The sequence below is a fragment of the Lissotriton helveticus genome, chromosome 5_1, assembly GCF_964261635.1.
Source record: "Lissotriton helveticus chromosome 5_1, aLisHel1.1, whole genome shotgun sequence".
Lineage (NCBI taxonomy): Eukaryota > Metazoa > Chordata > Amphibia > Caudata > Salamandridae > Lissotriton > Lissotriton helveticus.
The window spans coordinates 1,822,244,964-1,822,533,321 of NC_136065.1; the positions used below are offsets into that span (position 1 = coordinate 1,822,244,964).

The 288,358-nt window shown below is 47.6% G+C and overlaps 1 protein-coding gene and 1 long non-coding RNA gene across 3 annotated transcripts; one reads left to right on the top strand and one right to left on the bottom strand.

The window, feature by feature from the left end:
- Positions 1-312: 312 nt before the first annotated feature.
- On the top strand, positions 313-155,202 carry SLC4A1 (solute carrier family 4 member 1 (Diego blood group)). 2 transcript variants are annotated; one of them, XM_078645185.1, is made up of 23 exons: positions 313-448; positions 11,114-11,241; positions 15,209-15,305; positions 23,207-23,284; positions 24,619-24,729; positions 84,356-84,432; positions 95,189-95,369; positions 99,849-99,984; positions 100,496-100,631; positions 102,532-102,610; positions 103,153-103,337; positions 107,261-107,471; positions 124,278-124,481; positions 130,220-130,368; positions 132,152-132,346; positions 132,454-132,621; positions 137,181-137,270; positions 139,642-139,808; positions 143,276-143,529; positions 146,467-146,636; positions 147,054-147,227; positions 149,995-150,425; positions 150,625-155,202. In XM_078645185.1, exons 2-22 carry the CDS (start codon positions 11,215-11,217, stop codon positions 150,073-150,075), a joined length of 2,970 nt encoding a protein of 989 aa, XP_078501311.1. In that variant the 5' UTR covers positions 313-448; positions 11,114-11,214; the 3' UTR covers positions 150,076-150,425; positions 150,625-155,202. The 2 variants fall into 2 exon arrangements, with proteins under 2 accessions (XP_078501311.1, XP_078501312.1); XM_078645186.1 differs by lacking the exons at positions 23,207-23,284; positions 24,619-24,729.
- Positions 155,203-167,599: 12,397 nt separating this feature from the next.
- On the bottom strand, positions 167,600-169,558 carry LOC144753832 (uncharacterized). The gene is made up of 5 exons (XR_013594557.1): positions 169,341-169,558; positions 169,151-169,211; positions 168,987-169,040; positions 168,787-168,856; positions 167,600-168,578 (listed from the first exon to the last, which is right to left on the bottom strand). It is a non-coding gene; the product is annotated as an uncharacterized LOC144753832 (long non-coding RNA).
- Positions 169,559-288,358: the final 118,800 nt, after the last annotated feature.

Sequence of the window (288,358 nt, forward strand, 5' to 3'; positions counted from 1 at the left end):
ACTCCCACTTAAGATGGGAAACTGGCGTGCGACAGGCCCTCAAGTGACCTCCAACCCCCGGTGAGGGATGGCACTCAACCCATGAACCTCTACTTGGGGCATGTAATTTGAAACACCAGAGAGATGCCCAAAATTCAAAGTTGAAGGTTGCTTGGCTAGCAGGGGCCGTTACAGAGCGCGAGGGAAGGCCCACTGCGCCTCAGCTGCACTTGACTGATAACATGGCGCATTCGTGCTAGTGGAAAGAACTTGACTGGGTGGGCTGGGCCCGCGGAGCTGGTGGTGCAAGAGATTAAGGACCTGGGGCTGACTCAGGGATTTCTCACTCTGCAGAGGTGCAGGAGGTAGAGTCTTTGGAGTGTGCACTTGGTTGGTGGTGCTTTTGTGGCAGCAGGAGAGACCGAGGACCTTGGGTGTGGACCGCTTCCTCAGGCCTGGACATCGGCAGGTATGTGAATCTGCCTTGATGTGTGCGACAGATGTGCAGAAACCAGGTGTGCAATATTGGTGTTGGGAACTGGCGCGATGAGGGTGTTTGTAGCAGCAGGGAGTAAGGTGGTGGTGGTAACAAGGAGAAGGAATATAGACGATATACCCCTGGGCATCATGAGCTGAGGGACCTCTACCACGCCTGCTGCCCGCAGAGTTTATATTGAAGAGTGAGAGATGTCAAGTTGCCCCATTTCAAGTTTGAATAGTTCCACCAGTCATTTTTTCCCCCATGCCAGCATTTCTTGTTTCTTTTTCTTTTCCTACTACAAGGAGTGCTTATTGGTCCGCCAGGCAGTGTAGTTTCTTCTTTTGAAGGCGAGGAGGAGTTGAAGAAAATACGAGCGTGCTAATGAAAAGTTATTATTCATGTTGCAAGTAACATTTTGTGGCAACTGTGCCAAGAAGGCTGCAGGTTGCCACGGCGCTATCTCAAGACGTGCGTTATTGAGCGTGCAGAGGAAGAGCTCAGAACTCAGTGAAGACAGAGGTCTCTCTCGTGATGTAGCCGCGGGGGTAATTTAAGTAGTGTAATGTGGCCATGTTCTTCACCATGCCTCAGCCTCCAACTTCCCCTTCGATTCTTTCAATCCGATTAGCCTCATTCGCTCCCACACAGCATGCTTTCTGCGTACCTTACTCCAACACTAACATTTTAATGTTTACTTTGAAATCAAACATGGCCGAGTTCATTATTGTTGTCCAGCGAGGACCTCTTAAATTCACAATACAATTATCGTGCACGTCCTATGCCGCCACTGTTTAATTAATATGAGTTTTTAATTTGTAATGTATATTATTCATTCAGACTTTGCATATACTTGGTGGGAAGTCTATGAAAATAGGGTGAAACTCCAAAGCAGGACAGTAGGAAGGCGCGGTATCACCCATGGCTACAGTGGGCTCATGGCCTTGGACCTCAAGAGTTTAGAAACAGACACAGGTCTGACAATGACAGGTCTCGCTCAAGTGATGGTAACCATGAGGCCTGGCACAGTCTTGGTCAAGCGAGCCTTCCGATAGGCCGGGGCGAGCTTTGGTCCAGCGAGGGTCCTGGTGAGACCGGGAGAGTCTCGCTTTAGTCTTACGGTGTCGCGGGGCAGTTATGGCCTCGCTTGAGAGAGGGTCCTATGAGTCTTGCTCATGATGTGAGGGTGCTATGAGCTCATCTGCACCGTCACTGTATGACCTTCGCGAGGCTCTGCAGGCCTCACTGGAACCCTCACTTGATCAAATCTCGCCCGGGTCTTTCGGAACCCTTGCCTGACCAAGACTGCGCCAGGCATTTGGGCGAGAGTTCCTTTGAGGCCTGGCAGAGCCGTGCTGCATTCACAGGGTTGTGAGCCAGATGGAGTGTCTTGCACAAGTGAGGGGGTCTATGAGGTCTGGCTGAGTCTCGTTTGAGTGAGAGTTCTCATGAGGCTTGGCACACTCGCTTCAGGCACATAGTGTTACTTGCCAGGCAGAGTCCAGCTCGAGTGAGGGCCCCCACACGGTCCATCAGAGTTTAGAGTCGAGTGATGGTATGTATGAGGTCCAGGGGCCGGCTTTAGGGCAGTGCGACTGGTGCAGCCGCACTAGGCGCTGAACTGGGGAGGGGGCGCTGACTTCAGGGGGGGGGGGGGGCTGCGCATAGCAATAACTTTAGATTTCAAAACACCGTCTGCAGAGTTCCTTATGCATCCAGCCTTCAGGCAGCAATAAAAATGTCAAGATAACTTGTGATTAATGTTCCTCTTAGAGAGAGAAATCAGAGTTTTGTCTAGTGGCATAAAGTAGCGCAGAGGGTTAATATGCCTGCTGCAAAGAACGCGTACCCTGCAGGTCACAGATCTGTGTTTTATGTGGATAGCTGAGTAGATTACTAGTTTTGTCACAAAGATCCTTGTGTTACCGCAGAACATTAGATACATCCGTAATATAGAGCAATGGCTGTTACAAACTGTCTTCAAAGAACTGCATACAAACTGCACAAAATAGGTTAGGACGATATATTTTTTCCCCCCAGTTTTTCATTATCTATTCCTAATGTTGCTAAAAAGGGTTAGTTTGGGTAGATATCCATTCTTATTAGTAAAGCCAACCTTTACCAGTGCTCTAAAAATAATTAAATGTATGTGAGAGAGGGGCTATGGAGAGATAAGGGGCACTTTTGCTCAGTGGTAGCCAGGGAATCTAAGGAGGAGGTAATGGATGAGGGCGCCAAAACTGCTAGCCTCAACGGGCACCACCAGAGCTAAAGTCGGCCCTGATGTAAATCCAGTACTTGTATAGCACACGAATCACACCCGAAGGGGTATCTCGGCGCTGGGGGCCGTTGGGAAGATGTAGGTAAATTTTATTTACCGACCTCTTAAATACCGAGTCATACCGACTCGGTATTTCAGAGGTCGGAAAATAAAAATACCGAGATGTAGGTAATTGCAGATGTGCAATTACCGAATCGGAAACAGTCGGTAATTTCCGATGTGGTAAATACCGACCAGTTAATGCCCATGCATTCCTATGGGCTTTGAAGCCCATAGGATTGATTGGGCATATACCGGTCGGTATTTACCACATCGGAAAATACCGACTGTCACAAGGGTGCAGGGGGTGTCACTTTGACACCCTCTGGCACCCCCAAAAGAGGCTCGGGTGCCATGTGGCAGGCATACCTGCCCTAAGGGCAGGTCTGCCTGTCATATGGCATAGGTGTGCATGCACACATGTGCATGCACACCAGAAACGGTATTTTACCATCAAGTAGTATTTGATGGTAAAATACCGATTTTGTACTGCTTGTGGGACTCAGAAGAGTCCCACCTACATACCAATTTTCCGGAATCAGTAATGATACCGACTCGGTATTTTACATACTCGGTAAATTTACCTATCGGTAAATTTACCGAGTCTGTAAATTACAGGGACCTACATGTCAAATTGCTTTTACCGGGTGGTAACGGCCGAATTCGGCCGTTACCACCCGGTAAAAGCCTACCTACATCTGGCCCTTGAGCTATGGCCCAGAGTCGCATGGTGCTGGGCAGACCCTGCTGCCGGAGCCAGGGATCGTACCATGATCCCCAACATCCAGCGTCAGCCTCCCTGGCCGCGGCGCCACACCTCTTCCTGATGAGGTCCGATAGAGCCTTGCTTGCGTCATAGACCTTTTCTTGAGTGAGGGATCTGAAAGTGCAGAGAATAATCTGTTTTAGTGAGAGAGTAAGTGGAGATTGACGTAATGTTTGATGCCTGGAGGAGTATCACTTAATGACCAGAGTTTCATAGATATGATAGTGTTTTGATCGTATAAGCAGATCTAAATTAGAAAAGGATGTCCAAAACAACCTAAAATAACCATAGTGATGGGGCAGTTGAATTAGAAGAAGGCATCCAGTGGTGGCGGTCTAACGGACCCTGGCCTATTCTTACTCGAGAGAGGGACATTGAATGTAGCCTGATGGAATACCCTTGTAAATGTGCCTAGATGTGTCTCAATCTGTATATGGGATCTAAAGTGCCTTCTAGACTATCCCATGATCGATTGTAGGGTGTAACTGAGCCTGTAAGAGTATCCATCAATGACACGGAATATTCTTTGATTGAGAACAAAGTTCAGCAGTGTACTTTTGGAGTGAGCACTTCAATGAGATCAGGAAGTGCATTGCTTGACTCAGGTGTTCTATGGTGTCTGGCAGTTGCAGTCGAGCGAGGGCTCCTATTTAGCATGTCAGAGTCTTGCTTGAGTAAAAGGGCGTGACAGGGTAAATAGAATTTTTCTTTAGTGAGGGTCTACAAGTGTGTCTGGAACAATCTGTTTTAGCGAGACAATAAATGGGCCTGCTGGGTGCTCAATTGAGAGGGCCTTTGGCACAGTGGCTTTTGACTTGGTCTTTGAAGCCTGGTGGGCTGCTTGAGTTTGCCAGGTCTAATGGAGTTTTGCTTAAATCAGGAGGCCAAGGTGGCTAGACAGGTCCCAATCAGTTGTGGGCCTCCAAAGCAACCTGAAACACATCCCTTGTGATTGAGGTAGTCTAAGTGGGAGAGGGGGAGGGGCTGGCCAAGTCTTGAGTGTGTGATGGCACCTAATTGATCCCAATAGACTATCCTTTGATTCAGAGGTATCAAGCAGCCCGGAAGGCTTTTCATTTATAGATAGTATTCAAAGGACCTGGCAGAATACCCCTTGAGTGAGGGTTTTATGTACGCCTGAAAAGTATGACTAAATAATAGAGGATATTCTATGGCCAAGTACGGAGCTTTGCAGTGTACGTGGGGAATGAGGGAGTATCGGGGCCTCACAGAATGCCCCTTGGTTAAGTTTGCAGAAGTCGTTTTATTTTGAGGACGGAGCCTGGCAGGATCTTGCTCGAAGGAAGGCTCCTATGAGGCCAAAAAGAATATTCTTTGATTGAGGCGGTCTAAGAGAGCCTTGCAGACGCTTGCTTGTGGAAAGGGTTCTATGAGGAGGTTACCAGACTATCCCTTGACCGAATCGGTATAACGCATCCTGGCAGTCTTGGCCAAGTGAAGGTTCCTCTGGAACCTATCAGAATATCATTTGCTCTAGGGTATCTAACGAAGCATTTTTACGTGGGGTTTCAAGAGGGCCGGTTAGCGTCTTGCTTGAGTGTGCAGGGTCAACGGCACAAGAAGAGCTCTCACTGAAATCTAACAGATCTCACCCATTTTGGAGAATGTGGAGACAGGAGCAGTAAGACAAGATTAGGGTGATATCAGGTGCCATTTCTGGTTGGACTTTTTAAATTCATATATATGTTTATTTTATATCTATTTATAGAGACTAAAGCTGGAGGATGGGTAGAGAAAATATAAACAAAGATCAGGGCTGTGTAGGAGTACATGCATGCTGACCTTAATCTCCAGAGCCTATGGTCAGGGGCTTCCACCCTCAATGGGACTGGTGGCTCTTCACTTGATTGGTTTGGTCAATGGATTAGGACATTGCCAGTGAACATAGCTCAAGACATTTCCCCAGAACAAGCCAGCATGTTGGGCAAACCTCTCTACCACCAAAGACCAATGGTTGGTGCTTGGATTCTGGCTCTATTGTAAAGTTGGCTGTAGACAAGCCATACCGGGGCTATAATCGTCATGTGAAAACTATGCAACTTTGTGAAGGTTTTTAATTTTTGTGAATTTCATGACATTTATAAAAGCATTCACAATAATAGAAAGAGACAACATTAATTGACAGTATGGTTTAGTGTGTTAAAACAAAGACATTTCTTTCAGTGGGGCAGTTTTCATGGCAAAATGTTTTTGAATTGAATTTGAATTTAAAATTAAAATTTGAATTTAAAATTATTTATAGAGCGCTCTTTCACCAGCAGTTTCATGGCGCTAAACAAACAAACCTCAAGGGGTGGGAATGAGAGAGGTAAATGAAATGATAACAGGAGTAACAAGTGATCTAACTAAAAGCTTTGGTAAATAGATAGGTCTTGAGCTTTTTTCGGAATTGGGGATAGAGAGGTATGGACCTAAGCTCTGAAAGCAAGGAATTCCATAGAATTGGTGCGAGGGTGGAAAACTTTGAGCCTCCCCATTTCTTCCTTCGGAAGCGAGGAACTGTCAAGAGGGCTTGCGAAGCTGAGCGTAGTGCCCTAGTGGGAACGTAGGGAACTATCTCTGAAGTAATGAAGGCCGGAGCCGTGCCCAGTCGTACTTGGCAGGTGATGGAGGCAAGCTTAAACTGGACACATTCACGAACAGGAAGCCAATGAAGGGATTTGAGAAGGGGTGTAACATGATGAAACTTAGGGAGTTTGAATACCAGCCGTGCCGCCTGGTTCTGTATCAACTGCAAACGCCTTAAGCTATATGCAGGTAAACCTGCATATAGGGCTTTGCCATAATCCAGGCGGGAGATGACCATTGCCAAGATGATTGTTTTCAGGGCATCAAAAGAAAAAAAACGGGATACCTTACGTATGGTGCGAAGTGACAGAAAGGAAGAGGACACCACAGTGCTAACCTGGGAGTGTAGGGTGAGCTCAGAATTAAGTTTGATGCCTAATGTTTTGACTGAGGTAGAGGGGACGGGGGGGGGCCAAGGGAAGGGGGCCAAAAAAGTGAGGACCAGGGACTGGATGACCAGCTCGGTCTTGTCCGGATTAAGTTTCAAATGATTGTGGTTCATCCAGTCCCGGATAAAAATCATAATAGACTGAAAATTAAGGGTGGAAGCAGGGGAAGGGGAAAGATTGAGCACAAGTTGGAGGTCATCCGCATAATTGTATACGTCGACCTCCATTTGCTGTAGTGCAAAAATCAAAGGGGAGATTTAAAGATTAAACAGAAGGGGTGAAAGGGAGGAACCTTGGGGGACCCCGCACTGAACTTTCTGAAAGTCCGCAGAGAAATCACCCAGGCGGACAGCCTGGGTGCGGTCCCTCAGGAAGGAGGATAACCATACCAGGGCGGTCCCTCCGATCCCCGCCGCCTTGACACGGGAAAGCAGGATGGTGTGGTCAACCGTGTCAAAGGCGGCTGAGAGGTCGAGGAGGATCAAAGCCTGGGTCTGGTTGGTATCCATACCCTCCCTGAGGTTGTCGAGGACCAAAAGTATAACGGACTCAGTAGAGTGTGCGGGGCGGAAACCAGCCTGGCGGGGGGCTAAAATTCCATACTCCTCCACAAAAGTGCTCAAAGATCTGGTGACATGACGTTCGAGCACTTTGGCCAGAAATGGTAGGAGAGAGATGGGGCGATAGTTAGAAGGGACCGAAGGGTCTGCGCCAGGTTTCTTCAGGATGGGGACAATGACTGCTGTCTTCAAGGAGCTGGGAACAACCCCCTGAATAAGAGAGCTATTGAGGAAGTGGAGAGCTGGGTCTGGGCACGAAGTGAAAATATGACGGAGGATGTGTGCAGGGCAGGTGTCAAGTGGGGAGCCAGATTTAACAAGAGGAATTATCGAGAGCAGGGATTCCTTGGTCAGAGGGGGAAGGGCATTGAACTGTCCCTTAGGAAAAGGGCACTGAGGGTCAACAAAAGAAGGGGAAGGAGGGGGAATGTTGGCTTTGATAATGGCAATCTTCTCTATGAAAAAAATATTTAAGGAGTGGCAGAGATCCTGGGAGGGAGTGGGCTTTAAAGATGTCCTGTCGGAGAAAGCCAGATTTTGAACAATCGAGAAGATTTCCCTCGATTGGTTCTCCGCTGCCAGGATCTTAGAAGAGAAATAGGCCGTTTTGGCAGCCAAGATAGCCTTCTTGTATTGGGCCAGATTATTGGTAAACTCAGATCTGAGAGAGGGGCAGTAATTCCTCCTCCAGGCACGCTCGGCTCGGCGTACCGCTAGTTTGGAGGCCTTAAGATCTTCATTAAACCACAGGTTGGCGTCCTTCTCCCGTTTTGAAGTTACCCTCTTCAGCGGGGCAACGGAGTCGCAGTTTGAGGATAGCCAGTGTTCAATGGCAGTGGCCTGGGAGTGGGTGGAAAAACCATGTAGAGTGGGATAGGAAGAGATTAGAGAAGTGGATAGTTTTTACGTCAATGTTCTCTAGCAAAAATATTTTTTTGTAGAAAACCTCTGCCACAAGTGAGCAAGGCAAAGTTGGTGGACTCAGCGAACTTTGTAGACTTTATCCCAATCGAAATTTGGCATCGTTTCCCAATTTGGAAAGCAAAGTTTGAAACCTTGTCCACCGCTATGTATCCATGTTGAACATGTCTGTACGGCTTGTGAATGATAGACAGGAGCTCGCGTGCTGCTCCACACGCGAGACCCTGACAGGGAGCACCGGGAGCCGCCAGTGCAGCCATCAGTTTTACACATGTAACAAAATTAGAACTTCCTCCATGCACGTTCCCCACACCACTGAGATTCAAGCCTATATGGTCAGTCCTCATCTATTTATATTAATAAAGCGAGCTCAGAAAGACTTCGGTGGGCGTGGTTCCCAATACATAGAGGACACTGCATGTCATAGTACTAAATAAATTATATAAAATGATACTGCCATCAACTCATTTTGAGGGGCTAAATAGGGCTGTGCTTGAAATCTATTGTTCCAAGCACAGCCCTTGCTGTGTTACATCGACACTCTGTGGTTGACAATACTATATGTGGACGAGGCATGGAGGTATAGAAATCCATAGGGAGAGCGTGGGAGCCTACCTGCGGCTCCTGGCTGTATGCGATCTTCTTGAACAAAGACTCTTATGCCCTGGAACCTGCTTCCAAAATCCCCCATAGTGGCCCAGTTGGCACAATGTCCTCTCCTGTTCTGCTGTACTTAAAGGGCGAGTGATTTGCAGATTCCAAGAGCCTGCTATACATTGATCTCTCCCTTGTGTGAGACTTACAAGTCAGTGGCACATACGACTGCCTAGGAGTAAAACTGTACTTCACGGCTGAGGCCCACATACAGTGAGTGGTACATGGGCTAGTTGTTCACTCAGGTTTGGCCAACGTTAGAGCATAAGAGTCAGTGCAAGTATTTAAGTCATCCACATGAGATGTATTTTCACACAATGAACCTAAACAGGAATCATTTACATAATGGTTAGGATGTAAAGTGGACCATGGCCAGATTATCCCCTGGGGATTTTCCACGGTGATGGACAAGGGCTTGTGTATCTTTCTTAAATCGTTTACTAACAGTGATTATGTGAGCTGTTGCACAGGACGTCTTCCTAGTGAGGACTTCTGTTGATTGGCAAATCAGGTGAACCATTAGAGGATAAAAGAGATTTGGCCTAGATCATAAAATGGCATTTCCAATGGTGAGTTACACCATCTCCTTCTTGTCAAGCCCTGGTGTGAATAGTTTGCAATGCTAGTACCCCTTAGAATACTGGATGTCTCCCAAGAGTCTCACTTAGAACTCAAGTCTTAAAATGTAGCATGGGCTTCCCTGGCTTTCTTCACTTTCTGCCTTAGTCATACATTGGTTGGGGTCACATGTGGATAAAGTGACCTGGAAACTTTGCTGGCATCATGGAAATCAATTTCCATGCCACGCCTGGCACGCAACGGAAAGGGCATCCCCTGACTCTTATCTCATTTTTCACATGTGCAAGAGTCCCTCAACGTAGAGCTTCAGCGTGATGGAAAAAACATGGTAATTAGTTGCAGTGTCAACTCAATGCCAGAGGAGGCGCAAGAGTAGCCAGCTTTGGAGTAAGAGTGAAGAGGTGGCTAATCTCAGGCACCGAAAACTGAATTGTATTAGGCACGTGGTTCTGTAGAGTAGGAGGTGAGTTTCTTAAACTGTGCACCGAGGTACAATGGGGTAACATTGACATAAGATCCACATGGAAAGGATGACCAGATGGATGATGATTTGCAATATTAAATACCAGCATTTGTATTCACTAACCTCCTTTCATGAACAGGTAACAAGCTCTTGCCCTGCTGAATCTGGAGGAGAATTTCCAGATGGAATTTCCTCCACCATTTCCTCCATTATGGGGATTGCAAGGTTGAGGGAATTTCATTATTGGATTCCCCTACAGTTTGAGCACTGTTATAAGAGAATGGAGGATTTTCTTATACCCCTCAAATCAAAAACAGCCAGACAGTCATTAAAATATTATTTCAGACTCTGTCATTCCGTTTAAATGATTGTGAAGACTCTGCTCAGTTCTAGGATTGTGCCAGATTGTAATTTTGCGTGTATAATTAGGTTGGTTGTGTTATCATCAAATTCTGCAATTTAAATTTGTTCGTCATACAACTGCAAAGTTTTCCCATTATTCAGGGAAAATCCTCCTATCAAAAAAGTTAATATGCAGGTTTTGTATCCCCTGTCGATGGATCACTTATTTTTCTGATAATAAAATGATCAAATATTCAATATTCATGGGTTTTACTTTTTGTTCTGCAACTTAAGAAGAATATTTTCCCACTTTATTTGCACGTTATAACTTTTGTGATATAGTTTATAGACTTTTCAGAAGTGAAGTCCTAGAACAGCCCCACAGCCATTTCCAGTTCGGCGGTGTGCACAATATGCAACTACTACTAGCTGACAAGCTATTTAGCACCCTGACGAGAGAGGTTAACGGCTTGCTGGCATCCCTCCCACAGTGGCTCTTACCCTCTGGAGATGTTCTGTATGAGGCATTCCATGGGGCACACTGGAGCTGGTGTGGTTTGGCACCTTACATTACCACCACACAGGCTTTGCCTTAGTCGCGGCTCAGCAGGAGCCCTCAGGGACCAGGCTGCTGCCCTATAACTGCTCACCTGCACAGAGAGGCCAACAAGATCCTCGACTAATGAGCCTCAATCCAGAGGCCACTTTGTTTGTGACAGACCTTAGGCCTTACACTATTTCAGTGTCCAGAATGATAGAACAGAACCTTGACAGCTTCCCTGAGATCCTCTGGCGCCCAGTATTGGCCCACAAAACTCACACCTCTCCCAAACTTGTTCCTTCCACTCTTTCCCTGGCTATGAAATTAAATATTTTTCTTCTTAAACCAATACAAATGTTGATCATCAGACAAAATATGTTTTCTATTGGATTGCTGGCTGTAATTGATATATTATGGCAATGCGGGAGTGATTGCAATGATTGTGGTTTAACCAGCCTTGGTTTGTGGTACAGACATCAATTACCTTCAGGTCAGAATCACCTTGGCTGCTCTTTCTGTGTCTTCCCTGAAGCTGTCGCAGGTCCTCCTCCTCGTGTGATGGTCCACCCCAGGTGACAGAGCAGAGAGACGCTTCCACAGTGACAGAGGTTGGACGCCCACCCAGCAGCCAGGATGCAGCCCTCAGGCCGGCCGAGCCAGGTGAGCCCGTGAAGGGTCCACCCCGGAGAGTCAAGCCATGGTTCAATGGTTGGGGTGTCCCTCACACAAGCCAAGAACAAGGCTTTGACACTCTTTGCAATCACCGTCTGCACCCAGCAAGAGTGTCTCTGACCCCATCGGAGTCACTGCCCCGTACCGCCTCACAGCACACGAACACCCATCACAATGACTCCCCACAACTTGTAATAGGCTAAGCAGCACCCAAAGCAGTGAATGTAATTACTGCAGGAAATGAGTGCTTGTAGTCACCTGCTTACCTGTCAGTTTCCCATGACATGAGCTTGGCATCTCTGTATGTGCATGTCTGCGCCCTCTGCTGGCGAGTATCTATGCAATTCCATACAGCTCAATGCAGTCTCTATGCAGCTTTATACAGTTCTCTGCAGCTCTATGGAGCTCAATACAGTCTCAATACAGTCTCTATATAGCTCCATGCCGCCCTATACAGCTCAATACAGCTCTATGCAGCTCTATGCAGTCTCTAAACAGCACTATGCAGCTCTATACAGGTCAATGCAGTCTCTATGCAGCTCGATACAGCTCTATGTAGCTCATTACAGCTCAATACAGTCTCTATACAGCTCCTTACAGCTCTATACAGCTGAATACAGTCTCCATACAGCTCTATACAGCTCAATACAGTTTCTATACAGCTTAACCCAGTCTCTATACAGCTCTTTACAGCTCTACACAGCTCAATACAGTCTCTATACAGCTCTATGCAGCTCTATACAGCTCAATATAGTCTCTATACAGTCTCTATTCAACTCTATGCAACTCTATACAGCTCAATGCAGTCTCTATACAGCTCAATACAGCTCAATACAGTATCTATACAGCTTAATACAGTCTCTATACAGCTCTATGCAGCGCTATACTGTTTCTATACAGCTCTGTAAAGCTCTACACAGTTCTATACAGCTCTTTACCGACCAGTCTCAGTTCACCACTGCCTGCCTCTTTCTATTCACAAGTCTCTGTTCACCACTGCCTGCCCTCTTTCTATTCACAAGTCTCTGTTCACCACTGCCTGCCTCTTTCTATTCACAAGTCTCTGTTCAACACTGCCTGCCCTCTTTCTATTGACAAGTCTCTGTTCACTACTGCCTGCCCTCTTTCTATTGACAAGTCTCTATTCGCCACTGCCTGCCTCTTTCTATTCAGAAGTCTCTGTTCACCACTGCCTGCCTCTTTCTATTCACAGGACTCTGTTCACCACTGCCTGCCTCTTTCTATTCACAAGTCTCTGTTCACCACTGCCTGCCTCTTTTTATTCACAAGTCTCTGTTCATCACTGCCTGCCTCTTTTTATTCACAAGTCTCTGTTCACCACTGCTTGCCCTTTCTTCTGTTGGTCAGTCTTTTTTCACCAGTACATACCCTCTTTCTATCAATCACTCTGTAGATCAGTCTCTGTTTTCCGCTGTCTGTCGTCTCTCTTTTGATCAGCATTTATTCACCATTTCCTGCACAGTTTCTACTGAGAAGTCTCTGTTCACCAGTGGTTACCCTTCTCTGTTGACCAGTCTGTGTTTACCAGTGCCCGGCCTCTCTCTATCGATCACTCTGTATATCAGTCTCTGTTTACTACTTGTCCTCTATCCATCGATCTGTTTCTACTCACCACTGCTTGGAATCTCTTTATTTATCAGTCTCTGTTCACTATGGATAGGTCTCTGTTTACCAGTGCATATGTCCTCTCTGTTGATCAGTCTCTGTTCATCTGTACTCTGTTGATCAGTCTCTGTTCACCACTGCCTATCGCCTCTCTATTGATTAGTCTAAGCTCACCAGTGCCTACCTCCTTTCTGTTGATCAGTCTCTGTTCACCAGTGCCTACCTCCCCTCTGTTGATCCATTTCTGTTCATCTGTACCTACCTCCTCTCTGTTGATCCATCGCTGTTCACCAGTGCCTACCTCCTCTCTATTGATCCATTTTTGTTCACCGTGCCTACCTTCTCTCTGTTGATCAGTCTCTGTTCACCTGTGCCTACTGTCTCTCTGTTGATCAGTCTCTGTTCACCAGTGCCTACCTCCTCTCTGTTGATTGGTCTTTGTTCACCAGTGCCTACCTCCCCTCTGTTGATCAGTCTCAGTTCACCAGTGCCTACCTCCCTTCTGTTGATCCGTCTCTGTTGACCAGAGCCTACATCCTCTCTGTTGACCAGTCTCTGTTTACCAGTGCCTACCGCCTCCATGTTGATCAGTCCCTGTTCACCAGTGCCTACTTCCTCTCTGTTGATCAGTCTCTGTTCACCAGTGTCTTCCTCCCCTCTGTAGATCAGTCTCTGTTCACCTGTGCCTACCGTCTCTCTGTTGATCAGTCTCTGTTCACCAGTGCCTACCTCCTCTCTGTTGATTGGTCTTTGTTCACCAGTGCCTACCTCCCCTCTGTTGATCAGTCTCAGTTCACCAGTGCCTACCTCCCTTCTGTTGATCCGTCTCTGTCCACCAGAGCCTACATCCTCTCTGTTGACCAGTCTCTGTTTACCAGTGCCTACCTCCTCCCTGTTAATCAGTCCCTGTTCACCAGTGCCTACCTCCTCTCTGTTGATCAGTCTCTGTTCACCAGTGCCTAACTCCTCCCTGTTGATCAGTCTCTGTTCACCAGTGCCTACCCCCTCTCAGTTGATCAGTCTCTGTTCACCAGTGCCTACCTCCTCTCTGTTGATCAGTCTATGTGCACCAGTGCCTACCTCTCTCTGTAGATCAATCTCTGTTCATCAGTGCTTACCCCCTCTCTATTGATCAGTCTCTGTTCACCAGTGCGTGTCTCCTCTTTGTTGATCAGTCTCTGTTCACCAGTGCTTACCTCCTCTCTATTGAACAGTCTCTGTGCACCAGTGCTTACCTCCTCTCTGTTGATCAGTCTATGTGCACCAGTGCCTACCCCCTCTCTATTGATCAGTCTCTGTTCACCAGTGCCTACCTCCACTCTGTTGATCAGTCTCTGTTCACCAGTGCTTACCTCCTCCCTGTTGATCAGTCTACGTGCACCAGTGCCTACCCCCTCTCTATTGATCAGTCTCTGTTCACCAGTGCCTACCTCCACTCTGTTGATCAGTCTCTGTTCACCAGTGCTTACCTCCTCCCTGTTGATCAGTCTCTGTTCACCAGTGCCTACCTCCACTCTGTTGATCAGTCTCTGTTCACCAGTGCTTACCTCCTCCCTGTTGATCAGTCTATGTGCACCAGTGCCTACCTCCCTCTGTAGATCAATCTCTGTTCATCAGTGCTTACCCCCTCTCTATTGATCAGTCTCTGTTCACCAGTGCCTGTCTCCTCTTTGTTGATCAGTCTCTGTTCACCAGTGCTTACCTCCTCTCTGTTGATCAGTCTCTGTGCACCAGTGCTTACCTCCTCTCTGTTGATCAGTCTATGTGCACCAGTGCCTACCCCCTCTCTATTGACCAGTTTCTGTTCACCAGTGCCTACCTCCACTCTGTTGATCAGTCTCTGTTCACCAGTGCTTACCTCCTCCCTGTTGATCAGTCTATGTGCACCAGTGCCTACCTCCCTCTGTAGATCAATCTCTGTTCATCAGTGCTTACCCCCTCTCTATTGATCAGTCTCTGTTCACCAGTGCCTGTCTCCTCTTTGTTGATCAGTCTCTGTTCACCAGTGCTTACCTCCTCTCTGTTGATCAGTCTCTGTGCACCAGTGCTTACCTCCTCTCTGTTGATCAGTCTATGTGCACCAGTGCCTACTCCCTCTCTATTGATCAGTCTCTGTTCACCAGTGCTTACCTCCTCTCTGTTGATCAGTCTCTGTGCACCAGTGCTTACCTCCTCTCTGTTGATCAGTCTATGTGCACCAGTGCCTACCCCCTCTCTATTGACCAGTTTCTGTTCACCAGTGCCTGTCTCCTGTTTATCGACGAGCCTCTAGTCAGGTCTTCGCTCTAAACGCTACTAACTCGTCTCTGGATCCCTCTTGCTTTGGCAGCTGGACTTCGACGCTGACCTAGAAGGGATGCTGGACGTAGAGGGCTTTGAGGACCCGCCTCGCGAGCAGTCCAGGCGATCACTCGATGAAGAAGCCAGTAAGTAAAGGGATGCGCTTCTCTCCCATAGGGGTCCCTGGGTCGCGACTCCAAAGTTTGTTGCTGCCCTCTAACTTCACATGTATGTAGTGTATGCATGTATGTAAGTACGTATGCTTGTACTGGATTAATAACTTGCTAACCTAGCTGCAAATCAACATAATAAACCTAATGACCAAATAAAGAAAACCTCTTTTCTATGTGTGCCTGATAGAGATCAACACATATATGTGGAGGGAACACCAGGTGGCCAACACCTGCTGGGCGTTTCAGATCCATCTGGGTACCACTGGGGCAGGCTGCTGTACAGCAATGCAAATCATGTCATACATTCATGGAATAACTCACTCATGCATTCATTCCCTAGCACAAGATGACGAGGCCTTCGAGCACTAGGAGACATTGAAGTTATGTTGATGGGAATGAGATGATTGGATGAGACATATTGGACTGTGTCTGATTTGTGCAGTTTCTTGGCAAGAAAAATAATCATGTGACCAGAACATGACTCTCATTAAAGTAAAGCCAGTATAACTCCTCCAACTATATGACAACCTATAACCCTATGGGGTATCCTACCAGAGGTGGAAAGAAGTATGCGGCAGAATGATACGTGTATGTGCTAAAAGAGCTTTAAACGCCTACAATTATTGTGGCGCGCTTCATCCTTTAGTTTACTCTTGAGTACGAACTTACATCCACTGAATGTGGTGAAATGTATTTGCTGCTAACAGGAGTGTCTGAGTCAGCCAGGGACATTGATGTCGTTCTATCTCCTCTATCAATTCTGCTCAACTCCTTCTTTGTAGTTTCGTCAGGTGTGTATTCTGCAGGTCTCTGCTACTCTACCCTCATGTTGCCTATCCAAAGTCCATATTGAGAGTGTGAGTTCCTATCAGCTTTGTTCTAATCCCCAAACCGCATGATTAAAATCAAGAGGGCGACACTAACAAGCCCTTCATGTGTGTCGACATGTTTCGCCATATTTTCTTGCCTATATAGGGTCATACTCATTCTTCAGGATGACAAGGGTTAGTGCTGAAAACATAACTGTGACTAACTTACCAGATAAACATTGTAAACTAATGTACAAAATAATGTCACCCATACTTCTATTGTGAACTTGGCAACAGAACCATGAACGTGCCTCATGGCTCCCAATCAAAGATTTGATAGTGTGTGAGCCTTGTTGAATCTAAGTACTGGGTCCTTCCATCTTTTCATCTGCGTCAGAATTACCGGATTCCCTGGGAATGCATTTGGCATGTTGTTTGCCATTGGCTTTGCGGTTTGTAACTCACATTTGCTTGCTTTATTTTTGCTAGCTCTATTTGTTTTAGGCTGTCCAGCTCGAGTTTGTCCCTTCTCTCCCCAAGTCCTGTTTACTGTCTTCTTCCACCAGTGCTCGATTTCTGTGAATAGGCCTTTAAATCTTGTTCTTATCTTGTCACATTTGCTGTACATTCAAATACAGAGGTCAAATGTCAGGTTCTCTCTTCCAGGGAGCTTGGTGTGTGTTTCATTTGCTGTACATTCAAAGACAGAGGTCAAATGTCAGGTTCTCTCTTCCAGGGAGCTTGGTGTTTGTTGCTCTTTCTTTGACTTCAGAGTGAGAGGATTTATGTGACAGGGAGTGAATGAGTAAGGCTGTATAATGTTGTTTTTTTCTAGCACATAACAAAATTTCAATGTCTGCAAATAAACTGTGCAAATATTTCAGAATTTGAAAATCCCAAATGAAGCACATTTTAGGTAATTCTGAAGTGTGGTGGTAACAAATATTTTAAAACAATCAAAACAAATCAATACACTATGTGATGATATTTCCACACATTAATCGTTTTCGCTCTATATACTTTTATCAGTGAAACTCTGTCAGTGCCAATGTAATGATGATTTCAATTGAAGATGTGTTGCCTGTAATGGAAGTGCACTCCCATACCATGCTTACTCTACAATACCCCACTCCACTCTGCTCTGCACCACCCAATTTAAAGCACACCACTGCACTCTACTCCACTCTGGACTACTCTATTCTATGCCACTGCACTCTACGCCACTTCACTCTATGACTCTCTGCTCTACTCTGCATCACTCTACTCAATGCTAATGAACTCTACGCCATTGTACCCTACACCACTGCACTCTTCGCCACTGCACTCTACACCACTCCAGTCTAGGCCACTCCACTCCACTCTACTCTACACAACTCCACTCCAAGTCCCTCCACTCTACGCCAGTCTGCAACTCTTTACTCTGGGCCACTGCACTCTATGCCAAATACACTCTACGCCAATGCACTCTCCTCTGTACCACTCCACTCTATGCCCCTGCACTCTATGCCAATCCACTGTATGGCACTCTAATCTACTCTGCACCACTGCACTCTACACCACTTTACGTCACTGTGTGTCACTGCACCAGTCCACTCTACTCTGCACCACTCCAGTCTATTCCACTTCACTCTCCTCTGAAACAATCTACTCTATGCCACTGCACTCTACGCCACTCCGTGCCGCTCCACTCTATACCACTGCACTCTACGCCACTGTACCCTACACCAATGACCTCTATGCCTCTGCACTCTCCACCACTCTCTGCCACTGAACTCTACGCCTCTCTACTCTACAATACTGTACTCTATGCCACTGCACTCTACGCCACTTCACTCTATGACTCTCTGCTCTGCTCTACTCTGCATCACTCTACTCAATGCTAATGAACTCTACGCCATTGTACCCTACACCACTGCACTCTTCGCCACTGCACTCTACACCACTCCAGACTAGGCCACTCCACTCTACTCTACACAACTCCACTCCAAGTCCCTCCACTCTACGCCAGTCTGCAACTCTTTACTCTGGGCCACTGCACTCTATGCCAAATACACTCTACGCCAATGCACTCTCCTCTGTACCACTCCACTCTATGCCCCTGCACTCTATGCCAATCCACTGTATGGCACTCTAATCTACTCTGCACCACTGCACTCTACACCACTTTACGTCACTGTGTGTCACTGCACCAGTCCACTCTACTCTGCACCACTCCAGTCTATTCCACTTCACTCTCCTCTGAAACAATCTACTCTATGCCACTGCACTCTACGCCACTCCGTGCCACTCCACTCTATACCACTGCACTCTACGCCACTGTACTCTACACCAATGCACTCTATGCCTCTGTACTCTCCACCACTCTCTGCCACTGAACTCTACGCCTCTCTACTCTACAATACTGTACTCTATGCCACTGCACTCTGCAGCATTCCACTCTACCCCACTGCACTCTACACCACTTTAGTCTGCAACACTCTATGGAAGTGTACTCTACACCAGTCCACTCTACTTTATGCCACTCTACTCTACACCAATGAACTCTATGCCTCTGCACTCTCCACCACTCTCTGCCACTGAACTCTAAGCCTACTGTACTATATGCCACTGCACTCTGCAGCATTCCACTCTACGCCACTGCACTCTACACCACTTTACTCTGCAACACTCTATGCAAGTGTACGCTACACCAGTCCACTCTACACCACTCCATGGTACGCCACGCTACACGACTACACTCTATGCCACTCCAATACGTATCTCACTCTAAGCAACTCCACTCTACAACACTCTTCTCCACTGGTCGCCATTACACTCTACAACAATCCATCCCTCTCTCCTCTACACCACTTTAAGCCAGGCTGACCAGCAACCACGCTGGTGTATAACATGGCTAAAACACATTGGCAAAGCCAATAGCTCTAGCATAGGCGAGACTTATTGGCTTTGTCAATGCTTGTTTCACTTGTACCTGTCACTGGCCCGCTATACACTATGTACTAGAATAATTCTCAAGCTCTGCTTGGCACATATCACAAAGAAACCATAGGTGAAACAAATTGATATTTTTTCACCAAACTCTTATCTGTGATTTTTATTTTTTTTATTTTAGGATGACTTGGAAAATACACAAAGAAACACTAGGGTCCTCAACATCTTATGAAGAATGTCTGTAGCAAGATTAGGGATGGGCAGTAGTGCTATGTCAGTGTAAAAGTATTTTTGGACTGCAAAGATGTTTTTAGTTTCAGGCCTCTTCTGTTGGGCATGGGGCAGTCAGTGGCTAATTGTCAGTTCACATGTGAGTAAGTGTCATTTACTGCTGCTAGTGCCCCAGGGCCTTGGACACTGCTGCATTGCTACTAGGGACATAGGTGCTATTTGAGTCTTCTTGACTCTTTTGGACTAGTGAGACCGAGCAGTGTGTTCTCATTGCAAGAGGCGGTCATGGGGAAGGAACTCAGACAGAGTATGACAAAATGAAATACTACTTCATCGGTTTCAGTGTCCACTCAGAGCTATATTTTAGAATTCATATAGACATATATTTAATCCATTGATAAATAGAACAGTCAATATAATGATCAGCAAGCAACATAGTAACTTGTGGGGATGAGTCACATCTTCTGGAGCTCAGATAGAAACCTACTTTTAGAACATCTGCCTCTAGACATTACTTACACTGCAACACTGAGTCCTAATAAACTGATGATTCTCTCAGCAGAGCCCCAGGGGCACAGGACTCTTAAGTATAAATCTCACCAGTTTGCTTAGGGACAAGAGGAAGATTCCCAATTCTGAAGTTATTCCCGTCACAGGTAATACAAAGATCAGTTTCGAAGCAACTGTGACTGTGTTCATCCACATTTCTGCAAGCTGTCAGACAGTTCTTAAGTATGACACTCAATGGGGAATTCAGTGCTGTAGAGCTTGATGTTTGCAAACAGCCCAAATCCCACCAACAAATCCACCACCTAAAGGAATATGTGGAGCAATTTTCTTTAGGATCGCTAGGAGGGCCTAAGGATTTGAAGTAAGAATAATCCTGTCTTAAATGTTGGGAAGAGATTAGGGCCTGGTTTAGATTTTGGCAGAGGGGAATACTCCGTCACAAACTTGACCGATATCCCACCTGCCGTATTATGATCCCATTATATCCTATGGAAACGATGGATGGGATATCCGTCATGTTTGTAGCAAAGTATTCCGTCCGCTGAGATCTAAATAAGGCCCTCAATCTTTTTCAACATTTGGAAACTCCAAAGACTTGTACTCAAAATGGGTTGGTTGAGGTCAAAAGGTTTTGGCTTAGGCTCTACCCAGTGGTCCTCCTGCAATCACTGAGCCCTGTGGGCTGTTGGCCTCCAGTGGGAACCACATAGCATCTAACCACCATATCTCAGGCACTGTTGGATCTTGATAGATGAAGCCAAAAGCACCAAAATCAGCATGACGGGGTTCACAATGTATACATCACGTCAAAAGGCTCCAGTGCAAGGGGAGATGTGCTGCTGCTCTTCTAGGTCAGGTGCACAAGGATTAGGGGATCTATGTATACCTAAAGTATTCTCTGCCAGCGGTGTGATCAGGTGGAAGATTAGGAGAGAGTTCCATGCCGTCATATGCACAACCCCAAGTTCATCTTGCAAATGCTGGACTGCATGTAGTAGGTGCACAAGAAGACAGAGTGGGGACAGAGTCCACATTCTCAATCACCAAGGAGGATTGGCAATATTTCGGGGCCACACTACAGGTTTCTGTTCTGATTGCTACTGTTCTTGTTTCTGGGTGACACTAGAGAGCTGGACAATTGATCCTCTGTTCTTGGGTGGGTTGTTTCTGCTCAGGCTTGTTCTCACAGGAGGTCTCTGTCATCTGGGACTCAAGTCTGGGCCTGACCCTCTGTACAGAACCGTCCGTCTCTTCCTCGCAGTGTACAGCTGCTGGGGTAGTTCTGCAGTTCTAGGTATAGTCATGGTGTTAAGACCTCGGCAACCCAGTTTCCCACAATTGGCCCATAATTTCCTCGATGGAAATACAGGGAGCGTCTTCAGAAGTCAAGGGGCAAGGGGGCTAAAGTATTGACTTTGGAGTGTCAGTGTGTAACCACTGTTGTGGTCACTGGTGTAAAAACTAGTGGCCAATCACAGGTGTTGCCACCCTTGAAAGTCAGGGAACCATTGAATCAGTTCATAGAGTATCTTCTTGTGCTTCCCCAAAATGAACCAGGGAGAACACCAAAAGGTCCAGGATGTGTGCAGTGGCCATACACTACAGAGGGTCATGTGTCCACTCTGATGCTGGCAGGTCTTACTGGCTCTGCTTAGGTACCCAGGAAGAGATGGAAGAAGGACACACATCCCTGCCCAGGATTCCACCTGTTCTTCTTGCTGAGTGTGCTTTTGGTTATGGATCTTAGGATCCGACAACCATGCAGGAAAAAACTGTCTGGAGAGGGTCTCTGTAGACATGTGGAAGACATTCCCACTCATTTCCTTGTGATCTTGAGAAGAGGCCACAGTCACTGTGCTTCTCTTAAAGGACACCAGTCATACTGTTACTGCAAAATTACTGAGGACACCACATGGCACTCAGAGGAAAGAGAAGAGTCCCAGTTATGAGAATAGGGTTGGAAGCTACCCGCCAAGCGGGACAGGGAAATTACCTATACACATCCCATATGTTACCACCTGCCATCAACGATCAGTTTTCCCATAGCTTTGTGAGAGGGCAGTGGCTACTCTCAACTAGAACTGTGGGTACAGTTTGAGGTAAACTAGTCCAGGAAACATCTGAAACTCTGCTAGAGGGTGCAGTCACACAAAACAAGAGGAGCACCCCCCATTGGGCGTCAGATTTGAGACCACTGGGCAGGAACTATACCAGGCCAAGCACAGTACAGAATGAATGCAGGGTGACGCCGCTGATAGTTCACTCTGCTCCTTGAACTCAGACAGACAATACAGTGCTTTGCAAATCTCAGATAACATAGCATTACATAACATAACATAACTAGGGGTGGGCGTTGTTCGCGAAGTAGCACTGCGCGTAGCTATGCGAAGTGCATTTCGCGCTACGCGAGCTACGCCTAGCACTACGTGAACTGCGTAGTGGCATGTTCGCACTGTGCAAGATGTCGTTTTCAATGATTGCACAGTGCGGACAAGCATCCGGCACTGTGCAATCATTGAAAACAGCATCTTGCACAGTGCGAGCTGTTCTTTCCTGCCGCTCAAGTAGTTTTTTACTCGAGCTGCAGCTTTCTCAAAGGTAACTGGTAGTTTCACATCGCGAGCGGTCGCGAGCATGCGTAACAACTCGCAATGAGAAACCAGACCTCCCCACGTTGAGAATCTCGCCGGGAGGTTTATTTTCCATGCTCGCGATCGGCAACTTGATGTTGCTGATTGCGAACAAGGAAAAAGTCTCGCAAGGATGTCATTTTGCTTGCTCGCGTTCGCCAACTTGACGTTGAGGACCGCGAGCAAGCAAAAAATGACCGCTTTGCTACGCTACGCATGTTGCACTGTGCTTCGTGCAGTTCGCATAGTGCAAAGTTGCGCAAACTTCGCAAACTACGCAAGAGGTGCGTAGTGCTTTGCCCAGGGTTAAACATAACCTAATGTAACGTAATGTAACATAACATAACATAAGAACACATGTGGCATAGGTAGAAGTAGAATTTCGGATTTCAGTTTGACTGATTCTATCGCTCAGCAGTCGTAAGTCGGGAGATATTTCATCAGTCTGACTCCACCCCCCACCCCATTCACCCCCAAGATTAGCAGAGGATTACCATTCCCCAAGATTTTCTCTTTTCTTGAGTGAATGTTGAGCGATTGCACGGAATAATCAGTATGTGATTGAAGGATGGTATAGCGTCCACATGCTGGCACAGAGTTTTCAGACCATGTGGATGAGGATGCCACTTGTCTGCTTGATCCAGTGAAGCAGGGTCTTGGCTGCTCATTTACTCTTTAGCAAGATATTGGCTGCCTGCCTTTTGGGTCTCGGTGCTTGCTTCCTCGCTGTGGTCATGCTAATGGTGCAGCCTGTTTTGTGTAGGGTCTGGATCTCACTCCGGGTCGTGGGACAGCAGCACCTTCTCCCTTGAACAGAAGAAGTCAGGAGTGCGGAAGCTCCTCAGATGAGTGTCTGGCCAGCCACAGGTCCTTCATTTTACACATTGACCCACCCCTCAATTGAAATGTTTACTATTAAGGGGCTTAGGTATCCTTTGACAGGCAGTAGTCCGTTCCGATAGGTCAACGGAGGGATGTACACCACTGTGGTTCTGAACTGCAGCCTGCCATATTCACTCCACCAGGCAGACGAAGAACTCTGTGCCTTGAGACGAGTCACCACCATGGCGGCTCTTGTGAATGCTCTGGAGCTTTGCTATGTGGGAACCATGTTCAATGCGCCTGTACAGCAAAGTTTTTTGTTTATCATAAACAAATTCCCAAAGCAGGAGTTTGTTCTTAAAAATTTGTTTAAAAACTTTAGAGCCCTAATACTCTGGAAATTTGTTCACAGTGCATGAGGTAATTAATCCTATTTCCTGTTCAGAACTGCAGAGCTTACCCAGACAGGTCAAACAGGAATAATGACACCGGCCTCAATAATGCAGATGGTCTTCAGTCCGTTCGCTAACAGCCCAATTTTCATCGGGCTGTCAGTCGACGGTTTCCACCAGCGGAGCCAGCATAGGATCCGCTGGCAGAAACATGTTTGTGGCATGGTGCCCTGTCCATGAAACTCTAAATACGTCCCTAGCATGGCTCCGTCTATGGTCATACTATCTTTCTTGCGTAGTGATATTCCAACTCAAGATGTCTGGGAATAATTTTATGTTATCTTTTGGGAACCGTAAACCACATATGTTTTTGGGTGGCTGAGTGGGATCAAGTGCTTCATAGGACTAAGGGCTTCATTTTAAGTTTGTAGGGGCCTGACTGGAGGAAACTCTAACTAGGGAATAGAATCCACCAGTTGGATTTCCTCCACATCTATATCCCTACAGTGGAGGAAGTTCAACAGGTGGATTAAACTCCGTATTTAAAATTTCCTCCAGGAATTCGAGGATTGACTGTTCTCTCTAAACTCTAAACAAAGGCTTGAGGGATTTTGAATGAGTTGAACATGTAGGTTTGTCTCAGTGAGGGTGGTTGAGATGGGGTGGAGCTTAAGTGAAAGAGAAGTCATTACTCCATATGGGAGAAACGTGTGAACCAAATGTGAGCAGACATGCATGTGACACACCTTATGACACATCTTATGCTGCTCCACTGGTTCATCGTGCTGGGGCATGTCTAGAATTTCTTTTTTCCATATCTATTTGGAGGCTGGAGAATTCCAGTCCCCTGTCTAGTGCCCCTTCGGGTTTCCCTTCCCCTCCCCCACAGCTAGCAAAAGATGCAATATCCCCCCAGGGCAGCACTGGCACTAACTCTATGCTCTGACCGGTGTCTGCTTTTTCAGGCACTCATCCTGGTGGGGTAACCGTGGAACCTATAACCTGAGCAAGAGGAGAAGAAAGGAGGGAGTCCCTTTGGGCAAGGCAGGACGATATCGCGAGCAGGACAGAAGTAGGTTCAGATTTAATTGGGGTTTTTGAGGTGGGAGGGTGAGATCTGAGGAAGCATTCCCTGCCCCATGTTATGAAATCTCAGAGTTTGTATGGAAGGGAGTGGGCGGTCCATCCTTATCCTCTAGGTTGAGCGTTCCTCAGATATCCTTTAGTGAGGCGATCAAGAAACCTTTGTATTTTGTCTTAATCTGGGGCACATTTCTATGCAACGAAAAATTGCAGGAGGTGCACAGGGAGAGGGAAGTGGCTGCCTTGGAAGCGCTGACGTGAAGTCTCTTGTCTAGATCCCTTGTACTGGAACTCATCTAGGGCCTTGAAACCAAAGTCTCCTGATTCTGCTCACTGTCCTTGCAGGTTAGAAACCAAAGCATGAGCGCTAAAATCCCAACATTTCTTGACCTTGGTGTGAAAACTTGTTTTTTGGGAACACTTGCTTTCTGTTTGTGTGTTATGCCACATGGCAATAATATTGCATCACTACAACACACACTATTTTTGAAAGGGGGTTCAAGGGCTAGTTTAAAGACTCAGAACTAGATACACACCCCTACCTATAACATTAATACACAAAAAGTATCTAGGAGTCAGAGAAGAAGAAAAGAAAAGCTCAACTCAAAGAGAACCAATGACATAACAAGTGTTAGTTTCTAGTGGGTGGAAAAAGCCAAGAGATCCATTATGTGTAGTTCAATTGAGTTAAATACACGTGGTCAAACAAATCTGGGAAAGAGAAACCTCGAGGGTAGGTGAAATATTCCCATCAGTTGCCGATCTGTTCCGCCATTTTTTTTTACATCATATGGGTTCTCCTTACCCAGGAGCCAGGACTTTCACAGTCAAAAGGATATAGTAGGGACTGTGGGAACCCTATGACTCATGTATCAGCAAATTGGTGGTGCAGATAAGGGATAAATGTAAATAGGCAACTGAGAAAAGCAGTGCAAAGATCATACAAGACGGCGTGGCTTTCTAACAAGATGGATGGATATTTCTGTGCCTCTCCCATCTGGGATGGTCTTCTTTGGTAAGACTTTTCCCTTTCTCTAATTGCAGGTGTAGGTCTACCACTTCCAAAACGGTGTCATGTTAGTCTTCTGATACCCATGTTTCTTCTGGCAGTCCATCCCCAGAATGTCTAATATGAGTAATGCATTCTGCATGTTGTCTTTTTTTGTGTCTCGCTTTCAGTAGCTGCCTTTTGTTATTACTATGTCTGTCTCTCGTGAGCATTCCTGTCTCCAATCCCTCATGGGACTTTTAATCTCCAGGCCTTTCTTGCTGTCTTTCGGTCACCAGGTTGTCTCAAGTGAGTCTTCTATACTCCTGCTTTTTCAAAACGTACATTTTTATGGTGGTTTTACATGGCTTTCTTATTCTCACAACGTTCTTTTGTGAGTCTCTCCTTCTCCATCTGGGTCTATTTTACTCCTCCTATTCTTATGGATACATGTATTGATTTTTATATTGTTTCACACATGCATCAATTTTCGTGACAGTCTCTTGTGAGTCTTCTGTTCTCTCGTTCTTTCTTCTGATTGTTCCATTCTCTTGTGACTCGTACATTCTCTTGGTTTTCCTCTCTGAGTGTTCCTTTCTCCAAGTTATCTCTTGTGATTTTTACATTCCGTATGTTGTCTCTTCTAAATCATCCATTCCCTGGGCTGTCTTTTTTAAACCTTCCATTCTCTGGGTTGTCTCTAATGAATCATCCATTCTCTAGGTTGCCTCTTTTATGTCTTCCATTTTCCTGCTTGTCTCTTCTAAGCAATCAATTTTCCAGGTTGTCTTTCATGAGTCAGCGGTTCTCCAGTTCGTCTCTTCTAAGTCTTTCATTGTCCTGGTTTTCTTCTTATTTTTGCCTTGGAGACAATCGCCCCCCCAAGGTCTTAAGAACTCTTGCTGTTTGTCCTGGTACCTATTCCCCTAGGGTGCTGTGAGCCCCAGAGGTGTGTCCAGGTTCCTTCTCCCAGAGCCTTCAAGAGCTCTTGAATTTGTTCTCTGGGTTGTCTCTTGTGAGTCATCCATTCTCTTATAGTATTTCTTCTAAGATCTCTATTCTCAATGATGTCTCCTCTAAGATTTCCATTCTCCATGTTATTCCGTCTAGATCTTCCATCCTCCGGGTTGTTTCTTGAGAGTCAGCTATTGTCCAGGCTGTCTTTTGTAAGTCGTTCGCTCTCGTCGTTGTCTCACCTAACATTTCAAGTCTGCAAGTAGTCTCTTGTGAGCCATTCATTGTCTAGGTTATCTCTCTTAAGTCTTCCATTATCCTGGTTGTCTTTTATGAGACACACATTGTCTCAGTTGTCTCTTCTGAAATCTCATTCTGCAGGTTGTTTCTTGTGAGTCGTCTATTCTCTAGGTTGTCTCTTTTAAGTCTCCCATGCTTCGGTTGTCTTTTATGTGCCATGCATCGTCCTGGATTCTCTCGTGAGTATCACATTCTCTGCGCTGTCTCTTACGAGTCTCCCACTCTCCATGGTTTGCTAGTCGTCCATTCTCCTGGTTGTAAAATGAGAGATTAAAGTTGTTCGAGCAGTGCCATCTTAACGCGTGGGCACGCTGGCCAGTTGCCCGGGGGCCCCATGAGCACAGGGGCTCCATGCAGACCAGAATTTAACACTAATTTTCCGTTAAACATTTGTATTCCTGTGAGTGGTTGTGTAGGCAGGGCCCAGTGCCCTGCAGTGCCTCGGGCCTCTAATGCTGTTCACGAGGCTTCCCTTAATGCATCCACCAGTATTTCACGAGTCTTCTGCTCTCACGGCTGCTGAGTTCTCCATTCTCTGGGTATTTCCTGTCAGCCTTTCATTCTCCAGAGGGTCTCTTCCACCCTCCAGGCTGTGCCATGTGAGTCTAGCATTGTGCATATGTTTAGTGTATCTCATATTCAGGAGACTGCTGTTTGCGACCCCTCAGTTTGCTGTCTGTCTATGGTGAGTTTTCCTTTCCCAGGATTTCTCTTCTTTTGTTTCCATTCTCTGGCTGTGTCTATTCTCTCTCTCTTGTTTCTGGTGAGTTTCCATTCCCCGGGTTGTTTCTAACATGGATATGGCTCTTGAGCTGATAAGACTTTACTATATATGACCAATTGGATCATTCATTGGTTGCTTCAGTGATTGAAACAGCAAAAAACGAGCACTGGCAAAGCCAATTGGCTAGGGTTTGTGTTAAAGCGCATAGCGTTGGCACTTCATTAGAAGACACTGAAGGGTTGCCACCTGACTGGTATGTTACCGACTCCACCAGTCATTATAGCTTCAAGGCCAGTGCCGGCAACGAGTACATACCAGCAATATCAAACTCTGATTTTAACTTGATTATCACTCACCAGGCAGTGTTACGAGTGCATTGTGGAAGGTGTAGGCAGGTATATAAAATGGTGTATGTCTGCGCGGAATTGACATATTTCTAATAGAATTGTTACTAGCGTACTTACAATTTAGGCACAGGGAGACTTACCTGGGATGACATTATTTTCTGTCAAGCCCATACCCAGGTCCACAGGTTGGATGTCAGCAGCTTAGTCCCTAGACCGGATCACCTATTACTCTGCAGTGACAGCTTGCACCAAAGTTGCAGCAGCAGCCATTTTTAAAGGCTCTGGTCAGCCCCAGCTTATCAGTATTCACTTAACAGCCACAGTCGATGATATTTTATCATTTAAGGAAATAGAGTGTCACGCCTTGATAATCCGGCCAATCGTTTGAGACTCTGTGAGTGTGACCGGAAGTGGGAAGTGCAAGAGTGCCAGGGGAAGCTGGCAGCTTTTGATTTTTACTTCAGTGGCTGGGAAAGGAAAGGCTTGTGGTACTCTGACAGGCCACGGTAGAGGAGTAAGTGTGCTCCTTGATGTCATGATTATCTGGCTTTGCAGATCTACAGCAGGAATCTTTCTTGTGAGCAGCTTGTTCTACTGTTCTGAAACCTGCATGTGTCCCTGTGCACTCCTCCTGTGCACAAAATATACTGTACCGCCATATAATTTACGATTGAGATTTGGTACATCCGAGTAAGGCCATATAATTTTCAAACAAAGATCTTAACCTTACTTGGGAAGGAGCCATCAGGAATGGACAGAGAAGGCTATAGTTGTAAAGTAGTCCCACACGAAGTGCAACGTAAGCAGTGGAGCGATACACCTCAACAGCCAGTAGTATTAGGTGAGCAATAAATGATTTCGTCACTGTGATAAATCAAGATGGAATTGACAAAGTCTCAAGCCCATGGCTGTAAGTGGCTAGTCAAAGAAAGCCAATGGTTGAAAGGGGCAGTCCTAAAGTCCGCTCTATGTCTACTGTAAGTAGTAGATCTGTTTGACAGCTACACTGACCAAATCGGGACTTAAAAAGATTGTTATTCCCAAAGATTATAAAAAGTGTTGCAAATTTAACAACCATCTGCAATGCAATAGGTCTCACAGTTACACGATTTTGAGCTATTGACATTGTGAATGACAGTGTCTTTTATTTATGTTTTGGTTTTTAAAACATAAATAAAAGGCATTGTCATTTGCGATGCCAATAGCTTAAACTCTCACAAATGCGAGACCTATCGCATTCCAAATGCTTGTTTGAAAGTGTCTGTGTGTGTGTGTGGGGGGGGGGGTACAAACAGAAGGTAGCAGCAGGAACACAGACGGGGAGGGTGTAGGGAAGCAAAACTGATGGTGTGATGAGAGAAGGGGCACAGAGGGCATAGGGAAGCAAACGATAGACAGAGCAAGGTGGCAGGGAGAGAAAAGCAAATGAGCGAGAGCAATGTTGAGCTGGGGGTGAAAGCACACCCTACCCTTTACAGGTAATCTGAGCAGAGGAACAAAGCGCAGCGAGCTGCCACTTTGGAACTGGAGAACTGCTCAGTAAAGCTCTCCAATACCTTCAGGTCGGGTTCGCGGTTGGAGGGAGTGGGTCCAGAGACAGTTGCAGCCAAAGAGTTTCTTTCTTTTTTGGGTCCATTTCACAGAGGAACAAATCAAGAAAAAAGGGTAAGAGTCCTTTGTTGTACTCATGGTCTTTAGCAAGTGAGCGGAGGAGCAAACCTAAAGCATATTCATGTTTAACATAGATGTTCGTTCAAAAAATAAAACACGCCAGATTTAGCAGAATTTATATCACGCACATTCGACCTCCGTAAAGGCATCGCTGAGTTGCCCCCTTCTGTCTCCCTTGGCCCCTAAAGAGCTCTCCGTTTGCTACGAGTTAAACAAGCCAGTGATCACAACTGTGCATGAGAGACCCTCCTGCTCTCCTGCAGCAAGAGAAACTCATTAAAGAAAATAGTGCTTACAGGCTAAAGAAGACATACCGTGTAACAACCAAAGTAAAAGTGCCAGTCCTCATGGGAGGTTACAAATGAAGACAAGGCGGTACTAAGGAGGGACTAATAAGCCTAATAACGAATCGGAAGCCAGCATTTACGAAGGACAATGACACAAGCCAATGACAAATATGGGCGGAGAGTGGGCGGGCTTCAAGTACATACTCCAATACAACATGGCTCACAGAGCAGCACATGTGCTGTTCAAGCAAGACCTAAAAACGAATCCCCCAGAAATATGGAGGATCTACATATATAATTGAAAAATGCAATCAGACATGAGTTTATATGTTATGTATGTTTGAATGTATGTGGATTTGCATAGAGCGAGCCCAGCTGCAAAGCAACAGTAACAAAACCACAATCTGTTCAAATATATCCATATTGGATAATGCCCAAAATCAGCATAGTAAGCACACTCATATCCAATTTAGCGTCACTATGGGAGATAGAGGAAAGACATGGATTTGACATTGAGTGCCCAAGACAGGGAGACAAATAGTGGCCTTAAAGTAATAAACAAATAGCAACAAGTCACATCTGATCAGGCAGTATAATGATAGTAGTACATTATTCCCAGGCCCTTTAAATACATAGGCCTGATTAACAACACAAGTCTAGATTGACAACTCAGTTTGAGCATGATTTTGCATTGTTTTTCTGTTCGCAAACATTCCCAGCATATAGCCTAAAAACGGAACCAGCTGCAGGGTTCTAGGGGTACCACTGGGAATGTCATATGGCTCCCATTCCCCCAGTGCTTAATTGTATGTACACAGTGGGGAAATACAGCCCTGTGATCTAGTGCACATTTAATTTTTTTTTTTCTCCACGTGAAAAACATGTTTTCTCTTGAAGAAACCCGTGTGGAGCCCTATTGTTAAGCTCTTTCTCCCCAAAGCTCCCCCCAACCACTACCCCCCACCTGTTCCTCCCTCTCTTTGATGCCCTTTCACTCTCTTGCCCTTTGGCCGCTTTCCTGCTGGGCTGTGGCCTGGAATCTTTTGTTCCACGTGCCAAGAATCCGCCGTGCTGTTGACACGGGATATAAAACGCTCTAGTACAAGTGACAGGTTATTGATAATAAACAAAGCATTTGTTTTAAGTGCAGACACAATCCGCCCTCATCTGACTGGCGTGCGTCTGCGGCCGGAGCTTGTCGGCCCGGCCCTTGCTTGCTTGCGTCGGGTGGCAGTGCAGGGGCACGCGAGGGGGCGGGGGCGAGCGGTGCACCGCCCCCCCCATCCTTCCGATGTGCACACATCACCTGTCCTCCGTCCGACCTCGATGGGTCGTGTACTTCTGTGTACGGGGTGTGACCTTCCAAACCCGGACCATGAAAGGGCATTATGGCTTCAGCTAGACCTGTTCGGTAACCTCAGTGGCACCTCTGTGATCACATTACACAGCACGGGGCTTCTCAGTACACTAAGACACAGTGCACCAGTACACCACATACCACAGGACTGCCCTCTGTATGCTGTATGACCAGTTCTAACACCATGAGACCTCTCTGTGCGCCAACATGGGTTCACTCTCTGTTATGTTATGTGTATTTGTATAGCGCACGACTCACCTGGAGGGTATTGCAGCACTGACACAGGGCTGAGCCAGGGCTGGGATGAGGTAAAGAGCCCAGAGGCGGCTCTGATGTGCAGGGCAGGTTGTTTCAGTCTTTAGGAGCGGGTAGGTGTAGACACGGCTGCCAGATCTGGTTCAATGTATGCGTGGTGTGTGTGCACACAGGAGTCCGGCTGAGTGGGGTGTCTGTAGGTTTTGTGGAAATGTATGCAGTTGTTGAGGTCGCGGGCTAATGTTGTGTAAGACTTTGTATATGTGCGTGAGGACAGAGTTTTTAGAGTGCTCGTTTGTAGATTGGGAGCCAGTGAAGGTCTTTGAGGTGCGGAGTGAGAGAGTTTTATATGGTTGGAGTCTTCTGGTCAGTTGAGGGTTGATTCCAGTACAGAGTGCGATGTTGTAGTCCAGCTTGCTGGTGATGAGGGCTTGGATGACAGTTGTGCGAGTGTTGGGGGGAAGTTATTTGTAGATCTTCTTGAGCATCTTGAGTGTGTGGAAGCAGGATATGGAGGCTTCGTTCATTTAGCTGGTCATGGTGAGTTGGTTGTCAATTACTATTCAGAGGTTGTTTGCTTGGGTTGCCAGAAGGGGTGTGGGTCCTTTTTTCGGCAGGCCCCCTGGTGGAGTCCCAGAGCAACTACTTCTCTCGTGTCTGTGTTTAGCTTGATGGAGTTTGGATTTCATCCATCTGGTGGCTTTAGTCATGCAGGAGTAGAAATTGGTGCAGCTATTTTGTGTCTAGTCGGAGAGGGAGAGTATGAGCTGGGTGTTGTCAGCGTAGGTTTTGAGGTTGATTTCATGGGCGCAGATGATGATGGCAAGTGGGGTCATGTAGGATCCTTGATAAACTCCACAGATATGGTTTATGGCATTCGAGGTGAATGGGCCAGGCTGACCTACTGGATCAAATCCAGAAAAGTGTGGCTCCTTGGATGCCAGCTTCATGCAGTCGTTGGATAAGGAGGGGGTGGGAGATGCTGTTGAAGGCTGCAGCAAGGTACAATAGGATGAGTGTCATGGTATCACTTCTGTACATGATCATCTGATGTTGTCCGTGGTGGTGATTAAGGCGGCATCTGTACTGTGGTTGGGCCTGAATCCAGATTGAGGGACATTGAGGAGGTGATTGTCATTGAGGTGGGTGGCTAGGCATTTCTTTATCATCCTTCCATGAGTTTTGCCGTGTAGGGTAGCAGGGAGATAGGCGGGAAGTTGGCTAGCGTCTTCGTGTCTGCTGAGGGTTTCTTGAGGAGGCGGATTACTGTGGGGTGTTTCCAGTCTGGGTAGGTGGCTGTGATGATTGAGTTGGTAAGGAACGGGACGAGGTCTGCACTGATGGGATCCAGTCCTTTATTAAAGACGTGGTTAGGACAGGTTTCGACGGTGCTCCAGAGAGTATTCACTGCATGTGCGTTGCAGTTGCTTAAGTGGTGATGGTGGTAAGGGTGGTCCTCTTGGTGTGGGTTGAGATGAGCAGGAAGGCTGCAAGGGTGGAAGGGTCCAGTTGAGGCTTGAAGTTGTCATATATGGTGGTCATCTTGTTCTGAAGAATAGGAATGTTTGGTGGCTCTAATTTGCTAAGGGTAGTGTCTGAAGGTTGGTTTGTAGGTGCTCTTGTTAGGGTCATCCTGGCTATGTCTATGTGAGAGGCTGGCCTGGTATATGATGTCCACTTATGTAAGTGGGCACCCTGCACCAGTCCAGACAACTCTTATGGTGATTTTAGTGCTCTTAGACAACCTTAGAAAGCTATCCAAGTGGTAGCTGAGGAGAGCAGTCCTCAGGCTTAGTCCAAAAGGAGTGTAAAGCACCTTGTTTTACCAGAATGCAATCTTGTAGGTATAGATTAAGTGAAAAAGGAACCACACAAAGTATTTACAAAAATATATATTTATTATATATTACTCACTAATATATACAGATATCTCCTACCTGGAGATATACACAAGGCACACAATACTTCACCTAGCTCAGGTGGTGAGAGTGACATTCAGCACTTAAGTGACCAGTTGGGTGGAAAGAGACCTGGTTCGACACACATCTTGTTACTTGAGAGATCTATAACATCCAACTCAGAAAGAGGGAGCGAGCATGGGAAATCTATCGAGACTTAGGTGATTGGAAATCTATTGAAAACTAACTCAGGTGAGGGGGGAGGGACTTTTGGTACTGTCTATGTGTGGCTGGCTCTACCAGGGAACTTAAGGGACCATTTGCTCAGGGGCACGTAACTGGTGATATGTAAAGCGCTCTGATACCTGATTCGGTTCGGGTCTAGTTTGCGCTATATAAAACTCTGCACAAAAAAACCCAGCACAGAATATACAGTGGGCTCCAAGGGGGGACCAAACCATATACTAAGAAAGTGGTATAAGAACCATGACTCGTGTCAAGACATGCCCAGATGATGTAGAAGTGTTGGGGACCCAAGGAACCACCCAAGGTGAGTAACTAGGAACCCCACAGAGATCTATGCAGTGTGAGAACACAACTGCGTTCTTCGTACAAATCAACGTTTAAGTCGCTGTTGCAATTTTAAAGACCTTCAGCTCCCACAAGGATACTGGCCTCAAACTTGGTGAGAGGCAAGACAGGCCTTGGGAGATATGGAGAACCTCCACCTGTGTTGCTGAGCCTTTCGGAGTATGTGGGAGTTCAGAATCAGCAGACCAGTCAGCTTAGTTGTGCAGATGCAGGGAAGTGACTCATTCACTCCAAGGGAGATTCCTTCAGGTGTCTTGGATGCCCACAGGCCTTGGAAGGTTCCTGTATGAAGCATAGGCACAGACGATGCAGCAGATTGGAAGGGAGACGAAGTCAAGCCCAAACGAAGACCAGAGTGCCCAGACAGTAGAAGTTGAAGTGGAGTCTGAATTGAATCGTGTCCCACGACGAATCTAGGGACCTACATCCAGGTAAGCCCTTAAGTACCCTAAGAAAAGGATTGGGACGATTCAGGGGACCCTCCCAGGGGAAGGGTTAGACAGGGGGAGGATACTCCCATGTCCTATGTCCAGTTTCGTGCCAGAGCGTGAGCCAATGGCTCCCAGAGCTGGTTTGAACTGGACTATGCAAGGAGGCACCAAATGTGCCCCTCATGGTCACTGGCAAGCGCGCCCACCTGGCCCCAATACACTAAATCCTGTCTGGGAGGTGGTCACACCTCCCTGTGACAGGAAACCTATTGTTCTGCCTTCCCCTGCTTGAGCTTGCCTCAGCTGCAGTCGGGCAGAATCGTGTCTCTGGTCGTCAGCAGCCATGTTGTACTGTCTGTGTCTAGAAGATTGGTACCGAGAGCACTGAGAGCCTAACGGAGAAAGGTTCCAGTGCTTGGAATCATACCCCACACCATTTAGACCCAAGCACCCTGCCCTCAGGATTATAAAGGCCTGCTATAGGGGTGACTTATAGGTTTTAAGTGCAGTGACCCTAGATATAGGAGACCTATATCTTTCATAAGTGGTGCTAGCACCAGCTTACACAAGCTGCAATGGCAGGCCTGTAGTTACAGTTTGAATGGTCTCCCATGGGTGGCATAATACATGCTTCTGCCCATGGGGAAAATCTGGTGTACCTTAGTACCACATACTAGGGACTGATAAGGGTACCTCAGTATCCAATCTGGGATGTACCTAAGTACTGAACATAACAATTTAGGGGAGAAAGCAGAGAGACTGGGATCCTGATTAGCAGGATCCCAGTCAGGCTAGTCAATAACAGCTAAGCCCCAGGCAAAAAGTGGGGGTAAGCATAAAAGCAGATCCTACTTTCCTACAGTCTCCATTTGCATTCAAGTTGTTTGCAGTGTGTTTGGCCAGGGCTCTTCCACATACAAACTGGCTTGCAGTCTGGTTCTCCAGGCTTTATTGGCTTGAGAGTGACCAGAGTGTCTCTGCAGGCAGTGATCAAAGCATTGAAGTTGGAGGTGGATTCAGGGAGAGTTTTTCGAGCCGAGCTTGGTGGTGTAGGAATTTGGAAGACTGGGATGCTATTGAGATCTTGTTGAAGTCCTGCTGTGAACATTTGGCGATGGTGTGACTCTATACTATGGGACTAATCCTAACACCCTGAGCCCTCTCTATACACCATTGCATCAGTGGCACATAACATCAGTACCCCACATTCTGCAGAACCACTCTCTGTATACTGTGGGACCTTTCCTAAAACATGAGATCACTCTATACATCAAGGCACATTGCACCAGTGCACCACATCTCACAGGACCGAGCGGTGGGGCTGGATTGGGGGTGGTGATTTTAACAGACGACGACGAGGGGAAATTAATTCTTTATTTTATTTTTCCTCTTGGTCGTCTGTTGAATCCTGCCCCCAACCCGGCCCCACCGCTCTTACCTGCACGGGCCACACCTGCAACAAGAGACCTCTCAATACACCAAGGGACCTCGCACCCGTGCACCACATACCACAGGACCTCTGTCTCTACACTGTGGGGCCTTTCCTAACACCATGAGACCTCTCCAAAACCACGACAACTAGCACCCGTGTACCACATACCATAAGACCCATTCTCTATATACTGTAGGACCGCTCTTCATATAGGTTAGGACCCCACACAGACCTACACCATGTGGCCTTTGTATACACCAATGCACAATGGTACTGCTCTCTATATACTGGAGGAGCTCTCATAACTCCACAGGGTCGCTCTATACAAGCATGGTATCTAGACACACATTCTATAGGTTTAGCTCCAAAACCCGCAGGACCTCTCCCTGCTCTGTAGGATCTGTCTCAGACACCGTGGTTCAGCTCACAAACACCCTGGGATCTCTTTGCATACAGCATCATACTGCTTTCCATATATCAAGGGTCACTCTCTATATACAGTTGGGCCTCTCTCCATAACCTTGGTACCTCTCAGTTTACATTAAAGGGTCTCCCTCCATACCTCTTCGTACCTCCAACCATACACTAAGGGGCCTCCCTCCATACGTCCCAGTACATCTCTCCATACACGAAGGGACCTCTCTTGATACACTGTGGTACATCTCACTACAGCACAAGTGACCTCTCGCTATACACCCAGCTACCCCTGGTGTTTGGTCCCTTTCTCCACACACCAAGATACCTCTCTCCAAACACTCTGCTGCCTTTCTCCGTGCATTTTGATGCTTGCTACTTCTCTCCATACACCAAGAGCCCCTCTCCATACACCAAGGGCCCCTCCGCATACACCAAGGGCCCCTCTCCATACACCAAGGGCCCCTCCGCATACACCAAGGGCCCCTCTCCATACACCAAGGGCCCCTCTCCATACACCAAGGGCCCCTCGCCATACACGAAGGGCCCCTGTCCATACACCAAGGGCCCCTCCGCATACACCAAGGGCCCCTCTCCATACAACTTGGCTCCTCTCTCCATACGCCAAGGGCCTCTCTTCATAAACAGAGACATCTCACTCTCTCCTTCCACCAAGGGCCCATCTCCATACACCAAGGGCCCCTTTCCATGCATCAAGGGGCCTCTCTCCATACACCAAGACACCTCATGCACTCCAAACAACAAGGGCCCCTCTCCATACACCAAGACATCTCACTCTCTCCATACACCAGGGGCCCCTCCCCATACACGGAAACATCTCACTCTCTCCATACACCAGGGGCCCCTCTCCATACACCGAGACATCTCACTCTCTCCTTCCACCAAGGGCCCCTCTCCATACACCAAGGGCCCCTTTCCATGCATCAAGGGGCCTCTCTCCATACACCAAGACACCTCATGCACTCCAAACAACAAGGGCCCCTCTCCATACACCAAGACATCTCACTCTCTCCATACACCAGGGGCCCCTCCCCATACACGGAAACATCTCACTCTCTCCATACACCAGGGGCCCCTCTCCATACACCGAGACATCTCACTCTCTCCATACACAAAGGGCCCCTCCCCATACACCGAGACATCTCACTCTCTCCATACACCAGGAGCCCCTCTCCATACACCGAGACATCTCACTCTCTCCATACACAAAGGGCCCCTCCCCATACACCGAGACATCTCACTCTCTCCATACACAAAGGGCCCCTCTCCATACACCGAGACATCTCACTCTCTCCATACAACAAAGGCCCCTCTCCATACACCGAGACATCTCACTCTCTCCATACACAAAGGGGCCCCTCCCCATACACCGAGACATCTCACTCTCTCCATACACCAGGAGCCCCTCTCCATACACCGAGACATCTCACTCTCTCCATACACCAGGGGCCCCTTTCCATACACCGAGACATCTCACTCTCTCCATACACAAAGGGCCCCTCCCCATACACTGAGACATCTCACTCTCTCCATACACCAGGAGCCCCTCTCCATACACCGAGACATCTCACTCTCTCCATACACCAGGGGCCCCTTTCCATACACCGCTGCTGCTGTGTTACAATATTGAAAACGCACATCACTGCCCCTGAATATTAGATGTAAACACATGAAGAATTTGGAGGACTCTGCCTGTGCACTGTCATTGACCTGGCCAAAGAGGGCATTAAACGTCTGAAACTGGATTATAAATTCAAAGCTGATTTGAACAGGGGCCCCCAAAATCTTTAAGATGTCCCTGCAGCAAGGACCCCTCCCCATAAGCGTGGGAACTTGCTCCATACTTAGAGGGCCCTTGCACAGCCCATGCTGCTCCTCAGGGGCCACGAGACGACTCCTCGCACTCCCGCCCGCACCTGCAGCGGTGCAGAGGCCCTCGTACCTCAGACCTCAGCTCACTGAGCGCCTCGTGTCTGCAGCTGGGACCCGGCGTCACCTGCGGCGGTGCAGAGGCCCTCGCACCTCGGACCTCAGCTCACTGAGGCGCCTCATGTCTGCCGCTGGCCTCAGCTGAGAGGCCCTCGCACCTCGGACCTCAGCTCACTGAGGCGCCTCGTGTCTGCCGCTGGCCTCAGCTTAGAGGCCCTCGCACCTCAAACCTCAGCTCACTGAGGCGCCTCGTGTCTGCCGCTGGCCACAGCTTAGAGGCCCTTGCACCTCGGACCTCAGCTCACTGAGGCACCTCGTGTCTGCCGCTGGCCTCCGCTGGCATCCTGGAGTCACCTGCCGGGGTGGAGAGGCCCCCGCACCTCAGACCTCAGCTCACTGAGGCACCTCGTGTCTGCCGCTGGCCTCAGCTGAGAGGCCCTCGCACCTCGGACCTCAGCTCACTGAGGCGCCTTGTGTCTGCTGCTGGCCTCAGCTGGGATCCCGGAGTCACCTGCCGAGGTGGAGAGGCCCCCGCACCTCAGACCTCAGCTCACTGAGGCGCCTCATGTCAGCCGCTGCCCTCAGCTGAGAGGCCCTCGCACCTCAGACCTCAGCTCACTGAGGCGCCTCGTGTCTGCCGCTGGCCTCCGCTGGGATCCCGGAGTCACCTGCCGAGGTGGAGAGGCCCCCGCACCTCAGACCTCAGCTCACTGAGGCTCCTCGTGTCTGCCGCTGGCCTCAGCTGAGAGGCCCTCGCACCTCGGACCTCAGCTCACTGAGGTGCCTCGTGTCTGCCGCTGGCCTCCGCTTAGAGGCCCTCGCACCTCGGACCTCAGGTCACTGAAGTGCCTCGTGTCTGCCGCTGGCCTCCGCTGGGATCCCGGAGTCACCTGCCGAGGTGGAGAGGCCCCCGCACCTCAGACCTCAGCTCACTGAGGTGCCTCGTGTCTGCCGCTGGCCTCAGCTTAGAGTCCCTCGCACCTCGGACCTCAGTTCACTGAAGTGCCTTGTGTCTGCCGCTGGCCTCAGCTTAGAGGCCCTCGCACCTCGGACCTCAGCTCACTGAAGTGCCTTGTGTCTGCCGCTGGCCTCAGCTGAGAGGCCCTCGCACCTCAGACCTCAGCTCACTGAGGCGCCTCGTGTCTGCCGCTGGCCTCAGCTGAGAGGCCCTCGCACCTCGGACCTCAGCTCACTGAGGTGCCTCGTGTCTGCCGCTGGCCTCCGCTTAGAGGCCCTCGCACCTCGGACCTCAGGTCACTGAAGTGCCTCGTGTCTGCCGCTGGCCTCCGCTGGGATCCCGGAGTCACCTGCCGAGGTGGAGAGGCCCCCGCACCTCGGACCTCAGCTCACTGAGGCGCCTCGTGTCTGCCGATGGCCTCAGCTGAGAGGCCCTCGCACCTCAGACCTCAGCTCACTGAGGCGCCTCGTGTCTGCCGCTGGCCTCTGCTTAGAGGCCCTCCCACCTCAGACCTCAGCTCACTGAGGCGCCTCGTGTCTGCCGCTGGCCTCAGCTTAGAGGACCTCGCACCTCAGACCTCAGCTCACTGAGGCGCCTAATGTCTGCCGCTGGCCTCCAATGGGATCCCGGAGTCACCTGCCGAGGTGGAGAGGCCCCCGCACCTCAGACCTCAGCTCACTGAGGCGCCTCGTGTCTGCCGCTGGCCTCAACTGAAAGGCCCTCGCACCTCAGACCTCAGCTCACTGAGCCGCCTCGTGTCTGCCGCTGGCCTCCGCTGGGATCCCGGAGTCACCTGCCAAGGTGGAGAGGCCCCCGCACCTCAGACCTCAGCTCACTGAGGCGCCTCGTGTCTGCTGCTGGCCTCAGCTGAGAGACCGTCGCACCTCAGACCTCAGCTCACTGAGCCGCCTCGTGTCTGCCGCTGGCCTCCGCTGGGATCCCGGAGTCACCTGCCGAGGTGAAGAGGCCCACGCACCTCGGACCTCAGCTCACTGAGGCGCCTCGTGTCTGCCGATGGCCTCAGCTGAGAGGCCCTCGTACCTCGGACCTCAGCTCACTGAAGTGCCTCGTGTCTGCCGCTGGCCTCAGCTGGGACCCGGCGTCACCTGCAGCGGTGCAGAGGCTCTCGCTCCTCAGACCTCAGCTCACTGAGGCGCCTCGTGTCTGCCGCTGGCCTCCGCTGGGATCCCGGCATCACCTGCGGCGGTGCAGAGACCCTCGCACCTCAGAGCTCAGCTCACTGAGGCGCCTCATGCCTGCCGCTGGCCTCAGCTGAGAGGTCCTCCCACCTCAGACCTCAGCTGACTGAGGCACCTCGTGTCTGCCGCTGGCCTCAGCTGAGAGGCCCTCGCACCTCAGACCTCAGCTCACTGAGGCGCCTCGTGTCTGCCGCTGGCCTCAGCTGAGAGGCCCTCGCACCTCGGACCTCAGCTCACTGACGTACCTCGTGTCTGCCGCTGGCCTCCACTGGGATCCCGGCGTCACCTGCGGCGGTGCAGAGGCCCTCGCACCTCAGAGCTCAGCTCACTGAGGTGCCTCGGTCCGCCGCTGGCCTCAGCTGAGAGGCCCTCGCACCTCAAACCTCCGCTCACTGAAGTGCCTCGTGTCTGCCGCTGGCCTCGGCTGGGACCCGGCGTCACCTGCAGCGGTGCAGAGGCTCTCGCTCCTCAGACCTCAGCTCACTGAGGCGCCTCGTGTCTGCCGCTGGCCTCCGCTGGGATCCCGGCATCACCTGCGGCGGTGCAGAGGCCCTCGCACCTCAGAGCTCAGCTCACTGAGGTGTCTCGTGTCTGCAGCTGGCCTCAGCTGAGAGGCCCTCCCACCTCAGACCTCAGATGACTGAGGCGCCTCGTGTCTGCCGCTGGCCTCAGCTGAGAGGCCCTCGCACCTCAGACCTCAGCTCACTGAGGCGTCTCGTGTCTGCCGCTGGCCTCAGCTGAGAGGCCCTCGCACCTCGGACCTCAGCTCACTGAGGCACCTCGTGTCTGCAGCCGGCCTCAGCTGAGAGGCCACTGAGGCGCCTCATGTCTGCCGCTGGCCTCAGCTGAGAGGCACTTGCACCTCGCACCTCAGCTCACTGAGGCGCCTCATGCCTGCCGCTGTCCTCAGCTGAGAGGCCCTCGCACCTCGGACCTCAGCTCACTGAGGCGCCTCGTGTCTGCCGCTGGCCTCAGCTGAGAGGCCCTCGCACCTCGGACCTCAACTCACTGAGGCGCCTCGTGTCTGCCGCTGGCCTCCGCTGGGATCCCGGCGTCACCTGCGGCGGTGCAGAGGCCCTCGCACCTCAGAGCTCAGCTCACTGAGGCGCCTCGTGTCTGCAGCTGGCCTCAGCTGAGAGGCCCTCCCACCTCAGACCTCAGCTGACTGAGGCGCCTTGTGTCTGCCGCTGGCCTTAGCTGAGAGGCCCTCGCACCTCAGACCTCAGCTCACTGAGGCGCCTCGTGTCTGCCGCTGGCCTCAGCTGGGACCCGGCGTCACCTGCGGCGGTGCAGAGGCCCTCGCACCTCAGAGCTCAGCACACTGAGGCGCCTCGTGTCTGCCGCTGGCCTCCGCTGGGATCCCGGCGTCACCTGCGGCGGTGCAGAGGCCCTCGCACCTCAGAGCTCAGCTCACTGAGGCACCTCATGTCTGCAGCTGGCCTCAGCTGAGAGGCCCTCCCACCTCAGACCTCAGATGACTGAGGCGCCTCGTGTCTGCCGCTGGCCTCAGCTGACAGGCCCTCGCACCTCAGACCTCAGCTCACTGAGGCGCCTCGTGTCTGCCGCTGGCCTCAGCTGAGAGGCCCTCGCACCTCGGACCTCAGCTCACTGAGGCGCCTCATGTCTGCCGCTGGCCTCAGCTGAGAGGCCCTTGCACCTCGGACCTCAGCTCACTGAGGCGCCTCGTGTTCTGCAGCTGGCCTCAGCTGAGAGGTCACTGTGGCGCCTCGTGTCTGTCGCTGGCCTCAGCTGAGAGGCCCTTGCACCTCAGACCTCAGCTCACTGAGGCGCCTCGTGTCTGCCGCCGGCCTCAGCTGAGAGGCCCTTGCACCTCGGACCTCAGCTCACTGAGGTGTCTCGTGTCTGCAGCTGGCCTCAGCTGAGAGGCCCTCCCACCTCAGACCTCAGATGACTGTGGCGCCTCGTGTCTGTCGCTGGCCTCAGCTGAGAGGCCCTCGCACCTCAGACCTCAGCTCACTGAGGCGCCTCGTGTCTGCCGCAGGCCTCCGCTGGGATCCCGTCGTCGTTGGGTCGCCCTTTTCCGTGCGCTTTCCTTCCCTCCCTCCCTCTCGGCCGTCCCCCGCCCTTGGCCCTCTCCCCTCGCAGCTGTTTACAGTCAGCAATGGTCAAGTGGTTTTTGATTTACTGAGAATGTAGATCCGCTCAGAACAGGTATAGAACGCAGACCAGGGGAGGCTCCGGATTGGATGGACGGAGGGATAGGCTGCACGGGATTGGATGGTAACTCTTCCCCTTTACGAGGATGGGGAAGGCATATATAGGATATGATGCCCCAAAAATGATCTCTGGAGACTACCTTCTCGTGCACTCTAAAGGTGACAGGTATGTGATGAGACTGAGCACTCCTGTGGCAGCAGTTTCTCTATCTATTGGACTGACAGTGTGAGCCCTATCTACCTGTCTCTCCTCCTGTCTCTCAGCCGTGCCATTCACCCAATCAATCTATCTATCTATCAATCTATCTATCAATCTATCTATCTATCTATCTATCTATCTATCTATCTATCTATCTATCTATCTATCTACCTACCTACCTACCTACCTACCTACCTATCTATCTATCTATCTATCTATCTATCTATCTACCTTACATAGCTACTTATATATATCTATTTATATATGTCTGTCTGTCTATCTATCTATCTATCTATCTATCTATCTATCTATCTATCTACCTACCTTATATAGCTACTTCGATCTATCTATCTATCTATCTATCTATCTATCTATCTATCTATCTATCTATCTACCTACCTTATATAGCTACTTCGATCTATCTATCTATCTATCTATCTATCTATCTATCTATCTATCTATCTATCTATCTATCTACTTCTATCCGTCTAGCAGCTCGTCTGCCTGTCTCTCTTCCTGTCTGTCAGTTTTGTGAAAGGGCCCGGGAGGAAATGATAGAACTATACATGCCGGATGAGGAGTTGGCTTTATGGCTGTATATGGAACTGTAGCTGACGCTGTCGCAGCTAACATCCCAGGGCCGGCTTCTGTCCAATATATTTATTCAACCAAGCATTTCAAGCATAGCATTGCAAAGTGGCTGGAAAGGGATGGAGCCATATTTTGCAGATGGCACTGAGATGTGACAGGTGTTTATTGCCGCGCTGTGTGAAAAAGCAGATACACGGCGGCACTGGCCCGGAACCGATACATAACGCAGGCTCGGTTACTCTGAGCTACAAGCAAAGACGACGGACGGGTGGTGTTGCAAGCGCGCTGTATGGCCTCACACCGTCACTTGAAATTGGCAAAATGATGGGAACATGCAATGGCGCAGGACGTGTTAAAATCTTCAGAGAAAAGGGGAATTAATAAGTTACCGGTACATACATTACTGATGATAGCTCATAAACGGACACTGAGTTCTGCAGGCTTCCTCCCCAGTGCTGTGTCAAGGTCACGAGGTCATATCTGGAGCATTCTGCTCTGGAATTGTCTGAAGTACCCCCTACAATCCTGTAGCCCACTCCTGCAGTCTGGTGCCACGTTCAGGAGGCCACATCTTGGAATAATGTCCTCAGTTCCGTATACCACATCGATATGTCTTGTGTCACGTTAACGACCCAGCTTGAGAACTGTTTAATAATGCGTCGGGTCCGGCACCCTCTTCCTGTCGATTAGGAATACCCAATATTTGTTGCGGGTGGGCACTCCTACCTTGTTACCCCAGCCATAAAGTAGCTTGGGAGCACAATAGGGTTGTCCTCCCTTTAAAAATGAATCAAAGTGGCATCCATTCATTGTTTAACATGCACATTTTTTATTTTCAAGTGAATCATTTCATATTCGAGTGAGAATAGGTTGTGCCGTTTGATGTACGGTATAATATTTGAGAGCATCCGACACGTGTTTCGCCTCCCTGTGGCTGATATGCTCAGGGGGTTCTCAGGGTCAAAAAAACATATCCATTCACGTCTTCTTTAAAATCAGTCTTACTCTATTCATATCTTGGTCCATTTTTGAATCCTCATAAGCGATAATGTGTGGCTTGGTGTTAAGATGCCATCCGGATTCAACCCATGGACGAAGATATGCAAAGACCCAAAATTGATTTGAAAGAAGACGTAAATGGATATGTTATTTTTGACCCTTGAGGAAGTTTGAGAGGTACAATTAAATTATTTTCTCTCTCATCTCTCCAATTTTATATACATCACCACTCACTCACCTTCACCTTTTCACGCACTGCAAATCAGTTATCTGAACACTATCACTCCAGGTATCCCCTTATGCACTCGAAATCACTGGTTTAAGAGCATCTACTTTAACATGAAGTGGCTGCAATAATATTATCCTTGGTGTAAGGAGCCCCAGATGATGACAAGGGCGGTATCGGACGATAACTGAGGGGTACTTTTTATACCCTGGGAATATCTTATTGTACTTGAGTCACTTATAGGAGTAGTTTCTTTTTCTACATTCCATACACTCCCTTATGAGTTGTTTATGCTAGTAACACGGCGTGCAGTTGATCTTCCAGACCCATAGACACCCTTTTGTTTCTTACACATCTGTAGTACTACACCACGCTGTGGGGCTGCACCTGGATTACTGTGTCTAGTGCTGGAGGTCACATCTGGAGTACTGCACCTCGCTTCAGGGGCCGCATCTGGAGTACTGTGTCTAGTTCAGGAGGCCACATCTGGAGTACTACAGCTCGCTTCAGGGGCCGCATCTGGATTATTGTGTCTAGTTCTGGAAGGCACACCTGGAGTACTACATCTCGCTTTGGGGACTGCAGCACTGTGTCTAGTTCTGGAGGCCACATCTGGAGTACTACACCTTGCTTCGGGGGCTGCACCTGGACAACCGTGTCCAGTTCAGGATGCCACATCTGGAGTACTACACCTCGCTTTTGTGAGGCTGCACCTGGAGTACCGTGTATAGTTCAGAAGGCCACATCCGGAGTACTGCATCTCGCTGTGGGGGGGGGAAGGTGGGCCTGCACCCGGAGTACTGTGTCTAGTTCTGGAGGCCACATCGGGAGTACTACACCTCGCTTCAGGGGCCACATCTGGAGTACAGTGTCTAGTTCAGGAGGCCACATCTGGAGTACTACATCTCGCTTTTCGGGCTGCACTGTGTCTAGTTCAGGATGCCACATCTGGAGTACTACACTTCGCTTCAGGGGGCTGCACCTGGAGAACCGTGTCCAGTTCAGGATGCCACATCTGGAGTACTACACCTCGCTTTTGTGAGGCTGCACCTGGAGTACCGTGTATAGTTCAGAAGGCCACATCCGGAGTACTGCATCTCGCTGTGGGGGGGGGAAGGTGGGCCTGCACCCGGAGTACTGTGTCTAGTTCTGGAGGCCACATCGGGAGTACTACACCTCGCTTCAGGGGCCACATCTGGAGTACAGTGTCTAGTTCAGGAGGCCACATCTGGAGTACTACATCTCGCTTTTCGGGCTGCACTGTGTCTAGTTCAGGATGCCACATCTGGAGTACTACACTTCGCTTCAGGGGGCTGCACCTGGAGAACCGTGTCCAGTTCAGGATGCCACATCTGGAGTACTACACCTCGCTGTTGTGAGGCTGCACCTGGAGTACCGTGTCTAGTTCAGAAGGCCACATCTGGAGTACTACATCTCGCTGTGGGGGGGAAGGTGGGCCTGCACCTGGAGTACTGTGTCTAGTTCTGAAGGCCACATCTGGAGTACTACACCTCGCTTCAGGGGGTGCATCTGGAGTACTGTGTCTAGTTCTGAAGGCCACATCTGGAGTACTACACCTCGCTTTGGGGCTGCACCTGGAGTACTGTGTCTAGTTCTGAAGGCCACATCTGGAGTACTACACCTCGCTTTGGGCCTGCACCTGGAGTACTGTGTCTAGTGCTGGAGGCCACGTCTGAGTACTACACCTCACTTTCGGGGTTGCACCTGGAGTACTGTGTCTAGTTCTGGAGGCCACATCCGGAGTACTACACCTCGCTTCAGGGGCCACATCTGGAGTACAGTGTCTAGTTCAGGAGGTCACATCTGGAGTACTACATCTCGCTTTTCGGGCTGCACTGTGTCTAGTTCAGGATGCCACATCTGGAGTACTGCACCTCGCTCAGGGGGCTGCACCTGGAGTACCGGGTCTAGCTCTGGAGGCCACACCTGGAGTATTACATCTCCTTTGGGGGCTGCAGCACTTTGTCTAGTTCAGGAGGCCACATCTGAAGTACTACACTTCGCTTCAGGGGCCGCATCTGGAGTACTGAGTTTAGTTCTGAAGGCCACTTCTGGCCGCATCTGGAGTACTGTGTCTAGTTCTGAAGGCCACATCTGGAGTACTACACCACGCTTTGGGGCTGCACCTGGAGTACTGTGTCTAGTTCTGTAGGCCACATCTGGAGTACTACACCTCGCTTCAGGGGCCGCATCTGGAGTACTGTGTCTAGTTCTGTAGGCCACATCTGGAGTACTACACCTCGCTTTGGGGCTGCACCTGGAGAACTGTGTCTAGTTCTGTAGGCCACATCTGGAGTACTACACCTCGCTTTGGGGCTGCACCTGGAGAACTGTGTCTAGTTCTGTAGGCCACATCTGGAGTACTACACCTCGCTTTGGGGCTGCACCTGGAGAACTGTGTCTAGTTCTGTAGGCCACATCTGGTGTACTACACCTCGCTTCAGGGGCCGCATCTGGAGTACTGAGTTTAGTTCTGAAGGCCACTTCTGGCCGCATCTGGAGTACTGTGTCTAGTTCTGAAGGCCACATCTGGAGTACTACACCTCGCTTTGGGGCTGCACCTGGAGTACTGTGTCTAGTTCTGAAGGCCACATCTGGAGTACTACACCACGCTTTGGGGCTGCACCTGGAGTACTGTGTCTAGTTCTGTAGGCCACATCTGGAGTACTACACCTCGCTTCAGGGGCCGCATCTGGAGTACTGTGTCTAGTTCTGTAGGCCACATCTGGAGTACTACACCTCGCTTTGGGGCTGCACCTGGAGAACTGTGTCTAGTTCTGAAGGCCACATCTGGTGTACTACACCTCGCTTTGGGGCTGCACCTGGAGTACTGTGTCTAGTTCTGAAGGCCACATCTGGAGTACTACACTTCGCTTTGGGGCTGCACCTGGAGTACTGTGTCTAGTTCTGAAGGCCACATCTGGAGTACTACACTTCGCTTTGGGGCTGCACCTGGAGTACTGTGTCTAGTTCTGAAGGCCACATCTGGAGTACTACACTTCGCTTTGGGGCTGCACCTGGAGTACTGTGTCTAGTTCTGAAGGCCACATCTGGAGTACTACACCTCGCTTTGGGGCTGCACCTGGAGAACTGTGTCTAGCTCTGGAGGCCACATCTGAATTTTTGGATTACTTTGCCTCATTCTGGTGACTACACTAGGCGCACTGCCAGCGCTTCCGAGAACCACATCAGGATTGCAGTGTCTTGCTCCGGGGGCCTCATTTCCAGGAGAACAAGGGCAGAGGAAAGACAGTGGGCTCCGAAAACACTACAATATCCAGGCCATGAAGTTATTTTTAGCGAGGTTCAGGGTTATGAATACCACCTTGAGGAGGGTGAGGGTGAAGATCTGAAGTGTTTCAAGGGGAAATAAAACAGGGCTGGTTTTCAGCATCCAGCGCACGCCTGGAGCACCTCTCTCTGTGTCTGGGACAGATGCTCTCCTCACTGTAGCGCTTTAAACTCGAGGCGCCTTCTGTCCGCATCCAGGGAGCTGCCGGCTGGGATTGGGTGCGGCCGACCTATGTCACCTCTGTGATACTGGGCACAGATACACAAGGCGTGCCTGGCTCGGGCCCGCATCCGGCCGAATATCTGACTCGGCCCGAGGTACCATGTGACAGGCGAGCCAAAGTAGAGTCGGGCCAAACACTGACACCCCAATGCAGTTTACAAAAGACAAAAATAGCTTCTCGCTTTTCTTCCTCAGGTTTTGCTTTTAATAAATGTCACTGAATGCAGTGACATACTGTAATATACTCATTGGAGCAGTGGATTAAGGAACACCGTTCTTAATTGGAAAGTTTATTTGCGCGCGGTGTCATCTGCGTGCCACGTCTTTTCATGGCTCGGCTCGTGTTCTGGCTGTGAGGGCCAAGCCAGCTCCTCGCTCTGCTCGCCCCGTGGACGTGCTGGCGTGCCTGCCTTTACGACACGGGGCATAGGTCCACCGAGGGTCACTTATATAAGTAATATGTCAGTCAGACCGGGGATAGTGCGCCTGGAGGGACCTCCCTCGGCGCTACTGAATTAAGGGCCGCGAGTTCTGCCCGCTCAGCAAATATCGGTTTCTTATAGTGAAGTGATGCTGACATGCTGACAGGACTTTTTTATTTTATTTATTTTTTACGTACGGTCCTTTGTTGTTTCTGTGTTTTTATAATCACTTTTCGGAGAAGAAGTCACGTTGAAGCGAAGGGACAGGTTGGGTTCGTCGCTCAGGTTATTCCTGTTCTCCCTCCACAGCGCTCGACGCCGCTGCCCCCGCCCCCCCCCCCCCCCCCGGTCTGGAGCTTGACACGAAGTTCATTCGCCAAACCCAAAAGAGTGCAGAGTTGAGAGCAAAACCAATACAATGGCTTTGACGTCAAGAAAGTGTTTGGCCCCACCCCCTTGCTTTGGGCCCAGAGACCACCCCCCCCCCCCCTTCATGCCAGTGTCGCTGGGGGTGTTATCGCTCAGTCCAGTCAACACCTCGATAATGAAAAGCTGATCAAATTAAAACTTCAAAAATGCCTAGGCCTGGTTGGAAAGAGCATTTTTTTTAATGAAGGAGACATTTGTTTTGATAGAAAATTGTGTGTGGGGGTGGAGGGGGGGTGGGGTTGGAGGGGCGTGAGCTCTGACCCCAAACGAAGGTGCCCTGAAGCGAGCTGTGCATATAGGGCGTCAGCAGGGTCGGGCAGCCTATGGGGCAGCCTATGGGGCCACCAGGCGGCGCCGGAAGGGCTGGTCTGACGGGTCCGCGTGAGGGCCGGTTCCTGACTGTTTGCGGCCCGTTTTGGGCCTGGGGGGACTTTTCTTGTTCTGGGATTACCACAAACATTGCCCGCAGCGAGCACGAATGCATGCAGCCAGCCATACCATGCAAAACGCAGATACATCGTGCCTTTAAAAGCTCAAAACGGACCTGTTTGTACAGATGGGCCACTTTTTAGGGGGCTCCTTTATTTTGGTGCCGGGCATATGTTCAGCAGCAGTCCCACCCTGCGTGTCAGTGCTGCCCAGAGTGTCTCCGGCACTGGCAGGTGGGTCGGAGGGGCACACGGCTGTGCCAGGGCGCTGTGATGCCACCTTACCTCGGGGGGCCGCACTTTAAGAAGTCAAGGTAAGGCAGCAGCCTTAGCGTGCCACCATTAGGAGGCGCTAAATAAACTGAAAGTCCCAGACAAAAACACCTTTTGATTAGTGGTCGGGAGAGCTCCAGCGTCAAAATACCATCTACCTGCGGTGATGCTGCATAGTTCCTGTTCACCTTATCTCTAGCCCTGGCGGCTCATCTGACAGAACGGCGGTGCAGAGACCCTGAGGCCGGTACGAAACGGGCTCTGAACTGGGAGCCCCGACTGCCGGAATGAACAGAGGATGGAGAGAGCGGAGAGATAACGTCGTAGGAGAGATGAAGGTAGGACTCTGAGGAGGGAAACGGAAGTGTGTGTGTGGGAGGGTGTGTGGGAGGGGGTGGGGGGGGGCAGACAGCACACCGGGAAGGGATTGAGGCCGAAGGTCAGTGGGTGTCAGAGGAAGAGTGAAACAGAACCATACAGTAGGGGAGGGCAGCGAGGATTGGAGTGTGAGAAAGGGGCTCAGAACTGGGAGTGGAGGAAGAGCAAAGAGAGAACAAGACTATGAGGATGCTTTCAACTAAAATCAAATCATCATGAGCACCCTGCCTGCCACCTCAGCAGAGAGGCCAAGCACTGACTGGTCAAGGAGTATAAACCCCCTTCTCCCCCCCCCCCCCCCCCCCCCGGCCATCTGTTAACCTGCTGTTAGAAGCTGACACTGGTGATCCAAAGGATAAACTGGTTTTGCAAGACAATGTAGGGAGATTGCACTGGTGGGCAGAGTTAGTACTGGCACTGAGAGATAGTGTAAGAAACACGCACCTCTGCAGGTATATCACGTTGGCATTAGTGACTAGCATAAAGCGGTGGCACAGTGAGAAGCCTGCAATGATGGGGAGTGTGAGGAGCCTTCACAGGTGAGACTAGGAGGAGACAGCATTGATGGACAGTGTGAGGGACCTGCCCTAGTGAATCTAGGAGGAGCCAGCATTGATGGACAGTGTGAGGAGCCTTCACAGGTGAGACTAGGAGGAGACAGCATTGATGGACAGTGTGAGGAGCCTTCACAGGTGAGACTAGGAGGAGACAGCATTGATGGACAGTGTGAGGAGCCTTCACGGGTGAGACTAGGAGGAGACAGCATTGATGGACAGTGTGAGGGACGTGCACTGGTGAGACTAGGAGGAGACAGCATTGAAGGACAGTGTGAGGGACCTGCATTAGTGAGACTAGGAGGAGACAGCATTGATGGACAGTGTGAGGAGCCTTCACAGGTGAGACTAGGAGGAGACAGCATTGATGGACAGTGTGAGGGACCTGCACTGGTGAGACTAGGAGGAGACAGCATTGAAGGACAGTGTGAGGGACCTGCACTGGTGAGACTAGGAGGAGACAGCATTGATGGACAGTGTGAGGGACCTGCATTAGTGAGACTAGGAGGAGACAGCATTGATGGACAGTGTGAGGAGCCTGCACTGGTGAGACTAGGAGAAGACACCATTGATGGACAGTGTGAGGGACCTGCATTAGTGAGACTAGGAGGAGACAGCATTGATGGACAGTGTGAGGAGCCTTCACAGGTGAGACTAGGAGGAGACAGCATTGATGGACAGTGTGAGGGACCTGCACTGGTGAGACTAGGAGGAGACAGCATTGGAGGACAGTGTGAGGGACCTGCACTGGTGAGACTAGGAGGAGACAGCATTGATGGACAGTGTGAGGGACCTGCATTAGTGAGACTAGGAGGAGACAGCATTGATGGACAGTGTGAGGAGCCTGCACTGGTGAGACTAGGAGAAGACACCATTGATGGACAGTGTGAGGGACCTCCATTAGTGAGACTAGGAGGAGACAGCATTGATGGACAGTGTGAGGGACCTGCATTAGTGAGACTAGGAGGAGACACCATTGATGGGCAGTGTGAGGGACCTGCATTAGTGAGACTAGGAGGAGACAGCATTGATGGACAGTGTGAGGGACCTGCATTAGTGAGACTAGGAGGAGACACCATTGAAGGACAGTGTGAGGGACCTGCACTAGTGAGACTAGGAGGAGACACCATTGATGGACAGTGTGAGGGACCTGCACTGGTGAGACTAGGAGGAGACAGCATTGATGGACAGTGTGAGAGACCTGCACTAGTGAGACTAGGAGGAGAGACCATTGATGGACAATGTGAGGGACCTGCACTGGTGAGACTAGGAGGAGACAGCATTGATGGACAGTGTGAGGAGCCTGCACTGGTGAGACTAGGAGAAGACACCATTGATGGACAGTGTGAGGGACCTGCATTAGTGAGACTAGGAGGAGACAGCATTGATGGACAGTGTGAGGAGCCTTCACAGGTGAGACTAGGAGGAGACAGCATTGATGGACAGTGTGAGGGACCTGCACTGGTGAGACTAGGAGGAGACAGCATTGAAGGACAGTGTGAGGGACCTGCACTGGTGAGACTAGGAGGAGACAGCATTGATGGACAGTGTGAGGGACCTGCATTAGTGAGACTAGGAGGAGACAGCATTGATGGACAGTGTGAGGAGCCTGCACTGGTGAGACTAGGAGAAGACACCATTGATGGACAGTGTGAGGGACCTCCATTAGTGAGACTAGGAGGAGACAGCATTGATGGACAGTGTGAGGGACCTGCATTAGTGAGACTAGGAGGAGACACCATTGATGGGCAGTGTGAGGGACCTGCATTAGTGAGACTAGGAGGAGACAGCATTGATGGACAGTGTGAGGGACCTGCATTAGTGAGACTAGGAGGAGACACCATTGAAGGACAGTGTGAGGGACCTGCACTAGTGAGACTAGGAGGAGACACCATTGATGGACAGTGTGAGGGACCTGCACTGGTGAGACTAGGAGGAGACAGCATTGATGGACAGTGTGAGAGACCTGCACTAGTGAGACTAGGAGGAGAGACCATTGATGGACAATGTGAGGGACCTGCACTGGTGAGACTAGGAGGAGACAGCATTGATGGACAGTGTGAGGAGCCTGCACTGGTGAGACTAGGAGAAGACACCATTGATGGACAGTGTGAGGGACCTCCATTAGTGAGACTAGGAGGAGACAGCATTGATGGACAGTGTGAGGGACCTGCATTAGTGAGACTAGGAGGAGACACCATTGATGGGCAGTGTGAGGGACCTGCATTAGTGAGACTAGGAGGAGACAGCATTGATGGACAGTGTGAGGGACCTGCATTAGTGAGACTAGGAGGAGACACCATTGAAGGACAGTGTGAGGGACCTGCACTAGTGAGACTAGGAGGAGACACCATTGATGGACAGTGTGAGGGACCTGCACTGGTGAGACTAGGAGGAGACAGCATTGATGGACAGTGTGAGAGACCTGCACTAGTGAGACTAGGAGGAGAGACCATTGATGGACAATGTGAGGGACCTGCACTGGTGAGACTAGGAGGAGACAGCATTGGTGGACAGTGTGAGGGACCTGCATTAGTGAGACTAGGAAGAGACAGCTTTGATGGACAGTGCGAGGGACCTGCATTAGTGAGACTAGGAGGAGACAGCATTGATGGACAGTGTGAGGAGCCTGCACTGGTGAGACTAGGAGAAGACACCATTGATGGACAGTGTGAGGGACCTCCATTAGTGAGACTAGGAGGAGACACCATTGAAGGACAGTGTGAGGGACCTGCACTAGTGAGACTAGGAGGAGACACCATTGATGGACAGTGTGAGGGACCTGCACTGGTGAGACTAGGAGGAGACAGCATTGATGGACAGTGTGAGAGACCTGCACTAGTGAGACTAGGAGGAGAGACCATTGATGGACAGTGTGAGGGACCTGCATTAGTGAGACTAGGAGGAGACAGCATTGATGGACAGTGTGAGGAGCCTGCACTGGTGAGACTAGGAGAAGACACCATTGATGGACAGTGTGAGGGACCTGCATTAGTGAGACTAGGAGGAGACAGCATTGATGGACAGTGTGAGGGACCTGCACTGGTGAGACTAGGAGGAGACAGCATTGAAGGACAGTGTGAGGGACCTGCACTGGTGAGACTAGGAGGAGACAGCATTGATGGACAGTGTGAGGGACCTGCATTAGTGAGACTAGGAGGAGACAGCATTGATGGACAGTGTGAGGAGCCTGCACTGGTGAGACTAGGAGAAGACACCATTGATGGACAGTGTGAGGGACCTCCATTAGTGAGACTAGGAGGAGACAGCATTGATGGACAGTGTGAGGGACCTGCATTAGTGAGACTAGGAGGAGACACCATTGATGGGCAGTGTGAGGGACCTGCATTAGTGAGACTAGGAGGAGACAGCATTGATGGACAGTGTGAGGGACCTGCATTAGTGAGACTAGGAGGAGACACCATTGAAGGACAGTGTGAGGGACCTGCACTAGTGAGACTAGGAGGAGACACCATTGATGGACAGTGTGAGGGACCTGCACTGGTGAGACTAGGAGGAGACAGCATTGATGGACAGTGTGAGAGACCTGCACTAGTGAGACTAGGAGGAGAGACCATTGATGGACAATGTGAGGGACCTGCACTGGTGAGACTAGGAGGAGACAGCATTGGTGGACAGTGTGAGGGACCTGCATTAGTGAGACTAGGAAGAGACAGCTTTGATGGACAGTGCGAGGGACCTGCATTAGTGAGACTAGGAGGAGACAGCATTGATGGACATTGTAAGGGACCTGCACTGGTGAGACTAGGAGGAGACAGCATTGATGGACAATGTGAGGGACCTGCTCTAGTGAAACTAGGAGGAGACAGCATTGATGGACAGTGCAAGGGACCTGCATTAGTGAGACTAGGAGGAGACAGCATTGATGGACAGTGTGAGGAACCTGCACTAGTGAGACTAGGAGGAGACACCATTGATGGACAATGTGAGGGACCTGCACTGGTGAGACTAGGAGGAGACAGCATTGAAGGACAGTGTGAGGAGCTTTCACATGTGAGACTAGGAGGAGACAGCATTGATGGACAGTACGACGGACCTGCATTAGTGAGACTAGGAGGAGACAGCATTGATGGACAGTGCGAGGGAACTGCATTAGTGAGACTAGGAGGAGACAGCATTGATGGACAGTGCGAGCGACCTGCATTAGTGAGACTAGGAAGAGACAGCATTGATGGACAGTGCGAGGGACCTGCATTAGTGAGACTAGGAGGAGACAGCATTGATGGACATTGTGAGGAGCTTTCACAGGTGAGACTAGGAGGAGACAACATCGATGGACAGTACGACGGACCTGCATTAGTGAGACTAGGAGGAGACAGCATTGATGGACAGTGCGAGGGACCTGCATTAGTGAGACTAGGAGGAGACAGCATTGATGGACAGTGCGAGCAGCTTGCACAGGTGAGACAAGGAGGAGACACCATTGATGGACAGTGTGAGGGACCTGCACTAGTGAAACTAGGAGGAGACAGCATTGAAGGACAGTGTGAGGAGCTTTCACAGGTGACACTAGGAGGAGACAGCATTGATGGACAGTACGACGGACCTGCATTAGTGAGACTAGGAGGAGACAGCATTGATGGACAGTGCGAGGGACCTGCATTAGTGAGACTAGGAGGAGACAGCATTGATGGACAGTGTGAGGGACCTGCACTAGTGAAACTAGGAGGAGACAGCATTGATGGACAGTATGACGGACCTGCATTAATGAGACTAGGAGGAGACAGCATTGATGGACAGTGCGAGGGACCTGCATTAGTGAGACTAGGAGGAGACAGCATTGATGGACAGTGTGAGGGACCAGCACTAGTGAAACTAGGAGGAGACAGCATTGATGGACAGTGCGAGCGACCTGCATTAGTGAGACTAGGAAGAGACAGCATTGATGGACAGTGCGAGGGACCTGCATTAGTGAGACTAGGAGGAGACAGCATTGATGGACATTGTAAGGGACCTGCACTGGTGAGACTAGGAGAAGACACCATTGATGGACAGTGTGAGGGACCTGCACTAGTGAGACTAGGAGGAGACAGCATTGATGGACAGTGTGAGGGACATGCATTAGTGAGACTAGGAGGAGACAGCATTGGTGGACAGTGCGAGGGACCTGCATTAGTGAGACTAGGAGGAGACAGCATTGGTGGACAGTGCGAGGGACCTGCATTAGTGAGGCCAGGAGGAGACAGCATTGATGGACAGTGTGAGGGACCTGCACTAATGAGACTAGGAGAAGAGAGCATTGATGGACAATGTGAGGGACCTGCACTGGTGAGACTAGTAGGAGACAGCATTGATGGACAGTGCGAGGAGCCTGCACAGGTGAGACTAGGATGAGACACCATTGATGGACAGTGTGAGGGACCTGCACTGGTGAGACTAGGAGGAGACTGCATTGGTGGACAGTGCGAGGGACCTGCATTAGTGAGACTAGGAGCAGACAGCATTGATGGACAGTGCGAGGGACCTGCATTAGTGAGGCCAGGAGGAGACAGCATTGATGGACAGTGTGAGGGACCTGCACTAGTGAAACTAGGAGGAGAAAGCATTGAAGGACAGTGTGAGGAGCTTTCACACGTGAGACTAGGAGGAGACAGCATTGATGAACAGTGCGACGGATCTGCATTAGGGAGACTAGGAGGAGACAGCATTGGTGGACAGCGCGAGGGACCTGCATTAGTGAGACTAGGAGGAGACAGCATTGATGGACAGTGTGAGGGACCTGCACTAGTGAGACTAGGAGGAGACAGCATTGATGGACCATGTGAGGGACCTGCACTGGTGAGACTAGGAGGAGACAGCATTGATGGAGAGTGTGAGGGACCTGCACTAGTGAGACTAGGAGGAGAGAGCATTGATGGACAATATGAGGGACCTGCACTGGTGAGCGTAGGAGGAGACAGCATTGATGGACAGTGCGAGGAGCCTGCACAGGTGAGACAAGGAGGAGATACCATTGATGGACAGTTCGAGGGACCTGCACTAGTGAAACTAGGAGGAGACCGCATTGAAGGACAGTGTGAGGAGCCTGCACAGGTGAGACTAGGAGGAGACACCATTGATAGGCAGTGTGAGGGACCTGCATTAGTGAGACTAGGAGGAGACAGCATTGATGGACAATGTGAGGGACCTGCACTAGTGAAACTAGGAGGAGACAGCATTGATGGACAGTGCAAGGGACCTGCATTAGTGAGACTAGGAGGAGAAAGCATTGATGGACAGTGTGAGGGACCTGCACTAGTGAGACTAGGAGGAGACAGCATTGATGGATCATGTGAGGGACCTGCACTGGTGAGACTAGGAGGAGACAGCATTGATGGACCATGTGAGGGACCTGCACAGGTGAGAGTAAGAGGAGGAGACACCATTGATGGACAGTGTGAGGGACCTGCACTAGTGACAATAGGAGGAGACAGCATTGATGGACAATGTGAGGGACCTGCACTGGTGAGACTAGGAGGAGACAGCATTGGTGGACAATGCCAGGAACCTGCCCTAGTGAGACTAGGAGGAGGCAGCATTGATGGACAATGTGAGGAACCTGCCCTAGTGAGACTAGGAGGAGGCAGCATTGGTGGACAACGTGAGGGACCTGAACTGGTGAGACTAGGAGGAGACAGCATTGATGGACAGTGTGAGGGACCTGCATTAGTGAGACTAGGAGGAGACAGCATTGGTGGACAGTGTGAGGAGCCTGCACTGGTGAGATTAGAAGGAGACACCATTGATGGACAGTGTGAGGGACCTGCATTAGTGAGACTAGGAGGAGGCAGCATTGATGGACAATGTGGGGGACCTGCACTAGTGAGACTAGGAGGAGACAGCATTGATGAACAGTGTGAGGAGCCTGCACAGGTGAGACTAGGAGGAGACGCCATTGATGGACAGTGTGAGGTACCTGCATTAGTGAGACTAGGAGGAGACAGCATTGATGGACAGATTGAGGGGCCTCCATTAGTGAGACTAGGAGGAGGCAGCATTCATGGACAATGTGAGGGATCTGCACTAGTGAGACTAGGAGGAGACAGCATTGATGGATAATGTGAGGGACCTGCACTGATGAGACTAGGCGGAGGCAACATTGGTGGACAGTGTGAGGGACCAGCACTAGTGAGACTAGGAGGAGGCAGCATTGATGGACAATGTGAGGGACCTGCACTGGTAAGACTAGGATGAGACAGCATTGAAGGACAGTGTGAGGAGCCTTCACAGGTGAGACTAGGAGGAGACAGCATTGATGGACAGTGTGAGGGACCTGCACTAGTGAGACTAGGAGGAGACAGCATTGATGGACAGTGTGAGGAGCCTTCACAGGTGAGACTAAGGAGGAGACAGCATTGATGGATGGTGTGAGGGACCTGCCCTAGTGAATCTAGGAGGAGGCAGCATTGATGGACAGTGTGAGGAGCCTTCACAGGTGAGACTAGGAGGAGACAGCATTGATGGACACTGTGAGGGACCTGCACTAGTGAGACTAGGAGGAGACAGCATTGGTGGACAATGTGATGGACCTGCACTGGTGAGACTAGGAGGAGACAGCATTGTTGGACAATGTGATGGACCTGCACTGGTGACACTAGGAGGAGACAGCATTGGTGAACAATGTGAGGGACCTGTACTGGTGAGACTAGGAGGAGACAGCATTGTTGGACAATGTGAGGGACCTGCACTGGTGAGACAAGCAGGAGACAGCATTGGTGGACAATGTGAGGGACCTGCACTGGTGAGACTAGGAGGAGACAGTATTGTTGGACAATGTGAGGGACCTGCCCTAGTGAGACTAGGAGGAGGCAGCATTGGTGGACAACGTGAGGGACCTGAACTGGTGAGACTAGGAGGAGACAGCATTGATGGACAGTGTGAGGGACCTGCATTAGTGAGACTAGGAGGAGACAGCATTGGTGGACAGTGTGAGGAGCCTGCACTGGTGAGATTAGGAGGAGACACCATTGATGGACAGTGTGAGGGACCTGCATTAGTGAGACTAGGAGGAGGCAGCATTGATGGACAATGTGGGGGACCTGCACTAGTGAGACTAGGAGGAGACAGCATTGATGAACAGTGTGAGGAGCCTGCACAGGTGAGACTAGGAGGAGACGCCATTGATGGACAGTGTGAGGTACCTGCATTAGTGAGACTAGGAGGAGACAGCATTGATGGACAGATTGAGGGGCCTCCATTAGTGAGACTAGGAGGAGGCAGCATTCATGGACAATGTGAGGGATCTGCACTAGTGAGACTAGGAGGAGACAGCATTGATGGATAATGTGAGGGACCTGCACTGATGAGACTAGGCGGAGGCAACATTGGTGGACAGTGTGAGGGACCAGCACTAGTGAGACTAGGAGGAGGCAGCATTGATGGACAATGTGAGGGACCTGCACTGGTAAGACTAGGATGAGACAGCATTGAAGGACAGTGTGAGGAGCCTTCACAGGTGAGACTAGGAGGAGACAGCATTGATGGACAGTGTGAGGGACCTGCACTAGTGAGACTAGGAGGAGACAGCATTGATGGACAGTGTGAGGAGCCTTCACAGGTGAGACTAAGGAGGAGACAGCATTGATGGATGGTGTGAGGGACCTGCCCTAGTGAATCTAGGAGGAGGCAGCATTGATGGACAGTGTGAGGAGCCTTCACAGGTGAGACTAGGAGGAGACAGCATTGATGGACACTGTGAGGGACCTGCACTAGTGAGACTAGGAGGAGACAGCATTGGTGGACAATGTGATGGACCTGCACTGGTGAGACTAGGAGGAGACAGCATTGTTGGACAATGTGATGGACCTGCACTGGTGACACTAGGAGGAGACAGCATTGGTGAACAATGTGAGGGACCTGTACTGGTGAGACTAGGAGGAGACAGCATTGTTGGACAATGTGAGGGACCTGCACTGGTGAGACAAGGAGGAGACAGCATTGGTGGACAATGTGAGGGACCTGCACTGGTGAGACTAGGAGGAGACAGTATTGTTGGACAATGTGAGGGACCTGCATTGGTGAGACTAGGAGGAGACAGCATTGGTGGACAATGTGAGGGACCTGCATTAGTGAGACTAGGAGGAGACAGCATTGGTGGACAGTGTGAGGAGCCTGCACTGGTGAGACTAGGAGGAGACACCAATGATGGACAGTGTGAGGGAACTGCATTAGTGAGACTAGGAGGAGGCAGCATTGATGGACAATGTGGGGGACCTGCACTAGTGAGACTAGGAGGAGACAGCATTGATGAACAGTATGAGGAGCCTGCCCAGGTGAGACTAGGAGGAGACGCCATTGATGGACAGTGTGAGGGACCTGCATTAGTGAGACTAGGAGGAGACAGCATTGATGGACAGTGTGAGGGACCTGCATTAGTGAGACTAGGAGGAGGCAGCATTCATGGACAATGTGAGGGATCTGCACTAGTGAGACTAGGAGGAGACAGCATTGATGGACAATGTGAGGGACCTGCACTGATGAGACTAGGCGGAGGCAACATTGGTGGACAGTGTGAGGGACCTGCACTAGTGAGACTAGGAGGAGGCAGCATTGATGGACAATGTGAGGGACCTGCACTGGTGAGACTAGGAGGAGACAGCATTGAAGGACAGTGTGAGGAGCCTTCACAGGTGAGACTAGGAGGAGACAGCATTGATGGACAGTGTGAGGGACCTGCACTAGTGAGACTAGGAGGAGACAGGATTGATTATTATTATTATTATTATTAAATGAAATTTGTAGAGCGCGCTGACACCATGGTTTCCTGGCGCTGTAAGACATCGAATTCCAGAACTGAGGTTAGGTGCAGGGTTAGCAGATTGGGGGAAAGAGAACGGTTTTTAGCAACTTCCTAAAATGAAGGAGGGAGCTGCTAGTTTTAATATTTAAGGGAAGGGAGTTCCAGAATTTCGGGGCCAAGAAGGCAAATCTTCGTCCACCGAATTTATTAGTTCTAATTTTGGGTGTGGTGAGTGATTTGAGATGGGTAGAGCGGAGGTTGCGATTTGGGCAGTAGGGAGTGATCAGGGAGGACAGGAAGGCAGGACAGGGGCAATTGAGGGCTTTGTATGTAAGACAGCCTAGCTTGAAGGCCGCCCTTTGTTCGATTGGGAGCCAATGAAGTTTCTGTATCATAGGTCTGGCAGATTGCCATTTTGGAGATTTAAAAATGATCCGGGCTGCCTGGTTTTGGATCACCTGGAGGCGGTGGAGAAGAGTTTTGGGGAGTCCATGGTAGATGCTGTTGGAAAAATCCAGACGGGAAAGCACAAGCGAGATGATGACCTGAGTCAAGGCAGGTATAGGAAGCAGATGGCTGACCTTCCGGATCTTTCTGAGCTGAAAGGAGCAGGATGAGATCACGGAGCTAATATGAGGTCGGAGAGAGAGATCGGCGTCAATTATTACGCCGAGGCTTTTTACAGAGGTGGAAGCGGCCGGCGGGGGTCCCAGTTCGTGAGGCCAGAACTGGGGGCCCCAAGAGGAGAGGCTAGAGCCTGGGAGAAGGAGCTCAGTTTTCCCGGGGTTAAGCTTCAATTGGTTGGAATTCATCCAATCCTGGATGTGAAGCATAGCAGAGTGAAAATTGTCTATTGCATTGGGGGAGTTGAGTGGGAAGATGATCTGCAGATCGTCCGCATAATTAAAGACTGTGATGTCCCAATTGCGGAGTGAATGGAGTAGGGGGCGGAGGTACAAATTGAACAGGAGAGGTGATAGGGAGGAGCCCTGAGGGACTCCACAAGTTGTGGGGGTCTTGGGGGCTGTGTAAGGGCCCAAACGGACGGCTTGGGATCTGTTCGACAAAAAGGACCGGATCCAGCCGAGAGCGGAGTCGTGGATGCCAGCCTGTTCGACAAGGTTGAGCAGAATGTCATGATCAACCGTGTCGAACGCGGCCGAGAGATCCAGAAGAACAAGAGCCTGGGGGATTCCTGAGTCGGCGTTTCGTCTCAGCGTGTCGAGGACAGCTAAGATGACGGTCTCGGTGGAGAATGAAGGCCTGAAGCCAGCCTGATTGGGTTCTAGATAACAAGAGGACTCAATAAAATTGGAGAGGCATCTGGTAACATGTGCTTCGAGAAGTTTTGAAAAGTAGGGCAGAAGCGAGATAGGGCGGTAATTGGAAGGTTCCGCTGGGTCCACGCCAGGTTTTTTTAATAGCGGGACAAGGATGGCATCTTTGAAGGATCTCGGAACAATGCCTGTGCTGAGTGAACTGTTCAGGAGAGGTAAGATGCAATCGGGTAAAGAGTGGCATACTCTCCGCAAGACTGAGGGTGGACAGCCATCGTTCGGGGAACCTGATTTTACCCGGGAAGCGAGCAGTCCTAGGGAGGTGTGATTGATAGGGGGAAATTCAGTGAAAGTAGGAGTGTTGTTAAAAAGAATTTCCGGAGTGATAGTCTGGGGGGTGATGGAAATCGATGCCTTGATTTTGTTGATTTTTTCAACAAAAAAAAGGTTGAGGGCATCACAAGTTACTTGGGTGGGAGTCTGGCCTGGGAGGGTTCTGTCGTCCGATGTCAATTCATTCATAATTTTGAATATTTCTTTGGAGTTATTGTCTGAGGAGAAGATTCGATCCGAGAAATGGGAGGATTTGGCAGAGAGTATGGCGGTTTTATAGTCTCTGCGAACTGAGATATAGTGTAATCTAGCTTGTTCTGAGTAATTACGTCTCCATACCCTTTCTGTTTGGCGTACCTTTAATTTCAGTTTTTTAAGGTCATCAGAAAACCATCTGTGGGAGTTTTGGTGTCTGGTCGGGGGAAATTTAGTGAGGGGGCAAATTTATTGATGAACACTGTGAGGGACCTGCACTGGTGAGACTAGGAGGAGACAGCATTGGTGGACAATGTGAGGGACCTGCATTAGTGAGACTAGGAGGAGACAGCATTGAAGGACAGTGTGAGGAGCCTTCACAGGTGAGACTAGGAGGAGACAGCATTGATGGACACTGTGAGGGACCTGCACTAGTGAGACTAGGAGGAGACAGCATTGGTGGACAATGTGAGGGACCTGCATTAGTGAGACTAGGAGGAGACAGCATTGTTGGACAATGTGAGGGATCTGCACTGGTGAGACTAGGAGGAGACAGTATTGTTGGACAATGTGAGGGACCTGCATTGGTGAGACTAGGAGGAGACTGCCTTGGTCGACAATGTGAGGGACCTGCACAGGTGAGACTAGGAGGAGACAGCATTGTTGGACAATGTGAGGGACATGCACTGGTGAAACTAGGAGGAGACAGCATTGGTGAACAATGTGAGGGATCTGCAATGGTGAGACTAGGAGGAGATAGCATTGTTGGACAATGTGAGGTTCCTGCACTGGTGAGACTAGGAGGAGACAGCATTGATGAACAATGTGAGGGACCTGTACTGGTGAGACTAGGAGGAGACAGCATTGGTGGACAATGTGAGGGACCTCATTGGTGAGACTAGGAGGAAACAGCATTGCTGGACAATGTGAGGGACCTGCACTGGTGAGACTTGGAGAAGACAGCATTGGTGGACAACGTGAGGGACCTGCACTGGTGAGTATTATGTGGAGCCTGCATTGCTGGACAATGTGAGGGACCTGCACTGGTGAGACTAGGAGGAGACAGCATTGACGGACAGTGTGAGGGACCTGCACTGGTGAGCATTATGTGTAGCCTGCTTTGGTGGACAATGTGATAGACCTGCACTTGTGAGACTAGGAGGAGACACCATTGGTGGACAATGTGAGGGACCTGCACTGGTGAGACTAGGAGGAGACAGCATTGACGGACAGTGTGAGGGACCTGCACTGGTGAGACTAGGCGGAGACAGCATTGGTGGACAGTGTGAGGAGCCTGCACAGGTGACAGTGTGAGGAGCCTGCACTGGTGAGACTAGGAGGAGACAGCATTGGTGGACAGTGTGAGGAGCCTGCACTGGTGAGACTAGGCGGAGACAGCATTGGTGGACGGTGTGAGGAGCCTGCACAGGTGACAGTGTGAGGAGTCTGTACGGTTGGATATCGTGAGGAGCCTGCACTAGTGGTTGTTGTGAGGAACATGTGCTGGTGGTTATTGCTAGGTGCCCGTACTGGTGATCATTGTGAGGAACCGGCATTGGTGGATACTGTGTGGAACCTAAACAGTTGGTTATTGTGAGGAGCCAGCATTGGTGGAGAGTGTGAAAAGCTTGCAGCAGTGGTCATTTTGAGGAGCCAGAACAAGTGGACAGTGTGAGGAGGTTGCACTGTTGGGCATTGTGAGGAGAGCACACTGGTGGACCGTGTAAAGACACTTCACTGGTGAGCAGTGTGAAGATCCTGCTCTGGTAGACAGTGGGAGGAGCCTGCTCGGGTGGACAGTGTGAGCAGCCTGCATTAGTGGTTATTGGGCGGAGCTTGCACTGGTGAACAGTGTGAGAAACGTGCACAGTTGCACACTGTGAGGATCCTGCATGGGTGAACAGTGTGAGGAGCCTGCACGGGTGAACAGTGTGAGGAGCCTGCATGGGTGGACAGTGCGAGGAGGTTGCACTGTTGGGCATTGTGAGGTGAGCACACTGGTGGACCGTGTAAAGACACTTCACTGTTGAGTAGTGTGAAGATACTGCCCTGGTGGGAGGAGCCTGCACAGGTGGATACGGTGAGGAGTTTGCACTGGTGAACAGTGTGAGGAGCCTGCACAGGTGGGTAGTGTGAAGTCTCTGCACTAGCAGATAGTGTAAGGAACAGGCACTCATCAGCAGTCTGAAAAGCTTGAACTAGTGGGCACCTTGAGGAGCTTGAACTGATGCAGAGGGAGGCAGAGAGATGTGAAGTGAAGTATTTACAGTTAAAAATATCTCTGAGGATCCTTGCCTATAGCTTTAATAATGGCGGCTCAGGATATGGTTAAAACAATTTGTGTAGTGCAACTAATCTGATTTTATTACCCTTGAGTTGCTGTATGTGCGGCGGTGTGACCTCAAGGATCCTCAGAGATATTTTTAACTGTAAATACTTCACTTCACATCAAATTTATGTACAACACCAGCTCCGCTGTAATCAGGCATTGTAGCACAACCAGGGGGCACTCGGCGCCCGGTTGGGACCCCAATGATGAAGCATGACACCAACCAGGTTGGTGTGTGAGGGGTCTTTTAGGAACACCTAATGAGTCCATGTTCTTCTTACTACTCACAGTGATCTAATTACATACACATATTGGGTCCGTCCACATTGTTTAAGTCTCCTCCAAATCATTCATAATGACTCGTGGCCCAAAGCAAACAAGATCCAAAATGTTTTTTTATTGGGACAACCCCGATCACTAAGGTATCTCGTTTTAATTATCCTGGCATTTTATTTGAAGCAAAATTGAGTTGGGATAGTTGGTGCCACTCGTGGAGGAAGCCTCACCACTGTTAATCTCCCTGGCTCTGTTTCCTGCCGTTGATTCCCGCTACTGGAGTAGCACAGCTGTCCCCTGAGAGCGTCGCTGACTGAGGGAGAGCGCGAGGCCGCAGAGGAGGACGAGGCGCCGGCCCCAGGACTGCGAGGACCAGCAATCACCATCTACAGCTGGTCCTCTTCCTGAGTGAGCCGCGCCCCCTTCCAGTGCCCCGCCCCCAGCCAAGCGCTATAACTTCTCGCGGCACCCGCTGCGCGGGTGCCACTCGTGGAGGAAGCCTCACCACTGTTAATCTCCCTGGCTCTGTTTCCTGCCGTTGGTTCCCGCTACTGGAGTAGCACAGCTATCCCCTGAGAGCGTCGCTGACTGAGGGAGAGCGCGAGGCCGCAGAGGAGGACGAGGCGCCGGCCCCAGGACTGCGAGGACCAGCAATCACCATCTACAGCTGGTCCTCTTCCTGAGTGAGCCGCGCCCCCTTCCAGTGCCCCGCCCCCAGCCAAGCGCTATAACTTCTCGCGCCACCCGCTGCGCGGGACGCGCGCGGGACGCAGCCCGGGGCGAAGCCCGGGCCAAGGGCGGGCCCGTTGTTGCCCGTTAGTGCCCGATAGAGTCCGGTCCGGGCCACCCCCCGTTCATCGACGACCAAGCAACAACACAACCATGCCTGCTAAAACTAGGAGCACTTCCAAGCCAAAATCCAAACACGCGCAGGAGGTAGCACAGGTTACAGGCCCTATAGATATATTCATATCGCGGGTAAATGAAACGATAAATCAAAGCATAGCCTTGATGGAGAGGAGAGTTTCATTAGACCTTATGAATGCAAATGCCAAGCGCTCCTCACTAGGTGCCATAGCCAACGCCACCTCACCAATTAATCTTACAACCCAGAACAGCTCTCTCCCAGTAACTTTGTCAGTACCTGACTTAAACACCGTCCCGTCGGTAGTGGATCTGTCAGTTACGCGCTCAGAACTGGATCTTTCGATATCATCTGATGACCTGGAAACAACCCCCGATCTAGCTGGTTGTCTAACCCTGAAAGACGTTCAACCCTCTGAAATCGCCTCTCAAGAAGGCGGAAGAAAAGGAGCATCTCCGGAAACCCGTCATCCAAACAATAAAGAAATACAGAGTCCATCGCGTCAGGATCACATAACAACTCACTCTAGTTCTTCAATAACTCATAGTATACTGAAGTTTCCCGAAACCACCCTTCCACACAAGGCAATTTCTAATGATGCAGTTACTAATCAATGTAAGACTTGTAGGATCACCTCGGAAGTTCTTACCACTATCAAGGACTTATTATATCAATATCTAAAACCTATACAGTTGACTATTAGAAATCTTGAAGCCCAATTAACTGTAGTTTCGGCCGCTATTTTAGATTCTAACACTCGCATTGATATAAACGGGCAGCGTAATATTTCGCACCCTCCGAAAAAAGATTATCAACCACAAAAGCAGAAGATAGCAAACCATTCGAACTCAATTCTTTCAGTACAGAAAAATGTAAAACAAACCACTACATCATCCAAATCTATAGCAAACATGGCTCATCCACAGAAAGAGACACCAGTGTCCAAAACAAAACAGCAAGTTATAACAAAAGAGAAAGTCACTGCAGATATCCCAGCCCCTGTAACAAACATAGAGTCCAGTAGAATCTGCGCAGACAATGCGCCTGTATCAGCTTCTCAGAAACCCCCGTCTCCCCAAAAATCACCTAAAATTACAATTAAAAAACCTGCTGCAGTCAGACGTCCTGTCCACTTACCCCCAGAAGCGACTCCCTATACTATAGTCCTTACGGGAGTACCCGAGCTGATAGATGACACACCAGAAACTGCTTGGTCTATTAAAAATAAAACCATGCAGTGGCTGAGCATCAATAGACCCCTTGAATCCCATCTCTCAGGTGGGATTACTACTGCCCGTAGGGTAGCCTGGATAGGCAAAACGAAAAAATCGATACGAGGCGATTGTATCATCGTAACATGCAGAGACCCCTCAACCGTAGATCACATCTGCGCCTGGCCAGAATTAGACAAAAAAGGGGGGATTGACGCCCGACACCTTTCCTTTTTCTACCCTCCCGTGAACCAATATCGTAATCCGCCTCAATGGGCATGGCATCACCATCTCAAAGACTCACGCAATCAGGAGCCATGGTACCAACCACCACGCAATCAGATGGATTACTCACACGAATATACAGCTAGGAGTGGGCCAAGAGAAGGGTATTCAGAATGGGCTATGCCTTACCGGCAGGACAGGGCCTATCAAGCATACGCAGGTTGGCAGGGTTTCCCAACCCAAAATCGTTTTGACTGCCTCGAAATGGTCGACTGACCATTCTTGGATAAATTCACCCACCACAAACCCGATCACATTAACTATTGTGAACCTGATAACAAGCGCTCAGCATATTCAGAGTCGTCCCATGTCACCGAAACACCAGTAGTATACCTAAATAATCTCTCGACTAGCATTTTTCCACCAACAGTTGGTTCCAACTTGGAACAAAACTCCCAGCTAGACAAAATTAGCGCAGACAACATTAACAACGGGAAAGAACCTGCTAATATGACAGAAACCCAGTCCTTGAGTGTAGATATCGCCTATTGGAACGTAGCAGGCCTTACCACAAAAATAACATGCCCTCTATGGCTGAGTGTAGCAAAGAGTAAACAAATCTTGTGTCTGCAAGAGACCTGGCGCACAACCCCTGTCCATCTAGAGGGATACAAAACCTTCTTTACCGCAGCAACACCCAGCCCAATGGGAAGACCAAAAGGTGGTCTCATGATTTATCTCTCCAACACCGTTCCATTGTTCGCTAAACTACTAAAGGATTCATGTTTCTATCAAATTATTCAAATCACGCAGGAGACTTCAAAGAATAGAAATGTATTCATACTCATAAACTATTACAATAACAGTGGTACCTTGGATCGCTGCGCGCATTTAGATGAGATGATGGCATATGCATCCTCACTTCAAACAACAACCCAAAATGCTTCTCTAAAATATATCTGGGGAGGTGACTTTAACCAGTCACTATGTTCAAAACATATAAATGGGGTCTGTGGACTATATAACGAACTAGGAAACCCAGTTCCCCACTTTGCACACACCTCGGCTGGTAACAAACTGAATGAAATCCTTTTCACCCTGGATCTAGACTTCATCAACGAGCTAGTCGATCCCGTGCAGGAATTTCTACCTACCTTTCACGGGAGAGGCTGCATGTCAACCATTGACTACATTCTAGTATCAAACACCTGCAAAGGACAACTAAAAAATTACAAGGTAGGGTCTAGTCCAATTAGCGACCATTTCTCTCTGAGTGTGGAACTCCTAATAGACCAACCAAGTCAACCATCCACCAAAGCTAGTTCCCTCGATCAATCCTCGCTGGCCGTAAAGAAGAAAAATGGGTACGCAATTAAATGGTCAAAAATAGACCCTGAAGAGACAACGCAAAGGGTGCTTGAAAAAACAAACCGATGGCAAATGGACTGCCTATCGGCAGAGTCATCCCCCGAAACAATAATCACTTCATTTAATAACATTCAAAGAGCAATAAGGGAAGAACTTTTTAAAAACACCGCAAATAAACCAAGACTTCCCATGACGAGATGGTTCGATACTGATTGTCGAAAATCCCTTACAAGTCTTAAAGAAGCTCTCCGACAAAAGCCAAGAGATGTTGAAATAATTTCACAACGGAGGAAAGTATACAACAACGCCCGGAAAAATCGCAAGCAGCAAATCAAAAAAGACCTATGGCTCCAGCTACATGACAGCGCATTAAGGAAAGACAGTACTGCATTCTGGCAGACCATACGTTCACCTTTCCTGAACAATACCGCCGACTCACACCACCTGGATGTGGCAATAACCGAGAACGAATGGATCCTCCATTTCACAAAAATCTTTAGCTCTCCAATTGACCTCCCCCAAACACAAGACCAGGGTCAACCAAAGGATAATATATATCCTATTGACCTGCGTTTCACCTTAAATGAGGTCAGGAAGGCAATTAAAACCTCAAAACCTGGGAAGGCCCCCGGCCCAGAAGGGGTACCAATGGACCTGTTCTTGCACAATATTGATTATTGGTCACTAATAATCTTCCGGGTAATGGCTGCAGTCACTGAAACTGGACTCTTTCCATCATGGTCAACATCTACGCTCTTGCCAATATTCAAGAAAGGGGATCGAAATGACCCCGCGTGCTACCGACCGATCTCCCTTCTGGACTCCACGGGCAAGATTGCAGGTCGAATACTCCTGGATCGACTGCAATCTTGGGCCCGTGAGAACAATACCATCACAGACCTGCAATATGGTTTCCAGAAGGGGCTCGGAACAGTGGAACAGGCCCTAAACCTGATACTCCTTGCTGGAAAGTATACACGCGCGAAAGAAGGAAGCATCTACATGGTATATGTAGACTTGAGTGCGGCATTCGACTGCGTACAGCATGCGAAGCTGTGGCAGATTATGACAAACCTCGGAGTGGACCCACCCCTATTAGCCTTTCTGAGGGAGCTTTACACCAATGCGGAAGGTCGAGTTCGCTATGGAACTGGCGGCGAACTATCTCGTCCCTTTAAAATATCACGGGGAGTAAGGCAAGGCTGTGTACTGGCTCCCTTCCTGTTTAATCTATATACCAACGGCCTTGTACAGGCTATGCTGGAAGGGAGCCAGGATCTTCCACAGATAGCGCAGCGCCCGATACCCATCCTTTTGTATGCCGATGACTCGGTTATTCTGGCTCGGACTCCTAACCAACTTCAGCGGCAGTTGAATAAATATGTGTCATTCATGGACTCCCTGGGTCTAAAAGTAAACATTAAAAAAACCTTTATAATGTCTATAGGACCAAAACGTGGTGCCCCAAAGTCCATCTACATAAGTAACACCAGACTGGAAAGAACATCGGTCTACCCATATCTGGGCATACTAATGGAAGACACAATGACCTGGAACAAGGCAATCGAAGCCAGAAACCTCAACTTCCGCAGAGCAGTATCATCACTAAGCGCTTTCTCTAGGAAGCTAGGCAAACCAGCCCCAGCGGAACTGCTAACCATATACTACGCGAAATGCCACAGCGTGGCGACATATGGAGCAGGTATCTGGGGCCACGGTCCTGTTGATCAACTCCAGACCACGGAGAACGCGTTTTTCAAATACATCCTAGCTCTCCCTCAAAGCTCCCCGATTTTGGCCACACATCGGGAGCTGGGTGTGGAATATATGACCGACACCATAAGATGCCAGCCTCTCCTACTCTGGCATCGCATATGGTGTAACCCCGAAAGTTACATAACACGCTCCCTCATTACCGAATGTCTTGGCTTAGCGCACTGGAGGAAAATACCGTGGCTTAACTATATCTATAATTTCTTCCAAGACCTAGATCGTGAGCAATACTTCCTAGAACCTCCTTCAATTGAAGACATTTCAAAGAAACAGCTGAAGGAACTATGCATGGGCCACCTAAGAGAGATTCGCAATCAAGTCGAGATAGTAAAAACGCAAAATGAAAAAATTTGCACATTACAAACTCAGAAATTTATTCAGCCCTATCTGACGTTTTTTCTCTCAAACTATGAAAAGTTCTTATTGACGAGACTACGGTTTGATCTTTTCTTCCGTATAGTCTCATTTCCTGAAATGAAGAACTGGTCCAGAAACCTGATGCGATGTCCTTGCGATGGAGCTTCTAAACAATCAACGATACATGTCATCCTGTTCTGCAAGTATTACAGCTCAGCAAGGAAAAAATGGATTTTGCCCCTCCTCCGTTCAAGTGGTCTCAGACAATCGCATCCAGCACTAGCTCGCCTTCAATTGCCGAAATCCCCGTATGAAGCAAAGTTGATAGCGACCTTTTTAAAAATTGTAATATCAATGCGTCGTAAAATCGCTTTTTAACATTTTGTGATAAAATGCTATTGATTATGTAATTTCACTGTGTTTTTTAAAAACTGTACTTTTTATGATTATACAAAATTTTATAATCGAATAAAAGTTTTTGAAATGAAATGAGTTGGGATAGATTAATTGTGTTGAGAACTCAGAAGATGGTGGCCGCTTGTGAAGTAATCTACAGACTCTAAAAGGGTAGCACACAAGCCCCTGAGAGAGATGTCTGCAAACTACAGAAGCAAATGTTTTGTAATTGGAACATACAGTGCCAGCGTATGGGGACATGCGACCGGGGTGACATTCAGACTGCCGAAAATACACTCCTGTGCAGACTCTTAGCCATCCCCAAAACCTTGCCTAGCTTAATTTTACACCAGAAACTTGGGTATTTGGAGGCTCAAGTTAGATTGGTCCCTCTATGACTGTGGCTAAAACCATGGTCTACCTCCGAGACTAGTTTCTCGCGAAAGGTATTAGAGGGTTATATGAACTCTATTCAAATGATGCAATTCCCAGGTTGGCATATGTCAAAAACAGCTTCTTCAGCTTGGGTCTGAGCAATAGCTTTGATTGCCCAAGTAGTATTATCTCAAGGTCGAAGGGGTTGGTAACAGAAAATTTCCTGGAAGATAAAAAAAATGCTAGAATTGCAAAGGTGCTCGACATGGGCACAATAGTAAGGTGTGTGCCTATTTCTACCTCTATGGGAATGGAACCATACCTAACCTGGATTACTAACGTTGAGTATAGATTCTATCTCATACGTTTACGATTGAAAATGGTTCACCTTTTAGCAGCATTTCCTAGGGCAGGATCCTGCTTTGCTAAGCTTCCATGTCGCCCTTTTGAGGCTATTTCCAATCAATCCACATTGCACTTTATGCTGTTTTGCACATTGTATTGTTCCTTATGAATCTCTTTTTTTACGCATCCCATTTTCAGCTATATGAATTTAAAGGCATATCAAGAAGGTTGACATTTTTTACAATGTTGGTCTACCCGAACAATTTGCTTCTCTGTTTTAGATGACATAATTGCTGCTTTGAAACTGAGGAAAGAATATGATTTATAAAATTGTAACTTTTAATTCTTAGTGGTTTAGGCCCACTGTGACCCTGTAATGAATTTAAATCGTGGTTTGGGGGTTTCTTGATTGGGTTTTGACATGTGTTGTTTTTATCTTGTGCTTTTGTGGTCAGTATTTGACTGAATAAAGAATTTCTGGCTTACTGGCATGGGTAGGCAGTATATGCAAAATGGACTGCTGCACAGTACGAAGAGCCCTCACTGGTGGCCAATGTCCATTGACCACATTAGTGGCCATTGGAGGAGCAAGCACTCTTTCACCATTGGAGTGCAAAAACTGGTCATTTGACACAGGGAATTGGCAAAAATTATTTTTTTTGCCTTCTTAAATTGCATGATTTCAGAATTGACTACAAAATTGGAGGCATTTAAAATGATATATTTTCATGAATTTTGATCTTTTTGTTGAGATGTTTTAAAAACGTAAATCAATCATTTCCGTCTCATTTTAAAACAGCACTCTTACCTCTGACCAGCCGCGGTCGGTAGGGAAGTACCTGCCGGGCGGTGACGTGGCGAGGGGGAGGGGCAGGGTGGGGGTTAGTAATGTATGGATAATGGAGGTTTGCAGGTTAGTAAACAGTTAAATAAATCAAACGAATTTCGATGCGCGCACTGCATTGCATTTGGGGATGCAGTGCACGCAACGAAATTCATTTGATTTATTTATATGTTTACTTACCTGCAAACCTCCATTATCCATACATTACTTACCCCCACCTTGCCCCTCCCTCTCCCCACGTCACCGCCCCGGCAGGTACTCCCCTACTGACCGCGGCTGCCTCTGACTCCAGCAGCGGCCGGCACAGGTAAGCGCGGTGTGGCGGGCCAGGCCGGGTGGTGGGGGGGGGGGGGGGAGTCGACAGACGACGGAATAGGTATAATTAAATAAATAAATAATACCTATTCCATCACCTGTCTACTTCCCCCCCTGCCGCGGCCTGTCCTGCCCCACCGCGCTTACCTGGGCCGATGGCGGCTGTCTGACTCTCTTTTCCCCACCACTGCACCTCTCTCTCGCAATCACTGTTACTACCTGTTCTTTCCTGTCACTGCCACTCTGTTTCAGTCATTGCCCACTCTCTCCTATCTTGCAGCAGCCCGAGCCGGTTACTGCCTCTTTTCTCTTGTCACTGCCCTTCGTTCTCCTTTCAACACTCCTGTCTCCTGTCCTTTCACAGCGCCTCTGCCTTTGCCCCCTCTCCCATCAGCAGCCACCTATTTCCACCTCTCTCTCTATCTCTCTCACTCTCTCAGGCCTTCACCAGCCCAGGGTCAGACAATCCTGTAGGGCAGTCTGGCAGTGCCAAGCGAGCTGGTCCGAGAGGTCAGTGTTTGGCTGTTAGTGGGCCTGTTGATAGTCTGCTAGCCTGCTTGTGCTGCTGATTTCCTTGATATTACCACAAACATTGGCTACAGCTAACACAAATGCATGCATTCTCCCGAATATTGCAAAACACTTATACAGTTTGTCTTTACAAGTTCAAAGCAAGCATTGTATTGAAATTCCATTTATATAGTGCTTTCTACCCCATACGAGGCTTTTTTGGCAAGTAGCTCACTACTCCGGAACCCATAAAAAGATTAGTGATGAATTAGTATAATGAAAATATGAAAGTAATTTGAGTGGTGGATATGTTAGTCAACTATTTGGATTGAGAAGGATAGTGGAGGGATAGAGAAGGGAAAAAGGTTTGCATTTATATAGCGCTTGCTACACCTGATGGGGTGTTGAAGTGCTTTTTCGGCGAGTAGCACTCTGCTTCGGAGCCCATAAAGGATTATGGTGAATTAGTATAGTGAAAATATGAAAGTAATTTGAGCGGTGGATATGTTAGTCAGTTATTTGGATTAAGAAGTATAGTGGAGGGATAGAGAAGTGAAAAAGGTTTGCATTTATATAGTGCTTGCTACCCCTAATAGGGTGTTGAAGTGCTTTTTCGGTGAGTAGCACGCTACTCTGGAAGCCATACTTTGATAATGCCAGTAGGTCTGGCATTACCGGAATGTTGTATGAAAATGTTAAGTATTACAAGTAGATAGCATGGGAATTGATATGTAGTTGTGTGGAAGCAAAGAACTGTTTAACAAACTTGGTATGGGTTAAAAGGTCAGGTGACAGTTGCACTTCCAAGCCAGACCTAAATATCAATGAAGTTAGTGACTGCCCGCCTCCAATCTGTGCTGCTACTAGAGAAAAGCACCATAAATGATCTAGTCATCTAAGATAGTTTCATAGCATTCTAATGTTATGTGTGCCCCAGAAAGTACAAGCTTAGGCAACTGGATAAACAAAATGAACACAGGTGCATGGAGGGTAGGCACTTTTTTGTGGAAGCACCCACATATGTGCTCCTGGCTCCCAACATGTGGGCGGAGCCATAGCCCCTCTCCTGGTGATTATTACATAATTGTCTGGCATCAGCTGTGCTGTCAAATCAGACCATAACTAATCCGATTGGCAATTCTGGCCACTTTTTGAGCTATCTGATTCGCGAAGAGGGGCGGGGCACTTTTAGTTTGGTGCCAGGGCTTATTCTCTGTGCCAGTCTCTTCCTGTCACTGACGCCTCTCCTGTCACTGATATACCCTTCATGCTACCAGCACCTCTTTCTCTCCCAGGCCATATCAGTAAAACATCTGCTTCCCGAGTGCACACGTTTTCCATTCTCATGGTCATGGCGCTGGGTAAAGTAAGATAGTGGAATGAGCGGGCAAAAATGTAATTACGCAGACAAATCGTCGCCTTTCACATCAATGCAAATCAGTACACAGAAATCCACTGAGAAAGAAGCAGGTGAAAAGCAAATTAACTTAAAGCGGTGAAAAGACAGTATTGTACTAGCTATGAATTGCGCCTGCAGCAGCAGAAGGGTTATGTACTTACAGCGCAATCACGGTGCAATTTAATAATGTTTTTCAAAAAAGCGCATTTTAAAGTATTTCTGCGATCGTTACACTATTTGTGTAGAAACACATGCTTATACTTGGAAAATGGCTGCCCAGATACCAGTTGAAGAGAGTTTTCAGGTTTGTCATTGGTGGCCTCCGCGAGGCAGGGGGTGCAGCACGCGCTGCACCGGTTCAAGCCAGGGCACATCACAGTGCTATCACAGGCGCCACATCTAACTCACACCAATCCCTTTACAGAGGATGGGCTCAGGAAGAGGGGTGCCAGCACATTGTTTGTAGTTTCTTACTGTCTCTTTAAACATGTTCAGCTGCTGCTGATGGCATTGGCCCGGTAAATAATGTCCTTTAACATGCTGGTTTATTTTACAGAGGAGTGTTGATGTTAGCCAGTTAGCAGTGATATAGTTTGGGATGGAAAGACTATCCATACCCTTCCTTACACTGGCTGTTTAAACTGCCTAGAAGAAACACGGGAAGTGACAAAGTCTATGGGTGTCATCTTTGGGACCATTTGGCTGTGGCAAAATCTGCAGGCTGTATTGTACAGAATCAGCAAGATGTTGTGCAGCATGGGCAAAAGAAAAAAAGACAGTGATGTTTTGTAAGTGTGGGTGCCGTTTTTTTGCTCTTGCCCAAAACAGTGTATGCACTGAAGTTTGTTGCAAAAGGTTAGCTTACAATGAGCTTAGAGACTGCCCCTTGCTTATCACCGGTTGACTGTATTGTCACTCACATTTGCTCAACCAATCGATCAATCAGGAAATTGTAAGCGCGCGACTCACCTGTGAGGGTCTCAAGACGCTGGGGGTGGAGGGGCGCCAATTTGTTTAGTCGAAGAGCCAGGTCTTGAGGATCTTCCTGAAGGTGTTCAGGGAGGGGGCGTGTCTGATGTCTACTGGTAGCTCATTCTAGGTCTTGGGTGCAATGTGAGAGAAGGATCTTCCACCTGATCTGGTGCTGTGGATGAGCGGATTTCAGCCAGTGCGAGGTTGGAAGATGGGAGGTGTCTTTTGGGTGCGTGGAAGTTAATTCTGTCCTTGAGGTATTTCGGTCCGTTGTGTAGGCATTTGTAGGCGTGAGTGAGGATTTTGAAAGTGACTTTTTTCTCCACGAGGAGCCAGTGGAGACTTCGTAGGTGTTGACTGATGTGTTGATGTCGGGGGATCCCGAAGACAAGTCTGGCAGCGGTGTTCTGTATTGTCTGGAGTTTGCGGAGTAGGGACTTGTTGATGCCGGTATAGAGTGTGTTTCCATAATCCAGTCTGCTGGTGATGAGTGCATGGGTGACTGTCTTCCTTGACTCAGGGGGGATCCACTTGAAGGTCTTGCGGAGGATGCGGAGGGTGTTGAAGCAGCTGGAGGTGATGGCGTTGATCTGTCGGTTCATGGTGAGTGATGAGTCGAGTACGATGCCGAGGTTCATGATGTGGTCTGAGGGTGTAGGTGGGCGTCCGAGGGCGTTCAGCCACCAGCAAGCGGTTTGCTTGGTTCTTATTTGTTAGTTTTTGTGGGATTTACTTCCTCTTCTTGTGCTTGCCACTCCACTGGAGCATAGTGGAAGCTTTTGTCTACTTCCACTACTCAAATTTTGGGAGCCATTATTTATTTATACAATGAGTGCATGTGTTTCAAATTTATCTCCCACATGTGTTTGCCTGCCCCCATGTTCCATGATGCTGTCTGATCCTCATACTTCTGTCATTCAAACAGTGGTGTAGCGTAGGGGGGGGGGGGGAAAGCTGTTGCCCCGGGTGCAAAATTGTTAGGGGTGCAACATTTAAAAAGAAAAGTGGAAGTATACTTGCCTTCCCTAGACGCTGGCAACCCAGGCTATGCCGCTGCATTCACCCACACTCGTGTTGCCTTTGTGTCCCAGTTGCTCTCTCATACATGTTCTTCTGTTCCCCCACCCGCACTCATGTTGCCCTCTTTTGCCAGTTTGCTTTTGTGGCCCCCGTGTTTCTCTCATTTGTCTCAACTCATTTGTGTGATTCTCACCCCATGCTCCACGTTGCTGTCTCATTCGCGTGCTTCTCTGTCTCCACAATCCCTGGCCTCATTCTCCTGGAAGAAGCAGCCAAACCTCTCCTGAAATTAGCATCCATTCAAGTACTCACCTATCACCAAAATAATTGTAACCCCCATTAGCGAATCAGATAGCCAAAAAAAGTAGCCCAAGTTTGCCAAATTGGGGCAGTTTGCAACTTGTAAAGACACGCTGTTGATGTGTTTTGTAAGGTCCGGGAGGCTGCATTCATTTTTGCTTGCTGCAGGCAATATTTTTGGCGATACTAGGGAAATCAACAATAAAAACAGTTCCACCAGAGCATACAACAGGCTGACAAACCACCTGCCCACTCACTGACCTGTCTGACCAGCCCTTCGATCACTGCCTCATTGCCCTATAGGCCAGTCCGTCCCTGATGCAAGGGAATTCAAGATATGTTTTGTTTTTTCGTAAGATGAGGCAGCAGCTATGGAAGTACCTCTTCATCCTAGAACAGATGCACCTTGTGCAGGAACAGTGCAAGCTAGAGTCCTTCAGAGGTAAGGTGCACCTCGGGCAGCAGCAGGGTAAGCTTTTCCCATCACAGGACATGTACAGATCCGGCAGCAGCTGTGCAAGCTTTGCTTTCTCACAGAACAGGAACAGCCTGACAATAGCAAAGCAAGCTTCCCTCCCTCACAGAAGGCAGCTAGTGCAATTGTTCATTTCCAGCTAAAAGAATTGAGCAGCGCAGACCAGTCCACGCTTCCATCGCTCACAGAACATGTACATTTACGCCATGAGTGATGTGCAGGTTAAACATACCGTATTTTCTGGCGTATAAAACGACTGGGCGTATAAGACGACCCCCTACTTTTCATTTTAAAATATAGGGTTTGGGCTATATTTGCTTGCTTATAAAATGACCCCGGCGTATAAGACGACCCCCAACTTTTGAAAAGATTTTCAAGGGTTAAAAAGTTGTCTTATATGCCAGAAAATACGGTAGGTATTTGGAGCAGGTCCTTAACCCCTTGCATGCTCATGAAGGCCTCCGACCGTCATGCGTCACGGTGGGTGTGAGCGGAGGACGGCCCCTGGCCGACCAAATCCCACCCACTTATAAAAACAACCGCACAGTACGAAAATTCACTGCGCATGGAAGGGGTTCACTCACTGAGAGTAATGTATAGGCGGATGAATGAGTGAATATCTAAGGTCTGTCATCATGCTTATGTAAATGATAATCCACATCAGCATCCTGAAAGTCCAGCTGCTGTCACTCAGAAACCTGCAGTCTGCGTTGATTTTTTGATTTGCTATGCATTGAGTGGCAGCCGTAATCTAGCCGGTGATTGTTATATGAGCCAGCCAGGTCACAGCCTAAGTAACTCCACGATAACAAGACACACAGATGCCACTGCTTTGAAAAGGCTTTGAACGTGTGTGCACCCGGCCCTGTGCAGTTCTAGCCTCTGTGCTGCACCTGTTCAAAATATTGAGGGAAGCTACTGAGACCTGTCTTTCGAAAGTGATACGAACAGGAACAGCAACTTTACAAGTTCATGTTACCTGTGACAAAAAGGAATTGGCAAACGGGAATCCAACCTGCTTGTTCATTCTTTTTGACAGGCTGGTCGCTTTGAAAGTCTTGCAGTGCGGGCAGTATTTATTTGGCATAACTGACACTGCTAATACTTTTGGCCTTTCTACAGCACCCTAAGGGGAGGTGGTTACGGCTCAGCTCTCCATTTGTATGAGCGGGAGAAGCACTACGACACTACATAACACAGTACCAATCACCCCACCCTCTAAAGGAGAAAATGTGTTGCCAAGATGTGGCGAGCCAAGCATTCACACTAAGCACAATATCCTTAGAAAAAAACCTGCAACATGCAAAATCTGCAAAATGATGTGAACTGGTTACAAACTCAACTTACATAAACTTGAAAATTTTGGGGCAGATTTACAGGCCCATTGCAACACTTTTGCACCACATTTGCATCACATTTTGTGATGCAGTGGCGGCGTAACAAGTGCGCCACATTGCAACCTATTTACAACGTGACACATCTAGGGAGATGCATCACCTTGTAAAGCCCTGCGTGACATTATACCTTCATCTGGTATAATGTATGCAGGGTGGGCATTCCTACGCAGGAAGCCGTCATAGAAGGGACGCAGTGAAATGTACACGATTTCACTGCGCCACTTCTAGGACGCCTCTGCAACAAAAACCTACGCCTGCTTGGAGCAGGCTTAAGGAGTGATGCAGTGTTATAGGAAAAGTCCTCCCCGTGCATTGCTGGAGCTGCGTTGTGCTTGTGACACAACTCCAGGAATGTGTGACTTTTGCGCTGACAGATGCGTCAGAATTTCTGACGCATCGGTCAATCCTTGCGCCATGGTGCGCCGCATTGTATATATGGTGCATCCATGGTGCGGCAAGGGTTTCGCATGGAGGCACAGGAACACTGACGCATCTATACAGATGTGTCAGTTTCTTGTAAATAAGCCCCAGAATTTTCAAGACGGCGTCAGGAAACTGAGATGTGAAATAAATCTGATCTGCTCAAAGATATATGAGATGTTTAAAATACAAAGAAAGGACTGAAGAGCATAGTATTTCTTTAGAATGGTACCAGACATGCCAACTTGAAAAAGAATTAAGCGTGTGAGAGGAGGAGGTGGGCCTGGTGAGGGGACGGGACCTCGAGTCTTATTAATGTAAGACTAGTTGTGGAGGGTCTATGAAGAGGGGGCACGGCTCTGTGCCAGGAATGGTCAAGAGTGACATGTAGCCCCCCTCAAATAAAACAGAAAACAAATGCTTCTGAGGCGGCTGCCTATGTCTTGGGGAGATTGCAAAACTCCCAATGAATATCGGCTGTGTGGAGCCTCCTCACTCTTGTACGGGTTTCCAGCTCACTTTATCTCCCACCGTGTGATATCGGCTCCCCTCCTGATAACTGTGTGATATAATATCGTGTGACACACGGTGGGACCGCGTGAGTTGGCAGGTCTGCAGTACTGGTGCAGTCCGTGTGACAGTCTGCTAGTCATGGTGGCGTTTGTCCTTGTGCAAAAATCACTATTGCTCATTTAGGCAGGCTTCTCGTGAGAAGAACATTGATAAATAATAACTAGAGACTACTGAAGCTTTCTCTGAAGATGTTGACAGACACTCTTTAAAGTTCAGCTGTGCATTTTATTATAGCCTTATAATAATAATAATAATAATAATACTAGTATTTTTAAAGCGCGAACAGCTGCCTCAGCTAGGAGGCGTCCCGGCGCTGTGAGGGCATAACAAGAAAAAAACCAACTGAGGGTCTGCAGCTTAGAGAGGCACCGAGAACAGCCACGACTTAAGCTGTCTCCTGAAGCTTGTTTCTGATTGGGCCTTTCGCAATTCAGGAGGTAGGGAGTTCCATAGCCGAGCCACGTTGGCTGAAAAGGTCCGGCCTCCTAATCTGGCCCTTTTAACTCGTGGCACACTCAATAGCACCTGATCATTTGAGCGAAGGGAGCGAGTCTGTGTATATCTGGGCAGCCGGGCTCTCAAATAGTTAGGGCAGGTACCATAGAGGGACCTGTGGGCCAGAGTAAGAATTTTAAATTTTATTCTACTGGCTATCGGGAGCCAATGCAGGGCTCGAAGATGGGGGGAAGTATGCTCTTTAAAAGGAATATGCTTAAGCAGCCTAGCTGCCGCATTTTGCACCGTCTGCAGCCTTTGGACCAAGTATTTTGGAAGACCGCCGTACAGACCGTTAGCATAATCCAGCCTCGATGTGATGGTGACAATCTTCCGGCAAGGCTCAGGCAAGAGTTTCAGGACTGGGCGAAGGTTCCTCATTTTGCTCAGGCAACATCCTGTAACCTGATGGATCTGGGGCAAAAAAGAGAGATTTTCATCCCACCTGACCCCCAAATTTTTTACCCACTGGGAGGGTGGGGGTGGGGTACCCATCTCAATCGGCCACCATAGCTCAGCTGGAGGGTGACTGCCTTTACCAAAGAAGATCACTTCCGTTTTTCCCGGATTCAGTTTCAGCTTATTAGTATTCATCCAGGATGCCACATCCTGAAGGCACCCCTTAAAGTTTGCAAATGCCGCTTCTGAAACCTCTGAGTAGGGGAAAACCAACTGGGTGTCATCAGCATAGGATATTGCAGTGACTCCCCAGTTGGCAATGAGGGAAAAAAGAGGGGCAAGATAGACATTAAACAAAAGGGGGCTTAGGGCAGATCCTTGCGGGACCCCACATCTCAAAGGCTTACGCTCTGAAGTGCAAGTACCTAGAGTGACTCTCTGCGTGCGATTTGACAGATAGGACTGCATCCAGCCAAGTGCCTGATCTTGCAGGCCAATCTCTGCCAAATGTTGGACCATCCTAACATGATCCACCGTATCAAACGCGGCCGAGAGATCCAGGAGCATCAGCATAGCCGAGTCTCCTGCATCTAACGACCACCTCAAAGAATCAGCCACCTCAATCAGCGCCGTCTCCGTACTGAAGCCGGGTCTGAACCCGGACTGAGTCTCATGAAGAATATTATTAGATTCGACATGAGCATTCAGCTGGCGTTGAATTAGTTTTTCCAGCATTTTCCCGGGGGCTGCCAGCAGAGAGATAGGACGGAGGTTAGTTAAATCCTCCGCATCCCCATTTGGCTTCTTCTTCAGTGGCAGGAGCGTCGCATGCTTCCAACTCTCCGGAAATTCCCCAGTATCTATGGATGTGTTCCAGATATGTTGGAGCATAGGTGCGATAGCGTCCGCTAAAGGAACCCACAATTTGGGTGGGCATGGGTCCTCAGGGGAGCCGGACTTACACCGGGTAATCTCTAGCCTTGCCTCATCTAACTGAATTGGTAGAAATTTCCTCAAGGGGACTGGGGACCGACCCCCACTCTCTCTATCCTCCTTGGCCGTAAGTTTGTGCGGGCCAAAGGAGTCATAGACCATCTGTATTTTGTTATCAAGCCCGCCGTAGAGGGCTATACCGGCTATTAAAGGTCCTCTCCAGCGTTAAAGGCCCCGAGCCGAAGGCGAGGGCATTTTACAAGGGAGAGGGACTTTAATAGCCAGTATAGCCCGACTACGAAGTGCTATAAGGCTATTAGAACATTCTACCACTAGAGGGCAGAATGTTCTAACAAGAAAAAAAAAGCCTTATGGGAGCATGAGGGGATTGGAATCCCCTCAGGCTCCCTGAAGAAACATTGGAATGTTGAATCTCCAGGCTTATACCAGCCATTATAAGCCCAGAGCACTCCATTGTTTTCAATGGAGCTCCCAACATTCCAATGTTCTAATATGGTTTCTACCACCAAGGGCCAAGGTAAAGTTTTATGAACGAACTAATGTAAGAAGGAGCTCTCTCTCCCTCGCCCTCCCAGCACACACTTCTCGGAAGAGCCAGTCTGGGGCGCAGTGTGAATGTATGACCCCAACCCTGTGTTTAGCCAACAATTCACTCGAAGGGGAGCGAACAGTCAGCTCCTGGAAGCCTGTTTTGGAAACAGTGCCTGTGCTGTGACCGCTGTGCCAGTCCATTTGTACCACACATTCGTGTATACCCATTTCCTTCTGTTTACCCTCTGATATTGGCATCGTTACCTTACACCTGTAAAATGGGTTTAACGACTGTTTGAATAGAATGACCCACATCTGTGAGCAGTTGTAAGCTGCGTGAAGGAAGGAGTTATCAGAAAGTGCCTTATCTGTGTCTTCATAAAGCGCCTGAGGGTACGTCAGGTCAGAAAGGCGCATCTCTCTTTATACTGTGGCTTATGTTACAGTGTCTCTGACATTTGTGTGTAGTCAGTAATGCAATTTGCTTTACAATTAAATATTCCCCTTTTATGGTATTTTTTTTATGTTACATTCCGTCTACATTTATCCATAGTTATTTATTGCTCTACTTTAGAAAAACTACCGTTTTCCAGTAAACTTTCAGACAGTGACAGATTCCAATGTGGTCGTACTTTCCAATTTATTTACGGTTATATGTAAACTTATTTATTTACAATTCGTTCCTTCTCGATGCCTCCCGAGCTGCTCCGCTCTGCTGTCTGGACTACTTCATAGTTTGTTTTGCAATACTTCAGTTTTCAAACCTGAATTCGGAATTGTGAAGGCATTTGTAAAAGCTATTGAGCTCGGATGGGCGCACCAGGGATTGCCCAGCAGTGTCGCTATTAACGTCATGAGATCACATGCACAACTTGTATATATATATATATATATATATATATATATATATATATATATATATATATATATATATATATATATATATATATATATATATATATATATATATATATATATATATATATATATATATATATATATATATTTTTTTTTTTTTTTATTACGCATACGAGTTGTGATGAGAAACTGGGGGCAAGACATGCCTGGGATTCTAACCTAGAATGGTGCATGAGGGCAGACAAAATGGTACATCAGGCTCAAGGTTGCCCTAGAGTCAGTCTGAGAACATCTGGGGTCCCTGGAGAAACGCCATCGAAGTAGGTATCAGGCGGATAGAGGGTGGTCACTATCTGTGAAATGGGGTCATGTTTATGCATAATAGAATGTACGATTGCCTCCCACCCAGAAACAATGGACAATAGTCTGATACTGTCACTAGTGTCATTTGACCGGTATGCCCCAGAAATATTTTGTATGGTTAAGTAGATGTTACCTTTTGTATCAAAACTCAATAAAGTGTTTTTTTTAAAAACATACAGCATGCAAATGCTGACAACAATACATCGCACACTGTCTTACAACAAAACACCTTAAAATGAAATTATTAATACACGTCAGACAGCCACACATACAACTACCCGGTGAGCTTCTCCACTTCCACCAGTGCCTCCGTGCACTTGTTTTTTTTTTTTTTGTCTACAAGTCAGTCACAGGCATATTAAGAACGCGTCGTAAGTGGCTTGGAACCCTCAAACTCCCCCTGTTTTAACGCTCATTCATTCACCTGTGGGTTCACTCCACAGACCACACACCTCCACAGACCGCGTCAGAAGTGGCCGGACAGTCACTCCCAGGCTGCAGCCAGGCCCCACTAACTGCAAATTGTGCGCTATACAAATTGCAAATAAATACAACAATTCAAAACAGCAATTATATCAATTAGGTTTTGAGAGCGTGGTTGCAGTGATCACATTTCCCGGCTAAGTGTCTCCTATAAAGCTCTCCTCGCGCCAGTGCCAGCAGCAGCTCAGCAGTGTCACGCGCCAGGAGAGGTGTACTGATCTTAGACCACCATGCCGCCGACCGAGAAGATTTATATGTGTTTTTTGTCATTCCCAGGCATCTCCTCGGATCCGCAGGTCTTGGCGACCATCCACGGGCCTGGCTCCCCGCCAGCGCCAAGGACAGCTCCCCAGGTGAGGCTGAGGGCACCGCGCCCACGGGTGGGGAGGCAAACCGAAGTGAGGAGGGCCAGGGGAGGGAGGGTCCGGCGGGGCAACTGGGAGACCCCAGGGAGAGGGCATGTGAGGGCAAAGGAGCGGAGTTGGATGGAGGCCCAGGGGAGCGAGGGAGGGTTCGAGCAGGGCAGCCTAGAGGCACCAGGAGTGGGCACAGGAGGACATAGGAGTGGAGATGGAAGGAGGCCCAGGGGGTGGAGGGTCCCGCAGGGCAACTGGGAGACCCCAGGGAGAGGGCATGTGAGGGCAAAGGAGCGGAGTTGGATGGAGGCCCAGGGGAGCGAGGGAGGGTTCGAGCAGGGCAGCCTAGAGGCACCAGGAGTGGGCACAGGAGGACATAGGAGTGGAGATGGAAGGAGGCCCAGGGGGTGGAGGGTCCCGCAGGGCAACTGGGAGACCCCAGGGAGAGGGCATGTGAGGGCATAGGAGCGGAGATGGATGGAGGCCCAGGGGAGCGAGGGAGGGTTCGAGCAGGGCAGCCTAGAGGCACCAGGAGTGGGCACAGGAGGACATAGGAGTGGAGATGGAAGGAGGCCCAGGGGGTGGAGGGTCCCGCAGGGCAGCCTAGAGGCACCAGGAGTGGGCACAGGAAGACATAGGAGTTGAGATGGATGGAGGCCCAGGGGTTGGAAGGTCCCGCAGGGCAACTGGGAGACGCCAGGGAGAGGGCATGTGAGGGCATAGGAGCGGAGATGGATGGAGGCCCAGGGGAGCGAGGGAGGGTTCGAGCAGGTCAGCCTAGAGGCACCAGGAGTGGGCACAGGAGGACATAGGAGTGGAGATGGAAGGAGGCCCAGGGGGTGGAGGGTCCCGCAGGGCAGCCTAGAGGCACCAGGAGTGGGCACAGGAAGACATAGGAGTTGAGATGGATGGAGGCCCAGGGGTTGGAAGGTCCCGCAGGGCAACTGGGAGACGCCAGGGAGTGGGTATGTGAGGACGTAGGATAGGCGATGGAAGGAGGAGGAGATGGAAGAAGGTTCAGGGGAGGGAGGTTCCAGGCAGGGCAGCTTAGATGCACCAGGGGTGGGCACAGGAGGGCACAGGGGCAGAGATGGAGGGAGGCAGGGGATCGAGGGTTCGAGCAGGGCAGCTTAGATCCACCAGGGGTGGGCACAGGAGGGTACAGGAGAAGAGATGGAGGGAGGCCCAGTTACTGAGGGTCCTGCGGGAGAGCCGGGATGTACCCGGGGTGGGCATGGGAGGACATAGGAGAGGAGATGGAGGTTCCAGGTAGGGCAGCTGAGAGGCACCAGAAGTGGGCACAGGAGGGTGCAGGAGCAGAGATGGAGGGCGGCAGGGGATCGAGGGTTCGAGCAGGGCAGCTTAGATGGACCCAGGGTGGGGTGGGCACAGGAGGGTGCAGGAGCAGAGATGGAGGGAGGCCCAGTTACTGAGGGTCCGGTGGGGCAGCTGGGACGTACCAGGGGTGGACGAGGGAGGTCCATCAGGAGAGATGGATGGAGGCCCCAGGGATGAGGAGTCCGGGCCATGCCAACCGCGAGACGGCATGGGCGGGAGGTCATTGGAGAAGAGATGGGAGGGGTAGAAGAGGTTAAGAGAGAAGAGACAAAGGGGGGGGGGGGTGGTAGAGGGTCAGGGGCATGGAAACTGAGAGACACCAGGGATGGATGCGGGAGGCCTGGGTGGGAGCTGGCAGTACGCCCAGGTGACTGCAGCCCTGGGCCGGGCAGCTGAGAGACCGCAGGCACAGGTACTGGAGATCAGCAAAAAGAGATGGCATGGGAGGAAGAAGCAGGGGATAAAGAAGAGCCTGAGATGGCGAGCAAGGCATTCTTCGCTCTTGGTGGCGGGCATGGCACAGGAGGAGGACACAGAACATGACATGGTGGCTTGAGATATGGGATGTGGAACACAGACATAAGGGAGGAAGTATAAACACCAACTGTGACACAGTTAGGAGACTTTGGCAATCTGAAATGTCACGGGTACAGGCTTGAAATCAATCCACACAGCTAAACAAGGAAATCCGACGGTGCAGGTGCTTCGGGCCTGCTCCCTCATGCTGCTTCTATTTATTTATTTATTTATTTTTGTAATTTATTGAGCGCAGCGAATACCCGTGGGCATCTCGGCGCTATGATTCCATTAATTCCCTCATCGCTCATAGCAGGCTGTATTGGACTACTGATCAAATAACCAGGTTTTTAATAGTTTTCGAAATTGCATAAGTGAAGGAGAGGTCTTGATGCAGAGTGGCAAGGAATTCCAAAGCTTTGAAGCCGCAACCAGGAAGCGACGGTCTCCCCAAGATACTGTCTTGGATCGAGGGACCACTAGATGGTTCAGAGTGGTTGATCGAAGCAGTCTGGTTGGTTTATAGGGTGTCAGCTTTGCCTTAAAAAATTGGGGAGCCTGGTCATGTAATGCTTTGTAAACTATGCATAAAGATTTAAATTTTATTCGGTTGCGGATCGTTAGCCAATGATAGTTTTTAAGGGTGTCAGATACTGAGGAAAATTTAGGTGTTCCTGAGAGGAGCCGTGCAGCAGCATTCTGCAATGACTGAAGCTTGTTTATTATCCTGGTTTGGGCATTTAAAAATAGCCCGTTGCAGTAGTCAAGGGAAGTTAACACTAATGAACTGATTAGTGTTTTTGCAGCAGTAACTGGAAGAAATGGGAGAATTTTCCTAATCAGCCTTAATTTATGGTGGACTGTTGCCGCTACCTTATTTGCATGTGCCATGAAATTTAAGTCCACATCGAAAGTTACTCCTAGGTTCCTAACCTTGAGTGCTGGCTTCGGAGGCTCACCCATTCCCGGTGGCCACCAAGTTGATGACCAGTCTGGTCTGAGGGGTCCGAAAATTAGCACTTCCGTCTTATCGGAATTTAGCTTAAGACGGTTAGATGCCATCCACTCGCTGATTGCGAGCATTCCGCGCCGAAATCGGTCAGCCACCTCTGGTCCGTTATCTTTAATACCCAAAACCAGCTGGGTATCATCTGCATAGGAGGTTACGCTCATCCCATATGCCTTGATGACATTGGCAAGGTCCGACACATAGATGTTAAAAAGTGTCGGACTTAGGGATGAGCCTTGAGGAACCCCACATGGTAATGACAGATTGATAGATTGATAAGGGCCAATGGTGACTGCCTGTGATCTGTCGGCTAGGAATGAGGCAATCAATTTGCTCGCCGATTGGTGGATGCCCATCTTTTCGACACGGTCGATAAGAGTGTTGTGGTCGACCGTGTCGAAAGCCGCCAACAGATCCAGCATGACCAGGACAGCTGTCCCACGAGATCTCGGATGGTTCTTATGTCATCCGCAGCCTTGATTAAGGCGGTTTCGGTGCCATGGTGTCTTCGGAAGCCGAATTGTGAGTCATCCAGTAGGTGGTGTGTCTCGATGTACTCAACCAGCTGTTGATTCATGGCCTTTTCGACCACTTTGGCTAAGAAAGGTAGGCTTGCGATTGGTCTATAGTTCTTTGGGTCGGTCTTGTCCAAGCTAGCTTTCTTCAACAGAGGCTTCACAATCGTGTTTTTTAAGGAATCGGGGAAGATTCCGGAGCCTAGAATGGTGTTACAGACTGAAGTGATCGTCGGGATGAGAGTATTCATCACTGGTGGGAGAACCGAGAATGGACACGGATCCAATATGGATCCAGTCTTAATAGAAGAGACTATTTTTTTAGTTTGGTCCATGGTCAGTGGTTTAAAACTCGTAAATTCATTGTCCTGTACAGGCTTAGGGGAGGGCGAGTTTGGGGGGTTTGAAGAAAAAGCCTGATAGATATCATTGACTTTGGAGTAAAAGAATTTAGCCAATTCATCACAGAAGGATTGAGAGGCAGGCGGGGTAAGATCTGGTGCATTGCCAGATAGTGTTCTGGTAATGTCGTACAATTGTCTAGTTGAGTTTTTAGCTTTGTCGATTTTTTCTGAAAAGAATGTTTTCTTTGCTTCCATAATCATATCTTTATACACTGATAGTGACTCTTTATATTTCGCTTTCTCGTCCGGATCGTAATTTCTACGCCACTTCCTTTCCCTGCTTCTATTAAGCTGTTCTAACGCGCTTGTTTTCTGTTGCTTAAATTGTTAATTTGTCTATTGGTTTAATGTTTGCTTAAATTGTACTGTTTCCCCACTGTTTCCCCACTATTATTTTGTTTTACTGCCCGCTGTTCAGTTTCGTACTGCTGTTCCCACTGTTTAGTCCAATGTTTCCTAATTTCTCTCCATTGTTTAGTTTAATTTAAATTCTGTAATTCTAGTTTGCGTGTTACCTTATTTCTCTGATTGTTATTCTCTGTCGCCTCTGCCCCACCGTTTTCCCAATGTTTTTGCGCCATTTTTCTCTACCGCCAACCCTGCCCACTGTCACCCAGTGCCCCTCCCTTTCCCTGAACCTACTTAATGGCGGATGCAGAACAGCCGTGCTGAAGGTGCGCCAAAGCCAAGCCTGTCTGCACCCGACCACGCCTGGACCGGGTCTAGTGCCAGAAACCATGGCTCTCCCACCACACAAAGTTACCCTGCCACCAAACTCCAACCCCTGGACCCCAGACTCTTTAACAACAACTATTGCTGTGCCTAGATCTACAGTAGGACCTTTTACCTGCTGGCACAGTCCCTTGTCCAGCTAAAACGGCGATAATGGGTTTGCTAATATGCGTTATAGAATACCAATAGAAGCCCAGGTTAGATGTGCAGGACATCTAACCTGGGCTTCTATTGGTATTCTATAACGCATATTAGCAAGCCCATTATCGCCATTTTAGCAGCAGTTTCCTGCCACTAAAACGTCGATAATTTTAACGAGGTTCTTGCTAATATGCCCCTAAATTCCAGAGATGAGTAAAGGTGTAGTGAAGACACAGCACAAGACAAAATGTAACGAGTGAGGTAGTGAGGGTTAAAACTGCCTAATAGGGACAAAACACATTTTAATAACTTGCTCCTACTGGCAGGATTAAAAAGACATTTGAACACAGTATCAGGGCCTAAAGGTATTGCTGCTTCCAAAAGAGAAAGAAAAATGTATATTTGATATCAAAACAGTAATCCTTTTATTTATTTTTTCTGGATTTTACTGACTGTATCCAATATTCTTGGAACAAGCGGCCACACCTCAACCTGGCAACAGCTCATGGAAGGGGGCCCCGCTCTGTCTTGAACTGCGGCCGGACAAACACCATTGGTGCAGACACGATTCATCGGACACAGCCTATCCAGTGGAGGCATGGAGAGGGGCGATGCTCAAATGGGATACTTCGGTGATAGAAGTGCCCTTTGATACGAAGAGGTCCAACCCATAAGTCTGTGACCGATCTCCCCAAAATGGACGACCCTGCTGCTACAATTCCTCTAGATTATCGGCAATGACAATCTGCCCCTGTGAAATCACTAGCTCTACCATCCTACATGGGATTACCTTCCACCTAGTCCAGAGGCTCTGTTACGTGGCCCCTAGCACCCCACAGCCTGCAATCACTGCATACACGAAGACCCACCACGCGCTCCCCTACCAAATGCCTCTCTCTACATAGATAGTATCACACCCTGCCACGTCCGCCCCCCTTCACCATATACCCTCTTCCCACCTACCCACAATTCACCCGTAGTTTTTAAATGGGCACTTCTATTCCGAGCAGATCACCTGAGACAATGCCCAGCTGTTGAGCGAAGTCATTATCTAAAGCAGTTCCACCAAACACCTGAGCATCATATACCTCAGACCACACTGCGTGTACACATCTCTAATCCGTCATTACCAATGATTTGTCATGTGGGATTGCCTAATCCACTGTTAACATGTTTAAAAAAAAATAAAGAGTATTTAAAAGACTTCCTGACAGGTAGAGGTTAATTCAAGGTAAAATACTAACAGTTCCTGGTTTCTGGAGCATCTTCTTGGGAGGGCAGTATTTTAGGGCTTCTAGGAATTCAGCAGGATTTTTTTGTTTTAAGAAAAGTGGGAAGGAAGCAGGGCGCACCTTCTTAGCCCAACATGGCCTAAGATGTAACACCAGTCAAAACAGAGTCTTTGCAGCCTCAGAGAACCCTGAACGTCAAACTGTTGGTGACTGTGATGTGCTCAAAGTACTGCAAAAGGTTGGAAATGGGAGGACTGGGTGTGGTTGCAGTTTTCTAGTGGATCAGTGAACTAATGCTTCTACTAAAGGGATCTGCGTTTGACCTCATGGTCACAGATTCAAATCCTAATGGGTCCTCACAGCCTTACAAGGTTGATAAAATGGGTGTCATTGAGCTTGGTAAAAATAAACAACGGTAATCCATCCGCGGCCGGTAGTGAGCGCACCGGCCGGGCGGTGACGTGGTTGGGGCAGGTTGGGGGGTAGTAATGTATGGATTATGGACTTTAACAGGTAAGTAAACATCAAAATAAATAAAACGAATCTCGTTGTGCGCACTGCATCCCATTTGGTGATGCAGTGCAAGCAACGAAATTCGTTTTATTAATTTTTATGTTTACTTACCTGTTAAAGTCCGTAATCCATACATTACTACCCCCCACCCTGCCCCTCCCCCTCCCCACGTCACTGCCCGGCTGCGGTCATCTGTCCGCAACAAGGGTGAATGTGTGCTCTAGAAATATTTATATTATGCCATGTGACACTTGCTTTATGTGTTCATTTAATCGGAGGGTGTAGAACAATGTATTGCCCCCATGGAGGCTGTCCACCTTTCTTCCAACTTGAAAACTCAAAACCTTCGCAATAAAACAAAGAGTTACTCCTGTTCCCCACCGTCCTTTGAGATCCCATCGCTGTTGTGATCGCCCACTCTGTAAAGACCCCCTTCCCCCTTTGTTCTCATGACACTGTCTTTTGCAACTGCACTCATTGACCTTATTTTCTGTGCTCTCTTCACTACTTATAAACAGTCACTATAGAACATGCCTCCTCGGTTGATTCAGCACCACAGGCTCTTCATAGACCTTCAAGATTTACAAAAAGACAAATCATCCGCTCACTGGGATCCTCTCGGGGCATTTGAGTCGTTCTTCTTTGAGGAGGGGTGGTGGACTCAATTCTAGCTTCAATGCATGTATGCAATAAGTACTTTAGAAGCCCGGGTCAATGATAGTGTAAAAGAAACTCATTAAAGCCATCAACCAGTGGCCAGTGGGCGATGGTGACACATGATGGAGGTGGCTGGAGTGATGACCAGTAAATTGGTTGATCTGCTGGAAAGATTTGTTCTGGCAGGTCTGTTTATGAATGGAGAAGCAGAGGGCTCTCTGATTCAGCAGCCAGGCGCATAATGGTGGAAAACTTATCACGCCTTCAGAGGTACTGGCAGTGCAGCGGAGAGGTGAACATGGGAATGTTTGAAGCCTAAACACTCCAAACCCGTCAGACGGAAAAGAGGGGCGTTCTGATTCATCGCTTCAAGTGCTGCTTAGATTGGCCACTTCAGGCACCAGCGAGCCCTTCTCGAGTGAGGTTGAAACCAGACAAAGTGGCTTTGGTTTGTACTGTACGTAGTGGAGGAAGGAGGAGGGAGGAAGGACAAGGGTTAGAAAGGAGTGGAGTCAAGCAGAAGATCTGATGCAGAATGGACCAACGTTTGGAAGGAACTTGTGGTGAGACTAAAGGAGTTCTGAAACATCAGACAGCAGACAGTAAGGGACAAGCGCTCCGACAGGATCCAAGTGAGGAGGCGTAAGCGTAAGAGAGGGACAGGCGGCTTAAGTAAGACAGGATTCGGTGGCCTAAGACAAGGATTAGACAGCAGCAGGCACACGGAGTCGAACACAATCCAATTAAACTGAGACAGATTAGGACGGACCAGGCACAAACTTTCAAACAGGATCTGATTGAGTAGGGAGAAAAGGTCAACGGGCCCATGAAATAAGCCTCAAGGGGATCTGAGTGAGGGTGGAAACACGGCAGTAAGAAGCAGGCATTGCACAGAGCGAGGGAAATCAAGGTTAAGGGAGGGATAGGCATGGAGAGTTGGGTGGGAACTGACAGAGGAGCGGCAAGAGTTAGAAAAGAGCAGAGAATCCACCAAGATTTCCAATCATGTAGAAATCATAGGTCACCAAACAAAGAAGAATTTGGAAACATGTACGGACCACTGGATCTCTGAAGTTTCCATCGTCCAGTGAATATTGCTCTTCAGCTTGAATGTTGTCCTCCTCTGTTATTGATGCTGGAGTTTGAACAAGAAATACTGGAACTCAAGTATGATTACTTAGTTTGGGGTGTGCTAAGGGTCACAGACCACCAGGAGCAGTGCCAAATGGTTCTGTTGTGAGCACATCAGCAGCCAGCGTTCCATGCCTACGGGGCGGACAAGATGACGTTTTAGAACCTGCCCTGCAAGACTCGTAATTGCCACACTCCAAAGCAGAGGATCAGTATCTACAGTAGATACAGTAGACATCTTCTGGCAGGTCAAAGTGCACCAGAGTGAAGGGAAGGTCAGTTCTCACTTTACAGTGGCCTCTTGGGTTTTTAGTATAATTTTCATACCAAGGACTACATGCGGCTACTGTTCACTGCTCCTAGCACGGGATTTGGACACGGACAGTGAGATTTAGGGTCACAAATATAATGACTTTGGGAAATGTGCATTTACTTTAAAGCGCACGTTGTGAACGGAATCTCTTTAAGGCACTTATGAGAATGTGAGATGTGGTGCTAATAAAAGGTGCCAATAAACTCTAAGGAGGGCTTTGACATTTTTACATACTCATCAAGGAAAAAATTGATTTTTAAAAGTCCAAAACTTTCAAAGTAATTTTTTGTAGATGTCTTTTTCAGGAAAATAAATAAAATATAACTTCAGTGGGCAGTAACCCAACAGATTGACATTTTGCGACAAGAATGTCCTATTAATCTGTTTCTCACAGGATAACTTCACGAGAAGTGCATCTGGAAAAAATTTATATTTTGGTATCTTCATCAAGTGCAAATTTATGAACTCCATAAAGTTCCTTTGGTGTAACTAAAGTGTCCCACACCCGGAATTATTGTGAATGTAATAAAAAAAAATGATAAGGGACCCGAGACAGTTAATACTTTTTTGTAATATTAAAGAGAAACTAGAATACACTTTTGTTCACAGACAAGGTTGAATAGAGTTCTTAGCTGATAAGGCCTAAGCTTCAAGCAGTAACTATCAAATAATACGTCGAATAAACGGATTCAAGAGTAAAGAGCCCTGCTCTTTTAGAAATGGCCCCAAGCTCAGATTTGACCTTGAAAATGTCTGAATACTCCTAGATATGCTAACCCTACCCTTAGAAACCCTTTCAAAGGAATCTCTCTGAAGCAAAATAGGTTCCACTCGTGAATGTCTTTGTGGTCAAACATGGCGTCCCTCATTGGTCTGACACCTGGTTCACGACCTCTAAAAACGGTTCCCACACTTGGCAGGGTTCGGGCAAGCCTCGCGAGACAGATATTTTGCCTGAGACCTCACCTCTGGGCTGGCTTCACTGTTAAGATGTCTCGTTTGCAGTGACCGTGGCTGTGACCTGACTTGGGTCACCATGAATCCCCGGGCCCTGGCAAGCGAATAATAAACACGGATAGCAGACCAGCCCCTGTCATCCCTGAGCCTGTGTCCGGCAGATGCCGTGCGCGCTCTCCTCAGGCGGGACCGCGTGCCCCTGTGCTCTGTCCTAACCTATAGACTGGGGGGCTTATTTACAAGCCCCTTGCGACGCCAATACGTAACTTTTTCCCCTTATTAAAAGTGACGCACCGGCGGCACAAGTGGCTTTATAAATAAGCCCCTAGCCCATGAGGGCGGTACGAGGGGGCAGAAAACCCATCGCATCAGAGCAATTAACAGACAATGCTATTATCACACCATTACACGTAATCTGGTTATTTACAAATTATGACATGTATGTAGAATAGATTACAGCGGCTTGAGATGACTGGATATGACAGCCCCTATGTCAAAAAGTTGACACCTAATCCATTTCTTTTTTCTTTCATTTTTTCTTTCTTTTTTTACCGCTCCCACCTTTTCTGTCAAACCTATTTTCTCGGTTGTTCCTTCTACTACTTATCTTTCTCTGTGGTTATTTTATTTTTTTGTGCTTTCAAACTCTCTTTCCCATTTTTTTGTTTATTTTCTTTCTCTTTCTTTTGTGCCTTTTTGTTTTTTCTTTAATTTATTTTTTCTTTTCTTTCCCTTTCTCCGTCTTTTATGACATTTCCTGGTTTGAATAATTTGTTTTTTTCCTTCCGTGGATCCTTCACTCCTTATTTACTGTGTTCCTGACGTATTATATATTTCTCACGTGCTTCTTTTTCTTCTTTCCTTCTCTTTTATCTGATGTCCGTCTCCTCTCATACCTGCTTTCACTGTCCCCTTCATTTCTCTCTCATGCCACCATCTTCCACCATTTTTGATGCCTTTGACTCCTCTTCTTTGTTCTTTTCACATTATCGCCTTATATTCTCCGTCTCCTTATCTGCCTTCATTTGCCCTCCCTTTATTTCTCTGTTTCCTCTTTCCTCTTTCTTCGCTTCCCCACTTTCTTTTCCTTTGCCACCCCTTCGTATCATGCCTTGCTCATCCTCTATGTCTCTCTTTCCATCTCTCTTTCCATCCCTTGTTCTTTTCTTCCTATGTCCTCTCTCCTTCTTTCCCTTTGCTCCCTCTCTTTCTCTTCCATCCTGTGCCTTCTACTCTCTTCCTTCATCCTCTCGCTTCTTCGCTTCTTCTGGTCCTTCATCCCCTCTCTCCTCTAGGCCTACACCGAGCTGCAAGAGCTGGTGATGGACCACAACAAGGAGATGCGCTGGATGGAGGCCGCGCACTGGGTGCAGATGGAGGAGGACTTTGAAGAGGATGTCAGGCAATGGGGAAAGCCACACATATCATATCTCACCTACAGGAGCCTCCTGGAGCTGCGCAGAGCGTTCACGAAAGGTTGGTCAGGATCCCCTTCATTCAAGAAATAAACATAGCCATTGCAGGAGACAAGGCAGAGGCCTGTATGTTTTTTAGAGTAACATGGCCAAACATTTCATAGACCATACTTTTCTACTTAAAACATTAGTAAAGTATTGAAGAGGCGGAAACTCCAGACCACGCAATGGATCGCCAGAACATTGAATGTTGTGTGAGTTTCCATATAGAAGATCTTGGATCTGGGTACCTCAAGTGTATCAACCACACCGGTCAACTATTAAAATCAATGTGATTAGAGGCATCAAGTAGGAACAGTAAGAGTGTGATGCGAGCGGGCATGGAGATGGTTTAGGGTAGTTTTAGAAGCAATCTGTGCTCTGGCTCATATGATGGGCAGGTAACAATTGGAAAGCAAATGGGGGCTGTGATGAGAGCCTTTGGTTGGGCACTTGATCACGCTTCACATAAAGCAGCACCTCATATGTTATCAGCGTTCTTTCTCTGTGTTTTTCTATTTCACTGTGTATCAGAACATCAGCACGATGGTGGGACCCCAGTTTCTGATTATATTTAGAGCTCTTGCTCCAGAATGTCATTGCACGGCACGCAGAATTTTCAAGTCAATTCTTGCTCTTTTGCGAACCAAGTGAGAGCGCTCAGTGTATGTACTGCATTGATCGTATGTGATTTAATAGAAAAATGACTTCATGGAATGCCATTACTGAGAAACCATTTCACCTAACAGTGGCAGCTGTAGCAGTGGGGCGGGGAGGGGAGAAGAGGGTTAAAAAGAGAAAAAAAATCACTTACCTGCCGGCAGGCCAGCTGGCCGGCCGCCTCATCTCCGTCCTCTCAGTCCTCCTCCTGGCTTCTTCTGTGGAAACAGGAAGAGGGCTCCCAGGCTCCCCACAGCTAATCACAACGCTGCAATGCAGCATGGTGATTGGCCTTAGCGCTCAGCCAGGAAATGGGGGCCTGGGCATGTTCTCCACGCAGGCTGTAATGCAACCTGCATGGAGAACATGCAAAGTGCTCATGAATGTTTTGCTGGCCCGAGAGGGCTGGTCAAATATTCATGCGCACTTACATAGTGCCCACAACTCCTCTCCCCTGCTCTGAGAACAGAGCACATCTGCCCGCCAAGACGCCACAACAGGAAAAAATAAAATGATTATAACATAATTATTATCATTTTATTAGTTCCTTTTTTTCACTGCGTAAAGCAGTGGGGCGACGCTCCTCCGCTTTTGCAGAGGAGCCGCCACTGTCACCTAAACTGTGTAACATAAACCATTTTACAGAAACCAATTCATAGAATGTCTTTTTATTCAAAATTCTTTTATGCATGCTTATTTTTTAAGGTGCAAATACAATGGCTGCAGGTATTACTTTTATAAACATTTTGTCAGAGGTATTTATTTCAGTGCTTTACGTTAGTGGACATTATTTCCAATTTATAACTTTTACATTGTCAAACAATTATTTTATATACTTTTAATTCGCTGGCCCATCACCACTTCAAAACACCATCCATTCCTCAAAACCGCGCAACCCCTAAACACCATCCATTCGTGCCCCCTAAAAACACCTCGCCGTGCCGAAACTACAGCTATCCTGAATCCCCTAAACGTCATTGATCTCTGAATCCTAAAGCCCTTTCTATCCCTAAACTACATCCTTCCCAGGACACCAAAAAAAAACCCATCACACTTAAACTATACCTATACATGATCCCTAAACTCTACAGATCCCCTGAATCCTATAGACCCAGGATACCCCTTAACTCCACCTATCCCTGAACCTTAAATACCCCTTTCTATGCTTAAAGCCCACCAATCCCTGAATCCTAAAAACCCATTCTACATCTAAACACCACCGACCCCATAACATTTAAAACCAAATCTTTTTTATGCCTGAACTCCATCCATTCGTGACCCCAAAATCGTGTGGTCATCAACCATCCCTGAATCCAGTAGTCTACCTTTAAACTCCACCTACGTTTAATGTCATATTGGATTTTTCCTTAAAAGTATTTTCCTTTAAAATGTTTTGTTTAATTTTCGATGTATTTGTATTTCCTTAAAATTGCCATTCCTTAAAATTGAATTTTCATGATTTGATTTGCGCCAGTGTGGTTTCTAAGTTTTTGTTTTCGCATTAATTCACTTACATCATACTACATAGTCATGCATACGTAGTTCAAACCATGGCTTCTACATTTTGTTTTGAATCCTCTTGAGTTTGGAATTCTGCTTCTTCTGGAAGCCAGCAAAGATGGAGTTTCAGTAATCCAGTCAATGGAAGATTAGGTCCCTGAATGAAGTGGTGTGACAGTTCAGATGAAGCAGAGGGTGGCTTAAAAAAGAGATCCCCACATCTTATATATTTTGAAATGATGTTGGGAGATTATCTACACTGTGGGGCCCTGTTAAATGAAGATGCCAAGTACGCTATCTCTAAAGAAGACAACTTCATTCATTGATCCATTGAGACAAATGAGCAATAAATAGAGGTTCTTTCCAGGCAAGAGATGGTTCTTGATTGGTTCTCTGATCCCTTTTACAATTGTATATGTAGATGGGTGTTGTCTGTAAATATTTAGAATTGAAGCTCTCGTTCTATTCCAGAAGCCAGCTGATACATACATGCGTTGAACATCAGGGGGAGAACTAGTATCTTTACTGTAAGATACATTGTTTTTTCGATATAATTGGGCCTATATTGACTTCAGGACTCACTTGCATGAAGAAGTGTTATTCATTTCCTTGCTGGAGGTATTCCATCAAGGTAGTAGAATTTGGGGCTTCAATGGAGCATACATTGACAATACATTCAGCAGATGTAGGGCTGCAGGTGCGTTCACATGAAGGGCGGGGATTACATTTCCTGTGGTTTCTGCCAGGGTAAGTTGCATTCTTCAAGCTATTCTGAAGATGGATTGTAAGTTGTGGAGTATACTGTTGCTCGGGAAATGTACTTAACCACGATGTATTTACAACGACTTACCTGAACAACGAAGAGTTAACAACGAAGATTCACTTAACACGAAGGGCTGAACAACGAAGGACGGAACCACAACTTTTAGAATACTGGAGTTGCACGTTACGGCAGGCGAGGTACGTCAGCTCCGCTCAATCTACATCTGAGGTTCCATTCTGGTCCGGGGTTCCGGTGCTGGAATTGGCCACTTACACAGCATGCTGCTTTGCCGTCCATGCTGGGCTGCCAACAATTCGCCCCTCGGTCTCCTCACTGTAGGACTGCGGAAACCAGCTCACTCTAACTCTTATGTTGACCAGCAGCAAGAGCCAGCAGAGGACTTGTTTAATCCCCCGCATGCTCACTGCGATTGGGCTTCGTTCCAGTGATTCGTCACTTATCTCCGCCCAATCAAAAATCAGCCTTTTTTGCCCACGGTAGTTTAGGAAAAGAATGTTGACATTGGCATCTTGTAATGCTAATGTCAGCCTTAACGTTTTGTCTGCACCCTGGGTGATATTTAAAAAAAACAGTATTGGGATGTAGTCTGGTTTTCATCTGCTCGGATGAACGACTGTGGAAAAGCGTTTCTGGAATTTTCTGACATTCTAAGGTAGGTCATTTTGTTTTTAAAAAAGGGTGTTTATACTTGTGTATTTAATTTAATGTTTAAACACTTTTACTTCTTGCAACAGGATGTACATATTTTATGGATAATTGTTTATGAAGTATTTTGATACCTAGTAATTAATTTTATTTCTCAAGTTTCAAATATTACTTAAAATGATTTAAAAAATATTCACCTATAAATATATTTTTCAAAAAAGCATGTTTAATTTATTTTAGCCTAGCAAGTCTACTTTCATTATTTGCGCTTGTGCAGAGGTGCTCAGTTTAAAGTCTTTGTGCTCGTTACTTATGAGACTAAAAAGAAAATCACAGCCTTTCATGTTTCCATGATCGTATTGAGCACGAAGAAAGACACAGAATAAACTTGATGATTTTATAGAAAACAGTATCAGAAATTAGTAATTGGCAAGTTAAAGGATTTTCGTTGTTCAGGAAGTCGTTATAAAATAAGTAGTGGTTAAGAATAGGTCATTGTTAAACTTTCGTTGTTTAGGAAGTCGTGGTTCAGGAAGTAGTTGTTTAGTTATACAACCCTGTTGCGCTCAATGAAGTCCTGAAGATGGTGAATGGTCTTACCTGGGAAGGGATGGTTTGAGATTGGTTGAAAGCTATTGAGATGTGGAGATTTTTTTTAAGGAGAGGGGTAATGATGGTGGACTTCATTTGACAGGTTTCTTTGCCAGAGAGAAGGGGGCATTCAGGGTCTTTGTGAAGCACAAATGTATTACTATGAGCTCTACGAGTTAGAGAATAGGAGAGATTTTAATTTGTATGGGAAGCAAGGGCTACAGCCGTAACCAGTTTGATTCTAATGTAGGTAAATCATTTAGTTCTGTTGCCAGCTGGCTCAAAATTTCACTCACACACTTGAAATCTGGTCGTTTGCAGGTACTGTTATGTTGGATCTACCAGAGAAGACCTTGCCTGGAATCGCCTGCCAGCTAATTGACCAGATGATCTTTGAGGGTCAGCTGAGACCCCAGGATCGAGAAGACGTCCTGCGAGCCCTGCTCCTGCAGCACAGGTACTGTCTTGTGAAGAGGTGACCCTGGGCCCGGGGCTTGCGATCACTGGAAGCTGTGAGCTACAACAAGCCTACTCACAAACATGGGAACACTCTGGGTAGGGGCTGCAAAGCACTTTGGTTTTGAGAGACTTGTGTCTTTGGTTAGAATGGATCTTCTGGGAGGTACTTCTAAATCTATCCCAATCCTCTAGCAGAGGAAGTCTCATGGGTGGTCCTGTCATTGGGTCTTAGGAAGAAAATGCTTTTGATCTAGTTGGTACCCAAGGACAGGGCCAGTGGTCTTGTGTTATAGTAGTGCTCATCTGATATATGATGGCGCAGTTTCTTTATTGCTACTACTCGACTGAGAGCATCACTGGTTCTTTCCAGATGTTCATTCAAGAAGGGTTGACATATTTAGGTGAGATTGAACTCATCAAGGGTTTTGCAAGGCCTGGTATTGCAAGATTGTGGCAGTGTTGAGAAGGGAAAAGGAGATGTTATAGTTGCTTTCCAATTTTCTTAACAGCCACCCGGACGTCACAGGGGAACAGAGCACTCTAATCCCACTCTCAAAAGCAGAAACACAGGAATCAGCAAGCAAAAACCCATTGCTACAAGGACAGCCGTCGACCGAGATGCGAACATTCACTGTTATGGAGCAGGTAAGGAAGGCGTGGAGAGCTAAGGGAGATAATTAACTGGAAGGACTCTAGAAAACCGAAAATTATTCATGATTATGACAGACATATTCCTATTACAATATATGCCTACTTCCTCCAGACTCGTACGATATATGCGTATGTTCAGTATGAGAGGAGAGAGAGCACATTTGCACAATAGAAAGTAAAAGTAAAAGAATTTGAGTAACCCGAAGGCATCCACAGCCCATTCAAAGGGGCAGATTTACAAGAAAGTGACGCATCTATAAAGTTGCGTCACTTTCCCTGCGCCACTCTGAGAAACTTTGCGCCACTATGCATGCGCCGAATTTACAATACGGCACACCATGGCCAAGGGTGACAGATGTGTCAGAAATTCTGACGCATCTATTGATGCAAAAGTCACTCATTGCTGGAGTCATGTTGCAAGCCCGACGCAACTCCAGCAATGCAGGGGGAGGCCTATCCTAGTTGTGCTGAGTCACTCCTTACACATGCTCTAAGCAGGCATAAGACTTTGACGCAGTGGCATCCTAGAAGTGGCGCAGTGAAATCTTGTAGATTTCACTGCGTCACTTCTACGAGGCTTTTTTGCGCTGGAACGCCCACCCTGCATACATTATACCTGACGCAGGTATAATGTGACGCAGGGCTTTACAACATGATGCATCTCCCTAGATGCGTCACGTTGCAAATGGGCTGCATTTTTATGCTGTTGCTGGATCACAAAAAGTGACGCAACTGCGGCTCAAAAATACGCAAGGGGCTTGTAAATCAGCCCCCTTGTCTTCCAGTTTCCTCATTCTAATTATTTTACTCGCTGGCAAACGGCATATTGAGAATACGCCTATACCTAGTATAGGTTGAAGGGAGTGCTTGATTTGACTTTGAATGATGGCTGGTGAGTGAGTAATAAAGTTCCACCCTTTATTATTCTGTTCTGGCAATTTTGCAAATTTTTGACACCTGTCTTCTTTTTTAATATCTTAAGCATTTTGACTTAAACTTACTATAAAGCACTCCATGATCCCTGGTTGGGCTGGATTTATGCTACATTATAAGTTGTTATTGAAAAATACTTTTGGCGATGAGCAAATGGAATCCACATGTGAACCTTTGCTCTCTGCTACAACCCCAAAAAAAAGATAGATTGACCAAAATGTGTTTTTGAGACAGAACATTTTGTAGAATAGGTCCTTTTTGCAGGCTGGCGAGGTCTATTGAATATATATTGAGATATTAGTGATTGATAATACTTAATTTACAATGTTACAGTTAATGATATATGTATATGTTCGGATCTGCAGAGCGACCCACAGACATGAATTTTCATTTTTAACAAATCATATTTACCCCAGAAATATATGAACCCCAGAAATTCATCTGGACCTTGTATGTTACTGGGAGAGTAAGGATAAGATCACCATAAACTTTATAAACCACTTGAACTGCCCAGTTAGGGTTATTGGAACTATTGGATAATGCCCTCAAGATCACACTCCAACGAGAAGAACCTTACATTTCTGTTGGCTCAGGAGGAAGGTGGTGTCAATCAAAGGCCAATTTAAATGGTTTTAAAAATTCCTTAACATATTTTTCCAGTGAATATATATGTTATATATATGCTTATGGTTGAAGTGGCGAATTTATGGTTTTCCAGTGCCATAAATAGGATGTACTTCTTAACTCAGTGGTTCACATTTTATCAATTTGAAAAGCTTTTAAGGCCGAGTAGGTCTACCATAATTTAAACCCAATGCTGTTCATGTCCGTTACTGATTTCTTCTACAGACATACTAACACACCGAACAATCTTACACATACTTTGCAAAGTAGGACAATTGGAGATTGGACATGACTGATCTAAATTCTTTTTCTGTTTCTATTCACTGAATTTATCCAGGGACTCTCTGGATCTGAGCAGAAGCACCAATTGTCCTCCAAGATCCCGGAGAATGCAGAAGCCACTGTTGTCCTTGTGGGTGAGTTTCACCAGTAAATCGCCCGCTCATGGGCATTCCCGCCCTCTCACGGATCAGTATTTTACTGCAATGCTGGACCTTGACTTCCTTGGTTGTGAGTTCATCTTGCAGTGTGTGTCTATTCTATTGAGGAAAATCTGAATTTAATTTGTTTGGGGCTCCTATATGCTTCACATTCCACTATAAATATGTTCTCTAATCCTTTCATCTTTTTGATTCTCTCTATTCTTTGTGGTGCTGACAATTGAGGGGAGCTTTATTGTGGACACTGGTAAACCTTCCTGGACGATTTCTTACCTGGGTCCTCTCACTTTCCTTTAACCTTTCTGCCTTGTTCTTCATCTGTTTTCCTTTTCCCTTATTTGCTCACTTCCTCTTTTCTCCTGTCTTTTTCCTTCTCATTCTCACTCACATTCCTTTATTCCCCACACTTTTGATTTTCACTTTTCTCTGTCCACTTCCCACACTCTCCTTCACTTTACCTTTACTCTTATCAACATCTTCCTCCTCCTCCTTATGTCTTCTTCTCCTCTTCCCCACAGGCTGCACCCCTTTACTACAGAAGCCCACCTTGGCCTTTGTGCGACTCAAGGAGGCTGTGGAGTTGGACTCGGTCCTGCAAGTTCCCCTGCCAGTCCGGTTCCTCCTGGTGATCCTGGGACCCGAGCTGCCCCACACAAGCTACCACGAGATTGGCCGGGCTCTCTCTGCCATGATGGCCGAAAGGGTATGTTATTGAAAGTCCCGAGGCTTGGCCTATTGCTAGGAGAGTGATCAACAACAAAGTGTCACGCGTGACTGCCATAACTGAAATCATGGTTAAAGACAATCCTGGATCATACCAGTTCAAATACCTGCTGTGATGACTGCACTAAACATCAGCACCCAAGCGGGTGTGGTATGTGCCATGGATGTTAGAAAATTAAAAACAAATCTACCATAAACAAGTTGTTAAATTACATAACTGTACTTGCAATGTCAGAGCAAGCGCCTGTCCTATGGGTGGCACCAGCAAGGGGGTCTGAGCTCAAGGAAAAGCAACACATTGGATGTACTTTTCATCTTATAATACTACCTATACAATTAGAGGTAAGGACATTTTTTTTCTAAAGGTCTGAGTAGTAAGGGCCTGATGTCTAAGAGACAGATCATAAAAATTGGTTACAAATTGCACAACAACTTTTTGTGACTTGCCTCTGTTTTTGCGATGCGACCAGTGTACTAATAGGCTGCATTACAAAATACCCAGTCATAGGACGTTGCAGAATAACCGTCATAACGAACATCAGTTGGGCAGGTCGCTATTTGTGACCCCCTGTAATTAGCTACAAGCACAGGGATTGTGGCCTACAAGAAACAGCAGACCTCAAATGGAAAACTTTTTTTCTGATGGATACTTCTTAAAGCAGATTCCTCACCTCATGAATATTCCCTCAGTCTTCAGAATCGACCCTGAAACCTAAAAGCAGTACTCCTACATGCCGATAGGTGGGATCATGTAGCTCGGCACAAACATTATTCCACTTCATAAGTGATCTACTCGTCCGCATTTAAACACCTTTCTTTCCATTCCTTTGCATTTGGATACAGAGCTGTACTCCTCTCATCTTGATGAGTCTTTTTCTCCAAAATTTTAAAAGGCCAGGGTTTAAACTTTGTAGGGAAAGTTACAAAAAATGACTGTGATAGATCCCCATGAGGTATGCCTGTGTGGGTCTGTCATGTTGGAGTGTGACTTCAAGGCCTGCGTCTGCGAATAGATGAACCCGGAGGTCATACAGGACCATGAGGCAAAACTATGTCACCAAATATCAGATGACTCTATGTCATGATTAGTCAAAGTCGAATGAAAGGTATTATTCCTGCTTCCAAAGTCAGTCCTGTGGCATCACAGTGGTATTCTTCGGGTAAGCCGATCAATAAGCGCAAAAAGTCAAAGTGACAAATGGCCCCTTTCTGCCACTCTTGAACTCCAGAGAGGTTGCTAAGGCATCAACGTTCTTCTTGGTCTCGCTCCTAAACTCCTGAATAGCCAATTCCAAGTTTGGTCCATATGCACCTGGAATTAACATGTCCATCAGCGATGTTGCAGTAAATAGAAGCCTTTACGCCATGCTGTGCATATTTGGCATGCTCGGGCTCCCTCTGGCACTCTTTCTTGCCCCAAGGATCCCCAGAGGCCTCCAGTCTGGGTCCTGCCGGCCGATTCGGTCTTGAAGCCATCTGTGAACCCATTTCAAGTTCCACACTGGCTTCGGTTCTAACTTTGTTTCCGGTACCACTTCCTGCGCCAGTTCCCCTCACATTGACACCAGGGCCAACGCTGCTGGTGCCGGAAGAGGATCTGCTACCTATACTGGTTTCTGACTTCGAGCCTACCTCGTCTTGACCTCGACTGAGGCCATGTTCCTATCTCACCAGAGTGCAGCCTATGGCCAGTCCTTCTGACTCCGATATATTGTTTATACTTGGTAGAGCTCATACTTTATATCAGCTCTTTTGCTCAGATTCTGACAATAACAATTATGATGGGGCGGACAATTTCATCCCACAATATGGTGAAAACAACGGTTATGCAGATTTATAGGATGGAAGTTGTCCGGACAACTGCACAGATACTAGACATGCCTCTCCCTCTGGTCCTGCCACAGAGGAAGGTGCTTCTTTTGCCATGGTTATGCAATGGGATCCGGATATCCTTGCCCTGCCCTCCATACATTAAAGGTCAAAACTAATGTTCTCATGGAGGTTCTTCTACCTGGTCAGGAACCTACTGCATCTCTCCATACATTTAACACAGCCTCAAAAGATACCCTCTTGGGCTCTTGGGCAAAGCAATGCTGTGGACCCCAGTGAACAAAACAGGCAGCTTGCTACCACAGACCTGCACTGGGTGATTCTGACCTCTTGACCCATCAACAGATACTGGAGCGTCTGACGCTTCAGGTGTGTGCCAGTAGAATGAACCCGGACACCTTTTCTTTGACTCCTCATGACCACGAGTTCAAACGCAAGTGCAGGTTCTCTTCTGTTATCCTTGCTGTACGCTCAATCAGTGCCAGCTGCCTTCTGTATCACTGCACCCGTGCTTTATGGGTTGGAGTTGGTCAAATTCTGCCAGCAAATCCTGAGGACCTATGGGGGCATTTAGCCAAGACCATACAGGATGGATGAGATGCAACAAAATGTGTTATCTGGTCTGAACTCAACACAACTGATTGCTTGGGACATGCAATGGACACAATTACAGCCACAATGAATTCTACGGGCTTCCCCAGGGATGTCCAGACATTAATGGACATGCTATTTGACACCTCTCATCTCTTCGGTGAAAAAGTTTACCTGACCCTGGAATACTTTAAAGAAAGTAGTGCGACAGCACTTTCATTGGGGCTGTCTGCCCCACAAGGCAATTTAAGTTTTCCCCCTTTTATGGTTATGCCAGAGGGTTTCAATATCACCAGCACCAGACCCCACTGCTGGCACAACAACCTTCTATTTCATTTCACAGCCAAGGCCACGGCACCCAGAGATAGGTGTCAGCACATCAGGGATAACATACATCTCAGTCCCCGACCCTCCGGCAAACGCAAAACAACTTTAGTGTGTCCTTCTCGAAACACACCCACCCTGTAGGAGGCAGGATCAAAATAAAATGTAATGGTGGCAAGACATCACTTTGGATGCATGGGTCATCCAACTTGTCAAACTGGGCTCTGCCCTCCTGTTTCTTTCTACCCCACTGCACCTTCTATGCACCTTCCCCTCTCTCGTGTGTCTGCCCAGATATTTGTTCAAGATTTGTATTTTACACTGATTTAGGTTTATAACTCTACATTTGCCGGAGCAGAGAATTCACACTAAGCATGATCCCACACAAATGAGTTTCAAAAATATAACCCAAAAAGAAGGTAAAACAAATAAAGAAAACAACAATCTCTTCTTCCAGTATCCCTCCGTTTTCAAAACTTTTAGAAATCTGATTGTTTAAACAATTTGTTGTGGTTCCTGTTTCTCCCTTTCCATCACCCAGAGACCCTGGGGGTGGTAATCTGCTTGAAACTGTGCAATAAAGTAACATGATGTAATCATCGCCTGTCAAATGTATACATGGTAGATTTGAACCCTGGTTCCTGGTGGTTTTCTTATTAACGGTAGCTCCTGGGTCTGTTTAGCAATCATGGTAGACACGAAAGCACAGTGGCACTCAGAATATCTGAGTGAACACACCAGCATGTAATAATTAAGAAAACAGGCTAAATTGCAAATGTCAGAATTAGCACTTGTCAATAGACAGCAGTATAGCTTTGGTAGTTCCAGGGCTCGTATTCTCTTGTATGGTCAATCACAGAATCAGCATTAGCTGAATTGGCAACCTTATGTTTTCTAAAACAAAATCCTAATAAAATGACATGCCTTTACTTTTAGATTTTTATATTTTCCTCATTGTCATTGCATATTCATGCTAACAAATTGCTTGCTTGTCAAAAACAGACCTATTGACTTTGCCAATGCTTAGTGATGCAGGGGAAAGAATCGTTCACCAGCATAACCTTCAGCACTCAAACCAGGGTCCTTCGTGGTGAAGGAACCTTCATTGGCAGAGATATCTCTTTAGCACCTTTCTTATAGCTCTGTCTCCTTCTTCAGGTCTTCCGCATGGAGGCCTACTTGGCAGGGTCACGTCAAGATCTGGTCAAGGCGGTGGAAGAATTCCTGGACTGCTGCATCGTTCTACCCCCTTCGGAGATACAGAACGAAAACCTGCTGAAGGCCCTGGTGCCGGTGCAACAGGAGCTTCTCCGGAAGAGGTACCGTCCACCAGCAGAGATCAAGATGGTGCCCGGGAGCAAAGAACAAGGTACAGTGAGTCTCCATGAAAAGGCTAGGGTGCTAGGTTGGTCAGGAGCGGCAGTGGGGCGCTCCCGTCAGTCAGGCTCGCCGTTAGTATAGGTGGAAAGTTTCCTGCTCCCTCAGAGAAGACGCAGGCTCACCGACCACCAAGGTCAGGGTGACATTTTTGGGTAAAGCAATCTTTTGTAAAAGGTAAATTAAGAGTACATGGGAAAAATAAATCAGATAATCACTAGGCTGAACAGCAGATATTTCAGATTTTTTTGTCGTTTTCATGAAATTATTAATTTTTATAAAGTAATTGTAAAGGGCTTCCTGAGTGGTTTTATAAAACAATGCAAAATGACACATTAAAAAAATGCACAGGTGGCATTCAAGCCTCCCCTCGTTCTTAAGGCTGATTCAACACTCCATTGAAAAGAAAACTCAATGTTTCCATCTTTCATAACTTTGCCCCTCTGATCAATTTGCATCGAACTTTGAGAAAAAAACAGCGGCTTGTCAAATTTGGTTCAGATTTGTCTAGATGGGGAAATCTTTTAAGGGAGATCTGAATATTTTTTTCACGGCAGACAGGCCTGGGAGAGATTAGAAACTCAAGGTCTTGCCTCAGGGACAAGGGGGCTGAATACACAACCTGGCCTCAATCTGATGCCATTTGTTGTCTGGAGATGCATGTTGCAGCATCTCTATGTGATTGTCAGCACATTTGTGCCTGTGATCTTTCCTGTGATCGGCCTATTGTGCTCCAGGCTGAATTTTCGTAAAGAATTACAGAGATGTCAAGTATATTCAGGGCTGTAAGAAGCAACATTACCCCAAAAAGAAGTCAGGACTATTGGCTTTGTCAATGTTTGTTATTGGCATAAGATAAATAAGCAACAACTACGGCTTTGTTGTATAGAATATTGAAAATGCTTAAGTCTGACATGATGAGACTATGAAAGAATATAGTTCAAGTCTCTTTGCAGTTACCTCAAAGCAGTAGCCTGAGACTGGAGGCAAAACGGAGAGCCCGATAGGGACCCGTCTCGACACCTGCTTTTTAGGTCTCGCTGAGCGAACACGCATGCGTTCTCAGAGGCCTCTCAAAAATGCACCCAAAGGCGGATTGCCTACAGTGCATGTGTGCGGGCGCGTGCACATCGCACACCATTTGCCTCTCTCCTCACTCATGCTGGTTTGCTTGCATCCGGCATCAGACTTCAAAGGAATCCGCTCGCCCACCCCCCCTCTCACCCCTCGCCCTTTCTGGCTTTGCTCTCTGAAGGCTGTCATGCCCAAGATCACACCCGATTAAACAGCCGAGGTAATGCGCCCATAAATTATATTGTTGCTTCCTGCTACTTTGGTGTCACCTCCACTTTCATCATTGGACCTCAGTCTTTTGCTATCTAGATGTTGTAAAATAGACATGAAAGGTTTAGTTATGTCCTGATTAGGGTAACTTTCGGAAAGTCTTACAGAAACTACACTGTACGCATTCCTACCCGTTCTGGTCTCGTTTCTTAGAGGTTTATGGTGCTGTTCATTCACACTTTCCAGGGATGCCGAAAGATCTCTTTTGAGCTTCTTATTTAATTATGTGCTAAGAAATGTTTTATTGTGTACTATACCGTGATGCCAAATACTGTGTGAAGTCCATGCATTGTAACAAACGGCTAGAGGAGCTGCTGAATTTTGCACAGCCTGACAGACTCCTGCAGGATTACCCCCACACCCACCTCCACCACCACCACGTCCACAACCACCACCATGTCCACCACCACTACCACCACCACCACATCCACCACCACCTCCACCACCACATCCACCACCACCACGTCCACAATCACCACCTCCACCACCACATCCACCACCACCACATCCACCACCACTACATCCACCACCCTACATCCACCACCACCACATCCACCACCACCACGTCCACCACACCCACCACCACCATATCCACTACCACCTCCATCACCACCATGTCCACCACCACAACCACCATCACCACATCCACCACCACGTCCACAATCACCACCTCCACCACCACCATGTCCACCACCACTACCACCACCACCACATCCACCACCACGTCCACCACCACCACATCCACCACGTCCACCCACCACCACGTCCACAATCACCACCTCCACCACCACCACCACCTCCACCACCACCTCATCCACCACCACTTCCACCACCACTACGTCCACCACCACCACATCCAATACCACCACGTACACCACCACCACCACCACACTCACCTCCATCACCGCCACCACTTCCACCACTAGGTCCACCACCACCACATCCACCACCACTACGTCCACCACCCACCACCACCACCACCACCACCACCACCACCATGTCCCCCACCACCACATCCACCACCACATCTACCACCACCACATCCACCACCACCACCACATCCCCCACCACCTCATCCACCGCTACCACCACATCTACCACCACCACATCCACCACCACCACATCCACCACCACCACGTCCACGACCACCACCACCACCACGTCCACGACCACCAAATCCACCACCACTACGTCCACCACCACTACGTCCACCACCAGCATGTCCACCACCACCACGTCCACCACCACCACCACACCCAGCACCACCACCACGTCCACCACCACCACATCCACCACCACCACATCCACCACCACATCCACCACCACCATGCCCAACACATCCACCACCACGTCCACCACCACCACACCCAGCACCTCCACCACCACGTCCACCACCACTACCACCACCACATCCACCACCACCACCATGTCCACCACATCCACCACCACGTCCATCACCACCACGTCCATCACCACCATGCCCACAACCACCACATCCACCAAGTCCAACACGTCCATCACCACCATGTCCACAACCACCACATCCACCAGGTCCACCACCACCACGTCCACCACCACCACATCCACCACCACCACGTCCACCACGTCCACCACCACATCTACCACCACATCCACCACCACCACGTCCACCACCACCACCATGTCCACCACCACCACTTCCACCACCACCACATCCACCACCACTGCGTCCACCACGGCCACCACCACCATGTCCACCACCAACACCACCACATCCACCACCACACCCACCACCACCTCCACCACCACGTCCACACCACCACTCCAAATACCACTCAGTGCCACATAATTACACGCCACATAATTACACTGCACTCAATGCAACATACACTCCAAATACCATCTATCTATCGCCCTCACTCTATCTATCGCCCCTCACTCTATCAATCTATCTATCTATCGCCCTGACTCTATCTATTGCCCTCACTCTATCTATCTATCTATTGCCCTCACTCTATCTATCTATCGCCCTCACTCTATCTCTCTCCTTCACTCTATCTATCTATCTATCGCCCTCACTCTATCTATCGCCCTCACTCTATCTATCTATCGCCCTCACTCTATCTATCGCCCTCACTGTATCTATCTGTCTATCTATCTATCGCCCTCACTCTATATGTCTATCTATCGCACTAACTCTATCTATCACCATCACTCTATATATCTATCGATCGCCCACACTCTGTCTATCTATCTATGTATCTATCGCCCTCACTCTATCTATCGCCCTCACTCTATCTATCTATCACCCTCCCTCTATCTATCGCCCTCACTCTATCTATCGCACTCACTCTATCTATCTATCTATCTATCGCACTCACTCTATCTATCTATCGCATCACCTCAGCACCACTCAGCACCACCACAGCATCACTCAGGGGCACCACAACATCACTATGCGCTACCACAGCATCACTGAACGCCACAGCGTCACTCGTTGCCACCACAACATCACTCAGCGCCACCACAGCATCAATCTTTGCAACCATTCAACAACAACTGGTTCAAATATGTTCTCTCAATGTTTCAAGCTTTATTACAAATGTCACAAAAAGATGTTAATATTTCGCTTCTGTTCTTGGATTTTCGTCACAATAAAATACACTGAACATAATCTTCACAAAAGTTATTTACAAAAGTTTAAGCTATTGCCATTATAAATTACAATAACTTTTATTTAAGTATTAATTATTTTAAAAAAAATAAAAGCCATTGTTATTTGTAATATCAATACATCTAAGTCACGTAAATACAACACATATTGCATTACAAATGCTATAGGTGTCATATTTGCGAAAGTTACAACTATTGGCATTGTAAATGACAAAGCTATTAATTTTGCTATTTTCAAAACCAACACATAAATAAAAAATATGTCATTTACAATACCAATAGCTCAAACTTTCCTAATGCGAGACCTATTGCACTGCAAATGCTTGTTAGAACTGCTGGTGCTGAGGCCCGGCCCACTAAAAGTCCCTGAGTATATTCTTCTCAGGTTTCAGGAATTCCGCCATGCCTGTGTTTTATTTCTTTGCGCTCCAGTACTTTTGTTTTACTTGTTCGATTAACACTCAAGACATCCAGCACGAAAGGAAAACCCGAACTGGGTGGACTCTTAACCGCCTGGCAACGGACACATTGCTATCTGCACATTTCAGCCAACAAAAATATATTTTTAAATATTAGTTGTAGTTTCGAAACTATAAGTTTGATCGGTTCTTTCAAAAGCCGTGACTTTTACAGATTTTTCTTTTTTTTAATTCAAAATAACAAAGCATCCAGGGACTTGAAGTTTCGCTTTTCCGATTGTAGCTTCAGGCCCACAATTAGTCCCAAACCGTCATAGTGACCCTGGATATAAAACTAGGTCCAGCGGCTAAAACTTTGACTGACAACCAATAAAGTAGTGCCTTTGGTTGACATGGTTGGTTTCATTTGTCGACCCCTCAAATTGCCCCATGTCAATAGTTTATCCATTTTGTTTTTTATTTGAATTATGATCATTGTAGAGAGTTTACTGACCAGTCGGACACGCAGGACTACAAAAACAGCGATGTTTAATGATGTAAGCTAAAAGACAGGACGTAAGGAAGTATTCACACACATACTGCACACCTTGGGCCTTATTTATGAAGGCATTGCGCCGCCGGTGCGTCACTTTTAAAATGGGAAAAAGTGACTCACCGGTAGCGCAAGGCATTCATAAATAAGGCCCCTTGAGCTTAACTTTTAACTTGCTACAACGACCTTCAACAAGACACACCTGGAAAAAACATATAAGGGACTCAAAAAACAAACAGCCCTGTAAGGTTAACGGCTATGGCTAACGCCTAATTACTAATGTACATAACTATGTAGTATAATAATAGATGTAAAACTATGTTTTACCAATGCGATAATGCGTGGTCCAGTGGACTAATGTCTCGCAGGTAGGGGCCTCTGTTCGACACAGGTTCAAATCCTGGCGGTGTGTCAGGGCCCTATAGCAAGATGAGGCACGAGGGGTCATGCAATAAAAGGACACACAGACACTGTGGTATGCTGGCTGGACCAGAAGTCCCGAGCGACCCCGGCCCATTTATTTATAGCCTTCTGGCCATGCCTGGCCAGAAGGTGATACAATGGTGCACGTGTTTCCTGTTAGACTGGGACGTGGAAGAGAACTACTAGAGCGCTACATCCCTTCCCAAGTTGGTCTTTTAAACAATCAAAACAAAACAATTCAACATGAAAAGTCTATCAGTCTCTGGTTAGGCCTGGGGTTCGGCCTAAGGTTGTACCGCCACCGTCTTCGCGTTGGTGCATCCTCCAGGATGGCTCTCGGTGACGACTTTGGTGATGCCGCAGCTGTGGCTGGAGGGGGTGGTGCTACCTCGGCGTGAGGAGCTTCCTCCGGTTCACTTGTGGCGCCACACCCAGATGCTGGTCCACCCGGTTGTCCTGTATGGACAGGCGTCGATGGTATTCGCTTGAACCATGATACGTTTCTCGTCACTTCTTCTCCATTACGCTGTGCCGTTATGGCGGTGCCATAGGTTGTTCGTACAGTCCATGGGATGGCTTCCTATGGTGTTCGGAATTTCCCGCCGGGTCTTCTCGCACAAATGAGTACTGAGTCCCCTGGGACCAGTGTCCGGTTTTGGGCTCTCCTCCTCCTGCTTGCTTTGTCATTGGTCCGCCTCCGCCTATCCTGAGTATCTTCGGGGAGGTATGGGTCAGGCACCCAGTTTTCCGCCATTGGGAGTAGGTCACGCCTCGGCCCAGATAGCATGAGTGACCAGGGAGAAATCTGGGTTGTGCTGTGCGGGCTGCTCCTGTATTCCCGGAGGAAGTGTTGGAGTGCTTCTTCAGGGTCTGTCCCTTCTGCAGTGGCTATTCTTAGTGTCTTGTTAATGGTCCTCATGAATCGCTCCACCTCTCCATTGGCTTGGGGCCATTGGGGCGTGATGCGATGATGTTTTACCCCTAGCCCCTGCAGGAACTCCTTGAACTTGCTCCCTTGTTATGGAGGGCCATTGTCTGTCTTAAGGCGGTGCGGAATCCCAAACATGGCAAAGGCTTTGCTCAGAATTGGTTGCACGTTTGCGAAACTTGTGGATTGCGCTATTTCCACTATGGGATATTTTGTGTAGCTGTCCATTAGTACTACTGTAACTCTCCCGTCTCGGAAACTACCAAAATCTAGATTGACCCATGCCCATGGTGACGGCGCAGGGTCTCAGTGATGACGGGCGCGGGAACTTCCGCCACGCTGGTCATTTGGTATGCTCTGCAGTTCTGTACTACAGAGTCTACGGTGTTCTCGAGATTGGGAAACCACACTTTTTCACGCATTCTGGCTCTCATCCGTCTCGTGCCCTGATGTCCTGCATGGGCCAGGGTTCTTGCTTGTCCCTGCAGTGTTACGGGGATTACCCTCTCGACCCCCTTAGGATGAGACCATTCTCTGCTATGCTTAGATCGTTGTGCACTTTCTAGAATTGACCGAGGCGCAGGCGGTCGGTTTCACTCCACCCTTGGATCCCTCTTAGGAAGTTTCCCCACGACCCGTTCTGGATTGCATCCGTGACTTTTTTCAGAACTACATCATTGACATATTGTGCTAGGATTGTTTCAGCGGACAGGGCTTGGGGACATGCCCATTGTGATATCATGTTCACAAACTCTTCCGTTTGCTTGTCTGGTTCTTCTTCTGGGGCCACTTCTGTTGCCGGGTGTCGAGATAAGAAATCTGCAGGATTTTTTGATCCTGGTCGGTATACAAGGTCCATTTGATATTGCTGTATTTGAATGGCCCATCGTTCAATCCAGGGGGGTGGATGAGGCGCTGTACCCTTGAACAACAGAATTAGTGGTTGGTGGTCTGTCACCATCCTAAATGGGTGACCGGTTATATAGAGGTGGAAATGATTACAAGCCCATTTCACTGCTAGCGCTTCTCTTTCGATTTGAGAATATCTTGCTTCGGTAGCAGTAAGTGCTATGCTGGCGAACGCCAGGGGAGCCCACACCCCGGGCTCTGTCTGTTGTGTGAGCAAGGCTCCTAGCCCGACAGGGCTGGCATCCACTAGTATTTCTGTTTGCCTCTCAGTGTCGAAATAGGCCATGGTGGTCCCATCCAATAATGTGTCTTTGATCTTGGCAAACGCTTCCTCCTCAACGTTCGTCCACTTCCATGGAGCTTCCTTTTTTGTCAGGCTTCTTAGGGGTTCAGCAAGTGTGGCAAGGTTTGGGATGAATCTAGCACAGTATTGGGCCATGCCCAGAAAGCTTCTTACTTCCAAGGCTGTCGTCGGGGCGGTAGCGTGTTTAATAGCTTGAGACTTCCTGGGGTCTACATGAACTCCATCGGAGTTGAAAACGTATCCAAAGAACTCTATTGATTTTTGGAAGAATTTGCACTTGTCCTTGTGTAAGGTTACTCCATGTTCTGCCAGCCTTCTGAGTGTGGCTTTCAATCACCGATGATGTTCTTCACTGGTGTTTGAATGTATTAAGATATTGTCGCTGACGTTTAATACCCCTTGTAGCCCGGACTGTATCTCCTTTATGGTATTTTGGAATATTTTGGCTGCTGACGATATACCGAAGTTTAGCCTCTTGTACCTCCTTAATATTAGATGAGTCGAGAACGTCGTTATGTACCTACTTTCTTCGGCAAGCCTTAGTTGGTGGTATCCCGCATTGAGATCTAGTTTTGAGAACCACTGTGCTCCGTTTAAGTCTGTCAGTATGTCATCTACCATTGGCGTGATATGTCTTTCTCTTTTTATCGCTTTATTAGGCATTCGCATGTCTATGCAGATCCTTATCTTCCTTGGTTGTCGGGGTTTCTCGGCTATCACCATGGGGGACACCCATGGTGTTGGACCAGTTACTTTCTCAATGACCCCTTGTGTTTCGAGCTGTTCTAACTCTTGTTCCACTGTTGTTCTAAGGTGAAAGGGAATTCTCCGGTGTTTTAGGGCAACTGGTTGGATGGCTTTGTCAATGTGTAACTTCACTGGTTGCCGTTTGATCGTCCCTAGTCCTTCAAACAGTGATGGAAACAGCTGCAGGATGTCTTCTGTCTGCAGTACTTTGACTGCGTTGGCAAACGCAATGAGATTGAGATCTTCTGCGGTGTGGCTCCCGACTAGGAGGTCAGCGTCCTTGTCGACGACGTGAAACATCGTCGTGGCTTCCTTGTCTTCTGCTTTGACTTGCACCGTCATTTTGCCTCGCAGGGGAAGTGGTGTTTGGCTGCCATATGTTAGGATTCGGACCTTGGAGGGCATCAGTTTGGGCCTCGGGTGAAGGCTTTTGTAGTGTTGTATGCCCATTACATTTACCGTGGCTCCAGTGTCTATTACTCCAGTGACCGACGAACCATCAATTTGAATCTGGCATTTTGGTTGGGGTCTTCGCTTCCTCTTCAGGTCTTTTGTGAAGGACACGAAGTAGCACTTGTCGTCTTCCTCGGTGGAAGAGTCATCAAGACGTGAGTGGTGGTGGTGTCGGGTCGTTGTCCTCGGCTGCAATTGTTGAGTATCATCAATAGCTAGTTGTCTGCCTGCCCCAGTGATTGACTTCTTTCCGGACGGGTTCCTCCCACGGAATCCTCCTCGGCATACGCTTGCAAAATGATTTGGCACGCCGCACTTGGAACACATCTTCCCTCGGGCAGGGCAGCCATCTTGGTTGTGTTCCTCTCATCCACAGTAACCACATGGCGGCCGCCGTGGTGTCCTTGTCGGCAATCTTCCTCCCCCACCCCTGCCTGGGGTGCGGACGGCATCTGCCCTTTCAGTTTTTATGTTAGCTCCCGTCTCCGCATGTGGATTCAGGGCTGCTTCCATTGCTGTGGATCGGACATCCGACAGTTCATGCGACCGTGCCAAAATTAGGATCTCATCTAGTGTGATGCGTGGTTGGCGTAGTATTAGCGTTCTCAGCGTCTTATTCCGGCACCCTTGAATGAGTTGCGCGGTGACTTCCTTCGTTTAGTCATCTTCGGTACATGTGCTCGCCAATTCCCTCAAAGGGGCGTGGAACGCATCCATCTTTGCCTCGATTGGCAGAACTTAAATCACTCATAGTGCGGGTTGAGCTGAGGGTCAAAATGTGCATTGAGTGCTCGCACAGCAGCATCAGAGTAATTAGCGGCTCCAGTATTTGGGAGGTGAGAAAATAGCTTGTAGATTTCGGTCCCTCCAAAGTGCAGCAATAGCGACCTTTTGACTTCATTGTCCTTCTCCCGGGTGGCCGTGAAGTAATTGTTCAATTGCCCAACCCACACTGCCCATTTTGGGGGCGCTGTTGCAGGGTCGATTAACTCGCTGAAAGGCGGTAAGGCTTGAATTTGGGAATGGTCTGACGGCAATATCGCAGGTCCTGCTGGTTGTGCTGGGGCCGCTACTTGTTGCTGGTTTCCTGCTGCGGCGTTTGGCTGGTTCGACATTATGACTTGTCTTTATGTGCTTCTGTAGATCTTCTAGTTGTTGCTTTGGTGCTTGGTATCCTTGCCACTCAACTGATTTTGTGATTTGGCTCTTGGTTTTTCCAAGGTTTGTTAGGTGTCTTCGTTGAGTGTGTCTGGCTCTTGGTTTTGCCAAGGTTTCTTAGGTGTCTTCGGTGAGTGTGTCTGGCTCTTGGTTTTGCCAAGGTTTGTTGGGTGTCTTCCTCTTTGGGGTTTTCTTTTTCCCTTTTCCCAGCGCTTGTTTGTTGAGTTGCTTGCTGCCCCCACTGTCTTTTGCTTGTAGGGGCTTCCCTGGGCATGCAGGTGCTCGTGCTCCTTGTTGCCCGTGTCAGCGTAGGGTTCTCTTGGCTGCCCCTCCCTTTGGGGTTTCCTCGCGCTCTCCTTTACTGGTCCTCGCTGGATCTGCGCATGCGCGCCGGTGTCAGCCTTCGGCTGGGCCTCTGGATTATATGGGCCTGCTGCGGGTGCTCGCGTCTTTGCTTTTTCACCGCGCCGGTGTCCCTACGCAGCTCCTGGCACACGCTGCTCACCGGTGCGGTCGATGACGCTGTCACGGGCCTTGATTCTGGCGGCGTACACGGCTTTGGGCGCCTCCCGCCGCCTTGGTTCTCCGTTGCTGTGAGGCTTCACCAGAAACGCAGGTAATGCCGTCTCGTCGTCTTGGGGGGGGGTTCTTGCAGCAACCCTACCCTCGTTGCCAGTGTCAGGGCCCTATAGCAAGATGAGGCACGAGGGGTCATGCAATAAAAGGACACACAGACACTGTGATATGCTGGCTGGACCGGAAGTCCCGAGCCACTCCGCGCCCATTTATTTATAGCCTTCTGGCCACGCCTGGCCAGAAGGTGATACAATGGTGCACGTGTTTCCTGTTAGACCGGGACGTGGAAGAGAACTACTAGAGCGCTACACGGTGGTTCAGAAGTCGGTGCTTATGTAAACATCTTTTATTCAGCGCCAAGATACCGCTCGGTGAACTTGTTTTAAAGAATCTAAATAAAGTAGTGTAAAAAGGTGTTTTAAGCACATTGAAGCCAGCTCGTTTTTGTTCGTGCGGAGCAGCTGTCATTAGTAGTCGATGGGTGGTCTGTGGTGCGTGATTATCGAGGCCGGCTTGATGATGTCAGGGAGGTCATGGCGGCGGAGGGCGGGGCATGTATGCAAGCGACGAGGCACGGTTGACTCTGAGTGAGTTTGTTATTTACAATAAAATTAACGCTTTGTGGCGGTGATGCAGCACATGTCCCTAATGATGTTCCCCCTGGTGAATCTGCCTGTTTGATCCGGCTATATTGAAAAATGTTTGCGTCTGTTGGTGTTGCGGGAAAGGGGACCTTGGTTACGCCACTGCCTCGGCCAGATTTTAATAATATTGATGACTTCCATTTTGCCTTTTCTCAAGTTGCCTAATGGCATGTATTGAATTATAATTGCAATTATTTAGCGCTTACTACCCTGACAAGGCGTCAAAGCGCTTTTTCGGTGAGTAGCACACTACTCAGGAACTCAAACACGATTAGTTGAATTGGTTACAAGAAGTATGAAATGAGTTTGAGCGTGGGTGTGTTAGTCTCTTATGTGGATTGAAAGGAATAGTGGGGATATGTGGAGTTGGACGAGAGAAAGACATTGGGCCTCTTTTCATACTTAAAACCTACTTTTTTATGTTTTTTTTTATTATTATTTTTCTATTTCTACTGCAAACAGCGTGCCAATCGCAGGCAGATTAGTCTGCTTCAAAGTCACCTAAAACATTGATTTAACGTCTTATTTTCTTTAAGTGTCTTGATCCACAGTGCCTATCAGAGTAGTATGTATGTGTGGGGGTTGGGAGGGCAGGTGCTGGAAGACGATTACTTGCACTGTTGTACATTTAGGTTTCTCTCGAGTTGCCCAGATCCAAGCGTGAGGACCTCACTCAGTGCAGTTTTTTTTTCTTTGCATTCTGGAACTTGTAGTGTTGGGTTTATAATAGGATGAACAGGATTACAAACCTCTGAGTGCAATGAAAACATATGGACTGGATGAGCTACTCAAGCAGGGAAATGGGTCCCCTGAGAGGTCTGTGGATTATCAGCGGAGCCCATGCCACCAGAAACATCTCGTGCCAGTCCTGAGCATTCCTTTTACAAACCATTGCCATTTCATACTGTAGTCCAGTAGGTTCAACTGAAGCGATTCAAGACTGCGACTCCCACTCAGCCGCGGTCCGTGCAGGTAGCAGCGTCAGGGCCATGTTGGGGGTGATTTCGAGGGCGATGCCGAGGGAAAATTAATTATTTATTTAATTTTCCCTCTGCATCGTCCCTCGAAATCCCCCCCCACGTGGCCCCACCACTGTTACCTGCACGGACCGCAGCTGCTCCCAGTATTCAATAAGTTATGACTTAAAAAAACTGAGACCCGAACATGGTGTCCCCGGGAGAGGATGTGGTGTAAGGGCAAGAGTTGCTGACTTTGGCACTGGGTAAACAGGTTTGAGTCCAGACGGCTCAACATCCCATATTCTCACTCTGCCGAACAAAATGATGATCTTACCTTATGGTATGTAACTAGTGCTCATGTCAAGCGCTCCAATGCCTTTAGGCCGAGGTCGCAGCATGTAAAAAGTGCAACGAGAAAAAAAAAAGAGTCCCCGGTGACATAGAGTCATCCGATAGCCCTAGAGAATAGCTGCCAAGTTTCTCAGGTACATACTTAATGAGCTGCTCCAGTCCAAGTTTTTACTTTGAATTCTGAGACTTGTGGTTCCGGATTCATAATTGAATAAACAAGACTGAAAAGTCCCAGAATTAAAAAAAATAAACCTGGACTGCAGCAGTTAGTCATGCATAGATCTGCAAGTTTGTCAGGGCTACTAGGGATCGCTCTGTTGAAATCCAGTAAACTTTTTTTGGGGAAGGGAGTTTGAGACATAAATGCCGGTTGACCTATCTTATGTGTAACACATATGTCTAGTCCTAGTATTTGTTAGGGGAATCAGCTGACCCTGCCAGACAGATCACAGAAGCATAGTTGTAAAGTTTCTTAGGACCCTATGGGGTCCATTATGATGTCGGGCGGATTGCCTCCGCCAGGCTGGCGGTAGCCACCGCCGGCCTGGCGGAGGCAATCCGCCCGACATCCATTTCCAAATCCCCCCCCGCCATATTAGGATGGCAGGGGGGACCGCAGCGGTGAAAATCACCGCCCGCCTGTTTTCCGCCCCGGTGGCCTTGCGGCCGGGGCGGAATATGTTTAATATGGTGGCGGTGTCTGTTAGACACCGCCAGCCATATTACAATGCGCATTCTGGCACGCCTTTCTGTGGCGGCAATGCCGCCACGGAAAGGCAGGCGGAGTCCCCCTGCAGGGGCCCGTTGCGGGCCCCCAGGGACTCCGTGGGGGTGGGGGGGTGCACATGGGGGGTACCTATGGTACCCCCCTGCATTTCAATGCACAACATAACAGGCACCTCGCGGTGCCTGTCATGTTGTGCATTGAAATGCACAACGTGCACTTTACACATGGCAGCGGGCGGAGATTTCTGCTCCGCCCGCCGCAATAGCACCCATACAGGATGCGCCCGCCTGTGTGGCGGGCGCATCCTAATGCCCTGGTCGGGACCCCCGCCCTTAAGGCGGGCGGTCCCGAGTCCCGATGTGATGGCGGGCGGACTAAGTCCGCCCGTCATCATAATGGACCCCTATATGTCTAGCTGCTGAAGTCCACATGGCAGTAGCTGTCCTTAGTGAAGCAGGTGCAACGGCACTGGCGTCTGAAGGACCCCTTGAATCATAATTAGGACACCCTTTTTCTAAAAAAAAAAAAAAAAAAGAGTATGGGTGTTGCTTTTCCTTGCTAGCATTAACGCGGGGGCACATTTGCTGCAAAAAGGGGAGCACTTGGGAGCTAATTTTATTTCTGAAAGGGAGGAAATGTGACCCATGGCAAAAGTTGATGAGTTTGGAACTGGAGAACCAGTTTGAAATCCCTGCTTTGGCCCAACAATCGGTGATCTGGGCAAATCATTTAATCTGCATGCGCCTACAAAAAAATAATCTGGCTTTATGTAATATAACTTGGGTTCATGTAATGTGCTCCAACAATGCCTTTGGGCCAAGTCCACACTATATTAAAACTAAAATAAAAGAACATAGAGACTGCTTCAAGATTGGAGTGACATTCAGGCCTGGCGGGTAACAGTGAAAGTGCACAGGAGATACCCTGCCACTCAGGGCCGCAGCTATCATTAGTGCAGCAGTTGATTTGGGGCCTTAGAATACATGGGGCCTCACAGCACCCAAATTATGGGGAGCAGAGTGTTTCGGTATTTTTCTGTTTTCGTTTGATGAATTTGCCTTTTTATGAATCTCACATTCATTGTGAATTATGAGATACAGAAAAAGTACCCCTGAAATAATATAAACTCCCCCTACGCTCAGCCCTGCACCTCTTACTCCCCAATCCTTGCCATAAAGATTTTGAGGGGAGGAAGGCCCAACTTTGAAACATTTTGCTGTTGGGGGCTCAGAGCAAAGAAGTTTGAAGACCTCAGTTTTAGTGTGAAGGTTAAAAGACTGGGTGGGCTTGTAATTGTGGAAGTGGGGTGACTGAAGAATGGAATATAAATGTGGCCTCCTTTGGTCGGTTTACACAGCACTCTCAAGTTTCCTAGGCCTTTGTGAGTGTAGCCCATCTAGTCCAGGCTCTTTGGCATTGTGGGACTTGTAGTCATTATTTAATAATGGGTTCAACAGGACTACAAATTCCAGAATAATAGGAAGACACCTGACCCAGTGGAGCTACTCATGCTTACAACTGGAAACCTGACAGCTCTGGTTTGAGCTAAGCGTGTCCAGCAGTCTACCGCAAGGGCAGAGGCAGATCTCAAGGATATTCACATGAGATATTATACATGAATGAACCAAGATTGGAACCCTTACACAATGATTAGATATTTTAAAAATGTTGTGTGGCTCCGATCCTCAGGTTCAAACATTTGACGTCCGCCCCACTGCCTCCTAGGAACGAAGTCATTTTATGATGGATTAGAAGCTGCCGTATAGTAACACACAACTCCATTCCACCAGAGACACTGTGTTGCACTGTTAGTCCCTCTTTTTATATGTTGTTTTCAGCTGTGTTAATCCAGTTGGTTTAGTTGATGTGGGACAGGAGTAAAACTCCCAGAGTGCAATAGGCAATTAAAAGAAAGCCATAGACTGGAAAATGCCTGATGCCCTGAAGGTATTTGATACCTTTTCACAGACAAATGGACATATCCTGAGGTGGCTACCTCATCACGGTCACTGTCTATAGTCCCTAGATTTCTGGGTGTTGTAGTCTTGCTTTGCTTCCATTTAACTTCGCAGACTAACCCAACTGCAAGGGGTGATTTGCAATTGAAAAGACCAGACTGGAAATAAGGTCTGTGATCCCACGAGCGAGGAGCCACCCAACAGGTGAAGATGGTTTGCCGCAGTGGATGTCTAGAAACATTCTATTCCATTCATGAGTTGAGTGAGAGGTTGGCCAAACTAGTGACACTGTGCGTGAGAGTCATCTTTCATATTTCTATTCTTCTGAGGCTGTCAGATGACTCAATAACTATAAATACACAGTGGTTCAATACTGTTTTTCTTTTACAAATAATTAGTTTCAGGTCTGTTTAGGGTGATCAGATGGCTCCAAGTCAATGGGACACAAATGTTCCTTTCGTACATTTTTCTTTTAAATATCAATTTTTCAGGTATGTTGGCCCAATTGGCTCAATTATAACGAACCAAGACTGCAACTCCCAGATTGCGCTGGCATGTTATTTCAAAACCTAGAACTGAAAAATGTGTGTCCCAATGACGTGGAGTCATGTAAACCACCCCGGCTGAGTTTATAAATGTAAATACATTGAAGTGAACCAAAAATACGACTCCCAACATGCATTATGCTTTTAAACAAAAACACAGAACAAGAACACTGCATCTTCGATTATGTGGAGTCACCTGGTACCCTTTAACTGTTCACATTATGGATGAAGGAGAAGGAGGCTTGGGTGTATAGTGCTACTACTGAGGAGATGGTCTGGCTTGAGGGGTTAAAACAGTATATGGAGATGCACCAAGTGTGAATTTCAGTCCTTTTAATTAGTCAACTAATTGACAAATCAATGATAGGTCCCATAAGGTGCACGAGGAGTCATGTGAGCTGTTGCATTTGTGGAAAACACACCCAGCCTCCAGAAGATACCTGTTAAGAATGCATTGCCAGCACTTCAGCATTTAAAATCAGAATTCATGGTGTCCATGTTTCAGCAGTCCACCCTTTAATGATAAATTAAAGTGGATGTACTACTCAAGCGGCATCATTATTATCTCAACCAGTGGGAATCTCTAGGGCTGGATCCAGGCCGGTACATAGCTGCCAAGTTTCCTAGATCTATGTGTGATGAGCTGCTCCAGTCTAGGTTTTTTTTTAATTCTGAGACATGTAGTCCTGGTTTTATAATGGAATAAACAAGATTGTAAGTCCCAAAAGTCAAAGCCTAGATTGGTACTTTTAGTCACACATGGATCTGGAAAAGTTGGCAGGGCTGGCAGATTTTTTGGGAAAATCCACATAAAATATATATACATACAATGAACCCAAAATGGAAATTATTCACATAGTCAGCTCTCTTCAATCTGGAATGCATATGTCCATCTTCGCCCTATGTTGAGCACCCTGCTGCCGAACTCTCATGTTTACCAGGTCCATGTGCTAGTAGCTTGTCCCATCCAGGTTTTTCCTTTGCATTTTCACGATTTGTAGTCCTATTTATTTGTCAAAGAAGGACTGCAAATTCCTGGATGTAAAGCAAAAGCCTGGAGTTGATGAGCCATTTACCCACAGGCTTGGGAATCTTGAGACTTCTGCTGTTGCATGGCTTTGCTGGTCTCTTTCCCCCTGACCCCTTATTTCTGCTTCTTTCCCCAACAGAAATAAAAGGAAAAGCTGAACTGGAAGATGATCCCCTACGTAGAACGGGACGGCCATTTGGAGGTCTGGTCCGAGATATAAAACGCCGATATCCCAAGTACCTAAGCGACATCAAGGATGCCCTGAACGGGCAGTGCCTGGCTGCTATCATCTTCATTTACTTCGCTGCTCTGACCCCTGCAATCACCTTCGGAGGCCTGTTGGGTAGGTAGTCCATGGTTGTTGGGCCGGGGTTTGGTGAATAATTGGTTGGTCTGGTTCTAAAAATGGACCTAATTAAGAGCCACAAATATTGATATTGCATGTTTTAGACGAAAAACTGACTTTTCCTTACCATTGTCAACACAGAATGTTACAACAGAGAAGGCACGCTTGATTGCTTAGTCAGCAGAGCTAATTGATATGTTCTTCATTGAATCAAGAACAACAATGGAAATGCCCTTTAGAAGGCAAAGGAGTGGGACTTGACTTACTCATCAAGGTGCATCCATGGGATGGCAGGATCCAAGGGAGTGGAATTGATGGGAGAATGGCAGATTGGGTAGGGTATCTGGATAAAGTCTGATTGAATATAGGACAGCTGCTGCCTTTATAGAAAAGTGCTGTGTTTGCTGGCAGTATACTAACTGTACCCTGCAGATTGAGTTTGTCTGATAACAGGACATAACTCGTCTACTGACCAGGTATTGTGGCCTCCCTATCAGCTATTCTAAACCATGTCAGACCCAAAGGGTTTCCCTCTCAGCAACCGGGAAGAGACCCAAGAACAAATACTGATTGGTACTGAGTGCCCTTACCTACCGGAGCAATGGATACAGCCCCTCTTCCTTGGTGACTCTTCAGAAAGAAGTCCAGTGCCTCCATTATTTTAGGAACAGTATGAGTGTTCTGCATCCACTGAAGAGGATTATTTAAGGATCTCGCTTCACTCTCAGAGGAAGAGGACTGGGACTCACAAGATGGTATTTTTCTAGTCAGGTCTGTGAGGACCAGCTTCCACAGATGGTCTGCAGTATGCGTGTCCTGAAGCCTGAGTGGATTTTCATAAGCCCACACCATAAGTATAGAGGTAACAAATGAATGTGAAGGGAAAAAGCAGAAAGAGGGAATAGTCACCTGGGCACTGGAAAATGGGATAGAATTCCTTGTGTAGTAGAAAATGGTGGTCCATGTTCTAACAGTGTGAGTCCATTGTGCCTGGGAAGCAACAAACAACTAAGATTGGTACTTCACTTGAATTAATGAATGAATACATTAAATATGTAAAGTGCATTAATACCTCAAGAGGACCCCTAGCACTGGGAGAGGAGATACCTCAGCTGAGTGGCAAGACCACAGAGATGTAGGAAATGTAACATCCTGAAGCAAGTGAGATTAGGGGCTTCACGAATGTGTACAGGAAGACAATTCGACATCCTGGCAGAGATGTACGAGATGCAACAGCCACAAAAGTGGTTCCTTCTGGTCACTGGTACCTGAAGAGAGATGTAGCCTGGTGGTGTAGTGCTTGAGTTTGCAGAAGATATAACTTGGGACAAGTTTATGGTAGGCTTTATTAGTGACAAAAAGAGCAAATAATGATTTTCTTAATGGGAAGTCATTGTATGGTATGGAGAGATGGAGTGACACAGAGGAATCTTCAGGATTCACTGAGCAGCTTCCTTTTGAATAATTTGGAGATAAGGAACAAAATACTCACCCGACGACACCCAGCTCATATTCTCCCTCTCCAGCAAGATGCCAAACTTCCTGTCCAGTTTCTCAGCCTGCATGACTAAAGTCACTAAGTTGATGAAAACCAGCTGCTTCGAGTTCACATGGACAAAACTTGATCTTTGGCAAAAACACCTTGCCGTGGGACTTTTTCTGGTGGCAGGATGTATTCAGACTCACCTTCCGCCCTACACACCAGGCCAAGAACCATGGGATATTCAGTGACAACCAATTCTCCTTAACTGGCCAAGTCAATGCAGGCGACGCCTCCTGTTTCCTTGCACTAAAGATGCTTAAGAAGATTTTCAAATGGCTCCTGACCAACATATGCAAAACTGTCACCCAGACCCTAGTCACCAACAAACGGGACTACGAGAAAACCCTCTAAATCAGAATCAACAGTCAACTTACCTGACAATTCCAGGCCATGCAGAATTCTGTGGCCATGCTCACCATCAACCTCCCACCCCACATCATCCTGCACCTCCAGGAGCTCCACTGGCTCCCCAGCCAAATACAAGCACTAATCAAGCTCCTCAAGCACGAATTCAAAGCCTTACACAATGTAGTCCCCGCATACCTCAACAGCTGCATAAGTTTTCACAAACCTACCAGACACCTCCATTCAGCTCGACTCCTACTCACACACATTCCCTACCTACACTGAACAGACCAGGCGGTCGCACCTTCTCTTAACCTCGCTCCTAAAGCCTGGAAAGACCTGCCCTTGCACATTAGAGTCACCTCCTCAGTTCTTTAATGCTACAAGAAACAAAAATTGTGGCTTTTCAACTAATACTACACACATAAAGCCCTTATAATTTTGAAGGCTATGGGAATGAGAGAGAACGTTGTATGGGTAACCTTTTGCTCTCTCCCTTCTATACACAAAATCACAAAAACGTACCCCAAATGAGCCTCGCAATTCATGAAAACCAAGCATCACCATTTCATTCATTTTCAGGATGACTCATGTCCTAATAGTTAGAGGAAGGACCCTGGAGGAGGATTTCCCAAAAAAGAACGGCATGGTCTCACACACTCCCTGGGTGTCATGCTTTATCATTATTTACAACAAGGGGTGGTGATGGACAGATTCTCTGAATTAAGCAGAGTACTCTCACCCAGTCAAGAGATCAGGGCTAGATCCAACACCGTTTTTTAGCTCATTGCACCATCCCAGTTTCAGAACCTGGCTGTATGCAAATTAGTCTGTCCCTGGCCCAGTGCATCATGGGAACAGGGCAGACCAGACTACAAAAGCCAATTCTTACACTGGGAAGGAAACAAGCTTCCGGGGACCGGTTTCTGCCATTTCAGGCGTCTTCGGCCCGGCTTGCTTGAATCCTGATGGTGCAATGAGCAAGGGACTCACATCTGAGCATACCCTTCCACGCTTAGGGTGGACAAAATTATTTACAACAAGGGGTGGTGATGGACAGAGTCTCTGAATTAAGCAGTGTACTCTCACCCAGTCAAGAGATCAGGGCTAGATCCAACACCGTTTTTTAGCTCATTGCACCATCCCAGTTTCAGAACCTGGCTGTATAAATTAGTCTGTCCCTGGCCCAGTGCATCATGGGAACAGGGCAGACCAGACTACAAAAGCCAATTCTTACACTGGGAAGGAAACAAGCTTCCGGGGACCGGTTTCTGCCATTTCAGGCGTCTTCGGCCCGGCTTGCTTGAATCCTGATGGTGCAATGAGCAAGGGACTCACATCTGAGCATACCCTTCCACGCTTAGGGTGGACAAAATTATTTACAACAAGGGGTGGTGATGGACAGAGTCTCTGAATTAAGCAGAGTACTCTCACCCAGTCAAGAGATCAGGGCTAGATCCAACACCGTTTTTTAGCTCATTGCACCATCCCAGTTTCAGAACCTGGCTGTATGCAAATTAGTCTGTCCCTGGCCCAGTGCATCATGGGAACAGGGCAGACCAGACTACAAAAGCCAATTCTTACACTGGGAAGGAAACAAGCTTCCGGGGACCAGTTTCTGCCATTTCAGGCGTCTTCGGCCCGGCTTGCTTGAATCCTGATGGTGCAATGAGCAAGGGACTCACATCTGAGCATACCCTTCCACGCTTAGGGTGGACAAAATTATTTACAACAAGGGGTGGTGATGGACAGAGTCTCTGAATTAAGCAGAGTACTCTCACCCAGTCAAGAGATCAGGGCTAGATCCAACACCGTTTTTTAGCTCATTGCACCATCAGGATCCAAGCAAGCCGGGCCGAAGACGGCTGTAATGCCAGAAACCGGTCCCCGGAAGCTTGTTTCCTTTCCAGTGAAGAATTGGCTTGGTAGTTTGGTCTGCCCTGTTCCCATGATGCACTGGGCCAGGGACAGACTAATTTGCATATAGCCAGGTTCTGAACTGGGATGGTGCAGTGAGCTAAAAAACGGTGATGGATCAAGCCCTGATCTGTTGACTGGGTAGGAGTGTTCTGATTAACTCAGATACTCTGTCCATCACCACCCCCTTTTTGTAATTATTTTGGCCACCATGAGTGTGGAAGGGTATGCTCAGACATGAGTCCCTTGCTCATTGCACCATCAGGATCCAAGCAAGCCGGGCCGAAGACGGCTGTAATGCCAGAAACCGGTCCCCGGAAGCTTGTTTCCTTTCCAGTGAAGAATTGGCTTGGTAGTTTGGTCTGCCCTGTTCCCATGATGCACTGGGCCAGGGACAGACTAATTTGCATATATCCAGGTTCTGAACTGGGATGGTGCAGTGAGCTAAAAAACGGTGATGGATCAAGCCCTGATCTGTTGACTGGGTAGGAGTGTTCTGATTAACTCAGATACTCTGTCCATCACCACCCCCTTTTTGTAATGCTTTATCATTGGCCATCCCGCTCTCGCCAGAGAATGCCCTAGTGGCGGGCGGCCCTCGTTGTAATCAGAGGAACTATTCAGGGATCTTTCTTAGGGATGGGGGATTCTAAATGTTAAAAACCCAGTGCACCTGCCCGTTTAAATTATGTCATTTATTGATGGGTGGTGTTAGGGTGATTAAAAGTAAATATTGGGCACTTGAAACACAAGATGCGGCCTGTGTCCTATTCAGGTTGACATGTTTCAGCCCAACAGGTTCCCATACAAGGGTCCGGGGCTTACTTCAGAACTAGGATCCTGTATGTCCCTTTTTAAATTCCCTATGGAAAGCGACAACACCCACTTAGTGTGCACACAACCATACTATACCAGTTCCTAATGGCCGGTCAAAGTCAATGATAGGGTCTCTAGTTTTGGGACAGATTTTCTTCATGGAGGGATGGAACGAGGAGAGTCTTGTAATCAAACATACGTCAAAGGTCTCTCCCTGCCACAAGCCCGCCGGAAGGGGCTGGTATAGTAAGTTATTTAGGGCCATATGCATCAAGATACCCATTTGCGATTCTCAAATAGCGATTTTAAGAAATCGCTATTTGAGAATCGCAAATGGGTATGTATGTACAAAATCGCATTTTTTTGCGATTCCTTAGAATTCCTTAATTGCGATTAGCAAATTGCAAATCGCAATTAAGGAATACTTTCCCATTCATTTCTATGGGCCAGGAGGCCCATTAGAATGAATGGGAAGTTATTCTCAATTTGCGATTCGCAATTTGCTAATCGCAAATTGAGAATAATTTCAAGGGTGCAGGGGTGTCCAAAGGACACCCTGTTGCACCCCTGAAATATGCATGGGTGCACATGTGGCACACATACATGCCCTAAGGGCATGTATGTGCGTCACATGGCACTTTGAAAAATGCAAAAATGTGCATTTTTCAAGGAATTCGCAACTTACCACCAACTAGAAGTTGGTGGTAATTTGCGATTCCTTAAGGGCATTTTGCTAATTTTTTTTGCTACATACATTGCATTTAAGGAATCGCAAAATTTGTGATTCCTTAAATGCAATTGCAAAATAAGGAATCGCTAATTTTGCGATTCCTTATTTTGCACCAGTTTTGCTTCATACATTCCATTTAGCAAATTCGCATTCGCAAAGGCCGAAATTCGCAGAATTTCGGCCTTTGCGAATGCGAATTTGCATGATACATATGGCCCTTAATGTTATGGGTAGGGAGTCACATTGATAGAATGTAAAGGCGTCTCGGTAATGGTCATTGAATTAATGACCTATATCTCTTTCCTAGAGTGCCTTCATGTATCGCTGCTGTAGGAAATGTTATGTGAATGTGCTGACCAGCTGCCCGCTCCACTCTTCTCCTAGGTGAAAAGACTGACAACTGGATGGGGGTGTCCGAGCTCCTCATCTCCACCTCATTGCAGGGAGCTATCTTCGTCCTCCTGGGAGCCCAGCCACTGCTCATCCTTGGCTTCTCAGGTCCACTCTTAGTATTTGAGGAAGCATTTTTTGCGGTGTGTATTTATTTCTTTTGATTTACAAGTCTTTTTACATTTTCCCCTCGATTAGCTTAATATTATCGCATGAAGAGTGCAATGTTGCTCTGCAGATAATCCTGTGGGTATTCAGATTGAGGTATACTCCGTGTACTTAGTTCAGTTGCGTGGTCTGATTCTGTGTTGGGGGTAAGTTGTTGCTACTTTGCAGTGGATAGCAAAAGTTAGCTTTTGCCATTCTCTCAGGAGTTGATAGGAAGCTCTGCTTGAATTCTGGCAGTTTTCTGGTTTGCACTGGCTGCTCAGACTTTAGTTGTGGCATTTATTGATTATGATTTATGAATCTTGATAGTTTCCATCTTTTACTGTAGTTGTTTGTCTGCAGTCTTACTGGGTAGTTACAGTGGCAAGTTGCCTAGTGGTTGCTTAGAATGAGCTCTTGCATTCATGTTTGGATGCTATGAAACTGTTCATCTCATTCTACACTGTTTTCAGAGAGATGCTTGTTCACATTCCAAGAACTGTGAACTGTCCTCCATACATGCCTGCAGTCATTCCCTATCGATGTGGTGTTTGAACTAAACCCCATCTATTTCTTGGGTCTGCCTTGAGGTTTTCTAAGGTGATAATAGGCGGAGTGTGATCACTACAAATACTAAGGCAAATCATCCACTTGATAATCCGTTTAAGTAGTTGCCTTGTGATGAAAATGTAATCAACGACGGAACAGCAGCCCCCTCTGGTAGATGCAGCAGCAGCAGTGGTGTGTGTTGTCTATGGGATTACAAAGGTCATAGTTCAATAGATGAGAGTAAAACAACTACCCCTAGAATTCCCAAGCTGTGCTTTAACACTCCTATTCCTTTCCAATGCTAGTGTACTTATTATCAAGATCTGCAATATGGTCAAAAAGCAAAAAGTAGGGCTATCCTTAGCTGGAAAATTATTGTTATAACAATTGATGACAATCATGCAAAAATTGTTTGATCAAGTCAGGTAGAAAGGCTGAATCAGCTAGCTAATGATATCAATTGGGAAATTGAGAATTCTCTGGTGGTCTTAAACCAGGATGTCTAACCCTCCTGTGTCTGACCTGCGGCTGATGGAATAGCAGGGGCAGAATAACAAGTAAAATCATCACAAAGCACTTCATTTACAGTCCAGGGTTCATGCAGCAGTACTCTATCATGAAAACTAATATAATCTACCCAGTTGTCCAAAAATAATTTAGACAATGCTCGAGCTATGTTCCAGCTCAGCAGTTTGATATTACTAGCCATGAGCGGTGGAGGGGAGGTAGGCTTGTGAGGTTGAGAGCAGTCCTGAGCTTGTGTGCATTCCCTACTGGGTTCAGATACAAGAGTATTAGGTGAACAGACAGATTGAAGAACGGTCAGGTCTGAAAGTGTGGGTAAATTACTGTTCAGAACATCGGCCTAGCACCCCATTGGTCACTGGTTCTCAGGCAGGTCTGAAAGTGGACAACAACAATTGCTTCTAGAGATTTGGATGGCTGCTGATAAGATGGGTGCAGGTTGGAAGTTTTGGATCTGTTCCAATGGGGCTGGTCTGTAAAAGAATCCTAAGGGTAATAACTTATTAGGACCTGGCCCGACTAACCAGGAGTATGAAAGTTCGATCAAATCCCCTGCACTACGTGGGTGTCTAAAATTGATGGTGATATAGTCGCCACAAAATTCCTTTTCAGAGTTTCTGTGCATCTAACCTACGAATGCAGAGGCTTACGAGCTGGGTGACATCGACATTTACTTCTCGCTACATGTTTCTTTTTATACCACAGTTTTGCGAGAGCAACAACATGGAGTACATTGTGGGCCGTGTCTGGATTGGCTTCTGGCTGATCCTGATTGTCATAATAATTGTTGCCTTTGAAGGAAGCTTCCTGGTGGGATATATCTCTCGGTTCACCCAGGAGATCTTCTCCTTCCTCATCTCCCTCATCTTCATCTATGAAACCTTCTCCAAGCTGATCAAGGTAAAGAGGACTCCTGTTTACAGAGACTGGCACAGCATGCATAAGTCTTGGCCTATAATATGCATGTCATATGTCTCTTACTAAACGTTTCTTGTCTGGAACTACAGATTTTCCAGCAGCATCCGTTGCAGAGACACTACAACTCAACGACGGCGGAGCCGCCACACTACCCACAACCCAACACTGCACTGCTTTCGCTGATTCTCATGTCAGGCACCTTCTTCATTGCCTTCTTTTTGCGCAAGTTCAAGAACAGCGGTTTCTTCCCAGGGAAGGTAAGGCGACCATTGGTTCACCGCACAACATTTAAACCTTCATACCCTGCTGACACTTACCCTCTCACTTAGCAAACATATCACCAACATTTGCCACCACTATCCCACATTCCTGCGATCTAACATTCACTGCCCCCGCTAACAGCATTCTCAACAAACCATCTACCATGGATTTCCGCCACCCAGGGCCATCCTCCATCTCACACTGATATTCCTGCGACACAGAAGCCATAAAGGCCAGTCCTCTTCGATTCAACGCTTTCACCAGCAGCGTTCGACCAGCTCTTAAGATAAAAGCACTTCCTCACCCAGGCAGCACTTGCTCGCCCACATATATGCCAAGGTTTCTTTCTCCATTACCGACTCCCCCCACACTTGTAACAGCATTTTCACCAGTTTCAGTCTTCTAGGACAATTTCAGCCCTCACTCATAAGAGCTGGTATGCAGCAAGGACCCCTATTCTAGTTTTTGAGATGACTGCTTCACAGATAGCTTTCTACACACTTCTTCTAGTCCTCTGCAGCAAACGCTCTCTCCTGTAGGCATTATTTCAGCGAGTGGTTGTTTTGGAGTACTAAAATCCCCATAAGCTTAGCCTACAACTAGGAAAATGTCATGATGTAGAAAAACTAGTCTTTCTCCTTGGAAACCTAAGCCTCTTAAATCACCATCACCATTTTACTTTTCAGACTACTACATTCTCCCAAACATTATGTACCACAAATATTATAATATTTTTTTACCACAAATGTACAATTTCCATTTTCAGTGTTAGACCAGATCTTAACTATGCTCCATCCACAGATGGCAAAGCTTCAACGTATTCCCTCTTCAATCTTACAAAACAAATGTCATATAGAAAGTACATAACATTCTCATGCTCTCTAAATAAGGCGCATTTAACACTGATTCAAATGGCAAACTAAATAATCCTCATAGTTATGAACGTTGTAACGCCCTTGGAGTCTTTGTGCAGATGAATTACATGGTAAGTTAATTTGAGATCTAATTTTTAGAAACATTCTACATCTTTGAAAGTCAGTAACATTACAGTTATTTTTGGAAGTGAGATACTCTCCTTCAAAATATTTGCATTCATAATTCTGAGCTCTTAGCAAAATCTTAGCTTGCCTCCTACTTCCACATTCTAACCATTGAAGCTAACCTCTCTGTAGACTCTACAGCCTTGAACGATGCCATCAGTTATGACCCTCTGTAATGTATTCAGGGCCTCTCTCCTCACCACCATGTGCCCTGTCCACAATCCACTGCTCCTTCTTGAATTTCAACAAGCACTGATTGTGCCTGAGCACCTGGGAGAAGGACAATCCTTAAACCCTTTCTGCTGTTACCAACCTATTATTGCTGAGTCACTTTGCTTTTTTGATGATGTTACTTGAAAGGTTCTGTGTGCCCAATACTCTTCCAGCTGTAGGCCTCCTTCATTATATCCATTAAAAGCAAATCATTTAAAAAGAAAACTTTGACTAACTCAAAACCTGTTAAATAACCCGGCAATATAGTGAAACTCGAAAAGCCGCTGTCAAACTCCAGCCTCACCAACTGACTATCCACTCGTAACTCAACTCCTGTTTTTTCACTTACACTTAATTTTCTTGAACATTTCAGACATTAGTGAACGTTACACCTAAAACCACACACAAGAAGGCACACCCCCAACCAAACACACAACGGAACCTCGCTTTTGAAGGTGCACTTTTGAGCCCCTTCACTTCACAGGATCCCCTAAAAACAGAACGGATAGATACCAACTGTGTCACTCCTCGTTCTGCCCTGTTGCATTAGCATTACAAAGCAGAGCAGGGCCAGTCCATTAACCAAGTACAGATCTTCGTTGTACATAACAATGTAATGAATCTGTTATTCTAGTACATGCTCAGTCTTTCTGCATTAAAGAGTCAGTAGCGTTGGGGGTTGAAGCCGTGTGTGCTCACTTGCCCAGCAATCAATATGTTCAATAACGTATATATGTATTTTAAAGGTAATAGGAAACTGACATTACTCTCTGTACATCTCTGTGTGCATTGGTACCCATTCACATTTATACTCCTGCACATCTCTGTGTGCAGTGCTGGCTCTTCTCATCTCTCTGTGTGCGTTGTTGTTTCTTCACATCTCTGTGTGCAGTGCTGGCTCTTCTCATCTCTCTGTGTGCATTGATGCTTCTTCACATCTCTTTGAGCATTAATGCTTCTTCACATCTCTATGAGCATTAATACTCCTTCACATCTCTTTGAGCATTAATGCTCCTTCACATCTCTTTGAGCATTAATACTCCTTCACATCTCTTTGAGCATTAATGCTTCTTCACATCTCTATGAGCATTAATTCTCCTTCACATCTCTTTGAGCATTAATGCTCCTTCACATCTCTTTGAGCATTGATGCTCCTTCACATCTCTTTGAGCATTAATGCTCCTTCACATCTCTTTGTTTGAGCATTGATGCTCCTTCACATCTCTGTGTGCATTGATGCTCCTTCACATCTCTTTGAGCATTGATGCTCCTTCACATCTCTTTGAGCATTAATGCTCCTTCACATCTCTTTGAGCAGTAATGCTCCTTCACATCTCTGTGTGCATTGATGCTCCTTCATATCTCTTTGAACATTAATGCTCCTTCACATCTCTTTGAGCATTGATGCTTCTTCACATCTCTTTGAGCATTAATGCTCCGTCACATCTCTGTGTGCATTGATGCTCCTTCATATCTCTTTGAGCATTAATGCTCCTTCACATCTCTTCGAGCATTGATGCTCCTTCACATCTCTTCGAGCATTGATGCTCCTTCACATCTCTTTGAGCATTAATGCTCTGTCACATCTCTGTGTGCATTGATGCTCCTTCACATCTCTTCGAGCATTAATGCTCCTTCACATCTTTTTGAGCATTGATGCTCCTTCACATCTCTTTGAGCATTAATGCTCTGTCACATCTCTGTGTGCGCTGCTGCCTCTTCTCTTCTTTATGTGTGCGTTGCTGCCTCTTCTCTTCTTTATGTGTGCGTTTCTGCCTCTTCTCTTCTTTATGTGTGCATTGATGCTTCTTCACATCTCTGTGTGCATTGATGCTTCTTCACATCTCTATGAGCATTAATGCTCCTTCACATCTCTTTGAGCATTAATGCTCCTTCACATCTCTTTGAGCATTGATGCTCCTTCACATCTCTTTGAGCATTAATGCTCCTTTACATCTCTTTGAACATTAATGCTCCTTCACATCTCTTTGAGTATTGATGCTCCTTCACATCTCTTTGAGCATTAATGCTCCTTTACATCTCTTTGAACATTAATGCTCCTTCACATCTCTTTGAGCATTGATGCTCCTTCACATCTCTTTGAGCATTGATGCTCCTTCACACCTCTGTGTGCATTGATGCTCCTTAACAGCTCTTTGAGCATTGATGCTTCTTCACATCTCTTCATGAATTGATGCTCCTCCACATCTCTGTGTCCATTGATGCTCCTTCACATCTCTTCGAGCATCGCTGCATCTTCACATCTCTGGGTGCGCTGCTGCCTCTTTTCTTTATGTGTGCGTTGCTGCCTCTTCTCTTCTTTATGTGTGCGTTTCTGCCTCTTTTCTTCTTTATGTGTGCATTGATGCTTCTTCACATCTCTGTGTGCATTGATGCTTCTTCACATCTCTATGAGCATTAATGCTCCTTCACATCTCTTTGAGCATTAATGCTCCTTCACATCTCTTTGAGCATTGATGCTCCTTCACATCTCTTTGAGCATTAATGCTCCTTTACATCTCTTTGAGCATTAATGCTCCTTCACATCTCTTTGAGCATTGATGCTCCTTCACACCTCTGTGTGCATTGATGCTCCTTCACAGCTCTTTGAGCATTGATGCTTCTTCACATCTCTTTGTGCATTGATGCTCCTCCACATCTCTGTGTCCATTGATGCTCCTTCACATCTCTGTGTGCGCTCCTGCCTCGTCTCTTCTTTATGTGTGCATTGATGCTCCTCCACATCTCTGTGTGCATTGATGCTCCTCCACATCTCTGTGTCCATTGATGCTCCTTCACATCTCTGTGTGCATTGATGCTTCTTCACATCTCTGTGTGCATTGATGCTCCTTCACATCTCTTTGAGCATTAATGCCCCTTCACATCTCTTTGAGCATTGATGCTCCTTCACATCTCTGTGTGCATTGATACTCCTTCACATCTCTTTGAGCATTGATGCTTCTTCACATCTCTGTGTGCATTGATGCTCCTTCACATCTCTGTGTGCATTGATGCTCCTCTACATATCTGTGTCCATTGATGCTCCTCCACATCTCTGTGTCCATTGATGCTCCTTCACATCTCTGTGTGCATTGATGCTCCTTCACATCTCTGTGTGCATTGATGCTTCTTCACATCTCTGTGTGCTTTGATGCTTCTTCACATCTTTGTGTGTATTGATGCCCATTCAAATCTCCTTCTCATCTCTGTGCATCGCTGCTCCTTCACATTTGTGGGCACTGCTGCCCTTTCCCTTCTCGGTGCATCGCTGCTGCCCTCACCCCTGTGTTCTTTGCTCACAGCTTCGTCGAATGATCGGGGACTTCGGCGTACCCATCGCCATCTTCATCATGGTCACCGCTGATTTCTTCATCGAAGACACCTACACTCAGGTGAGCGGGGGTCTCCACCACTACTTTTAAATCAGGTGGGTAGGATGCCGTGCTTCATTGAAGCACGCAGGACGCTGTGCCTACACTAGAGGAAGTCTGGGGTCCAGCATACATGTGGGTGGGGTGGGGGACGGGTGATATTTGCATTATGTTTGCATTTACTGAAGTTGGAAAGTCTTCTGGACTGAAGTGCTGTACATAGCAAAAGGCCTCAAGAGTTGCTGCATCTAGAGATGGTGACAGCGGGCACTCGTGGGGCAGTAAGACGCAGGCACCGGCGATTCAGCACATATAGAGGCACCCAATTATACGTCATTTGGGTAGCATTGTGGGCCAAGGGCCACGTGATGTGAAGTAGGGAACGGTGGAGGTAGAGTTTCACCTCGTATGGATTTCAAGTCCAAAGAGGTGGTCTTTGAATGAATGTTTGTAGTCCAGTTTGGTAGAAACCTCTGGATCCCCACGGGTGAGCATGAGGGATCCGATCCCGAACTGCGTGAGTGCACCAGGTGGTTTGCCCAAGTACAGTCAGAAGGCTCTAGGTGGTGGGATGGCAATGTCAGTTTGGTTAGGCGGGCACTCGGGCAATAGGCCGATTTGTGAGTTCCAGCTGTGGGCTTCTTTTTTGGATAGCGCGTTGGCCGATTTGGGCTGTGTCTGTGCTGTTCAGATGCTGCCAACGACCAAGTAGGGGCCTCAGTGGCCTTTTTGGAGGCAGCAGATGGCCTCTATACCCCCCTTTTACCAACAGGGCAGAGGTGTCAGTCCCAGTCTCTAGCTGGGCCGGCCCATTAATGTATGCACATTAAACAGGGGGGGGGCCTGAGCAGAAGTGGCCCCACTTATGTTCAAGTGTGGTTCACCATTGTGAACTAATCAGTAAACAAAGACTCATGGCAACATTTGCATACAAAAAAAAAATCTCAGTGAAGTTGAGAAACATGCCCCTTTCAGGGACCTCTCCTACTTTTCTTAATACTTAAAACACTGAAGAAGTGTCTTGCGAAAAGACACAATCCACAAATGTGGACCACGTTTTTTAGGGTGCCCATGACTAATTTTGATCCCAATCCAACCCTGCGTGATGGCCCTACTAGTGCTCAATCTCACGTGATGTCATGCTCTCACTCGGGGAAGGGGAGACCATACTCGGTGTACCGATATGTGGGATTCTGTATAAAAACATTACTTAATCAAAAGAGTGAGGTGATGTATAACATACATGGCTTGAGGTGAGCGCCAGGTATGTCTGTTTAATTGCGGAGTGCACAATGTCATGTCTCGTGTTCAATAAGTAGGATGGTGTACACACTTGGGTTAATGGTATTGTGTGCAGGTACCCAGCCGCGTGTTCTGTTTTCATGCAGGTGAGTGGGTACCATGCTTACACTCTTATGGCTAAGATGCTGTTTCTCATTCTCAAAACTAGGTGATTCCATGGCTCGGCAAGTGACTGTGGGTATAAGAATCATGACATGTGGAAGATTCAGTGGCCAGATGACTATACAAGCACTTGGATCACATTCCATAGTCAGTTGCCAGTGGCTAGTGCGCCTTGGTCCTATCCAAACTTTGTCTTTTTGGAGCATGAATTCTAGAGAGAAATGACACTCTACACTATGGATTATTTTCTTTCCATCACGTGACGTGAGAGACACAGTCTGGCACTGGGGAGCAGGTGAGGCTTCCTGGCTTAGGCAGTTGGCTCATCACATCTCCTGTTTAAAGAAGAGGGCCCGTGTGTAAACAAGTGACCAGGCCGCTTCCATAACAGCTGATGAGTGGCTCATACTTATTTTGAGAAATAGTAGATGCCAATGGTTCCCTAATTTCAATTAATTTCAATTGTACTCCCTTTCCAAAACTGGCATAAATTAGAGACAATCTTCTGTTATGTTATTGAGATTTATAAAGCACATGGCTGCCTCAAAGGGCTTCCCAGCTCTAGCATAACAGATCAAGGCAAACTGGCAGAATTAAAATACTGCTTCACTCAAAAAGTCATGTGCCCCAGAAAATCTAAATCTCCCTATCACGTTCACCCAACTTAGAAGGAACGGAGACTTGGAGAGAACAAAAGACAGTAGCAGATAAAGAGATTAAACGTTGAAAAAGAGTCACTGTTGATACTATTTGTATCTGACATAAGACTATAGGTTTGGTAGAAGACTTGTTGCTCACTACTCACATGCATCTTTGGCCCTTTTCACTTCTCCCCTCTTTCCCATCCATCTGATCATGGTGATGATAAAAATAACATTTATGAAGGTCACTCTACACTTGTGTCTATTTCATCTCCTGTTCCTCTGACGTAAGTGCTCTACTGACACGCACACAAGTTGACAAGAGAGTCTGGCTTCTCCTTTTTCAGAAACTGAAAGTTCCTGCAGGCCTGAATGTTTCCAGACCTGCCGACCGTCAATGGTTCATCAACCCACTTGGGCTCCATACCGACTTCCCCATCTGGATGATGTTCGCTGCCATCGTACCTGCTTTGCTTGTCTTCATCCTCATCTTCATGGAGTCTCAGATCACCACGTAAGACAAGCACATTCATCCCTTTGCATGTCTGGCCATGGTACATGTCCTATTGAAGCAATGATGTGGTGGGGAAGGAGAGAAAAGAGTGTGAGAAACTCTAAAAAGAGAAATATAAAGCTTGAAGGGTAAGGTGGGGATGGACAACGTGATGAGAAAGGGTGAGATATTGTTTACACTGATAGAAAAGCAAGGAGATAGTATTGACACCAGACAAAGAGATAGAGAGAACAAAGCCAAAGATGAAAACGCGGAAGGGGATGAAGAGAATTGCAGTGAAGAAGACTTAACAGAAATGGGAAGACAAAAGATGAATAGGTAGATGAACTGGAGTAGAGAAAGGGACTGGTAGCAATAGGAGCAGCAGGAAGCTGCCAACTCTACTTAGTCTCAAGCCTGATTACAGTTGACCCTGAGGAGGGTGTGATAAATAGCTCTAATTACGGATTTTGCACAGAAAATAGGACATAACACGCAGCTATTAGTACGTGCACCAAAATCTGCATTTCCCATTATTTACTGTTCATTTTCCCCTATTAAACTGTAGCAAGTTTGACCTGCTGAAATTTACAGAGGGAAAATTACAGCACAACTCGTAAGTCTGATATGTGCTATAATTTAAACTTAAAGCCAGACGTAGGGGGTTCTAATGGCCATTAAATGCCTACTCCAGTGTTAAAGGCCAGAGCCGAAGATGAGGTTCTTTAACAAGGGAGCGTTCCTTTAATGGCCAGTAACGTCTACTACGGAGGGCTGTAAGGCTATTAGAACATTCAGCCCCTAGACAGAATGCTCTAATTTGTAAAACAAAGGCCTCACGGAGCCAGCGGGAGTTGAAATCCCCTTGGGCTCCATGAGGCCTTTGTTTACAGCAACAGCTATGAACAAACATTGGAATGTTGGAGCTCCGGGTTTCTAACGGCAATTAAAAGTCTGACAGCACTCCATTGTCTTCAATGGAGCTCCCAACATTCCAATGGTCTAATATAGACTTAGAGCCCTCCGTAGCTGGCTCTACTGGCCATTAAGGGGCCATTCCAGAGTTAAATGACCAAGCGGAAGGCGAGGGCCTTTAACAAGGGAGCGTGCCTTTAATAGCCTGTAGAGCCTGCTACAGAGGGTTCCAAGGCTATTAGAACATTCCACCTCTAGAGGGCAGTATGTTCTAATTTGTATATAAAGGCCTCATGGAACCCGAGGGGGTTGAAATCTCCTCGGGTCCGTGAGACGTTTGTTTACAGCAACAAATGTTAACAAACATTGGAATGTAGATGCTCCAGGCATCTACCAGCCATTAGAAGCCCGGAGCACTCCATTGTCTTCAATGGAGCGCTCAACATTCCAATGCTCTAATAAGAGTTAACACACATATTGAAATTTCCTGGGCTAACCACAATCAGGGTCTAAGTGTGGCTCTACCTTCCCTAACCCCACAGCCCATTGAACATGACTTGAAGCATTTCCTGCATCACTCTGGAGGCTGATCTGCTCCATTGTTTCTCTCTACAGTCCTGCCATGTGGTTTTGTTATGATAAATAAGCTTTTTTTTCACTCCAAACAAGCTGCGCACATATTAATGAAGCTATGTCAAAATTATGTTGTCAAGTCTCTTTCCATCCGTCAAATCTTCTTGTAGTTAAATACAAATTTTGTCAAAGAATGTTGAAATAGATGTCTCTTACCAGATTTATAGTTATTGATTTATATCCAAAAGTTCAGTCTGTAGTGCAAATAAGTAATTTAAATCACAGTACTTCTTGTTAAATCCTTTAAACAAGCAAGTGATTCCTTCAACGAGTTGGGTTCTTCTTCCCTTTTGTCCAGGATAATCTATCTTCCTTGTTAAATCCTTTCCTGCATATGTCTGGTCAAGTATCGTCGCCAAATTTGTTATGATGAATAACCAGAGAATCTTATAATATTTCAAGGTGGATTTATTCTTAAAGGAAAGACCTGAACATCTTCTTGCCAGACACAGCTGGACTAACTGCTGACTGATGCCACTAGCATGACATCAGCATAGAACCTCTTAAGGCATCATAAGGATGCAACATTCTAAGCAGTGACATATGACTAAAGATAAAGTGATAAAGAACATAACATAAAATATAACAGGTTTGTCTTCAGTAAATTCCTTTGGAATCTCCATTTCCGTCACAGCCTTCAAAAGCCTGCTGAGGGCCCACTTCAGGCTCTTTAAAACGGTCTTCCAGAACTGTGCGTTTTGCAGTCATCAGTCCCATGGCATATAAATGTAGAACCAATGTCTTGCTCTTTAGCCACTTTTCTTCATCATGACCTCTAGAGGGCAGAATGTACTAATTTGGAAAACAAAGGACTCATGGGGACCGAGGGGGTTGAAATCCCTTTGGGCACCGTGAGGCCTTTGTTCACAGCAACAGCTGTGAACAAACATTGGAATGTTGATGCTCTGGGCTTCTTCCGGCCATTAGAAGCCCAGAACATTCAGTGTCTTCAGTGGAGCGCTCAACATTCCAATGTTCTAATCTTAGTTATAATACAGTGCAGCTGTTGTTCTTGTGAGTTTTTGTTTTATTACAAAACACACGCTCAAAAATGTTTTGCCTGTGTTTTCCTTCCAATGAGAAGGCTCCCACCCATTTGAAATGTAAATGTTTGCGTGAGTATCCAACAGACCTTTAAATAAAATAAAATTGTGGAAACCTGAATTGGTTGTCCATAGCTTGGGTGTTACAAAAACCTTCACATTGTTTTTTGGATAAGACAAAATGAGCTTTACTCTTCAAAGAAATCATTACAATTATGGAGTACCTAAAGCTGGAAAGAAGCACCCAAGCCTCTCTGGAATGCTAAAATCATCTCTAGGGAGAGTCGGGGCGTGAATGTTCATGGGTCTGCCTCGTTTGCTAAAAAGGTAGTGCACCCAAATTAGTATTGCATAATGCGTCTGATGTACACTGTGAAACAACTGAAGACATCAATATGAGTAGCCCCTGTTAATTGAGTTATGTGTGGTAACTATTGGTGCTGCACATAATGCAAATCTGAGTTTTGTGACAAATATTGTCGGGTCAAACCTGCAGATATTTATTGGGGCAAAATGGCAGGTATTTTGCGCAGATTTTGTGCTGAAAGCAACACATCTGCATGTTATTCCACAGAAGCTCGTGATAGGCGATAATAATTGCACCTTATAAATACCACACACATTGGTGTCGGCCATCTTGCAGTGAGGGCCTAGGTTAGATTGCTAAACTGGATTGTTCGATTTGGTAGGTGGTAAATTGTCTAACCACACCGTACAAAGTGTTCTCCTTTAATATAGTGACAGATGGCTTTGTCAGCATAAAGGGGAAAAGTTGCTAAAGTGAATTGTTGAGGAGTTCATTGTACTGAACTTAAATTGGCTGATATGTTTATGGGCAGGCCTTGGGAAATCTGAAAGAAAGTAACGGTTGATATATCTTCCTTTATTTTATCCCAGACTCATTGTAAGCAAACCGGAGCGAAAAATGGTGAAAGGATCTGGCTTCCACCTGGACCTGTTGCTGATTGTTGGGATGGCAGGTGTATGTGCCCTCTTTGGGATGCCCTGGCTCTCTGCAACCACGGTGAGGACTGTCACTCACGCCAACGCCTTGACTGTGATGGGCAAAGCCAGCGGCTCAGGCGGGAAGGCAGAGATTGAGAAGGTCGTCGAGCAGAGAATTAGTGGTCTTTTTGTGGCCATCCTCGTCGGTAAGTCCTCTCAGCCTGTGGCTTTGTCTACCCATTTATTATTTGCAGAAATGCTATTACTTGCTCAGGTTATGGAACACCATCCCAGTTCAGATCTGGCTGCCACATCCATTCCCCACTTCCAAAAGCAGCTGAAGATTCACCGCATTAAACACCCGCTAGCAGCACAGCCCGCTTGATACTGCACTTTCTGAACAACATCCCACATACCTGCCAACTTGAAGAACAATCTCACCGTGTGAGGAGGGGGAGGGGCCTTGTGCTGAGAAGTGCCTACAAGCCACTTTTAAACCCCACCCCACCCCCAAACCCATCCTCCGCAAAAAAAACTTAAGCTTAATGGACATCAGCAGTTCAAAGCCTCGGAAAACGAGCTGGAAAACCACTATATACAGTCGTTTTCAGCTCGCTGTCTCAGCCACAATATGATATCGGCTCCTTACTGGTAGACCGTGTGATGGGAGCCGCTATCATGGGGTGACATGGTGGCACCATGCGAGTTGGCAGGTATGATCCCACCCCTCAACTCTGCCTCTCATATTCACTGCCATGCTTGTGCCCTCCCCGCAGCTTCAATACTGCACTTTCTCAGGACCACCCCACTCCCTCAGCCCACCTCTCATTTTTCCAGCTCCACGAAACCCAAACCCTGCTAGTCCACATCGGGTACCACCTCATTCTCCCACTCTCCCCTGTGCCTTGTACTGCCAGTCATCCTGTTATACACCTATCTCTTGCAACGCTTTGCGACTAGGCTCACGCAAGGTACATTGCACCCATTCACATGTAGGAATGCTAGCGTTGTACAATTGATCCATTGGGACATGGACTGAAGCGAGGAGCCCAGTCTCCAGAAAGCACTGAGAAAGGAAACAGGAACATTGGTCTATGGGAGGTTTATTTATATACTTTACCCAGGTATAACAAACCTAGCCATGACCAAACTAAGGCTCATGTAGAGGATCTACCTAAACATAACACCTGTCAAGCATTCAGAAAAGGTGATCCCTGGGGAACTGAGCCAGATTCCACTGTTAGGATTGAATGAGAATTGAACAGAGGTCCCTTAAGGCCTCCACAAGAGGGGAGAATTATCAGAGCCACGCAGTATCAAATCCTTTGATCTTGGAGGGGGCGGAGCAGGGAGTGGCTTTGGCCTTCAGATGGCTATGTTTGCTTTAGTATTTTGTGCACCCCTGACAATCCAGAGTTTTCTGTTGAGTAGAGCTAGATCTGCATGGGTATGACAGTTCTTGCTGACCTAATAGACTCGTTTCTTGATGTTCCCTTTCCTCATTTAAGTTGTTCTCAATGATAAACCAACTTTACTCAGTCCATTTGTATATATGAAAGACCACTTCTGATTGGTGAACAATGTTTGTGACCTTATGTGGTCAAATGTGTACAATGGAAGAGGAAACTTTGCTTTAGCAAATATGGATTGACCAGTGATGTGGGACTTATTGATCTCGCCCACCAGTCACTCAGACAGGCATGTCTAGATAATAGCCACTCTTACAGAGATTCATGCAAGAACGTAGGGTCTCCATTGTTTATAGAAAATGTTCACATTTTGTTGACGCACTGTCCATGGTTCTGTGTTCAGTCAGTTTTTTCCCCGTACTATTAGGCGCATTCCTCCATCTACTTATTAGTATTCTAGCACAATGACACAAATTTGTTAATAGTGCTCTTACATGAATAAAAACATAAACATTCCTGTATTGCTGTTTTATTTATCGACCTCCCCCTCTCTTTTCCTACCTCTGCTTTGGTATTTACTCTCTGCGTTATCTTATCTTATATATGTACTGTCTTCATCCTGTAACAAAGGCCACTCTGCTGGTAGTATTGCCTTTTTAGCTCCCTCAGTCTCGCCTTACTGCTGTTTCTTTAGTTTCTTCATTTAGTCTATTACCGGATTAAATCTCTCTCACAAGCTCTATGCCTCTACCTACTACTCTCCCACTTGTATACATTTCTCTGACGCTGCACACGTTTATCTACCTCGCCAGCTGTTCATTTGCTGGCTGTCGTCCCCTCCATAGTCTCCGTTGCATTTTTATCCTTTCTCTTGAGTCTTTCCCACATGCTGGTGTCTCAGATTTTAATTTTTACATCTCAGGAGCTCGTTTTCCTTGTCTTCTTTCATTCCTATCTCCCTGTTATCTCTTCCATATTCTCCCCCTCAACTTTCTCTATTTTTGTTTTTCTTTCTCTCTAGCTCTTTACCTTTCACTCTCTCGTTCCCCCATTCCCCTCTCTATTGAACTAATATTATGTTTTACTTCTCTTATTTTTTCCTTTAGCTTCTTGAATTTTGTATCTTTATTGCATTCTTTCTCCTGCCCTGTAGCTCCCATTTCTTCTTTATTTGTGTTTTTTACTCAAATGCTTAATTCATTCTTTCCTTTCTTTGTTATATCTCCTTCTTACCTTCAGCATCTATTTCTCTATCTCTTCATTTCTTTTTTCCTGTATATTTTAGTCTCCTACTTCTGACTCTCACACTTTTAATATGCCTTTCTCGGATTGTTCTACATGTCTCTTACTCTCTTACTCTTGATCTCTTTGAGTTTTTGTCTTGCTCTCTCTCCTTCTCTTCTTGTCTCTTTCTATAGCTCCTTCTCTTCGTCACTCACTCTTTCTCTCCCTTCTCTTTCATGTTCTCAATCTACAGCTATCTTTTTGCTTCTTCTTTTCTCTATTGCTCTTTCTCTTCCTCTGTATCTAGTCCTCTTTCTCTTTTCTTCTCTCTCTCCTTCCCCCACGCTCCTAATCTCTCACTCTTTTTCTTTATTCCTCCATCTCTCTTCCATACCATGCTCTCATGGACGCTCTCTGCTGCGTCTTTCTTTTCCCCCATATCTTTCTCTCTTCCATAGTCTTTCTTTTACCCATGACACACTCCCTCATCCTCATCTCACCCTCTCTCAGGTCTCTCCATCCTCATGGAGCCCATCCTGAAGCTCATCCCCCTCGCCGTGCTCTTTGGGATCTTCCTCTACATGGGCGTGACCTCTCTGAACGGAATCCAGATGTACGACCGAATCCTCCTCACTCTTATGCCACCCAAATACCACCCTGATGTCCCCTTTGTGAAGCGGGTGAGTGACAACACATGCTAAGCTCCTTGAATCTAAAGGAAGCGATGCACGGACACCTTCATATACTGTTGTCTGCATGCAGGAAGGGCTCAGGCCTGAGTAAGGGACATGTGTGGAGGTTGACCGAGTCAAGCTCGACTGAGTCATTGAGAGTTGAGTGGGACTGAGCGAGGATTAAGCTGGGGAGTTAAGCTGGGCTGCGCTGGGACTGAGTACTGGGGGACTCAGTTGGACTCAGTCACAGACTAAGTTGGGTTAAGTTGGAACTAGGTATGTATGAAATGGCTTTTACATAGCACAAACCTAGCTGGGTTTAGATGGGATAAGCTGAACCTCGCGGTCTTGTGTTCTATGGCGATGAGGGCATGGTATGCCCATGTAGAGTTTTTCTAACCCCAAGCGTATTTTTCTGTCTAGGTTAAGACATGGAGAATGCACATCTTCACCCTCATACAGGTGTTGTGCCTTGTGATCCTCTGGGTGGTAAAGTCCACCCCAGCTTCCCTGGCTCTGCCCTTCATCCTCATCCTGACTGTGCCCCTTCGCCGGTTCCTGCTCCCAAAAATCTTCAGAAATGTGGAACTCAACAGTGTAAGTAAAGTATATCGATTGTACTGGTCCTCCAGGGGTTATTGAGTCCAGAGATTTCAATTTTGATTTTGTTGTATTGATTTGGAAGGCAGGAGGTCCAGGTAGCTACAGCCATAGGGGTGTAAATAAACTGCAGGGTGTCTGGTTGTATTAGTTCTCCTAGATTTAAAAGTCCTAGAGGAGGGCTTACTTACTAGAGCTTCTGACTGTGGCATTGCAAACCCCAAGCCTCATAAATGTGTACAGACTGCAGGAGATCCAGGCATGTAAACCAACCCGCCTTGATTTACATTCACTGCTTGAGTATAAGGTTTATTTGGCCTTTGGATGTACATGGATTGCAGAGGCATTGGCAATGTGAGCACATCTGAGCTTATTTGGTCTGTTGTAGATTCAACCCTGTAAGCTTGTATGGTGCCATTCTGTTTTAGACAGAGGCGTTGCAGAAGTTAGACATGTGTATTGATTGTAGGAGGTGTGAAGCTGCTATTATAAATCGGTCTTGAATAGTTTTGGGAAGCCGCCTTAACAGATAGTTATTACATTTGATACGTGTGATCTTATTACCAGGATTCTTTAGGAATATCAACATAATACCTTTGGAGGATGTAACCTCCATAAATATGAAAATCATATTTGACCGACAGGGTGCATCAGTACACTGGCAGTCTTTAAGAATTACCCTAATTACTTGATTGCCTGTGTGATGTCAGCCCAGTTTAAGGTGGCATCAATCAGTACGTCAAATACAATACAGTAAACCCTAAAGTAACTTTAAACAAAAACACCCTAAGACATACAAGAACAAAAAAAATGGACCTGCTGCATCTTCAACTGGGGTTTATCTGGCCATAACTATTCATAGTTTAAGGAAGGATAGGCATATTATTTTTGTCATTTTACAAATGGCTTGATTATGTAATTATTCTACTATCTACACCATATGGGGTGGGTGGAGTGTTTTTTACAAGATGGATACACCTTAACAACAGCAGGTGGCTCTGTATTGGATGAAATATATGAGCACATACAGGTACCAAATGTTGCAGCAATGTTTATTACTTGTTACCATGGTAGGCCTTTTGATAGGTTGGGCAAACCGACAACTAGAATAAGTGAGCATGTTGTTTTTACGCTGTTTTGTGATACTAGCTTGGCACTGGGGGCCTGGAAGCAAATAACTTTGTAATATTGGCGCCCAGTGACGTTAGGTCATTCTACCATTGTTCTGGTGTTTGAAGGTTTTTGGGAAAAGGGTTCTTTTCACAGGATTCTGCAGTTTTTGCAATTCCGACTTGGGTATTTAGGCTATAAGATAAAGATTTCCCCACTGTGATTGGCTCTGTAAATGATGCAAAGATATTGAATTAGATCAGGGATTCAGCAAAAGAGATGGAGTAGTTTACGAAGAGTGGGCAAAATGTATCCAGTCACCCACAGGCAGTAACAAGTAAGGCTGCGTCTTGCTGCATTAACTTTACTTGACAGCCTATTGTAATATGAAGACCGAACATGATCTTTTTTTGATTAAGTGTTTCTCCCCTGTTTCTTGCCTTACATGTTTTGGATTGTTCATATTCTCTAGACAATGCCAATGATAGGTAAAGAAATGTCTATGATGTTGGCTTAAAATCTGTGTTGGTAGATATAGGTTTTAACAATGTGTACAATTTTATATAGTCTTTGCATGGGAAAGGAAAGAGAACTGTGTAATCTAGATATATAAATAGATTTGAATTAAAAATACTAATAGCATTCAGGGACCAGGTAGAGAGTATACCATAGTGAAAGATATGAAACTAGGTTTAACAGGTCTGGGATTTTGTTCTCCTTCAATTCTTGCATGTTTTTGTGTTCATGTCTCCTCTCTATTGGCTTCTTCTTTTGCTAGTCATACAGACTTTTGCCAGAGCGTGGGGAGATTAGGTGGTAAAGGTAGTGTAAGGATTTCAGGTACCCAGGCAAGATATACTGTAGGGGTCCCTGCCCAAAACAGCTTTGTATTTTATTACCCATTTTCTGCTAATTCAAGCCACACAATGGCAATCAATACCAAATAACACATTAAAGGTGGTTGAGATGGAGAAATAGACGTGAGATAGAGAGAAATATCACTTTTCCCTGGGGCCCCTTAAAGGGTAGGGGACCTGGGCTATTGCCCCCTTTTCCCATGCCTTCAAACGTCTCCGGGAAAAGGTCTTATTTGGCATGGTGGCCGGTAAGTGGTGGCGAATTTCTCTACCATTTTGCCTCCCATTTTGTCTTTCTTTTCTAGAGTTAACATCATTGGTGATGACGCATCTCTAGAGCGCCCCGGTCAGTATCACTGCAGATGCCTCTCATTTCTAGAGCATCAAAGTTAACATCACTGGTGATGCTTCTCATTTCAGAGCCCCTGGGTTGTTATGGGAATGCATCTCATTTCTAGAGCACCTGAGTTAACATCATTGGTGATGCCTCTCATCTCTAGAGCACCTCGGTTAGCATCACTGCGGAGGCCTCTCATTTCTAGAGCATCAAAGTTAACATCACTGGTGATGCTTCTCATTTCAGAACCCCTGGGGTATTATGGCGACACCTCTCATTTCTAGAGCTCCTGAGTTACCATCACTGCTGACACCTCTAACTTCTAGAGCACCAGAGATATTCAGAATTATCATCACTAGTGCTGCCTCTTATTTTGCCTTGCATTTCGTGAGCACCTCATATATTCTAAGTTAATAATGATTACCCGTCAATAATGCTTGCTCTTTCTTGCTTATTTCAGCTGGACGGCGATGAGGTGGAAGCAACCTTCGATGAGACTGAAGGCCAGGATGTATACGATGAGGTTCAAATGCCAGTTTGACCCTGCTCTGCCAGCATATTGCCAGAAAGTGCCTTTACAGATTCTTCCGCCCCACTGCACTCTTTAACCTCCACCACCCTTCATGCCAGCAGGAATCACCAGTCTGTGCAAACTGCCAAAAAGTTTTATATTTCCAGATTTCTTGTTTGCAGTGGTTAAATTATTGAACAATTAGAAATCCACCTGTAGATGTATCTACTACCAATAGTACATGCCAGTTTTAACATACCTGCTTTTCTGCCTCAGTGTAGGGAACATGCTGAGAATTGCAGGAAGGACAATAAACTCTTGAATGTCTCACGGCAGGGTGAACCCTAAGAACTCCACAAAGGATGCCAATAACCCTGTTGGTACAAAAGGGGGTGGTGATGGACGGAGCATCTGAACAAATCAAACACTCACACCCAGTCAAAAGATCTGGGTTTGATCCATCACCGTTCTTTAGCCCACTCTGCCACCCCAGTTCAGACATGGCTATATGCAAATCAGTCTGACCCTGTGCCTCATGGGAACAGTCCAGCCCGAACTGCCAAGCCATAACCCTGTTAGCATCCTTGAAACAAGAAAGCTTCAAAAAACGCAGTAACCCCATTAGCATCTCTGGGCTAACCGAGCCCCTCCCCCCCGAATAATAGGGTGTTTTGTGGAGTACACTGTGAGGCAATTGTACACACAGGGTTCTGTGACGCCCTGCTTTGGCCAAGGGAACAACAGAAGATCCCACATACCACTGGTAAACCACACTTCCTGAGGCACAATATACAAACTTGCTGATCACAGCAGCCGAATACCCCTCTTCTACCACACACAAATATCCGATATTGGGACCATACAAAAATAAACACGGGCTGTAGTATGCAATCACTCATAGATTCAGATGTACAGCTCTCTATACTGACCGCCCTTCTGCCATACTCGCTTCTCTTGTTTCCCACATACATACCCAGTTCCTGATCGAACTCCATGCTGACGCGAACTGTTAAGGGAGTAAGACTGACTTGCTCCTCACTTGTCCATTTGCCGAGATACATGCTTCCATCTACAAGTCCCTAATCACCTATAACGCATTTGTTCTCTTGCAACAAGAACTCTGCATACTTGTAGGACAACTCAACATTCCAATAAATTATAGTTATTATGCATGGAGAAGCAGAGACATCTTGCAATGAATCAGGGATGGAAATGAGGCAATCATTTTCTCAGCCCTGTGATCTAACAGCAGGACTTAAACCAAACTGTAACTCGCTCTTCTCACTTAAAGAGACCCTTTGCCTTGGAACTCCCTTCTTCGAGGACAATTTAAATTAGCTTTGGAAAAAGCACTACCCTGTCCAGCGGCACTTGTGTCGACAAAGCGTGGTGGGACATCTTTTATGATATTAGCAGAGAAAATAAATACCAGAAGCTCTTCAAATTTGGATGGAGAAATTAAAATGTTCTGAAGAAGGGTGCTTCTCAAATCTCATGCATTCACCAAGTTACATTATTCTACTCCACTACTGAACCAGAGCCATCTCGCTTAATTCGCTCCTTGAGAATCACAATGAAGGCTCTCTTAGACATAGAGATGAGAACTTAACACCTCGGGAGGAAAAGCGTTCTCGATGAAAGGGATCAAACTTTGGCACAATTTGGAAACTGACTGAAATATCCTCTCAACTTTAGGAAAAAGTCATACTCATTTTTCTAATGTCAGGGTTTACAACATCAGTGATCCACTTCTTTGAGAGATTAGGGCTGCCATTACGCTTCTTGCTCTGAAATACTGCCTCAGTATTCCTGTCCCCAAAGCGAAAGTGACCATGGTTAATGCTAGCTTCAGAAGGTTAGAGTATGGTGAGATTTCGAATTTTCCATCGAGGGTCCTTTCAAAAATGGGAAAATACAGCCAGGAATAGGAGTACCCCGCATGATTCCTGCAGCGGTTCCCCATTCGTCTGCCCATTCTCACCAGGGCTTTTCAGTAGGTCTTACGAAGTGAATTTCCATGGGGAAGTACTAGGATTTGCCATATTGGGAATTACACAGGATGTGTCATGGGTGCATAGGAGCCTTTTGGTTTAAGGAGGCTGCACACACTTGGAGACAGCTTCATCACCAGTATTTGAGGCTACGCCACAAGCTCAATACTGTAATCCCACATTCCCGCACCACATGCAAACAAGTAACATTGCAGAAAAGAGAGTCGATGCAATTCTGCGATGTACAGGGAGAGGACACTTGTGATGTGTGATCAGATCACACTGCTACGTTTCAAAGATCAGCAATTCCATTGTCACATCCACTAGGATAGATCCAGATCCATCAATGCTTTGACCAACTGCGTTGTTTCCAAACAGTGGTAGCTACCATAATTTGACATACTGAAAAGTACTTTCTGTCTAATTACAGTGATTTGACACATTTATTTGTTACAGCACTTAACCACATGATTGAGAGCACCCTTAGGGAGGTAATAGCACTGTTTCCTGTTCCTATTTTTGTACGTCGCCCGCCAGAGACGATCCAACCATGTGTGCATCAGGCAAGAGTCCTTTTCCATTATTAATGGGTTATGGTCCCCTATTCTTCATAGATCCCATCCAGACGTTCCGACCCAAAGGAGCCGATGGTGGCACCTTGCAAGGTGGGACCACATCTATGGATAGCCAAGGCACATGGGAGATGGTTGTACACTCCCATACGTCGTACAGACCAAAGCCAGCGAAGTCCACATTCTGTCCCCTTTCTTACTTTTCAACCAATAATTGTGCTTTCTCTTTCACTGTAATTTCCCAGAATGTTACTTTAAAGAGTTTATCTCCTGGATATGCCCTTCTTTTCAAGAAGAGCCATTTCTAGTGGACTTACTATAAACAGCCACAAGAATGTTGCTTCAGTTCTTCCAGGAGATGTTCATGTTTGCTGTGAGGACACACTGCTTATACCTCCTCCGCGCCCAAACGATCCAGCAAGGATTTCAAGAATCTTTTCCTTTCCAGTTGCACTATTCTATATCATGGGTTCTTGCCCCTGTGTATAGCCTCTTTAAAATAGATTGGTGCATGGCCAGCAGTGCAAGACCGCTCAATGCAGGACTCTTGCATATTTTTTAGTATGCTTCATTTAAAGAAGTGCGCTGTGTATTCCATTGACAGGACCTATTATAATCATGCAGTTTCTCTAAGATCCTATAACCAAAGCCTATTGCTGACCGACATCTGGCTTTGACATAAGAGATGTAACCACTTTCATGCAAATAGTGATAGACCTCATATAGGAATATGATGACCTAACACTTTGGCCTTAGTTCAGTGGTGTAGCTAGACCATGTGCCTGCCGTGGCGGTCCCTGTGTTTATGAGCGGGGGGATTGCTGTCAATTTCCACAGATAAGAGCGGGGAGGCCGCCACCCCCAAAACATGTGCTGCCGAGGGCAGACTGCCCCCCATACCACCCTTACTACGCCACTGCCTTATTTGAATGTCATATTTTTCATTTAAATGTCTTTATATGATGCAGTGTGACCCCAGCTTTTTCAACTAGCCAATAAATAGTGAGTGAATCCACCAACACTGCCATTCTGCACCTACTCACCACTGATGTGTTAGTCAATTTACAAAATGAGCAGGCGTTGCCACATGAGCTGACGCCTATCATGATTTTTGTACCCTAGGTATTCAACTGTACATTTTAGATGAAAAGCCTATGTACTTTTAAATGCTCCTCAAATATCACTAATTTACTCACAACAGATTTAGATTTTGCACGTCCCATGTTATCTGAAATATAAATATAATCTCAATTTTATTAATCATTTACAAAGTATTTGTGTACAAAAGGCCCACTGTTGGGAACATATGCCAATATGGAAAAACATAGGTTTTAAAGGTTTTTAAAGAAAAACGTGGAAAAATGATTATTTCATGACTAGCCACCTTTAAAAGTGGACACATTACTTCTCTCCGTAGCATGTCAAGGATTGTGATCCTACATTTTAACCAGAGCTCCAGGGCCTAGCTTCATTCCCTATTTATTGATGGAATCTCTACTACTGCAGGTATAACTGTGGGGCACTAAGCTCACCTATTACTCTTAACAAACATCAACCTGGAAGCTTCAGAAGGCTGCAGGAGGACGTCCTGACCACAAGCCACGGGACTAAGACATGTCAAAGCTGGTGCCGTCTTAAGACTTTTGAGTGGGATATGTGATTTATGCTTAGTGGACTTCACCTACAGCTGGATGGAGATCCTGGATGAAAGGGAAAGTTGCTTGTGTGTAACTATATTCTCTTAATCATGTCATCTCTGTGGACCAAGGGGATTTCTTAATCCTCTCGATCCATTGAGATAATACCAAATGTTTTCAATGAAATGAAGATCCACAAAAAAGAATAAGTTATCGTTTAACTTCAGCCTGTTGGTGGCAAACCTTGTAGGGTAGCTGGAGGGTCTGCTAGTCATGCTGACACTGGCTCGCCCACCTATAGGTCTGTTTGCAAAGAATGATAATGATACATAGTAGAAATATTAAGAAATATTTCACAACAAAGAAGGACTAACCATAGCCGTTTTCCACTTTCTAAAGAAGGTAATTAACTCAGCTGCATCCCCTATCTGTCACTTTCCCCTTCATCCTCCCTTTGAAGCAGATTGGAAGATTTTACGCTTTAGCCTACACCTCATATGTAAATAGATAGGATATGAATTTATATTTTTGGAAAAAATAAATGTGTAATATATATGTATGTCACACGATTTTTGAGTGTATCATCATTAACTTGATTTCCTTGATTTGATGTGCCCCTGGATCTGGTGCCTGGGCTCAGTCTGAGCAGACTCTGGGCAGTTACCTTATTTTAGACATGGACAGGCCAATGTGGTCATGGGCTTTACTCAAATGAAGATTTACAGTCAGGAAGCAGCCAGAAGAAAAAGATAAGACCTGACACTGCTCAGATCTGTTGCCCAAATAACAATCAAACCATTTCTAAATTGTTTTTAAATATTGCTTCCCAATAAATTTGTATGTAAATGTATGTATCATGCGCTTATAATGACGGGAACAAATGTTCTTGTGGACGTATTTGTGAAGAAAAAACTATCTTGTATATTTGAAATAAATTTTTAACATTTTGTTAACAAACATTTGTAGTTTTTTGTACCCACCAACTTGTGTAGTCATAATCTAAGTTCTAATACATGGAAGCTGAAGGAGGGAGCTCTGTACAGTCATTTATTAATATATTTTTATGTGTATTATTTGTTTATTAGTGGTTTACCTACACCATGTAAACATACAATAATTACTGATTCTACTTAAAGAAAGAATACATTAACAATCAATGTAAACAAAAAGTACTGTAAATAGCTATGCACCTAGATACCTCACTCAAAGCGATCCCAGTATTCAGATAACTAGTCAATACTTTGGTGTGATTCCTTGTTTGATCCGCCATGGAATCGTTGTCAACAAATGCACCAAAAGTTGATTTGAAAAATTATTCAAAATATGAGTAGCTTCATAAAACACGTATTTGCGATTCAACTTTGGCCCAAAATCTATCAGTACTCATTCTATTTCATGCAATATTTGCAGAATAGACTAACGAGCTAGGAACGTACATTTGGCAGAACAAGAGGCAATTGGTTGTCCTTTGCTTGTAATACATATATTATATTTTAATGTCCCTAGCGCAGAATGATATTTAAAAAACAACAAGCTTACAGGAGATTGTTAGAACTAGATCTAGACTTGGGGTTGATCATTACACCCAGGTGTTTATAAGTACTTGCTCTCTGCAGTTTGGTTCTTACAAAAACCGGCTCTGAGTCTCGAGTATCCTGAGTTTTAGCTCGATATTAAGCGCAGCTGGCCCAGCACAGAGTCAAGAAGTCACTAAAAGCTGGCACAGATGTGTTTGGGTGCAACATCTCATCTGCATATCTTAGATGTTTAGTGCCACATTGCATTTGGAATATTTTGCCATTTAGCATATTAATTTTAAATTGCAAATATACAGATGAAATAATACCGGTTCAAGAACACAACCTCTCCTTACATCCAGATCATACATCACCCTGGCGGGCGCAATCTCTCAATCTCTCTCTCAATCTCTCTCTCAATCTCTCTCTCAATCTCTCTCAATCTCTCTCTCTCAATCTCTCTCTCTCAATCTCTCTCTCTCAATCTCTCTCTCTCAATCTCTCTCTCTCAATCTCTCTCTCTCAATCTCTCTCTCTCAATCTCTCTCTCACAATCTCTCTCTCAATCTCTCTCTCTCAATCTCTCTCTCTCTCTCTCAATCTCTCTCTCAATCTCTCTCTCTCTCTCTCTCTCTCTCTCTCTCTCTCTCATTCTCTCTCTCATTCTCTCTCTCTCTCTCATTCTCTCATTCTCTCTCTCTCATTCTCTCATTCTCTCTCTCTCATTCTCTCATTCTCTCTCTCTCATTCTCTCATTCTCTCTCTCTATCTCTCTCATTCTCTCTCTCTATAAGAAATGTATTACATTAATAGAAAATGTTAAAATACAAAATAGTAAGCATATGTACATTTTGCCTCCACAAGGAAAGTCCTGCAGTTAAGTGGGTGGTGAAGAAATGGCAGGTAAAGGAACTTGCTGAGAGGTCCAGTACTTACATCTCTCTGGCGATGAAGGAATGATGACAGAGCCTGCAAGAAATATTCAAAGTTTTGTGGACTTGTCCAACTCAGAGCAGCACCCTGTCCCTCTCCCTGTTGCTGTCCAGCTTTCGGGTGCGACTGAGCCCAGTTTTGGATTAGTTCTGACTGGTCTAGGTGTTAAATGTTGGCCTCATACTACAACTTGCATCCATGCCCCTGCTTGTATCCTTGGTGAGGCATGTGATTGATGCTAGAAACATCTGTGACAGGGCATCCTGCCTAGCTTCAGTGTGCTTGACTCTATCATATGTGCAAAGGGATCCCCTTGCTGGTCTACTCTGTGACTCACAGATAATAACTGTTTTGCAAAACATTTCAGTCTTAAACCTAAACGTGAGATGACGTTTTCTTCGACAGAATTGAAAAGAAGAAAACATTGATCTTAGAGTTTGGGCAGCGGGGTAGGCTACGAAAGAACAAGAGGACAGTGCTCAGAAAAACTAGGAGTTTGAGGAATATGTCTACTAGTCGTAGTCTTGTCAGTTGGCTTCTGCTCCTAATCTGAGACTGAAGTCTTAAGACTGAGTGCACCCCTTTCTCCGATGGGTTGGTGTTTGATGGTCCAGAGGATGCTGACATATCTGTAGTGAAGGGGATCTGCTTACCCAACAAGCAGAGGCGGCTCCTCCATAATGGCGGAGGAGCGACACCCCACTATTTGGCAGCAGATCTAAATATAAGAAAAATAGAATGATGATAAAAACCCAATTTTATTATCATTTTATTTTTCTTCTTACCTAGGCTGCCAGGGAGCCGCGTCATAGGGCGGAAGGCGCCATGCAATGCATGACAACAGTAGGGAGATGGGGTGATGGGCACTAGTAAGTGCACATGACTGTTTGGCCTGCCGTTTAGGCTGGCCAAGCCCTCATGCGCAGGCAGGTCCCCCCCACACCGCCACTCGTCACCTGTTGCGTGGCGGATTACTGATTCCTGTGCTCCTTGTTTTCGCCACCTGTTTCCTGGGCTTCCGTTGCCCATGTTTGCTGTGACTAGTTCATCCTGTTCTAATTGATTCTTGGTCTATGTGTACCAAAATGGAGGGTAGACATCAAGGCTGGATGAGCTGCTTATTCTGACAGAAGGCCGTTGGACGTTTCTGCTTTATGTAGGTTCTCTTTGCCTATAAAGGTTGATTGGAGCACAGTCTGAACTTTTTGGGGGGGAATTTGGATGGGTGTAGCAAGATATAAACAAAAGAAATTGATTTACAAAATAACAATCCGCTATTTACAACTTTGTTTATAGTTTATTCAAAATAACTGTGCGCTTTGCATGAGATATGTTCCATTTAATTAGGAACAGGCTCCGATTTCCCAAAAAGTTGTGGATACAGACATTGGCTACAAAGTAAAAAAAAGTAAGGGCTACAAAATAAGTGATACAAATAAAAGTAAACATTACAAAATGAAAAACCTACTTCTCAGAGTACTTTAAAATGCACTGTTGAGTACAAGATTTTAAAAACGTTTCCTGGGGGAGATATCCAGCCCTCCCAATACAATCTTGATCAAAATTATTGGTTCACATTTCTTTAATTGTACGATTTTCCACTTGTCCAAAAACTTCCTTCACAAGTGACCCTTCCAATTCCATAAGGTGAGTGTGGAAACTGGTTGTCTCAAAGGCTCACACGCACAAAGTGTGAGTGAAGACAAAAAGAACTACATGCACCTCTGTCTATCTCGAACCTCCTCTAGAGCTCTACAACAGACCTTTCCAATAATCACATTCCACTCCGATCATAAAACATATCAATCCTAAGATTCCAGAGAAAGAGATGCAAGATACTAGGCACCCTGATTTGATTTCTTTTGGCAATTTGTAAAGCACAAACAATTGCCCGAAGGCGTCAAGGCACTAATGCGGTTAGTCTGCTGGAAGGCAAGAGTATCATCCCTAAGCTAAAGTGACATTACAAGGAAAAAAAAGAGTTATTTGAGGCCTTACAAAAACGAAAATGAGCTTCTAGGCAGGGGGTGGATTGAGGGAGACTATTCCAAAGCTTAGATGCAGCCACCGTAAAGGCTCTCCCCCCCCCATCCCCCCTCCCCATCTTGACCCCTGAAACCTAAGAATAACCAACAGATTTTTTCCAGCAGAACACAACTTTCTAGAAGGAACACACAGTTGGAAGAGATGCTTAACTCCGTCAGGGCCTGAACTGTGAAGTGCCTTATGGACAATGCATAAGGCCTTGAATGCAATTTGTTTAGCGGAAGGGAGCCATTGCAGTTTACGAATAGCAGCAAAGACTGAATGATATTTAGTAAGATCCAAAATGAGCCTTGCTGCAGCATTACGGACAAGCTGCAACTTGTCAATGGCTGTCTTATTAATGTCCAGCTAGAGCGCATTGCAATGATCCATCCTGTGCATAATCAGTGCTACAGCCATTTGTTCATGCGCGGTAAAAGAAAGAAAGGGAAACATCTGCATAAGAGTCTGAATCACAAAAAAACAGGATGATACTGTCCTATTGACCTGAAGATTAAATGACATATTGTTATCAACCTGAACGCCAAGATTCTTTAAAGACTCAGCAGGGCTGGGACATTGCCACAGCTTTTCTGGCCACCAGGAATGGGGCTAAATAGATTGTGGCTACCAAAGATCAATACCTCGGCTTGTCCCCATTCAGTCAGAGGTATTTTTTTACCATCCAGGTGGCCACAGCATGCATGCAGTTATGAACACCCTGAACCTCACAGCAATAAAAACTATGACAACCACTACACACAACAATTCCTCGTTACAATACAGAGGCAACAGACAAGGGAAAGAGCCAACCCATAAAAAGAACAAACAAGACAAAACCAAATCAGACAACAAAACAAAGTAAAATCTTATCAAACACTTTTCTCTAACAACTATGTTGAAGCTCCATATGCACCTATCTTCAAGTTTAATGGATTCTTAAACACTTTTATAACCTTGAGTGGACCTTTAAACTTAGACATTTTGTGAGAGTTCTTTAGTGCTTTGACTCTAACCATGTCACCAAAATTTACAAACCGTTCCTTTACTACTTTACGCTTGTCATAGTAGGCTTTTCTCTTTAACTGCAGATGCAGCTTTAATTGTTTACAAGAATCTAGGTTGATATCAGTCTCCCCTTTACAAAGGGCTGTTACCCAAAGAGGGCAAATTAGTGTACAAGGTTTTATGTTACAAAATAACTTAAACTAAGTAACCCCTGTGGTAGAATGAGGAGTGAATCTTTACTCTTGAACTCTTTTAAAAACTGCCTTCTTCCAATTACTAGCCGCAATTTTTGTCAACTGGAAAGATTCATTTAATGTTTTATTGAATCTCTCACCATACCTTTCGTTTGAAGATGATACAATGTTCAACATTTATGAGCAACGCCTCTCATCTTTAAAACAACTGAAATTACTCTTAAAGTTAATTGTAGCCAATTGTCTGAGAGAAAATACTTCGAGTTGCTCACATGAACAAAAAACATTAGCAAGAAACAGCAGACCTTCCATACAACACTAACTTTAGGCCACCTAGAAAACAATCCATCAACATTAGCAAGTAAATCAGCATCCCTCCTGTGATCAATGATTCAATCATATCAAATAGCACTTCATCCCACGGTCCAACAGACAGTTCCCTACAATTCAAGCAAGAAGTCCTGATTTTCCTGACATTATCACTTACATGTAATCTAAACAATCCCTGAACAATCTCTCCGCTTGAGCATCCATTCATGGCCATCAATAAGAAGCCCTCAACCTTTTCTTCGGCTTGCACACGTCTTGTTGACCTTCTTCAGACAAGACTATCAACCGTTAGTCTACACTCACAGAGAGAATTAGCCTTAAATCTTATAATAATAGACCACTTTCCACAGGGAACTCATCTTTAATCTTGCCACACCATTTCATAAATGGATCATACTTTTTATCACATCTGCCTGTGTGAAGAACCTCACACACTTTCTTCAACAAATAATAATTTTCCAACTCTGTTATCCGTTTGGCTTTGGATATACTACCATCCGTGACAAGACATACTTTGAACTCATCTTTGTTCCACCAAGTCTTTACCTCTTCCTCCTCTTTGACATCTTAAACAGCCACTTATCTGGAAAGGCAATCTGCTGCTTTGTTAACTACTCAGGTACATATGTGACATTGAAGTAGATATCCTATAAAGCAACCATCCACTTGCAAACACAAGAGGAAATGCTGTTTAAACCCTTGGTAAAGGCCTGGTGAAGAGGCTTATGATTGGACTGTACAATAAACTTTATACCTCAAGAAAATGACCCGAACTTTGCTTATAGCTCAACATACAGCTATTGCCACTTTATGAATAGTGAAATATTTAGTTTCTCCTTTAGAAGCAAAAGCTAGGGTAACCGCATATTCCTGTTGTTCCTGAGAATCATACCTAGCCCCTTAACACTGGTGTCGATAACCAATATACAAGGTAGATCAGGAATTAAGCATGTCAAATTTTGAGCATTACTAAGATTTCCTTAATAAGTTGAATTTATCACTGGCAGTCGTCATTCCAAAGAAAAGTCACTCCTTTCCTTAGCAAACTGTGAATGGCTGAAGACTTATGTACAAAGTTTTGAATAAATCTTGAATATAATTCAGCCATTCCCAAACATGCCTGAACTTCCTACTTTTTAGTGGGGCTAGGTAAATTTATAATGGAATTAACCAAATAATCTTTGGATTAAACTCCTTCAGCAGAAATTATGTGTCCTAGGTACATGAACCAGGATCAACAAAATATACATTTGTCCCTTGCTCTTAAAAATCTCTAGCACATTCCTAACAGTTTTCATGTGAGGTTTGATGGTGTCACGGAAAATTAACATTTTGTTCACAAAGAAAGTGTCCCTTGCTAAATCACCTGACAACTGAGTCACGGGCCTTTGAAAGACTAAATGGGTGACCATAGCCCAAAGGGCATATTAATAAAAATCTATAGACTCCAAACAGTGTGATAAAATAAGTTAGGTGTTTGCAAACCTCACTCAAACGCACCTAGAGATATTCTGAACTAAGATAGAGTGTAGAAAATATTTTTGCTCCAGGCAGCATTGTGATTATCTCAGTGATGCTTTGTTAAGGAAACTAGTCTTCACTTATCCTTTCATTAAGTTGTTTAGGGTCTGTGCATAATCTGATTTCCCAATCAGCTCTGGCGGCCACAACAACAGGAACCAGCCATTCTGTTGCTTCGGCAGTATCAATTATCCCTTCATCATACAAACAATCCAATTCCTAAACTTGGTCTGAAAACTGAGGAGAACGTTTATTACTTTGTACGTAACAGGAAAAGTATTCTCCTCCACAGAAATACAGTAACGTATCCCCTTACAAAACCAATCATCTCAGAAAATACAATAGGAAATTCACTAACCAAAATGTCTGGACAAGAGCCGATCTTACAAACCACCACTTGTGGTTTGGCGTTATGGTCAAGAGAGATACCAAGTAGATTTTGATGGGCCAGCTCAACATAGTGTCCCCTTTCACAGGTACCTAAATCCTATAAGTAGCAATGTACCCTTTAAATTCAATGCTGGCAATAATGAAATCAATTCAATCAGATTTGCCTCCACAACTTTACAGAGTGACATCAGGTTCAAGTAAGTTAACTCTTTCCTTGAATTGGTTATCAAAATCAGTACCTGATACTAAGGATAACCAGGCACCTCAACCGATCATCAGGGATATGGGTATTCCATTAAATGGAATGATATCCGAAGGATGTTCATAGCATTCATTTGAAATGCAACTCACACCATTAGTAACCTAAAGCCCAACATCCTTTTTTGTCAGAAGAAATTTGATTAACTTTGTCTTTTACCTTAGAACTTTTGCAGACTTAGCATAATGATCTTTTTAATTGTGGATCTAAACATTACTTTGATAGCTGGTCAGTCTTTGTAGTTGGCTAAGTGAGAAGTAGAACCACATCTGAAACTTGCATTTTTAAATCTCAATATGTTGGAGAGTTTGGACAGCTAGGGCTTGTACGTTACATAAGTTATCTTTAGACCTGTGTAATTTTTTTTGTCCTCATTCTGCCAACTCTCTTGCTAGGATTGCTCTGCTCACATAGAAACCAAGGAAAAACAAGCATTTGCAATGCAATAGGTCTCACATTCACACGAGTTTGAGCTATTGGCATTGTAAATGACCATGCCTTTTATTTATGTGTTTACTTTATAAACACAAATAAAAGGCATTGTCATTTGCAATGCCAACAGCTTAAACTCTCACAAATGCGAAACCTATTGCATTGCAAATGCTTATTTTATCATGCCGCAAAGGGTCGGTACTGGCTGTCTAGCATTTTGCAGAGTGTAAATATGCAGTTTGCTGTGTGCAAATCACACGGTGTGCGGCGTGTGTCGCATTATGTTTGTACTGGCTGCCTCACATTATGCAGGCTGCTTATAGTTTCTGGCTTGGATTGTGTAGATGCAGCCTGTGCGCACACTATGACGGGTGTGTTGTGTCTTATTGTATTGCTGCACAAGTTGTACAGCATGCTGACTGCGGGGGATGCTGACTGCCATAGATTATGTGGAATTGGGCTGTAAAGGGTGTTGCCAATGCTCTGGTTGTATGGTGCTGCACACATTGTAAAGTGTGTGAGTAACTGACTCATTGTTGGGCTGCACACGTTGTTGTTGTGGGTGATGCCGACTGTGCATTTGATTGTGCGTTGTTGAACTGTGCACACTATGTTTAGGGTGCTGCTTGTGCTCTGGTCATGACTCATGTGGTGCTGGCGGTGCACATTGTAGTGTGATTTTACTGCCTCAGGTTATGGGAGTGCTTAGGTTGCGTGGTGTGCTGGCAGTGCACAGATTTTGCGTGGCAGTGACACTGTCACAAGTAAGCCCGCATTGGATGCCTTGCAGGACACCTGTCAGTCACAGATTTTCTGCCACGTGTTGTAGGCGCCCAGCAGCGGCCCAACTACCATCAAAAACAAGAAGTTGGGGGGCTGGCTGTGTGTGTGTGCGTGTGCGCGCCGTTAGTGCATGCTAGCCAATGAAAGCAGGGGCTGTGTGTGTATATGGAAACACATCTGCGCAAGCGCGACTCTTTAGAAGCGCGTCCACAGACATCAATCGGCGCGTGCCCCAGTCTGTACCACTTGGCAGGCAGGATGACCACAATAGATCTCGCTGGCGACAGCGCTTTCGCGCTGCATCACCAGCGAGACCTAATAAGAACCCGTCCACGCAAGGAAAGTGCTGTTTCCACTCAAGCTCCTTTGTTGTAACGACAGGGGACCATCAATCGAGAAGAGGCCAGGACCCACAGCATATTTGGCTTAATCATTGGACCCGCTCTCTTTCTCTCTCCAATCAATCAATTTTGTCCAGATCTTATCCTGACTCCTAGGGTCACACGTCATATCAGACAGGCTCGTATAAATAATACTTCTGAGGCACTCTGCAAAGGATGGAGGATTTTCGGCTTTCCGAAGCCTACAGAACTCTCGCCTCGCCAGTAGACACACATAGAAGATAAACTTAGCTGTAAGTGAGTTTGTCCGAACAGCAACCTCTTGACATATTCCAAAAAATACAAGGCTTAGGCTTACCTTGATCTGTTTACCAATCACCTCATCAAGAAAGTCACATACAGAGGTCAAATAAGAGGCGATCTTTGGGCACCACAGGAAAACATGTAGATCATCTGCTAAAGGAAGCCTACCTCTTGGGCAATAGTAGATGTTACCTATTATTTTTGATAGCTTTGCTGGAGACCAATACACCCTGTAGGTAGTAAAAAGATGGTTACGTTTAAGCGAGGCAGGTTTTACAACTGATCGTAAAATGGAAAAGTAATCAAGCCAAAGTTGCTTCACGTCATTATCCCCAAATTCATCTGCCCATAAGTTTGGGATTTCACTTTCCATGTTATCATCCGCCTCCAGTAAAACCCAATACCAATATGAGACTTCCTTTGCCCATCGATCAGTTCTCATAACCTGGTTGAGTCTCAAGTCGTCTTCTTCGCAAGCCAAAGAGTGTTCAACACGTTTGGCACTGACGAGAACTTCATGTAATATGAGATTATCCTTAAGCAAAAGCTCTTCTCTAATTTTATCTCTCTAATTTTATCACTTTTGCATTTAAGTATTAATTGATCTATCATCTTTTTGTTGGTGTTATTCACAAAGTTACAGGTGGAAGCTAACTTCTAAGTGCTGTGATATGGTCTTCAACTGATTCTTTATTTTGCTGTTCCCTCATTCCAAAGTGGCAGCAGCATTCTAGTATTGTGGTAATGATAGATCAAAAAAGTGGTTGTTAAGTATTCTAGAAGCTAATTGAAATTCATTTAAACTAGTTGATACATTTTTATCATCGTCATCATCAAATACTTCAGGTAAGTTCTCAAATATTTCCTGATTTGCAGCTCCTAAACAATGTATATGTTATTCAGGAGATAAGATCAAACCACACACTCTCACATAATTTATTGACAATTTCTTCAATTTTGACCATTTTAAATTTGGTTCACTAGATAATGGCAAGAAAAAAGGTGGAGGAGAAATATTTTGCAAAGTTTAAATTTCCATAAAATGTAAAAGCTAAATATGAATCAAAAATATATTGAGAACATCTAAACAGTGTTAGAATTAAACGATGAAACGAGCAAAAATTAATTCACTGGTATCTGAATAGATACCTGGGAAATCGACCCATAGAAGTAGTTAAGCATTCGTGAATATAATATACATTTTTTTTTAAATAAAACGTTCAGAAATATTTTGATTTTGTAGTACAAATCTCCAAAAGAGAATTATAAAAGATAAAATGAATAAGCTGTTCTTGATCCATATGACAAGTTATAGATAAAAAAAGAAACAAGTACTCTGTCTATTTCTATAACTGTTCTGTGCAGGTTTCCTTGGAAGAATCAGAACATCAGGACATCAGAAGTGGGAAGTTGCTCTGGTAAGTTGAAGTGTTCTTAGAAGGGCATGCGCATACGGAGGGGCTGTAGATCGATATCTAGTATTGTTGGGTAACTAAAGTTACTGTTGTGAGGAAGAAAATGCAATTTCTCAATTTCCAGCTACCCAACGCCGCCGATATGTTGAATGGTGTTGATGTGGGTACTGTCGAACGGCGGCTCACATTACTTCAACAAAGGCGCCATGAACTGAGCTCGCACATAAGAAGGCTCTCAGAGCAGGAATGCACTGTATATATTGTAGCACTCTGTACTGCACATTAAATGAATATCAATTGATGTTGACAGTAGTCGTGACAAAGGACATGAAGAAAGTCTGAGGTAATCAGCAGTTTCCTAGCACTTCATAGAAATTGAGCGCAGTTCCCAAAGTCAGAGTAGCAGAAGAGGTTAGGTAATGAAGCAAGGAGGTGTGCTCTGAGACTAAATCCTGAGAGACAGAGATAAAAGAGTACCTTGAGGTGTTAGAGTTTCTCTGGGAGGCAGTGGGTAGTCCAGCCACAGCCACAGTGTGAAATCTGGTTGTCTCAAAGACACACAAGACCGAAGAATAAGTGAAGACAAGAATGATTTATTGACAAAAAAACTCCATCTACCTCTGTCACCACCAACCTTCTCCAGCGTTTTAAAAACAGACCTTTTCCAATCAATTAATCAATCAATTTAAGCTTATAAAGCGCCTGGTTGCACAACCTGTGCGTCCCCGCGCTGCGACAAGGTCCCAGCCGAAAGAAAAGAATAGAAAGAAAAAAATAATAAATAAATCAGACAATGGAATTCCAATATATCCAATGATAACAATCTGCCTGCAACGTATCAATGCAGATTCCAGAGAGATAGAAGCAGGAAGTTGTGGTGAAGGACATTGGCTACAAAGTAGAAAAACAGCAAGAGCTACAAGATAGAAGTGATACAATGAAAAGTAAACAATGCACCAGGAAAAAACCTCCTTGTCAATTTGCTTTACAATGCACCATTGTCAACCACATTTTAAAAACATTTCCTGTGGAATGTTTCCAACCTTCCCAGTAAAATCATGATCAGTGTTATTGGGCATGTTAGATGAAATGTAGAATTTTTAATTTGTTCAAAATCTTCCTTCCCAGAAGATCCCTAAATTCTATAAAGTGGGCCTTATTCAACATCCGTTCTGACTCGTGTTACTAATCTGATGGGATATAACTTTTCCCACAAACATTTTATACATTTTCATAAGGTGGGGTCCATCCCCATAAAGAGATTTTCAAGTTGCCACATTGCATCGTGTCACAAGGATTCAAAGTATCCGGGCCTGGGCTTTTATTTAAGGAACCAATGCATTCTGGAAGTTGTAGTCTTTTTTTGCTAAAATCAAAGAAATTGGCAAGTACACCAAATATAATTTGATTATTAAAGAAAAGCCCAGAGCTAAATTATTTTATATAAATTTATGTGGCAACCTAGTTTAAAATGTACCAATGTTAAAAAAAAATCTTCTATATACTCTCCAGGTTACCCAGTATCACCTTCATTTAGGTTGGGGAAAGTTGGCAGGTATGCTGTGTAATCATGCACGCGGAGACCACTCTAGTGTTGTGCCCCCTTTGCTCCCCCTTCACACCCTCACTCTTTCCGACGTCATGAGTATGGCTGTGCTATGTTAAATGAATCACAGGCTGGGGTATTAAGTTGTCATAGATGTCAGCTAAGTTAAGAGGTTCAGTGTTTCATAGTAACTTGAGTGTTATTTATGAACACATTATCTGTGTTCGCTGCATCTGTTTTTTGATAGATTAATGAAACATATTTCAACCCAAAGATGTAAAAATCAGTAAATGTCTGAACGGGATTTTTACTGACAGGGCTGTAGGGAGATTCTTCCATGCAGTGGCCCACCAGATCTCCTCCACAGTTTTCCTTGAGTCGAAATAATACCTAATCTGATAATCCGTTGTGAATTTATATTCAGCAGTAGGTAAAAATAAAAATTCATGTGTGCAGCTGGCGAAATAAAGTAAGAAATATTCTAGCTATACGTTGTAGCTAGAGTTTTCATGTTAGATTTACTGCGCATGCGCTGGAAGCCCATAGCATCCCCTGCTTCAGGAAGCCCCTTTGTTGAACATCTTGAAACAGGCAATGGCATCCGTGGGGGCAACACCACCACCCACCCCCGCCGCCCCGAAATCCTTATTGTTGCCAAGGAGTAGGACACAAGTTGAGAGAAGCGGGAAAAAACCCAGCAGAAAACAAACATGCATTAACAGCAAGTTTGACTGCTAAAATAAATGAATATATGACGTTATTCCGCAAACAGAAATCCCGCATACCATGACTCCGCATTTATTACTCCGCAGTACCATCACTCCGCAGTACCATCACTCCTCAATCTTTTACCCCGCATATAACTTTACCACGCATGCCTTTACAACGCAAATGAATAGTGGGTTGTACTGTGCACTCTTAAATTTTCTCTGTTTGATTGAGGAATCAAAGTTTAAACTATTTTAGGATAGGGCGTGCGGGTAGGGAGGAGGTCCCTACACTCCTGTGTATAATGGTGAGGTAGTTATTGGTGATAATATATCACCAAACCCATCCTGCACTGCAAATGCTAACCTCAAGGGTTCTGCCACAAATTAAACTGTACAAATAGTTATCTTTTAATGCAAATAATAATCATTTGTCACGCATTAAGGTGCTGTCCTTAATATGATAATTATTTAATCAAATAAACAAAGCAATTCTTCAGTACACAAACTGTGTAAAGTCATATGCATGATCACAAATCATCATTTCACATAATTTCTCTTAACATCATGAAATAACAGTAGTAAATCCCAATGCATTTCGAGATCTGGTGATCTCTTCTTCAGGGGAACTGCAATTTTAAAGAGAGTACAAATCAATATGACATTCAAATAGTCAAGTCAAACAAAAACGTGAATCATTTACATAAAGTTAGATGACATTCAGATAAATTCACCAAAATAACACTTTTATGCTGTTGGGTAGTTAACTCAGAGTCGTGGATAACTAATTAACAAACCTTCTAGTAACCTGCTCGATGTAATGGAAAATCTGCTTACCAACTACTCTGTAAAAAATCCTGCCTGAAAAAATCCAATAACGTCACTCTGATCTGAATCGTGTAGGGGGCTAGAAAACCAGAAATAAAAGAGAAAGTAAAGACGAGTTAAAGGTTTCATTCTGATAGAAATTGGAAACATCGTATAATAGCTGTTAATGCTGGTCCTGGCTTAAAAAATGTAAGCCAGGTATGACATACCTTTAATACATCAGCGAGGAGATGCTAGCTTGTTACATTGTAAGTTGAAGCATCCTGTAAAGAACAGGTGACAATGCTTAAAATCACTAATATCCAACGTAATAGATGCAGTCTGTCTACATATTACTCATGGTCCGGTAGAACAATGACTGTATAACAAATACCTGAGTGTTTGAAACTTCGATGGGCAAGAGTGGAGCTCACTCGATAAAAGAGTGTCGTTTTCTGAAGGAAAAAAGATGTTACGTGTAAGTGGGGCGAGAGGTACTTATTGCTTGCATCAGTAAACGACAAACTGGTACCTATTGTTATGTTTCTATCGTAGTATGAATAAAACTCGGTAACGGTGTTTACCTGTGCGCTTGTCAGGTTTCAAATTCACTAGCGTTGTCCAAAACGGCAGTCAATTCATGCCCGGAACAAATAAGACGCGTAGTCTGTCTACAAGTAAACAAACACTATCTCAAGGTTTGTTTAATATTGCGCGCGTAACTCGTGAACAAAAGTTATCGAGAACTAATCTCAATTACTTGAAGAAACTGACGAAAATCTCTGTCGGGTCCTTACACGGTTCGGTGTCATTTAGATAGCAAGATCGTTGTCGAGTTAAATGCTCGACATACAAGGAAGGACTACAAACTGGATGATGACAACGGCGGCCATCTTTAGTGTGAATAAGTTTGAGACGTGGAAAAGGTGGCGGCCATTTTAAGCTAGTGTCTTAAGCTTAAGTCTTTAAGCTTAAGAGATGCGGAAATATATACCAGTTCAAGGGACTAACTCGTGTTACCGAAACCTCTGTAGAAAAAATAGAAGATGAATAAAGCTTACCATGTTCTGGTGAAATATAGGGATTGAGAAAAGAACAAACTAGGATATATATGAACTAGGATAACGACTGTCTATTCAAATGTATCAAGTGTTATTTACCCATTATACGATTTGCAAGTGTCCAGTACGATAATAATCATGTTTACTGGGAAGATGACAACTCAACACAACAAACACTTGATGCCTCGGCTTCATTCAAGTAAAAACATGTACATTGACTTGGCGATAATAATTCCAATTATAGCAATATTTTTGTCTTCTGGACATCACAATATACTGTGCATCTTACTAAACCATGCTGTTACTGTATACATGTCGACATTTACAAAAACATTATACATCATCAAGTTAGACATAATGACTCAGAATTATATCACTATGGTATACTTTGTGACTCCTCTATATCTGTAAGATTATCAAAACCTTTAACCTAAACAATAAAAAAGTGTAAAACCAAATATTCCTGTTTTAATATATTTTAGTTTAAGATTATAAACATTGTGTTGTCTGTGTGGTGAGCTAGGTTATTTAAGGATGTGACCCCCTGATTATATACTCCGAGAAAATATTAATGGGATTCTTGGGAATTGTTCATGCTATAAGAAGCAAACCATATCAATTTTGTCGTTAAGACCTTTGGGGGTCATGGTTTCCATGTATTTGATCCACCATATTTCTCTCTGTGATAAGTATTTCATATTATCACGATCTGGTTTTTGGTCAATAACCTCCAATACTTGGAATCTGAGTTGGGGTATGGTGTGTTTCATTTCATTCCAATGTGTTGCCAGGCTTGATGTAGTAGATTGATTGCGAATTCGGCTTTTATGTTCAGATATGCGTATTTTGATTTTTCTATCCGTTTTACCAATATATAGTTTGCCACACGGGCATTTTATACTATATACTACATGTGTAGTGTTACAGTCAGCTCTCGTACGGATTTCAATCGTTTTGCCTGTCTGTGGATGTTTGGTAGTTCTGCCTACAATAACATTATTACAGTGGACACAGTTGGTGCATTTTTTCATTCCTTGTTGTGTGACATTTGGTTGTATAGATAGTTTACGTGGTTTAGTGACCATTTCTTTCAAATTTCTGCTACGATTGTAAGCAAATAACGGTTTGTCCTGGAAAATTCCTTGGAAATCTTGTTCAGTCTCTAGTAATTCCCAACGTTTATTGATGATATTTTTTATTTGTGCAGATTGTGTGGAAAATTTTGTGACAAATACCATCCGTGATTGTTGAGTTTTCACTTTCGGTTGTAGTAATTGACTTCTTGGAATGTTTTTCATTCTGAGTTCTGCTTGATCAATGATATGTGGTGGATATCCACGTTCTTCAAATCTTTTTCTCTGAAACTGTACTTCTTTGGATAGAGCTTGTTCTGTGGAAGCGATCCGTTTGGTCCTCAGAAATTGCGAGAATGGTAAGTTTCGTAATAAAGCTTTGGGGTGAAAGCTGGTAAACAACAAGGTGTTATTGCGATCAGTTGGTTTGTGGAACACCCTTGTTTCCAGTTGTAATGAATTTTTATGAATCATAACATCCAAAAAAGGAATCTGTACAAAATCTGTTTTCCATGTGAATTGGATACGTGTGTTTTTGGTGTTGAGATTAGTTATTTGTTGGTGAAGCTCTGTTTCTGGACCATTCCATAACAGGAAAATGTCATCAATGTAACGTTTGTAGAATGTCAAATGTTTTATCCAAGATGCATCTGATAGAATAAAATCGTTTTCGAATTTAGCCATAAACGTGTTGGCAAATACAGGTGCTCCTGAAAAGCCCATACTGGTTCCACTAATTTGAAGATACCAATCTGATTTCCATGAAAAATAGGAATGACGTAAACAGAATTGCAACAGTTCAAGAAGGAACACTTTGTTAGCCGGTAAATCTGATGTTTGCAGTAAAGCCGATTCACACGCTTCTAAACCTTCCTCAATGGGTATTGATGTATATAGAGAGGTAACGTCAATAGTACATAGAATTAGATTTTTAGGATCAATGGTTACCTCATGCAACATTTGTAAGAAATGTGTGGTGTCTTTCAGGTAAGTTTTCCATTGTTGTACAAAAGGTTGTAGAAATTCATCAATATATCGCCCCAAGGGCTCAAAAATTGATCCACATCCACTTACTATTGGCCTAAAAGGTGGGTCTTCTAAGCTCTTGTGGATCTTAGGCAACATGTAGATCCGGGGGCATCTAGGTGTAGATGTGGTTAGAAATCTCTTCGTAGTATTGGTAATCCAGTTCATTTCGATAGCCTTCTGTAAAATAAGTTCCAATGTTTTAGTGATGTCGTTGAGAGGATCTTCTGTCAATTTCAGGTATGTGGACTCATCTTGTAGATGTTGAAGCACTTTAGTTTCGTACATGCAGGTGTCCATAATCACCAATGCTCCTCCTTTGTCTGCTATTTGAATTGTTAAAGACAAATCCTGTGACAATTTTCGTATGATTTTTTCTTCATGTTTGTTGATGTTTTTTCTTGTCTTTTTATTCCAATTAATTTTTTGTAAGTCTTGTTGTACCAGGATTTCGAAGGTATCTAGTAGTTTATGTGAGACTGGTGGCATGTATGTGCTGGAGGGTTTAAATTCTTTGTATTCACTCTCAGCGAATAGTGACTCTTCCGATGATGAAGGTGCCATATTAGTAAAAAAGTGTCTCAAGCGTAGTGAACGCATAAATCTGAAAAAAATGATCTCGGTATCAAAATAGTTGCTTGAAAATGTTGGTACGAAGCTGGTACCCTTCTGCAGAGTTTGCAGTTGTTGTTTGCTGAGGTCCTTGCTGGAGATGTTGATCACTAGGGTTTCCCCTTGCTCCGTAGGTTTGCACTGACGGGTTCTTTTACTGCGTCTTGTTTTCGTAGTACTGCCGTTTCCGGCGGTTTGCCGAGAGCTGGGCCCTTCTCTAAAAAACTTTACAACGCAAAGGCATGTGTGGTGAAGTTATAAACTTTTTAAACTTAGTAAATGTACTTACCACATATATATATATATATATATATATATATATATATATATATATATATATATATATATATATATATATATGTGTATATATATATGTAAATATATATATATATATATATATATACAAAATAATGCATAGGTATATAAATATTTATATATTTTACATTAATAATGTTTTACAAATATTTTTTAAATATATATATATTTTTTTAAATTACTCTTTTCACCCTAAAAACTAATTCCACCATGCTCCCTTAAAATACCAAAGCACCCCAAAATCCTAACCCACCCGTACTCCTTAAAATACCCCAGCACCCTTAAACACTAACCCATCCTTACCCTAGAAATACCCCTGTACCCCAAAACGTAGCCCTGAACCCTAAATTACCCCTGTACCCCTAACCCCAAACCTACCCCTGAACCCTAAAAATACCCCTGTACCCCAAAACCCAAACCTACCCCTGAACCCTAAAATACCCCTGCACCCCAAAACCCAAACATACCCCTGAACCCTAAAATACCCCTGTACCCCAAAACCCAAACCTAGCCCTGAACCTTAAAAACACCCCTGTACCCCAAAACTCAAACATACCTCTGAACCCTAAAATACCCCTGCACCCCAAACAGCAAACATACCCCTGAACCCTAAAAATACCCCTGCACCCTAAAACCCAAACATACCCTGAACCCTAAAATACCCCTGCACCCCAAACACCAAACATACCCCTTAATCCAAAAAATATCCCTGTACCCCAAAACCCAAACCTACCCCTGACCCCTAAAATACCCCTGTACCCCAAAACCCAAACCTAGCCCTGAACCCTAAAATTACCCCTGTACCCCAAAACCCAAACCTACCCCAGAACCCTAAAAATACCCCTGTACCCCAAAATTCAAACCTAGCCCTGAACCCTAAAATACCCCTATAACCCAGAACTCAAACCTAGCCCTAAAGCCTAAAAATACCCCTATACCCCAATACCCAAACCTACCCCTTAACCCTCAAATACCCCTGTACCCCATAACCCAAAACCAACCTTAAAATACCCCTGAACCCCTAAAACATATACCCCAACACCCCCCAACTAAAACCATATACTTACATTACACTTAAAATTTAAAAACATATGCTTTTACCATTCATGCTTTTACAACGAATTCCGTTGTAAATGCATGCGTGGTAAAAGCATATAAGATATAATGGCATGCATTGTAATATTTTGCGGAGTAAAGGTACTTGCGTTATAATGGTATGAGGAGTGAAGGTATGCGGAGTAAAATTTGCGGAATGAAGGTGTTTTACCAGAATGAATACCCCACTACATTCTGTGTATTCTTTGAACGCAGTTTGAAAATGTAATACGAAGATATGTATGTTCATTTAAAAATACTGTCCCTCTCAGCCATTTCTGACAACAGTTACATATTGGTAAGAGGAAATCCAGGATGGTATCTATAAAAGTAAAACAACTCAAAAAAAGGATTCTTTTCATATTTCTACATTATTAAATTGACTTGTTTTTGTAAAATATGCCTCTTCAATTTTCAGTGAAGAATATTATAAAAGTATGACATTATTTTTTTGTGACGTCACTTCCGTAAGCTGTCATTATGAATGACACATGCTAATTAGTTCCCCCACAATTTGTTAGGGCTTGTGCCTTGTCTGAAAGGGTAGTCAGGACTGTGTAGGATGAGTGGAATGAAGGATGTAATCAGGGTAGCGAACAGGCTGCAGCGAGGCCTGGAGAGCGAGGGTGCACATCCTTCATGGTGACTGTGGTCCTACTAGAATTATGGGTGGATTCCCGAATGCCAGGAGTTTAAGTGTAGGCAGGTAGCTCATATCAGGGGACAGGGTCAGAGCCAGACTCGGGAACCAAAAGCAGCCTTAGAATAAATGCTCAAACCAGTCCTGCGCCATTCGTCTCCTCCCACTCTCTCTTTTCATCCACACATCCATTCTCTGTCTCTTCTTCTCTCCTCTCCCCTTTTTTCCCTCACTGATCGCTTTTTCTCTACCTCCAGCCTCCTTTTCCCACTCTTTCTCTCTCTTGAAGCCTCCTCATGCCTTCTGCACTTAATGGGGTGGGTGGGGGTTGGGAGGAGGGGTGGAGTGACAGAGGAGTCACGATGGGCCCTGACCAACCCGACAGAGAAGTGCCCTGCGGAATAGACCTGTAGGAGGACCCTGTGCAGTCTGGATGTCTGCCAAGCAGCCCCTTTCTTTTTTTTTGTTTTTACGGGCTCGGCGACGTCACCACTTCGTCAGAAGTGGGGAAGAGCTGCGAGCCGTATTGTAAAGGGTATTCTGTTCAGTGCTGGATACATTTTTCTTTGCTCGTGCATTTTCAGTGCGTTTTTTTATTATCTGAATGGTGATTGGTCGTCGCGGTGCTGTTTTTGTAGTAGTCTTGATGCCATAGGGCATATGTAATGTTAGGCGGCCATTTTGGCATATTCTGTGCAGTTACGCGCACGGCAGACTATTAATCTTAATTAGGAGCTGTCAGAGTGCCCTTGTAATGCAATCCAGATGGTGGGAGCGCGTTCACCATTCTGCATTGCATGTATAGGGCGCGCGTTCGTCTGCAGCGTTTTTGGGGCTGAGAAATGTGGACGTCTATTGTATTGAACTTTTATGTGATTTATCATTGCTCGGAAAAATGTGTGTTTGCAAGGAAGTGTTCCCGATTACAAGGACATGGTGTTCGCTTATTTCCTTTGAAGCGCTGTCTGATATGTATCTCCCTTTAATAGCAACACGTACTTTGGATACCACCACCAGTACTACCACTACCAGTACCTCCACCACCAGTACTACCACTACCAGTACCACCACCAGTACCACCACTACCAGTACTACCACCACCACTACTACCACCACCAGTACTACCACTACCAGTACCACCACCTCCAGTACTACCACTACTAGTACCACCACCACCAGTACTACAAGTAACACAACCACCAGTACTACCACTACCAGTACCACCCCCACCAGTACTACCACTACCAGTACCACCACCACCACCAGTACTAACACCATCAGTACTACCAGTACTACCACCACCAGTACTACCACTACTACAGCCACCAGTACTACCACTACTACAGCCACCAGTACTACCACTACCACCACCACCAGTACTACCACCACCATCAGTAATACCAGTACCACCACCAACAGTACTACCACAACCAGTACTACCAGTACCACTACCACCACCACCAGTAGCACCACCACCAGTACTACCACCACCAGTACTACCAGTACCACCACCACCACCAGTACTAACACTACCAGTACCACCACCACCACCAGTACTACCAGTACTATAGCCACCAGTACTACCACTACCACCACCATCAGTACTACCAGTACCACCACCTCCAGTACTACCACTACCAGTACCACCACCACCAGTACTATAAGTAACACCACCACCAGTACTACCACTACCAGTACCACCACCACCAGTACTACCACTACCAGTACCATCACCACCACCAGTACTAACACCATCAGTACTACCAGTACTACCACCACCAGTACTACCACTACTACAGCCACCAGTACTACCACTACTACAGCCACCAGTACTACCACTACCACCACTACCACCACCACCAGTACTACCACCACCATCAGTAATACCAGTACCACCACCAACAGTACTACCACAACCAGTACTACCAGTACCACTACCACCACCACCAGTACCACCACCACCAGTACTACCACCACCAGTACTACCAGTACCACCACCACCACCAGTACTAACACTACCAGTACCACAACCACCACCAGTACTACCAGTACTATAGCCACCAGTACTACCACTACCACCACCACCAGTACTACCAGTACCACGACCACCAGTACTACCACTACCAGTACTACCACTACCAGTACCACTAACACCACCAGTACTACCACCACCAGTACCACCACCACTAGTACTACCAGTACTACCACCATCAGTACTACCAGTACTACCACCACCAGTACTACCACTACCAGTACCACCACCACCAGTACTACCACTACCAGTACCACCACCACCACCAGTGCTACCAGTACTACAGCCACCAGTACTACCACTACCACCACCACCAGTACTACCAGTACCACGACCACCAGTACTACCACTACCAGTACTACCACTACCAGTACCACTACCACCACCAGTACTACCACCACCAGTACCACCACCACCAGTACTACCAGTACTACCATCATCAGTACTACCACCACCAGTACTACCACTACCAGTACCACCACCACCAGTACTAACACTACCAGTACCACCACCACCACCACCAGTACTACCAGTAGTACCACCATCAGTACGACCAGTACTACCACCACCAGTACTACCACTACTACAGCCACCAGTACTACCATTACTACAGCCACCAGTACTACCAATACCACCACCAACAGTACTACCACCACCACCAGTACTACCAGTACCACCACCACCAGTACTGCCACTACCAGTACTACCACCACCAGTACTACCAGTACCACTACCACCACCAGTACTACCAGTACTACCACCATCAGTACTACCAGTACTACCACCACCGTAACTACCACTACTACAGCTACCAGTACTACCACTACTTTAGCCACCAGTACTACCACCACCACCACCACCACTACCACCACCACCAGTACTACCAGTACCACCACCACCAGTACTACCACCACCAGTACCACCACCACCAGTACTACCACTACCAGTACTACAGCCAGCAGTACCACCACCACCAATACTACTGCTAGGGAGTGCAGAGTGCAGAGTGCATAGGAAGTGCAGAGTGCAGAGTGCATAGGGAGTGCAGAGTGCATAGAGAGTGCAGAGTGCATAGGGAGTGCAGAGTGCATAGGGAGTGCATAGGGAGCGCAGTGTGCATAGGGAGTGCAGAGTGCATAGGGAGTGCATAGGGAGTGCAGAGTGCATAGGGAGTGCAGAGTACATAGGGAGTGCAGAGTGCAGAGTGCATAGGGAGTGCATAGTGCATCGGGAGTGCAGAGTGCATAGGGAGTGCAGAGTGCATAGGGAGTGCAGAGTGCATAGGGAGTGCATAGTGCAGAGTGCATAGGGAGTGCATAGTGCAGAGTGCATAGGGAGTGCATAGTGCATAGGGAGTGAAGAGTGCATAGGGAGTGAAGAGTGCACAGTGCATAGGGAGTGAAGAGTGCACAGTGCATAGGGAGTGCAGAGTGCACAGTGCATAGGGAGTGCAGAGTGCAGAGTGCATAGGGAGTGCAGAGTGCATAGGGAGAGCAGAGTGCATAGGGAGTGCAGAGTGCATAGGGAGTGCAGAGTGCAGAGTGCATAGGGAGTGCAGAGTGCATAGGGAGTGCAGAGTGCATAGGGAGTGCATAGGGATTGCAGAGTGCATAGGGAGTGCAGAGTGCATAGAGAGTGCAGAGTGCAGAGTGCATAGAGAGTGCAGAGTACATAGGGAGTGCAGAGTGCATAGGGAGTGCAGAGTGCATAGGGAGTGCAGAGTGCATAGGGAGTGCAGAGTGCATAGGGAGTGCATAGTGCAAAGTGCATAGGGAGTGCAGAGTGCATAGGGAGTGAAGAGTGCACAGTGCATAGGGAGTGAAGAGTGCACAGTGCATAGGGAGTGAAGAGTGCACAGTGCATAGGGAGTGCAGAGTGCAGAGTGCATAGGGAGTGCAGAGTGCATAGGGAGTGCAGAGTGCATAGGGAGTGCAGAGTGCATAGGGAGTGCAGAGTGCATAGGGAGCGCAGAGTGCATAGGGAGCGCAGAGTGCAGAGTGCCTAGGGAGTGCAGAGTGCATAGGGAGTGCAGAGTGCATAGGGAGTGCAGAGTGCATAGGGAGTGCAGAGTGCAGAGTGCATAGTGAGTGCAGAGTGCATAAGGAGCGCAGAGTGCAGAGTGCATAGGGAGCACAGAGTGCAGAGTGCATAGGGAGTGCAGAGTGCATAGGGAGCGCAGAGTGCATAGGGAGCGCAGAGTGCATAGGGAGCGCAGAGTGCATAGGGAGTGCAGAGTGCATAGGGAGTGCAGAGTGCATAGGGAGTGCAGAGTGCAGAGTGCATAGTGAGTGCAGAGTGCATAGGGAGTGCAGAGTGCAGAGTGCATAGGGAGCACAGAGTGCAGAGTGCATAGGGAGTGCAGAGTGCATGGGGAGCGCAGAGTGCATAGGGAGCGCAGAGTGCATAGGGAGTGCAGAGTGCATAGGGAGTGCAGAGTGCATAGGGAGTGCAGAGTGCAGAGTGCATAGGGAGTGCAGAGTGCATAGGAAGTGCAGAGTGCATAGGGAGTGCAGAGTGCATAGGGAGTGCATAGGGAGTGCAGAGTGCATAGGGAGTGCAGAGTGCATAGGGAGTGCAGAGTGCATAGGGAGTGCAGAGTACATAGGGAGTGCAGAGTGCATAGGAAGTGCAGAGTGCATAGGGAGTGCAGAGTGCATAGGGAGTGCATAGGGAGTGCAGAGTGCATAGGGAGTGCAGAGTGCATAGGGAGTGCAGAGTACATAGGGAGTGCAGAGTGCAGAGTGCATAGGGAGTGCAGAGTGCATAGGGAGTGCAGAGTGCATAGGGAGCGCAGAGTGCATAGGGAGCGCAGAGTGCAGAGTGCATAGGGAGTGCAGAGTGCATAGGGAGTGCAGAGTGCATAGGGAGTGCAGAGTGCATAGGGAGTGCATAGTGCAGAGTGCGTAGGGAGTGCATAGTGCATAGGGAGTGCAGAGTGCATAGGTAGTGCAGAGTGCACAGTGCATAGGGAGTGCAGAGTGCATAGGAAGAGTGCACAGTGCATAGGGAGTGAAGAGTGCACAGTGCATAGGGAGTGCAGAGTGCAGAGTGCATAGGGAGTGCAGAGTGCATAGGGAGTGGAGAGTGCATAGGGAGTGCAGAGTGCATAGGGAGTGCATAGGGAGTGCAGAGTGCATAGGGAGCGCAGAGTGCATAGGGAGTGCAGAGTGCATAGGGAGTGCAGAGTGCATAGGGAGTGCAGAGTGCATAGGGAGTGCAGAGTGCATAGGGAGTGCAGAGTGCAGAGTGCATAGGGAGTGCAGAGTGCATAGGGAGCGCAGAGTGCAGAGTGCATAGGGAGCACAGAGTGCAGAGTGCATAGGGAGTGCAGAGTGCATAGGGAGCGCAGAGTGCATAGGGAGTGCAGAGTGCATAGGGAGTGCAGAGTGCATAGGGAGTGCAGAGTGCATAGGGAGTGCAGAGTGCATAGGGAGTGCAGAGTGCATAGGAAGTGCAGAGTGCATAGGGAGTGCAGAGTGCATAGGGAGTGCAGAGTGCATAGGGAGTGCAGAGTGCATAGGGAGTGCAGAGTGCAGAGTGCATAGGGAGTGCAGAGTACATAGGGAGTGCAGAGTGCATAGGAAGTGCAGAGTGCATAGGGAGTGCAGAGTGCATAGGGAGTGCAGAGTGCATAGGAAGTGCAGAGTGCAGAGTGCATAGGGAGTGCAGAGTACATAGGGAGTGCAGAGTGCAGAGTGCATAGGGAGTGCACAGTGCATAGGGAGTGAAGAGTGCACAGTGCATAGGGAGTGCAGAGTGCAGAGTACATAGAGAGTGAAGAGTGCATAGGGAGTGCAGAGTGCATAGGGAGTGCAGAGTGCATAGGGAGTGCAGAGTGTATAGGGAGTACATAGTGTGGGAGAGGTGTGGCGCCGCGGCCAGGGCGACTGACGCTGGAATCTGGGGACCACGGTTCGATCCCCGGCTCCGGCGGCAGGTTAGCCCAGCACCATGTGACTCTGGGCAATAGCTCGCTTAATCTTCCCGACGGCCCCCCAGCGCCTAGAGACCCTTACGGGTGATTGTGCGCTTTACAAATGTGGACTTTTAGGGAGTGCAGAGTGCATAGGGAGTGCAGAGTGCATAGGGAGTGCAGAGTGCATAGGGAGTGCAGAGTACATAGGGAGTGCAGAGTGCAGAGTGCATAGGGAGTGCAGAGTGCATAGGGAGTGCAGAGTGCATAGGGAGTGCAGAGTGCACAGTACATAGGGAGTGCAGAGTGCAGAGTGCATAGGGAGTGCAGAGTGCATAGGGAGTGCAGAGTGCATAGGGAGTGCAGAGTGCAAAGGGAGTGCAGAGTGCATAGGGAGTGCAGAGTGCATAGGGAGTGCAGAGTGCATAGGGAGTGCAGAGTGCAGAGTGCATAGGGAGTGCAGAGTGCATAGGGAGTGCAGAGTGCAGAGTGCATAGGGAGTGCAGAGTGCATAGGGAGTGCAGAGTGCATAGGGAGTGCAGAGTGCATAGGGAGTGCAGAGTGCATAGGGAGTGCAGAGTGCATAGGGAGTGCAGAGTGCAGAGTGCTAGGGAGTGCTAGAGAGTGCAGAGTGAGTAGGGAGTGCTAGAGAGTGCAGAGTGAGTAGGGAGTGCTAGAGAGTGCAGAGTGAGTAGGGAGTTCTAGGGAGTGCTAGAGAGTGCAGAGTGAGTAGGGAGTGCTAAAGAGTGCAGAGTGACTGCAGAGATTAAGCTAATGGCAATGTAAATGACTGCCATTTATTTATCTGTTTTCAAAATCAACACATGAATAAAAATGTTGTCATTTACAATGCCAATAACTCTAACTTTTCCAAAGGCGAAACCATTGCATTGTAAATGCTTTTTTTAAATGGGTCCTTGTGTTAGTGGGAAAACAAAGCTTCGAATCTGTTTTCCCCGTCTCCATGAAGCATGAGGCCAGGGAAGAGGGCAGGAATGTGACACTACTCTGACAAGACGAGATTAGAAGTAATTAACAGAAAACAGATGTCCTCTTCACTTTTATGAGGCCAAGAGTGTTTGAGAGTCTGTTTTTTCTACTTTCTGTAACTTCACATGTTTTTAAAAGTAAACATTTGTTGTCTTATGCCTTATATCAGTGTGTTGTTAGAACAATCTATAGACATAGTTAAGTCGAATACTGAAAACAGCATGTCACACCATATACGCACCACACAATCATACACGATACACACATAACACACACACACCACACACACACCACTCTCTCACCACCACACACTCATCACCACTCACCACAACACACTTACTACCACAGACTCACCCCCACAGACTCACCCCCCCAGACTCACCCCCACACACTCACCCCCACACACTCACCACTACAAACAGAAACACACACACAAACACACACACAACAACATAACACCAGCCATCAGTGCACCCTTTCACCAGGGCCAAACACCACCAGCCATCAATGCACTTTTTCACCAAGCACAAACACCATCAGGCGTACAACACCAGGCAGCCGTCAGTGCATTCTTTTACAAGGCGCACTCACCAGCAACCACCAGTACACTATTTCACCAAACACACACACCATCAGCCATCTGTGCACTGTTTTACTAAGCACACATCCACCAGCCGTCAGTGCACCCTTCCACTAGGCACACACTCCTGCAGGCACCAGTGCACTCTTCCACCAAACACACACACCAACAGCCATCAGTGCACGCATCAATTGTTAACGCATCCACAATTAACTTTTGTACCAATCGCAGTATGATACACTTTACTTTTAAACATATTCATGTAAAGCACAGCATGACACCATTGGTAAAATTACAATACAACTCACATAATACCACTGTTGGACAGGCCACATGAAGGGCTCGCTCCCTCCCCGCAGGACAGGGCCCGGGCCACCGTCAGCACCATTGCCCGGCCCAGCCGCCATCTTGGACACAGCACCACGCGGCCGTGCGGCCTCAGCCCGACCCCAACACTGGGCCTGGCCAGGCCCCGACATCCCGGCACCACCCTCCACCCAGGAGGTGAACGGCCCACTTGGCAGGTCAATGGGAGTACGAAGTGTCGATGGCTCTCCCCCGCCAGGTGCCGAGCACCCCCAGCCTCCTCGGGCGCTGGCTCCACCCCCCTGCTGGGTGTCTGGACTCCCTCATCCCAGACCTCCCGACCTCCAAGGGCGAGGGTCCGGACATCAAAGGACGCCAGACCTATAACTGAGGCAGCCCCAGGACAGGAAGGCAGTTGTATCCTGGAGTCGAGAGACACCGCGACGAACTCATCCTTGACGGACTGTTGGCGCTGCCACAGCCCTGCCTTGTGAACTATTGTCCTGCCTGCTGGCGCTGCCGCGGCCCTCTGCAACCTTCATCCTCGTGGGACCTGCCGGCGCTGCCGCGGCCCTCTGCAACCTGCATTCTCGTGGGACCTGCTGGCGCTGCCGCGGCCCGTTGTAACCTTCATCCTCGGGGGACCTGCTGGCGCTGCCGCGGCCCGTTGTAACCTTCATCCTCGTTGGACCTGCCGGCGCTGCCGCGGCCCGTTGCAACCTGCATTCTCGTGGGACCTGCTGGCGCTGCCGCGGCCCGTTGTAACCTTCATCCTCGTTGGGACCTGCTGGCGCTGCCGCGGCCCGTGCCACCTACGACCTCTTCGGGACCTGCCGGCGCTGCCGCGGTCTGACCCCTCCGAACACCGAGCTCGAGGATTGTGAGCTATCACCGTTACACACCCGTACCCGTGGGTACCAAGACTGTCCCGCTACCCCCTTCCCTTACTAGAGACTAGAATTGAGAGGATCATCGTGTCCTGATCGCCCTGTATCGTACCACTCTACTACCCGAAGTGCCTATAAAAGGTGTTACCATAAGCTTTGTGTGGTGTCCATCTGTGGGGGGGAAGTTACCTGTCTGTGCGATCACTGTGCTCGGCCGACCCTCCAGGTCCCCGTCTAACATTGGTGGCTAGCGGCGCGATCCGAACCAACGCGTACCGTACAGACAGTAACTCACCCTACGACTAAAACCACAATGACGACCAAAGAGAGCGGATCGGCGGAGAAGTTCCAGATGGAAAAGCTGGAAGAATACAACCACGAGAGCTCAAACAATTTTGCATGGACTTAGGCATTGCTACCACCGGGCTAAGCACAAAAGAAGACTTCAAAAACGCCCTAGAGGCCTGGACAGAGACAAATACCGCAACCCCCCGGGACCCCGCAGCCCCGGAAGTCAACACCACCCGGACGGAGGAACGGAGAACAGGCCCCTCCCATGAAGAGATCCAAGAGCGGGAAAAAAATAGATTACACGAGTTAGACTTGGCACGACTCAGATTAGATGGAGAATTGAAACTGGCGGAACAAAAAATAAACTTAGAACACTTACGGCTCAGAGAAGAGCGAGAGGAAAAACAGAGACAGAGAGACCTCGAAGAAAAAAGACTGGCATACGAGCACGAGTGCAAACTAGCGGAGATAGAAATGCGCAAACTGAACAAAAACCTAGGGGTGCCCGAGCAACCGCACTCCCCGGGTCCTACCGAGCAGAAGGTCCACATCCCCAAGGATGTGGTCCGAGAATATCACCGGAACGACGACATACAGCAGTGGTTCAAAGCCTATGAGATTGCCATGACCGCCCACCGGGTCGCTCGAAGTGACTGGGGAGCCGGTCTATGGGGGAGATTCATCAACGAGGGTCGTGATGCCCTGCTGCAGCTTCCGGACCATCAAATGACGTCCTATGACCACATGAAGGCCGCCCTCCTCAGTCGATATGGACTTACACCCGAAATGTACCGCCAGAGGTTCCGCAACTGCACCAGGATCCCAGGTACGACGTGGTTGGAATACGTGAACTATTTCAGCCGAGCCTTCGAGGGGTGGATCAAGGGTAACAACGTAACCACTTACGAACAACTCTTCAATCTCATTGTGTGGGAGCACCTCTCCAACAACTGCTTTGTCGAGCTCAGGCAGCACCTCCTCGACAGTAAATTGACTGAACCCCGGCAGCTCGCCACCGAGGCTGACCGGTGGGAGAGCACCCGAGTGGCCCGGAGTGGGCCGAACGAGCAGAACAGAACCAACCAAGGTCACCATCGTCCCCGAGGAGGAGGAGGAGGCCCGGGCCGGGGCAGAGACGCCGCCCCGGCCGCACCCACTAACGCCACCCCGGCCCCAGCAGGCCGGGGAAACCCCCCGATGCGCCCGGGGTTCCGAGCTAACGTGACGTGTCATCGATGCCAGCGAGTCAGCCACTATGCCAGTGACCCGACCTGCCCGAAGAACCAGGCCCCCGGGCCCCGCCAGATGGCGGCCGCCGCCCTGGGAGAAGAACAAGTCTCCGAAGACACGGAGACCTATGAGTCAGAGCAGTTCGAGTGGGAACCCGCCGCCATGACCCTGGCATGCCTAGGAGGAAGAGACATGGTCCCGCGGACTCCCCTGCCCGCCAACACTCGGAAGTACAGCCAATGGGTGAGCATCAATGGGCGCAAGGCCGAGGCCCTGCGTGACACCGGGGCCAGTGTGACGGCCGTCCGCTGTCACCTGGTGACCCCAGAACAAATCCTACCAAACGTACTTTGCCCCGTCCGATCGGCAGATAACTCGGAGAGCCTGTGTCGGATGGCCTGCGTCCCCTTCGAATGGGGAGGAGTGTCCGGCATGCTGAAAGTAACTGTCCGTGACGATGCCCCCGTAGACTGCCTCCTGGGGAACGATCTCGAGAGCTCCCCGTGGGCCGCTGTGGAAAGAAGAGAGCATCTGGGGATGTTGGGTCTCCCGGACTGGGCGTGCGTAACCACCCGGTCCATGGCCACCCGCACCATCCCTAGACCAGAAGAACCAGAATGGGCAGCACCTCCGCCCTCGATCACTCCAGAAGAAGACTTCCTCCAGACCGACCACCCGGACCCCACCCCAGAGGGGTCCACACAGCCCCCCGAGCTTCCCGACCTGGCTCAGTGGCGTCAAGAAGGGGGGCCCACCCAGGAACAATTCCGGCAGGAGCAAAAGACCTGCCCCTCCCTCGAGGGATTGCGACAGCAAGCGCTCGCCCAGAGCCAAGGAGACACCACCGGGGCCCACTGGGTTTATTGGGACAATGATCTCTTGTACAGCGAACAGAAAATCGCAGAACTGGGGGCCGGGCGAGTGCTGGTGGTGCCCCTCCACTTCAGAGACTTCCTGTTGAACCTAGCCCATGATGTCCCCCTGGCCGGGCACCTGGGCCAAGACAAGACCTACCACCGCCTGGTGACTCACTTTTTTTGGCCCAAAATGAGAAATGATGTATCCAACCATTGCCGGTCCTGCCCGAACTGCCAGGCCAGTGGGAAGAGCGGCCGCAAACTCAAGGCACCCCTACAACCATTCCCCGTGGTGACCACCCCGTTCGAAAGGGTGGGAATAGACATTGTGGGGCCCCTGGACCCCCGAACAGCACAGGGACATCGCTTCATCCTGGTCCTGGTGGATCACGCTACCCGCTATCCTGAGGCGGTCCCCCTTCGTACGATAACAGCCCCAGTAGTGGGTCGAGCCTTGATGGGGATCTTCTCTCGAGTGGGCTTCCCCCGGGAAGTCGTCAGCGACAGGGGTACGAACTTTATCTCAAAATACATGAAGTCCCTCTGGCAACAGTGTGGGGTCACCTACCGATTCACGACCCCCTATCACCCTCAAGGGAACGGACTGGTTGAGCGGTTCAACCGCACGCTCAAAGGGATGATTGGGGGGTTGGAAGAGCCCCTCCGTCGCCAGTGGGATGTGCTACTACCGTGCCTTCTCTTTGCCTACCGAGAAGTCCCCCAGAAGTCCCTCGGCTTCAGCCCTTTCGAACTCTTGTATGGACACCCGGTGCGAGGCCCGCTCAGCCTAGTCAAAGAAGGCTGGGAAATGCCCCCTCTAAAGAACACTTCAGATGTTTTCAAGTACCTCCTAACCCTCCGCAACCAGACCGGAAGGTTCAGAGAGATGGCAAAAGCAAACCTGGAGGCCAGTCAGGAGGACATGAAAAGGTGGTACGATCAAAATGCATCCTCCATCGAATTTGAACCCGGCCAACAAGTGTGGGTAATGTCTCCCACCGAACCATGCGCCCTGCAAGACAAATAGACGGGGCCCTTCAAAGTAATCGAGCGCAAGAGCCCTGTCACCTATCTCATCGATATGGAATCTTCCGAAACCCTCTCCGGGTCCTCCACGCTAATAGACTGAAACCCCACTTTGTACGCTCCGAACTCAGTCTCCTGATGGCAACCGACAATGGAACCGAGGAGGACTCCGAACCCCTTCCTGACCTCCTACGGTCACGGGAGAAAGACGGCTCCGTGGACGGGGTCCGACTCTCGGAGGCCCTCACCCTGGAACAGCGCCAAGACTGCCGAGTCCTCCTGCTCCAGTTCTCCACCCTGTTCTCCCTCACCCCAGGGGTCACCCCCTGGTGCTTACACGACGTGGACACTGGGGACAGTCCCCCTATCCGCCATCGGGCCTACCGCGTACCAGATCGGGTACGGGCCTGCATCCAAGAGGAGGTGGCCAAGATGCTCACCCTCGGGATCATCGAGCCCTCAGACAGCCCCTGGGCCAGCCCAGTGGTACTGGTCCCCAAAGCGGCCGCCCCCGGCGCCACGCCGGAGCTCCGGTTCTGCGTCGACTACCGGGGCTTGAATGCGGTCACCAGAACAGACGCACACCCCATCCCCCGAGCCGATGAACTAATCGACCGCATGGGAGCTGCCCGCTACCTCAGCATCTTCGACCTGACAGCGGGCTACTGGCAGATCGGTCTCACACCCCGGGCCCAAGAACGATCTGCATTCTCTACCCCGGATGGCCACTATCACTTCAAAGTCATGCCATTCGGCATGAAGAATGCCCCAGCAACCTTTCAGCGGCTAGTAAACCAGGTCCTGGCAGGACTCGAAGGATTCAGCGCCGCCTACCTGGACGATATCGCTGTGTACAGCCACCACTGGTCCGACCACCTCCACCACCTCCGAGAGGTGCTACAGGCCCTCCAACGAGCTGGCCTCACGATCAAGGCCAGCAAATGCCAAATTGGCCAGGGGTCCGTGACCTATCTCGGGCACCAGGTGGGAAGCGGTCTGGTGGCCCCTCTGCAACTCAAGATCGCTGCCATCCAGTCGTGGCAGTCCCCCATCACCCAGACCGAGGTCCGCGCCTTCTTGGGACTCACAGGCTACTACCGACGGTTCGTGAGGGACTATGGCAGCATCGTAGGGCCCCTCACGGAACTCACCTCCAAAAACCAACCAAAGGAGGTCAACTGGACCCCAGACTGTCAAGCGGCCTTCGAGAAGCTGAAGGCCGCCATGTGCTCCGCCCCGGTGCTCCAGGCCCCCGACTACAGCCGGGAATTTATTGTCCAAACAGATGCCTCCGACCATGGCGTTGGGGCAGTCCTTTCCCAGCTGAACCCCGAAGGACTTGACCAGCCAGTGGCTTTCATCAGCAGACGGCTCCTGGCCCGAGAACGACGCTGGAGCACCATCGAGAGGGAGGCCTTCGCCGTGGTGTGGGCACTCAAAAAGCTCCGGCCTTATCTCTTCGGCACCCACTTCCGGGTCCAGACCGATCATCGACCCCTGCAATGGCTCATGCAGATGCGGGGGGAAAACCCGAAACTACTACGTTGGTCCATCTCCCTGCAGGGGATGGACTTCACTGTGGAACATCGACCCGGCCAAGACCACGCCAACGCGGATGGCCTGTCCCGCTTTTTCCGCCTCGACGAGGAAAGTCCCCAAGAAGATGGGTGACTCTCCCCGCCTTCAGCTGGGGGGGACGCATGTTGGACAGGCCACATGAAGGGCTCGCTCCCTCCCCACAGGACAGGGCCCGGGCCACCGTCAGCACCATTGCCCGGCCCAGCCGCCATCTTGGACACAGCACCACGCGGCCGTGCGGCCTCAGCCCGACTCCAACACTGGGCCTGGCCAGGCCCCGACATCCCGAACCACCCTCCACCCAGGAGGTGAACGGCCCACTTGGCAGGTCAATGGGAGTACGAAGTGTCGATGGCTCTCCCCCGCCAGGTGCCGAGCACCCCCAGCCTCCTCGGGCGCTGGCTCCACCCCCCTGCTGGGTGTCTGGACTCCCTCATCCCAGACCTCCCGACCTCCAAGGGCGAGGGTCCGGACATCAAAGGACGCCAGACCTATAACTGAGGCAGCCCCAGGACAGGAAGGCAGTTGTATCCTGGAGTCGAGAGACACTGCGACAAACTCATCCTTGACGGACTGTTGGCGCTGCCACAGCCCTGCCTTGTGAACTATTGTCCTGCCTGCTGGCGCTGCCGCGGCCCTCTGCAACCTTCATCCTCGTGGGACCTGCCGGCGCTGCCGCGGCCCTCTGCAACCTGCATTCTCGTGGGACCTGCTGGCGCTGCCGCGGCCCGTTGTAACCTTCATCCTCGGGGGACCTGCTGGCGCTGCCGCGGCCCGTTGTAACCTTCATCCTCGTGGGACCTGCCGGCGCTGCCGCGGCCCGTTGCAACCTGCATTCTCGTGGGACCTGCTGGCGCTGCCGCGGCCCGTTGTAACCTTCATCCTCGTTGGGACCTGCTGGCGCTGCCGCGGCCCGTGCCACCTACGACCTCTTCCGGACCTGCCGGCGCTGCCGCGGTCTGACCCCTCCGAACACCGAGCTCGAGGATTGTGAGCTATCACCGTTACACACCCGTACCCGTGGGTACCAAGACTGTCCCGCTACCCCCTTCCCTTACTAGAGACTAGAATTGAGAGGATCATCGTGTCCTGATCGCCCTGTATCGTACCACTCTACTACCCGAAGTGCCTATAAAAGGTGTTACCATAAGCTTTGTGTGGTATCCATCTGTGGGGGGGAAGTTACCTGTCTGTGCGATCACTGTGCTCGGCCGACCCTCCAGGTCCCCGTCTAACAACCACTACACACCACATGCACACACTCCATCACACATGACGAAAACACATTGCCATTTACAATACCATTAGCTCAAAATCAAATAAATCCGAGCCCGATTGCATTTCTAATGCTTGTTTGTTTTGTTTTTAAACTAGGAATAGCTGCACACTTTTGCAGCTATTTTGAGTTTAAAAAAATAGTTAAATGGAGTTCTGAGTTAAGAGGCTATGCAACCATGTACCTCTATACTCCTATTTCTTCTGAATAAAGGGAGTGACTCAATTTTTAGGTCGAGCCTAGCGGCAGCACACATGCACTGCTCGCTCTGCGAGGCATGCTGTAGTAAGGTATGCTCCACCCATATTTGTCATTGGCTTTGTGTTATTGTCCTTCTTAAAGGCTGGCTTCTGATTCGTAAATAGGCTTGTTAGTCCCTCCTTGGTACCGCCTCGTCTCCATTTGTTACCACCCATAAGGACAGGACCTTTTACTCATCATGTTACACGGTCTGCTTTATCTTGGCTGTGAGCACTATTTTGTTTAATTTTTTTTAATTTGCAGTGCAGCCCACTTTCACTTTAGTGGCCGCGCTTCTTTACTTAATTAATTTCCATGCAGCGTGATCCCCTTTCACTTTAGCGACCGCACTTGTTTATTTAATTAATTTACAGTGCGGTCTGCTTTCACTTTGGCCTCTGCTCTTCTTTATTTTTAATTAATTTGCATGCTTTCAGCACTTCTTTATTTAACTAATTTGCATGCTGCGCGGTTTGTTTTCACTTTAGCGGGACCGGTACAGAAACTTGTTTAATTTGCATTCTTGCTGCCAGGCTGAGTGACGGGAGGAGGAAGAAGGCTTAGATCCACCTTATATTTTTGCAACACGGAAAAGAAGGGAAAACAACTTAGCACACGGCTAGAATAAAACTTACCGAGAGGGAGCCGCCAGGGCCCCTCTCGGTTCCCGCACTTAATTCTAGCTCCCTGGTTTACATGGACTATTAACAGTAGCGAGGCCGGACGTGCCAGGAACACGCACACGGCCTGCGCAGTCGATCCCAGAGTGCCACACAGTCTGCCCCAGGAGCAGTCGAGCTAGAGGGGTGCGTGGTGGCGAAGCTCCTTGCAGTTGGCGAGAGGGGGCACGCTACCTCGTGGAATTGCGCTCCATGCAAAGCTGGCGGAGTAACTAGTCCAGTTGGAGAGTGACGGTGGAGCAGGGCCACGTTCCCAGCAAGCTACTGCTGCAGCGTCTGGGAGTGCGACGACCAGCGGAAGCAGTGGGGTGGACGCAGACACACGGCAAGCCCCGGGCAGTCCTCCCAACCTCGACACCCCAGCTCCGGCTAACCCCAACGTGGTCAAGAAAATGGCAGCGCAATCCACATCTCTCACGCAGATGGTACCGTTTCTTCCTTCCAGAGGAGAGCCTGCGATGCCCTGGGAAGACTGGAAAAGGTACTTCCAGAACTATTTGGAGGCACTTGAAGAGGAAAGCGGAGCAGCATATTCAAGTAAGCGGAGGTTAAAAATACTGTTGCACAACTTGGGGCCGGAAGGCATCAGAGTGTTCGACACCATTGTGAAAGGGCAAAGAGACGATAACGATTATGACGTTTTCAGCCACGCTATTTCGGATCTAGATGCACACTACAGGCCCGTGGTGTGCGTGGCCATCGACAGGCACAGTTTCTTCCACAGGAAGCAGGGAGGAGGTGAGACAGTGGATGAATATGTGGCAGCTCTTCAAAAACTGGCCCTCACATGCAAATTTGGTCCTCTCTAAGATGAGCTCGTCCGTGATCAAATCATCATGCACACGACGAGCACGCACGTCCAAGAGAAGTTGTGGGTGAATGGCGATGCACCCTTGAAGGAGGTTTGGGCCATGGTGAAGAAAGCGGAGATGTCTAAAAGGTGTGCGCAAGCGGCTAGAAAAGACACTGGGGGCGCTCAGACGGTTTGCAGAATCATGACGAACTATAGAGGAGAGAAGACCAAGCAGAAAGGCACAACGAAGAGTCAAGACAACAAGAAAGGTCCACAACCATCCGGAGGAACAGCCCAGAAAGCGGGCAGAGGTGGTAGGCCAAGTTGTTACCGGTGCGGGAGCACAGCGCACTTGGGGAACGACAAAGTTTGCCCTGCGTTCAGGGCGAAATGTGCATACTGCAGTACTTTCAGTCACTACGAGAAGGTATGTCGTCGTAAGCCTAGAGGGACCACAATCAGGTATGTGGACCAGGAACAACAGGATGAAGAGGCGAGCCGCACGGATGAGGATGACCAGCAAGAGTTTCTATACATCGATGCCCAAATATTAGATGTGGGAGGCGCAGAATCGGACAAACCTAAGTTGGACATGCAGATAGGAGGAGTGCCCATAGAAATGATTGCGGACAGTGGAGCACCCATCACCATAATGCAAAGGCAAGTGTGGGACAGAGAATTCGTGGCGAAGGTGAAGGAAGAACTACGTCCAATGGATCTACGACCAGTCACGTATACGGGGCAGAGGATACCCATGTTAGGATACTGCCCTTTGCTGTTTGAGTTCAGGGGTCGACAAGCCATGTGCAAGCTGTACGTTGCGGAAAAAAGGACCATCTGTGCTCAGTTGGAGGGACCAGGGAGCGTTAGGGATACAACTTAACCCTGGGGGAGTTGAGAAGATTCTGTTGATGGACATGGAACAGAACTGCGACACCGAAGCATGGCGCAGGGAGTACCCCAAGGTGTTCGGGGGTCAAATAGGTGAACTGGTCAAATACCAACACCTCATCAAGTTGAAGGAGGGAGCGAAGCCTGTAGTGCACAAAGTGAGGAACATTCCGCTCAGATGTCGGGGGGCGGTCCAGGCAGAACTGGACAGACTGGAGAAAAGCGGGGTGATACAAGCCATTGAGAGCTCGGAGTGGCTCTCGCCCTTGGTGGTGGCCCAGAAACCAAATGGGAAGGTGAGGCTATGCATCGATCTGAGGGAATTGAACAAAAACATCTTGGTCGACAAATTCCCTCTTCCCCGCATCAACGAGATGTTAGCAAAAACGAAAGGCATTAAGTGGTTCTCCACGTTGGACTTATCCTCGGCTTACCACCAGGTGAAGCTCCATCCCTCTTGTAGCCACCTCACGTCTTTCATCACCCCCTTCGGTTGCTACAAATTTGTTAGAATGCCATTTGGGTTGGCATCTGCAGCTGCCGTGTTCCAAAACCTCTTGCATAGGCTCTTCAGGAAAATTGGTGGCGTCCAGTTCTTCCAAGATGACATCCTGATCATGGGAGCGTCCAAACAGGAACATAATGAAAAGTTGCATCAGGTATTACGCACGCTGCAGGCAAACGGATTGACGGCAGAATGGTCCAAGTGCAAACTAGGGGTGCCATCGGTAACGTACCTCGGACATGAGGTGAGTGAGAGAGGTATAGAGCCGAAGAGGGCCAACATGCAAGCAATCGTGGACGCGCCAGCCCCAGAGAAGAAGGAGGATGTCAGATCGTTCCTGGGGATGGCAGAGTACTATAGCAAATGTATTCCCAACTTTGCCACAAAAACTCACTGCATGCGCCAACTACTGAAGGAGAGGAATGGCTTCCAATGGAACGAGGCAGAACAGGAAGAATTCGCCAAGCTGAAGCAGGAACTCAGCACGACGATACCTTTGACGGGGTTTGATCCTGATGCTGACTCCGTCCTCACCACTGACGCCAGTGAGAAAGGCCTGGGGGCCGTGCTAATGCAGAAGTCGGAGAAGGGAGAGATGTCTACCATCAGTTTCGCTTCGAGGTCCTTGGCGCCGAATGAGGGAAAGTTCAGCGTCATTGAAAAAGAGATGCTGGCGGTAGTGTGGGGAATGGAGAGATTCCGGCAGTATATGTGGGGAGCAAAATTCCTAGTGAGAACTGACCACAAGCCTTTAGTAAAAGTATTAACATCATGTGGCCATGCCCACGCCACTCCCAGAATAGCCAAAATGACACTGAGACTTTTGGATTTCGTGTATGATGTGGAGCACATACCAGGGCCACAAAATAAGGTGGCCGACTTCCTGAGTCGGGCAGCAGCAAAGGAAGGGGCCGACGTGCAAGGGACCCCGAACTGGGATGGTTATGTGGTGTCCACCATTCAGGACATGGAAGGAGTAATAAGTGTCCAAGAATGGGAAGAGGCGTACAAATTGGACGAAGATCTGGAAGCAATAAAAGGGTACGTTGTCCATGGATGGCCCGAGAAAAGACATCTCAGAGAAACGTTACGGAGGTACTGGGAAGTACGGGACGAGATGTCACTGGGAGAGAATCCCGTGTTCCTATTAATCAATCAAGCCATTTATAGAGCGCACTACTCACCCGTAGGGTCTCAAGGCGCTAGGGGGGGGGGGGGGTGCCGTTACTGCTCGAACAGCCAGGTCTTGAGCTTCTTCCTGAAGGAGAGGTGGTCTTGGGTCAGGCGCAGGTCGGTCGGGAGGGAGTTCCAGGTCTTGGCGGCCAGGTAGGAGAAGGACCTTCCTCCTGTTGTCGCTCTTCGGATGCGGGGGACGGCGGCGAGGGCGTGGCTGGTTGATCGGAGGTGGCGCTTGGGAGCGTAGAAGTTGATTCGGTTGTTGAGGTAGCTCGGGCCTTGATCGTGTAGGGCTTTGTGTGCGTGGGTGAGGAGACGGAAGGTGATTCTTTTGTTGACGGGGAGCCAGTGCAGGTCTCTCAGATGTCCGGAGATGTGGCTGTTTCGTGGGATGTCGAGGATGAGTCTGGCTGAGGCGTTCTGGATCCGCTGGAGTCTCTTCTGGAGCTTGGCGGTGGTTCCGGCGTAGAGGGCGTTGCCGTAGTCCAGTCGGCTGGTGACGAGGGCCTGGGTAACAGTCTTCCTGGTCTCGGTGGGGATCCACCAGAAGATCTTCCGTAGCATGCGCAGGATGTTGAAGCATGACGAGGAGACGGCGTTGACTTGTCTGGTCATGGAGAGGGAGGAGTCCAGGATGAAGCCCAGGTTGCGTGCGTGGTCCGTCGGTTTGGGTGCGGTGCCCAGGGCGGGGGGCCACCAGGAGTCGTCCCAGGCGGAGGGCGAGGAGCCCAGGATGAGGACCTCCGTCTTGTCTGAGTTCAGTTTCAGGCGGCTGGTCGTCATCCACTCGGCTACATCTTTCATCCCTTCGTGCAGGTTGGCTCTGGCAGCGGCGGGGTCGTTGGTCAGGGAGAGGATCAGCTGGGTGTCGTCGGCGTAGGAGATTATGTTGAGGTTGTGTTGGCGTGCGATGGCCGCGAGGGGGCTCATGTAGACGTTGAAGAGGGTGGGACTCAGCGAGGATCCTTGAGGGACGCCGCAGATGACTTCGGTGGCCTCTGACTTGTACGGTGGTAGGCGGACTCTCTGTGTTCTTCCGTCGAGGAAGGAGGTGATCCATTCCAGTGCCTTCTCCTGGATTCCGACGTTGCCGAGGCGCTGCACTAGGGTGCGGTGGCAGACAGTGTCGAATGCCGCGGAGAGGTCCAGGAGGATGAGGGCCGCTGTTTCTCCGTTTTCCATCAGGGCTCGGATGTCATCGGTGGCAGCGATGAGGGCGGTCTCGGTGCTGTGGTTGGCTCGGAAGCCAGACTGTGAGGGGTCGAGGGATCCATTCGTCTCGAGGAAGGCGGCCAGCTGTTTGTTGACGGTCTTTTCGATGACTTTGGCCGGGAACGGGAGGAGCGAGATGGGACGGTAATTCTTGAGTTCGGTGGGGTCCGCTGTAGGTTTCTTGAGTAGAGCGCTGAGTTCGGCGTGCTTCCAGCTCTCAGGGAAGGTGGCGGTGTCGAAGGAGGTGTTGATAATGTCCCGCAGGTGGGGTGCGATGACGGCGTCGGCCTTGTTGAAGACGTGGTGAGGGCAGGGGTCGGTCGGAGATCCGGAGTGGACGGAGTTCATCGTGCGGACGGTGTCTTCGGTGCTGATCGGAGTCCAGGCGCGGAGGGTGGTGGTGGGTGGCGTTGCTGTGGTCGTGGCGTGCGTCGGTTGGATGCTGAAGCTGTTGTGTATGTCCGCGATCTTGTTGTGGAAGTAGGAGGCGAGGGAGTTGCAGAGGTCTTGCGATGGGGTGATGTCGTTGTTTCCGGCGTTGGGGTTGGAGAGCTCTTTCACGATGTTGAAGAGTTCCTTGCAGTTGTGTGCGTTGTTGTCCAGCCGGTCCTTGTATGCATTTTTCTTGGTGGCGCGGATCAGTTGGTGGTGTTTCCGGGTGGCGAGCTTGAGGGTGGTCATGTTGTCCATTGTTGGTTCCCTTCTCCATACTTTCTCGAGGGCTCGGCAGTTCTTCTTGGAGCTCTTGAGTTCGTCGGTGAACCATGGGGCTTTTCTGCTGCCGGGTCTGCTGGGCGGGGTCCTCAGAGGGGCGAGTTCGTCCGCGCAGTTGCTGATCCACTTCGTGAGGTTGTCGGCGGCCTGGCTGGGGTTCGCTGAGCCGGCAGGAGGGTGCTGGCTCAAGGAAGCGGTGAGCTGGTCGGCTGTGATCTTGTTCCAGCTTCTTCGGGCAACCTGTTGCTGGTGGTGGTGGATCGTCGTTCTTTTGAAGGTGAAGTGGACACAGCTGTGGTCCGTCCAGTGGAGTCCTGTGGCGTGGCTGAAGGCGATGTCTTTGCTGGATGTGAAGACGGCGTCGAGTGTGTGTCCGGCGAGGTGGGTGGGGGTGGACACCAGCTGCTTGAGTCCGAGGTTGGCGAGGTTGTCGAGCAGGGTGATGGTGTTTCGGTCGCTGTTGTTCTCCAGGTGGAAGTTGAGGTCCCCCAGGAGGATGTAGTCGGCGGAGGGGAGGGCATGCGGGCTGATGAAGTCGGCGATGTCCTCGCTGAATTGTGTGCGTGGTCCCGGGAGTCGGTAGATCAGGGTGCCTCTGAGGGTGGTCTTCGGGTCGGTGTGGATCTGGAAGTGCAGGTGTTCGGCGGTGGTTAGGGTGTCGTCGGTGTTGGTCGTGATGCGGATGGTGTCCCTGTGGATGATGGCGATGCCTCCTCCCATCTGGTTGGCGGTGCGGTCCCTCCGGGTGATCTTGTAGCCCTCTGGGATGGCGATGGCGATGTCGGGCGCTGAGGAGGCGTTCATCCAGGTCTCCGTGAGGAAGGCGATGTCAGGGGCTGTGGTGTCGAGGAGGTTCCAGAGTTCGCTGGCGTGTCTGTGGACGGAGCGGGTGTTGAGCAGGATGCACTTGAGGTGGTTGCTGCTGGTGTTCGGCTTGGCGAGTGCTGGTGCAGGGTAAGTCCGGATGCAGGTGAACTTGCAGGCGTGGCAGCTGAAGGGTCCGTGGGTGTGCTTCGGGGTGGCTCGGTGACATCCCGGGATGCCGCCAGTGTTGAGTGCGATGAGTTCGGCGGCGTTGTAGGTCAGTCGGGTCGTCTTCTGTCGGTGGGGGCCAGGGGTCCTGGCGCTGGGCGCGGTCCGGTCGCGAACGGGCGCAGACGGGCTTACCTTTGGCGCGCCTTCGGCGCACAATCGGCACGGCCACTGCGCGTGACCGCTGCACGTTCGCACGGTCGCCATATATGGCAAAGTGCGAGGGGGGGCGGAGCAGCTGGGAGGCGGGAGCGGGGAGGGTACAGAAGGAAAAAGGGGCGGGGTTAGCGGTGGTGGCGGGAAGCGGGGAGGGAAAAGACGATGGGCAACTACAAGGCAGGAAACAGAAAGCAAATGTACAATACTATAAAAACAATTACAACAATAAAACAAAACAGGGGCACAGGGCAAGAAGCGGCGCCCAGAAGCCTGCAGGACAGGCGAGCACGGACCACGCTGCTCGCAGGCAGGGGGCGTGGTCCGCAGCGGCAGCCGGGCAGCGAGGCAGTCAGGCGGGGAGGCACACGCAGCAGCTGGTGGCCGTGCGGCGCGGGGGTGTCCTAGACTAGGTCACACTCACCTGCGTCGCACGGTCGCCATATATGGCCAAGTGCGAGGGGGGGCGGAGCAGCTGGGAGGCGGGAGCGGGGAGGGTACAGAAGGGAAAAGGGGCGGGGTTAGCGGTGGTGGCGGGAAGCGGGGAGGGAAAAGACGATGGGCAACTGCAAGGCAGGAAACAGAAAGCAAATGTACAATACTATAAAAACAATTACAACAATAAAACAAAACAGGGGCACAGGGCAAGAAGCGGCGCCCAGAAGCCTGCAGGACAGGCGAGCACGGACCACGCTGCTCGCAGGTAGGGGGCGTGGTCCACGGCGGCAGCCGGGCAGCGAGGCAGTCAGGCAGGGAGGCACACGCAGCAGCTGGTGGCCGTGCGGCGCGGGGGTGTCCTAGACTAGGTCACTTAGGTCATTAGGGGCGACAAAGTGGTGCCCCCCCAAGGGGTGATAGACCATTTACTGGCATTGCTGCATGAAGGACATCAGGGAATCACAAAGACCAAGGCCCTGGCTAGACAAATGTACTGGTGGCCAGCCATCGACTCCCAGGTAGAGAGATACGTAAGGCAATGTGAGTCGTGCGCCAAGGCAGACAAATCCCAGAGTGTAATGAGACCTCCATTGGGACAATTCCCTATACCAGAAGGACCCTGGGAGATGGTGTCCGTCGACATCATGGGACCCATTCTAAACACGGAAGGACAACAAAAATATGTGGTAGTGTTGATTGACAAGTACTCCAAATGGCCGGAGATTGATGTGCAGGAATCTATGGACACGGAGGCCGTCATATCATTCTTAAGAAATGCGCTTCTCAAGGAAGGAATTCCGAAAGTGATCATTTGTGACAATGGACCACATTTTACGTCTGCGAAATGGGAAGCGTTTGTGTCAAGAAACGGCATAGAGAGGAGGAGCTACGCTAGCAACCAAGATGGCTGCGTAAGCTCCCGGCTCCGCCGTCTTCCGCCAGCAGCTCGTATATCCTGCTATCAATCCTGAATTCGCACCAGACTCCCGGGTTCATGAAGTATTTCTGCTTCTAAAGGTGTGATCCCGAGCTTTTTATCTTGTCGGAGGCCGAAGATACGCCGTGTTCCCATTCTCGGCCTAACATCATGTGGAAGCCGGGGCCTCGATTTCTAGCTTATCCGGATTGGAGTTGATCAACATCGGCCGCTGGACCTGGACTGAGCCCGGTCCCCCGAAGTGCACCGTAAACTGTTTGTTTTGGGTGATGACACTGCGAACGGTCTACACCGTGGAGACAACAGCGTACCGCACCGGTTGCCGTGTTCGGGGGTCCGACTGTGAGAAGTTGGCCTGATATGCAGTGCTCACTATTCCAGTGATCACTATGTATCAGTCCAAACAACCCTTATTGATGATTGGTTGTAAGTCAACCTTATAGACCAGCTATCCTAGTAGCATGGATACGAGCAGTCTAAGGCTAAGACTCTAGAGGGCGTGTTAAGCCAGCTGTTTTACCATCACATATACCCCTTGAACACCAAGTGAAAGGACACCACACAAGTTGTTATGAAAATAAATGTATATTTATTTCTAACAAGACTACCCTGGCTCTTTATGAGACAGGGAGCTAAGCACACAACAAAACTCTTATAAAAATAGTTAAAGTCGCACAATTTACACAAATGCCCGAGGGGCACGAAAAACCATATACACAAGAAGTGGAATGCAAATTACTAGCAGGTAAGTAACTATTCTCATAGACTTTAGAATCGCTAGGCCTACAATACTAAACACTTAGATTAGGAGCAGGAGGCCTGTGGACGTCGTGTGCAGAGTGGGATCTCTCACGCGTAAGGCGGGAAAAAGTCTATGGAGGCTAGTAAAGACAAAGTTACTGTTCTCGGGCGAACCCGACTAGGTGGGTCGAAAACAAGAGTGGATCCGAACACTTAGGGTGTTGGACTATGCTGGAGCACCGGAGTACTCAGTTTACCTAGCCCAGGGGCTGCGGCTGCATAGGGTTCAAGTTGCGTCGGAAACCCTCGTTGTCGAACCAGGAGCCTGAAGAAAAGAAGTTGCTGGCAGGCGGCCAGTGAAGAAGTTCGTGGAGATCCAAGCCTGGATCAGGGAAGAAGAAGACCTGTAAGCAGAGGGGACCAAGTTCTGAATCACTAGCCAGTGATTAAGTGGGCACCAGAGTGGCACCGGACAAAGTCACCTCGACCAGGTGAGTGGGCGCTGCTGGGCTCTGCAGTCTCTCGGACCAGGAGGCGTTGTCGGCGACCAGGATGGAGGTGCGAGCTGTCCCACGAAGGTGTCTGCTGTGGACGTCGCTTGACCCAGGATTGGGGCAACAAGTCTTGGCAAATTCAAGCCCACGCGGTGGACCTAAAATGGAGTCTGGAGTGGACCAGGAGGGTCCGGGGTGCTCCTCTGTTGGAGGGGAGCAAGGGCCAGTCTGGAGCAACCAGACCAGCGGTGTTTGTCGTCGTGAAGCGTCGTAAAAGGGCCACTAGCCAACGGACAAGTGACCGGGACAACGCGGTGAGCAGCAAAGAGCAGAAGGGCCCCACGCAGATCTCGTGGATGCAGGGGGGCTGAACTTCAGTGCTGGAGCTGCTCAGGGTCGGGGCTTCTCTTACCCCAAAGCACTCAGTCGAGGGTCTCTCGGTGGTCGTGCTGGACAAGCGTCGTGCAGTCTTCAAAGATGGCCGGTCCCTCGAGGTCTCGTCACACCCACGGATCACAGCTGGGCTGATGATGCAGGTTGAGGTCAGAGGTGCCAGGGAAGCCGGTTCTCGTCGTGCTGGGCAGTCTTGATCCGGAGGAGAGACTTACAGCAGACCGCGATGCTTGGTTGGTGCCTGCTGCTGCAGGGTGACTACTCCTTAGTCACAAGGGAGAAATCTTGAGAAGAAGTCGAGAGTTCCTTTCGTAGAAAGTAGTTTCAGGATTCAAAGATGATCTCATTTGGAAGGGGGCCTGCTCCTACCTTTATCCTGCAAAAGGGGGCTGGCACGTTACTAAGTCCTGCCCTATGGGTGGGACTAGGAGGGGGGTGGTTACACCCCTCTCCTTTGGCGGGCTTTTCCCCAGCTCAGGGTCTGGTGTGCCCCTGGAACTGGTTCAAGCCGTCCTATGCACAGTGAGCACCGGGGTGCCACTTGCAGTCACCTTCCTCTAAAGCCCTGCCTACCTAGGATACACAAAATCCTGTCTGGGACGGTGCTGGCACCGCCCCTGACAGGAAACCCTTTGTCCTTGCCTCCTGCGCTGGGAGGACTCCCAGCAACAGGAGGGCAGACTTGTGTCTCGGTGGCAGCATCCATTTTGTGGAGCTAAGGCTCTGTCTGACTTTAACCGGGGTTATAGGTTACCAACATGTCGTGTCCCTCTAGAAGGGTGGAATGCTAACCCCGTCGCCAGAATTGGCGAGGGGTTAGTATTCCAATTCGTATGACACCTTACTCGACATGTTTTGATAAAGCGATACCAGAGTTGGCATATAACCGTGAGGATTATAATGCACTTAAGAGTATATGGTATGCGTTATCATGGAAACGGCTAAGGGATAGATCCCGAAAGCCGCAGACAGGCTCAGCTCATGCCAGAGCACCATCTCACACGATTCCAAGCACTCTGCCTTCAGGATTGTCAAGGCCTGCCATAGGAGTGACTGATAGGAGATCTGTGTGTCCATTTAGGTTTAGATATAGGTATACTATATCTAAAGCAAAGGGTGATTACACCACTTTGGCCCAGCTGTCAAGCAGCCAGTTGTGTCAGATTTGGATGGCCAGCCAGGGGTGGCATAATACATGCTGCAGCCCCTGGTAGGCCCTGGGTCCACCTATGCCCTGGGTACCTAAGGTACACTGTACAGGGACTGATAAGGTGACTCAGTATCCAATTAGATATGTACCTAAGGTACATGGAATCCATTTTACAGAGAGAGCAGTAGGCCTGGGGTCCTGAATAGCAGGGCCCCAGGTCAACTAAGTCAGAAAACCAGCAAAACACCAGGCAAAAAGTTGGGGGTAACCATAGTCAGGGATCTACCTTCCTACATAACCCCCCCCCCCAAACGAAAGGAGATAAGGCTATCCTTGCCAGGTAAGCCTATATTGCCTGAGTGGCCATATAAGGAAGTACCAGCACTGGCATGGTTACTCCCTATCTCATGGTCCACTAAGCAATCCCTCACCCTAAGGGTGTCTGAGGGTCTCCACCATAGGGAATCTCTACCTGTGGTGTGTTTTGGCAAGGTAAAAGGCTGGTGCTGAGATGGAGTACTGAAGTGAGACTCCACTAATGTTGGGCTCAACTTCCTCCAATCACCATCTACCATGTGTGCCTTTCTTTCCAGGACTGAGTTGCTATGAGCTCTCAGGGTCAGCCTCTGGCTACCTAAAGCTGGAGGCTGGGTCCCTCTGTTTGGCTTACTGGAGGGACAGGTCAGGTCTGGGGCCCTCAGGTCCCAAGTTTGGCTGTGCCCAACAGTGTCCATCTGTGGGAGGTCCCTAACTAATTTTAAGGGGGATCCCTCAGGAGTTTGTTTTATTTTCACTTGGCTAGGACTACTAGCTTTAGTGCCCTTAATCTGCTGATTGGGGAATTCTTTTGCACAGGCGGCCCTTTGGGGTCCAACACTGGCCTCCCTGACCTCTACAGCCCTGGGCTGACTGAGGCAGGGTAGAGAGGGGCAGGTTACCTGCTTCAGACTGGGTCCCACCTTGGAAGGGTCCACTGACATCAGGGGTTCTGCCAGGCTAGGCCTGACTACCTCTGGGGCAGTTTCTTCACAAGGGGTGAGATCAGTTCCCTGAGGAGGCTGATCCTTTCCTAAAGTCTGGTGGGAGGGAGATTTCTCTTCCTCCTCAATGCTCTCTGTCTGAGTGGAGTGATCCATAGTTTCAGGCTTCACAACACTATTATCTGTCTGAGTTTGAGCTGTGGCCATCACAACTCCACCAACCTTTTCAGGAGGGGACTCAGTTTGGGTATGGGCTGTGACCATCACAGCCCTGCTAACCTTTTCTGGGAAGGAAGCTGTCTGAGATTGGGCTGCGACTGGCACAGCCCTCCTGACCTGTTCAGGGAGGACATCTTGGACTGGGGCTGTGGCTATCACTGCCCCACTAACCTTACCATGGAGGTTCACCATTTTCAAATGGGTTTCTTGCTCTACCTCAGCCCAGGCTGAGGTCTCTAAATCATTCCCCAGTAGGCAATCTACAGGCAAGTTGGATGACACTACCACTCTCTTGGGGCCAGTGACACTTCCCCAGCTGAGATTTACCACTGCCATGGGATGAGTTGTCTTCACTCCATCAATGTTTGTCACCTGGTATGTGGCACCAGGTAAAAGTTGCCTTGAGGGGACTAGACTCTCAGTCACCATGGTGATGCTAGCCCCTGTGTCTCTGTAGGCCTCAACTTTAATTCCATTGATGAGGGGCTCTTGTCTGTATTTGCCCAAAGTGTTGGGACAAGTGGTGAAGTTGGCAAACCCCATGCCATTTTCACAGACAAGAGTATCTAAGTCAGGGGACCTGGTTAGGCCATAGTCCCCAGGAACTCCCAAAGTAAAGGCACCCAAATTCTTGGGGGCACTCCCACCACCTGGGGGATTACTACTAGTAGTAACAGGAGGTTTGGGAATGTTACCTGGGGGTATGTTCTCCTTATTGCGGTTCTTTGGACAACTGCTATCAGTTTTCAAATGACCCACCTGTTTGCAGGGATAACAATAAGGTTTCTTCTGGTTATTGGAAGGATTCTGGGACCCACCCCCCTCAGAGGATTTTTGGGGCCCTGATGTGGTTTGATCTGGAGATTTATTCCCACTCTTCTCTTGAGGCTTGGTTGATTCCTTCTTCTGGTCACCACCTTGGTTCTTGGGCCTAATCCTGGTTCTGACCCATTTGTCTGCCCTCTTACCCAATTCCTGTGGAGAGGTCAGATCAGACTCTACCAGGTGCTGGTGTAATAACTGGTTCTGACAATTATTTAAGACTTGCTCTCTCATAATTAGATTATACAATCCTTTGAAATCAGTAACCTTACTACCCAGTAGCCAGCCTTCCAAAGCCTTAGTGGCACAATCCACGAAGTCAGACCAATCCTGAGACTGAGTTTTCTGGGTATCCCTGAACAGCAACCTGTACTGCTCAGTGGTTAAGCCAAACCCATCAACCAGTGTCTTTTTCAGGACTTGGTAATTGTTAGCATCCTCAACTCTAGTAGTGAGGAGCTTATCTCTACCTTTGCCTTCAAAGGAGAGCCACAGTATAGCTGCCCACTGACTCTGGGGGATGCACTGTACAGTGCAGGCCCTCTCCAGAGCAGCCATCCACTTGTGGATGTCATCCCCTTGTTTAAAGGGGGGCACTATCTTAGTCAGGTGTTTAGTATCTAAACTCCTTTCTTTATCCTTGGGGATAATGCTGCCACCAGTGGGAACTGTCCCACACATCTTCTGCTCTCTAGCAAAGGCAAGCTTCTCTTTGGCCAGGGCAAGTTCTTCCCTTTCAATCCTTAGATTAGCCTGTTTCATCCTTGCTTCATGCTCTCTTCTCTGAGGGGAAGTCAATCTCCTCTGGGGAGAAATCCTTCTCCTCTGAGAAGAGGCATTAGAGTGCAGAGATCTATTGGAGTCCCTAGAAGGAGATCTATCTCTCCTAACTCCAATGTTAGGCCTGATTAGGGTCAGTACTGGGGGGCCCCCAGCTCCTTTCCCAAGCAGGTCTAAGTTGGCCCTAGTAAGTCTGCTGACTAGTTCAGGCCTGTCTGCCTCATCCCCAGAGAGTTCCTCTTGATCCTCCTCCTCAACTGCATTTTCAGTGTCAAGGAGGTCTGGATCACCAAGGTGTCCCTCTAAGGCTGGCATATTCCCATCTCCCTGAGATGCTTTCCTAGCATCATATGTCTCTAAGAGACCTATCAGAAAGGGAATGGTGGGGTTAGACCCCTGTTTCAGTTTCCTGGAGGTACACAGTTGTCTCATCTCCTGGAAACTGAGAGCTGCATATCTTTATTTGACCTGTGGAGGGTCAATAACCACAAGGGGAGTCTCAGTAGACTCTCCATGGGTAGACATGCTTTTCTAGTGAGGTGTAAGTGGTGCACTTACCTACACTATATGTTTACCTACTGATCCCTTGCTAGAGTTGTAGTTTAGGGTGTGCTAGGCCCTAGGAGCTACAACAGCTGGTTCAGTAGAACTCAGAGTATTCTAAGCTAAGTTATATGTACCTCAGTACTTATGTGATCTTTCAATTGATATTCTTAGGATACGTGTGGTAAAACAACAGCAAGCTCAAATCCCAACCGCTGCTCACCAATGTGAGAAGTTGGCCTGATATGCAGTGCTCACTATTCCAGTGATCACTATGTATCAGTCCAAACAACCCTTATTGATGATTGGTTGTAAGTCAACCTTATAGACCAGCTATCCTAGTAGCATGGATACGAGCAGTCTAAGGCTAAGACTCTAGAGGGCGTGTTAAGCCAGCTGTTTTACCATCACATATACCCCTTGAACACCAAGTGAAAGGACACCACACAAGTTGTTATGAAAATAAATGTATATTTATTTCTAACAAGACTACCCTGGCTCTTTATGAGACAGGGAGCTAAGCACACAACAAAACTCTTATAAAAATACTTAAAGTCGCACAATTTACACAAATGCCCGAGGGGCACGAAAAACCATATACACAAGAAGTGGAATGCGAATTACTAGCAGGTAAGTAACTATTCTCATAGACTTTAGAATCGCTGGGCCTACAATACTAAACACTTAGATTAGGAGCAGGAGGCCTGTGGACGTCGTGTGCAGAGTGGGAACTCTCACGCGTAAAGCGGGAAAAAGTCTATGGAGGCTAGTAAAGACAAAGTTACTGTTCTCGGGCGAACCCGACTAGGTGGGTCGAAAACAAGAGTGGATCCGAACACTTAGGGTGTTGGACTATGCTGGAGCACCGGAGTACTCAGTTTACCTAGCCCAGGGGCTGCGGCTGCATAGGGTTCAAGTTGCGTCGGAAACCCTCGTTGTCGAACCAGGAGCCTGAAGAAAAGAAGTTGCTGGCAGGCGGCCAGTGAAGAAGTTCGTGGAGATCCAAGCCTGGATCAGGGAAGAAGAAGACCTGTAAGCAGAGGGGACCAAGTTCTGAATCACTAGCCAGTGATTAAGTGGGCACCAGAGTGGCACCGGACGAAGTCACCTCGACCAGGTGAGTGGGTGCTGCTGGGCTCTGCAGTCTCTCGGACCAGGAGGCGTTGTCGGCGACCAGGATGGAGGTGCGAGCTGTCCCACGAAGGTGTCTGCTGTGGACGTCGCTTGACCCAGGATTGGGGCAACAAGTCTTGGCAAATTCAAGCCCACGCGGTGGACCTAAAATGGAGTCTGGAGTGGACCAGGAGGGTCCGGGGTGCTCCTCTGTTGGAGGGGAGCAAGGGCCAGTCTGGAGCAACCAGACCAGCGGTGTTTGTCGTCGTGAAGCGTCGTAAAAGGGCCACTAGCCAACGGACAAGTGACCGGGACAACGCGGTGAGCAGCAAAGAGCAGAAGGGCCCCACGCAGATCTCGTGGATGCAGGGGGGCTGAACTTCGGTGCTGGAGCTGCTCAGGGTCGGGGCTTCTCTTACCCCAAAGCACTCAGTCGAGGGTCTCTCGGTGGTCGTGCTGGACAAGCGTCGTGCAGTCTTCAAAGATGGCCGGTCCCTCGAGGTCTCGTCACACCCACGGATCACAGCTGGGCTGATGATGCAGGTTGAGGTCAGAGGTGCCAGGGAAGCCGGTTCTCGTCGTGCTGGGCAGTCTTGATCCGGAGGAGAGACTTACAGCAGACCGCGATGCTTGGTTGGTGCCTGCTGCTGCAGGGTGACTACTCCTTAGTCACAAGGGAGAAATCTTGAGAAGAAGTCGAGAGTTCCTTTCGTAGAAAGTAGTTTCAGGATTCAAAGATGATCTAATTTGGAAGGGGGCCTGCTCCTACCTTAATCCTGCAAAAGGGGGCTGGCACGCGACTAAGTCCTGCCCTATGGGTGGGACTAGGAGGGGGGTGGTTACACCCCTCTCCTTTGGCGGGCTTTTCCCCAGCTCAGGGTCTGGTGTGCCCCTGGAACTGGTTCAAGCCGGCCTATGCACAGTGAGCACCGGGGTGCCACTTGCAGTCACCTTCCTCTAAAGCCCTGCCTACCTAGGATACACAAAATCCTGTCTGGGACGGTGCTGGCACCGCCCCTGACAGGAAACCCTTTGTCCTTGCCTCCTGCGCTGGGAGGACTCCCAGCAACAGGAGGGCAGACTTGTGTGTCGGTGGCAGCATCCATTTTGTGGAGCTAAGGCTCTGTCTGACTTTAACCGGGGTTACAGGTTACCAACATGTCGTGTCCCTCTAGAAGGGTGGAATGCTAACCCCGTCGCCAGAATTGGCGAGGGGTTAGTATTCCAATTCGTATGACACCTTACTCGACATGTTTTGATAAAGCGATACCAGAGTTGGCATATAACCGCGAGGATTATAATGCACTTAAGAGTATATGGTATGCGTTATCATGGAAACGGCTAAGGGATAGATCCCGAAAGCCGCAGACAGGCTCAGCTCATGCCAGAGCACCATCTCACACGATTCCAAGCACTCTGCCTTCAGGATTGTCAAGGCCTGCCATAGGAGTGACTGATAGGAGATCTGTGTGTCCATTTAGGTTTAGATATAGGTAACCTATATCTAAAGCAAAGGGTGATTACACCACTTTGCCCCAGCTGTCAAGCAGCCAGTTGTGTCAGATTTGGATGGCCAGCCAGGGGTGGCATAATACATGCTGCAGCCCCTGGTAGGCCCTGGGTCCACCTATGCCCTGGGTACCTAAGGTACACTGTACAGGGACTGATAAGGTGACTCAGTATCCAATTAGATATGTACCTAAGGTACATGGAATCCATTTTACAGAGAGAGCAGTAGGCCTGGGGTCCTGAATAGCAGGGCCCCAGGTCAACTAAGTCAGAAAACCAGCAAAACACCAGGCAAAAAGTTGGGGGTAACCATAGTCAGGGATATACCTTCCTACACCGACGCCCAGAGACCCTACTACCCTCCCGGGGTCGACGGGCCGGGGCCCTCGCTGCCGGCGAAGGTGTCGATCTTGCACGACGGAAAGCGCTCGTTGTTGTCATCGGATTCGCGTGGCCTGTTACCCCGAAGAAGCCGGCCTCCGGGGTTCGTATCCTGCCCTGCCTCTTCGTGAGAGGAGATGAAGCGGACGGAAGGCACGCCGTCGCTACAGGCCGTCATGGCCGCCATTGAGGCGCTCCATTCACAATCCTCCGCTGTATTCCGGACACTGATCGTGCAAGTGGACGGTGTCTTGGGACCAGCGCACGACTCTCCGTTAAGTCCTCATCTATCTGTGGTGCCAGCGGTGCAATGTACGCCTGAGACCGAGGCCCCCGAGCAGAACCCGGATTTAATGTGCTTTGTCGGCCCCCAATTCACAGCCAGCGAGCCCGTGATTGTCGCTGGCGTTCCCTGCTCGATCCTGCTGCCGCCTCGTACAGATATGGACAGTCTTCTGTGCTGTAACAAGTTCCTCAGTGACTGTTGGAGAGATTCGTTATTTCTGGTCACTTTCCCTCGATCGTTTCGTGGATATCGTGAACTTCTTTCTGGTTGTCGATCCTGCAACACTGACGTGGACTTTCACGAACGTTCTGCCTTTTTCCTTGAGATGGTGGTTCAAGTGCAAAAGACTCTCACGAAATACCGTACCGGCCAGGGTTGAACTTGAGGGCTTGGGTTTGATAAAATAGCTTGATTCAATGCCGGGATTGTCACATGTAACGTGATGGGAGTTGGGTGGTGCTTTGCTACACTCCCCCGATTGGTTTGTATATTTCGCTATATGTTGGTTTGATTATGTCTCGGGTGGTCGCTGCTGGCGGGGGGTACGGGAGACTGGGGGTATATTTGCTTTTATGACATTCCCTCCTCCATCTTTTTCCCTTCCCTGGGGTTAGTTTAGTGGGCGACAGGCACGCTGCTAGTGGGGTTAGGTCGTAGCCATCCGCAGGGGTGCAGGGTGGGGGGTTGAGGTTTTTTTTTTTTTTCCTTTATTTTGTTCTATGACCTTTCTTTTTCCCTTTTCCCTTCTTCGCAAGAGATGTGGCATATTCTCCTGATCTTTTATTTTTCATATCTGGGTGTTGAGTGTCTGATTTCATATCCTGTATTCTGGATGGGTGGGATCCGATGATGTTTGCTTACGGTTATCTGTACAGCATTGTTTTACCTCAGCTCTAAGCTGGTATTGATGTCTTTCAGATGCCTATAATTGTTGTGTATTTTCTTAATTGATTTGCCCGTCCACCTTGACGATATGTTCCGCCAAATGATGCCCGATGTTTATATTTCTACTCTTGTGTTATAATTAATAAAAATATATATAAAAAAAAAAGAAACGGCATCGAGGTCAAACACACGCCTATATATCATCCCTCAGGGAATGGGCAAGTTGAACGTTTCAACAGGGTGATCATGGGCACCATTCAGGCGGCCATAAGCGATGGATTGGACTGGGAGAAGGAGTTACCAAAAATGTTATGGGCCTACCGGATCACACCGGGTAGCACCGGTTACAGCCCATTCAAGGTGCTACGGGGAAGAGAACCCTTCACAAAGGACAATGCTGTGTGGAGGAAGATGGTTGTACAGAGCAAATGGTCTCCAGCGGTGGTAAAGAGAAACCTGGAAAGAGCGCAGGAAACATACACTGAACATTTCAACAAACGACACGGAGTCCAAGGAGTGACATTAGACAGAGGTGATTGGGTGAGAGTGAAAGTAGCTACGCTCAAAAGAAAGGGGGAAAGCAAGTTCACCCCACCCCTACAGGTACTAGAACCGTACGCCAGATCTGCCCTGCTCAGCGATGGTAAAGTGTGGTCGCAGGACAGGATGGCTAAGTGCAGCAAGATTTTGAACTGGGGAAATGATGGAGGCGAGAAGACAGAGAATGTGGAGACGAATGAGGAAGGATGTAATGGACAGGGATACGAGCAAGTGGAAGAAGGCATGCAGCAAGTGGCAGGTGGAACGGGAAGTGAGCACGAGGAGGTCAGAGGACCTAAGGAAGAGAAAGGTGAAGATAGAGGAGATAAAGGAACTGGAGAGATCAGCGTGAAGGCAAGGACCGTGGGACGGACAACAGAAGGGCAAGGCAGAGCTCAAAGTGAGGGAATGAAAACGACGAGAGCTGGAAGATGCGTGAGGATGCCGGAGAGGTTCAAGGACTTTGAGATGGACTAACAGTAAGATGTGGTTATAGTTAATGTTGCATAAAAGGGGGAGAAATGTGGTGACGGTCTAGTCTTTTACTGGCCGGAACCGGAAGGGCGCTAGCGGAAGCGGAAGGCGGCCATTTTATTAAGGCGCCGACCGCAGCAAAGCATAGCGGTGTTTCCCGGCGCTCCGGGTCTAATAAAGAAGTTACCTTCTCCAAACATCGAGTGGTCTACATATTTTAGAGTTCCACACCTCCCTCTGCCCCTGAATCCCCAACCTACACCCCTATTCATCGCCTTCCTTCCCGACCCAGAATCAGTCGATCGGAGCCGGTGCCATCCTCAGAAAGTTCAGATGAGGGGCACAGGCGGGGCTGGAGCCAGGCACCTCACGCGAGGCTTGCTGCTTGCTTCTATTTTGATAAATCCAGGCACCTTTACCTAAACAAGCATTTGCAATGCAATAGGTCTCGCATTTATGCGAGTTTGAGCTATTGACATTGTAACTGACAATGCCTTTTATTTTTGTTTTCGTTTTTAAAACATAAATCAAAGGCATTGTCATTTACAATGCCAATAGCTTAAACTCACGTAAATGCGAGACCTACTGCATTGCAAATGCTTGTTTCTCTTCTTGAAGGGTGTATCACAGCTCTGCTTAGTCGCTGGAACAATCAAAAGCTCCTTACAGAGAGCTGTCACTTCTGCCATATTTATCTCCTTTGTCTGCCTTCTGTTTGTTGTGCACAGAACACATATTTTTACAATGGCAAGAATCCCCGACATGGCCACAAGAGGGCTCTGTTGGCCTGAATGTGTCCTCTGTCTAGCATCACGCCTAGTTTGTGATCTGCTGGTTTCATCCCTGCTCCTCCTCAGTGAGTTATGTTCGGTTGGGAAGGAGGGATTCCTGAATTCCAATTTCGCTATTTCCATTCCAGGGAAGATTCGCATTGTCATTCCAAGGAGAGTAACTCTAAGTAACTTTTAAGATACATGTTCCGTTATGACGAGCAGCTTACCACTGCTATGATCCTCCCATGTGCACCAATAGTATCATTAGGGGTTTGGCAACCCATTTCTACACTTTCACACACACTCGTTCCTGAATTCATGATACGGTACGTATTAATAAAATTCACTTATGGGCAGTGCCTGCAATGAGATATAGAAGTGTGTATTCACTGTCCTAGAGTATCCGCTTGCTACGGAGAAATGATCAGCAGAATTACTAAAAAGCATTCCTTCTCTGCTGAGAAGTGCTGGCACTTTCCCTTTCGAATGAAAGAAGTGCAGGTTCCCGTTGCCTGACATTACCCGCCCATTTAAAGCACTGATTATGGGAAAGGATTTAGGCCAGATGTAATATTTACTGCTTGCAATTTGCGACCAGTATTTTTGAATCCAGTAAATAATTGTTCGAACTGTACTATAGACTAATAGATTGGTTTGTAAAATTACGATTTTGAGTTGGCTGTAATCGTGCCTACCTCAAGAACATTAAGGAGGAAGCTTGTAAATTGTGAGTCACTCCAGTTGTAGGCCAGCACGTCGATGTTACCCTGCTAAGGTAAGCAGACCGCCATATCTGTGATTGGTTTTCAATAAAATAAACCTGTTGTACGGCAGGCCATTTTCCCTAAAAGGAACAGTGATGTGTTTTGTTTTTTTTAAAGCATACTACCTTGTTTCAGTTTGTTTGAGAGTTGGTGGTGGTCCCCTGGACCACTGTCTACTTTACCAACAAGATTTTATTTGACCACCACAAGCGGAAATGGGTCCCATTGGGACCCTCTCCCTTTTACGAATAGGTTAGCACTCCAATTCGGGAATTGGTAACTTGTCAATGCTTTGTGACCGAATTTTGGTTGATACATTGCATACTGAATCTGTATTTGGAAGGGACACCTACAACATACCTCCCTTCCAATTACCAAATCACTATCAGTGGAAGTTTACCTACGCCAAAAATGTGCCTAGTACATATAAATAGTCTTTTTGCAACTGCAAATATAATTTTTGTGACCATAAAAATGCTTTGAACATCTGGTCCATAGATCTACTACAAACAGATATGGTGGCAGGGTATATCTTGCTGCATCTACTACCAACGTTTTTGGGGTCTTAATACATATGCATATGAGTTGCAAATAGCCAATGCCCACCTCCTGAAACCAGCCACGCACAATTGGTTTCAAATACAAGACATCAACACAAAGGGTAGGAGAGGCATTGGATCCCAAGCAAAATATCAGAGGGTTCAAATCCCACACAAGAAGAAGACTGCGATGACAGAAATAGTGGTGTTTTCACAATGATGCTGTTTTGAGTTCTTTTTATTCAATATATTAAAACACAGTAGCCAATGCGTTTCACCCACATGGGCTTCTTCAGGGCAAAGACTTTTTGTAATCCACACAGTTTATAGAAGGAGTGTGAAACTTCCTCCGGGAGAAGTCCCAAATCAATCATCCATATACCTAAAATGTCATTAAATGACACACAGAGACCTGTATAAGTATTCAAGCTTCGAGATATTGAGTCTGTGCCAAAATTCCGCAATACCCGACCTCTTCACGAACCAATGTAAAGTACCACGGTCACTCGTGGGATTTCGGGGAGACATATTAAAAAACTGCCGACACCGCCGAGAGTCACACTCACCTCTCAGACGCCCGCAGAAGACGGCAGAAGTCATCGCCTGCAACGCCGCCACCGCCAAGAGTCAAGGGACACCGGACTCCGCGCCGCCGCTCCGGGAGACTCCAAATCCCGGCAGGCACCGCGGCGGCGCGTCTGTGTGACGCGGTAGCGCCCTGTGAGCGCCAACAGAGACGCTCAAAAGGAGGAGCACCCCGGCAGAGCGGGGGAGACATATTAAAAAACTGCCGACACCGCCGAGAGTCACACTCACCTCTCAGACGCCCGCAGAAGACGGCAGAAGTCATCGCCTGCAACGCCGCCACCGCCAAGAGTCAAGGGACACCGGACTCCGCGCCGCCGCTCCGGGAGACTCCAAATCCCGGCAGGCACCGCGGCGGCGCGTCTGTGTGACGCGGTAGCGCCCTGTGAGCGCCAACAGAGACGCTCAAAAGGAGGAGCACCCCGGCAGAGCGGGGGAGACATATTAAAAAACTGCCGACACCGCCGAGAGTCACACTCACCTCTCAGACGCCCGCAGAAGACGGCAGAAGTCATCGCCTGCAACGCCGCCACCGCCAAGAGTCAAGGGACACCGGACTCCGCGCCGCCGCTCCGGGAGACTCCAAATCCCAGCAGGCACCGCGGCGGCGCGTCTGTGTGACGCGGTAGCGCCCTGTGAGCGCCAACAGAGACGCTCAAAAGGAGGAGCACCCCGGCAGAGCGGGGGAGACATATTAAAAAACTGCCGACACCGCCGAGAGTCACACTCACCTCTCAGACGCCCGCAGAAGACGGCAGAAGTCATCGCCTGCAACGCCGCCACCGCCAAGAGTCAAGGGACACCGGACTCCGCGCCGCCGCTCCGGGAGACTCCAAATCCCGGCAGGCACCGCGGCGGCGCGTCTGTGTGACGCGGTAGCGCCCTGTGAGCGCCAACAGAGACGCTCAAAAGGAGGAGCACCCCCGCGTCGCGGGACGCGAGCGGGACGCCCGGGGCGAAGCCCGGGCAAAGGGCGGGCCCTCTACGGCCCTCATCGGCACGAGGAGGCAGGGCAGGGCTAGAAACCCTGCGCAAGGTTTGCGAGGCATTCTCCTGTTCAAGTAAGACTGTTCTGTTGTAATACATAATTTGTTGTGGTTTGAGGGGTACTGGTTCCCTGTCATCTACCATCAGTATGCCTAAAAAGGGTCCAGCACCACTTGCACAACCTGCTAACACAATGGAAAATTATTTGGTGCAAACAGTGAAAAAAATTAATTTACAGAGGAGAGAATCGCTGGGTTTGAGTCTCTCACCTGACTTACACCGTTTGTCGCCATCTTCATCTCCCTCACCTGAAGACGTAGTGTCCCTTCAGACTTTCTTTGATGCCTCTTCAAATTTTCCTATTACACAGGAACCCGGCCCCCTAAATGATAATATGTTGTCTGGTCCCGAGGTCTTTATCGTGGAGCATGGAAATAACTCTGACAGTGATATGGAACAAGATAATCGTGCTGACCTCACAGATGAAGATATTTCCACCACTGAACAAACTTCACGATTAGCCTCTGTGAAAAATAAAAACCCACCGAGACGGGGGGGACTAAGATCTGGGGCTAGGAGGAAGAGGGTAAACATTCCAAAGGCAAACCCAAAGGATGTCGAAGGGGGAACTGCTGAGATTAATGTCAGCCATGATGAGGACTTGTTTGTAAGATTTGCTGACCTAATAGATAGCAAAATCAAATCCATTGTTAAACCGTTACTCTCTAAAATCGATAAATTACAATCTGAAGTCAAAAAGCTGGGAGGGCAGTTGAACAAATTAACAGAGGGAGTTGTTAACGTTACGACGTTGGTATCAAACCTGGACAAAAATAGTAGAGAAACTGATGATCAGGAGGGGGAGAATACAGATGATGCACTAAATAATCTACCATCTCAGCCTCCTGACCCAAAACTTATTGCTCCCAACACTAATAGAGGGGATGGTCTGCTAACGGTTGAGATACCCCCTGCACATGCCCAGTTAACTGACCCTCTTCAATTTATAGTTGAAGCGTCCCCTGTTGTTTTAGTATTGGCAAATGTTCCACCCTTAGAAGCCGGCATTGAAGAATCCCCTTCCTCTCTGTCTAACAAAGCCTTGCAGTGGCTTACTACTAACATCAGGTTAGCTCCAGGGGGGGGTCAACTGCTGGCTCAAGAGATTAAAACTGTTAAAAGGTTGTCATGGCTAGGTAATCGCCCTAAAAAATTTAAGGGGGCTTGCGTGGCAGTAAGTTTCTTACATCCAGGCGTGTTGCCTAACATTCTCATTAACTTACTCCCACCCCAACGTAGGCAGGGCTCTGTTGTACCATTAACATTGAAGTTCTTTTATGGTGAGCAGCAGAATGTCACCTACCCTAAAACACCAGCCTTCGGATGGGATATTAATTCTGATCCAAACTATAGAAGGGGCTGGGAACAACAGCGGAATACTGTAAACCAATCCGCCCCCATAGTATATCAGAATCCTTTTGCTCAACCCCTGTTATTGTCTAATCGATTTGCACCCTTATCCTTTCTGGATCATAATGACTGACTCCTGTCAGATCATTCTAGTCAGATAGAGAATAGCGTGTCAGCCTTCAGTATGCTTACTTGGAATATAGCCGGTATAAAGTCCAAAGTAGGTAATGCACCCTGGTTGGCTTTTATAACTAGGTATGATATCATTGCTCTGCAGGAAACTTGGGACACAAATTCCTGTTTTTCTCCTGATGGCTACAGTTATTTCTGTATCCCTGCCGTGGCTAGCACGGCAGGAAGAGCGAGGGGAGGACTGTTAAGCCTCTTCAAACTAGATATCAAAGGTAGCCTTAAGAAATGTGACTCAGGATCTGAGCAATGTCTTATTGTTGAATTGTCTCGCGTGGAATCTCCTAATATTTTATTTATTAATTTTTATAATTCCAATGCTGCCGACTGTACTACATATAGCCTTGGTAGATTGGATTATTTTCTGTCAGTCTATAGTGAAGATGTTAAAGCATTTGAAATCATTTTTTTGGGGGACTTTAATATACATCCCTGCTCACTTATGTGTGTTTGCGATGACTCAGAATCCCCTCCATATGGCGTATTGGTCCATCTTGAACATAACAGACAGGGGGGCTGTTTAGAGAACTTTCTCGCTAGATGGAACCTATATGAATCCAGCTGTGGGGAGGGGGGGAATAGGGCCCCTACTTTTAAGGGCTCAGACAATGACTCTGTTATTGATTATATCTTTATTTCTGCATGTTTTTTATCCAAGGTTTTAATGTATAGAACTGTGGTTTCCACTTTTAGCGACCATAACCCAGTCTCCATGGACCTCGTAGTGTCTGATCTTTTAGGGCGAAACCATGGTCCTTGTTATGGGATAAAAAAGCTTAAAGTTAAGGATCAGGGAAGGAAACTGAAATGGGATAGTATAATCCCAGAACCCTTCATTCAAGAAGTCCTTTTAGAGGCTGAGGAGGAGGTAGGAGTGTGTTTATCTAGCGACTCTAACGATGGGGAAGTGATCTTTGCATTTAGCAGCATTTGTAATAAGATAAATGGCAGGCTTTCTGTGACTAGTAATCCTAAGCCGAAACCTCCTAAAAGATGGTTTGATCACAGTTGCTCGAAAGCACATTCTGCATTGCTTAATGCTCTGAAAACTGTTCCAAAAGATCGTGACCTCATTAGCAATAGTAGAGCACTTTACAAAAAGGCCATTGCATTAAGGAAAAAACAGCTTAAAGATGAAGCCTGGACCCAACTTACTGATCCAGCCATTTTAAAAAATAGTGGGGAATTCTGGAGGATTGTCAACCAACCTTTATTCACAGGGGAGGACAACTCCCCCTTAGAAACTAATATTCCTGATGAGGGTTGGATTAAGCATTTTAGAGACATCTATTCAGCTCACAATATCGCTGTTACCAGGGAACAGGAAGATAACACTATTTCATTAGGGAACTATTTGCACTTTGAAGTCTGTGAAGTATTATCTGCAATAGATTGTACCTTAAAAAAAAAGGCACCAGGACCAGATGGTGTTCCTGCTGATGCCTTTAAATGCTTCCCTAACTTCTGGTCAAGATTGCTCTGCAGGGTCTTTAATGCCTTAAACCGTGATAACATTCCCAAGTCATGGAAAACATCAATAATTATTCCTGTTTTTAAAAAAGAAAATAGGCAGGATCCTGCATGTTACAGACCAATCTCACTGATTGATTCTTCAGTCAAAATTCTCGGGAGAGTCATATTAGTGAAATTGAATGAATGGGCTAGCGAGAATGACATCTTGAGTAATGTGCAATATGGGTTCAGACCTAAAAGAAGTACCCTGGATCAGTGTCTTAATCTCCACCTCTTGATCGAGAAATACACCAGGGCCATGGACGGGTCCATGTACCTTGGGTTCATGGACCTCTCCTCGGCGTTTGATATGGTCAATAGATCCAAGCTCTGGCTAAAGTTACTCGATATGGGTCTGGATAGATCCATAGTTAATTTACTAGCTGATTTACACACTGGCCTTACTGCTAAAATTAGAGTTACAACGAATGGAAGGTGTACAGATGTCTTTGCGTCTGAAAAAGGAGTAAGACAGGGGTGTATTCTGGCACCATTGTTATTTTCGCTTTATGTGAACACGCTGGAGCCAGCCCTTAGGGGCGTTACTAGCGACATCCCACGAGCAGGAGAGCAGGGGATACCAGTCCTCCTTTATGCGGATGACGCTGTTCTTCTTGCGCGTACTGGGGTGGGGCTTCAACGACTCCTGGATGCCTTTGAATCTTTTATGGCCTCACTTGACTTGAAAATAAATGCAAAAAAATCACAGGTTATGCTTATGGGTAGGGCCTCTAGGAGACCCTTCCATAAAACTTTTCTTTGTGGGCAGGAAAAGCTCGCACGTGTCTCCTCCTTCCCCTACCTGGGTCTCACCTTTGATGACAAAGGTAGCTGGGGCCCTCATGTTACAAGTAGAGCATCCATGTTGGCCAGGACATCTGCTGCCCTCCAGGGGTTTTCTAAAAAACTGGGAGGTAGGCCATTTGCAGCTATCAGCAAAATATACAAGGCTAAATGTATCTCAGTTGCATCATATGGTGGCTCAGTGTGGGGTTATAGGGGTATGGAACCCATACAGACAATGGAAAACAAATTTTTTCGATCTGTCTTGGGCGTCCCCCAGTCAACCCCGACCTATACAGTTCACATGGAATTGGGGGAAGGCTACATTTCAGACCTGATTAGAACAGCCCCTTTAGTTGCTTGGCTGAGGATGTGGCTGAACCCAGAAATTCCTCTTAATCACACCATAATGAGGGACTGTTTGAAACTAGATAATGTACATAGGATTAGGTGGTTGATGTACATTAAGGAAATCTTTCTGAAGCTGGGGAGGCCTGAACTTTATACTGCTACTGATTCTCTAACATTAAAAGATATAGTTTACATTAAAGCTGGAATGAAGGAGCTCCTAACCTTGGAGAGGGAAGAAACTGAGTTGAAGAAACCCTGCGTCAGGGCCAGTATATTGTTGGCTATACCCAACGGTCCTGACAGTTATCTTAACGTGGTGACCCATCCCTACCACAGGTTCATCTTAACTCGTTTTCGATTTAATTTGATACATTTTAGCTTGGGGTTTTATCCTGTTTGGAGTAGCCCTGAAAAGGCACCACCATGTTCTTGCGATCATTTTTCCGAGCAAAGTACCATGCACTTTATAATGTTTTGTAGCCACTATAATGAAGCCCGGAAATTGTTTCTTGTACCTATACTCAAGGAAGCAGGATTTATTTTAGTCAGACCTGCTCTCATTTATTTACAAATGCTACAAACTCCCAGGATCATGTTTTATGTGGCTAGTTTCCTGGTGAGAGCTATTAGAAGCAGGAATATCAGACTTAAAAATGTGCCTACTTGCCTTTGTAGTATAGATCAACATTCTAGCTAGTATGTTGACCTCCTGGGACAGCATTCTTAGAAGCAAAGTAACATGGTCAGTAGTTGCCTGTTCTAATTATTTTTCTAGGGACCCCCTTAGCATACTTTTTAACATTTCTTAGTTTCTATTGTACTTTTGCACTTTTGCACTTTAGCACTATGCACTTTGTACCAGCTAGGCTGATGTTAAAATGTAATATTGTGTATGTTGGTCTTATCAATTCGTCGCTGGTTCTTTTAAACCTGTTATTTTTAAATTGTTTCTTAAATGTTTTTAATGTATGTGTTGTTTCTGTCTCATATATTTGTCATTGTCTTTGTATGATATTAAGTTATCGCAATAAAGTATTTGACTGACTGACTGACTGACACGGACTCAATATCTCGAAGCTCAAATACTTATACAGGTCTCTGTGGGTCATTTAATGACATTTTAAGTATATGGGTGATTGATTTGGGACTTTTCCCGGAGGAAGTATCACACTCCTTCTATAAACAGTGTGGATTACAAAAAGTCTTTGCCCTGAAGAAGCCTGTGTGGGTGAAATGCGTTCGCTACTGTGTTTTAATATATTGAATAAAAGAACTCAAAACAGCATCAATGTGAAAACACCACTATTTCTGTCATCAGAGTCTTCTTCTTGTGTGGGATTTGAACCCTCTGATGTTTTGCTTGGGACACAATGCCGCTCCCACCCTCTGTGTTGATATCTGGTCCATAGATGTGTAAATAGATAGTTTAGGTGAGATGATATATGTCTTGGTAATCTGGTTCCAGGTGACTAAATCATAAGCTGAAGCGCCTGCAGGAACTCAATACTCAGGAGCTAAATTCAGACTGGGTAGCCAGATCAAGGTCCAAAATATCTTTTCAAACAGTTGTTGGCTGTGCCCTGATGGTGGGCAGTCTATTTCTACCTGGCTTCGGTAATGAACATTACCAGCTCTGAAAGTGGCCGGCGAGTACTTTCCAACACTGCTGATTTAGGCGGTGGCTACCGCTTTTCGACAAAACTGCAGTTTGAAGATTTATTGAAGCTAACCTAGTTCTTTTGGGAACACAGTAGATTGAATCTGTTAAGAGTCCAAAGCCAGCTCCCTGAGCAGAAAGAGAACACTCTGGAAGTAGTGCCACCTGTGCCCCACCACATAAGTCATGGAGCTTGTCATAATTTAATTTAGCAGTGGTCATGCAAACATGGCTTTTGCGTGTACTAGAACTCTGCAGTGCGGTGGTCAGCCCTCGGTCTATCTCAGGGTCCAGATGACAGGAGGAGGAGGGAGCTGAGGGGCCGAATGACGATACAGCTACAGAGTGTTGTATAAAAGCACAGCAACCCGTAGATGGAGTTTGGAGCTTGCATGTGAAGGGCGTAGTTCAACTATGATCCGCCCACACAGGCACAATTCTTTTTATTTACCAGACATACTGCGCACGCCTCTGGCAACACTGTATACTGATAAAATGGGGATTTTAGGGTGCACACCAGTAAACCCCTGCAGTCAACAAGAAGCCAGGCAGAGCAGCACGGGCAGGATCACCAGCACCGTCCAACGTCTGATAGGACAGTACTTTCAGTACTATCAGGAAGCTGGGAGAGGGCTTGAGGTGGGTCTTTATCTCAAACCCGGCACTGCTGCTCTGTCTGTCTCCTCGTTAGGAATCATGCAGTGCCAGGGCTGGACAGGGAACTCACAGCAGCCCTGGCAATTTTGTCAGACCAGCCTCCCCACACCCCCCTTTGTTACTGGGGGCCGATATTGCAGCATCACCGCAACATCATCCCCCAGTAAGAAAACCGGCTCAAACTGCTCCAAAACCAGCGTCCTCCCTTCCAGCCTCCCGGGGGGAACGCCTGATGCCCGCTACGGCCAGTCCGGCCCTGTGCCTTGCTGGTTCCAGCATCCAACGCCAGATTACTGCTCCGCTGCTGCCATCGAGCATCACAGTTGACAACAAAGACAGAATGGTACGAAACAAAAACAGTACGTTTCTCCAAGCCTGTGTGTTTGAAAGTTTGTCATTGAGAATGAAAGAATGAGAATCGAATGAGAGTGAGTATGAATAAGTGAAAGCAAGAGATTAAGTAAAGCAGTGTGAGTGAGTTACAGTGAGTGAGTGAGGGGGAGATTGTGAGAGAGAGTGGGGTTGAGCCTGGGGTGCCTCTGTCAATGGTGCAGCAGGCGCAGTTGCACCAGAGCACACAGGCTCCCGTGCAACTGCGCCTGCTTCACTAATAAAGCAGCACACCTGTACCCCACGAGTTCAAATCAGAGCCCCTGTACACCAGTAGTTGTGAGTGATGGTCTGTGATTCTGAAAATGTTTGTGAGAAACAGTGAGTATAAGTGTATGGGTACATTTTGTGTGAGGGCACCCAAGGCACATTTTGAAAACAATGAGGTGCACCCATGGCAAGTATTAGCCCCACCAATCTCAGGGATCACTAGCTACCACTTGTGCCTTGAAATGTAGCTGTTGCAGCAGCTACTGGAGTTACTGACTGACAATGCTGCACTGTACTGGTATGCCTGTTGGTAAAGACATGTATCAGTGACTTGCACAGTGCTCAGAAGCCTTCTTTTATGTCATGCATTTTATTTCCCATGATGTCATCTTTGCTTAAAGCCACGTTAACATTTCCCCCAAGCTCCTTTAAATGCCATGTAATGGGATTTCCAATGATATTATGATGGGGCTGAGGTCACGTGGCAGCATTTCTGGTGAGTCATCGTTATGCTGATAGGCTGTTTTGAAGCACACAATCCTACCTCAGTGTGCTCAAAGGATATTGGCAAGTATATTGATAAGTGCATCAGGCATGAAAATCTACCGACCATCCCGTTCTATACTATTTAGGCGTCTGTAGAACTGTTTAACATCGTCATGAATTCTCAATATTTTCCTATGTGCCCTACACTTATATTTCACAGAAAAGCTGGCTAGCTTTCAAGACACCGAGGTGCTGGGGCACTGGAGACTCCAGCGGTGTTCAAGAACAGCTGTGCTGTCTTTGTTTTTCCACTTGCGCCCATTAAAAACATCACCATGGCTACCACCGCTGGGTTAGCAGTGCGTCCAATCACCACAAGAGGGCGCTCCACACATGTGACCAGAAACAAACAGAACCCAGGAAGCATTGCAGTCCAATGTAAAGCGATGTGACATATGTGAGAGAGGAACTGAGGTAATGAACAATGAAGAACCCAACGAGTACCAACCCACGGAGTAAGACCCAGACAACAGCGGCTTCAGAGGTAGAGGTATACAAGTGAAAGCTACACACAATGTACTGATAAAGTAAGATGGTCAGTAAGGTTGCTAGAGCTCTATTTCTGAAAGATGGTAACATTCGAGAGAATAACAGTCTAAAATCAGGTAGTGTATACAAGTTAACATGCACACGGCAATATAGATAGCATTTACAACACTTCTTCTTAAAGTAAAAGAATTCAAAGCACAAAAATAAAAACGAAATAAAAGAAAAATCAAATAAGCAAGCTAACAAAAGTGCGATCATTCATTCATAAGCTGTCTTTAATGAAATTCTCAATTTCTTCCGTGAAACGGTCTTCCTCAAAGAACCAGAGTGATCGCCTGTCATGGACAAAAATTATGGGTAGCGAATGTAAAAAATGTAGTACAAAGTGTCACATTTCAGGACACAAGGGGCATTTTTACAGGCACATTTGAGAAGGTAAGGCAATAGTATGTAAATAAATAGATGCCCAAAGCAAACAAGTCAAAATAGGTTTATGTTCTCTGGTCTGTATGTTATGTAACATTACCTAACAAACATTTAAATGTAATTTGACCTATTTAAAGGTTAAAAAACTAGCAAACATGCACAATTCCACCTCTTCCGGGAACCTGGATTTCAGAGTTTGATAACCTTGCAAGAAAAACACATCCTTTAACAAAGCAGTATGTTCATATATGCAATAATATTATATTTATAGGAAGCCAGCATGGCAAACTGCTTGTAAAAAGAAATGACAGAAACCGAAAAAAACGTGAATGATATAAATGCCATAGCAGTTAATGCTGCACCCACAACTAATAAAATGTGAAAATAATTGCAGCCACTTTCCTATTAAATAGCTCATCTTTTCCTACTGTTTTACGGCTATTATGTAACAGATGGCAACAATTCCTTGTGAACACTTTTGCATCAGTAATTTTCCACAATAAGACACATTTTCTGATAGAACATGGACAGAGGGCACTATTGTGAGGGGTGGGGGGGCAGACAGAAACATTGTTTTATTTACTAACATACCCTACCCATAATGTAATTTCTTTCCTACAATACCTTTTGTAAGTCATATGTTTTGCTCTTATTACAGTGAATAGCGCTTTGACTCCAAGAGTTCAAGTGTGTGCAAAGAAAGCTATGACATAATTAATTTGTGTGGAAATCTGTGTTTAAACAGAAACTGTTCCCCCTCCTTATGAACCTTTTTCCATTCCAGACTCTCCCTGTTACACCTGCATACACGTGAGTAAACATACACTTGTATTTTTACCTTTGTGAATAGCCCCCATATTCTCCTGGTTGTAGTTTCCTGGAAGACCACTGAACTGGGGTTACAGTGATTCAGATGCAAGGGTCAAGGAACTACATTTTGAGGGAAATGTCATTGTATTGTGAGTTCTGCCTGGGTTTATAATTCAGTGTTTTTTTCTAGCATAATTAGGTAACATGGCACAGCCAGGATTAGTTAAGTCTAGAGGTGGTGTCTGCCCACCCCATTGAACTGCCCACGTACTTGGGGTAATTTCATTGTGCTTTCTAATAGCACATGCTATGGCTCTTTCAAAGTGCCCATCCAATATTTTCATATAAATGGGAAATAGCAGAAGTAGACTCTCAGGCCTTTTCTTTAGGCCCTGCAGAGTAGGTGGGTACTGGGCAGTATCTGCGGTGGATACTGATGATTACTGTTGATGTTTCAGGTCTTAAGACTATTTCATCCCATTTGGATGACTGAGTTATTCACTTTGAAGCTCAAATACATTATGACACCGGCTCAATATCCTGCTGCGTGATATCTTTTATAAGGGCTTCTTATAGAGGAGCGGGTTATGTAGTTGAACACAAAAATGTAGCGCCGCGAATCATAATTCCTCCTGATCCCCAACAAACGTCTTTCGATATACATGTGTATGTGGAGTGTCTACATACATGTAAATTATCCTGCAAAGGGATCATGTTTGAGGTGGTTCTTGACTGGCAGTGCCATAAAGGATTGTGAAAAGTCCATGCACACAAACGCAAGCATGGGTGCATCATAAGTGGAGTGCAAGGCCATTTAGGAGATGCCATGATGTCAAAGGGGCTATCGCGTGAGTTCGGTGTGTCTCAAAACACAAGTTCCCCTAAGCTGCCATCAAACAAAGGAACATTCTGGAATGCCTACACTTGGTGATTGTTATGCACGAGATAACATTTTCCTTACACTGGATGGCCACTTTAATACATGCTATGGAAGGTAGCATAAAACAGAAGAGCATTAGCAAAAACAACATTTCAGAAAGAGGACGGACATGCGGAATGGAAGGGAATCACCCTCCTCATTTAATAATGTGTCATGGGCTCTAGAGCAAGGTAGACAATGGACCTCCTGCCTGCTCTTTTAAATGTGAAATACTGCAATAATCGGGGTTCAGTGGGTCACTGTGAGAAGTTGGCCTGATGTGCAGTGTTCACTATTCTAGTGATCACTATATATCAGTCCAAACAACCCTTATTGATGATTGGTTGTAAGTCAACCTTATAGACCAGCTATCCTAGTAGCATGGATACGAGCAGTCTAAGGCTAAGACTCTAGAGGGCGTGTTAAGCCAGCTGTTTTACCATCACATTACCCCTTGAACACCCAGTGAAAGGACACCACACAAGAGTTATGAAAATAAACAGTGTATTTATTAGAATCACAACAACCCTGTACTCTTTATGAGGACAGGGTGCTAGGCACACAACAAAACTCTTACGAAAATACTTAAGTTAGCACGTTATACACAAATGCCCGAGGGGCACGAAAAACCATATACTTTAAAAGTGGAATGCGAATTACTAGCAGGTAAGCAACAGTTCTAATAGGCTTTGGAACCGCTAGGACTGGACTAGGGAATCGTTAGATTACTACTAGGAGACCCAGGGGACTCGGGTGCAGAGTGTGCACTCTCACGCGGGATGCGGGACAAAGTCTATGGAGGCTAGTAAAGGCAAAGTTAGTGTTCACGGGCGAACCCGACCTGGTAGGAAGAAAACGACAGTGGATCCTGACCCTAGGATAGTGAGGCTATGCTGGGACACCGAAGTGCCGAAGTTACCTAGCCCAGGGGCTGCAGCTGCATAGGTCTGAAAAGACGTCGGGGATCTCGTTGCCGGACCAGGAGCCTGGAAGGAAGAAGTTGCTGGCAGGCGACCAGTGAAGAAAAGTTCGATGGATCCAAGCCTGGATCAAGGAAGAAGAAAACCTGAAAGCAGAGGGGACCAAGTTCTTGAATCACTAGCCAGTGATTAAGTGGGCACCAGGATGGCACCGGGCGAAGTCACCGCAGTCAGGTGAGTGGGCGCTGCTGGGCTCTGCAGTCTCTCGGACCAGGAGGCGTTGTCGGCGACCAGGATGGAGGTGCGAGCTGTCCCACGAAGGTTCTTGCTGTCGACGTCGCTGGACCCAGGATTGGGCAACAAGTCTTGGCAAATGCAAGGCCCACGCGGTGGACCTAAAATGGCGTCTTGAGTGGACCAGGAGGGTCCAGGGTACTTCTCAGATGGAGGGAAGCAAGGGCCAGTCTGGAGCAACCAGACCAGCAGCAGAAATGTCGTCGGGCGTCGTCAGGAAGGCCACAAGCCAGCGGGCTAGTAGCCAAACAACGCGGTGGGCAGCAAAAAGCAGAAGGGCCCCACGCAGATCGTGGAGATGCTGGGGGGCTGCTCTTCGGTGCTGGAGCTGCTCAGGGTGGGGGCTTCTCGGACCCCAAAGCACTCACCAGGAATTCACTCGGCGGGCTTGCTGGAAAGAAGTCGTGCAGTCTTGAAGATGGCCGGTCCCTCGAGGTCTCGTCACACCCACGAATCTCAGCGTGACTGATGATGCAGGTAGAGGTCAGAGGTGCCAGGGAAGCCGGTTCTCGTCGAGCTGGGCAGTCGGATTCCGGAGGAAGGACTTGCAGCAGACCGCAGTGTTCTTAGATGGTGCCTGCGGGTGCAGGGTGACTACTCCTTAGTCACAAGGGAGAAATCTTAGGAAGAAGTCTTGAGTTCCTTTCGCAGAAAGTAGTTTCAGGATTCAAAGATGATCTGATTTGGAAGGGGGCCAGTCTCTACCTTTATCCTGTAAAAGGGGGCTGGCACGCGACTAAGTCCTGCCCTATGGGTGGGACTAGGAGGGGGGTGGTTACACCCACTTCCTTGGCGGGCTTTTCCCCAGCACAGGGTCTGGAGTGACCCTGGAACTGGTTCCAGCCAGCCTATGCACAGTGAGCACCGGGGTGCCACGTGCAGTCACCTTCCTCTAAAGCCCTGCCTACCTACAATACACAAAACCCTGTCTGGGACGGTGCTGGCACCGCCCCTGGCAGGAAACCCTTTGTCCTTATCTCCTGCTCTGGGAGGACTCCCAGCAGCAGGAGGGCAGACTTGTGTCTCGGTGGCAGCATCCATTTTGTGGATGCTAAGGCTCTGTCTGACTTTAACCGGGGTTAGGGGTTACATACATGTCGTGTCCCTCTAGAAGGGTGGAATGCTAACCCCGTCGCCAGAATTGGCGAGGGGTTAGTATTCCAATTCGTATGACACCTTACTCGACATGTTTTGATAAAGCGATACCAGAGTTGGCACATAACCGCGAGGATTATAATGCACTTAAGAGTATATGGTATGCGATATCATGGAAACGGCTAAGGGATGGATCCCGAAAGCCGCAGACAGGCTCAGCTCATGCCAGAGCACCATCTCACATGATTCCAAGCACTCTGCCTTCAGGATTGTTAAGGCCTGCCATAGGAGTGACTGATAGGAGATCTATGTGTCCATTTTAGGGTTAGATTTAGGTATACTATATCTAAAGCAAAGGGTGAGTACACCACCTTGCCCCAGCTGTCGTGCAGGCAGTTGTGTCAGTTTTAGTTAGTCAATCCAGGGGTGGCACAATACATGCTTCAGCCCCTGGGAGACTTCTGGGTGCACCTCAGCCCTGGGTACAGGGACTTGGAGAGGGCCCAGTGCCAATTCAGTACCTAAGTACAATTTGGATAGAGAGAACAGCTAGGCTGTGGGTCTGATTAGCAGGCCCACAGCCAGGGAAAGTCGTAAACCAGTGCAGCAAAAAGCAAAAAATCTGGGTGATCATAGGATTGCAGACCCTACTCTCCTACATGACCCCCCCCCCAAACTTTGGGACAATAAACTAACCTTGACCAGGTGAGTCTTCTTGCTCTAAGTGGAAATACCTGGAGAGCCCATCAGCATTGCTGTGATCAGTCCCAGGTCTATGCTCCACTGTAAAATCCATCCCCTGTAGGGAAATGGACCACCTAAGCAGTTTGGGGTTTTCACCCTTCATCTGATTTAGCCACAAGAGGGGCTTATGGTCTGTCTGAATGGTGAAGTGAGTGCCAAACAAGTAGGCCCTCAGCTTTTTCAGGGCCCAGACCACAGCAAAGGCCTCCCTCTCAATAGCTGACCAATTTTTCTCTCTGGGTGTCAACCTCCTACTAATGAAAGCAATAGGCTGATCATTACCATCAAAATTCAGTTGAGACAGAACAGCTCCCACACCGAACTCAGAAGCATCTGTTTGGACAATGAATGGCTTGGAGTAATCTGGACTCTTGAGGATAGGTGCTGTGCACATGGCCTGCTTTAGGTCATTGAATGCTTTCTGACAGCTTGCTGTCCACTGAACTTTCTTTGGCATCTTCTTGCTTGTCAGGTCATTAAGGGGGGTCACTATGGACCCATAATTTCTGACAAACTTCCTATAGTACCCAGTCAGGCCCAAGAAAGCTCGAACCTGAGTCTGGGTGATTGGAGGAGTCCAGTCCTTGATGGCCTGTATCTTACTCTCCAGTGGCTGAACCTGGCCTCCACCTACAAGGTGGCCCAGGTATACAACCTGTGACTGCCCTATCTGGCACTTTGTGGCCTTGATAGTGAGGCCTGCCTTTTGCAGGGCCTCTAACACTTTCCTCAGGTGGACCAGGTGATCCTCCCAGGTGGAGCTAAAGACAGCAATATCGTCAAGATAAGCTGCACAGAAGTCATCCAGCCCAGTGAGGACTTGATTCACCAACCTTTGGAAGGTGGCAGGTGCATTTTTCAGTCCAAAGGGCATTACCACAAATTGATAATGCCCTCCAGGGGTAGAAAATGCTGTCTTAGGTTTGGCTTCCTCAGCTAACCTGATTTGCCAATACCCAGCTGTCAAATCAAATGTGCTTAAGAAGTTGGCAGAAGCCAATCTATCTATAAGCTCATCTGCTCTTGGTATTGGGTGGGCATCAGTCTTAGTGACTGCATTGAGGCCTCTGTAGTCTACGCAAAACCTCATCTCTCTCTTACCACCCTGGGTGTGAGGCTTTGGCACTAGAACTACTGGGCTAGCCCAAGGGCTATCTGAGGGCTCAATGACTCCCAGCTCCAACATTTTCTGCACTTCAGTTTTGATGCAGTCTCTAACATGATCAGGCTGTCTGTAGATTTTACTCTTGACAGGCAGACTGTCTCCAGTGTCAACATCATGGGTACACCAATCAGTTTGGCTGGGTGTCAGAGAGAACATATGCCTGAAGGATTGCAGAACTTGCCTGCAATCCTGTTGCTGATGTTCAGTGAGGCTGCCACAAAAGACAACACCATCAACTGACCCATCATCAGGATTCTGAGTGAGCAGGTCTGGGAGAGGGTCACTCTCTTCCTCCTGTCCCTCATCTGTGGCCATGAGCAAGCTCATGTCCTTCCTGTCAACATATGCCTTGAGCCTGTTAACATGGAGCACTCTGAGAGGGCTCCTGGGAGTTCCAAGGTCCACCAAGTAGGTAACCTCTCCCTTTTGCTCAATGATGGTGTGGGGCCCAGACCATTTGTCTTTCAGAGCTGCTGGGGCCACTGGCTCCAGCACCCACACCTTCTGTCCTGGCTGGTACACAGTCAGTACAGCCTTTTGGTCATGCCAAGCTTTTTGAAGTTCCTGGCTGGCCTCAAGGTTTTTGGATGCCTTTTCCATATACTCAGCCATCCTGGAGCGGAGACCAAGTACATAGTCCACTATGTTGGTTGCAGGCTTTTTGAGAGGTCTCTCCCATCCTTCCTTCACCAAACACAGGGGTCCTCTTACAGGATGCCCATACAGAAGCTCAAAAGGGCTGTAGCCAACCCCCTTCTGTGGGACCTCTCTGTAAGCAAACAAGAGGCAGGGGATCAGGACATCCCATCTTCTCCTAAGAGTTTCAGGTAGTCCATGAATCATCCCTTTCAGGGTCCTGTTGAATCTCTCAACAAGCCCATTGCATTGTGGATGATAGGGTGTGGTGAACTTGTAGTTCACACCACACTCTTTCCACATGGCAGTCAGATATCCTGACATGAAGTTTGTACCTCTGTCAGAAACGACCTCCTTAGGGAAACCCACTCTGGAGAACACTCCAACTAGGGCTCTTGCCACTACAGGGGCTGTAGTGGTCCTAAGGGGAATAGCCTCAGGATACCTGGTGGCATGGTCCACCACCACCAGTATAAACTTGTGTCCTGATGCTGTCTGGGGTTCCATTGGACCAACAATGTCAATCCCCACTCTTTCAAAGGGAACCCCCACCACAGGTAGTGGTATGAGGGGGGCCTTTGTTGTGCCACCTGACTTACCACTGGCTTGGCAAGTGACACATGAGCGACAAAACTCCTTGGTATTCTCATTCATATGTGGCCAGTGAAAGTGTGAGACAAGCCTGTCCCAAGTCTTTGTCTGACCTAAATGACCTGCAAGGGGAATCTCATGGGCCAAGGTGAGAAGGAAACCTCTCAGAGACAAGGGGATGACCAGCCTCCTGGTTGCACCAGGCTTGGGGTCTCTTGACTCAGAGTACAGGAGTCCATCTTCCCAGTATACCCTGTGGGCACCTGTGGCATTCCCTGCAGCCTCAGCAGCAGCCTGCTGTCTGAGGGGTTCAAGGGAAGGGCAGCTCAACTGTTCCTTCCCCAGGTCTGCTCTGGAGGGTCCCCCTGAGCCCAGAAACTCAACTTGATCAAGTTCAAGCTCTTTAGGCTCAGTTTCCCTCAGCTCTTCTAGATCAGCCTCCTCAGAGACTTGATCCTCAACCTGGGGCAAGGGGGAAGGCAAAGCCTTACCCTTACTGCTCTTCTTCTTGGGAGGTGTCTGGTCCATAATTTCAGGATCCAGCACCTGTTCAGTGGGGCATCTTCTGGCCTGTGACCTAGTCACAGCAAGCACATGTGCTGGCAAGCCTAACATCTCCATGTGAGTCCTCTGCTCCACTTCTGACCATTGTGATGACTCCAAATCATTGCCCAACAAACAATCAACTGGGAGGTCTGAACTGACTACAACTTTCTTTTGTCCCTTCACTCCACCCCAGGAGAAAGCCACAATTGCCACACTATGACTAGTAGTGACATTGCTGGCATTGGTCACCAGGAAATCAGTACCTGGCATGATCTGTCCAGGGTCCACAAAGTTAGGTGTCACCATGGTGACACTGGCACAAGTGTCCCTATAGGCCTGAGCCATCTTGCCATTAATCAAAGGTGTCTGCCTGTATTTGCCCAAAGTATTGGGACTTATTTCAGGGGACATATCCATATCCCCTGTACAGACAAGGACAGCCTGAGTGAGTGTGCCAACTAAGTTGTCAGACCCCTCAGTACCCAAGGTTAACCCAACTAATGCCTTGGGAGTGACACTACCACTACTGACTGTACTAGGGGGTGCAGTTGCTTTAGGAGCTGTAGTGGCAGGAGTTTGTCCTCCTCTTTTGGTGCACTCACTAAACCAGTGAGATTTACTTTTGCAGTACTGGCACCACCTTTTTGACTGGCCTTCTTGAGTCTTCTTCTTCTGGGAAGCCTGACCCCCACCCTCTTTGGTTTGTTGGGGACCTGGTGAAGACTTCTGGTCATTTTGCTCATTCTTAACATTACCCTTCTGGTCTGCTTTCTTCTGACCACCCTGGTTCTGGTTCTGGTTCTGCTTGATCCTTGTCCTGACCCATTTGTCTGCCTTCTTTCCCAATTCTTGGGGAGAGGTCAGATCTGAATCAACAAGGTGCTGGTGCAGCAACTGGTTCTGACAATTGTTCAAAATTTGTTCTCTCATCATTAGATTATACAATCCTGTGTAATCTGTAACCTTGCTACCCAGCAACCAGCCCTCCAAAGCCTTAGTGGCACAATCCACAAAATCAGACCAGTCCTGAGACTGAGTTTTCTGGGTGTCTCTGAACAGCAACCTGTACTGCTCAGTGGTTAAACCAAACCCATCAACCAGTGTATTCTTCAGGACCTGGTAATTGTTAGCATCCTCCACTCTTGTAGTGAGGAGCTTATCTCTACCTTTACCATCAAAGGAGAGCCACAGTATAGCTGCCCACTGACTCTGGGGAATGCCCTGCACAGTGCAGGCCCTCTCCAGAGCAGCCATCCATTTCTGGATATCATCCCCTTGCTTAAAGGGGGGCACTATTTTAGTCAGGTGTTTAGTATCTAAACCCTTCTCTCTATCTCTTGGGAGATTGCTGCCACCAGTGGGAGCTAGCCCACTCATCTGCTGCTCTCTTGCCAGGGCAAGCTTCTCTTTGGCCGGGGCAATTTCTTCCCTTTCAATCCTCAGTTCAGCTTGTCTCATCCTAGCCTCATGCTCCCTTCTCTGAGGGGAAGTAAATCTCCTCTGTGGAGGATTCCTTCTCCCCTGAGAAGAGGCATTAGAGTGCAGAGATCTATTGGAGTCCCTAGAAAGAGATCTATCTCTCCTAACTCCAAGGTTAGGCCCACTTCGGGTTAGTACTGGGGGTCCCCCAGATCCTAGCCCAAGTAAGTCTAAGTTGGTCCTAGTTAGCCTTCTGACTACCTCAAGACCCTTGTCTACCTCATCCCCAGAGAGTACCTCCTGATCCTCCTCCTCAACTGCTGAATCAGTGTTGGGGAGATCTGGATCCCCAGAGGTTCCCTCTAAGGCTGGCATGTTCTCATGTATCTGAGAAAGCTTTCTGGCATCATATGTCTCCAAGAGACCTATCAGAAAGGGAGTGGTGGGGTTAGACCCCTGCTTCAGTTTTCTGGAGACACAGATTTGTCTCATCTCCTGGAAACTGAGAGCTGCATATCTTGAAGTGACCTGTGGAGGGTCAACACTGACCAGGGGAGTCTCAGTAGATTCTCCCTGGGTAGACATGCTTTTCTAGTGAGGTGTAAGTGGTGCACTTACCTACACTATATGTTTGCCTACTGATCCCTTGCTAGAGTTGTAGTTTAGGGTGTGCTAGGCCCTAGGAGCTACAACAGCTGGTTCAGTAGAACTCAGAGTATTCTAAGCTAAGTTATATGTACCTTTAGTACTTATGTGATCTTTCACAAGATATTCTTAGGGCATGTGTGGTAAAACAACAGCAAGCTCAAATCCCAACCGCTGCTCACCAATGTGAGAAGTTGGCCTGATGTGCAGTGTTCACTATTCTAGTGATCACTATATATCAGTCCAAACAACCCTTATTGATGATTGGTTGTAAGTCAACCTTATAGACCAGCTATCCTAGTAGCATGGATACGAGCAGTCTAAGGCTAAGACTCTAGAGGGCGTGTTAAGCCAGCTGTTTTACCATCACATTACCCCTTGAACACCCAGTGAAAGGACACCACACAAGAGTTATGAAAATAAACAGTGTATTTATTAGAATCACAACAACCCTGTACTCTTTATGAGGACAGGGTGCTAGGCACACAACAAAACTCTTACGAAAATACTTAAGTTAGCACGTTATACACAAATGCCCGAGGGGCACGAAAAACCATATACTTTAAAAGTGGAATGCGAATTACTAGCAGGTAAGCAACAGTTCTAATAGGCTTTGGAACCGCTAGGACTGGACTAGGGAATCGTTAGATTACTACTAGGAGACCCAGGGGACTCGGGTGCAGAGTGTGCACTCTCACGCGGGATGCGGGACAAAGTCTATGGAGGCTAGTAAAGGCAAAGTTAGTGTTCACGGGCGAACCCGACCTGGTAGGAAGAAAACGACAGTGGATCCTGACCCTAGGATAGTGAGGCTATGCTGGGACACCGAAGTGCCGAAGTTACCTAGCCCAGGGGCTGCAGCTGCATAGGTCTGAAAAGACGTCGGGGATCTCGTTGCCGGACCAGGAGCCTGGAAGGAAGAAGTTGCTGGCAGGCGACCAGTGAAGAAAAGTTCGATGGATCCAAGCCTGGATCAAGGAAGAAGAAAACCTGAAAGCAGAGGGGACCAAGTTCTTGAATCACTAGCCAGTGATTAAGTGGGCACCAGGATGGCACCGGGCGAAGTCACCGCAGTCAGGTGAGTGGGCGCTGCTGGGCTCTGCAGTCTCTCGGACCAGGAGGCGTTGTCGGCGACCAGGATGGAGGTGCGAGCTGTCCCACGAAGGTTCTTGCTGTCGACGTCGCTGGACCCAGGATTGGGCAACAAGTCTTGGCAAATGCAAGGCCCACGCGGTGGACCTAAAATGGCGTCTTGAGTGGACCAGGAGGGTCCAGGGTACTTCTCAGATGGAGGGAAGCAAGGGCCAGTCTGGAGCAACCAGACCAGCAGCAGAAATGTCGTCGGGCGTCGTCAGGAAGGCCACAAGCCAGCGGGCTAGTAGCCAAACAACGCGGTGGGCAGCAAAAAGCAGAAGGGCCCCACGCAGATCGTGGAGATGCTGGGGGGCTGCTCTTCGGTGCTGGAGCTGCTCAGGGTGGGGGCTTCTCGGACCCCAAAGCACTCACCAGGAATTCACTCGGCGGGCTTGCTGGAAAGAAGTCGTGCAGTCTTGAAGATGGCCGGTCCCTCGAGGTCTCGTCACACCCACGAATCTCAGCGTGACTGATGATGCAGGTAGAGGTCAGAGGTGCCAGGGAAGCCGGTTCTCGTCGAGCTGGGCAGTCGGATTCCGGAGGAAGGACTTGCAGCAGACCGCAGTGTTCTTAGATGGTGCCTGTGGGTGCAGGGTGACTACTCCTTAGTCACAAGGGAGAAATCTTAGGAAGAAGTCTTGAGTTCCTTTCGCAGAAAGTAGTTTCAGGATTCAAAGATGATCTGATTTGGAAGGGGGCCAGTCTCTACCTTTATCCTGTAAAAGGGGGCTGGCACGCGACTAAGTCCTGCCCTATGGGTGGGACTAGGAGGGGGGTGGTTACACCCACTTCCTTGGCGGGCTTTTCCCCAGCACAGGGTCTGGAGTGACCCTGGAACTGGTTCCAGCCAGCCTATGCACAGTGAGCACCGGGGTGCCACGTGCAGTCACCTTCCTCTAAAGCCCTGCCTACCTACAATACACAAAACCCTGTCTGGGACGGTGCTGGCACCGCCCCTGGCAGGAAACCCTTTGTCCTTATCTCCTGCTCTGGGAGGACTCCCAGCAGCAGGAGGGCAGACTTGTGTCTCGGTGGCAGCATCCATTTTGTGGATGCTAAGGCTCTGTCTGACTTTAACCGGGGTTAGGGGTTACATACATGTCGTGTCCCTCTAGAAGGGTGGAATGCTAACCCCGTCGCCAGAATTGGCGAGGGGTTAGTATTCCAATTCGTATGACACCTTACTCGACATGTTTTGATAAAGCGATACCAGAGTTGGCACATAACCGCGAGGATTATAATGCACTTAAGAGTATATGGTATGCGATATCATGGAAACGGCTAAGGGATGGATCCCGAAAGCCGCAGACAGGCTCAGCTCATGCCAGAGCACCATCTCACACGATTCCAAGCACTCTGCCTTCAGGATTGTTAAGGCCTGCCATAGGAGTGACTGATAGGAGATCTATGTGTCCATTTTAGGGTTAGATATAGGTATACTATATCTAAAGCAAAGGGTGAGTACACCACCTTGCCCCAGCTGTCGTGCAGCCAGTTGTGTCAGTTTTAGTTAGTCAATCCAGGGGTGGCACAATACATGCTTCAGCCCCTGGGAGACTTCTGGGTGCACCTCAGCCCTGGGTACAGGGACTTGGAGAGGGCCCAGTGCCAATTCAGTACCTAAGTACAATTTGGATAGAGAGAACAGCTAGGCTGTGGGTCTGATTAGCAGGCCCACAGCCAGGGAAAGTCGTAAACCAGTGCAGCAAAAAGCAAAAAATCTGGGTGATCATAGGATTGCAGACCCTACTCTCCTACAGTCACTCAGGCCTCGGAGCCCTGGTGCCACTGCTCCTGCTGCACCTACAGCAGCTACGCCCCACATCAGTACAATTATATCACTTTTCTGGAGGTGGCTAGCAGCTGTGCCTTACTGATTCCTCTCAATGGCATATGGTATTTTCCAACGAGCCTTCACCACATGCTGAAACAATGCCATTTCCGTCCCACAATACCTTCTTAGGTCAATGCGTACCAAACCCCACTGCGGTTTGGTTTGCAAGCAACATCTTGGGGACATTCGGAAAGCGTCCCTGGAAATGCATTCGGCCATTGTTTACCATTGGATTTGTGGTTTGTAACTCACATTTGCTTGCTTTCTATTTGCTGGCTTTATTTGTTTTAGGCTGTCGAACGTGAGTTCATCCTTACTCTTGTCCAAACCTTATTTACTGTATACTTCCACCAGTAATGAATTTTCTGCAAACAGGGCTTTAAATCTTGTTCTTATTGTGTCACATTTGCTGTGCATTCGAAAACAGAGGTCATAAGTTAGGTTCTGTCTTCCAGGGAGCTTTGTGTTTACTTTTCTTTTTATGATTCAAAGTGAGGGGACTTATGTGAGACTCCTGTTGAGTACCCATGTGAAACAGAAAGGCTGTATGGTGTTATTTTTTCTAGCTGTCTATTTGGGGTGTGCTGTAGGATGTTATTTTTTCTAGCACAAAACAACATTTAAATGTTTGTAAATGAACTGTACAGATATTTCAGAATATGGAAATCACAAATGAAGCAACTTTTGTGGTGATTTTGAAGTGTGGTGGAAACAAATATTTGAATATGCCCAAAACAAATCAATACACTAGATTATGCCATTTCCGCCTATTTTCGTTTGTGCACTGTATACTTTTATCAGTAAAACTCTATGTCTCTGCAAATGTAATGGTAATTTCAATTGAAGATGTGTTGCCTGTAATGGCCGTGTGCTACCACATCACGCATACTCCACTTTACCCTGCATCACTCCACGATACTGCACTCTACTCTGCACCACTTCACACTATGCCACTCCACTCCACGCTCCACACTGCATCTCTGCACCACTCCACTCTATGCCATTTCTGTCTAGCCTCTCTACTGTAGTCTATGCCAGTGCACTGCACCCCACACTACTCTACTATGCACCACTGCACTCTTCACCACTGTACTCTATGCAAATCCACTATAAGCACCACTTCAATCAACATCACTGCACTCTACGCCACTGCACTCTATGCCACTGCACTCTATGCAAATCCACTCTAAGCACCACTGCACTCAAGAACACTGCACTCTATGCCACTGCACTCTACGTGAAGCAACTTTACACCACTTTGCTCAAAACCAATACACTCTACACCACTACACTCTACGTCAATCTACTCTGCAGCACTGCACTGTATGGCACTATACTCTACTCTGTAACTAACTACTCTACGCCATTGCATTTTACGGCACTCTACTCTATATCATTGCACTCTAAGTCACTTTACTCTGCACTACTCTACACTATTGAACTCTACACCAATGCACTCTACGTAACTGTATTGTACACCATAGTACTCTGCAACAATCTACTCTGCAACACTGCAATCTCTGCCACTGAACTCTACGCCACTCTACTCTGCACCACTTGCCTCTACTCTGCACCACTATACACTACCCCACTCGACTGCACTCTACACAAATGCACTCAATGCCACTATACTCTATGCCAATCCACTATATGCCACCCTAATCTACTGCCTAACACTGTCCATTAGAGAAAACTCACCTGCAAGGAATTACTTAATGGAATCACTGGAGACCTTAGTACTAAGAAATATCTGGGAGTCATCTACTGACCTTGGCACCTTTAAAAAAGTGGTATCGAAAGTCACTAAGATGATTTCATCTATTGAGGACAAAGACACCTTGGCCAAGAGAGCCCATGGATGGGTAGTGTTGAAAAGCTACAACGCCCTTAAGCCACAAGAGTACCTAACAACGGGCCTCACACAGAAAACAAAAAACAAGTTTCTTAACATGCGCCTAGGCAACATACCTATAAAAGCTCAGCAAACTGCTGCCGACTCTGTTAATCTGGGAAAGAGGACCTCATACACATCATTTGTATTTGCACAAACCTCTTGGAAATAAGGCGTTCCTTATTTCGGGTCCTATGGAACCAGATGGGCATAACAAGCTGCAGGCAGGCAGTGATGTTATGTTTCAATCCAGAAGAAATCCAGCTAAACTGCAGATTAACAACATTTTTGGAACGAAACAATCACTGGTCTTACCCAAAGCACAAACCAAGCCAAAGCCGTGCCAACCTCCCCGGAAACTCTGTCCCCCAAACCCATACGACCTTCGTCCCCCTAAATCCTCATGGCCTTCACTAAATTTAAATTGTGACTCTTCTGATCTTAATATGCGAGCCTACCCGCTCTTTTTATGTTTTAAATATGGATTTCTTTTATACATATGTACGTTTTAAATTGTGAGTTTTTATTAACTGTACAATAAAACTAACTAACCAATACTGCGTATCATTGCACTCTACGCCACTATACTCCACTCTACGCCACTGCACTCTACACCATTGAACTGTATGCCAGTGCAGTGTACTCTGCACCACCCTACTCTACGTCACTGCACTCTATGCCAATGGAGTCTACACCACTTTACTCTATGCCATACTACTCTGCACCTTTTTACTTTATCCCACTTCACTAAAGTTCATTTTATAATTCTCTACCCTATGACACCCCACTCCACAATACTCCACTCTATGAAGCTCTACTTCATTAAACTTTACCCCATGACACTCTACTCCACTCTATGCCACTCTATAACACTAGCTCACTCTATGATGCTCTACACAACTCCCCCTACACCACCCCATGCCACTATATTTGGGCAATAGCTTGCTTAATCTTCCCGACGGCCCCCAGCACCTAGAGACTCTTACGGGTGATTGTGCGCTTTACAAATGTGGATTATTATTATTATTATTATATTCCACTCTATTCTACGACACACTACTCCACTTCACTGCTCCACTTTATGCCACTCCATTTTATGCCATTTCACTCTGACACTCTATTCCACTCCACTCTACTCTATGCCACTTGACTCTATAACACTCTACTCCACTCTTTGACATTCCACTCTCTCACTCTACTCCACTTTATGACACTCTACTCTACAATAATCTACTCTTCTCTATGTCACTCTACTCTACAACAGTCTATTCCACTCTATGAAACACTCTCTATGCCACTCCACTCTACAACACTCTACTCCACTCTATCATTGTACACCACTCAACTTTACTCTATGCCCTTCCACTATATGACACTCTGTTCACTCTGTTCACTCTACACCACTCCATGCCACTCCATGCCACTTCATTCCATGCCACTCAACTCCACCACACACTACACACTACTCCAACCCCCTCCATAACACTCCACTGTACTCCTCTTTACGACACTCCACTGCTCTCTCCTATCCTTTACCTCACTCACTCTTACTGAACAGCAGTCACACTGGTGTTAAACATGGCTAAAAGATAATGGCAAAGCCAATATCATTTGCATATGTGAGACCTATTGGCTTTGCTAATGCTTGGTTTATTGTGTTAGTAACATGTTTTGTCCCTTTTTACAAGTGTGTGCTATTCAATGCTACATTCATTTTAGTGTAAATCTGCTTCAGGCACCCAGCCTTTTGCCTCCGTCTTAGCCTTTTCCCATTTTAGAATCTGCATGACACCTCTTTTCCTTTTGCACTGAATGATTTGAAACAATAGTAATATTAATAATGCTTCTGGTCAGTCCACCTCTGACTAAACACCATTTCAGAGAGACGAAAGATGTTTTGTTTGCTAACATACCCCACCTGCAATGTTATTTCCTTCTTGTAATACTTACATTTTTAGGTCTTGCCTGAGCCAGTACGCATGCGGTGCTCTGCGAGGCATTTAGTAAGGGCTTTTTAAACTCCAAACATAGTTTGCATACATCTTTCTAAGAAAGATAGCACGCAAATGGCCCAAAGCGGGTGCATGTCTCGCCTTTTCTGTTCTATGGACTAGGGTGCTCGGGAGCGAGCATGAGAGCCATCTGTTTCCAATTATCGCGCCCGTTAATTGGAAACAGATGGCAGTCTTCTCCTGCAGTGGCGGGCACAAGCGCGCTCGCTCACGCACCAATCCCGGGCTTGTTATGTATAGAGGGCCCTGCTTCTTTCAGTGGCAGCCTATACTGGAGGTGAAGTCCTTTCTGTTCTGGATGGAAGCTACTCCTCTTTTTAGCAGCGGCCCACGAGCCGAAGGTGCACGAGCTGTATTCATCCAAACCAAGAGCTCATACTTTGACTTTCAGAAGTCTCTATCAACCTCTGCTCCTGTGCAAAGAAACAGCAACTGCAGAGCAACAAATGGTTCCCCCACTCGGGGGCAGAGCAGCAAAGGGTCCCCCCTCCCAGGGACAGAGTAGTGAAGGGCCCGCACACCCGGTGACAGAGCAGCAAAGGGCCGCACACCACAGCTCAGGGCAGCAAAGAGCCTGCCCACACGGGGGCTGGGGCAGGGCAGCAAAGGGGCTGTACACCCGGAGGGCAGAGCAGCAAGGGCCAATGCACCAGGTGGGGGGGCAGAGCAGCAATGGACCCGCACACCCTGGAGGGCAGAGCAGCAAAGCAAAGGGCCCATGCAACCAGAGGCAGAGTGGCGGTGCTCGCAAGGCCTTTTTTTCGAGAATTGTGTCGTAAACAACACATCACCGCATAACCAGCACCCGTCGGAGCAGGAATCAGGGCCGCTTTTGAAGCTGCATCGGGTCCTAGCTCCACAGTACTCAGGGTAGTGACTTCCATCGAGTTTTATACCGAATAATTAATTTAAGGGCCTGCCTGGCATCCTTAACATGCACTGGCATCCCCGGAGACACAGACTGCAAGTGACCGGCAGCCTGAGTGGCACTTGAGCCCTGGCTCACGGGGTGACAACACGCAGACTCACTGCCATGCAGCACTCTCTTACAGCGGTACACACACAGTGTGTGCACACAACTATCTGCACCCTCTTACTGCTGGTACACACCAAGCATCTGCACACAACGATCTGCCCCTTCTTACTCTGGTTGTGAGAAAGTGCCATCTTTCTTGCATTGGTATGCCCCCACTTTTTGCTGAACTGCTGATGTGCTTTGACTGAGTGTGCCCTGGGCTCCTGCCAGCCAGGTGCCCAGGGCCTGTGTTCCTTCCCTAAAACTGTGTTGAAACTAAACCCCAACTGGCATCTCTGGCCACCTATCAGCCCTTAGTAAATGGTACCCTAGGTACCCAGGGCATGGTGACCAGAGAAGACCCCTAAGGGCTGCAGCACTTATTGTGCCACCCTTCGGGACCCTGTACCCTGACACCCACACACTGCCTTTGCAGGTTGAGTGTCTAAGTACAGAACTAAACACAGAGTCGACATGGCACACATCCCTGTGTGCCATGCCCACAAGACCCACTGCCCTGGCATACCTCAGTCACCCCTCTAGCTGGGTGCACTATGCCAGTGGTGAGGGCACAGGTGCATGAGCCCTGTGCCCCTACAGTACCCAGGGCCATTCCTGGGCACTGTAAGTGCAGTGATGCCAATAAGAGTATATGGTGCTGGGAGGTAGTCATTACAAACTCCCCAGCACCATAATGGCTCTACTGAAGACTGACAAGTTTGATATCAAACTTCTCAGCACATTAAACCCACACTGATGCCAGTGTGGGATTTAATGTAAAATGCACCAGAGGGCCTCTTAGAGATGCCCCCTGAAATCCTAACCTACAATCCACGTCTGGTTTGAGAGGCTGCCTAGGCTGCCACACAGCAGACATGTTGCTGGACCCCTAGGTGGAGAGCCCCCTGCTCTCCTGGGCCTGCAACAATGCACATCCTGGGCGAGGTGCTAGGTCTTCTCCCCCCAGGATGGGCAGGGGGGAGCTTCAAAGGCCTGCCGCCCTTGTGAGCTTCTCCAGACCACTTGCTGTACTCAGCAACTGGCCCCTACCAGTTCTGACCCCCACTTTGGCAGGAAGACTGGCGGCAAACCCTACACCAGGAAGGGGGGGTGCCAGCATGTGCCAACCCCACCCTTCAGGTGGGAGAGGCGAGGTGAAGCATGACCCCGGGCTCCGGCCATCTTGAAGATGGGGAGCCCTGCCCAATCACAGTTAGGCTCTTGCCCCACTCCCACAGGAGAGGAGCAGGCTAGGGGGTGTACCCACCCCAGGACAGGGACCTGTTAGTCCCTGCCCTTGCCCTACCTGTAACACCCCTAAATTCAGTATTTAGGGACACCCTGAACCTTCCTTCCTCAGATTCCGATAAGAAAAGAAGAAAGAAGATCAAGAAAAAGAAGACCCGCCATGCAGCTGCTAATAACAGGACGACACAAACTGACTTGGCCATAGCCCTACCGGCCTGTCGATCCTGGAACCTGCTCCTGCTTAATAATAATAATAATCCACATTTGTAAAGCGCACAATCACCCGTAAGGGTCTCTAGGCGCTGGGGGCCGTCGGGAAGATTAAGCAAGCTATTGCCCAGAGTCACATGGTGCTGGGCTAATCTGCCGCCGGCCCCGGGGATCGAACCGTGATCCCCAGATTCCGGAGTCAGTTGCCCTAGCCGCGGCGCCACACCTCTTCCTGGCGACTCCTGCAAACAGCAACCTTGGACAACCCAGAGGCCCTGCCTGCCTTGACCCTCCAAAAGACTGGGACTCCCCTGAGCAGAGTCTCTGCTGCAACAACAGAGTCTCTGCTCCAACAAAAGCACCCTGCACCCAGCCGCCCGAGTGCCGCTGGAGGTACAACTACTACCCTACTCTACTTCCCCACTTGCCCTGAGTAAGTGACCAGGAGCTCAGCTCCCACAACCGCATGGCCTGCTTGCTTGCAGCCACCAATCGAAGGCCCCCTACCCTCCATTGGATTGCATTGGGCCCACTCTCTCTCTGCACCCGGCTGCCTCTGTGCAGCTGAGGGTGTAACTCTGTACCTTCCCGACCCTGAGAGACCCCTGAATCTATGCCTAGAACTTTAACTTCACCAGTCGAGTATTCACCTGGAAACCGATAACTCACTTTCCTGCCATTGGATAACATTGAATGGTTTGACTCGAAAAATCTTTAAAGTGTGAAGTTTTGAAACTCTAAAATATTCCTATAAAATCAGCCAAGTAACCAATTTTGATTTACTCACCTAGAGTCAGGAGAGGAGCCAGTACTGTACCTCTCAGCCCAGTGCTGAACCGCAAAAGTAATTAGAACTGTACTTACCCATAACCTGAATTTTCTCCCATAGGAAACCATTGACTGTTTTTCTCTGAAATTTCTTTCTCTGAAGTGTCTACTTTTGAAAATTAAAAATATTCCTTAAAAATCATACCAACTACTAAAATGTAAATACTTACTTGTCTTAGGTAGAGACCCCAGCACTGAACCTAGGAGTCCAGTCTAGGATTACAAAAGTAACGAGAACCTACTTTACCTGTGACTTGAATTCCCTTCCATAGGATAACATTACTAGTTTTCACTGTCAACTTTTAAAATACCTTTATATTCTTTAAAAATCATTGCAATAACCAAAACCTTTCTACTAAACTGTTTTCAGCTTAGACCGCAGGACTGAACCTAGGATCCAGTCCTGGAGTTACAAAAGTAATCTATAAAGTAATCAACTGCATTTATGTAAAAAAAAACATTGAGCTCAATGTTAAATTGTGTTTACAATTGTGTTGCCTACTACAACCCCTGTACCTATTGTGTTTACAAAGTTTATTACCTTTCTGCAAAGTAATTATCTGAGATCCCTCATACTGAGTGTTAGAAGGTGGTTCTGACACTAGGGGCCGCCCGGATCTTTCGCTTTTTGAGCACCTAATTGTTGAGCTTTTACTGTTGTGGAGCCTCATAATCTGGGACTTACCCACAGTGAACTCATAATGAAGGAGACTGCATGGAGATTTTACTGGTGTACCCCTGGCTTGACTAGGCCGCTGCGCAGCAGCTGAAGTATGGGACACCTTGCTGGTTACATGCAGACACGGGTGTACATGCGTGTGCACACATGTAGGGGCTGCGCAGGGGAGATTCCTAGCATGCGCAGTCCAGGAGCAGCTACAGAGTGAATGGTGTGGCAGGTCTTATGCAGAATTGGGTGGTGACATGGAATAGGCTTTATACCCTGGGAAGGAACATGCCAGGGAAAGTCAGTGTGTTTTACTGTGTTTTCACTTCATTATTCCCCTATGGGGATGTGGGTCCCATGGCTAAAATGACTTCCACAAGGCCTACAGAGTCCAGACACGCGCTAAAGTCCAGTGTAGCGGATGTGAAAATGAGTATTCTGCCGAGTCCAAAGTCAAATTTGTACTGCTTTTGGGTTGTCCAGAAATGTCATCTTCTCTGAATGCCTGGCTGGGGTCTGGCCCTGGCAGGTTAGATTAATGACCTTTCTTCCCAGAGTGAAGAGTTTCCCTCCAAGGAGAAAAGATAGGTGGAGCTACAAGCCAATCCATCAACTGCTGTCGCTGGGTGCCAGGCACCAAGCTGAACAACGGGAAGGCAGTGAGGGGGGAAGGAGTTGGGTTTCAGAGGCCATGTGGCCAGAGACACTGGACAACGCCATTTTGACCAAACCCAGAGGCTGGACAAGAAGGAGGGAGTAGGGGCAGGGAAGTGATGTGTCGCTGTTTGACAGGACACACAGAGACTTCCTGCCAGCCCCCTACTCAACTTTTAAAAAGTACTTGCACAGGAAGAGAAGCTCTCTCTGGGGTGTGGTCTGCTGAGGTGAAAGGTGCTGGCGCCTGTTGCAATGGGCAGTTGGAAGGAGGACACCCCTGACTGCCCCCCAGTCCCCTAACAGCGCCAGAAGGAGAGCCCAGGACCGGTGCGCAGAAGGAGAGGCCTCTGCGCAGGGAGAAGAGAGGCGCAGGGAGCCAGTGAAGACTGCTCCCTGCAGAATTCACCCTCTTGGAGACCCAGAGGACGAGGGAGAGTGCTCCCAGTGGCTGGGGACTCCACCAGGAGTGAGAAGACTTGAAACGGGGCACATCAGACCCCTAGGGGCTGATATAAGGTGACCTTTGACCCCTAAGAAGACTGACGAAGAAGAGTGTGGGGCTCCGCTGCCGGTCTCAGAGATGCCCCCGGGTTGGGTCAGGTCCCAGGGGCTGCCCCAGGAAGAAGCAAAGCCGGGGGCTTCGTCGCACCCACCGTGAAGATGCTAGCTGGGGTCAGGAGCCCACCCTGGTCCCCGGTGATGAGAAGGAGGGGGGCGAGGGATCGCCAGCGCACCCCCCTTGTGAAAATTGCCCCCAGGGGGTGCCAGGAGCCCACCTTGGCCCCCGCCGATGCAGATTGCGGGGAGCGCCGTCGCGCCCCCCAAAGATGTCTGGAGGCCTGGGACCCATCCCCGGGCCACGAAGTCATGGAAGGGGCCGGGACCCTATCCCCGGGTCCCGAAGTCAGGCGGAGGTGGGGGAGTGCCGCCGCACTACCCCGAAGATATCCAGGGGCCCGGGACCCCATCCCCGGGCCTCGACGATGAGGAGAAGGCCGGGGGAGTGCAGCTGCACTCCCCCAAGGTCCAGACGGGACCGCAGAGTCCGCGTCTGCCTGCCGGAGCGGGCAGACCAGAAGTGCTCGGCCGGCTCCAATGGCAGCACAGAAGTGTGCTTGCCGCGCAGGAAGCCGGTGGGGGCAGCCAGGGGTGGGCTCCCTGGGCTGCCCTCCAACCCAGGTGATGCGCGAGGGGCCCGGGTGGGACCGGGACCCTCAGAACAATGACGTCGGCGGCCTGGGTGGGCCCCCCGACAACTGGCAGAGCAGCCGGAGGTGGGCTCCCAGAACCGCATCCTCTCACCTGGGGATCCGGGTGGGACCGGACCCCCACCGAGGCCCAAGACGCGGCCGGAGGCCACAGCACGGCTCTAGAAGCAGCGGGAGAGCCGCTCATCATTTATGCAGCCAGGCCCATAATGCCTTGCAGGCCAGGACCGGCCTGCAAGGGCAACCTGGCGTTTTCTTGGCTTGTGGTGGCTCCGGGAGAATCGGGTCACCACCCTACATGTGCAAAGGTGCTGGAGAGCTGCTGGAGAAGCGCAGTCTCCCCACAGCACGAAGAGCAAAGTCCCACCCCAAGTGTCTTGGGGATTCAAAGGAATCAACCCCTCCAGGGCTCAACTTGCAGTTAACTCCTTCTGGGCTTGAACGTTTGTTCTTTAGCTTAGAGTGTTTTGATAATTGCATCAAGGAGTGAAGGGCTGAGTTGGAGATGTCTGTGGAAGGGTATCCCCTGGAGGTGAAGAGGTGTAATTGCACTGAAATGCATTTATTAATGGTTATTTCTTTTAGAGGGACCGATGTTCAGTGTGAAGTATTGGGGTAAGGTGATGTCATAAGCCAAGTGGATTTAAGTGGCTTGACGCTCTTGCTAGGGTGTCTGATGGTATTTACAACTTAATCCTGTGATCATATGTGATGCCTTTAGGGGCTGTAATTGCAATGCATTTTTAATGATATCCAAATGTGCTGAGTTCTGTCATTCTAAAGTGTGCGTAAACATGTATTCTTGCTGCTGCGCTTAGGTGAAGACCCCAGACTGTTAGCCCATAAGATGTAGAGGTGCATACTGTCTGGTCAGTAGGAGATGTTCAGTCAGGGTCATGTGTCACCAAGGAAGGTGTATCCTGTTTAATGCTTGTTGAGGTAATGGGGAGGGGCGCCACTGAGATGGTGCCAGTGCGCAGGGCCCTTGCTCCAGGTTATGTTCAACTAATTGCATTGGGGGCAAGATGATGGGCATACATGGGAGTGGTGGTACTAGACCCCATCCCCCCTGCGGGAGGGGTGGAAATGTTATGCAATGTCACAAAGTAATTCCATCAGCTTATGTATAATTGTAAATTGGTGCATAGTATTGAGTGGTGTGTGTGTTTAATAAATGTACTCTTACTTTTATAAAGCATAGTACAGACTGGACAATCGATTATTGAGTGTTATTTTTGCTCACCTGCAAATGGCGATTACTAGCCCACACTACCTCCCTTGAGTAAGCCTCAGACTGCTCTGCAACGCTACCCTCTGAGAGTCAGACGCTGCCCTAGGGTGTTTGGTTCCCAGCGAAGGACAAATGTGTCATGTTATTTGTGCAGGCCTCACAGATGCTGCCTCATTTTCCAACACTGAGAAAAGTATATTTTGATACCTGTTGGTTCTAAAAATAAAACAACTATATATTTTGAAATAAAAACAATTGGCCTGGAGTTCAGTCCTTGAGTGTGAGAAACCTTATGCTAAGTGTGTACAACAAATGCTTTACACTGTCCTCTGGTACTGCCTTACTGCTTGACCAAGCTACCACTTTGGAGAGTAAGGTCAGCCCTGACTTTAACCTCTGTTATACCTCTGGGGGTTGTGGTCTCTATACACACTGTACCTTACTTTAGTCCAGTATATATAGAGCCACTTTCTCACACTGGTAAACACACAGCACGTCCACACAACTATCTGCACCCTGTCACAATGGTACACACCCAGCATCTGCACACAACTATCTGTACCCTCTTATTGCAGTACACTTGCCTGCACACGGCCCCTGCAGTTTTTTAAAGTCGTACACACACAGCGCGCGCGCACAACTATCTGCACCTTCTTACAATTATGTCACACACACAGTGCGAGCATGCACCTACCTGCACCTTCTTATAGCGGTATACTCTCTGCCTGCACACAACCGCTGCATGCTGTTAAAGGGGTACACACTCACTGCTGCACAAAAACGTCTGCAGCCTTATACAGCTGCACACACACGCTGCCTTCACACGGCCCTCAAGAGGCAACAGTTCACATGCCACAATCTTGCCAAATCCCACTCGTTACTTGTGAATGTCCTCTGCAGCTTCCGTAAGAGGGGGCTGCTAAAGCAGAGAGGGCATCTCACAGCCGCAGTTTTCCACAGCCATACTCCAGCATGTACCAAGACCACCCACGAGAGACAGCCATCTCACTCTAGCCTTCCCAGCACTCACTGCTGTAGACAACCCTATGCCTGAACACTCTTGCAAGGGTACAACCACACTGGAGGCAAAAGATACACCCTGGCCTGCCATGCACAAGCGCTGCCCTACATCGACCCTAGAAAAGTCAGAGGGGTAAAACCTACAAGAAATAACACCTTGTGCTGCCCAGGCTTCCAAACCACGTTCACTGCTAGTATGAAGTCAGCACATATCCCTTTGCAGCCTCTTAAATGGGCACAGGGATGCAGCAACAATGAAGGCAATGCTCGCACATGCCCAGTAATTCCAAAACACACGCACTGCCTGCACACAGACCCAACACACTCAATGCGCACACACAGACCTAACACACTCACTGCCCGCACACAGACCCAACACACTCTCTGTCCGCACACAGACCCAACACACTCACTGCATGCACACAGACCCAACACACTCACTGCCCGCACACAGACCCAACACACTCACTGCTCGCACACAGATCTAACACACTCACTGCTTGCACACAAACCCAACACACTCACTGCCCGCACATAGACCCAACAAACTCACTGCCCGCACACAGACGCAAAAAACGTACTGCCCGCACACAGACTCAGCACACTCATTGCTTGCACACAGACCCAACACACTCACTGCTCGCATGCAGACTCAACACACTCACTTCCCGAACACAGACCCAACACACTCACTGCTTGCACACAGACCCAGCACACTCACTGCTTGCATGCAGACTCAACACACTCACTTCCCGCACACAGACCCAACACACTCACTGCTCGCATGCAGACTCAACACACTCACTTCCCGAACACAGACCCAACACACTCACTGCTTGCACACAGACCCAACACACTCACTGCTTGCATGCAGACTCAACACACTCACTTCCCGCACACAGACCCAACACACTCACTGCTTGCATGCAGACTCAACACACTCACTTCCCGTACACAGACCCAACACACTCACTGCTTGCATGCAGACTCAACACACTCACTTCCCGAACACAGACCCAACACACTCACTGCTTGCACACAGACCCAACACACTCACTGCTTGCATGCAGACTCAACACACTCACTTCCCGCACACAGACCCAACACACTCACTGCTTGCATGCAGACTCAACACACTCACTTCCCGAACACAGACCCAACACACTCACTGCCCGCACACAGACCCAACACACTCACTGCCCGCACACAGACCCAACACACTCCCTGCTCGCACACAGATCTAACACACTCACTGCTTGCACACAAACCCAACACACTCACTGCCCGCACACAGACTCAGCACACTCACTGCTTGCACACAGACTCAACACACTCACTTCCCGAACACAGACCCAACACACTCACTGCCCGCACACAGACCCAACACACTCACTGTTCGCACACAGACCCAACACTCAAAAGACATTTTTTATGTTAAAATCTATTTTTAATCAGGTTTTTCAGTTGTATGTAATGTCGTCTTCGTTTGTATAAAGGTAACAAAAATGCTTAACACTTTTTATTATAACTTTTTAACATAATGCGCAGCCAAACGTTTTAGCTAAACACATAAGGTCCCAAAGGCGAGACCTATTGGCTATGTTGTCTAAGTAATGTTTCTCTCTTTTATCTGTGTGTAGCGCTCTGCTGCCAAGCCTCCTAGTATGTGTTATACAAAACTATAAAAAATATATTTTAGTGGAAATCTGCTTCAAGCACATACATACCCCTTACCCTCTCTTTTAACATTTTCCCACTACAGAATCTCCCCGTGTTAGCCCTTTCTTTTCGTGCACTAAATTGAAACCATAATAATAAAGACAATAATGGGTGTGGCCCGTCCTCTTCCAACGAAACAAAATGTCGCCCTAGCTGCTCTAAAGGTTTACAAAGGCATACAGCGGTCACATTACATGGATGCTACCTTATAGGCATTGGATTTATTTGAAGATTTGTGAATGAGTGCTTCTCTTAATATAGTCCTATCAGTGTCCAGGAAACAGTTCAATATTTTCAATAGTTAAGGGGAAAAATGAAAGACCATAGTTACACCATGGTTAGAGAGGCAAAATACAGCGAGAGGAGCACAATATAAAGAGACGTATGTGTACTATAAGACGAGAGTTAGATGCACACAATACAAAGAGATTTGCACAATAAGATGAAGGAAAGGCACAATCAGAAGAGAGACGATAAGTAGAGACACAAGACAGAGAAAGAGGATAAACATCAGGGGTAAACGGTGGAACTTCAAACAACAGACATTATACCATTAAAAATGTGAAAATCATGGAGTCTGGGGTAACGGTCAGCCGATTAAGCCTCAGAGTCTTGTCACCTCGTATCAATGAAATTACAAACACACTCTGTCTGTTAAAAGTTTCATTATGGTATAATAGTTTGGTATACATTATTAACAACATGCAGAATATGAATGTACAATAGAATGTACATGGGTACACTTATCTGATGCTATTGATGCTATTGCTTTCGAAAGGAGTCAGTTTACAGTGACGTTAAAGTGCCTTTTCCTGGCTTATGCAAGCTAGGCCTCAGCTTTGCCTCAATGCATCTGGTTCAAACTGGATGTCTCACCCTGCACTTTCACAGCTCATTATTTCTACTGTATTCATTCACAATAGGTCACTGTAATGTATTCTGCCATCTTCAGATAACAATAGAGGGAGCAAAATCAAGATTCATGGACTGGGATAGTTCTTAGGTGGTAAGGTATTATGGGGCGCATTTATGTGTTCTGATATGCTGAAGAGTATATTTGTTTGCTCATTCCATGATGATTTTGAGAAATACATACTCTGAGCCAAAGAACCCTTGAAGATGTATTGATGCTACAAGGGATACTGTCTGGTTTCTTATTGATTTTGCTGCTCATTTGGGACTTAGAATAATTTATGACTTTGACTATTTGTTTGTATTTTCCTAATGCTGAGAGCCTTCATAGCAATGACCGTATGCATCTGCATTAACAACATCTGATTGTTTGTAATAAATCTTACATTTTTCGAATTCTGCCTTAGAACTCCCTTATTCAGCCGGGCCATACTTACTGAACTGTATTTTGATACGCTGTGTGGTGCCTTATCACGCAGACACATTGCCTCCTGAAACTGAGGTTTAACACCATCTCTGATACATCCACCCTTGGTCTAATGGTTGAGGTGTCCTTTTGGGTTGTAAGAATAAAAGTGTTCACTGCGCCCACAACGGACAAAGGACATTGGCTTAAGTTACGGACGGTCTGTGTATGGATGAACTACAAAAAACATTGACACAACTAAATGTCTGGTTTATAAAAAAGAATCCAAGAAGCTCTAGTTAACTGCAGAGTTAACTCCGGGCACCCCACAGGTAGTAGCAGAGCACACTACTTTTGAAGTAGAACTAGACGTGTTAGTTTCATTTGAAGTAGAATTCCTAGTGAGAGCACAACCAGGTGTATCATCATCATCATCATCATCATCATCATCATGAGAATGTTTTCTTATGAAATTCCCTTGTACTTGACAATTCTACCCATGTCCCATTTTTAGGTCTCGCCCTGGCGATTACAGCGCGAAGCACTGTCTCGCCGCGAGACCTATAGTCACAGGCTCTGCTTCCCAGGAGACAGGAGATGGGCACGCGCAGCATGCCGAAATCGGATCAGGTCGGGCGCATGAACACGCGCTCCAATTCCGGCATGCTGTTCACACTCACAATGGATCAGGACGCGCGCACACACACACACACAGACACACGCGCACACACACACACACAGACAGACACACACACGCACACACAGACACACGCGCGCACACACAGACACACGCGTTCACACACACACACGCACACATACCCTCCCCCCACTCACCAGGCTCTTTCCGCGTGTCCCTCTCTCCCTAGGCAGCGGGTCAGTCTCAGCAGCAGGTGGGGCTCTCCACGAGCACGGTAGCCCCTCAAACTCACACGCTCACTTCCAGCTGGCTTCACGGGCACAGGAGCGCGGGGTAGGCTCCCGTCTGCTTCCTGACTTTTTGCAGCCCCGCCCTCGTCCCAACACAGGTTGCCTGGCTTCCTGTCCAAGCCGGGCTGCGGCGGGGAGTTTCTCAATACCTGACTTGTTTCTTCTGTATCTACCTACGTCTGGTTGTGTCTTTCTGGCCCTCACTCTCTTTCTCTCTCAGACACCCCTCTTCATTATTTTCTTCAAATGTCATGATCCATTCTGCGCCATCTGCATCTTCTGGAGTAAACTCCATATTAGAGTCCAGGTTATAGCAATTCAGTAATGAACTTCTGGAGCTTTGATCCAATCATCAGGCGAGGTCTGTCGCTTCATCACAGCCCTGCCGAATCCTGATCCGTACAGCCATACAGGGAGGTGCTGTGCAGCGGTGATCACTCCATAACCACACAACATCCCAACACTGTCGGAGCATGCGCAGTGGCGGCACCACCTGCCTGTCCAGAGCTAGCACCCTACTGTGCCACAGAGGGAGGCGCTGAGCACCCATAATCACCGAACGGACTCTTTCAGCACAGAGCATCTAAACACTGACGGCGCATCACATGCGCAGTGTCGGCACTGCCTGCATGTCCTGGGAGGCAGGAATTGAGGCCACCCCAGGGATGAGAGAGACCGGCACCTTGCGCTCAGAGGAGGCTCTTGGAAGGGGCAGGCGCGGCGCCGGCCCAGGTGATCTCAGGACGCGGCCTCTTCCCTTGTTTCTATTCCTGGAGCACGAGTTATTAAAACCCTTCATCCCCTGCAATCACAACATGTGTAATTCAATCAAGGTTCCAGAGCCCGGCCGCCACGAGCAATGATCATTATGGAATGGAGTTTCAAGGGGCGCATACAGAGTTGGCACACCCCATTGGCGCCCTGGGGCGCAGACAGAGTTGGCACACTCCACTACAGCCCGCGGGCGCAGACACAGAGTTGGCACACCCCACTGGTGCCCTGTGGCGCAGACACAGGGTTGGCACACCCCACTCCCCAGAGTGGGGTGTGCCAACCCTGTGTCTGCGCCACAGGGCACCAGTGGGGTGTGCCAACTCTGTGTCTGCGCCCGCGGGCTGTAGTGGAGTGTGCCAACTCTGTCTGGGCGCAGGCACAGAGTTGGCACACCCCACTTGCACCCTGGGGCGCTGACACGGGGATGGCACACCCCTGTGGCACCCTGGGGCGCACACATGGAGTTGGCACACCCCTGTGGCCCCCTTGCTCGCATACACGGAGTTGGCACACCACACTTGCACCCGGGGGCGCAGACACTGACTTGGCACACCCAACTGGCGCCCTGGGCGAGCACACGGAGTTGGCACCCCCACTTGCGCCCTGGGGCGCACACACAGAGTTGGTGCACCCCACTGCCCCTGGGACGCCCACACAGATTTGGCACATCCCACTGGCCCCTGGGGAGCAGACACAGAATTGCACACCCCACTGGTGCCCTGGGGCGCATACACACAGTTGCACTTCCCTGGCGACCTGGGGTGCAGACACAGAGTTGGCACACCCCACTGGCGACCTGGGGCACGCACACGGAGTTGGCATACCCCACTTGCGCCCTGGGGCGCAGACACTGACTTGGCACACCCCACTTGCGCCCTGGGGCGCACACATAGAGTTGGCACATCCCACTGGCTCCTGGTGAGCAGACACACAGTTGCACTTCCCTGGCGCCCTGGGGCGCAGACAGAGTTGGAACACCCCACTGGCGCCCTGGGGACAGCTCCGCTCTCTGATATCACGTACAAAACCCGCTCCCCAGCCAAAGAATTAGAATATTTATATATATATTATTATTTTTTGTTTTTGTTGCGAACAATTATATAATGAGACCCTTCTCGACAGATAGCAGCCATTTTGGGACATTACATCCAAGGAGGAGTAGCCTAAACAACTCCAACTACTCACGAGTATGAAAACAAAAGCAAAGCAGGAAACCACAAACCGTAACTAACCTGCAACTTAGATAAGATCTTTGTAGGACTGCATTGAAAATGCCTTTCATCTGCCCTCTCACACCTTACCCCTGGACTAGATGGCACACCTGCATGGGTTTTAAAAGGCATGCCCGCTACTTTTGTTAAAAATACAGTAAACGACGCAACAGCACCCCACGCTTTCTCTGACTTACGTATGACTGACCTGCAGTCTTATTAAAAGCTGTATTGAATCCACCCCCCACCACTGTCATCTACAACAAGCATTTGCAATGCAACAGGTCTCGCAGTTACGCAAGTTTAAGCCATAGGCATTGCCAGGGCGACTGACTCTGTAATCTGGGGATCACGGTTCGATCCCCAGCACCGGCAGCAGGTTAGCCCAGCACCATGTGACTCTGGGCAATAGCTCGCTTAATCTTCCCGACGGCCCCCAGCGCCTAGAGACCCTTACGGGTGATTGTGCGCTTTACAAATGTGGATTATTATTATTAAATTACAATGCCTTTTATTTATGATTTTAAAAAGAAAACAAAAATAAAAGGCATTGTTATTTGCAATGCCAATAGCTCAAACTCGAGTCAACGCGAGACCTATTGCATTGTAAATGCTTGTTTAACACAACAGAGGACTTGAAACGTTAACCAACTCGAATGTTTTCAAGGATTTGGAATTTCATTTCCACACAAAATGTATTTTTTTAACCTAAATAATGTTACCAACACAGATTTGAGCATTTACATCTAGACGAGCTGTAGAATCTTTTTCAATGTTTATTATTTCTGGTTAATGCTCACATTGCCCTTGTTTAGATTCCTTTGAGAGAAATCAACTTGAATGCTCTAGTAGTCCATTCTGGATCAAAATCAGTACTTAGTTTCCTTCCCTTTAGCAACTAGGATGGAGTAAAGCCTGTTGTTTTCAGAGTCAAGAAATGATATGACCACTTGAGTCTACCAATTTGTTGTTGAACATCTAAAACAGACTTCAAGGCTGACTGCACATTCAACCAAAAGCCTGTAAATTCTCTCGGCTAAATCACATCTGTGCTTAAGACCAAGCCTCTCAAAAAACATAGTTTTGGAACATAATATAAACCCCATTATCTGATGTAATAGAACCTGGAATTCCTACGCTATGGAAACACTATTTCAGAACTCCAAAACAGCATGTATAGTGGTATCTCTAATCCATTTTAGCTTAGTCCATTTTGAAATATTGATTCTAAGGACAATGGCATAAGCCATTCCTTGTGATCATCCTTCATATGGAATAGGATGTTCCATGGCAAGCTCCTTCCACTTCAGCTTTGGGGAAATCAGAGTGATGAGGGTTAAAAGAAAAACTTTCAAGGACATGTCAGCGTTGTCACAATAAGAAGACCGCTGCACAAAAATTGAAGACTGTTCATACATGTATGACCAAAATGTTGCTTTTACTTTTCTTATAGTGTCCTTTTCACTTACATGTTTATCATGTGCTAGAGAAATAATATACCATATCAAACTCGATTTCACAAAACACACCAGTTTCATAATAAGTTTGCCTTTCACACAAATTTCATTTCTTACCTTTGACATTACTCGTAATTCTGGCACCGACTGTTTCTCGCTTGGCCAATCACAAAATACACATTCTTTGACATTTTCCAATAGCACATGAATTGTATAGCCTCTGTCCAACTTTTTCCATTACTTACCTGGCTAAAATCACCAGTGATATCACCAATGGTTGCTGCAACACATTCTGCAAACAAACCTTGTTCTTCAAACTCATCCTTACAAGGTGACCTGGAAATAGTGTCTGCCTGTCATTTAAAGCACCTGGAATGTGAGAAACCTTGAAATTGCAATCTCATAATCTTGTTAAAACCCTAACCAGGGGTGCAGAAGCCTTAACAATCCCATTACTATTAAGCAGTGAAAATAGGGGCTCATTGTTTTTTCTGATGAAAAAGCTTTTTCCCTATAGATACGTTTCAAATATTCTACACTGTAAAGACACACCAGGATCTTTATTTCTATTGTGGGATACCTGGATTCAGCTTGTGTGAAAATCATAGATGAAAAAGGCATAGTGACATCTTTATCTGCCTTCATCTGATTCAAATTCCTCACAACCAGCATCAACATGAAGACCCTTGTTTAATGAGAAACCGATTTTCAAATGGGAGCTTGCTGATGGACCAAAGAGATCCACAGTGAGGAAATGGGATGTATTATATGATGTGGTTGGTCTACCTCACCTTGGAATACACTCACCAGCCCCAATAGGACCTCAAGGTTTCATTTGTCAAACCCTCAACTCAACCCTGGGTAATTGTGGCTCTGAGTTAGAAACTTTTTCATTAAAAAGTTGGGCTTGTTGTAATGTGGTCATTTAGAGACACTTTAGCCAATCAACTCCAGTGTGGAGCCAGTCAGGGGGACCAGCAAGGTCCTGACAATTAGTTACCTTTACAGGCGAGGCAGTCTTACAGCAGTTCCAGGCACTTTATCCTCTTTGCAAGGAATTTCTACGGAATTGGCCCTGATGCAAGGGATGAAGGATGCGGAAGATACTCAAGGATGCTTTGGATGTGATGATGTCAATGGGGGTCTTTCTGTAGCTACTCCTCAGTCCAGGAGGGGAGTTAGAAGGGCCTGGTCACAGAGGCGACATCCCCTGAAATCCTCTTGGTGTTGGTAAAAGTCCAGTTCCCACTAGACTACCAGTCGCCCGGTATCACAGTCACAGTCAAATCCTTCCCTGGGTGATAACTCGGCTTCTGGGCGACCCTGCTGCACTCTGACGACTCTACCGGGCCCAGCGAACTCAGGTGTAACTTTGAGCATCAAGTCCTGATCTCTGGTGCTGCACGGCGGCAGTTGGCGGCTGCTTGAACATTCTGGGCTACCAATTTGCCCCAACAAGCTTGTCAGCTGTTTACTCTGTGCTGTGAACAGGAGTCAGCTAACTGACCCTTAGAGTCTACAGGCTTTGGATGGGCTCTGGAAACGGTACACCTAGTTCCACGGTGCAGCTGGGCAGTCCTTATTGGGTCCTTCTTCCAATCCAGACAAGAACTGAGGTCTGGGTGCCATGGGTGCCCAATTTATGTACAGAAAAATACCCTCAGGGCAGGATGCAGTTGGTAGCCAATAGGCTACCAGGTTCTCTCCCCCATGATGACCACTTCCTACCAAGCGTGGCATCTGGGCATCCCAGGATAAACTATTCATCCCACGTCCAACATGGCATGACCTCTCTCTTGGGTTGAGGTGCTCCCTAGCCCAACCCACAGGTGCAGCTACCAAGAGGGCTACATGCCCAAGAAAAACGGTTTGACTACTGGCTTCCCTTTCCCTTCTCTAATGCTAGCCTGTTTACCTAAACGATAGAGCAGCCCCAGTCGCAAGTGTTCCCCATTTTCCTTTCAAAGGCAGCTTCCACTTTGAAGCTCGCTTTTTGGGCTAACACCTATATGACTTCCTGCCTCGGAGAGGTAACATCTCCTCCAATGGCAGGCCTCTATTGTTATCTTTCCTGGGGAGTCATTAGGATGTATCCCCAGGAGGGAAGAATGCTGTCTGCAGGACGGACTCCGAGTCCAACAGTTAAAGAGCACTGGAAAATCAGATTTAATGCATTGATTATTTTGATACCTTACAGTACCAACTTTAGCAGTCTCATTCAGAAGGTAGCCGGGCTGATGTGTCAGCCGTGTAACTCTGTACTTGCCAATGGGGCTACTAGACTTTGCACAATAATACCGACGCATTTGGGTTTTTACTGCTGAAACATGCAAAAGCGCATGTTCCACTTTTAACATACAGTACCCTGCCTTAGAGCTCGTTAGGGCTACCTTAGTCGTAAGTTAGATACATTGAAAAGTGAGGTTTGGGCTTTGCCATTACCTTAAATGAAAAAGTGAAGTTACCAATTTAATACTGTGCTTCCATTCTGCAGTCTTAGAGACATGTTTTACCTTGTCATACTCAAGTTAGCGCAATTAGTGCGGCAGTCCACGAGTGAAACCTCAACATACAGGCCCTAACTACACCTGGTACTAGATACCAGGAACTTTCAAGCAGTTAGGGCTATGCCAATTGGGGACAAGCCAATTGAACATACACCACATTAAGGGTCAGAGCACATGCACTGAGTCCTGTTTGGCAGGCTGTCAGAAACATGAAGGTTGCTAGATGAAAGGTACTGCAGGAACTGAAGAATCAACAGATATTCATTTGTGTGAAACAGAGGTACATCAGCCAGGAAATGTATGATGGCAGCCAACGAACAATCTGTGTGGCTTCCAGGTTGAATATGCTCTGCTACAAAGCTTCTGGTTCTGAGTTGAAATAATTGATGGCCACAACTAGAGACGTTTTAAAGCATGGACAAAGTGGGCAATCGCCCAGGGCCCCCAACTTCCAAAGGGCCCCCCTGGGAAAGTGAACGTTCTCTCTAGCTAATGTCTGTGTAATTTTGTATCTTAAAGTTTAACATATAATTCAATATTATTAGACAAAATAGGGTTCAAATAGCAAAACATTGGGTTATGAAATTCAAAGTTGTTCTCAACAGGAGCCCTCAAATTATATTTTGACCAGGGCCCCCAAAACCCTTAAAATGACACTGGCCATAACATATATGTTATAACTTATTTGTCTCTTCCCTACTGTTCAGCCAGAGTGAGTGCTGGTGTACTTGATGAAGTTTGGAATGTTGGATGTGTGTGATGTCATGGGATGCTTGCAGTCTGGAGATGTGTGGAGTGGCAGTTGGTGGATGCAGGCTGAGCAGCAGGGAGGCTGCTTCTTATGGGGCTTTGTCATCTTTACTTTATTAAATCCAGCATGTGATATATACCTGGCTCAAGGACTTCGTTATTTATAACATTTTGGCGACGAGGATTGCGAACGTATTCTTCGTTATTTATAACATTTTGGCGACTTTGGCGAGATTTGAAAGAACCTACGCGTGAAGAAAAGTGTCTCGGACTGGAAGAATTTAAGAACCTACAAAGAGAAAAGCAATGGTAACTATTGGAAAGAACTTAACTTTACAGAAAAGACAACGTTACTGAGTAGCAACGCCCTGGTCAGCCCCACCAGTGTCCCTCAACATTTGGACAGCCTGCAGCCAGGGCGTTTGCACTGTGAACCTGCAAGAGAAGTGTCATGGTCTGACAGCAACTCAGTGGTCACTTAGAAGACTTATGGGTTCATATCTACATGCTTGTGAGCTAAGAGCGGACCCTGTCAAATTATCGGACCCCATGTTTTTATTCTTTGCAATAAAGAGTGACATCTTGAAATGTGTTGCAAGGGGGCGAAGGTGACTTTCTGGAAGCATTACTCTCCAGATACGAGAGTTTAATTGTGGCCCAACAGGTGCTGTGGCAGAAGTCTAGTTGGAGCAGGGACCCTGCGTGTGTTATCTGCTGTAAACGGAAGCTGATGGTGTGAACTGTTCGTTTTTAGAAATGCCTATCTTCAAGCTGACCAGGAGCTGTGTGGCGTGTCAAGCAGACCGTAAAGCAGCAGCGCTTCTGAGAGGATTTGTCTACAAGAGGAAGTGGAGCACCGTTTTGGATGGCAGTTTGTGCAGTGTGAGAGGGCTTTCGCGGACGGCTAGCGTTGAGGGGTAGCCTCTGTGACCGTGCTCATTTGGAAATTGTGGTCATTGCGGCGAGCATGGTGTGACCTATGATATCGAAGGAAAATATCAGCAACTGTGAGTACTCTCTTGCCGTTTTTGAAACTTAATTTTGTTTCCAAACGTAATTGGTTTGGCATGCAGTGAGGTTGAAAGAAATGGTCATGCAGTTTAAATTTGGCACGCGCAACTCACCTCTTCACACGGATCAGCTGGTGAGAATCCTATGACGTTTCACTTGTTGCGTGGTAGCCTTCATTGCTACCTGTAAACGTTTTGGAGCACAAGCGTGCCCGGAGCGACTCGGCGAACGTATTCTGAGCGCACTGCCTTCTTGAGTTTGGTACATTCCATCGTGTCTGGTGTAGCTGCTTACTACGCCTCTGCCAACCACGTTGCATTGGAACTGTGTTGAATTGGAATCGTGGCCAGGGAGGTTGCACAGAGCAGTTCATCGTCTGTTTTCTCCTCACCTCTGTGTGCAACCAACTTCATTATGATGGGTCTGAATTTAGAGAGTGGCGGTTTGCTCATCGTTGGTGGAGTTCCTTTGAGGCATCTTCATACTTGTTCCCTGTGCAGTTCTGTTGAGTGCTTAGTACTGTTTCCCCAAGAAGTTGCGGCAGTAACATTTTCGGAAACAACGAGGCGCATGGTGCAAATGTTAGAAGAGACTTTAGCTGCAACATGGACACTAACGCTTCTTCCTTACAGTCAGCAACTCGGCGAAACCATCGTTTACTTTATCTGTTCCCTGGTGTTCTGCAAGTTGTTGAGGGAAAAAACAGCTACTTGCAGTTTATGGACAGAGATTTCTACTTCATTGGAGACTGGCTACCGGGCAGTTGTGTGTGCTGCCGTGCGGGGGCCTAATTTCGTTGATGGGGACCTGCGTGTGCAAAATGAAATTCGTTTTGCTTTTTTTATTTCAAATTGCACGCAGGTCCCCATCAACGAAATAAGCCCCCACCACAGAGAAATTAGCCCCTAGCTCGGCAGCACATACAACTGCCCGGTAGCCAGTCCGGCCCTGATTGGAGACCTCGGGTGAGAGACCGCTCACTGGAGCATGGGACTTTTGATTTCATTATATTGCTGGTCACTATAATGCATATTTCGTTTTGTGTGTGAGTTTTAGGTTCTAGTTTCTGCCTATGGTCTGTATCAGTGTATTCTGCACTGAGTACCCATCTTTGGGGAGGTCATGGTGGTGGTGTATCCTGTCCTGAGGTGATTTGTTAGTTCCTAGGGTGGTTAGTGGCCAATGCAGTTTATTTTAGGGTGGTGAGTGCCCTAAAGTAGTGAGTTGGTGGGGTGGAGAGTGCCCCAGTGCTGTGTATTTTGGGGTGGTTAGTGCCCCATTTATTTGTGGAGTAGTGGGTGCTGGGTGCACCAGTGTAGTTCATTTCTGCACCAATTTTAGGGTGGTTAGTGCCCTATGGTGGTGAGTTTGTGGGGTGGTCAGTACGCCTGTACTGTTTATTTTAGGGTGGTGAGTTTCCGGGGTGGTTTGTACCCCAGTCCTTGGTGTTTTAGGGTGGATAGTGCTCTATGGTGGAGAGTTTCTGGGGTGGTGAGTACCCCAGTGCTTGTTATTTTTAGGGTGGTTAGTGCCCTACGGTGGTGAGTTTGTGGGCTGGTCGGTACCCCAGTGCTGTTTTTTTAGGGTGGAGAGTGCCCTATGGTGGTGATTTTGTGGGGTGGTGAGTACCCCAGTGCTTGTTATTTTCTATTTTTTTTAGGGTGGATAGTGTGGGGTGGTGAGTGCCCCAGTGCTGTTTATTTACGGTGGTGAGTGTCCTACCGTTGTGTGTTTGGTTAGTTTTTGGGTTGATATTATGTCGCAGTTATGGGGTGGTTTGTGCCCCAGTTTTGTTTCACCTCTCTGTGTGTTTGGTGTGGTGTTGTTTTTCCCTAAGGGAGGGGGATGGGGTTAATCTCTATTAGTGTATTTATTGGGGGATGGGGTTAATCTCTTTCAGGGTATTTATTTGTCGCATTTGGTCAATTCCATAATTTCGTGCATGTTTTGGTGGTATATTTTTCATTATTCTTATGTTTGATATTTAATGATGTTTTCCATTCATCTGCATCATTTCTATTTTATGCATGCATATTGTTGGTTGTTTCCATCTCTTCTTATGTAATGTATTTAATGATGTTCTTACTTTTGTGCATAATTTCTGCTTTTAGTTTCTCTAAGGAAGGGGGATGTGTTATAACTTACTTGTCTCTTCCCTACTGCTCGGCCAGAGTGAGTGCTGGTGTACTTGATGATGTTTGGAATGTTGGATGTGTGTGATGTCATGGGATGCTTGCAGTCTGGAGATGTCAAGTCAAATAGTGCTTTATTCGAGTAATTACTCATAAAAGCAAAACATACACAAAGTCTTAAAATACAATTAAATTTGCAGTCAATCACATAGACATTGCACTATTAAATCCTTAAAATACACTCAATAAAAAATCTTCTCACAGTATTTGTTAAGTGATTAAAAAAGGGATTAATACATTAATAAGAAATAGCAAGGACATAAAAACATTAATGTCTAAAAACAGTAATAAAAAGAAAAAAATTCATGGAGACAGATTTTACAGACAGAGAATAGTTAATTAACTAGCAGTCTCTGTCTGATCGCCCATGCCCATCCAATATATTTTGCTGTGGCTATTGATATCCATGTCAGTGGGCTTGAACATATAATGCGCAGGGCAACAGAGCTACAGGTGGTAGCAAGGTTCCTACACATAGGTGCTAGCCAGACACGTCTTGGAATGCAGTAAGCTTTACAGGAAAACAAAAAATGACCAAGTGTTTCCTTCCCCATTCCACAGGCTGGGCAGATGTCACACACCCCTGTACCCCATTTAGCTGTTAAAGATCTTATAGGGAGGGCTCCAGCTCTCAGTTGGAATAGGAGCTTTCTGTCGCCCGGCTTAGAAATAATATCCCAGTACGACTCCAAAGCGGGATACAATTTAACCTCAAGAAAACACGCAGTCATAGACCCATTGCTAGATCTATTCAAATTCCCGCTAGCAACGTTTTCCCAAAATATGTTTTTTAGGACAGACTTGGTGGGAAATATTGCACCTGCTGGATCCAGCCATATTGAACTTAACCCAAGCTCAAACAATAATGCTTTCAGTGAGTTGAGCCAGCTAATTTTATGGAAACAGTCCGCCTTAATGACATCAATAAAACCTTCAGCATAGTGCGAAAGCTCTGGAGTAGTCCAGAGCCTTCGCCAGTACAAGATTAGTCGTAGTCTGGCTAGATCCTTGATTTGTTTCCTACCAAGATCATATCCTAAAGGCAACAATGGAGTACTTTTCGGGGTACCAGTGAGTAACCGTAGGAATTTGTTCTCTGAGGCTTGTAAAGAGTTCACATTTTCAAAACCCCACATCTCCGCACCATAGAGTGCGGACCCAATTGCCTTTGCTTCATAAACCAGCAGAGCTGGCTTGACAGGTTTGGTCAGACACTTTCTGTGTTCCAAATTAATGGCACCGACTAATTGCTTGTGTCGCAGGGTAGCAATGTTTAAGTGCTGACACCACCTGTTATTATCTGCGATATGGATACCCAAGTACGTAAATGAATTTACCACCTCAAGAGGCCGACCACTCATAACAATTTTAGACTTAAAACTGCGGTGTGGCTTAAAAATCATGAGTTTAGTTTTAGTGACATTCACTTCCAAACCATGTTCCCCACAAAAATTTTCAAAAATGGACAGAGCACGCTGCAAGCCACTAGGGGTTTTAGATAGAATAAGCGTGTCATCCGCAAACATTAAAATAGGGATTTTGAGACCTGAAAGAGAGGGAGCATCTACTGGCGCTGTTACCATACGGGGAACAACACCGTTTATGTACAAAGTGAACAAGGTTGGAGCCATTGAGCACCCCTGTCGAACCCCTCGCTCAACAGGAAAGTCAGCTGTGTCCATCCCATATCCGCCCCATTGAATTTTAGCGAAGGTAAACTCGTGGAGGCGCATTATCAAGGTCAGTAGCTCCACAGGGACCCCCAGACTCTGTAAGACTTGCCACAATTTAACCCGTGGCACCAGGTCGAAGGCAGCCCGTAAATCAACAAAAGCTGCATATAGGCTGCCTCCTCTCAGCACCACAGTCTTCCATTGAAGCAATTGAAAACGGAATACTTGGTCCACCTTGCTTGTTGCCCTTCGAAATCCCGCTTGATAGGGTGATAAAATGTTATTATCCTCTGCCCAGTCAAGGAGCCTATTTACGACCACACGACCAACAATTTTTTGCACGGTGTCGATAAGGCTTATTGGCCTGTAATTGCCTGGCTGCGCACGGTCGCCCTTTTTAAACACAGGGATGATCACAGCTCCCTTCCACGAAGCCGGGACCTCAGCACCTTTAGCGATGAAGTTAATAAGTAAATGAATATATTTACACCACCGCTCTTTGTCATTTAGGAAAATATCGGCAGGGACGCCGTCTAAACCAGGAGCACGCCCTCTATTCCCTGAATTTATGGCAGACATAATCTCTTTGCAAGTAAAAAGATTACCTTGGGAAAAAGACATGATAATACTGTCCTCACCTGTAATCTTGTAATCTGATTATTAACTGCATACTGTGAGCTAAAAAAAGTCTACCCAGGCTTCTTGTGGTACATTGTTGTTAGGGGGTTCCTCAACTCTCTCGCTACCCCATTTGATGATGTTCCAGAACACTCTGGAGTCCTTTCTGTCACTAGCTTTTTTCAGTTTACACCAATGCTCCTCATCCCAGGCTCTCTTAGCTTTCGCTATGCAGGCTTTGTAACCCTTTCTGGCTAGGCGGATGGTTTCAGACTCCCTCTTCTTAATAGCATGACCTAGAGCAAGTCGTGCCGCCCTACATTCTGCATTAAACCATTTTGCACTTTTACAAACTCTAGCCCCCTTGCGGATAGCAGGTTTCAAAAAGTGTTTTTTGATCTTGCCAAAGAGGGTATCATGGATGATAACCACATCCCCCAAGCCAGGGGGAGAAACGCTAGTCGATTCCATAGCTAATATAGCTTTGTCAGTTTCATGATTGATGTTGTCGATGGCCTGTTGGTTGGTCACTACGCTAGCCCATCTGAGCCTGCGCATGTTATTTTCTGGGATGATCATTGGTGGAACAAGAGCATTCGGGCAAGTTGAATTAATACCAGCGGGCCACCATTTATGCTCCACACATAGGGGATTGTGGTCACTCTCGGGTCTCACGACAACCTCCATGTCACAGACAGATGGCCATAGCATCATGCTACAGATTACATAGTCTATTCTGCTTTTGTGTCTCCCATTATCAAAAGTCATAGAGCCTTTTTTATCCAGTGCTGTTCTTCCATTCAAAGCTCTCAGACCTTTTTCGAGGCACATAGCGTTCAGATCTATTATGTCCTCGGTCCAACGTGTGACAGGCTTCAGCTCTAACTCAGGGATACCCCAGTGAGAGTCCTCTTCTGCTCCGAGGAAAGCCTCACCCGTGACCAAAGGCTCAAAAGTCCGATTAAGGTCGCCTGCTATTACAATATTGTTGTCTTGGGAAAATGTGTCAAGAAAATTACCCAGGGCAATTAAAACTTCGGAACGACCACCCTTAGCAGTTCTGGCATATATATTATAGATAACTAGTGACCCTGAAGTATCATTAGTTATCCTGATCAACTGGATATCATTATGGCTAGTCACTATACTTTTGATTGTTAATTTGAGCGACTGTCGGACCCAAATTGTGAGACCCCCCATTGGTCTCCCTTTTGGACCCTTTATTGCTGGCACAAAAAAATTTAGATAACCCAGCGCAAAGACAGGTTCACATGCCGAAGTCTCCTGGAATATGCATACATCAAATAAACTAACAAAGCCAAGCCAGTCCCCACATTCTAATTTAGAACACAGCCCAGCCAAATTCCAAGAGATTAGGTTCCCCGTCCCAGTTGAAGAACCAGCTAGGGCTTCAGGAATAAGGTTCTAATTACTAGGCTCACCCGCTGTTGTCATTACAGAACTTATCTGGGCTCCATTACTTATGGCATCACTATTACCTGCCCCCTGCGAACCAACTACAAGGTCGCAGGATGCAGGTGATAAGGCCGTTACCGTTTGAGGATCCTTCTGACCAAACCCGACCACAGGTCTAGGCGCCATCCTATTTCTGCAACAATTGCTATTATGGGCAGGCAAGCTGCATATACTCTGGTCGGTTAAAGCTGATAGTACAAGACTTTTGCCCCCAAGAAGTCAGTCACAATCATTCAAGTTAGAGAGAGCTGAGTACCTATTCTCCAAATTTAAACCCCACTCAGTGGATTGGGCATCCCTCCTCCCCTTGGTTGATATCACATTCCATTTTGTCCTAAGTGTACACCGGTTGGGACCCCTCCCACTCCGGTAGTAGAAAAAATCTAAGGTGAGTGGAATGATGTCGGTGGATCTTCACTGTGGCGGTAGGAGGTTGGGCAGAATGTTGGTTAATACATCAGGATCCAAAAAATTAAAAACAACACAATCACCCCTGAATCTTTTTGGACTACTTCCAATCCACTCCACCCTCCTGGCCATAACTAGTTCTTCAGCCAATTGTTGCTTACCCCATGGAGTTATCACCATATTATTAGTCAGCCAGTGTAGGGCCTTGGACAACAGGGATGGGGTAGTTTCATCCTGGCCTGGTTCCAGTGTGGGGACGTTAGCTAAAACAAGGACTAGAGGGGAAGCCTCAACTATGAGTTCCACTGCGCCTTTCATGGGTATCGGAGCAGTAGATACAACAGGAGGGGCACCTTCCCCTGGCGCAACTTCGCTATGGCTACCTGCGGGGCTGCTGGTTGATTAAACAAAGGGGAAGTTCCACCACCACCCACCGAACTAGAGGTTCCCTTCATCCTCTCCACTCTATTTGTGACTTCATCAGGCAATTTTTCTACTTCACCTAGAGTTTTATTCAATAGATCCCCTAATCTGTTAACCTCGCTGGTGAGCTTCTCAATCCTACCTAATCTTAGTGTCTATCATACCCAGAAACTTCTTAAATTGCTCATTGGTAAAGGACATGCAAACTTCATCAATTGACCCTTCTTCCTCCTCTACGTCAGTATTGCTAGGTGGAGGATCAGGTTTTTTCCGGCTCGATCGTAGCCCACCGCCCTTAGGCAGGCCCTTTCTGGCTCCTCTGGTGGTACGCGGTGCAGGCACTGGGGTAGGGGCTTTTTCCTCAAGTGTGTGTAGTTACCGGTTTCTGGCATTGCAGCCGTCTTCGGCCCGGCTAGCTTGAATCCTGATGGTGCAGTGAGCAAGGGACTCACATCTGAGCATACCCTTCCACACTTGTGGTGGCCAAAACGGTTCATAAAAAGGGGTGGCTGCAATGCCAGAAACCGGTCCCCGGAAGCTTGTTTCCTTTCCAGTAAAGAATTGGCTTGGTAGTTTGGTCTGCCCTGTTCCCATGATGCACTGGGCCAGGGTCAGACTAATTTGCATATAGCCAGGTTCTGAGCTGGGATGGTGCAGTGAGCTAAAAAACGGTGATGGATCAAGCCCTGATCTTTTGACTGGGTAGGAGTGTTCTGCTTAATTCAGATACTCTGTCCATCACCACCCCCTGTTATGAATCGTTTTGGCCACCATAAGTGTGGAAGGGTATGCTCAGACATGAGTCCCTTGCTCACTGCACCATCAGGATTCAAGCAAGCCGGGCCGAAGACGGCTGCAATGCCAGAAACCGGTCCCCGGAAGCTTGTTTCCTTTCCAGTAAATAATTGGCTTGGTAGTTTGGTCTGCCCTGTTCCCATGATGCACTGGGCCAGGATCAGACTAATTTGCATATAGCCAGGTTCTGAGCTGGGATGGTGCAGTGAGCTAAAAAACGGTGATGGATCAAGCCCTGATCTTTTGACTGGGTAGGAGTGTTCTGCTTAATTCAGATACTCTGTCCATCACCACCCCCTGTTATGAATCGTTTTGGCCACCATAAGTGTGGAAGGGTATGCTCAGATATGAGTCCCTTGCTCACTGCACCATCAGGATTCAAGCAAGCCGGGCCGAAGACGGCTGCAATGCCAGAAACCGGTCCCCGGAAGCTTGTTTCCTTTCCAGTAAAGAATTGGCTTGGTAGTTTGGTCTGCCCTGTTCCCATGATGCACTGGGCCAGGGTCAGACTAATTTGCATATAGCCAGGTTCTGAGCTGGGATGGTGCAGTGAGCTAAAAAACGGTGATGGATCAAGCCCTGATCTTTTGACTGGGTAGGAGTGTTCTTCTTAATTCAGATACTCTGTCAATCACCACCCCCTGTTATGAATCGAGAATGTAAGATGGACAGGAATGTAGCCAGAGTTGTGATTATGAAATGTGGTCAACGCTACAGCAAATAATAGCGCAGAACAAGATAAAATACATGGGTTAACAAAAACACGGATAGCAGATACAACAGGAACAAACTACCTAAAAAGCAACTACATAACACAAAAGAATGTCACAGCCCCCTTCCTCAGTTTTTGGTTACAGGTGCCTAAACTACCCCTTAGGCTGACTGTGACACAAATATAAAAATGTTATCCTTAGAGGTGTGTACACCCCTGTATTACAGAGGCTTCTGTGGCCTATCTGTAACCACTGAGGAGATGAAAGATTGAAAAAAAAATATGTATCACAACATTACTTTATAAAGAGCTATAAAATGTTTTGCATCCTGAAATATGCCTCTCTTCCTTTTGAATATTTAAGGACAGCATAACTGAGGGGTCTTGTGGGTGAGCCCACTGCAGTCAAGGCAGATGATTTCTATTTATGTGGAGAGTGAGGAAGCTTTTCAGTGTGGGTCATCCTATTGAAGTCTATGGGAGGCAATTCACTAGTTTGGAGGGTGGAGTTCAGTGCAAGAATAGGTATGACCTTCAAATGAGTGTGAGTTGAGAGGTTTACCATCAACAGGCTATTTGTTTTATCTTGTTTTTTGGAGCGCTTTAATTATTCCAGCCAGAACTTACTCATAGCATAGTAATGCAATGAAGTATATTAGGAGTAACACAATTATGATCAAGATTACAACAGGTAAATCATATAGATCAGTGGTGTATTTGTGTGTAAAGGACTTTATTTTAAGGAAAGTTTTGAACTTGGAATAAAAGTCTTGAACATTAGAGTATATGAGATGTAAACATCATGGTATATTGGTGTGCTGGACATCATTGCACATTAAGCAGAAGTTACCATGGTGATTATTATACTGCTGGTCCTTAGCCCCCATTCTTCTAGACTCCTGGGATCATCTGACTTCAAGCCAGGACACCATATCATATTTGCACGGTGAAAGATAATAAAATATCATATATAACTAAACATAAAATATTAAAACTTCCCCACGGTGGGCTTTCGACAAGAGAGAGTGTAGGCTACCCATTTTTCCGGGGCAGAAAAGTCATGCAATTGTCCTGGTGGCAGTGGACCACATAGCCGCCCTAGGAGCCAGGCAAGGCACGCCCGTGGTTTCAAGGTGAATGGACAGCAGATGAGTAGGGAGGGCTTCGCCAGCCTTGGGTAGAGAGGGGTACATCTTGCACAGTACTACTTTGATACATTTCATGAAGAAAAACAAGCTTGAGAGAACCATGAGGGGTCCAACGCCCCGTCCCAAGAATGCGTCAGGCACCAAGCTGTAATGGTAAACAAAAAAAAGGGCCAAAGTATTTGATGACGACAAGCTGTGACACCAAGTCCCATAGAAAGCTCCGGGAGAGAAGGATAAGGGGGCTGGGACTCCTTTTCACAACGGCCACCAAATACAGACTGTAATCCAAGATGGCCACCACACATCAAAACCATTCAAATATGTTGCATTTTAAGACTAGACCCTTCCTGTCAGGTGGTTCCTATTCAGAGACCAGCATGTTTCTGTTCTGCATGTCTATGAAGAGCCTTTAGTGAGTGTACCAGTGTATCATCATGATCAATGACCTGAGACAGAAGAAGCAATTGGGAAGGAGGAATCTTGTGTACATTTCATGTGCTTCTGCGAGCTCACACAAATGACTCTTGGGGCCATACCAGCCAGGGAGCCAGAGCTGAAGTATTGCAGGACAGTAGTACTCATGTAGCTCAGTTGCAACTGAGCTATGGGGCTTAACACGCTGTACCTGTACCCCGGTGCAGAAACCTTTTTGGTCTTTTGGGGTTAAAAGCAGGAAGCATGTTGTGGTAATATGTCTACATGGCCCTTTTGAAAGAGTCCTGGCATTGCTTAGGCCCTAGTGTTACACTAGTCAGTCAGTCAAATGTAACTTTATTTGGTTTTTCATAACCATAAAGCATGTAAAATACGTTTAATTTCATACAAAGGTTAAAAGAGAAGCATTTTCCACTCAATTAAAATATTTACAAATACTGTTAAAATTTCTTATCTGGCGCCGGACCTTTAGTCGTTTCCGGCTTTCGTGAGTACATTTTCTACTAGTATCATGAATTTTACCCCCGACATATTAAAATGTTTGATGTGGCGCCCATCCAACTTGTCACCGCATGTCTGCAAGTGCGAATGTTTAAATCAATGAAAGATGTTTTTAGCAAGTTCCTTCTTTCCGCTTTTACTATTTCGCAGACACACAGTAAGTGGCTTAAAGTTTCTATATGGTACCCACATAAACGACATGTCTTTTTTTGATGGTTGCTTTTCCAGGAGGGGGCTAAGTCCTTCGAGCAATAATCACCAAATCTATATGCCATGAACTTTCTTTTGAGTGACAGTCGGAAATGGACTGCTAGATAGGGGTGTGGTCTTAATCTTATATACGAATTTATTATAACCCAAGCATGGCGGCGTTTTGCTAATCTCCTTTTGTCTTCTACTAAGGATAATACTGTTGCCCTGTTGTTGCAGACTTTATTGAATGACGCCCTTTCCAACTTGCTTTTCCATACTTCCTCAATCTCCAGTTCTTCCACTTACACTAAAGCAAGCTCTGACAGCATTATACCTTGAAAATACCTAGGAGATGGCTCAGGCCGGGTAAGGTTTTGATGCCACTTTGAGGTATTTTTAGGTCATTTTTCGACCATGGTAAAAAGATGCTATGAAAACAACTGTAGTATACTGGTAGTTAGCAGACCTCAGAGATGTCCCAAGCAATAGAAGATGATGGTAATGCACAGAGCTTTAAGTGGGGCGGGTATTGCCTGTGCTCAGCACTGGCAGTTCTTAAAAGCAGGTGCTGAGACAGGTCCCTATCGGGCTCTCCCTTTTTGCCTTCACCATGAAAAAACTATTCTTCACTCTGCAGCAGTACCGCCCTTCACTGCCTTTGATGTAACTTTAAAAAGACTCGCTATGCTTTGTTCACAGTCTCATCATTTCAGAAGTGAAGCATTTTCAATATGCTATACTATGAATGCTTGGTTGTTGCTTATTTATCTTATGCAACTAACAACCATTGACAAAGCCAATAGTACTGGCTTGTTGTAAGTGTAATGCTACTTGCTATATCATATATCTAGATGTAATGACAGAAGTAGCAAAATTCCAGTGGGGCGGCACAATAAGCTAAGCATGGATTTTCAGTTTACATGCTTTTAAGCTACACCCTTAATTACATCTGCCACGCCCCTTTGAGAGACATTCCAGTTTCTTTATCCCACTTAAAGCCCTGGTAATGCAGCTTAAACGCCTTTTATTATTGCGAAGATGAAAAGTACAAAAAATAACAACACACTCAGGTAGAGACACGGGTAGGCAGCCACTCCTGAGCCTCCGGCGCATACGCAATGGGATTGCACCCAATCACTTACAATCCATCACAGTCTCCTGGCCTGGAGGGGGAGGAGCCACCAGATGAGCAAACATTGCAATCCTGAGCGGGTCCACGTCATTTTTTAGTTGCACTTTCATATGGTGCAGATGTATGGCTTTTTGCTTTTTTTGGTTTATAAAACCATTCTATAGTGTGTCTGGGCAGCTTCACTAGTCCTAGGTCCCCCGAAGTACGTCAGGAAAACATGTGTAGCTTACTTTCAACAGCTCCGTGTTAGGGTTTCCAACGGCATAATGCGTTGCATTATTAAACCTGCTGAAATGCTATTGCTGGTATGCAATGTCACATTTTGTGTCTGAAGAACCCCTGCCTCCACACCTTCACCAGCTTCAACTTGCCACAACATGAACGGATTTACTTCAGCCCTCGGCAAGTGTAAATCTTCAGTCACTTCAAGGGTGGGAGAGGGTTTGAGAATACCCTCAACCTTTCAAGTTTGTGCATGCTTCGTAGGTTTCCAGAGAAACTCTGCCCTGTAATGAGCACTCCATACATAATATCACACCACTATCGGGTACCTGTGCATGTGACTAAAAGGGTTTACCAGGGCAAAGACATCTTTTCTGAATATATTGCACTTGTAAATCCAGTCATTTGTGTCTGTCAGATATACATGCACAAATGGTTTTGTAACCAAGGCCTGTTATATGTAGTTCGCCACCAGTAATGCGGCTGGCACACATATGGGTGCCTGTATCTGTGTATGAATAGATTTGGTCATGCCATTTAAATTCGCAAACTAGGTAAACCAGGCACACTCGAAGGATCAGAGCTTTCCCGCCATTAAGGAACTTGGATTTTACTTATTTTAGCACCCACATGTCCTCCACTTTTGACCCCTCCCACGCTCATGACGAGCTCAGCTCGTCAGGAGCCACGGTTCTCGTGTGCTCATGATGAGCTGAGCTCGTCATGACCGCTAGAACGCTCAGACGCGGGGCTAATTCCCCTGCTGTGCTGGGCGTTCTAAGGAACGGGCGTGGTCATGACGAGCTGAGCTCTTCATGAGGACACGAGAAACGTGGCTCATGACGAGCTGAGCTCGTCATGAGCACCGGGGCGCTGTGCGCGTCCCCCCTCCCCCCAGCACAGCGGGGGAATCGGCCCCGCAGCCGAGGGGTTAATAACACCCCTCACCGCCCGCACACCTGTACTGGAGGAGTTGTTGACCGCAAGTGTGAGGTTGATGGAAAGACAAAGCGATGAGGAATTGAGACTTTCTCTCTTTGTGGCCTTGGAAGTGCTGGGGTGATGTGCTGCTGGTAGCCAAACTAGGACTTAGACCAGGTGGGGGAGGAGAGGTGCACGGAGGCAAGGTTAAGTCTCCTCCAGGCTAAAGTTACTCATCTCGGTTGTTAACCTTAGGGGTTGCTGTGACTTTCCTAAGATCATGCGTGTCACTAGATTGAGGCCCACAGGTTCACTCATTTAAAGTTCTGCTGCTGTTCGCTTAACTCACATGTATCCTACATAGGTTTTTTGGGTAGTGCTGCACAGTGCATGGGTGTACATGTGCTGGATGTATTGTGCATGTAAGTTGTACAATACAGGGCTAATGCAGTACTGTGCAGTGTGTTTTATTTTATATGCATGTGCTGGGTGTATGTGTGCCTCTGTGTGGTACAATATATCAAGGATGTACTGCTGTGCAGTGTGTGTATGGTATATGCATGTGCTGGGTCTCTGTGTTCCTGTTAGTGAGACAATACATGAAGAATGTAGTGCAAGTGCGTGTATGCTATATACATGCGCCAAGAGTTTGTGTGCCTGTAAAAGGTACTGTACATGGCTATCTCTGGGTTCTATTTGGGAGACCCAGGGCTGCATGGTGAAACATGAGGAGGTAGAGGAATCCCCCAGACAGATTTGTGTACCAGTGCATTCCTGTGAGCTGGGTGGGACACATTGCAGAAGGGAGAGCCAGTGCCCTTCAAAGGATGCTCTTTGATTCAGAGAGTGGTCACAAGGAAGGGCCTCTGCACATCTCAGGAAGGATATGGGGCTGATGAGAGAATCATAAAGAGTAGAGCTGAGGCCCTGGGCTAACCTTTCGATACACATATCACTATGACTGACATCCAAGTGTGAACTCTAGTCACTCCCATGCCCTGCGTTGTTCGGCTATCAACTTTGGAGTCACTCCTGCTGTGACAGACTGCTTTCTGAATGAAGAGAGGGCAGAGGAGTGGCCACTTCAAAAGGAAACAGACATCCAACATAAACTTCAAGACTTATAATTCACATTTGGTGTCTGTAAATAGACTGTAAGCAGGGGAGCTTGAGACCCCAAAAATTGTCAACTGTCAAGCAGCTAGAAGGGTTGTGTGAGGAGAAGAAGCTTCGCAAGACTTCTGGCTGTGACCAGGACTGGAGGGCCAAGGCCCAATAGTCTCTCAGCTTGGCGAATGGGCAATACTTAGGGAATCCAAGACCACCTGCCCTGTACCCTAGAGCACTAGCTCCTCCCTGCTTGCCAAGACCAGTGTGTCCTGTGTGGAAGAGGAGCCAGTTGGAGGGAGCGAGTTCTAGTGGGGAATCCTGTGAAGTGAACTTCCCTAGGGAGGTGTGAGGAGACAACTGCTGCACCAATCGAATTTTCGCCCGTGTGCAGTGAGGAATGGACCACCTCGGATGCCAGGAGGGGCCGCCGCGGTCAGATTGAAGCCGCTGCAGCCTGTGTGCAGCAGTGAGCCAGTGTCCTGTATGCAAGTTCTGTGCTGTGCCGATCGGGTCAGAGCCCATGTGCAGTGGAGAGATGGTGACCCAGTATGCCAGAGTCGAGTCACCAGGACCAAGCAGGAAGTGTGACCTGGTCGGGATCGTCACATGAAAGATAAAGTCTGAATATATACTGTATAGATATATTTTTATTCTGTCTTCCTGATATATTATATTATATATATTCACTAAAATACCAAAGTTTACAGGGATGTTATACTTACGTTAGTTAGAGTTATCTCAAGTAACTATAACTTGTGTCCTAAGGTAACTGTAACTCGCGCCTCCCCATGCACAGTTTTCTCATTGATAATTTTTTAGCAAATGTAGCAGTGATATTATCAATGATGTCATAGAAGATGTCATGTGTGATGTACTATGTGGAGTAACTAGTAGGGCACAAGTTATGAAATGAAATTAAATGAAAAGAACATTTATAAAGTGCTTGGCTACCAGAAGGCCTCCCAGCGCTAGGCATGACTAGTGATCAGATGGAACAGCAGAGTTATAGTTACTTTAGGGCACAAGTTATAGTTACTTGAGATAACTCTAACTATGATGGCTGAATTTCTATGGTTTTGTGTGTGTAAAATCTGAAACTAACTATAATGTCCCTGTAACCTTTGTTATTTTTGTGACCTTCTAAGGTTTTTAAAATTCTAATTCCTTTTAAATGTTTATTTTTCAGAGAATTTCGAGTTTTTTTTTAATGGTGCCCACCCAGGGCACAGCCATATCCTGGTTGGGGGCCACGGGGACAAACCATTTGCCCGGGACATGGCCCACCTGGGAAGCGAAAAAAACACCACCAGGCGCAGGGGATATCAGGCCTAGGACGGCTTGGGCCAAGTCCCCAGATAGCTGCCACCACTTCCAGGTTGAAGTGGTAGCAGACAGGTTGGTTCTACTGACCCTCTGCATCCCTAGATATTCATACATCTTTTTTTATTAATTACTTAAAAACTAAAAGAGATCTTTCTGGACCAAGATCTAGCTTTCTGCCAAATTTGGTGTCATTATGTTCAGCGGTTTGAGCTGTAGTCGTGCCTAAAATCCCTATTATACAGCTGCTGAAGTAAATGGCAAACTAGTTTTGAAAATTTTGTGAAGATATTTCAAACTGCGCCAAAGATATTAGCAAATAAATCATCTTTTCGTATGGAAACTAGGTCCTAACTATAACTACCTACTGGTGACCGCCCATCCTATCTCAGAGTGGATGGCTATGTGTTAATCCTATGCCTAAAAGGAAAAGCAAACACAAGGTGATGATGGACAGAGCACTGAAACCTTTGAGACACACACCCCCCAGTCACAGATCTGGGTTTGAATCCATCATTGTTTTTTAGCTCTCTTCGCCACCCCAGTTTAGACCCAGACATGCAAATCAGTCTTGACCCAGTACTTCATAGGAACAGTCCAGCCTGAACTGTCAGGCTGGACAGGAAACAAGCATCCTGGGACCGGTTTCGGGGGAACATCTCTCATCAGCCAGGCTAGCTTGAATCCAGTGGCAAAGTGAGCAAGAGACCCACGTCTGGGCATACTTTGCCAACTTAGGGAGAACAAAGCAAACACAAGGAGATGATGGACGGAGCTCTTTTTCTGGGGTGAATGTATGACATTATTCAGCATTCTGTCCATAAATTGTTCTTTTTGCATTAAAAAGAAAAGCAGACATTTGAGGTGAGCAAATTCAGAGTGTAACTGGGGTTGTAGGGTACTCTAAACAAGAGCTGCTCTCTTTAAGAAAGTGGCTCTGTATATACTGCACCAAAGTAAGGTACAGAGTCCACAGTCCCCAGAGGTTTGGCAGAGGCTAAAGTTAGATATAACTTTACTCTATAATGTGGTAGCTTGGTCTAGCAGTAAGGCAGTATCAGAGGACAGTGTAAAGCATTTGTTGTACACACTCAGTCAGCAAATGGTCTCACACACTCAAGAACTGAACTCTAGGCCAATTGTTTTGTATCAAAAGAGATGGTTATTTTATTTTAGAACCAACAAGGTATCAAAATATACTTTTCTCAATATGAGTGACTTTAAGTAATTTTTTTAAAAAAGATTTTATTGGTTTGAACTCACAAAACACGGGGCCTGTAGCCTACAACCACGGAGTGGCCGGCTGCCGCATGAAAACAGTAAGCAAAACACATTCAAGGTTGCGAATCTGTACACAGCAAGTCGCCTACAACCTCATCGGGCCGGCCGCGTCAAACAGTTATATAAAATAAAACTGACGTAATATGCAGCATACAAGTAAGAACCTCGAGGCAAGTTAAAATATCACACTTTAGGCACAAGGATGAAAATATTCCAAGGGAAGGACACATGTAGGCACATTCGTCAGGCGTAAAGCAATAAGTCACATACATGTCACCACGATGCTCCAAATAAAACCAACAACCATCTCCTGTATAGCCGTACGTTCATGTGCATATTAGGGGATGGAGTGCATTGCATGTGTCGCAGTGATAGGCGAGCTAAGAGTGTTACTTTCCGTATTACGGGGTTCCCCAGGCAAGCGTTGCGAAGCTTGGTTTATCGGATCTTCCACATCAGTTTCATTCGATCTCGCTAAAAGGTAAGATGTCAGTGGCGACCAGATGTCTCTAGGCCTAGAAGCGCTGGGTAGCAGTTCAGCATAGGTAGTAAGCTGCTCCTGACAAGAAATCATATCATCAAGCCACTCCTTAAACTTGGGCGCCCTCCCTCTACCCCATCGGCAGGCCACTCTTCTCTTTGCCATCAGTAGCGCTATAGCTATGTACCGACAGGATGTTGGTGGCACATTTTTAACATAGCCCAACAGGGCCACCAGTGGTGTGGTCTCTAACCGTATTTCAGTCATCTGATGCAAAGCAGTAAAGACCTGTTCCCAGAAGCTCTGGACTGCCGGGCAGTCCCAAGCTAAGTGCAACATGTCCGCACTTGACGCATGGCACCTATCACAGTCATCTGAGTCTCGCAGCTGATATCGATGCATTTTAACCGGCGTGTAGTACAGCCTATGAAGGTATTTGTAATGGATTACGCGCAGCCGACTGCTGGCAGATATGCGCTCGGTCTGCAGGTAGCAAAACTCCCACTGGTCATCTGTGAGTTGAAATCCTAGCTCTTCTCCCCACCGTGCTCGGGATTGCGGGGGTGCCATGTCACGCTGCGTGTGAGTTGTGCGATACAGCAAAGAGACCAGCCTCTTAGGAGTATCCTGTTGTAGGGGCAGATGGAGCGGTGCTAGTGTTTGGGGTTCTGCAGGGAAGTCCGTATGTAACGCTCGGATCCCCTGTTTAAGCCGTATGTACAGAAAAATGTCTAGTGGCGTGTGGTCCAAGTTTTGGAACATGCTTTCCGAGGTGCGAAATTGACCATTCTCATACTGATCTCCCCAAGTAGCAAGAGCTGTCCGGTCTCTAAGCCTGTGGAAAACCGTCTCCTGTAGCAGTAGCATTGCAGGGTGATAAACCAGCCATGCAGTAATCGTGGCATGTACAGTATTCTGCGTGTGTTCACGGGCCTGCAAACTAGTATACAACACCCCTTCTATAGGGATCGGATGTGCGAGCCAGTGTTCGACTGCTAATTGCGGCATGTATTGGGGTCGCCGTATCCAAAAGTACAGATAATGGGCTTGAGCGCTTATATAATGCAATTCGAGGTCTGGAATACCAAGGCCGCCCGTGGCGTAAGGCCTGGTAAGAACAGTCCATTGGAGACGAGCCTGCTTCCCCCCACACACCAATCTGATTAGCTCAGTTTTGAGTAGTTTGAAAAAGTGTTGCCCCGGGTATAACGGGATGTTTAAGAATAGATAAAGTAGTTGCGGGAGTATAACCATTTTAATCAGAGAGGCTCGCCCGGCCAGGGAAAGAGGGAGCTTTAGCCAACGAGTCACGTTATCGGCAATGCGAGTCAGTGCCACACCATAATTAGGCCACATGAGCTCCTCTTTATCTGGCGTGATGCCAATCCCCAAGTAGCACAATTCGTCACTGCACCATTCTAATGGATAGTCTAGCGGAAAGCGCTGTATCAAGTCTGTTAGGGGAAAAAGACAGGACTTTTCCCAGTTGATCTGGACTCCAGAAATACCTCCGAAGAAGACAAACTCCCGGAGGAGCACATTGAGGTTAGCTCGAGGCTCCCGGACGTACAGAGTGATATCGTCAGCATACATTGATATCAATATCTGCTGCAGATTGCATCGCAACTCCATGTCATTATGACGTTGTCTCATCCTTGCCGCCAGCGGCTCGGTGACCAAGGCAAATAGAAGGGGAGACAAAGGGCAGCCCTGACGGGTGCCTCGAGTAATCGAGAATTTCGTGGACATGTGCCCATTAACAAGCACCTTAGCGCCTGGTTGACAATACAAAAGTCAGATCCAAGATATAAAAAGTGGGGGAAAGCCCATCCGTTGCATAATCCCAAATATATAATCCCATTCGACGGAATCAAAGGCCTTGGTGGCGTCAAGAAAGACCGCCACCAAGGTAGGTCTGGAGAGACGGTATCTAATACAGTAAAAAGAGTTCGCAGATTGCGGGAGGTGGATCTCCCCAGGACAAACCCAGACTGATCCGGTAAAACTAAGTGGTATAGCAGCAAACTCAGCCTATTGGCAATAAGTTTCGCCAGAATTTTTGCATCGCAATTGAGTAGGGAGAGTCCGTTAGGGGAAAAAGACAGGACTTTTCCCAGTTGATCTGGACTCCAGAAATACCTCCGAAGATGACAAACTCCCGGAGGAGCACATTGAGGTTAGCTCGAGGATCCCGGAGGTAGAGAGTGATATTGTCAGCATACATTGATATCAATATCTGCCGCAGATTGCATCGCAACGCCATGTCATTATGAAGATGCTGGCGGTATCCCAGCAACGCGCGCCATCTAATTTTTCTAATTCAATAATGTCGTTGGAATGTCGTGGCCGCCTGATCGTGTCTGCGAGCGCTTTGCCTGGGCGTTCTCCTTCTCCATATTTACGCGCCACCCAGTGTTTCCCCCAAAAGCGCGTCTCCCTGCGCGCTTCTGCCATATATTCAGTCAATGTCGCCCTAAACTTGCTCTGTGTGTCCCCATCCGGGTGGAGTGCCAGCCTAGCTTCAAGTGCCTGGAGTTCGCGCTCTAGCTTGTAAAGTAAATCGGTAATGCTCTTCAGTACTCCTGCTCCTTTAGATACGGAAACTCCTCGGATCGTAACTTTAAACGCCTCCCAAATGGTTTCTACGCTCTGCACAGATCCTCAATTCTTGTAAAAAAATTCTGAATCTCATCCCCCAATTCTGTCCGGAATACCTCGTCTAGCAGCATGCGTGTATTAAGTCTCCATGCGCAGCGCGGGGGTCCAAAAGTCGCAGAGGTGAGCGTAAGCATGACAGGTGCGTGATCGGAGTACATTCTGGCTAAATGTTGCACCGTGCTAACCACTGGGCCCAGTCCACGAGATATTTGCCAATAGTCCAGTCGCGCCCAAGAGGCGGCATGTGCAGTGAAGTGTATGCCTTCACGCCGGTGTGGGTGGACATGTCACCAAGCGTCCATCAAGCCATTGTCTGTAATAATGTCACGCAGTGTCGTGCTTGCTTTAGTGCGATGGTGTGGTGCAGGATTCGATCTATCCACATCAGGAGGATAGGTGACATTGAAATCCCCGCCCCAGATGATATAAATCGAGCCAATCTCCTTTACCGCTTCCCATAAGGAGGAGAAGAATACCAGAGTCAAGTCCCAGCCGCCCCCAAGTAAGTCAAAACCTTCCCTGGTCGTCGCTGGTGGATCCAGCAGCATGAAAGGGCACGTTATTCTTAATCAATATAGCAGTTCCCCTGGCATAGGTGGAGCAAGACGAAAAGACCCTGTGCATTGACCATCGGGATGCGAAAGTAGAGGGCCGCAGGGGGTTAAGGTGGGTTTCCTGCAGCATCGCTATATGTGTCTGATGACGATCTAAATAAGCTATAATCTGCCTCATCTTCCGAGGATCCCCCAGCCCTCTGACATTCCATGTAATAATATTTAGCGGTGTCGCTTCATGAGTCATCATGTATGTGAGTGAAAAAGTAGACAATGCCTAGCCAAATAACATTACAATGTGCATATCCAATATGAAACACTCCATGTGCAGCGCCAATAGTTGCAATCAAAACCCACAGTGCGACCGTGCGCATATTAAATACGCAGCGTAGAACAACAAGCCATTCCATACAATGCCCTCCCTGTCTAACCCCCCCTTCCTTCCCACCCACTGAAGCATCCCAAACATGCCAGTACCATACGCCCACCCATTCCGTCCCCCCCCCCCTTCCCCCCAACAAAAAGAACAACATCATAGGTCTCACTAATCTCTTGTAGTGGACCAAAGTGGGGTATAGCCCTATGGGGGCCATTCTAGGTGGCGACACAGCCACTCCCTATCCATACCGTCCAGCAGCCGGAGCTGCCGCACATGCAGGCAGGGGTGCCCGGCGAAAAGATATGTGGCACGACACGGCATAGCGAAGTTACATAAGCATATGTCATATAGCAGGGCTACCTCTTTAACAAAGCCCTCCCCAACACATAATGCAAACCAGCACAGTTCGTTACTCTTACTGCGGATCAGTGTCCACTTATTCCATCAGGGAGTGCTGGGGATCTCCCGCAGCTGCACCACTTCTAGCGGACTTCTTTAGATGTTTTAGAAATTCCTCTACCTGTTGAGGCTTCGTAAAGAACCGTTGCTTCCCCTGATGTGTGACTCGCAGTCTCGCTGGGTATAAAAGTGCATAGTCAATCTGTGCTTGGCGCAATTTATTCTTGACATCTACAAACTTCCTCCGTTCCTCCTGAACCATGGGGGTGAAATCAGGATAGATGGAAAATGAATAGGACAGCACTTGTTTGCTGCGTGCTGCTCGCAAGGCCACGTCTCGGTCTCGATAGTTTAAGAGTCGCGCTATTATAGGGCGCGGGGTGTCTCCAGGTTTAGGTCGAGGACCAAGTGATCTGTGGGTGCGTTCGACGATGAATTGAGTGAAAAAGGGCTCAGGGCCTATCGCTGTCAGAAGCATTTTCTCCACATAATTCTCCATGTGCCCAGTGTTGGTCGACTCCGGTATGCCAAGAATGCGGACGTTGTTGCGTCGACTGCGCGCTTCTAAATCTACGTTCTTTGCCGCAATGATGCGCAGCAGGTTGTCCATGCGAGCCAACTGGGACGTGTGACGGTTGGAGACGTCTTCCGAATCAGAGATGCGCCGTTCCGCTTCTTTAATCCGCTCATCGTGCCCATCAAGCTTGTGGGCGATAGCGTCCATAATAATAATAATAATAAAACCATTTATAAAGCGCCTGGTTACCCAAAAACAGTGTGTCCCCGCGCTAAACCCTGCAAAATAACTCCAAGGAAAGAACAGAGGTGAGCCAGAAAGAGGATGGGGAAAGAGAGGGGATTATGCACGTGGAAAGAGAAAAGTTTTAAGTTTTCCCCGGAACTTGATTTCAGAGGGTTCCATCCGGAGCTCGAGCGGGAGTTCGTTCCAACACTTGGCAGCCAGGAATCTGAACGAACAACCTCCCATCCTAGCTCTGGTAATTTTGGAGAGCTTGAACATCATCATTCCAGAAGATCTCAGGTTCCTGATGGGTCGATGTATAGTTAGAAGGCTTTGTAAATAGCCAGGACCAGTGCCATGTGCAATACGATGGGCAAAGCAGAGGGACTTAAATTTAATTCGCTCCTTGATAGGGAGCCAGTGAAGTTTGGACAGAGCGGATTTCCCTGAAGCTCTGCGAGGAAGTTTGAGCACAAGGCGTGCTGCAGCATTCTGAGCACACTGGAGTTGGTTAAGTCCTTTTGTGCTCAAACCTAAAAGCAGAGCATTCCCGTAGTCAAGATGGGGGGTTACTAAAGCGTGGACAATGATCTTCCTGGAATCCATGGGAAGGAGGTCTAAGACCTTCCGGAGAACTTTCAGTACGCTGAAGCACCTAGCTGCTACTTTACTGACGTGAGACTTGTATGAAAGGTCTGAGTCAAGTATTATGCCCAGATTACGTACCGACACCACAGGACAGGGCGGATTGCCTAGTTCCGCAGGCCACCACATGTGGGACCATGCTGAAGATTTCCCTACCACCAATAGCTCGGTTTTATCGCCATTCAGGTGTAGGCAATTGCTGTTCATCCAAGCTGCCACAGATGAAAGACAGTTGGCGAAATTGGTGGCATCTTCTTTGTGGTCGGGCGTAAGCTTGAACAGCAATTGGGTGTCATCAGCATAGCTGACAATGCCCACCCCAAAAGTCTCAGCTATGCGAGCCAGGGGTTCCATATAGATGTTAAACAAAGTCCGTGATGACATTCGGTCTACTTTATCTACAATGGTGGCAAACCCTTGTCGCATCTACCGGAGAATGTCCTGGACGTCAGAGGTTTGGGAAGTTGCGGCAGCACCAGCACTACTATTCCCAGCTTGCTCCTGATCATCCTGCCCAGGACGGTTAGCTTTTTTGGCGGCATCAAAATTGAGTTTGGGCTGACGCGTGTCTGGCTTACCCATGGCGCCAAAAAGGTATCTCAGAGGCAGTTACCGCTGAGTTCCGCCAGCGAGTCGGTATGTGCACTGTAGCGCAGGGGAGGACAACTGGTGCGCAATGGTGGTCAAAAAAGAGGAAATGAGTAGCTGAAGTGGGGAAAGCACGTCACCGCCCCTGCAGCAGCTCCAGGGAGTAAAGTGAAGTATGGAGTCAACGGTAATGAAGGGCCGCAGGAAGAATGACAATGCAGAATGTTCCAAGCTAGCGTGCTTGACTAATTGGCCTGTAACAGGGGGTTAGGTCCATCACATAGTAGGCCATTGGGACAGCCTACAGCACACACCTCGAGGAGCCCAGACGGGCGAGATCAGGGCCTCGAGTCAGCACAGCTCCACCATGGGCGTTATGTGTAAAATGGCGCCGGCAGCACGCCACCCGCAGGCATCGCTTTCTTTTCGCGCCACTGCCCCAGCAGATACAGGTCCCAGTAGGCTCTCGGCAGGGCGATCTAGACCCGGGCACAGTCGGAGGCCGCCTCCCTCAAAGTTACGATGCCCAGTGGTGTCTGGGGGTAGTCGGGTCTTTCAGTGCAGGAGGGCAGTGTCGCAATGGCCGTACCGGTCTCGGGGCCCAAAAACAAATCGCGGCAGCAGCATGCGGGCCGTTCACTCAGCGCCGCTCCCCAGGGACGATCTTCCGCAGGTCCGTCCCAGCCAGGGGTCCGGCAGTGGTGGAGAGGTCGCGTGTAGAAAGTCCCAAGACTCCAAGTCTGGAGCGAGGGGCTGCGGCCTGCGCGGCCTGCGCGGCCTAGGCAGCCGCACCGCTGCACCGGACCAAAGTAGCCCCGAGGGCCGGCACTCAGGCTCCAGAAGGATCTCGAGCGGGCGGGCCAGCTTCCGCCGCTGATCACCGGGGCTGCAGGCAATCCCGGGGGACGAAATTCACCATGCAGGTACAGGGCCGTTAGTACCTGCGATCGGAGGTGCCAGAATTCGCCAGTGAGGCCAGAGAAGGAACATATGAAGGATTAATGACGCCGGGCGGCAGGAGCCCACTAACTTGCGGCCATCTGCAAATGCGCCACCTAGCGCCCCCCAAATTTAGGTAATTACTTTGCAAATAGGCAATAGACATTGTAAGTACAATAGCTACAGTGGTTGCAATAGGCAACACAATTTCAAACACAATATAACATTGAGCTCAATGGGTTTTTCTAGATAAATGCAATTGATTACTTTATAGATTACTTTTCTAACCACAGGACTGGATCCTAGATTCAGTCCCGGGGCATATGCTGTAAACAGTTAAGTAAAAGCGTTTTAGTTACAGTAGTGAATTTTTAGAATATAATTGTATTTTCAAAGTTGACACTTAGAAATTTTTCAGTGAAAACCAAGCAATGTTATCCTATGGGAGGAAATTCAAGTTACTGGTAAGTACAGTTATAATTACTTTTTCGGTTCAGTGCTGGGCTGAAAGGTGCAGCACTTGCTTCTCTCCTGATCAGGGGTGAGTAAATTGGAATTTGTTATTCGGCTGATTTCAACTAAATATTTTAAAGTTTCAAAACTCCACACTTGGAAGAATTTCCAAGTGAAACCAGTCAATGTTAACCTATGGAAGGAAAATGAGTTATCGGCTTTTAGGTAAGTACTCGACTGGTAGAGTTAAGGTTCTGGGCATAGACTCAGGGGTCTCCCAGGGTCGGAAAGGTACAGTTGTTGCACCCTCAGCGGCAAAGGGGCAGCCGTGTGCAGAGAGAGTAGGCCCAATGCAATCCTATGGAGGGCAGGGGGCCTTCGGTTGGTGGCTGCAAGCAAGCAGGACATGCTGCTGTGCGAGCTGAGCTCCTGGTCACTTACACAGGGCAAGTGGGGAAGTAAAGTAGGGTAGTTGTTGCACTTCCAGCGGCACTCGGGCAGGTGGGTGGGTGCAGGGTGCTTTTGAGCCGTCGGGCGCTCAATGTTAATCAATGGGAAAGTTAACAAGCATTTACAATGCAATGGTCTCGGCATTATTAAAGGTAGAGCTATTGGCATTGCTCATGACTTTTTTTTAAATGATAAATAAATGGCATTGTCATTTACAATGCCAATAGCTTAATCGCTCGCAAATGCATGACCTATTGCATTTACACCCACACAGAGCCACACACACAAAGCCACCCACACACACACACAGAGCCACACATACACACAGAGCCACACACACAGACACACACACACACACACAGAGCCAAGCACACACAGAGCCACGCACACACAGACAGAGCCACGCACACACAGACAGAGCCACGCACAGACAGAGCCACAGTTTCACACATTAGAAATACTGATTTACTAATTGCAATTCAGAGTTGATCGCAATTAGGAAATCAGCATTCCTAATGTTAGTACATGTGGCACCAAGTTGCTTAACGCTAACACTGCATTTCACTTCTCCCCACAGTGGTTATGCTTGCGTGGTGGAAAATTGGTCAAATCTCTTACTCAAGACAGAGCAACAGTATGGTTTATTACAGATCATTTGAAACGGTGGGTGGCCGATAAAAAAAGACCAGCAGATCCTGGAGCCGAGTTGTGAAAAGTACTGCCTGAATTTTACTTTTAAGGATATCGAAAAATCTGCCTATCAGAAGAGAAATTAACGTTTGTGTCTGTGTTTCCTCTGAGCAGCTACTCTAATCAAACCAACAATACAGCACGGCAACGGTAAACACAATGCAGTGCAATTCAAGTCACAATGCCAACTTTAAATTTTATCTCAGTCCTGTTTTGTGACCATTCATATTGTAACGCCCACTATTTAGCTGAAAATGTAACACAGTAACAATTATACGAACGTGTAAGAGACGCAAACACAAAACAGCAACCTTTGATCACATTTCTACATCACAAATAACAACAACAACAAAAAAAGAACTTGCTTTCATATAGACTCGACAAAGACACTGGAAGCTGTAATCGCCAAGTAAGACCGCAACTGTGAATTAACCATTTTGTGAAAGTTCGTGGCGTGCTCCGTTTTTAAACTCGGTTTACCTTTCTCTCATGCGGGTGAGATAGGCCCGTTGGGAGCGCCGCCTGTTGAGCTCGGACTACACTACAACCTCCATGGCAGAGACGGGTGCCGTACCACGGGGCTGGCTCATCTGTTCATGCCTCAAAGGAGGATACTTTGATCATTACTGATTTAAGCAATGGAGCCTGATCTGAGAGGCGAGAAACAAAGCCCCACTGAAAGCCTGAGATTTAATAACTGCGCTCCATTAGTTTCTTATGGACAGTTGTCATTGGTTTAGACTGCTTTTAACATTTCACCTGCAGCGCTAACACGGGAGATGCGGAGGAATTAACAATGTGGAAAAGAAAAGTCAACAATTATCCCGATGTTGCAGGGGAAAAAAATACCAATGGCTCCAAAAAACTCGGCTCACGTACAGCTGGTAGACGAAAAGGAATGCAAGCGTACAACAGCTGGGACACAGTATGTCCTTTGCAAAACCAGAAGGAGGAGCAGATAGATATCAGTGATGACAAAAATAAGGCACATTTTACACGCAATGACAAACAAACAGAGAAACTGCATGCATTTTAGAGGCCGTGGGCCGGGTATCTCAGAGTTATGGTATGCGATATACAAGTAGTTTGTCCATTGATGAGAAAAAAAAGAGAAAATATCTAAAGCAGGCCAATACGTACTCACACCCACAATAGTGTGAATGGCTGTTTCACGCGCTGACAGGCCATTTCTAGCGCCTCTTCCAGTGCCTAGACCTTGTATACGGACACAAGACACTTGCAAAAAGCACTGGCAGAGGGTGCAGCCGCAGCTATAATCCAGTGATAGTGTAAGGAGTGCAGATTGCGGGCACAGATTGGCATGTAGAGCCGGTTAAATGCAAACAGCAAGGACAATCCCTATAGGAGCACAAACATGAGCGGTCTGTAACCATATACAGATTAAACATACACTCTACATGACAGCACAGGAGGAGAAGTCTATCAAGGCACGCAGTGCTGAGGCACATGTATACTGCAAAAGAAATGTCTGCAGTGTACACTATCTATATATATATATATATATATATAAACTACCTGTGTGTACACACACTTGATACGCACATGCAACCTGTATTTGTAAGACCCACAGAATCACCCCTGGCAGTATGTGGGCACAGAGAGTACATTTGCACGCAATCTAAGATTAGTTACCTGTAGGGGTAGCGGGTACACAAGACACGGCGAAGCCTTAACAAAAGATCTGCTCATGAGATCTACGCATATACACAATGTATAAGTAGTTAGCACATGTACAGACTGAGCCTAAGGAGTGTAAGAGCAGAGAGAAAGTTATCTGTGCATGTTCAAGAAGAAGTAGCAAGCTGTACATATACAAACAGTTACAGTAATCGATACTTGCGCACTGTATCAAACATACGCAAAGCATGAGCAATCGGTACGGAGAAACGGAGCTACCGCAAGCAGACACAATAGCCCAGGCAGTCCATGCATCACAAAGAGAAATGACACACTGTGCTTGTAAATAAGGAGCGTTTGCGGTCTGAACGTGTCTATATATGTGCACATTGTAGTAGCTGTACCCGCATGCATGGACTGTAAAATTAAGGCACTCGGCTGTGGCTAGTACTCTATCCTTGAATGCATGGCCCATTAGCAGTTCGTACACATGCATTCTATACATGCACTTTTCGATCAGTCTGTGTATGCGCTGTTTACACGCGTAGGTGGTGCGAGGCAAGTTTACATGCTAAAGGTGCTGTAATAGACCCTAAAGGTCTGTCTCATCGTGACAGAGTGCAGAGTGCGTGCAGTTGGCCTTGGCTATCAGTGCGAGACACACCGTGCTTTCAACAGCGCCTGCAGCCAGGAAGATGCCAGAGAGCCGCACAACGAGGCTCCGGGACAAAGGCTGTGGCCTCGGGAAGCAGAAAGAGTGAGGGGCTCCCTCCAGCTCTGAACTCGCCCGAAAGTTCCTGCGAGTGCTGTAAGGTGACACCACGGGCGCAGGAAGGGGCTTCCACAGACATCTCCCTGTTGCGCCCTCAGGTCTAAACATAGCACCCCATTCCCCGGGCCGTAAACCCGACTCACTGCCAGCGAGCAGCAGCAGGCCGCAGCTCCCCAGCAGCAGCGGGAGGCACGGCTCCATGGCCGCCTCAGGCCGGGGGCTCCATCAGGCTCCGCCAAGCTCTGTGGCCTTTCTTAGCTCAGTTCCCGGGACACGGGCAGAGGGGGACGGGGCCGGGCTGCTGTGGCAAGAGCGACCCGCCCCTGACACCATGACACGCCCCCACTGCAAGAGCCCCTCACAACACAGGCCCCTTCGCTAGCGCCATCTCCGCCCCTTCAGCGCCGCTTCCGTGCTAACCACGCCCTTTAGGGTACGAGGTCCCTGAAACCCGAACCCACCCACCATAACCCCCTGAAAGACAGCAACTCTCTCTATTTATCCACTTTGCTAGAGCGGGAACATGGTATATGGGCATCACAGTGCTTTGAAAAGTGATCTAAAGTCCCACAAAAGGTTGCAAAAGTGCGTAAACAAAAAAGTAGGGACAGCTATGGCGCTAGGCTTAGCCTCTTAAACCTGCTGGATACTGGCCCAGACGCCGCTTTGGGTAAAAGGGCAGCCTACTCAAACTTTGCAGCTGTATTCGTAACTTTTTAAGTCAGCCAGTCCCCACCTCCCGGTTCTTACCACACCCACTGGAACCTGCAAAGTCGGCAGCTTGGGCAGTTATGCCCGTAGAGGCCCCGGCCTCTACGATGCCTACAATACAAGCAGGGCTCAAGTCCTAAAACAAGACGATCCTCACCGGCAGACGGAAAAAAAAATGGCGGCCGCAAAGCTCCGCAAATTTCGGATTCGGGGGCGTGTTTGGCCGTCCCCAAAAGGGGCGTGGCTAAAAAGTGGAAAGAACAGCACGAACACACCCCCAGAATCCGAAAGAGACGGAGCTTCTTTCGAGGGACGCCTCTCTCCTCCAATGGCTGGCCTCCGTTTAGAAAAACCAGCCAATGGAGGAGAGACGAGGAGAGAGGCGGGTTTAAAGCACCCACTGAAAGACATTAATTCTCCGACTTCCGGCTGGCAAGCCAGCCGTCGGTCCTCGACCTAAAAAGTGAACAAATGCTGCAGACTCAGGGACGGTGATTCTTCGGGTGTGACCACCACTTTGAGAGGTGAGTTGGGATCTTGGAGAAGAGGTAGGTACCCCAAAGGAAGGCACAGGGGGCCGCAGGGCGCCGGGGTGACTTTGGCGTCGGGAAATCTTACCCTAAGCTGGTCGCTGTTGGAGGGGTCCCTGGGTCTGAGGCTGCAGGCGTCATCTGGTTCGTCAAGCAGGGTCTTTGGACACTGGACTCCGGGTCACAGTCGCCGGGGGGACGTCCTTGTGGTCTTGATTCACTCAGGCACAGGCCGGGCTCGGCGGGTGCAGAGTGGGCTGGATTCGCGGTTCCTTGCTGGCACCAGGGATATTGCTGTTTGAGCAGAACCACTGCTCGTGGGAGTCCCAGTCTTTTTAGAGGTTCAAGGCAGGCAGGTCCTCCGGGGTTTTCAAGGTTGCTGTCCGCAGGAGACGCCAGAGTTTCGCAGGAGCATGTTCAAGAATCAACAGGCCTGTAGGGTTCTGGGGCCAAGTCAGTTGGTGTCGTCCTCCTGTTGACAGCTGCACTGAAGGTCTTCTTGTTTCTTGTTCTTCTTCTTGTTGCAATCAGGATCTAAGGAAGGAAGGTTCAGGGTGCCCCAAAATACTAAATTTAGGGGCGTTACAGATAGGGCAATGGCAGGGACCAATGAGTCCCTGTCCTGGGGTCAGTACACCCCCTAGCCTGCTCCTCTCCTGTGGGAGGGGGCCAGGAGCCTAGCTCTGATTGGCAGGGCTCCCCATCCTCAAGATGGCCGGAGCCCGGAGTTGTGCTTCACCTCGCCTCTCCTACCTGAGGGGTGGAGTTGGCATAGGCAGGCACACCCCTTTTCCTCACTTAGGGTTTACTGCCGTTCTTCCCACCAGAGTGGGGGTCAGAACCGGTGGGGGCCAGTTGCTG

Bases quoted from the DNA above. Each gene is read 5' to 3' on its own strand.
- SLC4A1 (XM_078645185.1), top strand. From the start codon at position 11,215: ATGCAGCCCTCAGGCCGGCCGAGCCAG. The intron at 99,985-100,495 runs GTACTGTCTTGT...TTTTCTTAACAG, and splicing joins GCCCTGCTCCTGCAGCACAG to CCACCCGGACGTCACAGGGG. The intron at 124,482-130,219 runs GTAGGTAGTCCA...CTCTTCTCCTAG, and splicing joins CACCTTCGGAGGCCTGTTGG to GTGAAAAGACTGACAACTGG.